This window comes from Telopea speciosissima, chromosome 5 (assembly GCF_018873765.1).
Source record: "Telopea speciosissima isolate NSW1024214 ecotype Mountain lineage chromosome 5, Tspe_v1, whole genome shotgun sequence".
In the NCBI taxonomy this organism is placed as follows: Eukaryota; Viridiplantae; Streptophyta; class Magnoliopsida; order Proteales; family Proteaceae; genus Telopea; species Telopea speciosissima.
Window position 1 is genome coordinate 60212094 of NC_057920.1, and position 288358 is coordinate 60500451.

The 288358-nt window shown below is 40.7% G+C and overlaps 9 protein-coding genes and 1 long non-coding RNA gene across 17 annotated transcripts; 3 read left to right on the top strand and 7 right to left on the bottom strand.

The window, feature by feature from the left end:
• Positions 1-4935: 4935 nt before the first annotated feature.
• LOC122662547 (pyridoxine/pyridoxamine 5'-phosphate oxidase 1, chloroplastic-like) lies at positions 4936-12725 on the bottom strand. Of its 2 annotated transcripts, XM_043858205.1 has the most exons (13): positions 12573-12725; positions 12449-12487; positions 11050-11217; positions 10858-10963; positions 9236-9402; positions 8848-9090; positions 8517-8605; positions 8272-8322; positions 8063-8153; positions 5854-5958; positions 5652-5722; positions 5234-5329; positions 4936-5126 (listed from the first exon to the last, which is right to left on the bottom strand). In XM_043858205.1, the coding sequence occupies exons 1-13, from the start codon at positions 12705-12707 to the stop codon at positions 5060-5062; spliced, it is 1428 nt and encodes a 475-aa protein (XP_043714140.1). In that variant the 5' UTR covers positions 12708-12725; the 3' UTR covers positions 4936-5059. The 2 variants fall into 2 exon arrangements, with proteins under 2 accessions (XP_043714140.1, XP_043714141.1); XM_043858206.1 differs by lacking the exon at positions 5652-5722.
• A 4571-nt stretch (positions 12726-17296) lies between these two features.
• Positions 17297-18533, bottom strand: LOC122662273. Of its 3 annotated transcripts, none has more exons than XM_043857856.1 (3): positions 18422-18533; positions 18094-18135; positions 17297-17998 (listed from the first exon to the last, which is right to left on the bottom strand). In XM_043857856.1, the coding sequence occupies exons 1-3, from the start codon at positions 18485-18487 to the stop codon at positions 17438-17440; spliced, it is 669 nt and encodes a 222-aa protein (XP_043713791.1). In that variant the 5' UTR covers positions 18488-18533; the 3' UTR covers positions 17297-17437. The 3 variants fall into 3 exon arrangements, with proteins under 3 accessions (XP_043713791.1, XP_043713792.1, XP_043713793.1); XM_043857857.1 differs by having other exon boundaries at positions 18086-18135; positions 18422-18527; XM_043857858.1 differs by lacking the exon at positions 18422-18533 and adding an exon at positions 18229-18303 and having other exon boundaries at positions 18086-18135.
• A 2368-nt stretch (positions 18534-20901) lies between these two features.
• Positions 20902-22676, bottom strand: LOC122660917 (serine/threonine-protein kinase-like protein At3g51990). Of its 2 annotated transcripts, XM_043856173.1 has the most exons (2): positions 21147-22676; positions 20902-21086 (listed from the first exon to the last, which is right to left on the bottom strand). In XM_043856173.1, exons 1-2 carry the CDS (start codon positions 22609-22611, stop codon positions 21004-21006), a joined length of 1548 nt encoding a protein of 515 aa, XP_043712108.1. In that variant the 5' UTR covers positions 22612-22676; the 3' UTR covers positions 20902-21003. The 2 variants fall into 2 exon arrangements, with proteins under 2 accessions (XP_043712108.1, XP_043712107.1); XM_043856172.1 differs by having other exon boundaries at positions 20902-22674.
• A 9480-nt stretch (positions 22677-32156) lies between these two features.
• Positions 32157-32938, bottom strand: LOC122662152. Its single transcript, XM_043857717.1, has 2 exons — positions 32771-32938; positions 32157-32671 (listed from the first exon to the last, which is right to left on the bottom strand). Exons 1-2 carry the CDS (start codon positions 32890-32892, stop codon positions 32224-32226), a joined length of 570 nt encoding a protein of 189 aa, XP_043713652.1. The 5' UTR covers positions 32893-32938; the 3' UTR covers positions 32157-32223.
• A 3999-nt stretch (positions 32939-36937) lies between these two features.
• Positions 36938-196488, bottom strand: LOC122661691 (protein ALTERED SEED GERMINATION 2). Of its 2 annotated transcripts, none has more exons than XM_043857176.1 (20): positions 196218-196488; positions 188437-188505; positions 179996-180073; positions 162991-163125; positions 162782-162889; positions 162454-162582; positions 157129-157244; positions 156923-157040; positions 134024-134129; positions 124712-124857; positions 124437-124607; positions 124223-124333; positions 123900-124011; positions 112098-112444; positions 90952-91042; positions 69108-69203; positions 68959-69029; positions 68751-68878; positions 37699-37803; positions 36938-37290 (listed from the first exon to the last, which is right to left on the bottom strand). In XM_043857176.1, the coding sequence occupies exons 1-19, from the start codon at positions 196287-196289 to the stop codon at positions 37722-37724; spliced, it is 2286 nt and encodes a 761-aa protein (XP_043713111.1). In that variant the 5' UTR covers positions 196290-196488; the 3' UTR covers positions 36938-37290; positions 37699-37721. The 2 variants fall into 2 exon arrangements, with proteins under 2 accessions (XP_043713111.1, XP_043713112.1); XM_043857177.1 differs by having other exon boundaries at positions 36938-37296.
• On the top strand, positions 177394-179582 carry LOC122661692. Its single transcript, XR_006332920.1, has 3 exons — positions 177394-177881; positions 178407-178408; positions 179213-179582. It is a non-coding gene; the product is annotated as an uncharacterized LOC122661692 (long non-coding RNA).
• Positions 196489-207483: 10995 nt separating the features above from the next.
• Positions 207484-211548, bottom strand: LOC122662065. The gene is made up of 5 exons (XM_043857625.1): positions 211201-211548; positions 210932-211070; positions 210722-210850; positions 210550-210640; positions 207484-207748 (listed from the first exon to the last, which is right to left on the bottom strand). Exons 1-5 carry the CDS (start codon positions 211287-211289, stop codon positions 207615-207617), a joined length of 582 nt encoding a protein of 193 aa, XP_043713560.1. The 5' UTR covers positions 211290-211548; the 3' UTR covers positions 207484-207614.
• A 9437-nt stretch (positions 211549-220985) lies between these two features.
• On the bottom strand, positions 220986-232603 carry LOC122661382 (glycine--tRNA ligase, mitochondrial 1-like). Of its 2 annotated transcripts, XM_043856760.1 has the most exons (9): positions 232178-232603; positions 231236-231618; positions 230999-231116; positions 230511-230705; positions 230193-230417; positions 222472-222531; positions 222246-222326; positions 221732-222137; positions 220986-221396 (listed from the first exon to the last, which is right to left on the bottom strand). In XM_043856760.1, exons 1-9 carry the CDS (start codon positions 232556-232558, stop codon positions 221164-221166), a joined length of 2082 nt encoding a protein of 693 aa, XP_043712695.1. In that variant the 5' UTR covers positions 232559-232603; the 3' UTR covers positions 220986-221163. The 2 variants fall into 2 exon arrangements, with proteins under 2 accessions (XP_043712695.1, XP_043712696.1); XM_043856761.1 differs by lacking the exon at positions 222472-222531.
• A 16609-nt stretch (positions 232604-249212) lies between these two features.
• On the top strand, positions 249213-252663 carry LOC122662179 (root phototropism protein 3-like). 2 transcript variants are annotated; one of them, XM_043857748.1, is made up of 5 exons: positions 249213-249412; positions 249536-249683; positions 249776-249845; positions 249973-251214; positions 252077-252663. In XM_043857748.1, the coding sequence occupies exons 2-5, from the start codon at positions 249571-249573 to the stop codon at positions 252623-252625; spliced, it is 1974 nt and encodes a 657-aa protein (XP_043713683.1). In that variant the 5' UTR covers positions 249213-249412; positions 249536-249570; the 3' UTR covers positions 252626-252663. The 2 variants fall into 2 exon arrangements, with proteins under 2 accessions (XP_043713683.1, XP_043713684.1); XM_043857749.1 differs by having other exon boundaries at positions 249327-249683.
• A 32966-nt stretch (positions 252664-285629) lies between these two features.
• Positions 285630-287518, top strand: LOC122661916 (transcription factor bHLH143-like). The gene is made up of 3 exons (XM_043857428.1): positions 285630-285878; positions 286044-286199; positions 286295-287518. Exon 3 carries the CDS (start codon positions 286312-286314, stop codon positions 287407-287409), a length of 1098 nt encoding a protein of 365 aa, XP_043713363.1. The 5' UTR covers positions 285630-285878; positions 286044-286199; positions 286295-286311; the 3' UTR covers positions 287410-287518.
• Positions 287519-288358: the final 840 nt, after the last annotated feature.

Consider the following 288358-nt stretch of genomic DNA (forward strand, 5'->3'; position numbering starts at 1 on the left):
AACCACTCATTAATTTCTTGTGCTTCAATCATTGCAAAACCTATCATACCATATTTTCATGGACTTGATTTTTCTTTCTTGGTTAAGGTACAAATTTCTTAATTAGTAATATAATCTCCTGATCTAATGTGGTATTACAATAAGAAGCTAGCAAAAATGAAACACTTATCTATGAGTCATAACTCAACATTATTTTGTCTGTATACAGTTTACTGATAAAATCTGTTCTCAATTATGACCATAAGCATTATGATTCATGGCATTTGGTAAAAATTGAAACACTTTTCTCTGTGTCAAAATCTCAAACATGATCTTGTAAGTGCTGTTTACTGAGGGACAATAGCACTTCTCATCAACAACTCCTAATTGTTATTTGTACAGCAAAGACAGAACACTGATGCAATCAGTGGTGGTGCCACTAGTCTCACCAGGGAGATCACTTGCTGATATACCTAAAATCGACCCACTTGTGGCAAGAGGACATATGGCAAGGCTAACGCAGAAAGGTCGGAGGCGCCCTCGATGCGTAGAAAGCCTGGGTCGGCCCCCATTCTTGCAGAAAGGTCTGGGCGAACCGCCCATTGGCAGAGAGGCCTACACACTCCACCACCCAACAGGCTGTCATGCTAAGAAGTCAGATTCACACACCATCTCTCCTACTAATAAGAAGATGAATCCTAAGGTAAACTTGCTAGACAACATCTCATAGTGTTCCATTCACCACTACTCTCATATTGTTCCAATCTCTTCTCCTGTTGGCCGAATTCTGACTTAAGCATCAGAGAGTCTTCCACGGAGTCTAACCCTGTCCCTCTCTTGTGCTCACTTTCTAGTTTGAGGTTGTGTGCATGATGTCTTGTATTCCGTCACTTGGTTTGTTGGTTGATTTTGAGGGCCGTTAAGAGGCCGTAGGCCTCGAGAGTGGTGTGAGGTAAATGGACTAAATGGGTATTTCGGTAAAATTCTTGTATAGGGTTCGCTATAAATATGTAGTGGGGTTAGGATTCTTTCTCTAAAACAAAATCTGAGTGAGGTGTGAGGACAAGCGGCTGTAACCCTATTCTCCATTGATAATGAAACAGATCTCATCTCATCGTGGACGTAGGTAATCTTGCCGAATCATGTAAATCCTTGTGTTCATTGTGTGATTGTTGTTTGCGAGTTTCATTCTTTTCTGCATCATGTTAGGATTCATTTTCAACAGTGCAAGTCTCCCGGTGACACGTCATCCATTCAGATGGCAACACCTGCAAATGACATTTGTTTCACCTATAATTAGGGTGGGTGGGGTTGAGTATGCATGTGAAGTCCAACCCAACAACCTGAGCTTTAGTGTGGAAAGAGAATTTTTAGGGTCATAAGCCCAATAGCCACACCCAACTCACAAACCCTCATTCCTAGCCATGGAGCTGTATTCACTAACTCATTGATGCTTTTCATCTGTTCTGAATTTGTCAAGGAGGTGTGAACATTCATCTTAACTAGAATAATGGGACATTGATTGCTTGAACACTAGATGAGTGTCTATTAATGTATATAATTACCATTCTGAACCTACCAGATGTCGAAGAGCTGAAGTACAGAGTATAGATGGAACAGAGGGGAAGAAGGGTGAGGGGAGAAAGTGGGGGTGGAGAGTCTTCACTCTTTTCTCCTGAACACCTTATGTTAGAGGTGGACAACATAATTTTCCTCTTGACAATAGCTCCACTCCACTTTTGTCATCCAAACAACAAATGCTTTGTGGAGCATTTTAAGTTCTTAATGAAGATCCAATAATTAACGTTTCAAACCCAAGTCAATGATTTTGAACCAAATCTATCTGCTTCAATAGAAAACAAATAAGATTTTACGTAAACACCAAGAAACACAAAAGAACAAAACAGATTCAAGCAAAGATGATGTAGAGATTTAACTTGGTCACACACCAATGTGGTGTGCTACATCCGCGGGTGAAGTTGAAGATGATTCACTATGTAATGGAAGAAAAAAAAATACAGAGGAGATCTTTCAAATTAAAACACCAAAAGTCGCAGCAAGAATTCTACTCCCCATAAAACCCTAACTCGAAAATCTCCAAATCACATCTCTCACACTTGTTTACATAAAAAGACAATAAAACAAAGTAATACTCCTCCAAGCCCGGGTTTGCAGTCAAAGAAACAGAAAAATTCACTCCTAGGCTTTAGTATTTTTCAAAATACCCTTCTAGATTCTGTTTCTTTGGCTGTGAATTGGGTAGCAGGAACATTCTTACAATCCGGGTAAGAGCAAAATTTCATCCCTCCACTACCATCACAAACTTCATAAAATTTTTCATGCGAATCACCACAAAAAATGTCAAAACAGAGCAAACTTCAAAACGAGTACAAAGATTTGAGACACACATAACACTCAACAGGGCAGCTACTTAGTCTTACCAACATGATGTCCTGTAGGTGAGTAGTCTTCATATGGTTTCATGAAGCTGTATATGGTTGTTCTTTTCGATTGTGGTTTAGTTAAACAGCTTCAACTACTGAGCACTAATACAAGAATAAATTCCAATCTATTTATTTATTTTTTGTATTATTTTCTTGAATTTGAGAGGGAATCTTCTATCATCTGTGTCTTAGAATTCAAATAACTACACTTTCTCCCCAGCCTCTAGTTTTGGCCCAATTGGTGTTTGGTGATAATGCAGATGGTTACAGTGTATTGGAATTTCCTCCAATCCAATCGTTGATTAGCTTCATAATCCCACTTATTGAAGCAGTCCTATCAAACAAAAGTGGTGCAGTTATAGACATAGATGTAGCCTTTCCAAAAAGCAGTCAGGTATCAGCTGCAACCAGTCAAAAAGAAGCTTGAAACACCATTTTTACATTTTTCATGGTGGAGCCCAGTTAGGTAAGTGATCAGGATCAACCCCAACCAAACATGACAAAAGAATTCACAAAAATAAGCCCCCAAACCCTTTGAGGCTCTCCCCCCAAAAAGGGAACCTTAGCGCCTGTGCGCATGAGGGCCAATGAGAGCACGCGTGGAAGCATCATGGGGGTGAAATTTTCACCTTTCATAGAGGATGGGACGGTCATTTTTCCCCCACTATGTCTAGACGTGGGCGGTACACTCTCCAACCGAAAACTTTTCTCAAAAGTGAAAAAAAAAACACACCATGGGCCTGTGGCTGTTGTCCTACAAGTTTACAACAGTTTTAGCCGCGGTAAAATGTTATTGTCGTTAACTATTTTAAGATTTATATATTTCATGATGGTAATATATTTTCCTCTTAAAAGATTAATATTTTAATGGCGGTAATTTTTTACTGCCACAAGGCCCATTTTCTTTATATATTATTCTAGTTTAATGTTTGATCTTATGGAAATGATTGCAAATCAATGTTAATATATTCGAAAAGTAGATTTTAGAAAATGCTGTATATTTGTTTCTCATGATGATGAACATGTATTTGATTTAGATTCATTGTATAATTTGATAACTAAGTTTTTATCATAATTTCTTTTAATTTTTTAAGACAACAACGATTTATACTTTAAATGGGCTATATCGTAATCTAAGGATATTATTTTTTTCTTGATGGCTTATTCGAATTTTGCTCAATTCGTGTATATTTGAAATGCTAGGCATTATCTAAAATCTCACTACTCTGCACAACTTTTTAGTGTCGCTGGACTCACGTTTTTTTCAACTTGGTTTCTTCACATAAAAGTAATAAATTTAAAGTACTAATGATTTTTTTTTAAAAAATCTTTGGTGCAAGAAAACATTTCCTTGCGCATAGTTTGGTTGGATGTATAGTTTTGTAATAAAATTTCTCCATTTAATTTTGACAATTATGTACCTAACTGAAAAAAAATTCTAATTTAATGATAAAATTTGCAACAGAAGTACTTATATTTTTTATAAAAAAAATATGACAAAAGCGATAATTACATCACTTTTAAACTAGTATAAAAATGTTACTATTTTTTTTTTAATGTTATATGTCTCTTCTTGTAAATGTTTATAATATAAGATAAATTCACAAGATGAGACATATAACATTAAATGTTGGTTTTCTTCTCCTTCTTCCTTCTTGAATCAATATATTCTCATTTACCCCCAAAAAAAAAAAAAATCTTTTAAATTCTTATCTTATGCAATATATTTTTTAATTTTATTACTTACAAGAAAAATAGTTTTTATTTATTTATTTTGATTCTTAGTAGGAGAGATACTGATAGCACCTGTTGAAGGTAGCATGTCACATTTCTCTAAGCTATATCTTGGCATTTATACAGTTCCATGCTAAATCTGTTCTATCAACCACATCGATATGTTTCTACCTTCCTCATAATAGAATACTGCAAATTGAAACCTGTACACTTGCCTCAATTTATATTTATACAGTTCCATGCTTTGTTCCAATTAGAAATGAATGGTATGTTTGATAATGTTCTTCTGAAATATTTCTGTATTTTTTTGTTCTTTACGAACAATATAAGAACAGAAACATGTTTGATAATGTCGGTTCAATTCTCTTTTCTTTAATATTGAAATGGGGCGTTCCAAATATTAATTTTGAGAAATACAAAAACAAAAAAATTTGCTTTTGCATTTCAAAAACATAATTGAAAAAGAAAAACTTCCCATCAGAAACAAGATTGCAGAATGTAGAAGAGAAGATGTGTGAACATGATGTGGTTTTTGAGTGCCAGCTCCATCCAGAGCAGTATGGGACTCCCAATGCAAGGAGTCGAAAAATTGGTGCTTAATCGAGATGGGATAGAGAAGAGGAAGAGGAAAGAGAAAAGCGTTTCCATTTTACCAAACGCTCTCTTTCTTCTTAATATATATATATATTTTAAAGTTTTTAAGAATTGAAACATTATAAAACAGACTCTAATTACCCTGTTTGTTACATTACTTGAATGCCCACCAATCATAATTTCATGAACTTAACCATGAAAATCATGCGATGCATTATGCATGCCTCTCACCAGTTTAACTGAACAATATGTAAAAGCAATAAATGGATCCGTATCAAGATCATTACAAGATGAAATCAAAATACTAGTCATGGGGCCAACCGATTAATTTTCCATACTGGCCTCGCATCGATCTCTTGAAGAGAATATTGCAACCTATCAAAAAGAAGAAAACAGAAATTCATTACGAAGACAATCAACTCTATTCCAAGAAATCTATGCCAATCAACAACAGATTAGCAACAAATATGATATTTACACACCGATCATGCAGACGAGACTGTTGTCCTTGCCAAAACTCAATGTTTACTGGTTTTAGACGGTACCCTCCCCAGCTTTTGGGCTTTGGAATCATAGTTCTGCACATTGAGGAAGATCATTCTTGCTAAGTTCCCAACACCAATGCCCAATTTATATTTGAAGCCAAGAGAGGTGTTTTACATGAAGTTATTATTCGAATTCAAAGATAAAATATTTGCTTCAGATTAAGTTCCTTCTGAAATGTGTTGCTATTCGACTTGTAGATGAATTATTATTATTATTGTTTTGGGGGAGGGGGTTTGGTTAGGAAGAATTAAATGAACCATATTAGTAGAGTGATAAACTCAGTGTTTCACACAAACTTAAACGTAAATGTGTTTCAGAAGTAATCATAAAATTAGAAATTTATTTCAAACTTACCTATCAGAAAATTTTGCTTCCAGTTCTTTATATTCTTGATGAAGAGCATCCCTTCCAGGAATAATGGTACTCTGAAGGGAGGTGATAGATTTAGTGTTCACGGTCAAAGAGAACACATCAATGGAACATTTACCAAGTTCAGAAAATTTATCAATTGAATATCAATAAGTTATATGCAAGCAGTAAGCTGAGAAAGACAGACCTGCTTGCTAACTAATGCTCCGATCTGAGCACAACGAGGACGAGTATGGAAGTAATTCTCAGATTCTTCATCAGAAAGCTTCTGCACATTCCCTTCCACTCTTACCTACAAGGCAAAATGATGTAAGAAATAATGTCATATAACTGCATCACATAGAAATTTATCATAGTCTCAATCTTATTGCACTAACAATATATCCACATTAGAGGCCTAGTTTTGTGGCTTGGGATTCAAATGGTGCAGGAAAATTGAAGTAAGAATCTTAAGTAGAAAAATAATTTAGGGATAAATGGATGTAGTGTATACTTTAGGTTCATGAAGTTTCATATCAATTATGGACTGCGGTAGCCGGTAGGGCCTTCGGATGTGGGCAAGGATATTTTTGGAAAATAATAAAATCAAATAAAGATAACAAAATAGAGTATAGATAAATGAAGATATTTTAATGTCTGTTTTCGAGAGACAAAATGAAGATGAATAGGTTCTATTTGAATTACACCAATGATATCTGACCATTGTTCTGATATGCATTGAGAGCATTAACCCATTAAGAATCTTGGAATGAACACCAAACCAACAACATTGCACAAGCAATTCTCTCATTCACTAATTGCGTAAAATCAAATACAGAGACCTTATACAGACTTCTCATGACTCCTAACTTGACACGAGCACCATAATAGATCAATCAACCAAAGACAGGAACCCTATCAGCAGTTTCAACGACTTTCAGACCAAATTAACTCAAAGTCATGTACTTTCGATAAAGTATACTGGACTGCTCAATCAAGCAACTCAAGAGAGTAAAGGAATCAAGTCCAGAATGAGCAAAGCCATAGTTATATAATCATCAACTAGGACATACCTAAAAGATTCTTTTATGCATAAGAAGGGCCATAGAGCTCAAAATTAAGGTTAGGCAGGTGGTATGTAGAAGCCAATCACCCAAATACTGTTACAATGCTAAAAAAGAAATACAACATTTTCAATTTCAGATTATGCACATTACATATAAATTATAAAAAGATAATGGCATTTTAGAATGAAAACAACATATTGGGAGAATACAGTTGTCTAACTTACGCATACTCTACAGAATGTATTCTTCAGCTACCACTTGTGTATAAATCTTCCTATGGACTCCTATGACACTACCTACCTCAATGGTCTACCTTCGCAAACTCTATGTTCCTATACCTCTTAAACGCTTTCGATCTTCTTTCTACATTTGATCGAGCTCGTTCCTCAGATCCAGATGCAGATCTGAAACCTTCAAAGAGATTGAAGTTTATCCCATTTAAGAAGCAAGAGCAAAGCTAAGATCAGTACAAAGCCAAGCACAAACAGCTAGTGTATAGACTGCATTAGAGAAAGCGAAGGTAGGGGTACCGGCAAGGGCGAGGGCATCTGGTACACATTATTGGATGTATTCATTTAATTTACTAAATTTGGCTACATTTTTCACTTGTTAGTTAATTAGATATATTTAGTTTTTTTTAAATTAATTAATCACCCTAATCAGAGTTGTTCCATTGTTCATTTCTCTGCAGTAGGAAGTAATCTTACATGTAACTATGTAGTTTTTAAGGTGCTAGCTTATTCAAGTATTGTTTATTTGTTTTAATGAAAAGTTAAAGATAAGATTGTTGTTTTTATTTTGAGGAGGAGGTCATAGAATGGACGTGTTACCAGGCCTGGCAAAACATATCACATATATCTACCACATGGTAGGCCGGCAGCTCACCCGTCATTCAAATTTGGCACACAAGTGGACCACAATCCTCAACCAATAAAATTTCATCCCAATCCAAGTTTTACAATTGAGAGCAATAGAGTGAAAAGGTCAAACAAAATTTAACAATGAGATAGGAACCAATCATATGGACCAGTGAAAAAAATGCAGGAATAGTTGAATATAAGTTGGAATATAATTGAGTTTAACCACCAAATTTGACATGTGTCACAAATCCAAGAGTTCCCTACCTATCTTTATGGTTGGGAGTTTCCACATCATCGTCCACATGGCTCAAATTAGTTTGGACAAGTTACCAAGCTGTTCTGCCACCTTTTTTTACTTTTTAATAACCATCTATTCATGTCCTAGAAGATGCCTTGCCTAGAAAGGAAAAATGATCTCGGCTTGCCTGACCTCAAATGATGTTGTTCAAGACAGTAGTTGTATTATATGCTGGGTTTATATGTGATTCACCTGGCGTTTAAGACCCTCCCAATAGAAAAGAAGTGCCACACGAGGATTTTCAGATATTTCACATGCCTTCCGACTTTCATAATTGGTAGACCTAAGAAACAGAAAGACCAAAAAAGCTAAGAGAGCAAGCATTCAAGCAACTGATTTAAGACTAATACAAACAAAGATTAGTTTAATCAAATGAGGAACAATTGTCGAAGATCACTAACCAAACAAAACCCTCTTTGTTAACTCCTTTAAGCAAGACCATTCGTGATGAACTGCGGAAGAGAGGAGAACAGACCATTAGGTATATATAACTATATAAAAGGTCTTTAAAAAAATCCTGCAAATAAATGAACATTTGATCATTATTTACACATAAGATAAAATAATGTTCATGACATTAGTAAATAGTTCAATTTACTGATACCAAGGAATTAAAGAAACACAAAATGAAAGATGGGAGATATACGGTTTTCCATCTTTTCTGGCAGTTGACAAAGCCACAGCATTTGGTCCCTGCAACCCAGCTGCCACTGCATCATTAATCCATTTGTGGAACTGCACATAAACTATACACTTAAATCTTGCAGAAGAAATAAATTTTGCATATAATTGTGACAAATACAAAAAAAAATAAAATAACAGTCCACATGTTCTACAAAACCAGGTAGACGCTTGGCTCATAGAACAGCATTATTGCCTCTAAAAAAAGAACTAACTCTGTGGGTAATCTTAAGGTGCCATAAACGTTTTTAAAGAAAATTTGGGATCAATGATCATCTTCATTATTTTCACAATACCTGATCTATAGGGTCAGCTCCCACATGGTCCTCAAGGAACTCTGTTGAAATGTAGTTCCCTCTTAGAGATGATATATCAATTGGTGGAGGCTTTCCTATCCGTACACACATGGAAGTGCCAGGATATGGTGGAAGATGAAGTTTAAACTTATCTGCAATAGCAGCTGGAATGAATCTACCCCCAAGGAAATGGTGAGGACCACAAAACTTCTTGGCACACAACTTTGGAGCAGTTATTGAAACCTAGAAGCAAACACAGAACACATTGAAATGATAATGTAATAAAAATGGAAAGGCAAATCCCAATAACAATATTGGGAAATAATTTTGTTGATTACTTAATTATTGAGTGCCGATAATACAATTAAGGGTTCCGTCAGAGACAGACCAGCATGTCAGGAGTAATGCCTTCACCATTTATGTCACCTTCTTCAACATGCCACCCGGAGGGAATGTCCACAGACACAATAGCAGGTAATATTTGACATATTTGATTATTAATGTGCAAACAAACCATCTTTCGGATGAGGTCATCAAAAGGAGGCCTTTGGTTACCTGAAGAATTTAGGAATATTGCAGTTATTCTTCATATATAAAATGGATATATTTCAAGCAATCCATTCAAATCCGAAATAATAAAATGGAAATCCTCCCATATCCTGATAAGGAAATACAGTAAAACAACATGAAAACGGCATGATATTTTAGGACTAACAAAACTTGATTGAGACAATTGTATTAAATGCATCATATAAGACTCGATCAAGGCCATAGAAAACACCCAGACTCAATGAATTAGTTGAAGACTACAACTATAGAATCAAGATTTTCTGTGCCCAGTTCCTTCACTTGCATTAAGATAACATCTCTGGAAGCAAACTCCATAGTACTCTTTTGCTTTCAAGACCAAAGTTTACTCCATATGAGTAGGTGAGGTTTTATAATGTTGCTTGATATGAGAATTGACTAGAATTTTGACACAATAAGGCAGCACAAAACGTTTTCATACTTTCAGAGAATGTTGTCAGAAAGTCGCAAAAGAAATGACCACTAGTCATTTTCTCAACAGGTATTTCTGTAAAAAGTTTCCTCAAGTCACATTGTTGATAATTGATATAACTTCTGATTGGGAAAACAGAATGTACACCTTCTTGGCTAAAGGTGAAGCCAAAAGGGTGTACAAAGAGAAGGAGAATAAAAGAGTATAGCAAACAGACTCCAAGATCTACAATCTATTCCAAAATACAAAGAGGCCAGAAAATTTCCACTCAATGTTCCAGTTTTCTCTGTTTCTTCATTTCATGCCAGATATTTTCACTCTTCTTCCTCAACATCATGGAGAGAAAAACTCTTCTAGATTTGAACGTGAGATTTTGTACCTACTGTTCATTTCCTGTCACAATTTCATTTTTGTTTTTGCACTTTTTACCTCTTCTTCTATGGGGTAAAATCTTGGCCAGATGAATTTCTGCCTTCCTTTTTGTTTTTACCCTGAGAAGCACATATTACTGCTTCTTCCCATGAAATTTCATTCACTTATTTTTTTAAGATGCACCTATGATCTTCTTTTGAACTGTTTGAAGCCTTTTTTCGTTTTCCTGACTAACTACTCTAGAGAATTTAATATATATATATATATATATTTATTTATTTATTTATTGAAGCTGTGTTGAGTTGCATTTCAGGGATTTGGAGACAAAAGGATTTGAAAGATGAGACAATGAAGAGAGTCCATTTTCTTATAAGTGACAGAGATAAATAATCCATTGCAGAATTTCAGCTTAAACTGTAGAAGAAAGCACTTTGCTGCAATTAACCAACCATAAATAAATGCAAAAGATGCATATGGTCATACATGTATACCAGACATCAAGCTACATCAGAGTATACCAAGACTATAAGACTGTTTCGTTATTAATTAGGATTATATAACGAAGCCTTCCCTACTTTCAATGATATATCACTCCGTTTACGATTTATAGTTTAAAGAGCAAAGAAAAGATTAATTACCATAGAATGAGAATCCAAACAGTGCATCTACTATAATGTCAAAGTCATTTGACAGGTCCGCAGGCAGGTCTTCGATTGACAAGAAAGGGACTGACAGTGATTCGAGCTACAAAAACACATGTAGAAAAATTTCTCAATAATGAACTCAACCTTCTTATTCACAACAAGTTTAAATTTTGTTCACCACAGTACCTGGGTAACCAGACCAGTGTAAAGAGGCTTCGGAGTACGTTTTGGATAACAAACAAATGGTTTATACCCAAAGTGATGTAGATGACGAGCAGCAACCAGACCATAACCACCATTATTTTCTGGACCGCAAATAGCAAGAACACGACTATATTCATTTGGCCTGTAAACCTGCCAAAATAATATTTCCATATGCAATGAAGCATCATTTAGCTTGAAAGTAATCTACAATATCTCTTAGAATATGTAGTTGTAAAGATAATGAAGGTAGTTTCAACAATGAGACACCCAGGGCATGTGGACACTGGATTCTCTTTCAGGGATTGCTATGGTTGAGTGATTCAGGCATTTAAGGGCCAATTGGAATATATGACTCCAACAGAGATGATATCAAGGTCTTCTGCTTTGGCTTCATATTAGCCCCTCCTCGTGAATCATAGGCTGTTGACTGAAGGCATATTCAGCAATTATACTTAACTATAGTTCATAATGCAGATCACAGGGCTGTGAAATGAAGCTCACATCATCAGGGAGGCCAAAGATCTTACATCCTTTCAAAACATCTCAGTCTTTGCATGTGCAGTTTAAGTCTTCAGAAAGTATACTAGCTTAAGGACTCATTATTAGAGTTCAGCTAATTGGTTGGCCTCTGTTTTACTTGAAAGTCTTTGGGATTTTCTGCTCCTTTGCTCTTGTTTTCTTTTCTTATCAATAAAATTGCCATTCATCAGAGGGAGGGGAATCGACTAATGTAAATGTAGGTGCTTTCACAAGGTTGTATTACTTCATTTTTCTCATGTATTGTGCATGAATTGATTTAGCTGCAAACAATTATATTTTATCAGCACAAAATAGGAAATGCCATCGAAGTCATAAAATACAGTTAATAGCAGCTGTCATTCAGATGCTGCTATTTACAAAAGGCTATAGCCCTAACTGATATAGTTCTGTTCTTGATCATTAAATTCCAATTGCTTGCACTTCCTCCAACAAGAGGGATGCATGAGAAGGCAGAGGCTGCACATGATCACTGAGGTCTATCCAAACATCCACATAAAAAATCTAACAGATTAACTCACATATTTCATTCCTGTACTTCCCTCATCTTCATTACCAAATTTTCAGCATTAAAAATCCGCACTTAACCAATCAAAATGAAAATTAGTTTCCTCAAAATCTTTAAGTGTGTAAAATCAAAAGTTTTCACAATAGACCAATTTATTCAATTCAATTATTTTCTCCTCTTCACTTTCTCTAATTTTTAGTAGAGATATAAACCCGCTATATCTGCTACTCAATTATGTTTAAACTAAATTCGAAATGCAGAACCATCAAAAAGAGGAAAGACACAGGAACTCAAACGACAAGATCACAAAAGCAAACAGGTAGTTCCTACAATTACCTCAGTTATAGATGTTGCAACACTCAAACCAGCCAATTCCTACAAGACCAGGCGAAGAGGAGTCAGTGCAACAAAGAACGAAACGAAACCCATTAAAAAGGGAAATAGGGGAAACCTCACAAACCATTAACTGGTCGATGCTAAACCCAAGAGGACCAATAAGAACCTCATCAATCTCAGCCGCCTCCTGCTGCGTCAGATAAGAAATGGAATCCGGATTGTTCAAGCTTTCCAGAGACGAAGCAACGTTACTAGCCATTCCTCTCACTTGAAGACTGGAGAAGAATGTAGGAGGAAGCGGAAGTTGACAGAGAACTCACTCTCTCTGTATCTCTGTAGGTAAGTTCATCGCTCTCTCTCCCTTCCCACCTCCCTTTATATACATAAGCAGCAGAGAGACAGAGAGAGAGAGATGGTCGAACTGCGCATGATTTCGGTGCTGAATTTCGTACATCATCTCGTCCGTTTCCGTCTGCTGCGTTTGTCCGTGTTTAACACTTTCGTCAAGTTTGAATGAAACAAGCCCTTTTTGTCTTTTTGTTTCACAACGGCAACCGGGCTAGGTGAACCGTGGTTTCAAGAATCTGGAATCAAATCCAAGAATCGGTTGATTCTACTGATCCTAATCATAAATCGGATCAGCCAATCCCTAATCATTTTCTTTGTATTTCAATTTGAATCAGACCGATTACTGAACTGATTTCGGATTCCTTAGCTGATTCTATTTTCACCCCATAATAGCTTAGACTCGGTTGGAGTGAATCGATTCAAGTCGATTTGAATTGGAATCGGCTCTGACTGATTCGAATCCGATTCTGATTATTAAAATCCTGTAGGTGATCTAGACCTTCATCATTTCCCTTTTTAACCCACGTAACTAACCTTCTTTCTCTATGGGTTAACAGTAATGGAAGGGATATATGGTTTAGGGTTTAAAAAATAGGAATTGGAATTGAGATTGATCGATTGGAATTGGTCAGAATCGGTTTAGAATTGATGGAAATCAACTAAAAACAACTTAAACCCTAGTTTTCATGCAAGATTGGTCTAATCCGGATAGAGCGAAGTCGGAATTGGCCCCAATGATTTTGGATCGGCATATGGTCTGGGTTGTTTTGGTCTAAGTTTTTTTTTTTTAAATAAAAAAAAAAGTTAATTAATAATGAAAAATTTATCTATATTGTTCTACTAAAAAACAAAAGAAGACTCTTTCTTGTCTAACACGCAATAGCCTTTGTTTTTTATGACCATGTGACCTCCCTATATGTAGGCCTGTAAATCTGCTTGGATACGGATCGGATGTAATCGGATTCGGATATTTTCTGATCGAATACGGATACCTCTAAATGGATTCGGATTGATTCGGATGCGGATCGAATTCGGATTTTCGGCTATCCATTTACACCTCTGCCTTGTGTAACTCGAACCTTCCTCCCCCTAGTGGATACAATTTATTCTCAATCCATAGTTTTAGATTATGATTTTCTTTTCCTCATATTCTAGAACTTGTTGAATCTTCAAAAACCTCAAAGATCGTTATTTACTTAATTTTTTATAATTAAGTATTCGAATTCGGATTTCTATCGGAGTATTCGGATTTTTTTCCGGATATCTCTAAACGAATACGAATGCCCCTAAACGGATACGGATACGGATGCGGATGCGGATGCGGATGCGGATCGAATTCAGATTTTCGATTATCCATTTACAGCCCTACCTATATGTGGATTGCAAAGTATTTTCTCACGTTCATTGGCTTGACAAAGGAAAGGTCGGCACATAGAGGGGGCATGTATCTCTTTTCCATCCTTTTTATTTGGTTTGGGTATGGTTTACTTAATTCCCCCCCCCCCCCCCAAGTTCTTCTTATCAATGCCAACAACTACATTTAAATGATATTATTGATTAGATACAATATCTAGAGGGGTGCAATGATAAAGGTTGTTCCATTGTAATCAAGACGTTATGCGTTCGAATCAACAGTTTTTTTGCGAAAGTAAGAGTAAGGCTGCGTATATTATGACCCTTCTAAAAAGTAGAATTTAATTTTGTAAGAAAGTTTTCCTCTTAGTGGGTGAAGAAAACACCCAGCATAATTATCCTCCTCTATTAGATGAAGTCGAAAATATCCCTTCCATGATACTTATCCTATTACCGGAATAACTCAAGGGTCAAGGGATTCACCTTCACCATGGGTGAAGGAGACTGGGTCCGTAATTTTGTACTCGGATTATTGTTCAGTCTAAAAGTTTGAAATGTTTTTAAATGCCATGTTAACCGGGGGGGGGAACCTAGAACACATTTGAGAAAAAAATTTCTTTTCAATTAGGCAAAAGTTTCTCTTAACAAGCTTGTCTACAAAAATAGGTGGACATCACACAAAATCAAATCGTGCCACTTGGATGGCTAATTCAGTCATTTTAGCCTTTGTATATGTAGGGGATGACATGGATTGGCCACTTGTAATATTCCAGTCCTAAATTCAATCATTTACCTAGGTTGGTAATTGGGTCGGATTGGATCGAGTTTTTTAAAACCCTAGCCCAACACTGAGTCCCCTTAACCCAGGTCCGAGCCTAGCCTAGACCCAAGGCCTGAAAAATTCAATTCTAAATCGCCCTCAGAGTTGGACCGAGCTGACCCTGATTGGCTCTGAGAAGAAGAAGAAGAAATAGTTTCAAACCCTGATGGCTATTCTCAGAGGTCTAAAGAAAAGATTTAAGAAAAGATGAATATTTCTAACAGTCACTGCAATTGGAAATTACAAGTAACTTGCCAACAACCATCTTGCTCTGGTTGTTGCATCCGGTGTGTAACCAGTGCGTCTAGTGCTTCCTTCACCCACCAATGTTGACACACTTCTCTAGCCTCAGCCACAATCATTTGTAGCCCCAACAACGGTCTCAGGGCGGGCTGGGCCAATAGGGTCAAACTTACACCCCTACATTTAACTTTGTATGTCCATACATCTATCTGTTGGTCATTCAATCATTCTTGTAATACCCTTTTGTTAATTATTAACCGTGCAAAAGTTTTGTGCATGGTTGTGCACGCTTGCACGATCATGCCACCCTCTCAGAATAGGAGGTCGAAATAACCAAATGCCCCCTATTTGACTCATCGTAATCCCTCCCCACCTTATGCGGTTGTGCATGAAAACCTCCTCCTTAATTTTTCAATACTTTAGTTTGTCACGTGACTAACTCCTTTTGAATTGAAATTAAAAGAGAGCAAGGGATATGGGGTATACCTATCAACAAAATTTCAGTCCATCTAACTATCCATGTGGCAAAAGAGTGCTAGTCTACCTATATATGTAGACCAACCAATCAAGAGAAACTTACCCCTTTAATTTTCTCTTATGTTTTCCTGGTCCAACCAAACAAAAGATCAATTCAGTTTCTACACATCTTCCCAAGAAAAGTAACCAAGCGTTGGTTTAGATGGCTGGTATCACATTGTTACATTTCTTCTTCCTCATTACTTTTATTTATTTAGGGAGAATTGTTCTCAGTACCGCAGTGCAGGCTGCACCCAGACACATGGGCCTACCACTCAGGGGGGTAGGGTGGTCATTGCGCCCACCCCCATGTGCCTGGGCACAGCCTGCACTGCGGCACAGAGAACAACACCCCATTTATTCATTTGGGGGGAGGGTGGTTATAAGTGTTTCATGTTGGGTGAGTTTTGACCATGAAAGGCCAAACAATAGGGACTTAACTAATTTGTGTTAAAATCATATGGTGATTCTTTGCATTCTTAGGAATTGAGACCTTCTAAATATCTTAAGTTTGATTTCAATTGAAATATGCAAATTAGTGGCCTTAATTGGCACCCACCAATCTGATAATCTAGATTTAACATGTTTAATTAAAGGGATTTTTTTGTTGACAATCCTCAAGGTGTCAAATAATTTGTACCCCTATTTTTTTGCCATAACATATCTTTGAATTCTCAGTATCCATGACTGCTTGAATTTTCGCTATCCGAAGTTCTAAACCAAGAGGCTTAATTATGCTCCATAAGGAGGAATCCTTTGGTTCCATTAAAAAAAAAAAAGAGGCTTATTTTCATTTTAAAAATCTTTATTCATAAGTTTATCACAATGATTCCTCTTTTGAGCCATGTGATAGAATGATGTGGATGGCCACACGCCGAATTTTAAAATCATTTTCAAACAAATACCCTCACATTTATGTTCATGCATCCATGTAGTCGCTCAGTTGTCCATGTTTTTCTGATGCACTCTATATTAGTTGAACTATTTCTTAAAGGCTCTATTTGTTTTGGCGTTCGAAATTTTTTTTCTAATGTTTGTTTTCATTGAAAAACAAGTACTGGAAAACTTCTCAACTTGTAAAATTTTTCTGATAAAATTTTACGCCGAAACGAATGGAGCTTAAACAATTTTATAACCCATTTGTCCATTCACAAGAAAACTCTTTAGAATTAAGCATCCCTAGTGTTTACCTAGTCCAGCAATTTTGGGAAAGTCATTACCTACACAAACACAACACAATGCAACTTGGCATGTAAACCCCATAAAATAAGAAGGGATGGAAAACAAAAATTATTCTTTTTAACTTTTTGATTGAACTGGAAATCTCATGAGGCTCTCAGAATCTGACTTTGACATTTTCTTTATGAAAATATAATTGAAATATTACAAGTATACCTTTACTGGAATTCTCATTATTTTTTTCCAAACTCATCCAACAACAAAAAACATGGAAAGATGGTCTAAGCTTAAACACAAAAGGATGTATGATCCACTCTGAAGCTTGGAAATTCCCTTTTATTAATTACAGTTCCCATCAAAGCTTTTCATTCTTTTTTAGTTCTAGAATATCACATTAGCCTTCATGAAGACAATCCTTATTCAAGCAAATTAAAGTCATAAGCTTCAAAACCCACATCTAGGCCTTTAAAAAGCCATTATTTTCATACAGTTGGACTAATATTTGTGTGGAATTAACCCTTTTTAAGTTCTTAATTCCTCCATCCTACTTCAAGTAACTTACCATTTGCTACATTCACAGGTCGCTTGCAGTTTCTCCTTTCCTTCACTTCATGTTTAATATTTGGATGAACACCATGAACATTCTTAATAACAGCAGGAGTACGATTCCCCGATCGGAGAGTATTTACCCAATTGAATTTCTTGGTATTACCAGGGAATATGTTTCCTTGCTTACCTTCTGAACTGTAAGTACTCCGAGGCCTATTCTTTTCATGAGCTACTTTCTTGATCTCATTTATTTCAATTTTGGAATCTCCTTCCATCTTAATTGTTATGTTCACCTCTGAAAATGTTTTCTTATCAAATGCTGATCCAGTTTTGTTGCCACTTCTTGATGATTCTCTTGCATTCCTGTCCCTCTGGTGTTGATAAAGCCGGTACAATCGAAAAGCAAGATGGCAAATACCATCTTTAATCTCTTCTTCCAAATCCCTTTCCATATCAGCCTCTAGATCAGCGCGTATCTTCCATTCCTCGTTCGACATGGAGATGTTACAATTGGTCTCCAAGTGGATATCTTTAACAGTGATCTGTTTCAAGTTGCTACCATTATTACAAAGAAGTAGAACTGTAAGTAATTAAACAAGTAAAGAGGAACAAGATAGAGAGTTTTTCACCACTCCACCAAGACTGATATGGTTCCTTTGAATTGCATTTTCATAGTTATCTGCAAAACCCACAATAGGAATCTATTATTACTTATCAAAGCTTTGAATGGAAACAGGAAAGAAAACAGAGTAGAATATTAAAACCAGTGGACCTTGTAATTCAACACTTGTGTTCTTCCCCTGCTGCTCCATGTTGGTGTTGATTGATTCATCCTCATTTTTAAAGCTAGTAGCATTTTCATAGTTATCTGCAAAACCCACAATAGGAATATATTATTACTTATCAAAACTTTGTCAAAATGGAAACAGGAAAGAAAACAGAGTAAGATATTAAAACCAGTGGACCTTGTAATTCCATACTTGTGTTCTTCTCCTGCTGCTCCATGTTGGTGTTGGTTGATTCATTCTCATTTTTAAAGCTAGTAGATTGATTTGGACACTTTGGGATGGTGATCTATCATACACAGAGAACGATAACGACATTAAAAGGGAATTTTCAGGAGAAAATGATGATTTGAAGTGTTGTTGGAGTGGAGTTCATTCAAATTTAGGCGCCAAAGCTCTCTACCTAAAACCCCTAGTAATATGGGAGGCATTAAAACCCAAGAGCTTCAAAGCAAATGCCTACTTTACGTGGAAGGAATAGAGGGTTCTAGGTTGCCCTTAAAGCACAATCAATATAGGGTCAACACGTGAGTCAATGTTAGTATTTGTTTAAGCCTTGAAGGGTTCCCTACTACCCTTCCAAGGTCCCCCCCTTACCTACTTAAATTTGGTTCTATCTTGGCTACACTTCTACAGACTTGGGGCACACCTGAGGTTGACCTTGAACCCTGCAGTTGACCAGTCATTACTAGATATCTCTTGCATGCTTTATACCAGAAATGTTATCAGATGCTTGATGCCATTTGAATATGAGTTTTCTCTGGTCTTTTATTAGTACTATGGAAGTTATAACTAGAGTTATCACCTTCATCACCAGTAATCAATAGACAGCTATGGAATTTTTATTAGTAACCAGTGCTGTTAATCTATTTTGCTAGAGAAGCAGAAAACCTTTGTTTCAATTGTTCGACAACATTAATCAGTCGCATTCTGATCATACGCAGACAGAGAAATTTGTAATACTTCTTTTCAGGTGAATTTGATAACATTTATTCATGTTAAAATTTATTTGGTGTTTGATTTGAGGCATGAAGTACTAAAGAATGAAAGAACAAGACTTGTGCAGTCGAAGTGAGGATAAGACTTCGATTGACTTCTACAGGACCAATCTATGTTGGATTAATCCCTTATTGAAAAGGATTTTTCTTCCTTGGCACAATATCTTTTAACACTAATTTCATGAAATATATACACTGTTTTGGTTTTGGTGTTCAATTTGCTTTTTCAGACCAATGAGCAACTGAACAATTGTGCTCCATCTTCTTGCTCAAGGAGTCTTTGGCTGGTTTGCCAATCCATACCATGCTTATAGCTTAAGAACAGCTTTCCCTCTCAAGCATGGTTGGCTTCATGGTTCTGGGTTGTTCATAAAGACACCTGAGGTCGATGTGGGGAATAATTAAGCAATCAAAATGGACTAAGTCTCAAGTTTGTGTGAGACCTAGTTGTGGAATGCTTAGAGATCGATTTGGAGTGATGGGTTAGGTCATCACTTAAAGCTTAGTGCTTACAACTGCGAAGTTGCAGTGGAGCCAACATTCTATATGCCACGATCTTGAGTGAACAATCAATTGGTGAACAACTTTAAGACACTCTTAATTACAGTTAAGATAGGTTGCTGTAGAAGACGCTGCTGGCTGTCAAGTGCCAAATATCCTTCATGGTCAGGCAGCAGCTGTGCATTTCTGTCCAAAATTCCCACAAACCAAACAGTCCATGCCTCTGTTTCAGGTACAATCAACCTGGGGCAAAGCTTTGGCTGAAACCTTCAGTTCAATCAGATAGACTACAATATGCTGCATTTTTCGTAAGGTTAATTATTAGTAACAATACAGGAAGCATAGCTACCGTTTGCAGGATTCGACACCGTTTTAAGTCTTGTTGCAGGCTATATTGGGGGGAAAACACAATGGCTTCATCTGCCCTCCAAGTGAATTTCATTTTGTTACAATGATGCACTGCCACACTATATTCCAATGGCAGGCCTTAATGGTTGCAACTCCTTGGCAAGTAATTAACAAAGTCTATGATGGCTCCAACACACTTCAGTTGCAGATAGTTGGCAAACTTGCATATCTATGCGAGCTTGGACAACCTACCATTGTATTTTCTAATTAACCAAGGTGCAGCCAGAGTGAGCAGATGCAGGAAGAAAAAAGCAAGAGCGCCCAAGATTATATTTAACTACTTGTACATGACACTTTTCAAAGATATCAAGCACTTGAATTAGAGGACATTAAAGTGCTTTTTTCTCTTAAAGCATGACTTCAAAGCTCTGAGAGTGAGATGTCACCATTATAGGAAAATTTTGGGCACTAATAGTGTCAGATGGGATGGTTTATCATCCTTAAATCACATCTTCATCTTCAAAGATGACCCAATTGTCACCCAAGTTATCTAACTTGGTTTGCCAAATTGATACCTGATATGTGCTAAGGAGAAAATTGAACATATTTATTGCAGCCATAAAAGAACCTCAGACTTTAGGGTGGGCTATCTAAACCTCCCACTGGACCACTAGTTACCATTCCCAGATGCCAGCTATTTGCAAGCGAAAGAACAGAACATCACATAACTTCTCCAAAATAAGAGCTATGGATAATTCATTTCACCTAATGGATCTAACTAGATACTTGAATGACTATAACAACAAAACATAGATGAAAAGGTCACTAATTTGGGAATAAATCCACAGAGAAAGGAAAATTGTTACAAATAACAGAATGTGAACAAACTGAATCCCCAAATTAATTCTACACAGATCACTTCCTCTCTATCAGCTTCTTCTGTTTAACTTTTTCCACACTGATCAAAGGTCTTGAATCATCAGACCCACGAAGATGAGAAGAAGTTTGCTTCTTCTCTATCACCATCTTGTGTGGAGCTTCATCCACACTCATCAAAGGTCTTGAATCATCTAACCCACCAAGATACGGATGCCTAACCAACTGAAACACTAACCCACTATCACCATTGTGTTCCAAGCGCCTGGCTTGCATTACCCCCATAGACTTGGATTTGTTCAATCTGTAAGAAGGCATTTTAACAAACACTCCCGATCTCCTCCTCGCCACTGCAAGCTGGTTCACTGCGAAATCACCCTCATATTCCATTTTCATCTCAGTAACAGAACCAATCGATTTGGATCTGCCACCACGCTTTCTCACAGAACCATTCAATTCAACCCCAAAATCCATAATGGGCTGAACACTAGACGCTCTTCTGCTCCTCATCGAAGAATTTCGACTACCATGTCTAGAGCTCTTCACAACATCAACCTCAACCTCAGCATCATCAAACACTTGGGCTCCCAACGACGGCGACGGTTTCTTAACCCGCCACCTGATATTGCCACAAACCGGCGAGTTCACTCTCTTGCGAGCAACATTAAGGCAACCCACCACTTCCGCCATGGCTGGCCTCTTCTCTGCATTCGCCGCGACACACCGAGCGGCCAACACAGCCAGTTTACGGACCACCGATGGGTCTTCGGGTGAACCGACCCGAGTATCACAAAGCGAAGTGAAATTACCTTTTTGGATAATCGGCAAAGCCCAATCCACCACCGACGGCGGACTATAGTTCATATCAATGGCGTTCCGGCCACTGATGATCTCCAACAAAAGAATTCCAAAACTGAAGACATCGCTCTTGGTGCTCAGATTCTCCGGCGCAATGTACCCTGGATCGAGGTACCCTAACGTGCCCGCCGGGGGCGTACACCTTATCCTCACATCCTCCACGTGTCCTCTCAGAGCAAGCCCGAAATCCCCCAATCTAGCGTTCCAATTGCCGTCGAGAAGAACGTTAGAAGACTTTATATCTCTGTGGATAACCGGAGGGTTCGAAGAATGCAGAGTTTCGACAGCTTTGGCGGTCTGTAAAGCGAACCGGACTCGCTTCGACCAACCGGGCGGTCGAGGGTTGGAATGGAGAAGATCGTAGAGAGAACCGTTTGGCATGTACTCAACCACCAGTAGTTTCTTCTCTTTGGGGTCGACAGAGTACCCCAAGAGGTTCACTAGGCGGTGGTTTCGGATTCGTGAGAGGATTTCGATCTCGTTGTCTGCTGGGCTGTTGTTAGCGTTGTAGTCTTGAACTGTCGAAGCTGTTGCGGCGGTGTTCATCTTTTTGACGGCGGCGATGAGGTTTCCGCCGTCGATGACGGCTCTGTAAACCATGCCATGGCTGCCTTTACCAAGAAAGCTCGCAGGGGAGAAGCCACCGGTGGCGGATTCTAGTTCAGTGTAGGAGAAATTTCGAACATTGTTATGCCGCCGGTGCTGCTGCTTCTTTTTTGGGTTCCAATTATAGGAATCGCAGACGGCAATGGCGTACTCTGCTTTACAAGAGAAGGGATGATAACCCATTTGGAGGTGGTTCTGTTTAGCTCAGATTCTACAATGGTGAGGGAAAGAAGGAGAGTGAAAAGGCTAATATTGAATCGAGAACGGCAAGAGCCATTACTGTGGGAACGAAGCATGGGATAAGAATCAAAGTTTCCAAACAGTAGTACTCCCTGTAGTGTCTGCTTTACAGCTTTTTCAACTTTTAAGACTTTAGTGAAGGGGAGAGGGAAAGATTTTCAACTCTCAACTCCCAAGTAGAAACTATAATACTGTGTTTGGTAATATTTTAATAACAAGGGAAGACTTTGAGGAGGTGATTTAGTCAAAAAAGAGGTCTGGAATCTGAGGTAAAGTGGCTAGATAATCTAAATTTGAAATCTTTAGAACTTCTTTACCAATTTAAAAAACACAAAAAAGGAAAACAAGATAAATTTAAAATTTATGATCTAAAAAGCTAGAATTCATGGAATGAAATAGAAGTAGAAATTGATTTAGGAGATAAGGAAGGTTAGATTTGGTGAGGGGAATTTGGTGGGCCAGAAAGTTGTTGAAGTTTGTGGTAGATGGGGAATTGGGAATTTAACATTTTGTCTGGTCAGTTAATGAGTTATCGTCTACAATCTTTAATGGGGAAGACGTAGGAGACTCGAAACTCTAAAGGGTATCTCTGGTTTTTTCTTGTTTTTGCTGTGAAGAAAGGAATGGAGTAAGTATATGGAAGTCTGCAAGTGCATCGTTTGGATGGAAGAAGACTCGAAAACCCAAAAAAAATAGACAAAGTAAGAGGTGATGTGGTGGGGGAGTGGAGAGAGAAAGGGACGTAGGAACAACCACCGTAAATGGCGACAATTGGGGTTTGGTTAGCGTCGACGAATGCACCAAATAAATCATTTTCAAGTATTTGAGGTTGACTTCCGTTACTAATGTTTCTGGTTTGTTCCTTGTTAATTTGTCTTCTTATCTCAATAGACTTAAGGAGGAAGGCAAAATCTTCATTGGTGTCTGATAAATTTATGATATTTGAGGGTTAATCCAGATTCTTAGGGAGAGCACTCTGTCATTACGTGAAGTCACCGATGAGACGATGACTGACCAAATCGATGTGAATTTTTAAATTCTAACTCAATACTCTCAAAAATAAAGAAAGGGTTCTCTTCCTCGTCACTATGTTTAGTGAAGTATAAAAGTAATATATAGATTACTTCATGTGATAGAGTATGGGTGTCAATGAGTTGGTCTGGTCCGGTTTGATTTTGGTCAAACCTGATTGCTCTCCTCTACTTTAAGATCCCACACTGTAATCGGTCCGTTTAAGTAATTGATCCTCATAGGCTAAACGGTCGGTCGGATATCGATCTATAATTAGGTTCATATCAAATGAGCTAAACGTGCTTATAAATGTGTTCATACTAAATGGGCTACAATCAAGATATGTAAGTGATAAATCATAATTATAATCGACCAATCATCAAGCGATACATAATGAATCAAGAGATCAATTGAACCGACCGTCCGACCTGGACTGAACCACACGAATCTTGGGCGGACCTAATTATGCCAAACCAGGTGCTCAGACTGGATATCGGGTGTAAACCCAAATTGATCATTCCGAAGAGCGACTACTGAGTCGGCCAGATGACCGAGGTCGGGAATCGGCCTCATCCACTCACATAAGACCCAAAACTTGGGTAACAAGCATCTAAGCCTATGTGGTTAATTAACCTGACCATAGTTCGAGCCAGCCAAGGTCACATTGTCTTTGTGACTCCCAACATGACAGATGTCTCGTTCTAGAGATGACACCTACACATACATGTGACACTACTTATCATCTCCAATCAAGTAAGTCCCATATCGATCTATTGTCTCAACCCTATAAATTGCAACGCCTATCCCAGGTAAAGGAGACTTTCTCACTTCCTACTCTTTGGATTTGAGCATTTTATCTGTTGCAGAGATCTGACTTAGGCATCGAAGTGTATTAACCGGTTCAAGTAGGCACTCTTTTGTCTTGTGTTGTCTACTTGTGCAGTGCAGCTCGGCCAGGTAAACTTCAGCTTGAATTTCACCGTAACAGTAAGTTTGGTCCTAACAAGATTCAATTTTTTGGGATGAAATAAAAACTTACATGAGAAAATGTTCCTTACTAGATTAACAGCTAAATAAGTAAATCTCAATGAATTTGGAGTTCTATGGGCCTCAATATCAATGGACATACATATAAATGGTTTTGATTATGTGCTTCATTTAGTTTTAGCCCGTTGACTCTATAGCAATTATCAATTTTATGTTTTTACTTGACCCATAGTCCTTTGTATATAGCTTAGGTAATGTGAGAAGATAGATTTATCAAGGAGATTAAGAAGGGGGTATGTTTGGAATAAAATAGAGAATTTAAGGGGTAAAAGAGTTAAAACAACGGTTCATAGGCGAGCTTAAACATGTTGGACTTGGTCGGACACCCGTCAATCCAACCCCTTGCACTATGAATGAAAAATTTAGCTAACATGTCGGGCCTTAGCTCAACACGTTTAGCTAACGTGTTGTGTCAGTTTCAGGCTTTCACCGGTCAAGAAATGTCGGTTCTACCGGTGTGGGCTTAGAATTGACACTCCTATGATAGAGGATCAAACAAGCATCTCATTAGTACAATTCAACTTAAAATGAGTAGATGAATGAAGTAACTAAAAAGATGTCATTTTGTATTTTATATTCATCTCCACTTGATGTCATTTTGATACTTTTACTTTTGAACAAAAAAAAAAAAGAATTCGAACAACTTTCCTTGCTTATTTTGGACTAAAATTTAGACATTAAGGTGTATATGTGGTCTTCTATCACATAATCTAACCCTTGTCTTGCCAAGTGGCAAATCGTGAAGAGTTATACTTCAATGGGCATAGTGATGCCAAAGACCCGAAAAAGAAAAATGTTGGAGAATAATTTCAAGGAAAGCTATTTGTTAGACTAATTACACAAAAGTTTTGCTTCAACCATTGAATAGGAAGAATCTCTTGCTCACTACTGATGCGACTATACAATGAGATGTCACCTGCATCAACAAACTCTCAGTCTTATTTCCTGTAGCCATCGAAATAGAAGAATCTCTTGACCACTCGTGATGTGATCATATGACCACTAACAAATTCCCACCCGGATTGACGAATTTAAAACCCTTCCCTTTCTTTTTCAATCCTTTGAAGACCCAAAGTAACTAACTCCTTTTTCATTAATTACCTCAACATCTCTATTCTTGACCAACTAATTATTAATTGCCATTAACCTGAGACCCCTAAAACCTGCGCAAAATGAGATTGAGGTTCAAAGGAATTTTTTTGTGACGATTAAGAGATTATACTCTAGAGAGTTGGAATCTATTATTTATTAAGGCTCGTGAGTAATTAATTGAATTATCCTTAGAAAACTCACCAGCTAAAATAGGGTGTTAAAGGAACAAGATCTCATTCAAAAAAATAAAATAAAATATGGAACTACAATCGAGACTGAAACCCGGATATTACCGAATTGAATTAAAATGGTTCGGTTATGAATTAAAGAAGGTGAATTGTGAACCAACTACAATACATTTTGGTATTGGTTTTTATGTTGACCATCTTAAACCAAATCAGAATCAAATCGAATGATCAGAATCAATTGACACCTTCAATAGGACTAACAGGATGGGCGTATTATTTTTTGCTTGATAATTTGAGTGTTTTAACATCTGGAGGATTTACTTGTTCGACCGACAAAATGAAAGCTGAGCTTTTTGGAATCTTGTAGGGGTCGAAACACGCATTGAGGGATAAAATCCACCTCAAAGAAATTTGGATAAATAACTATGATCTACATGTTTTGTTGAATCTCTGAGGAGATATGTGTATTACTTGTGTTGACGAATTAGGGAAACTCAATCTCAATCACATTAGAGAAGTGGATAAACTTGGACACCTCCATCGTTGCATATCAGGGAACTTGGTAGAATCCAAGTCTTATCGTGATGAAGAGTCCGAATGTTATCATGAGTCTTGTTGTGATTGTATTCCTCACATGTATACACCATAATTTAAAGGGAATAAACTCTCCCCAAGAATATAGTTGAGCGGGGAACTTGCACTGTGGACGTAGGCATCCATCTAGGGTGACCGAACCACATTAAATTATGTTCTGCTCTTCTCTGCTCTCTCATCTTTGTGATTGCTTTAGTTTAAACACCTTGGAATCTCCTCCCCTCCTATCTTGAACTTGTTGAACTAACTTCCAACTTTCAAATGTAATTATAAGACATAAAAACAATCTCTGGTTTAGAATCCTACGCTCTTTGGTCCTCTTTACAATCACTAATAGAACCCCCATTCCCCTTTTTAGCATGATGTACAAACTTTCTATTCTCTTTGAGGAATAAATTTTTTCTTTTTCATTGAAAAAAAAAAAAAATGACACTTGTAACTAAAATTCTGATATTTTCGTGAAATTTATCGTTCAATTAGTCAAAGCATTGGGTCGAATCAAGCATGGCAGGAATGGAAACCCAACAACCAACAAAAAGAATCTTTAAAATTCCTAAAATTTAAGACCCCTTGGCTCATTACTCTATCTTACTATGATTCTTGCTTCTTCTTTTTTAATCCTTCATTATTTCTTTTATTTATACAGTAAACTATAAAAAAAAAAAAATTATTATTGTCACAAATGTCTGCTATTTTTTCAAATGTCACAAGGCATCTATCATATCACGAGTAGATGATATATCTAATTCAATCAAATATATCATGATCATTTTGTATTCGCATTCATCCTGTGTATGCCTATGGATTTGTATTAGTAGTTTAGACATTATTGTGCACTCTCCCAACTTTGATTGGGAATAGATGATTTAGATTAGATTAAAAAATATAAAATTAAATGACTTAGATTTATTTTATGATTTTCGGAAACATCAACTTCCATTGTTACATGAATAACTACCCGTCTTTTACTAGAAATGATGTTCTTAACATAGTTAATTCCTCAATGATACTACCATACCATAGTTATTTTCTCCCTTCTTGGAAGCTAAGCTTGTATTGGCCTCCTTATTTTAGCTAGGAGGTACCCAACCCATTAGGTAGGTACTTTATCCGTTCGAGTTAATTATGTGACAAGTTTCATGCTAGATATCGGATGAAATCTGCCCTAACCTTAGATTTTGAAAGGGATCGGTCGAGCCAACAACAACAACTCAATCAGCCTTATCTCAATTAAATGGGGTAGACGACATGGGTCTTTGTCCTCCAATCAACTCTATTCGAAGTCATACTTAATACAAGGCCAAAGTTATGCATATCTTTCCTCAACACTTCTCGTAAGGTCATTTTACGTATGCCCTTGGCTCTTTTATTTCATTCAATATGAATCAAATCACTCCTCCATACTTGAGGATTCAAAGGCCTCCATTGAGCATGACCATGTCACCTCAAACGATTTTTTCGTAACTTATCAAGTAAGAGCTACTCCCAAATCAGCTCTAATATGATTATTTCTTACTTTATCCTAGTTTTGCCATTCATCCATCTCAACATCCTCATCTTCGTTATATTGAGTTTATTTATATGATGCTTATTAACTATCCAACATTTCAAACCACACATTACAGTCGGTCATATGACGGTCTTATAAAATTTTTCTTTAAGTTTTAAAGAAATACACCAATCACACAAGACTCCGCACAGCACCTCTCCACTTCATCCATCCTATTTTAATTCGTTGTGAAACATCATCCTATATATCACTTTTTATTTTTATTTTATGAATATAAGATACATGATCCATCTTGCTATATTAGTTCTGGGATCGGTCGAACCAGATCGATCAAAATTGGGATTGACCTAGATCGATTTCGCTGATTCAACCTATCTGATTCCAATTCTTGGATCTATGAATATAGGATACATCTTGCTATATCAACTGAAAAGTCCTTATTGTTTTGGTTTCGATTTCCTTAACAATCATACCAAAATAAAAAAATCTGGACCAAACCCGGACTAAACTGATCGATTGACACCCCTAGTTTTCAATGGAACAAGAAGAAGTATTCTATTATGTTCAAAAGGAACAAGAACAAGATCTGGGCATCTCATTAATCCGTGGAAGGTTATGTGACAGCCCAACACTAACACAGCGTCCCATGTCCATTTTATATATTTTTGTATTTTCTCTCCTTTATATATCAAACGTATCTCAATTTATAAAACTATTGAGACCACCGACCTTATGGGATTTGCCTTTGTCAATTACCTCAGAGAAGGTCGTATCCCCAATAAATAAATTAAATAAATGAAAAAAAAAAAAAAAAAAAAACACAGAAAACCCTCACCGACCATATATATATTTTATGAGAATAAAAAGGATATATTATTTAAAGAACGGAGTACATCTAGATACCTAGCAGTGTTTGTTCCTTTGTACAGTTATAAAAGATGAGATTACAAAAGTTTAGTGTTGCATCAGCAAAAGTCAAAAAACTTTGAACGAGATTCCAGGGGATAGGTTGGGTATGAGGATTTCGTAGGAGATCGTAGAGATTATATCCTTGTTAGAAATCCACACGTGCTATATAGGATCCGTTCAGTCTATGCTCTTTCCCATCCCTGTAGCAATCCAAATAGTTCAGCCTCACGTAAATCCAATCCTGTGTTAGAATATGACCTGCACCTGTTAGAAAATCTTGGCCATCTAGCAAATGTTTAAAGGTCCACTTTGCTAACATAAGAGCGGATTCAAAAATTCCTACGACCAATAAATCATGTGATTTCAAAAGAGAATCAATAGGCACATGCAACCATAAAGGGTTGGAAGTACATTGTAGTTGCTCCAGCATGGTAGTAGGCTTGGAAGGGGTCTGATATTCATAGCACTAGCCCATTTCAGAACATTGTTAATGATAAAGAGAGGATTGGCTTGCAAGCCATGTATAACCACCTTGTTTCTTACATACCAAATAAAATAATAAATAATAATAAAAATAGACAAAACCCAAATAAAAGATTGTTTATCAGAAGCAGAGTTGTTAAAAATAGAGACACATAGATGTATGAGAGATGGGACTGAAAGATGCTCAGTTCTCAATCCAAGAGGACCACAAGCCCAAACACGCTTAATCCACTTACCATAGAATTAAATGAGACTTAATAGTTTTAACAAAACAATCTCACATGTGGAACTAATTCGGATACGACACATGTAATGCTGTGGGACCAACTATAACTATAAATAATTTTCTCGAGACAATAAGTCCCTAGGTATATAAGGATTGAGATCTTAGTTTCGGACCTGGTTTCAATCGGATTATTATCCTCTTCAATTCCTAAAGTGTGACAGTGCTAAATGTTGATACTTGGTAGTTGTCGCATTCAACAGTCCGAACATACATCTCCACTTAATACTGCCGCACTACCACACTTTAAAAAATTGAAGAGGATAATTTTCCGATTTGAATCAAGCCAAAATTGAGATTTTGACATTGAAACTTCCTAAGTTGAAATTCAAGGTCGAAACTTGGGTTTCGGTCATGAGTTTCAACTTTGGATTTCGATTCAACCACGCTCAAAACCGAGACAACTTGGACATTACAATTAATTTTGAACGAGATTTAATTCCATGTTAATAGAGAAAATCAAATATGGAAGTCAAATTAACCTCTAAATATTAAGTGAAATTCTTGAATCCGACCCATCTTCATCTGTGGGACTGTGACATACATGCACGTGGATATTAATCATACATTCATACAAATGATAGAAACCATGAAGCACACACCTGGTTCTGCCGACCTGGTCTTGAGGGGTGGGGTCCACTACATATTAAGTTATAATATTAATAGAGGTTTTTTTTTTTTTTTTTTTCGGAGTAGAATATTAATAGCGTATTGAGACCAACTTACACAGAAGACTTTTCCTCTATCACCGTGAAAAGTGCTAGAGCAGAGAAATGGTTTATGTGCTTTTTAATTTTCGCTCTTTAATTCTTATTAATCTCTTCCACACAAAGGCAAGGTTCATGAAAATTTTAAGATGTAAAGTAGCATGTATTAGGGGTGTCAATATGGAATTTAGATCGTCTTCAGGGAGGCAAGCACACCCAGGGTGCTGTCAGCCATTAGGCTATGTTGCACATGTTCCTAGGTGTGTACCGAGATATGTACGGCATAATTCAATTGTTGGATGTCCCCTGACAGCACTCTGAGCGTTGAGCTCCCTGGAATTGATCCTGATCCGTCTATATGTCAATTGGGTTTGATTTTAATTGGATTAAATCGGTTTCGAGGTGAGAATGTAATTCACACCGAAACCAATCAAATAAGGGAAGGTTTAGTTTCGATTGGTTTTAGTTTTGGTTCAGTTTGGGTTTGGTTTATTTTGAATTTTTATTTTTGGAGTTGTTATGGGTTTGATTTTGAATTGAGCTTTTTAGATCGGTTTCTTTTCTTTCTTTCTTTCTTTCTTATGTTCCATTCCACATTATGGCAAATTCATAACGATGGCGTGTAACAAACCATCGTTGTTAGTTAGGGATCAGGCTCCTTCGTAGCGTGGGGGGGGGGGGGGTGTGCGCTACAGATCTTGTGGCGTGGCACTAGAGCTCTCTACTTGGACGAATTCTCATTTGGATAGCACAGATCAACTTAGAAATCTGGATTTCAAAATTAAGAAAACCTCCAATGCATCGCATAGACACCACGTTCAGGATTTCCAATTCGATTCACGTAGTTCAAATGGGAGCTTCTCCACATGGCGAGCTTTGGTGCCACGCCACGATCTATAGTGTACCCCGCGCTACAATGGAGCCCGATTTGTTAATTACAAGCTTTTTCTAAATTCTTTGTCTTTTTACGATTGAACCAATAAGAAGGGATTTGGCTCTTCTTCAAGGAACCTAGTGCCCAGGAGGCATTCAACGGCTGGATTGTGCTGCACACATCCCATGTGTATCAATCAGCCATCAAGATATATACGGCACAACCCAGCTGTTGGATGGGGCACACCCTAGGGCCTAGGCGCTGGGCTCCTGGGGAGGAGCTCGATGCAATTAGAAGCCGTAGTTGGGTCTCACACTCTCACACTCTCACACTCTCACCTGTCCCGCATAACGGCCGCTGCCAGGAACACTTACCCTTTTTAGTTTTCTGGAAAAAAATAAAAAAATTAAGTGGTACTGATTGGAACCCTAATAATAACGCGCTTCCAATAATAAAAAACTACACTACACCCCACTAAGTATTCTTTCTGTTCCATCAGCCCTTAAAAGGCTTAATTCCCCAATTCTCATTGTGGCAGTTATCATTCTTCTTTTTACCAAAAAAAGTTATCATTCTTCTTCCCCTTCAATACTAAAACTTGGAAAACAGAGAAAGATGAAATATTCTATCTTTATAACCTGAGACCATTAAAAAGAAAAGAAAAAAACACACCCAAGGAGACATTGTTAAGACTTAAATTTCAAGTAGAATTCTCTGTACTCAAATAGGATTTTGTAAATTTGGAACCAAAAGTTCAGGATTTTCATTGTCCACTCCAAAAGCCCTCTCTCTCTCTCTCTCTTCTAATTTTGTTACATTAAAGAAGAAGAAAAAATTCCAAAAGGGTTTGGAATACATTAACTGGAGACCTCTTCCAAAAGCTTATACCTTCGAACCTTACCTCTGAACACCTGTTTGATGATCCCACTCTTTTGGATCTCCTCTGATTTGGTCCTTCTAAGCGTTTCCTCCAAACACCCACTTGCTATTAACCTCTTCCGTGCTGCCGTCGATGATCGATCCGGCGACCTCTGTTTCTTCATTGGACTCTGTAGATGCAATTGGAGATGATTACCTCTTTGGGCCTTCACACCCATAAGCACATCATTCCTACTGTTATTGATCTTCCTGTTGTTGTTGTTCTTGCCGTCTTCTTTATGTCTCTCGCTGTTATTATTGGCAGAAGATAGAGAAGAGGAAGAAGAATTGTGTGCTGCTCCATCTATGATCTTCCTTCCCTTTCTTTTTAGACACCAATTACAGACTCTATAAGACTCTGCTTTTGGGTAGAGATTGCTGCAATATCTGCAATTGTAGAGAGAAAGAAAGAGATTGTTCATGATAATCTATCTCTATTACTTAATTGTGGGTTTTCTGTGATTGATCAATTAATTAATTAATTACCTGTGTTGGAATCTGAAGAGGCAAATCTTGCATCGAAAGAGCTCCTCAGGTAATCCATAATCACCACACATACAACACTCGAGGGCGGTGGATGATGGTGCTTCCCTTCCTCGGTTGTTCATCTTCTCTCTCTCTCTCTCTCTCCTGTTCTTCAATCTGTGATGACTCTGTTTCTCAGTACCAGACAATATAGAGAGAAGAGAGAGAAGGGAAGGTTGAGGTTGGCCTTCGCCACCCAAAAAAATAAAAAAATTAAAAATTAAAACGTCATTTTCAGTTGGAAGTAACAAAGTGGAGAAAATAATTTCTGATAGTGAAGTTATGGCGGGTGGAGCGGGTTTGGAATCTACGGTCTATAAACTTGAGGTTCAAATTATAGTTGGTAGACCCCATGGAAATGACCATTCATTATTGTCCCAGAGAATCTTTTACAATTGAGAGATATTTTTTTTGTTTTTCGAGAGGACCTGTAAATGAGAGTTCTTTGATCTTAAAAATAAAACCGTTTGATTGGAATCTTTGTGTTAAAGATAGGGGATATACAACACATATTCTCAGTTTTTTTTTTTTTTTTTTTTTTGAATTAGGAGCTTTATATATATATTTTGTATAGAGGGGGTGGGATCGAACCGGGGAGGAGGGACGGTACCAGCTAGGAGATTCGAACTCAAGACCTCCTGCAGAGCATGGCCATGAAACACACCATGATTCACCAACTGCGTTAGGCAGATGTTGGTATATATATTCTCAGTTTTATTTTAAGTCCCACACTCCCAATATCTCGAGATCAGCTTAGCATCTCTCTTTGTTTACCATGTTACTCTTGTCATATTTTAGTTCTTTCTGTTTCTCTGGTCGATTGGAGTAGTCGATCAAAGACATCGACCAAAGTATCGCGATCAATTTAAAATCCCAAATCTCGTTTCATTTCTCTATTTCTAACTTTTGTTTTGGGGAGAGTGGCCGCTCTGGGAACGACCAGAGGCTCTTTTTAAGCATTCTATTCTTCAACCTAGGTTTTCCTTTCATTTCCTTTCTTGTATTTTATCAAAAAAAAAAAATAAAAATCATGAGTCACGACAAAACGCCACCCTTCGTTACAAAAAATTGCAAAAACTCAGTCTAATCTCTTCTATAGGGTTGTCAAAAGAGTTGGCCAGTTCAACTTGATTTGGGCTAGTTTTAAAATGGACCTGATAAGATGTTCAATCTATAAATGCCAAATCAAGGCTGTGTTTGGTATGCATTCTGGTACAATTTTCCATTCTTAAGCAATAAAAACAACTATTTTTATCATTCCAGAATGCAAAATTAACCTAGAATGCATTCCAAGAATTGTATATCAAACGTTGCCCAAAAGTTAGTGGCAGTTATCTACGTATCAATCGAAGGTCCAAGTTATACTAACTCCCCCTTGCTAATAGTGAGATTATGGGTTGGGGATAATAAGTTGTTGAGGTTGTTAATTGCTTAATAATTATAGTACAAAAGTTATTTAAAGTGGATTTAATATAAAAAAAAAAACATAAACAACTTCCCAAGGCATGTTGCATGTCTCCTGCTACATCTATAAAATAAGATCTGCACAGTCAGTCTAAATGTCTATATGATTGATTCTTATGGGAAGAGCTTTGCATAGCCCTTCGAGGAATCCCCTTGCTTTTGCTTCTTGTGTTGTCTACGTAAAACTAGATGCCATAGAAGCTGCAATGAAATGAAAATTTTGAACAATAATAAACGCGCGCTCAGCCTGCCTCCTTTGAAGATTGAATAAAACTTCCATCACTGACCAAAGTCTCATAGCATGGTATAGTAAACATAAGAAAACTCATTTCGTGATAATGATGGTGTAGGAGATGGACTATGGATTAAGTAAGGAGAAGATTTTGTTTAATGATCCATCTAGAGATATTAGACTTAACAAGAAAAAAAAAGATCTGAAAACCTCCCAGAAAATCAACAACAATAGAAGGGGGGAAATAGCTTTTAGACTAAGAGAGAGTTCCACTGTCTATTCACTATAAGATCTGAAACCTCTGAGAGCAGAGTATTCGAATGCATAATAATAGAACTAATATTCAAATTATTCCATTTAGGGATTCACAAGTCATTCCAGAAATTAATAGACTCACCATTCCCCACCTTCCAGCAGACCATAGTCCATAACAGAGACCAAATACTCACAATACTATTCCAACACCAAGATCCCTTTTTAGATTTAAAGTTGACATTAAGGGATTGGAAGTTGGAAAATACTTTGCTTTTAGAAATTTTCTCAATAAGGCATCTGGGTTTGTGAGAAGCCTCCATCCAAGCCTAAGAAGGAGAGAAGTATTATGTATAGAACTCACCCTAAAACATGAGGCTTACATATCCACGATTAAGAGATCAAGGAGAGTTTATGTTTTTCATTTAACACAGCCCTCCAAAACCGAGTATTAATCGAATCCAATTGAGAACAAATAAACTTAGTAAAGCGAAAATTCGTATAAGTTGACATGAAAATAGAACCTAAAACAGATTTAATGACGGTGGATCTACCAACTTGAGACAAATGAGAGGCTTTCCAGGCAGCAAGCTTATTTTCGACCGTATGTACAACTGGGGAGAAAAACCCTTTTGGATGAATGAGATGTGAAAAGGGGGGCACCTAAGTATGAGGATGAAGAGGACATTTCTTTCATTCTTAGAATCTAAAACAGTTGAGAGTGAACCCTAGTAGAAGTATTCTTACTAAAATTGGCTTCACTCTTAGAGTAGTTTATACAGAGACCAGTTAGGTCCTCAGCGAGTTGAAGAATAGCTAAACTGGTTTTAATACACCCTCAACAAACCAAACAATAAATGAGAGATTTGTGGGGCTAATCGAAAAATTTTGATACCCCTAAAAAAGTTTAGATCTCTATATACAGTTAACAAACATGATAATCCTTCTATTGCAATGATGAACAAGTACGAACATAATGGGCAACCTTGTCGGATACCCTGAGAGGGTTCAAAGAAACTAAAAACACCTCCTTTTGAGTTTAATTGAGTAACTGACTGTGGAGATTATATAGCTCACTAAATCACACCAATGAGTAGATAACCCAAGAATTCAAACCTATCATATGCTTTGGACATACCCAATTTAATGCCACTCAACCCCGTCTCCCGTCTTCCCTTGGAGTGTTTCATATAGTACACAATCCGCTGAGCAATGATAATATTATCCGATATTTACCGACCCCTGATAAAAGCTTACTGGAAAGGAAAAATGAAACAGGGTGAAATTTTGCAACCAGCACGCTATCAATTTGGATATAATCTTATAAGAACTTGTATATAAGCTAACGGGTCCAAGGGAAGTCATCATGGTACAGGGCTATTAGTATTACTATCATTCCCTCCAAACTTATCTTCTTGGCACAGGGTCAGGTTAAAGTCATCAATAATTACAAAAGGGACTGAAAGCGACTCGAGAAAAGCTTGAAGCTCACACCAAAAGATAACCCTTTCCCAACCTACAGGGGGAGCGTAGAGCCCAACCAAACATACTCTTACCCATTATCTTGGTGAACACTCTTCAGGACATATTCCCCCATGTTCAGTTTGTAATTCTTGACAAAATATTTTACATAAACTACACTGAGAAAAACATATTTTACAGGAATCGTTGTTTTTTCATATGTGAAGCTTTGAAAAACAGATTCAATGAAATGGGTTTGCTTGGAGTTTTTTCTTCCAATCTCTGAGTATAAGAAATAAAGATGGGATACAGAAATCTATAAAATAAAGTGACCCTTTTACAGGTTAATTCGTAATCAATATCAGCAGAATAATCTTGTACATGGTTGCTGCAAAGATCTCTTCTAGGTCAAATTTTACATGAAGTGATCAAGGTGTGCACTCTTATTCAAATTTCCATCAAATAGATTATCAATTATTGAATGGCAGGAACAGCTCCTACCCATGTTTTGGCAATGCTTTGTGTTAATGCAAATTATGATAAGCAATTGAATTTTATTCCCTCTTATAACCAACCCACCCCCCCCCCCCCCCCCCCCCCCCAAAAAAAAAAAAAAAAAAAAAAAAACCGTGTTTGTGCTGGAAAAATGAAAAACAAATACGAAGGAAAAAAGAAACTGTGAACCCAAAACATGAACCTAATTGTACAAAAAGGGAAAATAACTGTACAAATGGAACATAGGCTGCATAGAGACCATGATTTTAGTAAAACACAATTTTGGAAAAAAACATTAATATGCAGGAAATGCTTGATGGTTGAAATAAAAGACCGGGAGACCCAACCGGAACTATACATAGCCTTTCTTATTGATGTATACCATAATAAAAAAAATGTACAGTTGGCATGAGACTCTTATGACACAATTATACTTTTGAGATACATAGAACTTCGTCTGTTGCAGGCATTGTTTGCTCATTTCTACCACCTTCCCACCCTTTAAATGTGCTGGCATCCTTTTTAATGCTTTGAAGGACAACGGATGATTCCATCATTGAAGTTCATGAAGTTTAACCTGTAACTGAAAGAATCAAGTCACCAGTGTGAATATTGATCAAACAGCATATTTTGCTAGCAGAAATGCGAATGACCATGCATGAATGTAAGCAGCAATTTGCAAATAGTCAAAAAATATTGCTGGCTTCATCCATTAACGAGAGTCAATGATAACGGGATGATAGTTTTTTGACAGCTGAAGCTAAATCCATGCCTGTTATTTTCACTTTTCAAAGGTCAACTGTTGTATTACACATTACTTTGAATGCATACAATGAATAATAATAGTAAAAAAAAAATAAAAAAATAAAAAAAAAATAATAAAAAGGTATTATCAGTCATCTGGGGCAATTCAAGCAGTGGGAGAGACAAAAATATATGTATTTTTCGAAGTATGCACTAGATAATTGCCAGAAGCAATGACTACCTGTCAAATTAACATGAAAGTGATTAGCTCTGAGCACACTCAAATGGATGAAAGCTTCCTTCAGCAAACTCATGCACACTAAACCGCTGAAGAAGTTCAAAGGGCCTGCAGTTTAAAAATGATGTCGTTAATATAGGATTACATGACATGCATATACAAAGTAGGAAGAGAATAACTTGCCGAGTAAATAATATAAACAAACTCGCATTGATCTTTAAATCAGACAGACAACTGTTTACATCCTCTGCACCATAGGTTGGTTTGATGAGAGTGTCCAACATCGACACATTCTCTCCCTCCCAGAACTGAGATTATGTAAAGAGAACAAGAGAATACAAGGAGAGAAAATGAAAGAAACAAGATAAAAAAACAAAGAGCCAACACTGCAAGGAAGCCTGAGTACATAGTATCCCTTTCTCCCTCATGCTTAGCTAGGATATGTGCCACTGAGTAGGTTGATTTAATCCTCCAGCACAACACAATGTTCAATACTGAGCCTACTGTCACAGCCTGCCACTAAGGTCCATGGGCCAAGCCCACCAGCCCATGAACATAGACCGTTGGGCTAAGGAGGGGATCCATTATCAGAACTCTCCACACTTTTTAGGGAGTTGACATTTCCGAGAAACCTCTAGAAACCAAGGTTCTAGAGAAGAGTTGTACATAGAGAAGAAAGAGGGAGGATTCTAGAGTTCTCCAGGTTTCTGGAATCCTCCAAGGAAGGTTCTAGTCCCCATAGCTAGAATGTTCTCCACCGTTGGATGGAGGACACTTGTAAGGATGCCATTCATTGTACCTTGGGGTGCCTATACATAGGGGTGGCCTCATTTGGCCAAGGCACCATGTAGTCAAGCATCCAAGCTTTCTGGTGCAATCAAGCTTCTATTCTCTCAAACTCTCTTAGTGTTCTTAGTTCTCTTCCCAAGTCCTTCAAGGAGTGTTGGAAGGCTGACTTAGTGCTACAAGAGTGCTAAGCGCGGTTGGCTTAGCAAAGACTAAGGCCGTGACAGTTGTGGTATCAGAGCTTCGTTGTGAGGGAGCCAAGCTTGTGGGATCTAAGCATCATGTCAAGCTCGGACCTGCAAGACGTGGTGATAGGCGAGCATAATCGTGGAAGGGAGGCCAATCCCAATAAAGAGAAGTGTAGGAGCAAAGACAAGTCCGTCGATGTTAGCAGTGCTATGGAGCCACATGTGGCTCTGGTGGAGTTGGCAATGGCCAAGGTGAAGGAACGTCTTGATGTCATGGAGCAAAGTGGGGAGGAGCTCGAAGGCCAGGTGGTGAAGCTCAAAGAGGAGCTTGTTGGCCAAATGGGGGAGCTCAAGGAGTCCCTACTAGGTGCTCTCAACACCATGGTCCATGACCAACAAGAGGAGTTTGCCACCTTCAAGTCTCAAGTGTTGGAGGTGTTGCACAACATGGAAGCTTGCATTGAAGAGGTACATAGGGATTAGGTTGTGTATAGGAGGGCAGTGGCCAAGGGAGTTGCTACCTCTTGTGAGGTGCCTAGGGTGGAGGCACCAAAGCCCAAGCCATTTGACGGGAAGAGAGATGCGTGGGAAGTCAGCAACTTCCTTTGGCACATGGAGAAGTACTTCGAGACGATGGAACTCAATGATGAGCCTACAAATGTAAGGTTTGCTACTCTCTTTGTGACTCTATGGTGGCGTAGGAAGAATGTTGACATAGAAAGAGGTACATGCACCATAGACACTTGGGATGACTTTAAGAAAGAGCTTAAAAAGCAATTCTATCCGGCGAATGCCGCCTTCTTGGCTAGAAAGAGCCTCAAAGGCTCAAGCATACAAGGTCTATTTGGGACCATGTGAAAGAGTTCTCTCCCCTCAAGTTTGAGGTCCCGAGTATGACCGACGAAGAACTTATGTTCAACTTCATGGATGACCTCCAAGGCTGGGCTGCACAGAAGGCAACAATGGCAAAGGTGACGAAGAAAAAGGTCCCAAGATCTACCCTCTAAAGGAATGCACTAGTAAACCCTCTTCATGAAAGGAGGGTAGGCCCTAGCATGATAAGAAGGATAGGTTTGTACTCAAGGACAAGTGCTTCTTGTACAACGGGCCACATTGCGCTAGGGATTGGCCAAAGAGGAAGTCCTTCAATGCATTACTCGAGGAGAATAATGGTGATGAAGCACACATGGGATCCATACAATAACTAGGTGCCATCAAGGCCTAGACGATAAAGGTCAAGGCTACTACTTCTCAGAAGGGGCTCATATACGTGGAAGTGCATGTCCACAGGAAGCCCACACGTGCCATGGTTCGCATGGGTGTTGCGCATAACTTTGTTGACGGAGGAGACAAAGAAACTTAGATTAAGGGTATCCAGGGAGGGAGGATGGCTCAAGGCTATCAACTCCCAAGCTCGTCCCATACATGGTGTCACTCGAGGGGTCGAGATGAGCATTGGGACATGGAAAGGTACCGTAGACTTGTCGGTGGTTCCTATGAATGACTTCCAGGTAGTACTCGGCACGGAATTCCTTAGAAGGGTTAAGGCCATACCCCTGCCCTTCATCACAACAGTTTGTATAATGGAGGGAGCTCCATATATGGTCCCTACGGTGGCAAGGCCTAAGGATGGCCCTAAGCACCCTTCAACGATGCAGTAGGAGAAGGGGGTTACGAAAGGGGAGACAACATACTTGGCTTCATTATTGAAGGAGAAGGAAGAAAGCCCTACTGTGATGCTACCGGTTAAGAAGATCCTTGATGAATTCAAGGATGTCATGCTGCCAGAGCTGTCCAAGAGACTTCCACCTAGGAGGGAGGTGGATCATGCAATTGAGTTGGAGTCTGGTGCCAAGCCACCAACCATGGCACCATACCGTATGTCGCCGCCAAAGTTAGAGGGCTGAGGAGGCAACTCAAAGATTTACTTGATGCTGGCTTCATCTACCCATCCAAGGCTCCCTATGGCGCCCTCAGTCCTATTCCAGTGGAAGCATGATGGGTCACTTCGTCTACGTATTGACTACTGGGCGCTAAATAAGGTAAATATCAATAACAAGTATACCATTACTTTGATAGCTGATCTATTTGATAGACTTGGTGGGGCAAGATACTTCAACAAGTTAAACTTGCAGTTGGGATACTAACAAGTCCGCATTTTCGAGGAAGACGAAGCCAAGACTACATGCGTGACACGCTACGGTTCATGAGTTTTTGGTGATGCCCTTTGGCCTCATTAATGCACTAACCACATTTTGCACTCATATGAACAAGGTTTTCCATCCCTACCTTGACAAGTTCATGGTGGTATACTTGGATGACATTGTTGTCTATGGTAACACCTTAGAGGAGAATGTACAATACTTGTGGGTTGTTCACAAGGTGCTAAGGGTGGTGGTATACTTGGATGACATTGTTGTCTATGGTAACACCTTAGAGGAGAATGTGGGTTGTTCCAAGGTGCTAAGGGTGGTGGTATACTTGGATGACATTGTTGTCTATGGTAACACCTTAGAGGAGAATGTACAATACTTGCGGGTTGTTCACAAGGTGCTAAGGGACAACCAACTATATGTCAAGAAGGAGAAATGCTCCTTTGCACAAGAGGATGTGATATTCCTTGGCCACAAGGTTGGGGGTGGAACACTAAGGATGGACGAGAGCAAGGTGCGGGCTATCCAAGAGTGGGAGGTACCCAAGGTTTAAAGTATCGGTATCAGGTATCGTATCGGAAGGGTGATTTTAAGAGACATATCGTATCGTACATTATAGATACATATAGAAATGGTCAAGATACACATGGAAATGCACTTTTGGAGCAAAAAAAATAAAAATAAATAAGCAATACATAACATGTATCATGCATAAACACTAAAATGGAGAACAATGTATAATGAGACGAGATGACTTGTTATACATAAAACATACAAGATCTCGACTGAAATCTCGCTATCTCGCTGAGATTTCGGTCCATATTTAGAACTCGGTTCATTTCGATCGAACCAGGCCCAATAACTGAAGTATATATACCATATTTCGACCCAAAACTCGACATGTCTCACTAGATGAGACAGAACCCGCCTCTCTGGTTTGAAAATCCCCTCCAAACTTGTACTTTTCACTATTTTTGTTGGGAAATTTCATGTAACTGCTGGAGATTGTTGATTGAAGTTTCAAGAACAAAGGAGGAGTTGCATTTTTTCTCAAAAACAGTGTTAGGTAAAAAACTCTTCTCAAAAACTACTTTTTGCATAGATCCACCATGAATACTTATTTGTTGTCTACATGGTTTTTATATGTGATTTATCTTACACCGATCTATAATTTGATGGAGGTAGATTTATTTTTCTGTACAATAAAATGGTTTTCTTGAAATAAAAAAATTAAAAAAATATGGGATCGACTCATTGTTTGAAACCCATTATTATATATGTTGGACACCGTTGGCCGACCTACGACCTCACAGTGTCGGTTTTTTTTTTCACCTAGTAAATTATTTATTTAAATTTCTAAAATTAAAAAAATATTTAAAAAAATTAAAGAAAATTCCAAAAAATAGTGAATAATATGTTTTGTTTTGAAATTATTTAAAATTAATGAAAGCATTGCTAATGTATTTTAATAGGGAAAGTGATGATTCTTGTTTTATCTATTATAATTTTGTATTACTTATGGTACGATTATTTATGAAAAAAATTATAAAAATATTTTTAATTAAGACAAAAATACAAGGACTCTAGGATGGACGGGCATAAGCCATAAGGCAAGTCATCCACTTGTATTTGTTTAATCTATTTCTCTTTCTAAGTTTCTAACAATTATTAACAAGCCATGTATGATTATGAATATGATGCCTAATGCATTAAATGGTTTATGATTTGATGTTTTTTTAATTCCTAACGCTTAATTAAGTTGTTTTACACCTCTACTTTAATTATATGTGTTTTACTAGTACTAAATATTATATAGAATAGCCTAGGGTAGAGCTCACTTACGCCGTAGACTACCAACCAAGGGTCCGAAGTCAAAGTACCATTTTGGGTGTGAATTTGTAAAAGCTACTGTTTCTATTGTGTTTAGAAGGCCTAAAATAGGGTGGATGTCAAGTTTCATGACCTATCTAGGCCATATAGCCACCGAAACCCACCACCAAGTCTTGGTAGGAAAAAATACATCAACTCGCCAAGATCTCGGCAGAACTCAGTTCCGTGGCTGGTCGAAACCAAGGGCGAAACCGAGTCCTAAAACTTTGGTACATAGCTATGGAAGAGGGAGGATTCTAGAGTTCTCCATGTTTCTAGAATTTTCCATGGAGTTCTAGTCCCCGTGGCAAGAATGTTCTCCGCCATTGGATGGAGGACACTTGTACAGATCATAGCCATTCATTGTATCTTGGGGTGCCTATAAATTAAGTGTGTCAATTTGGAACCGAAACCGTATACCGAAACTGAAACCGCCCGCATAAAACCGTACCGTTGCAAAAAGGGTACGGTACGGTATGGTCAAATGGTATTGACCAAGGTACGGTACGGTATCGGTATTAGGTACAATACCGTTGGTATGTACCGAAACCGTACCGTTTTGAAGGGTGTAGTTGTAAAATTAAATAAATAAAAGTTGAAAAGGTAGTTCAACACGCAATACCGTTTTTGAAGGGTATAGTTGCCTTTATTATATTTATACGTTGGGCAACCAACTTATAAGGACTGATTGACTGAAGATGTTTTCTCACTTTTCTGTCAGACGTTTTCTGTCACTGTCACATCTCCTTAAATATCTATGCATTCAACTCTCAGACTTCACTTTTCCTTTTTTTTTATAACAAATTATAATTCAACTCTCAAAACTTCACACACCACAAACAGCTAGACCCTAACTCGTACCGTTTTCTATACCGAATCTATACCGCTTTCCATACCGTTTTCATACCGTACCGAAACCGTACCGTAACGGTATGGTTGCGGTATTGAAAATAGGGTTCCTAAATGGTACGGTACGGGGTACCTATTTTTGGTACCGTACCCAAACCGTACCGTATTACCGAAACCGTACCGATTGACAAGCCTACTATAAATAGGTGTGGCCTCATTTGACCAAGGCACCAAGAAATCGAGCATATAAGCATGGAATCCAAGCTTTCTAGTGCAATCAAGCTTCCATTCTCTCAAACTCTCCAAGTGTTCTTCTTAGTTCTCATCCCAAATCCCTCAAGGAGTGTTTGAAGGCTGACTTAGTGCTACAAGAGTGCCAAGTGCCAGCACGGTTGACTTAGGAAAGACTCCAGGGCCCTCTTGAGAGTGTGGTGAACCATTGACAGTGCAAGCCAATTTTACCTCAACATCAGTGCTTCCCATCCATGCAATATAGCAGCACAACACCTAAAAACTAGAACTAGAACCAACCCCAGTGGCCAATTAATTGACTATTGTAGATAAACAATAAGAGTAAAGGCCCAAAATCTTTGTACAGGCAAGGGTATTTTATAAAAAATGTCAGTGCTCTAATTGTTTTAGTTACTAACCACAATTTTAACACCTGACCTGTGATGGGGCCCAAAAATCTTGGGCCGAAATTCAATTAGAGTGAGTTAACATGTTGATGTCTGAAAGTAAGTATTTATAGCAAATATATAAAGGTAAATTATTTCCTTTTAAAGTGAAAATTAAAATAAATATCAAGTCGGCTGGGAATAATCCCACATCAACTAACTCTAGGGACTTGGATGGATTCATACACTAATTGGACCCCTCCACCTAATATCTTAAGCTTATGGGTTGTATAATCCAGCCTGGCATCAGAGGCACCAAGCCCACAACATTAATGACATATTTGTATACAGAAGCAGAAACAAGGGCCACAAGTGCAACGTGTACCGCCACCCAAAAGAGAGGCAACACGTGAAAGAAAATGTTGGGAATAATCCCACATCGACCAACTCTGGGATCTTGGATGACTTCATATTCCAGTTGAGCCTCTCCACCTAATAGCTTGAGCTTTTGGGCTTAATTCAACAGTCAACTGATAGTTCTTCAGAATGCAATCAACTGCTACTCTTTTTTTTAATGTCTTTCGTAGATTAAGTTTTTTGATAAGAAATTCAATGTAAGGCATGCAACCTTGCATCAAATGATTGCCAGTTCGTATTCAATAATAAGAATTTTAAAAGATAATCTTCTGGACACCTCATGAGATATCAAATTACAGTTAACCTTGATTTTTCCCTTTGATTCACAATAACAGTCTTTAGTACATGAGGACAATTTTGTAGTTTTTACTGAGTAATGCAGATTGGTTATGTTTTCAGCCAATATTCTAGGTTTAATTAACCCATTGATCCGGCAAATATTGTGGAAGATTTTCCAGATTTATTAGCTATTAATTTGCTGGTATAGGGGATTTAAAAGATTTCGTGGGAGCCTAGGAGGACAGCTATCGACCAGCTGTGGGGGAGATAATGATCAAGATTGTGTGGGCCCACAGCCAGCTAACTTGGAGATCAAGATTTTTTTTTTGGTGAATAAAATCTATTATCAAACCCCAGGAGGAGGCAGGGAAAAAAAGGGGGGAAGGGGATATACAAAGAGGAAAGGGGGAGTGAGAGAGAGGGAGGGGGGGCAGCCAAGAGCCAACCTACAGAGGTGGGGGCCTGCAAAAGAGAAGTATCAAGACCCCAGGATACAACAATATTCTTGTTCCTTGGGGTATCAAGAATGGATCTATGAGGGATAAAACTGAGCTTGGAGGAGACATCGAAGGAGATGGCTTTCCAAATCATATCAAAAGATCTAGAGTTGGAAGTCCATCTCCTAAGATTCCTTTCCATCCAAATGTGGTAGATAGCAGAGCCAGAAACAAGCTTTCCGACAGTGTCACTTATAGTGCCTCCAGTAAAGGTCATGTCCAACCAGAGCCATTCTCTCTCAAGAGGAGTTTTTTCCAGATCTCGAGTGGACCCCATAGCCAATAGGTCGAGAAGAATCTAAGGCAATCTTTTCCTTATCCTTTATGTTCTTCTTCATATGTAAACCAGAAAAATAGTAATAATAAAAAAAAAGAGTTTCAGCTATTTAATTTTGTTCCTTTAATTGTATTGATCTTGCTACAATCGATCTTCTTCTGAGCTGAAGACGGACATTTGCCATACAAGATCAGTCCCTGATTTACTAAAACTCGAGGACGAGTTTTTTTTGGGGGAGAAATTGATGCAGATTGGTTAATTATGCCCATCCATGGTTCAAGAACTCGGCGAGACCTTACCGGGATCTCGCTTAAAACTCATTTTTTTCAATTAGTGAGTCGAGATGGGAGGCAAAATACAAAGTCACACGGACTCGGTCGAGTCAAGATCTCGGTTTGACCAAGATGTGGACCAAACCCTTGTTTGAAAGGGGAAAGATCTTGACAAAAACTCGACTTATCTCAGTGAACTCAACAGGGAAACAAGTGGTGAGCTGATTTTTGAGATTTTGCCACCTTGTTTCGATGGAAAACTTGCCAGAGACAGTCAATTAACATCCTACTTGCATCAAACTTGCAAGATTTGTTACAAATCATCTCAAATTTGAAGAAATTTTGAAGGTAAACCATTTTTTCCCCAAATCTATATTTTTTTCCAAAAAAATTGTTCAAATCTTGGTGAAATCATGTCAATTTAATATATGTTACATAACTTTGGCCAAACATATATGTTAAGATTGATGTAAAATACCCTACTTTACATTTCTAATGCTTATTTATGTTGTTTTACATTAATTGAATGCTTTGATTGCTTACTATTACTAAATTATGTGTAGAGTAGGGTATTTTAGTACGTCGTCGCCTACCAACCTAGGGTCCAAAGTGAAACTCTGATTTAGACTTTGTTTTTGCAAAATCTAATAGTGTCATTGTGTTTAAATGACCTAAAATAGGCTGAGTACCCAGATTTAGACCCAAACTAGGTCTAAAACCCACCGAAACCAGACTTCGAGTTAAAAAACAAAAATGCACCAACTTGCCGAGATCTCAGCCCAACTCAGTTTTTTGGCTGGGCGTAACCAGTACCGAAACCGAGTTCTTGAACCATGAGCCCATCGATCTGGCAAATATTGTGGAAGATTTCCCAGATTTATTAGCTATTAATTTGCTAGTCTATAGGGGATTTAAGAGATTTCGTGGGAGCCTAGGAAGACAGCTATCAACCAGCACTGGGGGAGATAATGATCAAGATTGTGTGGGCCCACAGCCAGCTAACTTGGAGATCAAGATTGAAGATTGCATGCGAGAGGAAGTTTTTCCAGATTTCGAGTGGGCCCCATGGCCAATACATAGAGAAGAATCTGAGGAAATATTTCCCAGATCTCATGGCCCCCCATGGCCTTTGGCGTGGAGAAGATTTAGTGGATTACTGCAGCATGCAATCACCTCTATAATTTAGGGAAATCATAGGTTTTGCATGGGATTTTATTATTTTAAAATTAGTTTCTATTTTATAGGTTCTATTAATTAGTTTCTTACACAGATTAGGATTGGGTTGCTTTATTATAAATATGTATGCGGCTAAACATAAAAGAGACAGAGATTGAAGAGAAAAGAGTCATGGTTGAAGATGTGAGACGCGGCAATGGTGAGAGACCGTGGGTAAGAGGATGATGGGCTGAGAGAGCTGATCCTATCCCCCCTTCTATATCTCTTTATTCTTCTTTTCCTTATCCTTTATGATCTCCTTCATATGTGAACAGAAAAAATAGCAATAAAAGAAAAGAGTTTCAGTTATTTAATTTGTTCCTTTTATTGTATTGATCCTGCTGCAATTGATCTCCCGCTGGTTTCCCTGGTTCGAGGTCTAGTTTGCATTATTAAGCCCTTCCTGCCTTCATAATGCACGAGATGCCCTTCCTGACTTCTATAACTCTATATCTTCTCCGCTTCATCTCAACTCTCAAGATCTTGCCTCTCCATGAAGACTATATATAGCAAAGGCAAATGGCATCACCCATTGCAGAGATTCTTCAACAATTTGGGAGCTGCAGTTCTTCTGGCAATCTTTTCCCTTGTTTTGTAGCAGTGTTGTAGTGATGTGTCCCCATCTTTTTGCGAACTTTGCATTTCTCTCTCTCTCTCTCTCTCTTCAGATGATCGCGGTGGGGTTCAATGAGGTTATTCTCTCCACTATTCTTTGACGTTTGACGTTTACAATGGGGTTCAAACTTCAAATTCTCTTTGTTCTTCGGCATTTCCGTTTCTCAATAGGTTCGGTGGGTTGTTAAACTTGTTCTCTGAAATTCTCCGGCATTCCAAAGGTTAAGTTGCTTTCCCCATTATCTGATGTTCACAACAGGCATCAACAGAATTGTCAAGGCGACGCCTTGGCGTCCAGGCGCCTTGGACACCTTGTTCGCCTACTTGGTGTCGCCTTGACTGTTTACCCTTTCCAACGCCTTGGGTCACCTAACCACCATGACACCTATGGGCGTCAATAAGGCTTTAGGTTCATAAGATTCCTTGGTTTAAAACTTGAAAGTTTCGAAACGTTTGGATTTTACAGAATGAGAGGGTTTATCTTCAAATAAGCATCCCTTTCGCCCTCTGTCCCATGTCCATTCTCTCCTCTGAACTCCCAAAATGGACCTCCTGTCTTGTGGGTCATTTTTTGGGTGGCCGGCCTTCTTTCTCCATAGTCCAGGCCTCCCTCACCAAGCAATGGAAAGCTGCTGGAATGCTTGATATCCATCTCCTCGACTCTGGTGTGTTCCTTTTCAAAATTTTCTCTGAAGAAGCCAAGACTCGCGCGTTGGATGGTGCCCCTTGGATGGTGGGAACCAAACCAATATTTCTTCGTCAGTGGCAGCCTCATCTCCTTCTCCACAAGGTCGACTTCAACACCATTCCCTTGTGGGTGACTCTCCCTGGTTTACTCCTCCACTACAGGACCACTGAGAGCCTCAGCCGTATTGGTTCTGTCTTGGGCATTCCTCTCCGCATGAACCTGCGCACTCTCAAGCAACATAGACTTTCATTAGCGAGACTCTGTGTTGACATCTCGGCAGACTCCCCTCCCCCTTCATCCATCTCTATCAAAGAAGAAGATGGCTTTTGGTTTGAACAGCCTGTGCGATACGAATGGCTACCCCCTCACTGTCAGCAATGCAAATCCTTTGGTCACTCAAACTTTACCTGCCCTGCATCTGCAGCAACTGATCCCGGAGACAAATAGCCTACCACGCAGGACGATCATCTTCCTGCTACGACTTCCTCTCTCAACGAAGTCTCCGCCACCAAAGCATTGCCCATCAAAGATCCATCTCCTTCAGTGCGTCGCGGTAGAACTCCCAATCGAAACCAACGCCAGCGTCGCCGGCTCATCCGTCATCCTCGGAAATTCTACCTCCATCGTCGCCGTCGATGCAGCTGCTACTTCTGGAAATGCGCCTGCCCCAAGTACGGAGACTTCCTAGGCTCTCGCCCTGCAACCCCTGTAGACGCCAGACTCCTCGATCGTCGAGCATGTTGACAAATTAGCCATCGAAGATCCTCCTGATTGGCCTCTTTGCATCTGCGCAAACACAGCGATGTACCAGGCCACAGATTTCCCCTCTGAGCTTGAAAGAGCCTCTGTCTCTTCACCTACCACCTATGGGACGCTGTGCAGCTCCCCCATCTGAGATTAGTCAAGTCGCCGATTTCGCAGTCGAACCCCTGCTTAGCATTGCCCATCGAAGATCCATCTCCTTCAGTGCATCGCGGCAGAACTCCCAAGCGAAACCGGCGCTAGCGCTGTTGGCTCATCTGTCGTCCTCGGAATTCCACCGCCATCATCGCCGTCGATGCCGCTGCTACTTCTGAAAATGCGCCTGCCCCAAGTACCGAGACTTCCCAGGGTCTCGCCCCGCAACCCCTGCAGACGCCAGACTCCTTGATCATTGAGCATGTTGACAAATTAGCCATCGAAGATCCTCCTGATTTGCCTCTCTGCATCTGCGCAAACACAGCGATGTACCAGGCCACAGATTTCCCCTCTGAGCTTGAAAGAGCCTCTGTCTCTTCACCTACCGCCTTTGGGACGCTGTGCAGCTCCCCATTTGAGATTAGTTAAGTCGCTGATTTCGCAGTCGAACCCCTGCTTCATGACTGCTCCCCTTGCCATTCTCGCGAAACCACCTACTCCTCTAAGCAGTCTTAGACTGACCCTCTTTTGTATACCCCCCACCTTTTGTCCCCTCAACCCTTTAACCCTTCTTTTCCCCTTTTACCCCCCACTTATCCCTCCTTACCATCTTTACCCCCTCTCCCCCTTTTACCCTCCACCTTTACGTCCTTTTTAGACCCTCTACCCCCTCTTCTCCCTACCCCCAACACGTCACCACCCTTTAACGACTCCCACTATTCCACCTCCCTTTCTGTTGTTCCATTTGGGCCCACAGCCTTAGCCTCTACCCGCCATTCTCCTTTTCGGCCCACCATCGAGGCCCACCATCCCCATCCCAACTCTGAGACCCTTTACCCCTCTTCCACCAAATCCTTGGCCCTGGCCCATCTCCCCCTTTGCTCTCGGCCCAGCACCCCTGCTATGTCCTCAACCCCTACCTCAATCTAACCCACCCCTCCTCTTGACCCATTACCCCCAGCCCAAGCCCAATCATTTTTTTCCTATAACCTGCCCATCTATACGCCCCCTGCTTACCTCTACCACAAACTCTTCCCCAACCCCCCGTCCCATTCTCTCACCAGATCCACTTCCTTCTCCTCTCTCTAGGAGTACACCCCCTTCCCCCTCCCCCCCTTACCCCCTTCCCCCCTTACCCCCCCGGTTTCAACTCCCCTCCCCCCTGCAGGCCACTCCTTCGCTGCCCAGCTCTTGTCTTCTCTCGTCGCCGCTATCGTAGCACCCCTCCGGTGCACAACCTGCCTTTCCCCTCTTAGTTCTTATGTCTGCTGGATTCCTTTGGAATGTCAGGGGTCTTAATTCCCTGGCTAAACATCAGGATATCAGGTCCCTTATCAAGTCTACCCACTCCTCCTTTTGTGCTCTTCTTAAAACTCGCGTCCAACAAGATAATGCTTCCCGCATTGCTGCCTCTATTACCCCTTCCTGGTCTCTTCTCTCCAACTACAACCATTCCCCTCTTGGTCGGATTTGGTTCCTTTGGGACCCGTCCAAAATCACCGCCTCTCTCCTCCACTCTTCCCAATTCCTCCATCTTAGCCTCTCCATCCCCAACTCCCCTACCTCCTTCCTTTTCACGGTCATCTAAGCCAGTAACCTTGCTACCGAGCGTGTGTCTCTTTGGCACGACCTCCCCCTCCTCAAGCCCTCCTTGGACTCCGTCCCTTGGGGCTTAGGTGGTGACTTCAATGTGGTTCACTCCTAAGTTGAGAAACTTGGCGGTAGACCCATCGATTCTCCCTCCGTCCTTGCTTTTAATGAGTGCTTAGAAGATCTTGGCCTTGATGATCTTCGGTGGACTGGTTCCCCCCTCACCTGGAACAACCATCGCTCTGGTCCTGACCGCATCGCTTGCAAGCTTGATCGCTTCATTTCTAATGAGGCTTGGCTCTCTTCCTTCCCCCACTCTCTAGCCAACTTCCTTCTTCAAGGACTGTCTGATCACTGCCCTTGCCATGTCCAAATCAACTCCTACACTTCTTTTGGCCCCAAGCCTTTCAAATTTTTTGACATGTAGACTTCTCACCATCTCTTCCTTCCCACCGTTCTCAAGGCTTGGCGCACCCCGGTCTCCTCTCCTTCCCTTCCCCTCATTGCTCTCTCTAGGAAACTCCGTAATACCAAAGGTGCCTTGAAAAGGTGGAATCTCTCCACCTTTGGTAACATCAATTCCAGGCTTTCCTCTTGCAAGTCTAATCTCTCTTCCATACAACTTAGACTTCAATTTGACCCGCTCAACCCTTCTATTGCCTCCGCGGAAAAGTCCCTCTATGAGGAGCTGTATTCCCTTTCTTCCCTTAAGGAAAGCTTCCTGCGCCAAAAGGCTCGCATCAAGTGGCTTGAGTTGGGTGACTCCAACTGTGATTATTTCCACAGATCTCTGAAAGCCCGCCTCATTTCTAACTCCATCACCCTTCTTCACTCCTCTGATGGGTCCCCCCTCTCTTCGGTCCACAACATTAAATCTGCCTCCATCTCTTTCTTTGCCAATCTTTTCAATCCCCCCCTCTCTGCCCCCCCCATTCCCCCGGATCTCATCAACAAATTTCTCACACCCCAGGTCGCAGACTCCCTCATTAGCATTCCCTCGGATGATGAGATCTCCAAGGCTATCCGCTCCCATAAGTCCAACAAAGCCCCTGGCCCTGATGGCTTCAGTATGGGTTTCTTCCTCAGCTGTTGGGACTCCATCAAAGGAGACCTTTTCAAAGCCATCCGTAGCTTCTTCTACAAGCCTAGCCAGCTTGCCCAGGTCAACCAGACTTTCATCTGTCTCATCCCCAAAAAAGAGGGGGCTACCTCCCTCGGGGATTTCAGGCCCATTTCCCTCTATAACCTCATTTACAAATTCATTGCCAAAATCCTGGCCAACAGAATCAAGGCGGTTATCCCTACTCTAGTTAGCCCGAACCAATACGCCTTCATTTCTGGCCGTAGCATTACAGACAACATCATTCTCTGCTCTGAGGTAGTGCAGGGTTTTGACCGTAAATCTCATTCTCCGGCCGCCCTCATGAAGATTGATCTCCACAAAGCTTTTGACTCCCTTCGCTGGGACTTCATCTGTGGAGTGCTATCTCAAATGGGCTTCCCCCCTGCCTTTGTCCGTTGGATCCATGCTTGTATCTCTTCTCCCTCCTCCGTGCTGGTCAATGGTTCCCTGCTGGCTTCTTCCACTCCAAAGTAGGTATTCGTCAAGGCTGTCCTCTCTCCCCCTTCCTTTTCTCCATCGCTTTGGAAGTGCTTTCCCGTAGCCTCCAATCCAAAACGGACCTCCATCTCATCTCTCCCATCCCCAAATGCAAGCATATCAATCTTACTCATCTCGCTTTTGCTGATGATCTGATGATCTTCTCCAAAGCTTCTCATTCTTCTATCTCTGCTATCATGGATTCCCTTCATCTCTTTGAATCCCTCTCTGGTCTCCGCATCAATCTCCTTAAATCCAAAATCTTCCTCTCTGGAATTCCCGATAATGAAAAGGATTCCCTCCTTCACCTGACTGGCTTCACCCTTGGCTCCCTCCCAGTCAAGTACCTTGGTCTTCCCCTCATTCCGGCCCGGCTTTCTAAGCATCATTGCGCTCCTATGCTGGACAATATCCGCAAGCGCCTCCAGCTTTGGAAAAGCAAACTCCTTTCCTATGCCAGCCGCCTTGTTTGTATTCGCTCCGTCCTCCAAGCTACTTACATCTACTGGTGTGGGATCTTTGCCCTTCCTAAAGCCACGTCTCGTGAAATGGAGCGCCTCTTCTGCGCCTTTCTCTGGAAAGGGGTCGACACCTCCAGATTTCTCCACCCTCTAACTTGGAAGTCCATCTGCCTTCTCAAATTTGAGGGGGGTCTTGGGATTCACCGCATCAAAGACTCCAACACTACTGGCATCCTCAAGTTGATCTGGAAAATCTCTTCCCGTCAAGATTCCATCTGGGTCAACTGGGTCTATTCCCACCTTCTCAAGTCCGACTCCTTATGGACTGTCCCCACCCCCTTTGATGCCTCCTGAATTTGGAGAAAGATCCTTACCCTCCGTCCCCTGGCCCTTCGTGGAATCTCAACCTCCATTGCTCGAGGTTCTTCCACCTCCCTCTGGCTTGACCCTTGGCACCCTCTTGGTATCCTGTACTGCATTCTTGGCCCCAGGTCCATCTACTCCTCTGGTTTCCCAAAAAATGCCCCCTGTCTACTCTCATTTCCTCTGCTTCTGGTGTCCCCCCTCTTCTCAATCCCTCTGTTGTCGATTGGATTTGGCCTGCTCTCCCCCTTTCCCCCTCCCCCTTGATGACAAACTTCTGTGGTTGCCCTCTCCCAATGGCCGCTTCACCTCCTTCTTTGCTTGGAACTTCGTTTGCCACTCCGCCCCCATTATCCCTTGGCACAACCTTGTCTGGTTCAAAGGCCACATTCCCCGCCATAGCCTTCCCACCTGGAGAGCCCTCCGCCTTTGCCTACCAACCCAAGCCTTCCTTATTTACCGCACATCCATGTTTCCCACTCCTGCTCCCTTTGTTGGAATGGTCTTGAAGACATCCCCCACCTCTTCTTTGACTGCCCTTTTACCTCAACCATCTGGAAAAAAGCCCTCTCATCCATTTGGCACCGTAGCAGAAGACCCCTCCCTTTTGACAGAGAATGGCCCTGGGTGGCTAAGTCCTTTTCAGGGACCTCGATCTGCGACATCATTGGCAAGCTAATCTTTGGAGCTGCTATCCACCACATTTGGATGGAGCGTAACATTAGGAGATGGACTTCCAACTCTCGATCCTTCGATCTGATTTGGAAAGCCATCTCCTTTGAGGTCTCTTCCAAGCTCAGTCATATCCCTCTTCGTGCTATCAGAGACACCCCTAGAAATAGGCCCATTGCAGTTTTTTGGGGTCTTGATCTGACTTCCCTTTTTATTGCCACCTCTGCGTAGGTCGGCTTGTTTCTCCCCTCCCCCCTCTTCCCTTGTAATTTCCTTTCTCTCTTTTCCCTCCCCCCCCCCCCTGGGGTATGGTAATACATATTTTTCACCCAAAAAAAAAGCTTATGGGAATGTGTTCAAACAATTTTAAGTGAGATTATGACAACATGTTGATATTCACATGGTAATGTTGGTCAAATTACTTAGTTTAGTGAATATTGTTTTTTTTATTTGGGGATTCAAATCAGTTGCAAATTACTTAGTATACTAGTGTGGCATCTTGGCAAAGAATGATTGTGAAACCATTGTACAAGATCTCAATAAGATCCCGCTAAAAACTCGGTTTCGTGAAATCTCGAGACGAGATGTAAGGCGATATGGGATTTATACATTATCTCGACCGAGATCTCGGTTTTATGTTTCGATCTCGGGTCGAGCCAGACCAAACTCATGTTATAAAGTGATACCTTTTTAGTCGAGATTTCAACCTCATCTCGAAATCTCACTTCTGTCTTGCCTCTTTCGGTGCCTTTTTTTTTTTGGCAAATCTCACATCAACTGAAGATTAATGCTTAGAGATTCAATATTCAAGCTTCAACATCAAGAGAGGGAGCTGCATTGCATCTCAAGCATAGTTGTTAAGGCGCCTAGGCGAATCAAGGTGACCGAAAGGGTTGAAAAACAAGGCGACCAAGGAGACACTAGAATTCAAGGCGAGGGCAAGTCACCTTGACAACTATGATCTCAAGAACAGTTTTAGGTAAAAAAATACTTCTCAAAAACTATTTATTTCATAGAAACATGATCAACACTTGTTTGTAGATTATGTAGTTTTTAATGTGATACAATGTCCACTGATCTATGGATTGATGGAGGCCATAGTATTTTTCGGTAAAATAAAATGATTTTTTGCAAAAAAATAATTGGAAATATATGGTTTATACTAGGTACGGTCAGTTTGGGGACTTTGGGCAGGCCGGCTCTTCATCATCATTACCCTTTGCCTACGATTATGAGCGTCAGTCACACATGGGTCAGGTTTTGTGGAAAACATCTTTGGGTTTCCGGCCCCCCAACCATACATGTGGGTGCCGGTTCGGGTTCCACGGGCACCACCTACTAGCAGTGGCTCTCGATTATGTGTGTTGAGTGATTCTCAACACACAGATTCACTTCATTAATTCACTTCTAAGAATTACACAGACCTCCCTAGCGAGGTAAATAGAAATAAAGAAAGGAAAAAGTACAACTTAATCATGTCTTATAATAAGACAATGACAGAACACCCTTACACAAAACATTCTAATAATTCTAACACTTCCCCTCAAGCTGGAGAATAAATGTCATACATTCCCAGCTTGCACAATAAGGTACTAAATAGACTAGGAATGAGACCCTTGGTGAAGATATCTGCTACTTGATCACCTGTCTTCACAAAGGGAGTGCAAATGCAACCAGAATCCAGCTTCTCTTTGATGAAGTGTCGACCAACCTCAATATGTTGGGTTCGATCATGCTGAATTGGATTATGGGCAATGCTTATAGCAGCTTTGTTGTCACAATAAAGTCTCATCGGCCCTTCAGTGTCAAAACTTAAGTCTTGAAGTAGTCTCTTTAGCCATATAAGTTCACATACTCCATGAGCTATGGCTCTAAACTCTACCTCCGCACTAGCTACAACTGGTTGTTTCTTGCTCCTCCAGGTAACTTGATTACCACCCACAAAAGTACAGTACCCAGAACTAGATCTCCTAGTAGAGACTGAACCAGCCCAATCAGCATCTGTGTGGTCTTCGATCTGCAAATGGTCATGCCTGGCAAATAGAAGACCTGTTCCTGGGCAGGATTTCAAGTACCTAATGATGCGAAGCACCACATCAAGATGTCCACTCCTGGGAGCATGCATGAACTGACTCACCACTCCAACTGCATAAGAGATGTCTGGTCGAGTCAAGGAGAGATAGATTAGTTTCCCAACTAATCTTTGATACTTGCCTGCATCTATGAGAGGAGAACCACATTCATCACCAAGCTTATGCTTCGGATCAATTGGAGAGGTTGCTGGTTTATACCCCAACATTCCCGTCTCTTTCAGAAGGTCCAAGACAAATTTCCTCTGATTCCTTTCCTTGATCTAGATACTTTAATACCTAAGAAATATTTCAAGAGTCCAAGGTCTTTGATCTCAAACTATTTAGCCAGATAAGACGTCAATCTATTTATTTCAGCAACATCGTTCCGAGTGACTACAATGTCATCAACATAGAAATGAGAGCTGTGACGGTGCCATCTCCTCTCTTGACAAACAAGGTGTGGCCAGCTTGACTCTGGGAATACCCATGATGGCTTGTCTAAATCTCTCAAACCAGCCTTAGGAGACCGCTAGAGGCCATAGAGAGCTTTCTTCAAGAGACACACTTTCCCTTCAGCTGAGGGACACTTAAAGCCAGGTGGGGGCTGCATGTATACTTCTTCTGCTAAGTCTCCATGAAGAAATGTATTCTTCACATCTAATTGGTTCATTGGCCAATCTTTATTGGCTGCCACTGAAAGGAGCACCCTGATTGAGTTATGCTTGGCTACAGGGGCAAAAGTATCTTGGTAGTCAATGCCATACACTTGACTATATCCTTTTGCAACCAGTCGAGTTTTATATCTTTCTACTGTACCATTTGATCTATATTTGATGGTATAAACCCATCTGCACCCAACTGGAGTTCTCCCCCTGGAAGAATCAACTAGTGTCCAAGTACCATTCTTCTCCAAAGCCATCATTTCCTCAGACATTGCTTGCATCCATTTTGGATCAGCTAAGGCCTTAGTGACATTTTTGGGAATGGAAGAAGACTCAAGGGCAGTGGAAAAAGCAATACCTGTAGGAGATATAGAATCATAGGAGACAAACTTGGCTATGGGATTAATACATACTCTCTTCCCCTTTCTCATGACAATGGGAAGACCTAATTCAGGAGAAATGTTACCTGACTGGGGAGGATGAGATTGCGGATGTGGATCCAAAGAGGGGTTTTGGCAGGGTTGCTTTCCTTTTCCTTTCAAGCATTCACCTCTTTGGTACACAACATCTTTGAATCTTCCCTTGTGCTCTTTTTCCCTGCTAGCATCACCACCACTACTAGCATCAATATCAACAACACCTTCAACATCATCAACAACATCCACTTCTTTGTCTTTTCCAATATCAAATAGGAATGGGGAAGTGGAGGTAGGCAAGGGAGATAGAAAAGGAATGAAATTAGCATCCTGTACACTTCTAGTACTGCTCTCCCCTTGAAGAGGATGTTGAGGAAGAGAAAAGTAGGGAATAGACTCAAAGAAGGTGACATCTTTCGAGAGAAGTCGCCTTTGGGAAGGAGGGTGGTAGCATTTATACCCTTTGGTTAAATCAGAGTAGCCCAAGAAGATGCACTTGAGGGCTTTGGGGTCAAGCTTGGTGCGGGCTGATTTATTGACATGAACATAACAAACACAACCAAAGAGGGGAGATGGCATCCGGTTAATAAGGAAGGCAGCAGTAAGAAGTGCATCAGAAAAAAAGGTCTTAGGCACATGCATACCAAAGAGAAGACTCCCGGTAATTTCAACAAGTGGCGGTTTTTTCTCTCAGCCACCCCATTTTGTAGAGGGGTGTCAACACATGCCAGTTGATGGATAATGCCGTTATCAGTAACGAACTATTGGAGCCCCCCATACATGTACTCACTCCCCTTATTAGACCTAACGATTTGAATTCGAGTACCAAACTGAATGCTGATAAATTGATAAAAATTCTTGAAAGCATCACAAACATGACTTTTTGTTTCAACAAAACAGTCCAAGTGGACCTAGAATAGTCATCAACAAACAAAACAATGTAACGAAATCCAGACAAAAAAGTAGTGGGAGAAGGTCCCCAAACATTGGAATTAACAAGAGAAAAAGGAACAGTGGATCTATTACCATGATAAGGATAAGATATTCGACAATGTTTAGTAAAAATACATGATTCACACTGAAAAACATAAGAAGGAAAAGAAGTAAACAAATGGGGTAACTGTCTCCTCATAACAACAAAAGAGGGATGACCTAAACGTTGATGCCAAAGCATTACAGACTCCAAAGTACTACGGTTACTCCGACCACAAACATAAGCTGCAGCAGTAGATGAATCAGGTAACCGTGGTTCAAGAAGGTAGAGTCCTCCTTTCTCCGTTCCACTGCCAATAACACTCTTTGTCTCCAAATCCTGAAAAAGACACTAGGAAGGGAAGAAAGTGACAACAATTTAAGGATTTTGTTAGGTGGCTCACTGATAATAGGTTAGTAGCAAAGTCAGGGACATGAAGAACAAACTCAAGAGAAACAGAGGGAGTAAGCCTCACATTACCCTTACCAGAGACAGAAGAAAGGGAACCATCAGCAACCCTTACCTTGTACCTGCCAGAGCAAATGGAATATGAATCATAATACTGTGACATACCAGTCATGTGGTTGGAGGCTCCGGAGTCAATGATCCAAGTCGGAGCAGAAGAAGGTGCAGACGAGACCTGCAAAGCTGAGGCAGAAGTAGCAGACCCTCCAGGGGTAGAACTGGTAGAGGAGTGACCAAGGTGTGACATCAACCGGTGGAAGGCTACAATATCATCCTGTGAAAGAGAATCAAAAGCAGACTGGGTCCAAATGTCTCATTCTCGGATGTCACAGAGTGAGCCCTAACTCCCCCTCGCTTGCCACCACGGGCACCAGATGAACCACCACGCATACCAGGGGCTGCCCATGAAGGTCCCAACATCTGTCCTTAGTGTGTCCCAGTTTTCCACAGTGATCACATTTAAATCTCTCACGGTGATCTCCACGAGTTGGCCCTTGGCCTTGCCCCCCCACTTTTCCAGTTTCTGTGGGAACTAGAAACAAGAGTAAATCTCTCCATTAGTGGTGTAGAATCCATGGTTGCTCTCCTGCTTTCCTCACTTTGCAATTAGCTACATACTTCATCCGAGGATGGAAAGGGAGACCTCCCTAGGATCTGCAGATGAATGGGCTCATACTCTAGATTGAGCCCATCAAGTAGAGAGAAGATTCTTTCAACTTCCTAATTCTTGCAGACCTTGACTTCATCTTCAGAGTTGGACAGTCGAAGATACCTGTAGTGATCATATTCCTGCCACAGGCTGATAACAATGTTGTAGTAGTCAGAGATGCTTCTATCACCCTGTTTCATATTGATGACCTTTAGGTGGATTTGGTACACCTTTATAGTCACCAACTCAAGCAAAGGTCCTGGTGATACATCTCACATCTCCTTTGTAGTCTCATTGTCCATAAATCTCCACTTACCTCAGGTTTCATGGAGAAAACCAACCAAGTCATAACTGTGAAGTTCTCAGTCTCCCACTTCAGGTATCCTGGATCAGTAGTGGCAGGATCCTTAATAGAGCCAGTAATATACCCCAACTTTCCCCTACTTCGCAGGGACATCTTCACAGAACGGGACCAATCCAAGTAGTTGCTATTGTCCAACTTCACAACAGAGATTTGGGTGTTGGGGTTATCAAAAGAAGCCATAGTAGGGAAACCACCACTCAAACTGCTAGCTGGAGCTGGTCCACTAACCTTAGAACTACTCCCAGATATAGTAGACATAGTCCCAAAAAACTCAACCAATCAGAATAGGGCCTTGCACAAATGGGGAGTTGTAGCAACACAGACCAGGGATTAAATCCAGCAAACATACAACAGGGATTAAATCCTTGATAACTACCTTATACAGAAATTCAGCCAACAAGAAAGACTTGCACAACAGGTCAGCAAATAAAAGAGGACAAATCGACAAACATCAGCCCAGCTAACAAGTAACCCGAGAGCACATCCTTGATGAAAAATTCCAACCAACACTCACCATGAACTTTGATTCCATTCCACGATAACCAAAAGGACACTCAAATAAGTGATATTAGCAAACGAGAGAGACTATTCCACTCATTACAGCTAACAAAACACTCAACAAGGGGAAGAACCAGAATCTGCCAATACCTGGAGTGCACCAGTGATTGGAGTTATGCTCCTCGATCAGCTCCTCTTAGGAACTGAGCTGTTGGTGTCTAAAAGAGGACCCTCAGGCGATTTAAAGGCTTCAGTCCTCATCCCAATAGGTGAAGAGATGAGAGAGAGAGATGAGCAGAAGACTCTACAGGCTTGCGGTAATGTTCCGTCCAGCTTCTAGGGCTTCAAATGCACTTCATTAGCTGGGAATCTTCCTCCATTGCTGTAGGTTGGAAAGAAATAGCTCCAAAGAATGAGATATGTGAGGTATTTCACATAGTATAGCCTCTAATGGAACCCTCTACCTTTCTAGGGTTCCAAGAAGAGGTGAAGAGAACAGCCAAGCCTTAGTCGAGTCTCAAACCAATGAAAGAATGGCTCTGATACCAAGTTAGTTTTTATGAATGGAAAGATTCACAGCAAGGAGAAGAGGAAGAAGAGAAGAGAAGACAAGAAGACAGAGAGGGTACAGGGAGAATTGATTATGTGTGTTGAATGATTCTCAACACACATATTCACTTCATTAATTCACTTCCAAGAATTACACAGACCTCCCTAAAGAGGTAAAAATAGAAATAAAGAAAAAAAAAGGAAAAAGTACAACTTATTCATGTGTTATAATAAGACAATGACAGTACTACCCTTATACAAAAATTCTAATAATTCTAACACTAATACGCTCATAGCTTATTTTATCGTTCCTAGCTTTTCCACATTTCCATCTTAACATCCTCATCTCAGCTACACATAGCTTCTCAATATGACACTTCTTAACTGCCCAACATTTTGCCCCATACATCATAGCTGGTCGTACAATAGTCCTATAGAACTTTCATTTAAGCTTTAAAGGAATACGTCGGTCACAGCACTCGGGACGCGCCTTGGCACTTCATCCATCCCACTTTAATTCTCATCATCCTCTATGTTACCTTCTTTATTTATAATTGACCCCAAATATCTAAAATATTCACTTTGCGGTATCTCTCTTTCCTCAATTCTCACCATGTCAGTACCATCATAGTATGACTAAACTTACACCTCATCTACTCCGTCTTCGACCTACTAATCTTAAAGCCTCTTGATTCCAAGGTTGATCTCCATAGCTTTAACTTGGCGTTAATCCCTGTTTTTGTCTCATCCACCAAAACGATATCATCGACAAAGAGCATACACCACGGGACCTCATCTTGAATGCTCTTGGTTAGGTCGTCCATGATAAGCGTAAATAGGTTATAGTTATCAAGGCGCCTAGGCAAACCAAGACGACACCAACAAGGCGACCAAGGTGACACCAGAAACAAGGCGAGAGAAAGGTGCCTGGACGCCTAGGCGACTATGAAAAAGATAAAGGCTTAAGGCTGATCCCTGATGTAGCCCAATTGTATTGGGAATTCCTTGCCCTGAAACAAGAAAAAGAGAAGGAGATAGACCCAAGTCAGGCGAGTACAATTATCAACAAAGGAGATAAACCATTTGAACCCACCATGAACAACAGTCTGAGAAGGACCCCACAAGTCAAAGTGAAAAATAAAAAATGGAACATTACATTTATTATCACTAGGAGAATAAGGGGACAAAGTGTGCTTTGCGAGTTCACATATATCACAAGCAAATTGGTCCCAAGTATAGTGCTTTATTAAAGACAGAAATAGATAACGTAAAACACGATGACCAAGATGGCGGTGCAATTGAACTGTCTGCCCGAAGAGTGTAAGTGGAGACCGAGGTGTAGAAGTGAGATCCAGGTCCAAATAATACAGCCCATCATGAACCCTACCATATCTAATCGTTGCTCCTATCACCAAATCCTAAAAAACACAATGAGTGGAATAGAAATGAACACAATAGTTAAGATCAATAATGAGATGATAAATGGAAAGTAAATTAGTGCAAAGGTTAGGGACTTGGAGAATCAATGACAAGGACATGATAAGAGCACAATAAACAAGACCTTTACTAGAAATAGCGAACGCAAGACATGGATCTATCGCAATTCAGACTTGTCCTTACTCGAACAAGGGTGATAGGTTTGAAACATGTTAGAGGAGCTAGTCATATGATCGGAAGCATCAGAATCAAGGAGTCAGGAAGGACTAGAATGAGAGGAAACATGAAATGTACCTGATTGGGCGAGATGAGAAATAGGTGTAGTGGAAGAGGCCATGGTAGAAGGTGTTATGCCAAGCTGTGTCATCTTGAACCATTTGTTCTGAAGAAAATAGAGATGTAGTAGTAGATGATTAACTATTGTCCATCTCAGAGAGATGAGCCTGAGGCCGAGAAGATCCTTGTTTGCTACCACGCTCCCTTTAGGACAACCATTAGGCTTCCAATAGGTTTATCTGGTGTAGCGAGGACGATCACAATAATCATACTTTACACTTTCTTTTACAAGAGGGGAATTCGCTCTCTATCAAACACAGTCAAAGCGTAGTTAGTATCACTGGTTTCGCTTAGGTGCGTTCGGGCATCCGTTCATCCGGAGTGAATCATTCATTCCTATGATTGGGAACATAGTTATCAAGGTGTCACCTAGGTGTCAAGGCTCCTTGTTACCTTAGGCGCCTTGACGTCTTGTTTGTGTCGTTTTGATTTTGGACCCTCTCCAACGCCTTGGTCGCCTTGATAACTATGATTGGTAAGGCTGTTTTGCCATCGATGTGCTCGAAGCTCACGCGCTAACACTACTGTTGACCTGTTTCTTTTGAACCTGAGGAGCAGTAACAAGAGTTGATTGAATAGGGGCAACAAAAGGTATCATAACAGAGTGGCGATGTTCCCCATGCTGAACCAAATTATAAGCCTGACGTAGTGTAGGGAATGTATCTTTGCCAAAAACTTGAATTTGGATACTCCAGATTTAAGCCAGTAAGGAAGTCATAGACTCTCTCCATCTCACACTCTGTTTTGCATGTAGCAGCATCATCAGTACAAACCATAGGATTAGGGTGATTAGAGGGCAAAAGAGAAAGCACAGAGAAACAGGTATTAAGGGTAGAATAGTATGTAGAGAGAGACAAACCCTTTTGGGTAATCTCATGAACCTGACAGCGAATCTCATTGCTGAATTATTTATTCACCCGTGTCCCCCTTTGGATAGTCCGCCATGTTAGAGCTTCTATATGATATACATATTGTTTCGTCCCTTTCCTACAAGGTCGGCCTTTTAGAGGAAGCGGTTCCAACATGATATCAGAGAAAATACCAAGAAAATCCTTGCCTACAACTTCAATCCCAAGAAAATACTTGAGCTGTCCTAGATCCTTTATTTCAAATTCTCGTCCTAAGAAAGTCTTTAGGTGAAAGACTTCATCTGCATCATTGCCAGTCACTACTATATCGTCGATATAGACTACGAGGAGAGTAACATTATCTCCATTCCGCTTGATGAACAATGTGTGATCAGCATTACTCTGTTTGTACCCTACAGAGATCATTGCCTTATGGAACCTGCCAAACCAAGCCCGAGGAGATTGCTTCAGCCCATATAACGCCCTCTTCAGTCTGCAAACCTTCCCATGAGTCTTGTCACAAGAAAAACCTGGAGGGATCTCCATATAGACTTCCTCCTCTAGCTCTCCATGAAGGAAAACATTTTTAACATCCAATTGCTGCAAATCCCAGCCAAGATTGACAACATATGATAACAAGACCCGAACAGTGTTCAACTTAGCCACTGAAACAAATGTTTCATGATAATCAATCCCATAGGTCTGGGTAAATCCCTTGGCCATCAGTCTACCCTTATATCTGTCCACTGTTCCATCCCTGCTTGACAACAAACACCCATTTGCAGCCCACTATTTTCTTGCCCGAAGGAAGAGCCACCAACTCCCATGTCTCATTCTTGGATAAGGCCATCATTTCTTCCAACATGGCTACTTTCCACTTTAGATCTTCCATTGCCTCCTGCCATTTCTGAGGAATAGAAACAGAGGAAAGAGAGGACACAAATGCATGGTAGGAAGGAGGCAAAGCATCATAGGAAACAAAATTGGTGATGGGATGTTGGGTGCAAGATCTAATGCCTTTATGGACAGCAATAGGTAAATCAAGAGAGGGATCCTTACCAGGTAATGCAGCGGAATCTGGATCTGGATCAAGTGCTGACGGTTGAAGAGGTGGTACAGTAGTGGTAGTCTCAACCTACTCTTTGTGCTTCTTGCTGTAGGTTTGATCAACAGAAATTTGACTCACAGGTTTGCGCTCCCCCTGATTAGGACGAGACCGAGAGGCTAAAGTTGGCTTTTCCTGAATAGGAGCCGGAAGAGAAGAAGAAGACTCCCCCTGAATAGAGGTTGGTAAAAGATCAGGCACATCTTCAAATACTAAGTCATGCTCCCCCTAAAGAGGTGGCTGAGAGTAGTATGCCAGGGCTTCATGGAAGATAACATCCATGGTAATAAATGTATGCCGAGAAGGTGGATGATAACATTTGTATCGTTTCTGGGTAGGAGAGTAGCCCAAAAAGATACAGCGAATGCTCTGAGGATCAAGCTTACCATGAAGATGATGATTGCGAGCATAGCATACACAACCAAAGATTTTGGAGGAACCAAAAAAGATGAGGAACCTTGAAAGAGGTCAACAGGAGTACGGCCATCAAGGACCAAGGTAGGCATACGATTGATGAGGTAGGCAGTGGTGAGAATAGCATCACTCCAATATTGAGGAGGAACCTATTGTGCAAACAGAATGGCCCGAGCCACTTCTAAAAGGTGCCAATTTTTTCTTTCGGCGACTCCATTCTGGGCAGGGGTGTCTACATAGCTGGGGCCACTCTCAGCTAGATAGGATTGGAACTGACCCTCCATGTATTCTTTGCCATTATCACTCTGTAGACTTTTCAATGTGCCATTGAATTGGGTCTGAATCATACGATGGAAGAGCTGGAAATCTTGAAAAACCTCACTTTTGTGTTGCATCATATACACCTAAGTAGTCCAAGTAAAGCAATCAATGAATGAAACAAACCATCTATGGCCAGAAATAGAAACACAATGGGTAGGGCCCCACACATCAGTATGAACTAAAGCAAAAGGAAAAGTACTTCTTTTATTAACTGAAGAGTAAGTAGAACGAGTCTGCTTAGCCAAGACACAGGCTTCACATAAAAACTCATCCTTGTTACAACTTTGAACTAACTCAGGAAACAAGAAAGCTAAAGTTCGAAGAGGAGGGTGACCAAGCTGACAATGCCATAGATGAAGATCCGAGGAGGTAGCTGAATGTAACTGATAAGCCGAAGAAAAAGCTGATGGTGGAACGGACCCGTGCTGAGAAGATAGAGACCACCATGTACCTTACCACCCCCAATCGTGTTGCCTTTCACCAGATCCTGTATGACACAATGAGAGGGAAAGAAAGTTATTTCGCAGTTCAATTCTCGGGTTAAACTACTAATGGAAAGAAGATTAGTAGAAAATGAACATGCAAAACAGAATTTAGGGTAAGGGTAGGAGAGCAGTGAATGGAACCCTTTTCATGAATGGGAGAAAGAGAACCATTGGCTGCTCGAACAGTATCTTTTCCAGAACAAGGGAAATAATAATGAAATGCATGAGAAGAACCAGTCATGTGGTCAGTGTTCTTCGAATTCTCCATTATTTGAAGTCAGCTCCAGGGAAAGGGGTTCTCCTGTCTCCTCATGATCATCTTCGCATTGAGGCATACTTAGATGCTGACTGGGGTGGTAACCCAGACAGAAAATCCCCTTCAGGTTATGTACCTTTGTAGGAGGTAATTTTGTCACATGGCGAAGTATAAAGCAAAAATGTGGTGGCCAGGTCTAGTGCTGAAGTGGAATTCCGTGCCATGGCCCAGGGCATATGTGAACTATTATGGCTTTAGAGTTTACTCCAGGATATTGGTTGTTTTGTTCATCGTCCAATGATGTTGTATTGTGAAAACAAAGCAACAACCAGTATTGCTCACAATCCAGTGCAACATGACCGTACTAAGCATGTGGAGATCGACAGACACTTCATCAAGGAGAAGTTAGAAAGTGGGCAAATTTGTATACCCTTTGTGAAATCCGACGATCAACTTGCAGATATATTCACTAAAGGGTTAAGTGGAAAGTTATTTCACCCTAGTCTAGTCAATTTGGGCATGTGTGATTTTTATGCACCAACTTGAGGGGGAGTGTTGAGTTATGTAACCCGATAAAGGTATTTTGGGTGTTTTCTATGTTTTATTTCCTTTATTTCCCTCTCTAGCTATCATAATCGGCTATGGAGGGTTATATTTGTAATTTTGCCCTATTAATGAAATCTATAAGTAAAGGGGCTGAGTGAAGGCATTATTCACTCAAGTCATTCTCCCATTCTTCTCTCATTGTATCAAAGCAGGCAGGGGTCACAGTATCGAATTCCCCTGGGAGCGGGCAGGTGTTGAATTATTTATCCACCCGTGTCCCCCATTTGGATAGTCCGTCGTGTTAGAGCTCCTGTATGATATACATATTGTTTCCACCCTTTACTACAAGGTCGGCCTTTTAGAGGAAGCGGTTCCAACACTCATAAATCTGAGCATGTTGCTTGACTGAGCATACGTCTGTTGAATTTCCCTATAAGTCCTTTGCAGAGTTCAGAAGGACAAAAGTGGAGCTGATAGATGGTTCCATAGAATTCAGAATGGAAGACATAATAAGGGCATCATTGGCCAACCATGTATTCTTTGCAGCCGCCTCAGTTGGCACCAGAGTGTCTCTCGTAAGGTACCCCAAAAAATGATTACCTGAAATAATGAGGCAAGCCTGTGACCAGGCAAAGTAATTGGTCTCATTCAACTTGGTAGGTCCTGGCTGGAGAGTTGGGTAGTGGTGAGGAGTTTCAAGACAACTCAAATCAGTACCTTCGGTGCCTCCCAGGGAAGTTCCAGTACTTTCCATCATAGAGCCGAGAAATATCACAAGAGGAGAATGGGATGCTGCAAATACCTCACTGTGGAGCACCATAGTATCAATAGGGGTCAGAGATGATAGCAATAGGGGCCAAAGGGGCCTAACTGCCTAAGAGAGTAGTTATAGGGGCCTAGGGGTCCTCGACAAAGGGCACAAGGGCCAAGCGGGGCATCAGCTGGGCTATCAGGGGCTAGGCAAGGCACAGCCGCACAGGGGGCCTCATTGGAGGCAGTAAGAGCCAGGCGGAGGTGGCAAAGGGCAGGCAAAGGTGGTAGGGGCCAGTGGAGGTGCTAGGGGCCTAGGCAGAGGGCATAACTGAGGCCTAGGCGGAAGGCACATAGTCAATGCCGGGTCGGCATGGCGTAGGCGGACAATGATGGAGGTTGTCGGTGGTCAGCGACAGTCAGCATGGGGTGACATGCTTCAGAACATGTTCAATCGACCATGCTTGATCGAGTAGGGGAGGCCAAAGCCTCGGTTGCAAGCAGTGGATCGAACCTTTTGGTTGTGACAAAGAAAAAGAAAAACCCAAAGTATTGGACTCTGATACCAAGTTGAGAAGAGAAGATTCAAAGAATGATTTGGCTTGTTCTAGAATGACAGAGGTAGTATTATAGAGTGGATAATGGATTACAAATAAGGAATGTTAGATAAGGCTGAGTCACAGTCCTTTCCTAAATACAATGAACCTAGACAGTCTAGTCGTAACCCTTATCCTTAACACCAAATACTGATTTGTGGGTCATGTTCGTGCAAGGTAAGTGTTTCATGTCGGGTATTGCCACCTCTAGGAAGATGCCTATGGAAGCTTATCTCCGTCCTGCAACAAATATTAGGTGCTATGGAAAGAACAACAAAATTACGGAGAATTCTAAATTTCCTGAAAATATCACTTGGAAAATAAGGAAAAGTTAATCAAACTTATTTTCTTTTGGGCTTGTTTGAAAGCAAAATTCAGGGGAACCAAATGGGCTAACAGAACCTCCAGCATGTATTATATATTTATATTATAATGAGTGATGTCCCTGAGTCATAGGTGGTGCCCCCCCTCCCCCCAACAAAATAAAAAAAGAGGGGGACGGGGTTGTTCCCGTAATTGTCTAATTGATGTATCTCTTTTAGTTTGGTCTCTTACCAGTTACCACTGGCGCTGGCTTTGCATAGTGCAGGTTTGGCTTTGCTTTTCATGGGCTTCCTTGCCCATCTGATCTTTTAGTATACACTGCAGGTATTATATTATAATGAGTGAGGTCTGAGTGATAGGTGGTGCCCCCCCCCCCCAACCTCCCCAAATAAAAAAAATACAAAAAAAGAGGGAGGGGGTTGTTCATGTAATTGATGCATCTCTTTTTAGTTTGGTCTCCTACCACGGCGCTGGCTTTGCACAGTACAGGTTTGGCTTTGCTTTTCATGGGCTTCCTTGCCCATCTGATCTTATAGTATACACTTTAGGATATTAAAAAGAAATCCACATTAGCTTATCATAACAAAATCTATATTGTAACCACTAAATTTGGAAATAAAGATCAACATAGAACTATACAAGGTACTGGGTTTTCCATCATCAAGCAATGATCAGAGGACTTACAGGATGGCTTCACGACTGCGACATAATTTATGTTGATTGTTTTCCATGACACTCAATACATTTGCTGTCTCTGGTCCCGCTGCTCCTCCAGCTACCATGGATGGCATCCCAGCTCTTGGTGTCCAAATCTGGAATCAAGTAGAGTTAGATATTCAACTTTTTAAGATTTGACTACTGCAACATTAATAAACCCTTTCATCACACTCACTTTGATTGTGTTATCAATCCCACTGGTTGCAATGGTACAGTCGGAAGGATGGCACTGTACACAGTTGACCACTGGCCAAAACACAAGTCTCAGATTACAAACAGGAGAGAACAAAATATAAAGATGCAACACTCAGTAGAAGACCATACCAGCTTCATCACCAAGGAGCATTTTTATCAGTCTTCCAGTTCTCTTCTCCCAAATAAACCATCTTCCATCATCGCTTCCACTAGCAACATATTCACCTACAACATGTAATAACAATGAAAGCAAAACTCTAAGGACAATGGATTCATTGCTATTGTTTGTCTTTTGTAAACCAATCCACTACACCAACAAAATTTATGGTACGATCCTAGGTTCCAAAACCCCGTTTGAGTTTTATGGCCTACCCAAACAATAAACAACACAAATATTAGGAGTAATGGGTAATTTATTACCAACTAACAAAGGAGTGGCAGAACCATAAATAACCAGAACTTGAAAGGGCTATTTGGTAGTTAACAAGGAGGATACAAAAGGGGTTTATATATATTAACCAGGGGTAGACTTAGAAGTAAAACAAATTAAAGGATAGGAGTAGGGTAATTTTGGTAAAAGAGATGAAAGGTTAAAGATAACAAATAAAGAGGGAGAGGAGTCGTCTCCTACCTCCAGACACAACCAGAGGTGGAAAACAGCACCTCTTGAAGGTGATTGTTAGAATAATGCATTATCTAAACCGTGGGGGTAATTTAGGGTTTTTAATATGTTTCCCACTACAACCGACTCTAATTAATAGAGTCAGTAGTCCAGGGGTAATTCTGTAATTTGTCATCCAATTCTTCTATTATATATAAAGAGGCTTGGATGCTGATTAGATCATCAGAGCAGATTTGAGTGTGAGTTCAAATCCCCCCCTCTTTTTTCTCTCCCACTTCTTTCTTCTTCCATCGATCTCTTTCTCTCTCTTCTCTTTTTTTAGTTTTACAATGTTACAGGGCAGCACTAATGAGGTGATCCATGGATCTAGTTGCTTCCCCTCAATACCTCATTTATTAATGACCTAATTCTTCATAAGATCGATAGAAGCTGTGCCTCATCTACCTGCGATTTTTGAAGACTTCAATTTGAGGACTGATTCCTTCTCTATCAGTGAGGATCAATTCTCCCTGCTTAGAAGATCAAGACCAGCAGGGATTTCTCGGACAAGTTTCTATCCCTCCATCAATATCAACCAATTTCAGGGTTTTTTTCAAAACCCTAACAATATCGATCTAGGGTTTTTGGGCATCTGTTGCTGCTGATTTTTGGAAGAGTGTCTCACCATCATCTCAGGAGAACTCGATCTGATTATTGGCTCCTTTTGCATATGTTTTGATTGTTTTTTCACATTGGCAGCCTCTTGCGAATTAGAATTTGTCAAAACCCTGACAGGAGTCAATCTCTTTATTGGCTCATTTTTTTAGCTGGTTTTTTGAAGATATTCTGGTCTACACAAGAGGGCAACTTGACTCTGGTTTGGTGTATTTTTGCCAGCTGGTTTGTGAGATCTGCTTCCACATCCATCTGCATCGATTTCTTCATTCCCCATGGCTGGTTCTGACATCTCTACTGCAAATTCTGGTTCAGATGGACAAGGACGTAGTGGGTATATTCCTTTTGCTGCTAATACTATTAAATTGAATGGATCCAATTATTTGATGTGGTCTAGGTCTACATACCCTGCTATTACTGGAGGAGGACTTACGGGACACATTACTGGCACTTCTGAGAAGTCGATTGAGATTGGTTCTGCCCAAGATCGATGGATTTCTAATGATTCCTTGGTCATGTCCTATTTACTTGGTTCTATGTAAGCTGATCTTGCCAGTGGTTATTTACTCTTGTACACTACTTCTCAAATATGGTCTGCTGCGAAAGAAACTTATGGACAGCTAGGGAATGATGCGCTAGGGAATGATGCCCAAGTGTATGAACTCTGAAAAAAGGTTCATGACACTACCAAGAAGGACATCTCCATCTCTAAGTACTATGCTGCCCTCCGCAGTTTATGGCAACAGTTAGATCATTACTCTGATTATCAGCCCACCACTGCAACCGACATTGCTTCCTATCGGAAACATGTGGACAAAATCAGAGTTTATGATTTTTTGGCTGGATTGAATGTTGAATATGACCAGATTCGAGTTCAAGTTCTGAGCAGAGTTCCTTTTCCTACACTGGAGCAGTCCTATGCCTTGATCCATTCTGAAGAAAATCGTAGGGCAGCAATGTTACATACTCCCACTACTAACTGATCTACTCTACAGACTGTTGCCACTGCTGGTCCTAGTGATTCTTCTAAAGGGACTTTGAAGTGTGAACACTATAACAAGCCCTATCACACCAAAGCAACTTGTTGGAAGCTTTATGGTAAACCGGCTGATTTTGAGGCTAAGCATTCTGCTCGTGGGAAGTCGAAAAACAAACTCAATCATACTGAGACTGTTACCATGGCTCCTACTACTGACATTGGTCTCTCCCAGAATGAACTTCAGGCATTCCGTCGTATGTTATAGGCTTCTATTGCATCTACTACATCGACTCTTGCCAATCATTCCACCACTTGAGGTTCCAATTTTGCCCATTCAGGTATTTCGTTTGCTGGTCATTGTGCATCTGTAGTCTCTACTCCTTGGAGCATAGACTCCAGTGCCACTGATCATATGACTGGATCCTCCAGCCTCTTTCATCGATATTCTCCCACTTCTGGGAAAGACAAAGTTCAGGTAGTTGATGGTTCCCTCTCCTCTTTTCTTTGGGAAAGGCTCTATCAGTTGCTCTCCTTCTATCACTTTATGCTCTGTTTTATGTATGCCTAATTTTACTACTAATCTTCTTTCCATTAGTAGTCTTGCCCGCGTCTTGAAATGTAAAGTGACTTTTTTTCCTTCACACTGCATTTTTCAGGATTTGACAACGGGGGCGACAATTGGATGTGGTAAACTGCATAGTGGATTGCATCTGCTTGATAATGGTTGTCCTCCTCCATCCAAGCCACCATCTCATATTCATCAGAATTCATTAGTCTCCTCTAAACTTCAACAATGGCATAATCGATTAGGTAACCCCACTTTAGGAACTTTATCTCATTTATTTCCAGCTTTAATTGAGCAACGTCATAAGGATGAATTTTTTTGTGAGGCTTGTGTTCTGGCCAAACAGATACAATCAACTTATATTATTTCTAATAAATAAAGTTTTTACTTTTTTAATATGGTTCATACTGATGTGTGGGGTCCTAGTCGTAAACCTTCCCTTTCTAGCCATCATTGGATTGTTTCCTTTATTTACTGTCATTCTAGGAGTACATGGGTGTATTTAATGCACCACAAAAGTGATGTTTTCTCGTGTTTTCAGCATTTTCATAAGCTGGTTCAGACCCAATTCAATGCCATTCTCAAAATATTGAGGAGTGATAATAGAAAAGAGTATATGGAAGGTCAGTTCCAAAAATACCTTGCTACCCATGGGATACTCCAAACCAATTGTGTTGATACACTTGCCTAGAATGGAGTGGCTGAAACATAGTTGTTAAGGCATCGAGTCGCCTAGGCGTCCAGGCGCCTTGATTGACTTGGGCCCCTTGGTTGCCTTGGACGCCTAATTGGTGCCGCCTTGAATTTTTTACCCTCTCCAACACCTTGGGTTGCTTAGACGTCGAGACAACTATGGGCTGAAAGAAAAAACTGCCACCTATTGGAGGTGGCTCGAGCTCTTATGTTTGCCCGTAATGTCCCCTTCACTATTGGGGGGATGTTGTTCTTATTGTAGCTTACCTCATCAATCGGATGCCTATTCGGGTTCTTGACTCTCGTACCCCAGCTGACCTTTTACATGGGTCCTCGTCCTTTGTGGTTCCCCCTAAAGTTTTTGGCTGTGTTTGTAATGCTAGGGATACTAGATTCCCTGGCAAACTTGAACCCCGTGGCCTTCGCTGCATTTTCTTGGGTTATTCACCCCCACCAGAAGGGTTACTAATGTTACCATCCACCCACTCGTCGTACACTGGTGAGTATGGATGTTATTTTCCATGAAGCCCTTTCCTATTATCCTACTACACCTCTTCAGGGAGAGAGTTCCAGTGAAAATGTGTTGACTCTTGAGGTTCCTGTGTATAACCAGCCTAAACCCACTCCCCTTATTTCTAACATGCCGTCTACCGGAGAGGATCCTACACAAGAGGAGACCTTGGATACTTGTAATGATGAAGTTCCTGTTCAGGAGAGCTCACTCCAGTCCAGAAAACCATTGGTGAGTTTCAGAGATGAATTAATGACTCCAACGTCAAAACCTATCAGAAAGGATATTTCAAAAATAATAGCTTCCATCAACTGCAGTACGTATACCCATCCAGTTGCCGACTCTAGATCCGGATCATCCTTCCACTCCAGGTAAGACCCCTTCTCTTGAGTTACCTATTGCTCTTCGCAAAGGTATTAGGACTTGTACTCAGCATCCTATATCTCACGTTGTCTTTTATAATTCTTTTTCTCCATCATTTCGTGCATTTGTTTCTTTTCTTTTTTCTGTTCGTATTCCTCAGAATTGACAGGAAGCTCTTACAGATGGAAAGTGGAAGGCAACAATGATGGAAGAAATGAGAGCCTTACAAAAAAATCATACATGGGATCTTGTGGTTCTTCCTCCAGGGAAAAGGCCAGTTGGATGTAAGTGGGTGTTTTTGGTTAAACAGAAGGTAGATGGCACTGTGGATCGATATAAGGCACAACTTGTAGCAAAGGGGTTCACTCAGACGTATGGGATTGACTACTAGGAGATCTTTGCACCTGTTGCAAAACTAAACACTGTCAGAGTGCTATTATCTTGTGCAGTAAATTTGGGGTGGGATTTACAACAATTGATGTGAAGATTGCCTTCCTCCATGGAGAGTTTGAAGAGGAGGTATATATGGATATTCCACTTGGTTTCTCGTGTGACAAAACCAACGGCAAGGTTTGCAAATTAAAGCGTGTTCTGTATGGGTTAAAGCAGTCACCTCTTGTTTGGTTTGGAAGATTTCACAAGGCTATTGTTTCTATGAGATATAAGTAGAGTAATGCTGATGATACTCTGTTATAAAAAGGACTGGTGATAAAGTCACCATTCTCATAGTTTATGTTGATGATATTGTGGTGACCGGGAATGATGGTGATGAGATCAACAAGTTAAAAACTTTCCTTGGCTGAAATTGAAATAAAGGATCCGGGAAAGCTGAAGTACTTTCTAGGGATAGAGGTTGTTTGACATTCAAAGGGCATCTTTCCTTCTCAAAGGAAGTATATCCTAGATCTATTATATGAGACCGGGTTGTTAAGGTGTCATCCTTCTAATACACCTATAGAGGCTACTATGAGGCTCAAGGAAAAAAGAAGGTGAACCGGTTGACAAAGGTCACTATTAGCGGTTGGTGGGAAAACTTATTTACCTTTCTCATACACGGCCAGACATAGCTATTGCTGTGAGTTTGGTAAGTCAGTTCATGCACAATCTTTATTCCTCTCATATGGATGCTGTTCTTCGTATTCTTTGCTACTTGAAGTCAGCTTCGGGAAAAGGAATTCTTTTATCTCCTCATGGTCATCTAAGAGTTGAAACGTATACTGATGCTGATTGGGCTGGTTCTTCCAATAGAAAGTCCATATCTGGTCATTGTTCCTTTGTAAGTGGAAATCTTGTCACATGGCGTAGCAAAAAGCAGAATGCAGTGGCAAGGTCTAGTGCTGAAGCAGAGTTTCGTGCAAAGGCTCAAGGCATCTGTGAGTTGTTATGGCTTAGAGGTTTATTGCAAGATCTTGGCACTCCTGTCCATCTCCCGATGATGTTGTATTGTGACAACAAGACTGCTATTAGTATTGCCCACAATCCTGTTCAACATGATCGTACCATGCATGCGGAGGTGGATAGGCACTTTATCAAGGAAAATCTAGGAGGATTGATCTGTGTTCCCTTTGTGAAGTTTGTTGATCAATTAGCTGATGTATTCACCAAGGGGTTAAGTGGTAAGTGTAGAAAACCTAGGACCTATAACCAGTAACTTGAGAGAGAAGAGAGAAAAGAGAGAAAAGAGAGAAAAGACAGAATGAGAGAATAATAACTTGTTATATTTATTGATAGGTAAGCTCCTCTATTTATAATAGAGGGAAAATTACAAAGAGACTAAACTAGGTGATGTGGGACTAAAACCCACATAGCCGACTGTACCTAATAACATAATAAATAAACTAACCCCAAAGGGACCAGAATACCCCCACGGTATTCTGGATTACATATTCTAACACTCCCCCTCAAGTTGGATTGTACAAAGAAGTAACGAAAGAAAATCCAGCTTGAACTAAAAAGAAAAAATAACTCCATAATAATGCTAACACTCCCCCTCAAGTTGGCGCATACAAGATACTAATGCCCAACTTGAACAAAATGGGAAAAAATAAAGTTGTAGCAAAATCAAGCTTCAAGACGAATGCAACTCTCAAATAAACCTTCAAGAACTTGAACAAATAGATCTTCAAAACTTGGATAGACATGATCAGCAAACCTGGACTGGAATGTCTTCCAAAAAAGGCAGCTTTCAACGATCTTCAATAGCTATTCATTGATGAATCTCAGGTTGTCATAGTGACATAGAATCTTAAAGGGAAATAACTAGAGCGAAGCAAATAAAACAAATCGAATCAGCGAAAAAAACTTTATCAACCCAATGAAAGTCCTTAAATAGGCAACAACCAAATATCTTCAATACTCTTCAATACTTCAATCTCCCCCTTACGGCAAACTCAACCCAATAACGAAGGATACCCAATGGCTGCAATGGTGGAGAAAACTAATCTTCTATGTTTTGCACCAATGTTCCTGCAAGTTCTGCGTTCTGCAATGTAAGCAGGTGTATTGTACATAATCCCCCCCTTCACGTGTAGTACATGTGGACATAATAGAGATGATGTAAGAGATAGGGCAAAAACATAATATTCCAGAATTTTCCAAGAGGTGCTAAGGGTAATGGAAAAGGAGGAAATGGCAAATTAGAGAATACCATTATTGTCCAAAGTGGTTATGGGTATATGCCTAAGGTATGGGATATGGAGGGAATTAGAATTATTGAAAGGGAACGGTGTTGGAAAAAAGGATGGCATGGCTGTAATTTGGTGGAAATCCACTTGTAAATACAATCCAAACCAAAGGGCAAACTGGTAATAAATCAGAATTTTCAAGGGTTAATTGGGTAGTCAAATAGGGGAATGTATGAAAAAGTAATGGCAGTTCCGTAAATAACCAGAATTATGTAAGGGCTAATGGTAAATGAAGTAATGGGACATGAAGAATTAGTATTGTTGTATGGGGACAAATTAGGCAATGACATGAAATATGGATATGAGCTAAATTAAGCATAAAACCAAGGGTTTTTTTGGAAAATGGGATTGGCATGGGATATGGTGACATAAGTGCCATGGGGACATGGATGACATAGGAAACATGGGAGACATGGGGTAATAAAGGACAAAAGAAAAAAATACTTAAAATAGGTAATGTGACTGTCTTTTTCTTCCTTGACAGTCACGTAACCAGCAAACGAACCCAAAACTCACGTTAACTATAGAAATCATGTTCTACCTCCAGCCGAAAACGAAAGCAACACTTTTGACGAAAATCAAGGAACAAGAGCTGCAACGGCACTGTTTACAAGGATAGGGCCTCAACAGACACCATGGTCGTCTTCAACCTTTGTAAGACCAATACTAATCGAAACACAACCAGCAACCAGAGGCGGAAACCCAGTCATCGTTAGTACTAGGATTCAAACAGAGATTCAGATTCAACAGTATGCCATCAACACCTTTGAAGGACCTGCAACTAACGAAACCAGTAAGGAAAAGAGTGCAACCCATCGACCAAGAGATCATGCCGAGAAACAAGCAAATCAGGAAGAACCAGCAACAAACCCATCAAGAACCTAGGGCTCGAGTAACGGTTCACCAACCTCTAGCATGAACCAGAAGAGAAAGACAATGAATCAAAACAGAAGACTGGCGATAACCAAGCACATATCACAGATGCAATCGAGGCAGAAAACCAATAGCAGCATATCACAGGTAAAGAAAGTACCAGATGGACCTTGCAACTGAGAAAAAAAACGTCTTCAACCTTGCAACTGATAAACCTGGTAAAGAAGGAGGCGGCAAAGCAAACAGAATAGCAGATCAACGAAACTTATATTCATAAATTGGAGAACTTTGAAACGACTCTCAAAACTGCAAATCTTGGAGAGAATCAGTCACTGGTTGCCTAGCTTTGATACCATGTAGAAAATCTAGGACCTGTAACCAGTAACTTGAGAGAGAAGAGAAGAGAAGAGAGAAAAGAGAGAAAAGAGAGAAAAGAGAGAATGAGAGAATAATAACTTGTTATATTCATTGATAGGTAAGTCCCTCTATTTATAATAGAGGAGAAATTACAAAGAAACTAAACTAGGCGATGTGAGACTAAAACCCATATAGCCGACTGTACCTAATAACATAATAAATAAACTAACCCCAAAGGGACCAGAATACCCCCACGGTATTCTGGATTACATATTCCAACAGTAAGTCTTTCATCCTATTTTAGTCAAGTTGGGCATGTTTGATATTTATGCTCCAACTTGAGGGGGAGTGTTAGAATAATGCATTATGTAAACCATAGGGGTATTTAGGGTTTTTTATATGATTCCCACTACAACCGACTCTAATTAATAAAGAGGGTAATTCTGTAATTTGTCATTCAGTTCTTCTATTATAAATAAAGAGGCTTAGATGCTGATTAGATCATCCAAGACTTTTTGTATTAGGTAGAGCATAGAACTAGCTTTCCAACAAATCCAAGATTGCTTAAATCTAATTTATATTGAAGGAGTTATGTTCCGGTCAAACCTTATTTGGTGTGCGCGAAAGCTATCAAAATCGCTTTGAATGAAAAAAAATTTTATATATCAAAACAAATGAATATTTTGCCGCACTTTTGGTTTTTAAGAAGTTTTACCATATTAAGATTTATGGAATTTTTAAATTTGAGAAAAAAACTCCAATATTAGAAAGTTGAAAATTTCACCTATTGCAAAAAACAGAGTTGTTAAGGCGGTGGAGGGATACCAAAGCACTTAGGCGATAAGGCAACCGCCTAGGCGCCCAAGTGTTATTTCTTTTCTAACATTATTTAGTATGCTATAATGTGCACCTTATATCATCAAAAATCAACAATAAGCCACATCAAGTCATCAAAAATCAACATTAAGTCACATCAAGTCATCAAAAATGAATACAAAGCTACATCAAGTCATAAAAAATCAACATAGAAATAGAAGACGACAAACTTAAAAAGCAAGCGATTGGAAATTTGAGACAAGCAAAACATACATTTGGTTTATATGTTCTTGGAATTCGTCATTTTCAGGCTTACCTAGTCTCACATTTGGTTTATACTGTTTCTTAGAAAACATGATCTTATCAATAAGTAATTGACTTGCTCTCGATTTAGAGATATGTTCTTATTCTCTAAGAAATTTGATTGATCAAATGATTTTATTTTTGCATCAGACTTTTTGTATTAAGTAGAGCACAAAACCAGCTTTCCAATAAATCCAAGATTGCTTAAATCTGATTTATATTGAAGGAGTTATGTTCCAGTCAAACTTTAATTGGTGTGTGCGAATGCTATCAATATTGCTCTGAATGAAAATATTTTTTTTAGATATCAAAACAAATGAATATTTTACCGCATTTTTGGCTTTCAGCAATGTTTAAACATATTAAACAGTAAAGGATATTAAAGGATATCCTAGTCTCACAGCCCAGGATGGCTCTATTGCCTCAACAGTAAAGGATATTAGCACTTCAAAGGTATCTTCAGCTGCTCTTAGGTGGTCTCCTCTCTTCTCCCGAATGGCTTACTCAACAAGTTCATCCCCTCGGTGTTTTATGATTCTTTGAGCTCTATTCCTAATGAAGAGGAGATCGTGGCAGCCATCCATTCTCTCAAGGTTTCTGGTGCTCCTGGTTTGGATGGCTTTAGTGTGGGCTTCTTTTTAGCTGCTTGGGACATCATCAAGTTGGATCTTGTTGCTGCCATTGTAAGCTTCTTCTACAATCCTAATCAAGTCAAAGGTATCAATCACACTTTTCTTTGCCTCATCCCCAAAAAGGAGGGTGCTTCTACCATGAATGACTTCAGACCCAATGCTCTTTGTAATTTGTTGTACAAATTCATTGCCAAGATCCTGGCTCGAAGGCTTAAAAGTGTTGTGGATCAGCTTGTTAGTGATAACCAATCGGCCTTCATTCCTGGAAGAAACATTGCTGACAACATTCTTCTCTGTAATGACATTGTTAGAGGGTTTGAGAGGAAAAATCATTCTCCGGCTGTCCTCCTCAAGATTGACATCAACAAGGCTTTTGATTTTATAAGGTGGGACTTTGTTGGCCAAGTGTTAACCAACATGGGCTTCCTTTTGATCTTTGTCAACTGGATTCAGGCCTGCATCTTCTCCCCAAAGTTTTCAGTGCTAGTTAATGGCAGCCCTGCAGATAACTTTGAAGCTAATGTGGGAATTCGGTAAGGGTGCCCCCTTTCCGGATCTTTATCGCCCCCAGTACTGGGGGGGTCCTGTGCGCATCGTGCGGAGCAGCACGATCCATGTGTGCATGGTGGGGCCCACTGTGCACACATGGATCGTGTTGCGCCGCACGATGCGCAGAGGACCGCCCCCAGTACTGGGGGCGATAATTTCCCCCCCTTTCCCCCTACTTATTCACTTTGGTCTTGGAAGTCCTCTCAAGGAAAATTCAAGTTTGCACTGATCAGTAGCTCATTGCCCCCTTGCCAAAGTGTAAAGCCCTCCAGCTAACTCACTTGGCTTTTGTTGATGATTTGATGATTTTCTCTAAGGCTTCCATTTCTTCCCTCGAGGCTGCTATGCACTGTCTTCAGCATTTCCATGAGCTCTCAGGCCTTCGCATCAATCCTGCAAAGTCTCTTATGCTCTTTGCTGGTGTTTCTGAGTTGGACAAAATTGCTTTCCTTGACAAATCTGGTTTCCAAGAGGGCTCCTTTCCTATCAAGTACTTGGGGCTCCCTTTGATTCCTGCTAGGCTTTCTGCTCATCACTGTACCCCGATGCTTGATCTCATTAGGAAGCGGCTTCAGTTATGGAAAGGAAAGCTACATTCTTATGCTGGCAGACTGGTGCTTATCAGATCAGTTTTGGAATCCTCTTATATCTATTGGTCTGGGATCTATGGTCTTCCTCAAGCTACTATCAAATCTTTGGAATCTCATTTGGCTTCCTTTCTTTAGAAGGGCAATGATTCTTCAGCTGTGTGTTTGCCTAAGAAGGAAGGAGGATTGGGCATTAGAAGAATTAGAGAAGTGAACTCGGCTGGTATCATCAAGCTAATCTGGAAGATTGTTTCTAAAAAGAAAAGCATCGGGTGGATTGGATTTACTCGGGTCTTCTTCGTCAGGATTCCATCTGGACGGCTTCAGCGACACCCGATTCTTCTTGGGTTTGGCACAAAATCCTAGAGTCCCGCCACCTGGTGCTTCATGCCATTCATTCTCTTATTGAGGATGGCCTCTCTTCCTTCCTTTGGCTAGACCACTGACACCTAAGGGGGATTCTCCTACACTTGGTTACCCTCAGAACCATTTATGCTTCGGGCCTGCACAGACTCTCCTTGGTGGCGGACATTTTAGATCCGAATGACTGGACCCCTCCTGTTACCTCCTCTCCGGAGCTTAACCTGATTTGGAATGATCTTTCTTCTATCCCAAGAAGTTCTTTGAGAAGAGGCAACTGTGTTACTTGGAAAGCTGGAAATTCTAGCTCCTTCTCCTCAAATTCTGCTTGGGAGCTAGTTCGCCTCAAAGGTCCTTTGGTCCCTTGGAGAAAACTGCTTTGGTTCAAGCATCACATTCCTAGGCACTGCTTCACGGCTTGGAGGATCTTCACAAATTGTCTTCCAACTAAGGTTTTTCTTCGTCATCGCCATATTGCTGTGACTCCATCTTGCTGTCTCTGCTGGAACAATGTGGAAGACACTGGCCATCTCTTCTTTGAATGCCCTACTGCAGCAGCTATATGGAAAGGCATCCTTTTCAAGTACTGGTCAGCTCCTAGAAGAATTCTACCTTTCTCTCGGGAATGGATTTGGATAGATATGACCTTCGCCGGCTCCTTTATTTATGATACAGTTGGAAAGCTTGCTTTTTGTGCAACTCTTAACCATATTTGGATGGAGCGTAATATCAGGAAATGGACCTCCAAATCTAGGTCTTATCAGCAGATTTGGGATTCCATTTCATTTGAAATTAAGGCAAAATTATCGTTTGCTCCTCCCTCCTCTTGTCCTGACACCCCAACGAATAGGCTCATTGTTGTCTCCTGGGGTCTCTCCTCTGTATCTCTTGTTTCTCCGAGCTGAGGGTTTGTCTTCTATTCTTTGTTTTGTTGCTCCTCTTTGGAGGCCCTGTAATTTTTTCACTTTGGTAATGAATTTCTTATTCACCAAAAAAAAAAAAGGATTTATGGAATTTTTAGATTTGAGAAAAGCCCCAGCATTAGAAAGTCGGAAATTTTACCTATCGTCAAAAATTCAATTTTTGTTCTTGAACTGGGGGGTTAACTTTTTATCCTTTTGGAATTTGACTTTTTAACTATATTATTGGATTCGAATATTTATTATTTCATTTTTTTTTAACCCGAACCTTCTCTAGGGCCAGCCCTTGGAACTTTATTAAGATTCAAAATGAATAAAGAATACAAGGGGGGACAGAACGCCTTACCTCGACACAAGCTAGCTCAACTCTCTACTCTCCGCTATACCCCAGCCCAAAAAAAAGGCATAAAACTTTTACACTTTACACAATTTTCGCAGAACCGGCAAACCCGCTCTATCTTCCCGAATAATTCGTTGGAGCTCCCCTGACAGCTAGCCTCCAACTTGGAACAAGATTGAAGAGCCAGAATCATAAGCAAGATTCGCCAACCAGTCAGTTGCCCTGTTACTTTCCCTAAAAGCAAAGGAGATCAGCGGTTGAGTAGACTCAAACAGGGTCAAAATTTCCTGGAACCAGTACCAACCTTTCCAAAGGTTGCACCTTTTGGAATTAACCATTCTAACAGTGGAGGCCGAATCCAAGTCAGCCACAACCCCTCTAAAGCCCAAATCCTGGTACAGCTTCAATCCATCCCTCAGGGCTCTTAGCTCCGGAATCAAGTTCGTGCAAGCACCATAGAAATATGAGTAAGCGGATACATCAACGCCCTCAGTATCCCTGATAAACCCTCTACCTCCGCCAACACCTGGGTTACCCCTACATGCTCCATCCACATTAAGCTTTACTGACACGAAAGGGGGACACCAATAAACCAGGAACGGGCGCCTCAACCAGGCGGAAGAGGCTAACAAACCAGAGCACTGCAATATCAAACCATCTCTGTAGGAAAACAAGCATTTAATCTTAGGCGGGTAGGGGAGGCCTTTGACCCAAGCCCCTGATGCAATCAATAATAGAACCCGCAATGCCCCTATGTTCTCCATGTCTCCTATTATTCCTTTCCTTCCAAAGCTCCCATACAATCAAAGAGGGTAAGAGCCCAGTAATGTAGGCACCAAGGCTGCTACCACCCGCCGCACCATGCCAAAGGAGGATATAGCTCTTGACATCCTAATACGGAGGAACAACAATATCGAAGACGCAAGAGAAAAACCCCCCAAACCTTTGTCACAGTGCTCCCCGACAGCAGGCAATGATTGATGGTCTCAATCCTTGGGCTTCCACAACAGTCACATTTGGAGGCCAAGGGAATTCCCACAGACATTAAAGACACATCAGTCGGGATCCTCCCATTCAGGAGTTGCCAAGTAAAAAAGCCTATCTTTGTTGGCAATGATCGGCTCCAAATCCACTTAGCATAGGTTACCTCTGCCGCTCTGCCCCTAACCTCATTCCAGGCAGACTTGGCAGTAAACCGGCCATCGTTGGAGATGGTCCACACCAACACATCTTCTTTATTAGAGAGCAAAATATCCAGTAACAATACTCTACCGTACCACAGTAGAGTCAATCGTGTTCAACAACTCCTGCTTCCAAACCCCGTCCTCATCCATCGCATCCTTGACCTGCAAGTCCGTGTCAACAGAAAGAGCATTGTCCACAGTATTAATCAGTGGGCCATCCTCTACCTAGTTATCAAGCCAGAAAGAGATATTACCAGAGCCAATCAACCATCTAGACTTTGCCAGCAAGAAGTGTTTATGCGCCAGCGCACTCCTCCAAGACTTTGAGCCAGACCCATACGGCCCAGCCAAAGCAACATGAGAATTTTTAAAAAACATGGCTCTGAAGAAAGCATTCCCCAGAACTAGTCAGATAAAATCCTCCAAAGCCCTTTGAGCCTAAGAGCGAGACCAAAATCCTCCAAAATCCTGATCCCCAGCCCCCTTCCTCAAGGGTCCTGCAAACCTTCTGCCACCCAACCCAGTTTCAGCACTTTCCCCACTCAGAACACCCCCAGAGGAAGTCCACAAAGAGGCTATAAATCCTCTTAAGGACAGCCTTAGGTGGCTCCAGAGTGGCCAGTATATGGATGGGCATGGAGGTAAGCACGTGTTTCAAAAGCGTCACGCGTCCCCCAGCAAACAGAAGCTTTCCTTTCCATCCTGCCACCTTGTTTCTTATTTTCCCAATCAGGTCATCAAAGAAACCAATTTTCAGCCTTCCGCATAGAGCGGGGCCCCCAGGTAAGATATCGGCAGCTCCTTCCTAGCAAACCCAGTAACATCTCCCACCATTCGAGCCCTGGCTGCAGAAACCTTGTTGCCAAGCACAAAACGGACTCCTCCGAGACAGCCCTTAGAACATGGGAAAGAAGATCCTCATCCATCATGTACCCTTGAGAAGCAAAGATGTTAGAAAAATGGCTCACCGCTGCCGCCAAAACCCCTTCCTGGTCCGTGATCCACGAACCATTCCCCGCCTTAATTTTGTGAATTCTACTCTGTTTCCTTCTGACTTTGACCATGGTATGGAAAAAGTAAGTGTTACGATCCCCTTCCTTTAACCAGTCAACCCTTGACTTCTGCTTCCAAAAAATTTCCTCCTGCAGTAACACCCCCTATAAACCTTCCCTTGCAGCCATGGTTCAAAATTTCGCGATATATCGTCGAAATTTCGGTAATTTCGACACTACCGAGACGAGATGGGCTTCCGAAATGAAAAAGCTCAAATTTTGTAGAAATTTCGGTATATTTCATAGAAAAACTGTATATTGAGCAGTATATTTCGGTAAATTTCGTAGAAATACTTTGTGTATCGAGTATTAAACTATTGACTATTATGAAGTTTATGAGTTATGACTTATGCACTTATGACTTTATGAGTTTAAACTAAAGGCTACATTTGACTTTATTTTTGTTTCATTACTTTGTTTAAATTTCTTATTATGTCTTTTAGTACTTAAACAATATGTATTTAACTATTTTATACATCAGGGTCCAACCGTATACTGTCAATCAAGGGTGCAAACCCAAAACACCACTTTGAGTTCATTTTTTTTGCAATATGAAGGTTTAAATGTGTTTACTTAGCTTAAATAATTCTGTACATGAAGTATCAGGCCTTAATATGGCCAAAAACCCACCGAGATGGAGTGCCGAAATATGGCAGAAAAAATACCATATTTCGGCGAAATTTCGGTATATTTTGGACATCTCGACCAGCCCGAGATACCGAGATATCGCGAGATTTCAAACTATGCTTGCAGCCACTAGGGAATCCAAAGTCTCCTAACTGGTCTGAAGATCGTTTGTCACCTCTGCCCTGCACACTGCATCCTCAGCATCCCTGACCTTCTGGTGGATGTTGCCAAAAACCTCACTATTCCAGGTTCGTAGCGCACTACGCAGGTGCTTAAGCTTAAAAAACAACACCAAGAGGGGCGAGCCAGCAATAGACATCTCCCATTGGCTCCTAACAAACTCCTGGAAGTTCGGGTACAGAAGCCACATTTGCTGGAACTTAAAAGCCAAAGCCGCAATGGTGCCAGGGTCAGACACAGAGAGCCAAAGCGGCGCATGATCAGAGCAGGTTCGGCTAAGATGGGTAGTCTCACACCTTGGAAAAGCAGATACCCATGCCGAATTTACCAAAAAAGGGTCCAACCTGGACAACACCCTTCCCGCTCCATTTTGATTATTTGACCAAGAGCAAAGGTTGCCAACATACCCTGCATCCAATAGGCCAACCCCGTTCACAAAATTACCAAAATCATCAAGGGACACTGAACATGGCGGCCTACCGCCAATTTTCTTCAAAGGCGACAGCAGCGCGTTGAAATCACCTCCCACCGACAAGGGCAGAGAGGTTGACCTAGAAAACCGATCAAGAGCTGCCCAAAAATCTCTCCGCTCGATAGCCGAGCAAAGACCGTGAATGAAAGAGATGTGGAAAGGAACCCGGTTAGTAGCCAACCACTCTAAAGTGACAAACTGGCAGTGCTCCTCCATGACAACAACCCTCATAGAGCTCCTCTAGAACACCCAAATCCATCCTCTCCGTAATGTAAACCGAATCCAGCCCAATCTTTTCATCACTACCCGAGCCTTAGAAGTCTGCGCTTTTGGCTCAGCAGCCGCCACAACCTCAACCTTATGCAAAGTAACCAATGCTTTCTACCGCCTAGTAGTAGGCTTGTTTCCGATTCCCCGTGCATTCCAGAACAAACAATTCATTGAGAACCAGCCACCGTAGAAACCGCCAGTCCCATGGACCTCGTCACCCTCCTCTGGAGCCCTCCGTTCACTGGCCGAGCCAGCCTCAACTTCTTCCTCATATACACCTGAGCAGCCGAGCAGAAGGAAGTCCAGGGGGACTTGTGCCTCAATCTGGGAGGCACCGCCAGCACCTCCCTTCTCCCATTCTCTCGAGTGTTTTACGAAATCTCTCCCCTTAAGTGGCATGAAAGGCCCTCAGGCTTTCAAGCAGCTCCTTACGGTCCAAGGGGACCTTCCTTTCCATGCTCCAATTGCGAGTCATCCCTGACACAGAGACCCCCTACCTTGTTCCCGAAAAATGGAGAAGAAGGTACCTCCACAGATTGGGAACCAATCGCCACCCCTTCACAAGTGTCAACATGTTCCCAAACCTCCTTGCCGATCACCGTTATACACAGTCCAGGCATTCCGTCTCCACAGCCTTCCCAGCTCCAGAAGAAACCACTAACCCCTACGTTGCAACATCGGGAAGCTCACCCTCCTCCAAGAGCTCCGCTGGCAAGACACAAGCAGCAGCCACACTGCCAAGCTACGCTGAACCTGTAGCACCACTCCCTGCCACTCCCTACACACTGGCAACAAGACTTCCTCCAAGTCAAACGTCCTTCTGTAATCGGCCAGGGAGCTACGTCGAACCTTCGAGCAGCAGGCCTCCAACGATCACCCTTCCCTAACAAGCTATGGCTAACGCCACGCCCAGGAGCAGAAGGAGCACCTCATGAAGAACCCTCACCCATGGGAATGAAAACCCCCTCCTTGTCCCGAGAAACATCTCCCTCCACCACCGCAGCATTAGCATTCAGTATCCCTTGAATCGGAGCCACCTCACCTACTTCAAGACCTGCGCCTACCTTACCCTTGTACAACTTTCTACAGGCGTCTTTCGAGTGCCCAAGCTTCGAGTAGTTGACACAATACAAAGAGGCAAGCCTTAGACAAAGCCCGAGGTCGACTTCATGAACCGAAGAAGAAAGCCTTAGACATGAACTTGTCCCTTCATCCAAACCTTAACGAAGTCTGCCTGAATTGAAAATCTCAAGAGTACATGCCTGGGATCTAGAAGAAAAACGATAATGTCCCCTTGAAGGAAAAGCAACTTTTGTAGAAACTTTTTGGTCGAAAATAAGGATGACCTCCTATAGCTACACTTGGTGACCAGGGCTGTCGAGAATGCACTCTCCGACAGATCCACCTCCGCCTGAGAAAAAAACACCGCCAGATCCCCAAAGTGGGATGAAACCTTCTTCACCTCGACGTCAACCTTTGGAGCAGTCAACGAGCGAGAAACCATAGCCGCGAAAGAGGCTGGCAACGCCCCTGCCGCAGCAGTAACCAACCCAGGATCAGGTGGGCGTTCCTCTAGAGGAGTCGCCATCTCCAAACCCTATGGAAACGATACTAACCTGTGCCTCCAGAGCAACTCGTTATTATTTCATTTACTTAAATGATATTTGGCATAAATAAGTGTCGGAAGCTAGTTTGATACCAATTAAACCAGTGCAAGGCACCCTACAATAAGGCGGCAGCCGCCTAGGCACCTAGAAATCCGCCTGGATGCCTAGGCGGCGCCTTGACAACTATGGCAAAAAATCCAATTTTTGTTCTTGCACTGGAGGGTTGACTTTTTATCCTTTTGGAATTTTATTTTTTAACTATTTTTATTGTATTCAAATAAGGGGTTATTTTCTTATTTATGAATTATATCTCAAGTAAATGAAATAAAATAATATTTATGTGACATAAATAAGGTCCAAAACCTAGGTCAATAACACTAAGGCGTTCAATACCACTTAGGCGACAGTCGCCTAGGCACCCAAAAATCCGCTTGGATGCCTAGGTGGCGCCTAGTCAACGCCTTGACAACTATTAGTGTTACACACGATCTCCTGAAACTCCAGACACAGATTTTTCAAGTACATTAAGGCATTTGAGGTTTCATTAAGAAACATAATGGTTCAACAAACTGAAGATAAGGTGAGGAAATTTCAATCTCCATCTATCCAAGTCTTTAAGGGTGCCTCGTCACAAAATCCCCCCCCCCCCCCAATTAGAAATGGTGGCTTGGTTCAAGTTCAACAATTCTGAGAGACATTGTTAAGGGCACCATACTCTTGGCGAAAGAGGGCCACTAATTCAATCCTCTTGGAACAATAAAGCACCAAGTTTCCACAGTACATACCACAAAGGGAGTCACCTGGAGAGTGGGGACATGTCACTGGAGCAGCATGGATGGTTCTCTCCCACTCAATGTACACATCAGACAGGTTGTTATTCAATTGACTTCACACCAGGTTACGATGATCAATTTTCAAAAAGGTAAGTGTTTACAGCAAAAACTAAGTTATCGTGCTCCATAGACACTAAGATCCAGAAAGCAATAAGCATAGCTGAAAAATCTCATTGATAAAATTTTCAGCAGCATTCAAGTGGTGACAGTGCAGTTAAGAAGCATCATATAGATAAATTCAGTGTAACGGAGATGGGGATGTTGACATGGATGAGTGGAAAAACTAGAAAGGATAAAGTAAAGAATGATCATATTAGAGCTGGTTTGGGAGTTGCTCCGATACATGATAAGCTACGAGAAAGTCGTTTAAGATGGTATGGCCATGTTCATCGGAGGCCTTTGGATGCTCCAGTACGGAGGAGTGATTTGATTCAGATTGAAGGAACTAAAAGAGCCAGGGGCAGATCTAAAATGACCTTAGGAGAAGTGGTGAAGAAAGACATGCATAGCTTAGGCCTTGTATCAAGTATGACCTCAAATAGAGCTGATTGGAGGGCAAGGATTCATGTAGCCAACCCCATTTAGTTGGGATAAGGCTGCTTTTGTTGTTAGTATTCAAGTGATGACAATCCATGTCATTTTTGTGAAAATAAGGCTGACGCAGATAAGTCACCTAAAGGGGCTTATTTTATTGAAAATAAGCCTTGGGATGGATTATGCATGATTGGGCCTTTGATTCCATGTGTTTTCTTTGTAATGGGTCACTTTAATGGGTCTAAGATGTGAATACAAGGTAGGCATATGGGATTAGGCTTAGTAGTAGCTTATTAGCTTTACTTTCATCCCTTGTAGAAGTATGACAAGTTATTTAATAGTTGTTTTTATTTTCAGCTAAGTTGTACGCACTCCTATTCGCAGTAGGGAGTATATTTCAGTTTTCATAGTTTGAATAGGAGTTTATTTTTCAGTCTATATAAACAATGTAAGGCTGCTCAGCTAGGGACAATTTGATTAATTGATATTTTGACATTGCCTTGCTGCAAGAGAGCTGTGAAATACACTGGATGAGAGACCGAGACATGTGATAGGTCAAGTTATCTTTGAATCTTTCTTCCCCTTCTCCGTTCTACCGTCAAGAATTGTGTGGGTTTGAATTCTGATCGAGAAACATTGTAACTTCTGGAGTTTTGTCATCTGATTTCAAGAGGGTGGTCTATTCTTTCATCATATATCCTATCATCAAATTACGTACAGATCAGAATTTAGCTCCAGATCTAAAGCTCCTGCTCATACTCTGTTTCCATTTCAGCATATAGTATTCTGTTGATTAAACCCTAACCCTTGATCTGATTTCAACCAAACTTTGGGGAATCAAAAACTTAGCTAAGACCTCCACTCGACCTAACTTTAGTGCTGTTCTGGTTTATAGTTTTTGTGCTACTTAATTATCACTCAAACCTGCAACTTTCGATTCCAGAATTTTATTTCTTTAATTAGTTCTAATCTAGCAATTGGATTGGAACTCTATCTGGGGAGTTTGATAGCACCTACCAAAGGTAGAGCGCGACTCAAGTTTGGGGCAATTCTATTGGCCTGATTTAATTTAATTTCAGTTTGACTACTCTTCCTAGATTTCATTCTTGAGTCAGAATTTTCTAATTACTCTCAAATTACTTATCCAATTACTCTCATGTTCTGAACGGTGTTAGTATTCATCGTGACGGTTAGAAATCTCAAGTTTGGCGTTCGTCTGAGAAGGTGACTTTTGGGAGTTTGATTGTTTCTTGAGATCCTGCACTGAGATCAGGTCTGAGCTATTGTTACCATAGTTTGAAATCTCGCGATATACCGAAATTTCGCCGAAATATGGTATTTTTTCTGCCATATTTCGGCACTCCATCTCGGTGGATTTTTGGCCATATTAAGGCCTGATACTTCATGTACACCCTTATTTAAGCTAAATAAATACATTTAAACCTTCATATTGCAAAAAAAATGAATTCAAAGTGATGTTTTGGGTTTGCACCCTTTATTGACAGTATACGGTAGGACCCTGATGTACAAAATAGTTAAATACATATTGTTTAAGTACTAAAAGACATAATAAGAAATTTAAACAAAGTAATGAAACAAAAATAAAGTCAAATGTAGCCTTTAGTTTAAAAGTTTAAACTCATAAAGTCATAAGTGCATAAGTCATAACTCATAAACTTCATAATAGTCAATAGTTCAATACTCAATACACAAAGTATTTCTACGAAATTTACCGAAATATACCGAAATTTACCGAAATATACTGCTCAATACACAGTATTTCTACCGAAATATACCGAAATTTCTACAAAATTTAAACTTTTTTCATTTCGGAAGCCCATCTCGTCTCAGTAGTGTCGAAATTACCGAAATTTCGGTGATATATCGCGAAATTTTGAACCATGATTGTTACAGGTCTACTCTTGCATTAAAGGCATTAACAACTATTGATGCCTTGCTGTTCCACACTAGCACCACATTGTGACTCTCTGAAAGAGCTCATCTACATTTAAAATCACAAAACAAAGTATGTTTCTACAAAACACTGAGCAACCTTGAAAATCGACTTTTTTTTTTGAGTGAATAAAAAATTTATTACCAAAGAGAGAAAGATACAGCAGCTCCCTTAGGGAGCGAAAAAGGAAAAGAAAAGAAGAATCAATGCCTCAAATAGGGGAGGCATGGAGAGAAATGGAGGAGAGACCCCAGGAGACAACAATAAGTCTGTTCCTTGGGGAATCATTACAAAAGGAGGGAGTAGCCGAAGAAAAACAAGCTTTGATTTCAAAAGAAATGGAATCCCAAATCTTCTAATGAGATCGAGATTTGAAAATCGACTTTTATTCAGCGTGAATCTCAAATCCAGAAAATAAGATAAGGGGGAAAAATCAATATGATCTAACTAACCTCTTTCGCCAAGAAAACTGGCTTGTTTTATATCAGTTCCAACATTGCAATGGCCAACATATCTTTGCTTCAAATCAATCACTGCTTCAGGCTGCAAGATCAGGAAAAGGTTTTAATGGAAACATAAAGTCCACTCCCAAATCAACATGATATTTATCTAGGAAACAAAATAGAAGAAAACAGATAAAACACCACATTCTGTTGCAGCCTTGCAGGTCGCAGAACAATTGTGCCATGTAAAATGTCTAGAAACGTGAAAATATCCCATAAAAGAAAAAAGAAGACATTTCCAGTATATTGAAACCTCTAACAACTTGGGGAAGACAACAATAATTTACACAAAATTAGTTAACCTATGAAACATAAGCTTTATTGCACATATATCCATCAAATAAAATTCAACTTTTTTCATGAAGTTGTCTCCCGTGTTCAACGCATCAAACAAGCACTGAAGAAACTATAGTAAGATCATTGATCAAATCAATCTTTCCTATTCTGGCTCTAGAAAAGTCAATCTGGTTCTAATCTGCTTAATACATCAAACAAGTTCATAGAGCGATATGTGTCATTTGAATTATCTATGCAGTTTTGTCATTCTTGTGATGCAGATCACTCCCTTGGAAGAACCTGTGAAGAAGAAGAAGAAGAAGAGAACTGAGAGAGAGAGAGAGAGAGAGAGATGCTGAACCATGATTTGACTCGGACTAATAATCTATCGTGGTATTCACCTTTATTTATAATAGTAAAATAAATAGACTCCTAGTATGAGTATAGATTGGACAAGACTAAACCCAACTATATCCTAACTAGGAAAACTAAAGACAAACAATTATATCATGATAGGGTCACTCCCTTATCGTGATCTATTAATAAGAGAATACCGCAGGATATCTTCACACCCCCCCCCTTCAAGCTGGAGTATATATATCAAAGGCATAGTACTATATCTTGCGATATATCGGTATCTCGGGCCTACCGAGATATCCGAGATATCGCGAATATGACCGAAATATTGCATTTTTCTGCAATATTTCGGGGTCCATCTCGGGGTATTTGGCCATATCTAGGCCTCGAAACTTCATGGACAGCCTTATTTAAGCTTAATAAACACATTTAAACCATAAAATTGTAAAAATGTGAATTCAAATTGGTGTTTTGGGCTTGCACCTTTGATTGACATACGGTGCCGACCCTAATGTATAAATAGTTAAATACACATAGATTAGGCAGTTAATATTTAATAATAGTATTTAACTTCATCACATATCAAGTTAAAGCCAATACACATTGATGAGTGCCATGATTCTCATAAACTCCATAATATTCAATAACTCGCTTAAAGCCTTAAAGGCAATACACTAAGTGTCAAAGTTAGTAAGTCACAAGACTGCAAGTCACAACTCACAACTCACAAGTTCATAGATCAATGAAATCACAACTTAAGTTACAAATTACAAGTGCTAAACGCTAATAGTAGTTGTTGTGCCTCCCTGGATCAATCCCACTCATGCCTCAGGAGTTGACATCCATTGCTCTCTCTGCTTGAAGGACATATGTGGACCACGGTATAGAATCGGAGAAGAAACGAGTGTAGTCATCCACAAGTGTCACGTAAATGGAATCATCAACATATCTGTAGGTAACCTATCCTAGGATATAAACTAGGGTTACCAATCGATCGATCCGTGAAGAAGATGATCCACCGTGATATGATGTTGGCGCCCGGCGCAAGAGGCGATGGCATTGGCTGCATGTATGGCTGGTGAGGTTGGTAGCTAGGTCCGCTAGGTTATGCAAAGATGTTATCTACAAAAGATGATCCAAGATGTCCCTCGGGATGGGGACTGGGACCGTAGTCATAGTCCCCTACCCACTAAATCGCCCATATGATGATGATCCATATCCATATCCACCGTAAGGTTGTGATGCACCATAATCCGATGCCAATGGAGTGGTATGTGCGAAAATTAAAATAATTATTTAAGAGCAGAAAAATAAAACCGACACCGTGAAGCCAGTAGATCGGCCATTGGTGTCTAACATATATTTAATTTATTACCATCTAAGTCATATTACCCCTAATTATTTCCTATTTTAATTATAGGAAAATGAATTTTAAAACCAGAAAATTAAAAAAAAAATACATATGGAAAAAAATTTCGACACCGTGAGGCTATAGATCGCCTCCTGTCTAACATATATTAATATCATCACCATCCAAGAAAATTTGTACATAGTCTTTTCAAAAAATAGTTTTAGAGGAATAGAATTTACCTTAAATAGTGGAAAATGGCTTGGATGATGAGCTTAGATGACCCTTCGATGAGTTTACCGCAAAATCCGACAACAATGTGCTTCGAACAATGGCTAGAGTGTTGGATGAGAGCTTGGAAGAGTGGAAGAATAGGCAAAAGACTGAAATTCCTTAGCAAATGCAGCTCTCGGTCGAAATATGGACCGAAATCATCGAAATATTGTATTAAAGCCCCCTTCACGTGACACTTTAAGCCAAAATACCATATTTCGTCGATATCTCATATTGATATCTCACGATATCTCACGAGATATCGACGAAATATGGTATTTTTTCATTTCGACCTGATTTCGTGATCTCGTAAGCTCGAGATATACGAAATTGCGATATTTCGGCGAAATATCGCAAGATTTTGAACCATGATCAAAGGTTCCAGCTTGGAACAACAAGAACATATAAGTTAAGCTCTCCTCACTAAGCAATGGAGTCTTCAAGGGAATGTTGAAACTTACCTGATGGATAGTGGTTTGCTCATCTTCAAGTTCTGGAGAACACAGAACCAACACCCTTTCAAATGCACCGAGATTTTTTTTCCCCTCCCGTGAGTGCCGGCCACCATGGCTGGCCTCCCTGGTTTGGTGCAGTCCCATCAAGAATTGGCCTGGAGTGCCCTCTTCAGCCAGGCACCAGTGCCCTCTAGAGAAGGTCTTCCCCTGCACTTCGTTGCCCCTTCCTCTGTTGGAAGCTCTAAGGTTGCCCTCTGCCGGACTACCCTTCTGGACCATGAAGCGGACATCTGGCTCAATTCTTTGGTAGGCCAATTCATTGGAAGCAGACCAACATTTCAGATTGCTATGCTCTCCCTCACTAAGCAATGGAGTCTTCAAGGGAATGTTGAAACTTACCTGATGGATAATGGTTTGTTCATCTTCAAGTTCTCGGATGAAAATGACAAGCTCCGTGTGCTTGAGGGAGGTCCATGGCAAGTTGGTAGGAAACCAATCTTCCTCCGTCAATGGAATCGGCATCTACAGCTTCATCGAGTTGACCTGAGTACCATCCCTTTGTGGATCTCCTTGCCTGGTCTCCCTCTCCATTATTGGCGTACTGACGGGCTCAGTATAGTTGGTTCTGTGTTGGGGAAACCTCTCTTTTCTGATGCAAGAACCAAAAGGAAAGATCGGTTAACTTTTGCTCAAATCTGTATCGAGGTCTCTGCCGAAGAACCCCATCTGTCCTCCATCACTGTTGCTGATGATGAGGGTTTCTCTTTCACACAAGAAGTTATCTACGAATGGAACCCTCCCCATTGCCTTGTTTGCAAAGTTTTTGGGCATGATTCCCATAAGTGTTCCCCTAAGACGGTTGAGGTTGCTGACTGTGAAGATCCTCCGGTTTCCTCAGCCACTTTAACCTCTGCTTCTTAGAACCACAAATCCACTATCTACCCTCCTCTGCCTCACCCTCTCCCTCCTCTTGGCCCAACCACTGCTTCGGACCTCCGATCGCCCAGCCTTGGCCCACGTTGAAGTCGCCATCTTAGGGCCCCTTGCCATCAAGAGAAACCCGCCTCTGGCTCTCCTCGGGAGCATGCACCTGACACTCTTCCCTTACCGCTGGTCCATAGCCCTACAAGGACCAACGGTCAAAATCGGTGGTTCTTCCTGCGGTCCATGGTTGACGATAGCCCTGCAAGGACCTCTGTCTCTGAGCTCTCTGCTGCGGCTCCTGTCGCCATCTTTTCCCCTCCAGTCGCCATTGCCTCTGCACCCCAGACCGTTGACATCGATCCCTCTTCTGCAATTGAAGCTTTTTCCCTACCTTTGTCAGAAACTCTTTCGACGAGTCGCCATCTCTCCTCTCCTTCCTCTGTTCCAGTTGAGCCTGCTGAGTCTGTTGAACCTATGGAGCCTATCGTCCCTCTACAGGTTTCCCTTAATTCTCTCCCCCAAAACCTCGGTATCTCCTCCTTTCTCAAATCGATTGCTAAGGGATTTCTATCCCCTAGGCCTTCTCTCTCCCCGATTTCTACTATCCAAGTTGTGGTCCCCTCTTTTACTCCCTCTCCTTTGTCCTTTCCCTCTTTGGCTGGCCCATCTGGTTCAAATGGGCCAGTTTCCTCTTCTCTCTTAACCCATAACTCTTCCCGGCTTTCCCACCCCTCTCATCACCCTTTTGCCTCCCCCATCTCTCCATGTTTTTCGACGTCGTAATCCCAGCTCCCCTCCTTTTCCTAAGAATCGTCCCTACATTTCTTAGTCCCTTCACGGCCTGGAGATGGATCCGCCTTTCAATTTGGATATTAGGAATTGCGCTCTCAGTTGTGAGTCCATAGATCCAGGATAGTTGGCCTCCTTTGTGATGGGCCTGGTTCTTGGGTTGCTTGCAGTGCTTTCTTTATAGTGCAAGTTCTGTGTTGGGCTTTGGCCCATTTGTATTGTCCTTGCCTTTTGGTAGGGATTGTTTCCTCCCCCCCCCCCCCCAATTCTTCCTTCCTCTGGTAATTGAATTATTTATTCATCAAAAAAAAAAAAAAAAAACAAGAACATATATTAAAAGCAACACCCAGTCTTGAATAGCAGTTGTAGATGCCAATGAGTACAGAGAGAACTTTATTCATGTAGCAATATCAACTCAAACACACCAATCCTCAACAACATCAGTTGATATAAAATTGTCGTGTCAAATAAACCCAACATAACCATTAGCAACGAACAAACTATGCAGTGGAGAACACCAATCCGCAATCCAAAATATCATACCAGCAACAACAACATCACAAGCCCTTCCCAAAGAAGGTAGGTAGTAGGTAGTAATCTTCTCAAAAAAGACAGATAAAAGTGCAGCCTCTCAAGGCAGGTAGGTAGTAAGCTTCAAAAAGAAGACAAATAAAAGTGCAAACACTGATGAGCCCCAAATAGGGGTCACAGAGAAGATAAAATTAAAGCATAGGTCACTACGAACAACTGGTAAAAGTGTAGTACAGGTTACTGTGAACCACTGATAAAATGCAATATAGGATTTTATGAACCAAGTTACAACATCAGGTTGTTGGAGACCAAATAACTCCATATAAGGTTGCTGGGAATCACTCATCATAAGGTTGTTGTGAACTAGACAGCACAAGGTTGTAGTGAACCACTCAGCTAAGGTTGTTGTGAAGTGTGAAGCATTGATAAATTGCATTGTTGCTGAACACCATCTTCATAGCATAATTCAAAATCTCGCGAAATCTCGATCGAGATTTCGAGAATTTCGACCGTCTCGAAACGAAATGGCCCCTCGAATAAAAAAAATACAAAATTTCGATCAAAATTCTTGAGATTTCGAGATATTCTGAGATTTTTTTAAAATCTCGAGAAATTGCTTTGTATAAAATACCATGTTCGACAGTCTCGGTCGAAATTTCAACCGAGACTGAGAAACAGAGAGCATTTTCCTCCTTTGGCACTTTTGCTTGGTTTTTGAAGGTTTTTGCTCATTTCTTCTTCAATCTTCCACTTCCCACTTGAATCCTTGCCGCATCTACGCCGGAATCACTTGGAGAACAAACTTCTTAGCACATCTGTGAAGCCTTTCCACTATTCCAGGTAAAACCATATTCTCAAAATTGATTTTTTTTAGGGAAATGCATGATCAACATGTTTGTTTGTGATGAAATAAATATATTTTAGACACCGGATGCCGATCTACGACTTCACGGTGTCGAAATTTTTTTTTGGTATATATATTATTTATTTATTTTTCTACTTCAAAAATTGGATTTATTTACAACAAAAATCAAAAAATAATAAGGGTTATGTATATTGTATGGTGATGAATTAAATATATATTAGACACCATTGGCCGATCTATGGCCTCATGGTGTCAAAAATATTTTTCTGCCAATAATTAATTATTTTAATTTTTAAAAATTATAAAAAAATATTTAAAAAATTCAAAAAAATAGCAAAAAATAAGAAAAAAATATGAGGTTTTTGTTTTAAAATTACTGAAAAATATAAAAGTAAATTGTACATACTTCTTATTTGCTGCCCATTTACATATCTTTTCGATTTTGTTGTGCTAGGCCAATATTTTTTTGAAAAATATTTTTAAAAATTGTTTTTAAATATGAGAAAAATATGAGGGTTAGGGGAAAAATACTAAATAGTTATATACTTATATACTTGTGTTAGTGCTCTTAAATCTTAATTCTTAAACATTTAAACTAAAAGAATTGATGTGCTTCAGTGATTAATGAATTGTCTTTTATTCATGCAACAGAAACTAGTCCGATTATGGCGAACCGTGGTAAACGAGCAGAGCCGAGGCAAGAGGGGCAGAGGCAGCCGCCCTGCACTCCGGGGGAGGAGAGCATACCCAGACACACTAAGGGTGACATTGCATGGTTGCATGGCACTCCAATTGATGGGGATAAAAGAAAATCCCAATGCAACTATTGTCACATGTAGTTTTTGGGAGGTGGTGCCATTAGACTCAAACAACATCTAGCTGGGAATTCTCCTGAAGTGGTCGCATGTCATATGGTCCCTGTGGAGGTATCTAGGGCTGTCATTGATTATATGAAGGGAGGGAGTAAGAGGAAGGCTCAAAGGGAGAAGGCAAAAGTAGATCTTGAGGAAGTAGTGAGGTGTACAATGGGAGGCCAATCAAACCATCATGATGATGATGATGATGACAGTGATGATGTCTATGTTCCTGATGATATAGAGACTGAGCGAGAGGCTAGGGATTGGAGACGAGCACAGATGATGAGCAGAGCCAGTTATCATGAGGATCAGGAGAGAGTCGAGAGACAGAGAGTAGGTGGTAGTGGAGGAGCTGGTACCTCTAGAGCTGGTGCTAGTGGTAGTGGAGGAGCAGGTACAAGTGGAGGAGGTGGGTTGCCTAATCTCTTTAGGAGATCACAGAGTACGAGGGCAACTCCCCCTCCGCCTCCACCACCACAAGATGACCCAACACTTCACCAAGCACCTGGTGTTTATAGAAAGAAAGGCAACAAACAACCAAAAATCAAGGGACCATGGAAAAATCTGAAGGGGATGGTGAAGGAATCTATAGCTAAGTGGATGTTATACCATACCATCCCAGCAAACACAGCACAAGGCCCCTTTTATCAGACTATGATAGATTCCATTGCTGAGGCTGGCCCAGGGTATAAGGGGCCCACCCCATATGAGATTATGAATGTGTATTTGCCCCAGCAAAAGAGAGAGCTTGAAGACTACATCAATTAAATGAGGGGACTGTGGGAGAACTATAAGGTGACCATAATGTGTGATGGTTGGACTAGTCCTACAATAAATTCCATCATCAACTTTATGGTGTATTGTGATGGGAGGACAGTCTTTCTGAAGTCTGTTGATGCATCCAAGAAGAAAAAGGATGCAAAGTATATCTACAAATTGTTGAAGGAAGTGGTAGAAGATGTAGGAGTGGGGAACGTTGTCCAAATTGTAACGGACAACGGAAGCAACTACAAGAGTGCCGGTGAGAGGTTGATGCAAAACAATAAGTACCGGTTGTTTTGGACTCCATGTGCTGCTCATTGTATAGACCTCATGTTGAAGGATATGGGAAAGATCAAATTGGTACAACATGTTGTGGAAAAGGTAAGGCAAATGACCAACTTTGTCTACAATCATGGGTTTGCACTAAACCTCTTGAGGGAGAAGTGGGGGTGACTTAGTGAGGCCAGGCATAACTAGATTCGCCACCAACTACATTGCGCTCAAGTATAGAGACCAAGAAGTCCGGGTGAGATCAATGTTTGCTTCAAGACGGTTCAACGGAATGGGTCCAATACCCATGGTGGTAGGGAAGCACAAGCTACAATTTCATCGGATGACTTTTGGTCTAAGTTGCATAAAGTGGTACAACTTCTGGACCCAGTGGTTAAGGTTTTGCATATAGTTGATTCGCTCTCAAGGGACCAACCATGCCACATCTATATGCTGCCATAGACTTGATGAATGAAGGTGTTTACAATGCAAATCCACGAGGTAGCAAACACTTTCTCAAAATTATCAAGGAACGCTGGGATAATCAACATATGCATCCACCGTATAAGGTGGTGAGTGTACACTCTTTGTTTTTTATGCAATTACATCTTTTAAAGTTAATTTGAAGGATATATTACTAACTAGTCAATATGTAATGTCAATTTCAGCATATTATTTGAACCCCAAATACCAATACAAATCATAGGCTTGGGTTGAATAATAGTCTTATTGACGCGATCAAAGAAGTAGTTGCCAAGTTGGAGCCGAATAGTAAATTACAAGCGATATGCAACAATGAGGTGAGTCGTAAAAGTTATAATTCATTTGGAATTACTCAATTCAATACTAAATAGTAACGAGTCATTACTAATTTTAAATATTTTCCAAATGATTATAGTTGAAGACTTTTAAGGATGCATTGGGAAGTTTTGGAACCGATTGCACAGAGCAAGGCGGACACGTGGTGATGCCGATACTCATTAGTCATTACTCAATTCAATATCTTATTCTTTTGAAATGAAGGTGACATGTTTCTTTTGTTGTAATGCAGCTGAATAGTGGGTGTTGTATGGGGGTTTGGCAAACAATTTAAGAAAAATAGCCATCAAGGTTCTCTCCCGCACATGTTCAAGATCTCGGCGTGAACGGAATTGGAGTACATTTTTCTCATCCACTCCAAGAGGAGAAATATATTAGGTTCAACGTCTCTCCGACTTAGTATATGTGCATTATAATGTGAGGTTGAAGATGCAACACATACGCATGGGACAAGAGGGTATCAGGAAAAATATCGATCTCGCCGACATTTTCCAGGTGGAGTCAGATGATGAAGATCCTATTATTGATTGGGTGAGAGATAGAGGTGAGCCAGTGTTAGTCAGCCTGGAGGTAGACCTGACCCCATGATAGCTGAACACATAGAAGCTAATGTGGATGACTTCATGGCTGCAGAGGGTGAGGTAACAAGCACGGGACGCGTCGCCCATACGATTCAGTCTCTGGTGGTGTTGATGAGGATTAAGATTGGTCTATGTCATCTGGTGGAGATGGTGGTGGTAGAGATGGTGGTGGTGGTCCTGGTGGAGATGGGGATGATGGAGGTGATGATGAAGGTAATGATGGACGTGATGATAATGGTGATGGTGGTCAAGCATGTGAGGGAACTCGAGTCCTCGATTGTGGTACAAGAGCGAAGAAGAGGCAATCCGTGCCCCCACCGCCCCACACCAGCCACACGGCCCACATCGTTCACCTCGACCTACTCAAAGCGGCGTGGCCAGCCCCGTCCCGTTGGTCGCGGTAGTGGTACTAGTAGGCAGGCTGAGCTTATGGACATTGATGCCCTATCTCGGCTCGGTGGTCGAGTATTGGCAATAGAGACAGATCGAGCGGGCATTTCCGTGCCCCATCTTTTTCATGTAGACAGCAGTCCATCTCAAAGACAATCGTGAGCATGGTTCATCTCATTCACATCCATATGGCGAAGGGCATTCTCGGCGCACTTGGGTGCAAGCAACCATATCTTCTCCATCCATTCCCGTTTGAGTATGACTCCCACTCACAAGGATATAGTGGATCGTCTTTTGTGGATGACTTCTTTTCCTACACTGGCTACCCAACCCACCAACCGCGATCGTACAACCCGTACATGCTCCCGCAGCCGTCATATGACTCATATCATAGTGGATCGATGGGTAGTACTTCTTCACGTTTGGTGACCTATATCCTAGGATAGGTTACCTTAGATGTTGATGATGTTTACATGGCCAGCTGTGGATAGTAACACTCGCTTCTTCTCCCGCACTATGACGTGGCATGCATTTGTCCATCGGAGAGCAATACACGTTGGCTCCAACGGACCATGAGTGGGGTTGATCCTGGACGGCGGAGTAGTTATTAGCCAATTTGCAAACATTTGAGATGAATGATGACTAGTTGACTACTTGACTTATAGCCTTGACGGACAATTGGGGATATTGACATATTGTGATTTGGAATGTTTGATAATTGATATCATCTTCTTAAATCTTTACTCTTAAGTTGTTATTTGTTAACTTGTTATTGACTTGATGTCTTATACTCTTATGTACTTAATATTATGATTTATGACTTAACTTATGAGTCATTATGTTTCCAACTTAGTTCTACGTCAATTTACTTGTTTAATGTACAATGTGTATGTGTAAATGTGTAATTAACTAAGTTATACATTAGGGTTTGACCGTACGTTGTCAATCAATAGTGCACATCCAAAACACCATTTTGGGTGACTATTTTTGCAATTTGAACATTTAAATGTGTTTATATATAGCCTAAAATAGGGTTTCCATGAAGTTTCAAGCCTTAACTTGGCCTAAAACCCACCAAAATGACCTATCGAAACATACCAGAAAAAATAATATTTCGACTGAAATATCCGAAATTTCGAATATTTCGGATATTTCGATCAACTCGAAAAACCGAAACGAAACGAGTTCTCGAACTATGCTTCATAGATAAAACTGTTGCTGATGGCACGACCAGATTACACAAAACAAATAAATGATAATAATCTTCAACTGATAACTCGAGCAGATAAGAATCTCCAATCTCCCCTTCACAGTAGCATTACATGTGGAAAATAATGCATTGGATGCAATATAGAGTATTCCACCATCATATGACAACATTAATCAGCATCTCGAAGGATGAGCATCACAATAAATTCCATAAGCAAGAGCAGCAGCAAATAATACAAAATAACAACTACTCAGCCTTATCCCAACTAAATAGGGTTGGCTGCATGGATCCTTGCCCTCCAATCAGCTCTATTCGAAGTCATACAAGGCCTAAGCCATGCATGTCTTTCCACACCACATCTCCTAGCCCTTTTAGTTCCTTTAATCTGAACCAAATCACTCCTCCGTACTGAAGCATCCAAGGCCTCCGTTGAACATGGCCATGCCACCTCAAACGACTTTCTCATCGCTTATCATGTGTCGAAGCTACTCCCAAATCAGCTCTAGTATGATCATTCCTAATTTTTCCAATCATCCATCTCAACACCCTCATCTCTGCTACACTGAGTTTATCTATATGATGCTTCTAACTGTCCAACATTCCGCACCATACATCATAGCAGGTAGCAGCCTGGGACTTCGTTTGTCAGAAAGGTCTGTTGGTTACTTAGAGGAAACTTCTTTGATTCAAGCATCACATTCCTCGCCATTGCTTCACGGCCTGGAAGGTCTTCACCAACTGTCTTCCAACTCAGGCTTTCCTTCGTCATCGCCAGATCTCCGTCTTCCCCACATGCTGCCTCTGCTGGAACAATGTGGAAGACTCTGATCACCTATTTTTTGGTTGCCCTACATCGGCTGCCATTTGGAAAGGCATTTTGATCAAATACTGGCCTGCCTCTAGAAGAATTCTTCCTTTCTCTAGAGAGTGGATTTGGATTGATATGACTTAGGCTGGCTCCTCTATTTGTGATACGGTCAGAAAGATGGCTTTTTGTGCAACTCTCACCCATATTTGGATGGAGCGTAATATCAGGAAATGGACCTCCAACTCTCGGTCTTATCAGCAGATTTGAGATTCCATATCTTTCCAAATTAAAGCGAAGTTGTCGTCAGCTCTCCCGCTTCTTGTTTTGACACCCCAAGGAACAGGCTCACTGTTGTCTCCTGGGGTCTCTTTTCTGTCTCTCTTGTTGCTCAAGCCCCACTTAGCTTAGGCTTTGGCTTGCTGATTCTTTGTTTTGTTGCTCCCCCTCGGGGGTCCCTGTAATTCTTTTCTCTTTGGTAATGAATTTTGTATTCACCCAAAAAAAGAAGACTGTCTTATAAATACGTCGATCACAAAACACTGCAGACATACCTCTCCACTTCATCCATCCTATTTTAATTCTATATGAAACATCATCCTCTACATCACCTTCTTTATTTACGATTGACCCAAATATCTAGAATAATCACTTCGCGAAATATCCGTCTCATCAATTTTCATCACCTCATTATCCGTCCTATAACTCCAACTTGGCGTTAATCCCTACTTTTGTCTCATCCACCAAAACAATATCATTAGCAAAAAGCATACACCAAGGAACATCATCTTGACTGTCTCTGGATAAATCATCTATGATAAGCGCAAACAAATAAGGCTTAAAGCAGCCGCAAATAATATCTCAATAAAATTCTCCAATCACCACCTCACAGTAGCAAATAAAATATCAGATAGGCCAGATTTAAACAAATCTTGGCAAATAATCTCCAATAATAGCAACAACCATCACTACATGCAAGTGCCAATTTTTTTTTTTAAAAAAAATTTGATGCAATCTGGGGCCTACCATATCAATAATATGGTAAATATATAATCCCAATGGCAACTCTGTAAATTCTGGCAACACTTATGGGCCCACCCAAACAAGAAGACTCTTTTTTATGGGACATGTAGGGTATTAGTATTTTATAGATTGGGGGCAAAACAAATAAGACAAAATATGGATAGGGTCTGAATTAAAGTAAAAGATAAGGGGTAATATTGGAAAACAATATCAAAAACAGGTTAAAGATAAATATTGTGAGATTCTCTTCTCTGTCAATATTTGCTGCCGTCCCAAGCCCGGATAAAGGAGGACGGTTGGTGCATCAGGTCAGCAGCCGGCACCAAAAAAAGCCTAGCCAAACCCTTTTACATGGATTCTACAACCTTATATTATAAACATTATGCCAGGGCGTTCCCCGACAGAATAAGCAATGCACTACACTATGAACCAGGTATAGTGAAAAGTGAGCAACTGATAGCTAGTGCGTTCCCTCTAAGCGACACGCCGTGTCGGCGCCCGGATGCGGTGACAAGTAGGCAATGGTTCTTGCACCGTGGACGAGTGCAGGTAAAGAAGCTATTCCAAAAGTGTAGGATTAGATTAGCATATTGGAACATTGGATTTTTAATAGGTACGAGTCTAGAATTGATAGATGTTATGAGGAGAAGAGGGATTAACATAGCTTATATTTAAAAGAGTCAGAGACTAGATGAAAGGGTAAAAAAGATAAGGAGATCGACGACTTTAAACTTTGATCATAGCTCAAAATCTCGCCAAGATCTCGAGAAACTTGAGCTGGTCGAGACGAGATACTATACGAATTAAAAAAACTGCCGAGTTTCGAAAATCAAGGACGATATTTCGGTAGTTTAGAATAAATCGCCGAAATATCGGCAAACTTCTACAAAGCACTTTATAAAAGTGTACTAACTTGATTTTTATTTTGAGAATTTGAACTCTCTCGCTAGAGAGAGTGCTGTTTTGGTTGGGAGAAGGGGAAAAACTTGGTTTCTTCACTTTTTGGCCTCATCATTCACTGTGTCAAAACCAAACCGAAAACCGAAAACCGAGCCGAATTAACCGAACCAAGCTGAACCGAATTAATTCGGTTTGGTTTCAGTTCAGATGTATGATAATTTAATTTGGTTCGGTTTCATGTCCAGACCCGTCAGTTTGAACCGAAACCGAACCAAATACCCATTTATTCCCAAACCCTATAACTTTTAATATCTTTTGGGGAAATGATAATTAATAAAGTAAAGTAACCAAAACGGTATGCACCAAAATCAAATTAATAATATCTTTTGGAACAGCTAATTTTGATGTGTTTCTCTATGATTTCATTGATGTGTTTTCTTTTGGAATTATAATTTTGATGTGTTCCTTTAAGGTTTTGTGAGCATTTATTTATACAAATGGAGTTCCTCGAGAACACAGCAAAGCAGCAACAATGGATGACCTAGCAGCCTATAAAAAATGGAACCGTATTATAATGTATTAAAAGTCGAATTAGACCCGAATTAGAACCCTTTTTTTAAACTGAATTAGACCCGAGACCGAACCGAACCGAGGTGTTTCGGATTCGGTTGTTAGTCCTAGAACCGACTCGGGTTTTGGTTCGGTTTCGGGTCACACCCACAAGGCATGGAACCAAACCGAATACCCGAAACCGAACTGGTTGACACCCTTACTCATCATCACTCCCTGCTACTGAGATACACTACGAAGAGATCAATTGCGGCCTATTCCTCCAGATTTGGTCATAGTAGTCAAGGCGTCGCCTAGGCGCCTTGGTCGCCTATTTGGTATTGGCTTGCTTTTGAACCCTCTCCAATGCCTTGGGTTGCCTAGACGCCGTGACAACTATAGATTTGGTTACATTCAACCATTTTAGGTAAAGTTACTATTTACAAAATCTATTTTTTGGAAAAAAATATGACAAATACTTGTTGTATGGGTGTGGATTTTTTATATGTTACACACCGGAGCATAGTTGTCAAGGCGGCAAGGTGACCCAAGTCGGTGGAGAGGTGCTTAAGCGCTTAAGCGACAAGGCGCCCACCAATGCGTTGCCTAAGCGACCAAGGCACCCTCTAGTGTTATTTTTCATTTTCCCCCTATTCTAAAATTATTTAGTGTGTTACAATATATACCTTATATCATCAAAACTCAACATTAAGCCTCCTCAAGTCATCAAAAATCAACATTAAGTCATCTCAAGTAATCAAAAATCAACATTAAACCACATCAAGCTATAGAAAATAACATTGAGTCACATCAAGTCATCAAAAATCAATATTAAGCCACATCTAGTCATCAAAAATCAGCATAGAACTAGAAGACAGCAGAACTGAAGAAGCAAGCTATTGGAAGTTTGAAACAATCAAAACATACATTTAGTTTATACTAGTATCACATTTTGTTTATACTGTTCTTAGAAAATATGAGCTTATCTATAAGTAATTAAATGCTTTAGATTTAGAAGTTTGACTAGTCAAATGATTTTGAGTTTTACATGAGACATTTTTGTATTAGTTAGAGCACAAAACCAGCTTTCCAACAAATCCAAAAGTGCTTAAATCTGATTTATATTGAAGAAGTAATGTTCTGGTCAAACCTTATTTGGTCTGTGCGAATGCTGTCAAAATCGCTCTGAATAAAAATATTTTTTTATATATCAAAACAAATGAATATTTTACTGCAGTTTTGGTTGTTAACAATGTTTTACCATATTAAGATTTAGAGAATTTTTAGATTTGAGAAAAAACCCAGCATATGAAAGTTGAAAATTTCATCTACCGCCGAAAATCCTGTTTTTGTTCTTGAGGGGTTGACTTTTTATCCTTTTGGAATTTGATTTTTTAACTATTTTTATTGGATTCAAATACGGGGTATTGGCTTATTTATGAATAATATCTTAAGTAAATGAAATTACAAATATAAAATCATAGACCGGAACCTAGTACTAATAAAAAATAGTGCAAGGCGCCCTGCAATAAGGAAGCTGTCTCCTAGGCCGTGCAAATCCAAAACACCAAATTGGGTGTTTTTTTTTTCTTTCAATTATGAACCTTTAAATATGTTTATTAAGCCTAAAACAAGCTTCGCTTAAAGTTTCGGAGCCAACTATGGCCATTTTTTCACCGAAACATATTCCAAACCCCCCCCCCCAAAAAAATAAAAAAATAAATACATTGTCTTGCCTAAATCTCGAGATTTCGAAAAACTCGACCTGGTCAAGACGGCTATTCGAGACGAGTTTTCGAACCATGACTTTCGTATATGCGGTGGGGGGTACAAGTAATAGAAGTTGAGTAGACATAATAGTAGATAAAGATTTATCAAACAATGTGGTGGATGTTAAAAGATTTAGAGATAAGATTATATCCATCAAGCTTGTGTTGGAGAAAGAGGTTGTTGTCAATATAATTAGCGTCTATGCACCTAAAGTAGGATTGGATGAACGTAGTAAGTTACAATTTTGGGAACAATTTGATGGAATAGTGCAAGGTTTTAAACAAGGAAAGAATATTATAGAGGGGTGATCTGAATGGACATGTTGGGAAAGATCGTAAAGGCTATGAAGATGTACATGGAAGATATGGTTTTGGAGAGAGGAATGAGGAGGGTTCTCGGTCATAGATTTTGATGTGACTTATAATTTATCCATTGTAACTTTGTAAACGCTTACTTTGAAAAGAGAGAGGAGCATTTAGTTACCTTCAAAAGTGGAATCCATAGTAGCCAAATAGATTTCTTCCTAACTAGAGGGTTTGATAAATTGTAATGTAAGGATTGTAGGTTACACCACAGGAGAGTTTAACCACACAACATAAAAGTGGTCATGGATATGCGCCTCGCTACATAAAATCATAAGAAATGTGAGCTTATTTGCCCTAGGATAAGGTGGTGGAGCTTCAAAGGGATACTTTGAAATCATTTACTGATGAAGTGGTAAAACAAGGAAAGTGAGACTTTGAGGGAGACACTAATAGGATGTGGAATGAGATGACTACTTGTATTAAGAAGATTGTTAAAGATGTCCCAGGCGAATCGAAAGGAAAACGCCATTCCCCTATAGAGATTTGGTGGTGGGATGATGAGGTTCAAGCATCCATTAAGACTAAGAAAGCTAGTCTTAAGACATGGTAAAAGACTAAGAATGTAGAGGATCTGCAAAGATATAAATTTGCCAGAAATGAAGCTAAAAAGATTGTGGGAAAAACAAGGGTGAATAAGTATGGAGATCTTTATAACAATTTGAGCGCAAAGGAAGGGGAAAAAACTATCTATAATATAGCTAAAGTGAGGGAAAGGAAGAGTAGAGATATCGATCATGTTAGATGTATTAAAAGTGAAGATGGTAAAGTAGTAATAAGAGATAAGGACATTAAGAAGAGATTGGAAGGGTATTTCTGCAACCTACTAAATGAAGACACTTCGAGTAATAGTGTTCCGGAAGACTGCATTACCCATCAAGACACCACATGTCGTGATATATATGACAAATTAGGGTGTTTGAAGTAAAAGAAACTTTACGGAGGATGAAAGTAGGCAAGGGCCAAGGCCCAGATGAGGTCCCAATAGGAGTGTGGAAGAACTTAGGAACCTGAGGCTTATCTTGGCTAACCAAGTTGTTTAAAAGATTATAAACATAAGGAAAATGTCAGATGAAATGGAGAAGAAGCATCGTGGTTCCGATTTACAAAAATAAAGGTGATATTCAAAGCTGTAATACCTATAGAAGCATAAAACCAATGAGACATACTATAAAATTATGGGGGACGATTATTTAAACTCACATGAGACAAGAAACAATAATTACAGAAAACCAATTTGGTTTTATACTAGGAAAATCCACGACAGAAGCAATTTATTTACAACTCATGGAAAGATTTAGGGATTGCAAGAAGGATCTCCATATGGTCTTTATCGACCTAGAAACGCTTATGACAATGTCCCTAGAGAGTTAATCTGGCGAGTACTAGAGAAAATAAGTGCTTCAATTAAATATATGGACATAATTAAAGATATGTATGATGGTGCAATGACTAGTGTAAGAACTATGAGGAGTCTAGATATTGTATTCCCAATTAAAATTGGGCTAGATCAAGGATCAACTAAACCCTAATTTGTTTTCGCTTATCGTGGATAAATAACTAGAGACATTTACGACGAAGTTCTTTGGTGTATCCTTTTTGCTGATGATATTGTTTTGGTAGATGAGACAAAAGCAGGGATTAATGCCAAGTTGGAGGTATGTAGATCAACCTTGGAATCAAAAGTTTTAAGATCAGTAGAACAAAGACGCAGTATATGGTGTGTATTTGGTTACACTAGGATGGAAAATGAGGTGGTGAAAATTGATGAGAGGGAGATTCCGCAAAGTAATTATTTTAGGTACTTAAGCTCAATCATAAATAAAGAAGGTGATATATAGGATGAGGTTTCACATAGAATTAAAATAGGATGGATGAACTGGAGAGGTGCGTCCAAAGTGTTGTGTAATCGACATATTCCTTCAAAACTTAAAGGAAAAATTTATAGGATAGTCATACGACCGCAAGATTGGAGAATGAGAGAATTGCCTTCAATCAACAATGTACTACATAATAATAAACCACCAGGTAAAAAAGGCCCTATTTTTGTCATTATATCACCATGAATTAGGACCAGAAATTCATACACGAGTAGTACAAGACAGCATCGGTTGCTGTAAACCATTAACATAGAAACTTCTTAGACTCTCAAACCAAAATCGATGGATAGCTGACTATTAATGCTCTGATACCATGTAATTTAGAAAAAAATCGAATAATCAGCAAACCAGGATGAAGGAGATGAAGAGCAGAGAGAGAGAGAGACGACAGAGACAAAAGAACTAAGCCAGTGATAGACTTAGAGAATAATCTACCGCTAGTACTTGATACTTTATTTATAGGACTAAGAATCACCAATGTAGAGTTGCAATCAAACAAGGAAACTGCCTATCTAAGACACTTCATACTATCCTAAAGCAAATCAAATACCCTCACGATAACTCCCATCATTATTACATGATAACCCCACTAATGTTAGAAAGGATTGGGTCCAATATGGGTACATGACACCCTATGGACCACATCTCACAGTTATATTACAAATAGTCATATACTGGCAATACTGCGTGCCTAGGGCACCTATGCATGCATTTTGTCGCCTAGGCACCCCTTCAATGCCTTCGGTCGCCTAGATGTCGTGAAAACTACGTAATACACACTACCACTACCAATTCGAGTTAACCCTATTCTATCCAATCGATAGTATTACTTTCCTCCCTATTCTCTTTTTTCATTCCCCTTGTTTCTCTCTTATTGAAGTAGTTACTGTCGGTTCTTCTAGGTCGGAAATTGTCACAATAAGCATGGCTTAGAATCAACAAAAATAAAAAGAACTGAATAGAGTTGCATGGAAAACAACAAGGATCTGTATGGTACCCTTCCAAAAAAATGGATTCTGGTGTTTTTTCTGATTCTGAGGGCAGAATTGAAACAGATTATGTATGGGTTGTCCAGTCCGATTTTGTGATTTTTTGAAACAGATGGGTGATATAATAGATTCTGGCAAGCTTTTGAGAAATCTCACATTTTAGAATTAATTCTCCCAATTTTTCGGTGAAAAAAGTGGACTTAAGTGAATCAGGGGCATTGATGGTATTTACCATCAAAACATAATAATCATTTTCTTCTTCTACCGTTCTTGTTGAAGCTTTTTGCATTTGTCATTCTCGCTGAATCTCTCTGCATTTTCCATTCTCGCAAAGCCAAAGCATCTACCATGAATACACGAAGCCGAAGCACCGTTTTCGTCGCTGAAACCTCAGGTATCCTTCTCCTTCTGATGAAACAAAAAATGCCCTAGAAATTGGGGGTTTTTTATTTATGAAACGAAAAATGCCCTAGAATGCTTCTTCTTCTCCATTCTCAAAGTGGAAAATACCCTAGAAATTGGGGGTTTTAAAGGTTGAGAGTTCAGTTCAATCCTATACCTCCTTGGTATATAAATTTCATATTTCTACTATGAAAGAGCAATTGGTTTGATGTGTGAAGTGGGTTTTTTTTTTTTTTCCAAATCAAATATAAACAATTTGATGCCCAAACGTGGGTTTGAGGCACGGATATTTTTTCCATTCATCATCCTATTGATGCTTCCCTGAATGGTGTAGCAGTTCTTTTATTTTCAAGACTGATAATAATACATAGGCTGCACTCTTCCTCAATGAGCTTTTACCCTTGAGACTATCAGGGACATTTTACAAATCTCTTTGATCCATAGCAATTTTAGTACTCTCCAGATGATGGATGATTTGTTAAGTTGTGTGGAAATAAATAGTTTGTACAAGCTGTGTTCCTCTTCTGTTCTAAACTTTGAGTATTGCCACATCTTATGAACTCTCTTGCATTGTCATTGCAGTTCAAAATCCTATTTGAGAGGAAAGTCGGTATGATCAGATCATAAAGTTGGTCCAGATTCTTCTCCAACATAGGACTTATGAGATCCAAATATATACCTTCAATATGCTGATAATAATTACCACCAGTAATCAACAGATGCAAGCTTCATATCATGGATTCGGACCAACATTTCAGATATGGTAGCACGGCTGCGGACATTTCATACGATTCTTCTCACATCACTTCTCCAATCTCTGAGTGGGCTGTTGGACCTCTGAAATTTAATTCAGATACACCAGAATCCATTTCTCAGCAGAAACAATTTTTTACCATACAACATTTGTTTGTACAGAATTACTCCAAAAATCCAGAAACAGAAAAAATCGATTCTGACTCGGAACCAATTTTTTGAAACAGAATGATTGCCATACATACCCTAATTGTGTAGCCAACCATATTTTTTTGGAATAAGGCTTAGTTAACCAGGGTTGAATTGAGGAATGAACAAAAGAAATCAGTAAGGCCTCTGATGATCCAATGAAGATCCCCTGCAACTGCTTAAAATATTAAGGATAAATTTTCAGTTTTAACTTTGACATCGAAGGTAAATCATGTTAGGCAATAAACTCTGTAGGTGGGAAAGGGAAAGCCCATGGAATTAGCTAATCTGATAGCCAATCGGAGGAAATTGGTTGGGAAAATGATTTCTCCACCTACGCTTTGGAATTCCAGAGATCCAAATTTCTATAAAAAAAAAATAAATGAAAATTGAAATTCTTTGAAAATTAATCCACCCACAACCTCATACACATCATCAGATATTAATCTCCATTACAACACCTTCATTACTATTTCCCACTACGCCATTTCTATTTCCCTAATTTCTAAAATCTTCTCACCATAAATTAACTCATATTCAATTCGTTCCACCAAAAAAGAAAAGCTCACGAATAAAATAAATACACATCAAACAGTATCATACACATGTATTTTGTCATTTTATTATCTAAGGTGACAAAAACGTTGAAACATGTGGTTGTATAGTGCTGCAAGGAAAAATTCGAAAGAACTGCAAGCAGGATTTCAGTGACATCAAACAAGAACATTGCTGAAATGTAGTTTAAAATAGAAAATAAAGGTTGTACCTGATAAGGAATATTATCGTTCTGAGAAGATGACGTGGGGGACCCACATGAGCCATTTGCACAAGAATTTTCTCTAGCCAAATCACTTCGGTGAATCCTCAGATTTAAACTTCCACGAAGAATGTTTGATTCAACATCATGCGCTTCATCACCAGATATTGACGTTTCAAAGTCCAACTCCATCTCTTCATCATAATCAGAATCTTCCCTTTCAGATCTGGGACCATCCTGTGATGCATCACTGTTCACTTCTGAGCGGTGAAGTACGACACCAGATCGAACTCTTCCAGATCGAGTTTCGGACTTAGACGCTCCAGCATTTTCCTTGTTACTTTTATCAGCTTCAGCTACCAAAAGAGGAGGAAAGAACCATAAGGCCAATTTGGAATATATATATATATATATATATATATATATCTATATTGGGGCGGGGGGGGTATGCAAGTTAAAATTAATATCAATAGAATTTCAAAACAGAACTCGGGATGAATAATTTCAATACTACATAATCATTTGGAGATTCTAAACACACACCACCTTTTTAAGACAACTCGAGATCAAAATCCAGTAAGTCACATTGTATAGGACAAAATGCCTGGTGAGGATCTTATATCCCCTTCAAAAGAATTATGAGGTAGAATTGGATATTTTGAACATGGAGGGAAATTTGGCAATTTTATGATTCGAGTACCCAGGCCACATGGGCAGACATGAAAGACGGTGTTTATATCCACAAGTGATGCAGTTAAGGCTGCCCAATTGGGCCTAGGGAGACCTTACTGATGGTTTTAGCAATTGTGACTTGTGTCAATGTCACACCAATCCACCTTTATTTATAATAATAAGATGTGAGGTACAAAGACAATAAAGCCCTTTACATAACTCCTAAGGACAATTTTACCCTTATACCCCATATTACAACACTCCCCCTCAAGTTGGTGCATGGATATCACATATGCCCAACTTGCATACAAGAGGACCAAAAACTTTACTACTTAAAACCCTTGGTAAAAACATCAACCAACTGGTCTCCAGACTTGACAAATGGAGTGCAAATCAGTCCTTGTTCCAGCTTCTCTTTGATGAAATGGCAGTCAATCTCCACATGCTTGGTTCTGTCATGCTGGACCGGATTATGGGAGATACTGATAGCAAACTTGTTGTCACAGTAAAGCATCATGGGTAATGATGTAGGAAGAACCAAGTCTTTCAACAGTCCCTGGAGCCATAGTAATTCACAAATTCCATGGAACATGGCATGAAACTCGGCTTCAACACTTGACCGGGCAACAATAGTTTGTTTCTTGCTTCGCCATGTGACCAAATTGCCTCCAAGTAACCAAAAGTCGATCGTCGATCGTCAAGAGAACTAGCCCAGTCATAGTCTGTAAAAGCATCCACTCTAAGATGATCATGAGATGAAAACAAGATTCCTTTGCCGGGAGCAGCCTTCAAATACCGTAGGATACGGATCACAGCATCCCAATGGGAAGTATAAGGGTCATGCATGTACTGACTAACCATGCTGACAGAAAAGACTATGTCTGGTCGAGTATGGGAAAGATAGATCAGCTTCCCAACCAACCTCTGTTGTTGCCCTTTGTCTATAGGGTCACCCGTTTTACTAGAGAGACAAGTGTTTGCTTCAAGAGGAGTATCTGACAGTTTACACCCTAACATGCCAGTCTCAAATAACAAATCCAAAGTGTATTTTCTTTGAGAGTAAGATACTCCTTTGGTAAAACAGGCAACCTCAATTCCAAGAAAATACCTTAATGTGCCAAGGTCCTTGATCTTATATTCCTTCCCAAGATGTAATTTGAGACGAGCAATTTCTTCAGTGTCACAGCCCGTGACAACAATATCGTCCACATAGACGATAAGAATAGCAAACTTGGTTCTAGATCTCTTGATAAAGAGGGTGTGATTGACATTGCTTTGGGTGTAGTCGAATGACACCATTACACCATGAAATCTTCCAAACCAAGCCCGTGGGGACTGCTTTAAATCATACAAGGCACGCTTCAGCTTGCACACCTTCCCATGAGTCTCCTTAATGGCAAAACCAGGAAGGATATCCAGATATACTTCTTCCTCTAGTTCCCCATGGAGAAATGCATTTTTTTCATGGCTAATTGTCGTTGGCTGTGACAACAATATCATCCACATACACGATAATAATAGCAATCTTGGTTCTAGATCTCTTGATAAAGAGAGTGTGATTGGCATTAGAATGAGACCATTGCACCATGAAATCTTTCGAACCAAGCCCGTGGGGGCTGCTTTAAACCATACAAGGCATGCTTCAGCTTGCACACCTTCCAATGAGTCTCCTAAGTGGCGAAACCAGGAGAGATATCCAGATATACTTCTTCCTCTAGTTCCCCATGGAGAAATGCATTTTTCATGTCTAATTGCTGCAACTCCCATCCAAGGTTGACTGCACATGACAAAATAACACGGATTATGTTCATCTTTGCAACAGGGGCACACGTTTCTTGGAAGTTAAGGCCATAGGTCTGTGTGAATCTCCTAGCAACCAACCACACCTTGTACCTATCTATAGTGCCATCCAAATTCTGTTTGACAGAAAAGACCCATTTGCAGTTGACTGCATAGTTGTCAAGGCGTCGCCTAGGCGTCCAGCCGGATCTGTAGGGGCCTAGGCGACTGCCGCCATAGTGTAGGGCGCCTTGCACAGGTTTAATTGGTATCTGACCATGTTCTGGCACTTATTTATGCCAAATATCATTTAACTTAAGATATTATTCATAAATAAGCAAATACCCCCCTATTTGAATCCAATAAAAATAGTTAAAAAATAAAATTCCGAAAGGATAAAAAGTCAACCCCCCCCCCCACCCAGTTCAAGAACAAAAACTGAATTTTTTGCAGTAGGTGAAATTTTCAACTTTCTAATGCCGAGTTATTTCTCAAATCTAAAATTCCATAAATCTTAATATGGTAAAACATTGCTAAAAAGCCAAAATGCAGTAAAATATTCATTTGTTTGATATTTACAAAAATATTTTCATCCAGAGCGGTTTTGACAGCATTCACGCACATCAAATAAGGTTTGTCTGGAACATAACTCCTTCAATATAAATCAGATTTAAGCAATCTTGGATTTGTTGGAAAGCGGGTTTTGTGTTCCACCTAATACAAAAAGTCTCATGTAAAAATAAAATCATTTGATCAGTCAAACTTCTTAGAGAACAAGAACATTTCTCTAAATCAAGAGCAATTTAATTACTTATTGACAAGAGTGTGAAAGAGAACAGCCTCACTCCAATATTGCAGTGGTACATTAATTTCAAACATTAGGGTGTGAGCCACCTCAGGTAAATGGTGGTTCTTGCGTTCAGCCACCCCATTATAAGTTGGTGTGCCAACACAGCTGGTTTGATGGAGAATGCCCAGTGATGTAAGAGATGCCTGAAATGCCCCATCTGTATACTCCGTCCCATTATCACTACGGAGAATTTTAATTTGGGCATTAAGCTAGATACGAACAAAATTATGAAACAATTGAAAACAGCTGAAAACATCACTTTTATGGTGTATCAAATAAAGCCAAGTGCGAGGGGTATGAGAATCAATAAAAGAAACACATCATTTATAACTAGAAATTGAACACCACCGGGCAGAGCCCCACACATTCGAATGGATTAACATAAAAGGAGAATTAACGTTCAAACTAGAATAAGAAGAACGTGTTTGCTTAGCCAAAATGCAAGCACCACAAAAAAAATCTTTGGGATTACATTTGAAAAATAACTTAGGAAAGGTTTTAACTAAAGTACCCACAGGAGGGTGTTCTAAACGTCTATGTCAAAGTAATAAGTTAGGAGGAACAACGGGATCAGAAACAGTCGAATGAGCATGACTAAGAGGAGAAGCAACTATTTCGAACAAATAGAGACCACCATAAGCTTTACCAAAGCCAATCGTTTCCCCCCGTACCAGATCCTAGAAAAGACAATGAGAAGAAAAACAGGTCACTTTACAATTAATGTCAGAAGTAAGACGACTAATAGAAAGGAGGTTTGTAGTAAAGTTAGGAACATGTAAAACATAATTTAATGTCAAGGTGGGAGAACATGGGATGGATCCCTTCCTAGAAACAAAGGTAAGGGAGCAATCAACAATGTGAACTTTGTCCTTTCCAATACATGGACAATATTAGAAAAAAACTGGCCTTACGGGTCATGTAGTCTGAAGCACTAGAGTTGAGAATCCAGGATTGGGAAATTGTGGATGCACAAAGATTAGCAAAAGAAATAATTGGGGTTGTAAAATTTGAAGGCACCAAGGTGGAAGAAGAAGCGGAAGCAGAATTGGCAGGGCCGGTGGAGTCCAACTTGGTTACCAAATGGCAAAGAAGCTTGGTAAGGTCATCCTAAGAAATAGAAGGGGCAACACTAGGTGGAGGATCAACTGTAGTAGCCTCAATATGATTTGCCAAAGGTTTTCCACAACCATGACCCTTGTTGGAAGAGCCAGTAGGGCACCCAAGAAGCTTCCAACAAAATTCGTTGGTGTCTCTCTTTCCCACAATAATCACATTTGATAGCATCGCGTTTAGAACAATCACTAGGGTGAGAAGAACCACCTTTGGGTTGCACGGGAGGACCACAAAGAATAGCCGATCGGTCTTGGGACGAAGGGGGCAGTATAGCAGCGCGACAGCTGTCCTCGAGTTGAATCAAGGAGTAAGCCTGTGCCAGAGTAGGAAACAGAACTCTGCTAAGAACACAGAGTTGATCATACTCCACATGAAGTCCAGCAAGAAAATCATACACCCAGAATTTATCTTCACGTTTCTTGAACTTGATCACATCTTCAGGGGTAGAGGCCTGGAATGTATCATAAAAATCCAATTCCTGCCACAAACTGCGCAACTCAGAGTAGTACTGGGACAGGCTGAGTTCCTTCTGCTTGGTCTCATGAAGTCTCATACGCAGTTCATAGACCTGTGCATCGTTCCCAACCTGCGAATAAGTCTCTTGAGTAGCCTTCCAAATTTTTGCAGCCATGTCTAACAGGAGATAACTACGAGCAAGTTGAGGTGTCATGCTTGTGATAAGATAAGACATCACTAAGGACTTGTCTTGTTCAGGCCTTATAGTGGTAGGTTTCTCCTTCGCACCAGTGAGATAACCCAAATACCCGTGGGAGTCGATGTTGAGGTAATAGGATCTTGACCATATAAATAACTGCTTCCATCCAAACGGACAGAGCAAACAGGGTAGGTAGGGAAGCCATCATGAGAATATCGAGCTTGCCTTCTATTCTGGATGTAGCAGAAGAAAGATCCGACATCGTTACAAAAAAAAAAGGAGAATGAACCATAAATTTGAAGGGAAAAACTAGATCATCAACAAATCTCACAAAAAAAACTTCACAGGACAAAAACACAACCTTTTAAAATCATGAATAAAGGCTGATCAAATAGATAAAGAGGGAAAAAAGCCCTCGGCGGTGGAGAAAAGCACCACCGAGGGATGGCAGATGAAAGGGAGGCTGAATTCCCTGCCTCACGGTGACGCTAGAAGGGGGACCGAGAGAGAGGGAGGTGCAAGGCGTGGCTGCATTGGTGAGTTGGAAGGTAATGGCGGTGGGTAGGTGGTGGCGGAACTAAGGAAAAAATGAGATACAGAAAGAGAGAGGAGAGAGATGGCGGTGGTGGCTTTGGTTATCCCTAGGTCGATTCTCCCTAGAGCTCTGATACCATGATGTTTTGGGAATTGTGACTTGTGTCAATGAGACACCAGTCCACCTTTATTTATAATAAGATGTGAGGTACAAAGAAAACAAAGCCCTAAGGCAACATTACATAACTCCTAAGGACAATTTTACCCTTATACCCTAGATTACAACACTTACTTTGGGTCTTGGATAGGTTCTGTGGGCTTTAATTTTGGGCTATGTATTGTATCGGGCCTCAATTTTAAGCCCATAAAGTGGGTGAGAAGTCAGCACAAGAGATTATTAGTAGTTAAGATAGAGAGTTAAAATTAGATTACAATACTTATAAGGGGGCTACAGATATATATAAATATGAGGCCTTTAAAAACTCCTAGCTGGACTCCTAATCATGCTCAAACACTGAATAACCATGATTTGCGTAAAGAATTTTGAGTTTTCTTAAGACTTTTGGAGCTGTTGAGCTGTACATACAGGACTAGTATTCCAGATCTAATATCCTTCCTTCTCCTTTTAGTTCTGCTCATCTCTGATAACCTTTTAAATATTCTCACTCTGGTTCTTTGCTACTCTGACTTCCTTTATATTGCATATCTGATCTCTGCTCCTACTCTTTGTTATGTCCTTCTAAATCCTGCATCTTATCGTGTGACCTTGATCTGTCACTGTTATGTCTAAGACCTAAATATATCATTAATGTCAAGGCGACAAAGCACCTGCCTAGGCGCCCCTAGGCTTGCATGCTATGTATTATTTAGGTCATAATGAAACTATAATGGTTTAATGTAATATAATCAATTTAACGTACATTTATCAATGCAATATGATATTGTTAACAAAACAGGAAATAGGGAGAATGCTTGAATGATCGAATTGATCAATCAAGCCTTGTATTAATAGCATTCAGAATTACAACTTCATGACCAAAATACCCGTAACTTAGCCGACTTAGCTAAGTAATACATAGAACATAAAATAAAACCCAAAAAGATCAGAATACCCCCACGGTATTCTAGTTTACATTATTCAACACTCCCCCCTCAAGTTGGAGCAAAAAATATCAGACATGCCCAACTTGACTAAGTTAGGATGGACCATCTTTCCAGATAGTCCCTTGGTGAATATATCAGCAAGTTGATCAGTAGACTTCACGAAAGGAAGGCAAATCAGCCCTTCTTCTAATTTTTCCTTGAAAAAATGCCTATCCACTTCGACATGCTTGGTATGATCATGCTGTATTGGATTATGTGCAATCCTGATTGCAGCATTGTTGTCAGAGTACAACATCATAGGAAGACGAATAGGAACACCAAGGTCTTGTAGCAAACCTTTCAACCAGAGCAACTCACAAATACCTTGTGTCATAGCACGAAATTCTGCTTTGGCACTAGAACGAGCCACCACATTCTGCTTCTTGCTACGCCAAGTGAGAAGATTGCCACCTACAAAAGAATAATACCCAGAAATAGATTTGCGATCAAGAGAGCCAGCCCAATTTGCATCAGTGTATGCTTCTATCTGGAGGTGATCATGAGGAGACAGGAGAATGCTTTTCCCTGGAGAAGACTTCAAGTAGTGAAGGATACGACGAACTGCCTCCATATGGGAAGAGCAGAGGTCATGCATAAACTGACTCAAAGTACTCACAGCAACAGCCATGTCTGGACGTGTATGTGTGAGATAAATCAACTTCCCCACTAATCTTTGGTACCGGCCTTTATCAACAGGTTCACCCTCTTTTTCCTTGAGACGAACACCAGCATCCATATGTGTATCTAAAGGGTGACACCCTAACAAACCACTTTCAGCCAACAAATCTAGTACATACTTCCTTTGGGAGAGAAAAATGCCCTTAGAAGATCTGGCAACTTCAATCCCAAGAAAATACCTTAGCTTTCCTAGATCCTTAATCTCAAACTCCTATCCAAGAAAAGTCTTCAACCGACTGATCTCATCACCATCATTGCCTATGACAACAATGTCATCCACGTAGACTATAAGAACAGTAAGTTTTCCACCAACCATCTTTATAAAAAGAGTGTGATCAGTATTACTTTGCTTGTAGCCCACAGAAATCATGGCCCTGTGAAACTGGCCAAACCATGCTCTAGGTGACTGCTTCAGCCCATAAAGTGCACGCTTCAATTTACACACTTTACCTTTGTTTTTGTCACACGAGAACCCTTGTGGAATGTCCATGTACACCTCCTCATCAATCTCTCCATTGAGGAAAGCATTTTTAACATCTAGTTGTTGTAGATCCCATCCAAGATTGACTGCACAAGATAACAATACTCAGACAATATTCAGCTTTACAACAGGGGCAAAGGTCTCCTGGTAATCAATCCCATATGTCTGAGTAAACCCTTTTGCCACGAGTCGTGCCTTATATCTATCCACAATGCCATATACCTTCTGTTTCACCACAAACACCCATTTACATCTAACAGTCCTTTTCCCTGGTGGAAGAACCACAAGATCCCAAGTGTTATTTTTTTTCAAGGATTCCATTTCTTCCATCATTATTGCCTTCAACTTTCCATCTGATAGAGCTTCCTGCCAACTGTTAGGCATACGAACAGAAGAAAGGGAGTCATAGGAAACAACATGGGATATAGGGTGCTTAGTGCAAGCACTGACACCTTTGCAAACAGCAATAGGTAGATCAAGAGAAGAAGTATTACCAGGTGGAGAAGCAAGTTCTAGATCCAGGTTCGGCAACTAGATGGGTACTGGTGCTGCAGTGGATTGAAGCTGCTTATGTTTCTTCGCATAAGTCTACACAATAGAATCAGTGATCCTCCTTTGAAATTCACTAATAGTTTTTTGGACAGCAGATTGCTAGATAGGGGTTTGCTGGACTGGAGTTATCTCCCCCAGAATAGGAATGTCAACATTATCTGTGATGTTCCCCAGTTTTCCCCCTGTATAGGAACTTCTCCTGAGGTAGAGGGAGGACTAGGAGTAGGGGGAACAGGAACAGACTCATTTGGGACATACAGAAGGGGAGGTTCTATAGTCAGCACATCTTCACTAATACTCTCCCCCTGAAGAGGTGGGGATGAATAATATGAGAAATTCTCATGGAAGACAACATCCATACTAACCATGGTACGACGTGCAGGAGGATAATAGCACTTGTTCCCTTTTTGGGTGGCAGAGTACTGAAGACCCTGGTTCGAGCAAAGCTTCAACTGCTCCAAATTTGGAAGACTGGTCCCACTACTTTAGCTCTTGACATTGATCCAGATGTTGAAATCTCTCCTCTCGATCTCCCTCGGGACTCAGGCTGCCCTACTTCTGTTCATGATAGGGTGGTTAACCCCTCTGGAAGATCAATTGTGAACCCCTCTACAAGTTTGAATGATCGCCCGTTGGCAAGCTCTTTAGCCAAGTCATCTTCTGCCCCTTCGAATGGTTGTGCTCTTTACCCTGCTCCTCCACAGCACACCTCCTCCTCTAGGGAGCCCAGTCGTGGCCGGCAAAAGGGTACCCACCGCAACTGTCGCCCCCGTGCTCTCCGGCTTCAGGATCTCCTCCTGGGCCTCTGCAAACAACTGTCGCCCACGCTGTACCCGAGGTGGGTACGCAACCACCATCCACTCCAGTCTGTCCTACCAGGTTGGATCGACTTCAGCTCCTCCTACTCTCCTAGTGTCATCGCAACCTGGAGTGAACCTGCAGCAGCCGCAACAGCTCCCAAGGTCAACGCCTGACCCCCTGGCATAGTTGTCAAGGCGCTAGGCGATCTAAGGCGTTTGAGGTCCTCCTTAAGCGCTTAGCTGGTTAGGTGGCGCCTAAGCGGTGCCTAGGCGGCCTAAATCGCGTTCCAATATTATTTTTTTAATATATCAGTTTTATGTGTGAAACAATCAAAACACACATTTGATTTATATGTTCTTGAAATTGGTCATTTTCAAGTATACTTAGTCTCACATTTGGTTTATACTGTTCTTAGAAAATATGATGTTATCAATAAGTAATTAACTTGCTCTCGATTTAAAGAAATGTTCTTGTTCTCTAAGAAATTTGATTGATCAAATGAATTTATTTTCACATGAGACTTTTTGTATTAGGTAGAGGATAAAACTAGTTGCCAACAAATCCAAGATTTCTTAAATCTGATTTGTATTGAAGGAGCTATGTTCCGGTCAAACCTAAAAATATTTTTTTAGATATCAAAATAAATGAATATTTTACCGCACTTTTGTTTTTTAGCAATGTTTTACCATATTAAGATTTATGGAATTTTTAGATTTGAGAAAAACCCCAGCATTAGAAAGTTCAGAATTCACCTACCGCCAAAAATCCAGTTTTTGTTCTTGAATTTGGGGGTTGACTTTATATCCTTTTAGAATTTTATTTTTTAACTATTTTTATTGGATTCAAATAGGGAGTATTTCCTTATTTATGAATAATATCTTAAGTAATTACTTAAATGATATTTGACATAAATAAGTGCCAAAAGGCGCCCTTCAATAAGGCGGCAACTGCCCAGGCACCTACAAATCCACCTGGACACCTAAGCGGCACCTTGGCGACGCCTTGACAACTATGCCCCCTGATCCCTGCTCCTGGACCTGCTGGACCAACTCCATTTGCTCGATCCTCTGGTTCTTCTAGCATTTTTGAGAGATCCAACAAAGAAGAGGTGTTGATATCAGGAAAGGCATTCTCCTGTCTCCTCATGATCACCTACGAATAGAGGCATACACTGATGTTGATTGGGCTGTTTCTCCTAATCGTAGGTCTATCTCTGGGTATTGGTCTTTTGTAGGTGGCAATCTTGTCACTTGGCGTAGCAAGAAGCAAAATGTGGTGGCTAGTTCTAGTGCTAAAGCAGAATTTTGTGTTATGGCACAATGCATTTGTGAGTTACTATGGCTGAAGGGTTTGCTACAAGAACTTGGTGTTCCTGTTCGTCTCCCTATGATGTTGTACTGTGACAACAAGACTGCAATCAGCATTTCACATAATCCAGTATAGCATGATCGTACCAAACATGTTGAGGAGGATAGGCATTTTAAATCAAGGAAAAGTTGGAAGAAGGACTGATTTGTATTCCCTTTGTGAAGTCTATTGATCAACTTGCTGATATTTTCACCAAGGGATTGTTTGGAAAGTTGTTTCATCCTGCTTTAGTCAAGTTGCGCATGTTTGACATTTATGCACCAACTTGAGGGGGAGTGTTGAAAGATGTACTCCAGAATACCCCCGGTATTCTGGTCTTTTTGGGGCTTTATTTTTGTTTCTCTATGTATTGCTGACTCTCCTAGTAGAGTCGGCTATAGTAGGGGCAATTCTGTCCTATTTTGTAATTCTTCTCCTTATAAATAAAGGGCTTGCCTGATCATATTGATCATTCAAGCAATTCAATAAAAAGTGTTTTGTTAACAAGTCTATATATAAATAGTTCTATCTCCCTTCATGTTTCTGAATTCAATTACTTCCTCTCACATTTCTGGGATGCTCCTGACATCGCCCATGGTTTCTGACACAGTGCTGGCCTCTTCAGTTAAGTCACTGCCAATTAACTTTGATTAAAGTACATTATCATTTAAACATTTAAAAGAGAAAAAAGACCAACCCTCAACAAGCTTAGATTGACAAAAGCTTGTAAACAATTTTTTAAGGACAAATAGATGAGAACATAGAGATATCAAATGTATAAAATTGTGTCCAGATTGACTTGTGTTTAATGCTGGTCAATGGTCAAAAGCCTTTCTTGGTCAATAGTTTTCCACTTTTTTTTTTTTTTTTTTTTTGGGGGGGGGGGGGGGGAAGGGGGTATACCCTTCTTCATTGTCAGATGCAGAGAAAATGGTAACATGAAAAAGTTGATATTGGCTGTAAACAGCGATATCATTACCACTAGAAAATTCATGGTAAATTGGAGTAAAGGGCACTTCCATTAAATTGCATGTGTAGATAATGCCATCACGGTTTTAACGAGCCAAGGAAGGTAGATGAAATATCATGAAAAGCAAGGGAGGTATTTGAAGTTGTCAACAATCAACATCAGGGGCTCAGGTGTAATTTACCCCCATAAAAAAAGGGGTGGGGGATGGTATTCACTGCAGCACACAATAGACATACCAGCAGCAAGCTGCGCCTTTATACTCTCCACCTTCTCTGCCACCTCAGAATTTGATGGAGCTAAACGCTGTGCAGCAACAGCATAGTCTAGAGCTTCTTTATGTTTTCCTAACTGCAGGATAATAATTGGCAGTAAGGAATAAAACTAAGTGTGGAGGATGTGAGAGGGAAAGAGAAAATAAGACCTGAACATGATTGAATTATGAATGGCAGAGAAAACCTTAACGACACCAAGCTTAACAACATACAACTCGTATAGTTCACAAAAGATATGGGTCAACGAGGACAGTATGCTCAGTTCAAGAAACAGCAAAACAAATTACCTGCAGTAGAGCGTCGGACATGTAGTAGTGTGCCCTGAAGGATGAAGGATCAATGCTTCGAGCTTTGTTGCAATCTCTTATAGCCATATGAACATCATTTTTCCACTTCCTCTGAAAACAAAAACCAATATACCACCATAAGCTGTACTGAATGGTATTCTAACAAATATATATATATATATACAACTCTATCTAAACCAAGTTCTTCAAGAACCTTAAGGAGCAAAGCAGCACGAGTACACAGGCATTCATGCTTCAGCTCAGGTACAATTTCAAGACCTTTTCCATCCAATACTTCACTGCATGCTTCAATTCCATAAAAAAAATCCATCCCTTCATTCAAGCATCTTTCAGCAGCTTGAACCAGTTCTTTGCATTTATTAACCTGTGACAACTAGTTTAACTTAGCCGAAATTTATCATCCAGAGAAGTAACTGCATAGCCAATCAAATAATAACAGAGACCAAAGCAATATCAAATATGACATACCCTAGAAGAAATATGACTTTTCATGGAAGAACCATATGGCAACCGTTGGGTTGCTACTTGTGTCCTTTCTGCGGCAATGAGCATAGGAGTAAAAGATGTCTGGTTTAGAACATCTTCCGCAGTATATTTCACAACGCTATCACCGCCTGCATGTCATTAAGATAATTTAATGTGAAAACGTATCAATTTAATCAATACAAGACACTGAAATCACTAGCATTAAGTATTAGCATTTTTTTTTTTTTGGGGGTGAATAAAGAATTCATTACCAAGAAACGCCAGAAGGGGAGAAGGAAAATTACAAGAAGAAGAAAACAAAATGAAAAGGACTAGCAGCACCCAACTCAAGAGGGATGGACAGACAGCTGCAGCGTAGACAACGGGAGGCTCCAAGAGACATCAATGAGTCTGTTCCTTGGGGTATCAGAAACACTACCATGGGGCAACAAATGAAAGTTTAGAGTTAACATCAAAGAAGATGGTGTTCCAAATCTTATTGAAGGAACGGGAATTGGAGGCCCATCTACGAAGATTACGCTCCATCCAAATGTGGTTAATGGTAGCACCGAAGGCAAGTGATGCAGATTCATCATCGACATGGGCTTAGTTCTTTAGAAATAAGTCTAGGGTTGGGATATATATATGTTGGGCCTTTGATCCTAAGGGTTTTCTATGTAATAGGACACTTTAATGGGCCTAAACTAGAGGTAAATAGGTTGCATACGGGATTAGCCCAATACTTAGTTTATTTTTCATGTTTTAAATTGAACCGGATGAACCACTGGTCCAATTTAAGTAAAATGTTCCTATTGCCAATAGTACTATATCTCGCGATATATCGGTATCTCGGGCCTACCGAGATATCCGAAATATCCGAGATATCATGAATATTCCGAAATATTGCATTTTTCTGCAATATTTCGGGGTCCATCTCGGGGGTATTTGGCCATATTTAGGCTCGAAACTTCATGGACAGCCTTATTTAAGCTTAATAAACACATTTAAACCATAAAATTGTAAAAATGTGAATTCAAATTGGTGTTTTGGGCTTGCACCCTTGATTGACATACGGTCGCCGACCTTAATGTATAAATAGTTAAATACACATAGATTAATGAAATCACAACTTAAGTTACAAATTACAAGTGCTAAAGCGCTAATAGTAGTTCTTTGTGCCTCCCTGGATCAATCCCACTCATGCCTCGGCCTGGAGTCGCGTCCATTGCTCTCTGTTTGAATGACATATGTGGACCACGGTATAGAATCGGAGAAGAAAGCGAGTGTAGTCATCCACAAGTGTCACGTAAATGGAATCATCAACGATCAGTAGGTAACCTATCCTAGGATATAAACTAGGGTTACCAATCGATCCGATCCGTGAAGAAGATGATCCATCGTGATATGATGTTGGCGCCGGCGCAAGAGGCGATGGCATTGGCTGCATGTATGGCTGGTGAGGTTGGTATCTAGGTCCGCTAGGGTATGCAAAGATGTTATCTACAAAAGATGATCCAAGATGTCCTCGGATGGGGTAGTCATAGTCCCCTACCCACTAAATCGCCATATGATGATGATCCATCTCCATATCCACCGTAAGGTTGTGATGCACCATAATCCGATGCCAATGGAGTGGCATGTGCGCCAAAAGATGGGGCACGCCAATGTCGGCCGGTCCTCCCTCCCTATCACCCATACTCAAACCACCAACAGAGCTAGATAGGTTATCAATGTCCATTTGATCGAGTTGTAGATGTGTTTATCGACCCTCACGCTTCGTCAGGATGTATGTAGAGAGGCCTCTCGAGGGTGGGGTGCGGTGGCACGTGCTCCGTGGTCCGTATCTGCGGTGGCATGATCAAACCGCGGTCTCTCCGGTGCTGAATCCGAGCGATGGTCCACAGTGCCGAATCCGGGCCTCCTGGCCTACCATAACGCTCTCGCATGCCGTCATATTCTTCACCAAAGATCACCACCACCAACATCACCACCACCAAGATCACCATCACCACCACCAAGATCACCATCATCACCATCATCATTTCGCGACTTGCATCAGCCTTCATCCGCTCATTATCGAACACCACGCTGGTCGACCATGGACAACAGGCTTCCTCATCAAGACCGAATTCGCCGCCCATATACTGCCCACACGACCAATCTCGTAGGTTATCATGGGGTCGGGCCTACCTCCCTCCTCATCCAACACCGGCTCACCTCTATCCCTCACCCAATCCACAATAGGGTCCTCATCGCCTCGAGTCAACTTGAAAGATGTCGGCTAGATCAATGGTGCCCCTCTCTCCCTCATGTCCCATGCGTGTGTTGCGTTTCAGCCTCAAAGTCAGAGCACATACACCATGTCGTATAAACGTTGAGACCCCAATGTTGCGCCTCTTGGAGTGGATGAGTGCAAAGGTACTCGAGTTCCTCTCACAACCAGATGCAGAACATGTTTGGGCAAGGACTTTAATTGCTATTCTTCTTAAGTTTTCAGCCGATTCCCATACAACACCCACCATTCATTGCATTACAAGTTTACAACAAAAAAGACATGTGTCAAATGTTGTTTCAACTTTCAACTTTCAAATTTCAATACATATGTAATTTAAAACTTAAAAGAATTACCAAGCATCACCACGTGCTCTGCCAGATCGCACCTCGGCCCAAAACTTCCCAATGCATCCCTAAATACCTTGATCTATACCCATGTGGAAAATTAGTAAGTACTTCTTCACTACTTATTTGAAAGCATCAATAAGTTGAGTTTCCAAATGAACTCACTTCATTGTTGCAAATTGCTTCAGAGTGCACCATCCTGGCTCCAACTTCTTCACTACTTGTTTCGCAAAGATCAATAAGTTGAGTTTCCAACCCAAGCCTATTGTTATATTGATACTTAGGGTTGAAGTAGTATGCTGAAATATGACATATAGAATAGAGGTATTGTCAAATGCATAGGTAATTAGTAAATAATAATACTATGAATTAGTAAACATAAAACAAATTTACTTTCCAAACCTTATGCGGTGGATGCATAAGTTGATTCTCCCATGAGCATTTATGATATCTAAGAAGTGTTTCATATCGCGAGGACCCACACTATAGACACTATCTTTCATCAAGTCTATTGCAAAGATATAGGACGGCATGGTTGGGCCCTTTGAGCGGAGTCGCAACATGTAGAACTTGACATCGCTCTAAAACTTTCACCACTTTGCTTAGTTTGGTCCAGAAGTCCTCGATGACATCGTTGTTTGTGCTTCCTCCCATTTGCATCTTGGAACCCTTCCATTGAAACCACTCCTCGAAGCAAACATGCTTCTCACCCGGCCTTCTTTGTCTCAATGCTTTTGAGGGCAATGTGTAGTTGTGGCAAATCTTGTGATGCCAGGCCTAACCAAGTCACCCCACATTTTTCCCTCAATAGATTGAGTGCATAGAGTGGTTGTATACAAAGTTGGTGACTTGTCTTCGCACTTCAACCACGCCTTCACCAACTTTAACTTTCCCATATCTTTTAGCATTAAGTCAATGCAATGGGCTGCACAAGGAGTCGAGAAGAGCCGGTACTTTTATTGTTCATCATCTTCTCACCGCACAAGTTACTTCCATTGTCTGCGTTAACTGGACAACATTCTCAATACCCACATCTTTTTCCACTACTTCCTTTAACAATCAGAAATATATTTTGCATCCTTTATCTCTTTGGATGCATCCACGATTTGAGGAACACTGCCCTCCCATCACAATAAATCATGAAATTGATGATGGACTTTCTTGTAGGCCCAGTCCATCCATCTGCCATTATAGTCACCCCATATGTCTCCACATATTCTTCATCTCACTAATGTACTCATCAATCTCACTCTTTTGTTGAGGTAGATAAACATTCATTACCTCATATAGGTGGGGCCTTGAATCTCGGGCCACCGCAATGGTATCTATCGTGGTATCATAATGGGGGCCTTGTGCGATGTAGTTCGGGATGGTATGGTATAGCATCCACTTAGCTATTGATTCTTTAACCAATCCCTTCATCCCCTTCCATGCTCCTTTGATTCTAGGTTGATCGCTTCCTTTCTTCTTATGCGATTTAGGATCGGATGTTGATGGTGGTACTGCTTGGTAGAGTGTGTGGGGTTGCCCTCACACTTTGTGATCTTTTAAAAGGATTCAAAGTTTTAGGACCTCGAACGCCATGACTCCTCCACTACCCCTACTCTTTGTCTCTGCGATCATCTTGAAAACTTCCTCTCTACTCCTTGAAACAGTCCGCCTAAAATCCCTAGCCTCCTGCTTGTTTGTAGTGTCATCAGTATCGCAATGTCATCATCGGAGGAGGAGGAGGAGTCATCATCATCATCGTATCGTCTTCCTCCTCCCATCGAACTCCTGCTCGTATCCTCAAGTTGTTCTCTTATCCTTTGCTTGTCACCCTTCCTCTTCTTTCTTCCCCTCAAACTATCACCAATCTCCTCTGGCTACTCGGTAGGGACCATATGACAACCTACAACATCTTTAGATCCTCCAATCGGATGTTGTTTAAGTCTCTGGACCCACCTCCCATAAATTGCATGTGACAATAATTACATATAGATTTTCTCTTATCCCCATCAATGGGAGTACCGTAACCATGCAATGTCACCCTATCTTGGCTGGTTGGTCTCTCTTGTTCCCTCTGTTCTCTTTGTTCCGTCCGCCCCTTTGTTGACTACTTTCCCCACCTTTGCTTGCCCCTCGCACGTTGTCTATCACGATCCGCCATAATGATACTTGTTTATCGCAATGTAAGTAACACAAATAATTAAAAAACTTAATGTAGATGCACTTCAATGACACTTTTAGATTACTAATACACTTGTATAGTTATTTAATATTTTTCCCCTAACCCTTATATTTTTCACAAAATTAAAACCAATTTTTATATATAATGTTAATATAAGTATTGACCTAACACAACAAAACTATGAATTAGTAAACATAATATACATGTAATGCATCTCAAAACATATAGAAATAACTTTCATATTTTTCATTATTTTTTAAACTTAAAACTCATATTTTTCCTTATTTATTTCTGTTTTTTAATTTTTTATATATTTTTCTTAATTTTCGAAAATTAAAAGAATTATTTAAGAGCAGAAAATAAATCCGACTTAATGTGAAGCCGTAGATCGGCCATTGGTGTCTAACATATATTTAATTCATTACCATCTAAGTCATATTACCCTAATTATTTCCTATTTTAGTTGTAGGAAAATGAATTTTTAAAACCAGAAAAAATAAAAAAATACATATGGGAAAAAATTTCGACACCGTGAGGTTGTAGATCGGCCTCCGGTGTCTAACATATATTAATATCATCAACATCCAACAACATTTGTACAAAGTTTTTTAAAAAAATTGTTTTAGAGAAATATAATTTACCTTAAATAATGAAATTAGGCTTGGATGATGAGCTTAGATGACCCTCCGACGCCTTCCCGCGACAAGGAGCTTCAATGAGGCTTGGAAGGGAGGAAGAAGAGAGAAAATTTCATTTTCAGCAGCTCTCGGTCAAATATCACCAAGAGCTGCGAAATATGCAATTTATAAGGATTTTGAATGTGACACTATTGTCACTTTACAATATCTCGCGATATATCGTGATATCTCGCGATATATCGTGAGTTCCACGATATATCGTCAAAATATCTCGATATATCGACGCAGTTATTGTACTTTTTATTTCGACCTTGTTTCGTATCTCGGTCATGTCGAGATTCACGAAATATCGCGATATATCGCCGATATTTCGCGAGATTTTATACCATGCCTATTGGCTGATGGGGTCTTATATCCTATTGGTTACTTAGGAATCTTCTTAGTTTAAGTGTTTTAAATTGTTTTAAGTAGTTTAATTCTCCCACTCCAACCCTAGTTTACCTTGTCTCCGTGAAACCCTAAAAACCTTAAAGCCTGTCCAGCATTATTTAACCATCCAAATCACCTCAAACTTCAACCGAATTCCTTTCTCATCATTCCTAACACTAGACCAAAGCCCGAGCCTTAAAATCCCATTAAAAACCCTAGTTTCAGCCTAAGTTCTAAAACCCAAAACCCGAAATCTTAACCCTAATTTTCTGAAATTCAATTTTTTTTGTTAAACATCATCCAAACCTACATTATTAGACTCCCTAAAACCTGCCTATTAAAACCATATAAGAATTACCACATTCCCCAAAGCCTAAACCTAGAAATTAACCTAAAAACCCTAATTCTGCCCATTCGAACAAACAGCCCCCTTTGAGATCCTATTGCTTGGCCTCTAATAGGATCCTTCTCCTATTTAGAGCTACATTAGCAAGCTTGCCGGCGATGTCACAGATCAATTTTCCAGCAAAAGACAGATCCACTCCTGAGCAAGAGGGATAATTCTTCTATTACATGGCCAACACTTACCCAAGACTCTCTTCCAAACAGTTGAAGAGAAAGAGCAGGAGAAGAAAAGGTGATCTACATCTTCCATTCCATTCCAACACAGAGCACAGGCCTGGAAGATAGAAATTTGGAAATGGAGGAAGGACTGAGTTGGAAAGCAATATGAGAGGGCTCTCCAAACAGTGAAGCTGTGATGAGGGATGGGACCTTTAAACCAAACAATCCTGCACCAAGGAGATATAGGACCTTGAGATCTCACGTGGTTCAAAGCTGAGAGGGAGCTGAATATCCCATTGGAGGATGGAAGCCAAACAACCGAATCTCCTCTGGGAGAGCCCAAGCAGAAGGGATGGCAAAGAATTCCAAATAGCAGCAAAAACCGGGGGATTAGCTAGAGGGGGAGCACATACACCTTGGGAGATAATGGAAGCAACTGAGGAGAATTTGCAGATACCCAAAGAATATATAGCTCTATCTCCCACAACAGAATGGAGAACACCTATGGGGTGCCAGTTATCAAGCCACAATGAGGTGCATTCCCTATCAACAGTCTTGGAGGAGATTGCCTCAATTGCTATAGCCTATAGGCCTGAGACTCAGGATCTCACGCCATACCCAAAAAGGATTAGAGTGAATGGAAGCCGTCCAGATGCAATCCTTACGGAGAAGGCCGGAGTAGACCCAGTTGACCCAAATGTTGCCCTTCTTTGCCATAATATTCCAGAACAATTTGAGGATACCCGCATTGTTAGCTTCTTTGATCTTTCTCAAACCAAGAGCTCCCTCATCCTTGGGGAGACAAACAGTAGCCCAACTAATAGGGTGAAGGAATGTGGAGATATTTGTTCCTTTCCAAAGGAATGCACACATAATGGATTCGATGGCCTTGATGGTAGCTTGGGGCAGCCCAAAAACATCACTCCAATAAATGTAGGAGGATTGAAGGACTGATATGATCAACTCAAGACGCCCTGCATAGGACTATAGGAGAGAAGTTTGCCCTTCTAGAGCTCAAGTCTCTTACAGATCAGATCTAACATAGGGATACAGTGATGGGCTATCAATCTGGCAGGGATCAAAGGCAGCCTCAAAATCAGACACATCTTCAGCAGAGGCGTCAGTTTGTTTGGCTTCAGCAAATTGTGACCAACAAACCAGAAATAAATTTTGATTCAAACCACAGTCAACACACAAAAAAGATGAATCGATTCAGTTATGATTCATCAATCTTCATAAGTAGTAGATACAAATACTTAAACCTTCGTCGAAACCGTACGAAACCCTAGTTCCTCTTCTTCTTCTATGAACTAGGGTTTCCTTGTTCAAACCAGAAACTTAAAATGACTCTCAAAAGTCAAAACAGCAATTACAATAGAATCAGGTACTGCTTATAGCTCTGATACCATCCTGTAAAGAATCCCAGAACCTGTAACCAGTGCCTGGCAAAGAGAAGAAAGAAGCTAGAAAGAGATTAAGGGAGAAGAAGAGAGAACAATGGGAGAAAAGGGCTGTGTGATAGAATGTCTACCGTACCAGCCAATATATATTTATATTAAGCCAAAATAGAAGTACAAAAGGAATATAACTCATACCTAGTTAAGCCTAAACCCTAAACCCTAGACCCTAAACAGGAAACTTACTTAGACTAGGAAACTAACAATAATAAAGGAAACCATGATAGGGGGACTCCCTCTATCGTGTTATGTATCTTAACACTGATCAAAGAGGTTAAAAAAAGGGGAGAAAAAGGAGACAAGGCCCAAAGAGCCAAGCAGAAAGACCATGGACAAAAGAAAGTAAATTTAAAAAAGAAAAAAAGACAATGGTCCACCACAGACAGACCAACCTACAGCCTCATCAACTACATAAGAAACCCCCTACTATAGCAAAAAAAAAAAAACACAAAACAAAACCAACCTCAATTGTCTTCCAATCAGACAACCCACAGCAAAGGGGAAGAAGGAGCTCTCCACTTTTTCCCCCATAACACTACCTGCTTATCAAAGGCAATTGAATCCAGAAAGCTCAGCAATTCCACAAAAAATTTCTCCAGCTACAAAGAGATGAGTTGTAAAGATGCCCGAGCTACTGAGAAAGCTTGGCGTACAGTGTCTGATACTGGTATTGGGTTTGATCTCTCATTAATACCCTCCAAAGGTGCCCTCTCACCCATCTTATCCAATTTGGCAGTTCATGAAATTACAGTGTCATCATAGATTCATAGTCGTCCAAGTGATAATGCATAATTCAATCAAAACTCTGTCACCAAAGAATTTCTCTCAACAAATCCTGCAAGGTTTTTCATACTTGAAGTTCAAATTGTTGATGTATACATTGACGCTGCCCTTCTCCAACAGTTTGAGCTTTTGGGTGAAGTGGAAGTGAACACGGTAACAGAGCAGAAAGATCAAGTTTTCGAGTCCTGGGAACTGCAAAACAGGTAAGGGCTGACACTTATTCTCCTTCGGTGCCACCGTGCCATGCAAAGAAAAAGATGTTGCGTGAGCTCCATTTGCAAGGACCATGAGATCTTGGTCTGCAAGTGCTGCGGAGTGTCGATGTATACATTGACGCTGCCCTTCTATAACAGTTCGAGCTTTTAGGTGAAGCAGTAGGAAACACAAATGTGTCCCAATCACCCAATATATCAAAATTGGATGCTTCACCAAAAGGGGGAAGAAAGTATTTTCTAATTGGCCTTATTGCAAATAAGAGTGCATTAGAGATTTAGAACAATTCTCGAAGAGCAACTTTGATTCACATCTCACCCCTCTAAATAAAATATTTTGCTATTAAACAAAAAACTTATGAAATTCCATAATCAATAAGATCCAGACAAGGTAAGCCATGTGTATCATGCTTAACCCAAAACAGATAGATGCATGAACATACCAAGGTTCATATCCATTAGGTAAACATGTTCTCCACTATAACTGAGAAGAACCTCTTCCCCATTAGGACTAAAAGCAACATGAGTTAAGTGCAAATTTGAACGCCCCTGAAAAAGAAGGGAAGGATGATTAGAACGTCCATGGTGATTAATCTAAATTTAAAGAAATTGCACATTTAATTCAGAACTAAATAAAATAAAATAAAATAAACCACAACAAAGTATATAGCTGTATTCTTTCCCATTCACAAATCAAATGATGCAGGAATACATATAGGTTCGTCTTCTCCAAAATCATAGATAGGTCCTCAAAAAATGGAGATTCACCATTTCAAAGACTTCAAATTTACTAGCCACCCCAGAAAGGCCATGTAGTGTTGGGCCCCCCCTAGTTTCGATGCCACATAGAGATTAACTTACTGTCCTTAGCCATATCCTCAGTCTTCACTCTCAAAGAGTGGTCCACATAGATCACCTTTGTATTTAGGCATTTCTCTTTCCTAGCCTCGTATCATTCATCTAATCAAAACATGTTGATTGCCTAGAGAACAAGGAGAAGAGGAAAAGGAAGAAAAGGAAGAAAAGGGATGAAAATGAGAGACTATTGACTAATCTGCAGTAAAAATGAGATGGGTAAGAGATACCCCCTCTAAAATAAAAATAAATAAATAAAGTTTTAAAGTGGAGTAATTAGAGTAATTTAGTGAGACTGAGCAAAGAAAATTCTCAACTAGAGGCTGAAGATTTTACTGTTAATGCAGATTCATCACCAAAATAAGCTTGTTTTAAAAAGAATAAATCTAGGGTTGGGTCATATACATGTTGGGCCTTTGATCCCATGGGTTTTCTGTGTAATAGGCCACTTTTATGGGCCTAAAATATGGGTAATTAGATTGCATACGGGATTCCTTACTTAGTTTTATTTTTATGTAATTAGTGGTCATGTGATCGCTTAAGTGATCATGTGACTTGATTAAGTGGAAATGCGAAAACTTAAGTGGCCATTTAACTATTTAAGTTGGGCTGGATTAGGACTCTATAAGTCCAGCCATGTTTTGAGTCTATTTCCTTCACTATTTCAGTTTCCCAGTCCGTTTAGGGTACCTAATAGGTTAAGGATTGGATTAGGCCTTCCCTTTTTAGTATAGGAGTCTATTTTTGAGTCTTTTATATAAGGTTGTAAGGTGGGCAAGTATTAAATACGAATTTTGATTAATGAAAAAAGCTTTTGGCTGCTTTTGTTCTCCATTAAAGATTTTTGTTTTGTGTTTGATCAAGGCTGGTGGGATTGCAAGGGGTTTGGAGCTCGTGATCCGTCCCTTAAGCTCTCTTCTCTTCTGTCAGCTCCTCCGGCAGGCCTGAATTCTCATCTGTTCTCTCACATTCCTCTCTGCTGTCCCTCCGTTGGATGGAATACCGTCACCTCCACATTCCCATTCCCCTACCCCTACCAGCCCTCCTTCTCCTTCTCATCTGGCCCCCTGGAATTCTCTGTTTGGTGCTGGCTTTGCTTCTCAATCTGATGGACTTCCAGTTCACTTTGTCCCCCCCCCCCAACCCGTGTTAGTTCTTCAAAGGTGGCCCTTTGCCCTGCTGATTTCCTGGAGTCTGAAGCTCAACTTTGGGAAAACAGTCTTGTGGGGAACTTCTTTGGCTCTTGACCACCTTTCCACCTGGTCAAGCAGTCTCTCTCCAAGCAATGGCGTCCTCAGGGAATGCTGGACACGTTCTTGCTGGACAATGGCTTTTTCATCTTCAAATTCTCCTCTTCGTTGGATAAGATTTGTGCTCTTGAAGGCGGTCCGTGGCTGATGGCGAAGAAACCAGTTTTCTTGCGTCAATGGCATCGTCAGCTTCAACTCCGGCGTTTGGATCTCTCCTCCATTCCTCTGTGGGTTTCCCTCCCAGGGTTATCTCTTCACTATTGGTGCTCTGATGGACTTAGTACCCTAGGCTCTGTTCTTGGGAAGCCTTTATTTTCTTATGTGAGAACCAAGCGTAAGGATCGGTTGGCCTTTGTGAGGTTATGTGTTGAAGTCTCTGCGCATAAAGCTCTTCCTTCCTTCATCAAGGTGAATGAAGGAGATGTTACTCTTCGAGCAAGAGGTGCACTACGACTAGAAACCACCGCAGTGCTTGGTGTGTAAAGTTTTCGGTCACGACTCCCATCTTTGTTCCCCTTTGGCCAAGCCGGACGATGCCCTTATTCTTCCCGATGCTACTGCTGCTGCTCCCTGCCATGATGTTGTGCCGACTATCCAACGCAAGCCTCCTACTCGATCTCCTTCTCGTGGCAGAACGAGAACCAGGCTCTGGCACCGGAAGCAGCGTTGGTTGAAGAAGAACTCTGCGGCCACCTCTCAGGTCCTATCGCAATCGATTCTGCCACCCTGGAATGATAGATAGAATCGTTTCAGTCTTTTGTCGCTTGCTGAAGACTTTGGGATTATCTCTTGCCCCGAAAAGCTCCAATTCAAGGTTTCCTCCACATTGTGGTTGTTTCCATTCCCAGCTCTGGAAGACTCGACGCAGCTTGCAACGCTATGGCGCTGATGACTCCTCAGTTGAATCCCACTTTGGCCACTGAAGGTTGCAATTTGGACTCTTCTCAGCTTTCGCCTGTGAGAGATCCTTTAAACCCCTTGGTTTGTCCTGCCAATGTTGACGCCACTTTGGTGGACCCCACTTCTTTTGGCACTACTACCTCATCTGGTATTTGTGCTTCTTTCGTGGCCTCGGACTCTTTTGCCCCTGGGTCGATTTCTCCCCCTCCCACTTCTAATTCCCCTTTACCCGATTCATGTTCTAGGTCGGGTGACTTACCAACCTTAAACCATTCCCTAAACCCGGCGGTGACCCATCCTCGTAACCAGACTGAGAACCCTTCTCCTTCGCTCGTTACTTTTCTGTCTTCGATCCCCCGGGTAGTTAGCAAGGTTCCCCTTGGTCCTTCCTCTTTGTTGGTAGCCCCTCTTAGTAGCTCTTACCGGCATCGTCACCACAGTGTTACCATATCCAAGTCTATCCTGGCTCGTCTTGATGAGTCTTTGCTGCCGCTTCTCCCCCTTCCCCAATGATTCACGGACTTATCTGGAATATTCGAGGCCTGAATTCTGCCTCGAAGCACGCTGCTGTTCGCTCCCTCCTTCGCTCCTCTCGATCCAGCTTCTGTTGTCTTTTGGAAACTCATATTAAAGAGCAAAATTCTTCAAAAATCCAAAGCTCCATTGCCCCTGGCTGGTCCCTTCTCTCCAATTACTCTCTCCATCCAAATGGCCGCATCTGGATCCTTTGGGATCCAAAAATTATCTCCATACCTCTTCCTCCTCTTCGTCCCAATTCTTGCATCTTTCTGTCTCAAATTGCCTGGGTCATTTTTATTGCTTTTTCTCCATGGTTTATGCCTTCAACTATCCTTCTCAAAGGACCTCCTTATGGGCTGACCTCTGCTTCATTGCAAATCTTGTTGGTTCCCAACCTTGGGGATTGGGAGGTGACTTTAATGTCAAGTACTGCTCTGAAAAACAAGGGGGGATAACTTGAACATGGAAGCTGTGGCTGCTTTCAATGATTGTATTGAGGACATTGATATTAATGATCTTAGAAGGTCGGGGTTCCCTTTTACTTGGAGCAACAAAAGAACCGGGTCTAATCGCATTACCTGTAAGCTTGACCGAGTGTTGGTCAATGAAGAGTGGTTAGCTACCTTCCCAACATCCCATGCCACCTTTGACAACCCTGATATCTCAGATCACTCCCCCATCTCCCTTGACATCCATCCATTCACCTCATTTGGCCCTAAACCTTTCAAGAACTTCGACATGTAGTCCTCTCATCACACCTTTCTGCCCCTTATCAAAGAAGCTTGGGATAAGCCAGTTTATGCTTTCTCCACCCCTCTAATTGCTTTCTCAAAGAAGCTCAAAAATGCCAAAGCTGCTCTTAAGGATTGGAACCTCAAAGTTTTTGGCAATATTTCTCTTCAAGATGTGGATTGTAAAGACAGACTTGCCTCCATTCAGACTCGGTTGCAGACAGACCTTCTAAATGGCCAGCTTGTTGAAGAAGAGAAAGATACGACCTTGGAGCTCACCTCCCTCCTTGCTTGGGAAGAAAGTTTTCTCAATCAAAAATCCATAATCAAATGGTTGGACCTGGGAGATTCAAATACAGCCTATTTCCATCGCTCTGTGAAAGCTAGAGTAAATGCAAACTCCATTACTCAGCTCTCTCACCCAGATGCCTCCATGGCCAATACTGTGAAGGATATTAAAGACTTGGCAGTGCAGCATTTTGAAGGCATCTTCGGTGGTCCTCAAGGGGAATCTGATCTTATGCTAAGCTTTCTGCTCAATAAGTTCATTGCTCCTGAATACTTTGATTCCTTGTGCTCCATTCCCAAAGAAGATGAAATTGTAGTAGCTATTCATTCTCTCAAGGTGAATGGTGCTCCAGGTCCTGATGGCTTTAGTATGGGTTTCTTCTTAGCTACTTGGGACATCATCAAAAAGGATCTTATCACTGCTATTGAGAGCTTCTTCTTCAACCCTAGTCAGATCAAAGGTGTAAATCACACTTTCCTTTGCCTCATCCCGAAAAAGGAAGGAGCTTCTGCTATTAATGACTTCAGGCCCATTGCCCTCTGCAACCTTCTATATCAGTTCATTGCCAAGATTCTGGCTCGAAGACATAGGCATGTTGTAGACCTTCTTGTTAGCAACAACAATCGGCCTGCTGCCCATTCAAGTTAACATACCTAACTCCACGAAAACATCACCGGACCTTCACTGCTAGACTCCCCTACCAACTCGACATAACCCACACATCAAACCCTAAACCTAATTCCACCAAAACACCTATTTTAGCCTAACCAATTTAGTGTTCATAACAGATCCTGGTTTACTGGCTTCTAGTTGGTCTCCTACCAATCTAGAACTACATTACTGGTGTTGTATGTCTGGTCTTTTCCCCCCCTTTTTATTTCTTGGCTATCTGCGATGACATTTGATGTAGATCGAAGGAGGAGGAAGAGAAGAAGGACCAGCAGCATTGTTCAGCAGCCAGCCTTTATCTCATCAAAACAGCCAGCTTTTCAGCCCCATAAGCCCAGCCTTCCAGCCTTGAAGAAAATCAGCAAAAGACTGTTGGGATTTGGGATATTGTGACTTGTGTCAAGACTGACACTAGCCCTTTTATTTATAATAGAATGAAGAGAAAGTAGGGTAACAATATAATGACAAAACTACCCTTGCACCCTGTTTTACAATACTCCCCCTCAAGTTGGAGCATAGATACCACACATGCCCAACTTGCACAAAATCGGATGAAACATCTTGCTGTTAAGTGCTTTAGACATCTGATAACTGCACACTAGACTTCACAAAAGGGGTGCAATAGAAGACTAGCTCCACCTTCTCCTTGATGAAGTAGAGATCAATTTCAACATGTTTGGTGCAATCATGCTGAACCGGATTGTGTGCACTGCTGATCACAAACTTGTCACAGTATAACATCATAGGGACACAGACAGGCAGGCCCAAATCATCCAGAAGACCCTGAGGCCATAACAACTCACAAACACCATCTGCCACAGCATGAAATTAAGCCTTTGCACTGGACCAAGCTACCACAGCCTGCTTCTTACTACGCCAGGTGACAAGATTACCAGTTTGCCACCAAAAAGAGTGCAATAGCCAGGTGTGGACCTCCTATCATGTGGTGAACCAGCCCAGTTAGCATCATAGTTGTCATGGCGTCGCCATGGCCCCGCCATGGCGTCCTGGCGCTGGGGAAAGTCACATATCGAGCTACGCCATGGTGAATGTAAAAATATCGTCCGATATGGCTTCCATGGCGTCGCCATGGACGCCATACCACGATATTTGTACATTTGAATGTATAAAAGTTAGACTTAAATTTTTTTTTTTTTAAACCATTTAATAGCTTAGATTCTTTTTCGTTAATGTCTATTGGAGGTGTAACTTGAAATTATACACCTACAATACACATTAACATAAAAATTAAAAACATCAAACATATTACCCTAATTGGGGGGAAATAGAAATCGCAAAAGCCAAAGAAAGTTCGAGAGGAGAGAGGAGAGAGGAGAGAGTCGAGACGAGGAATAGTTCGTGAGACAGAGGATCGAGATTCCGGCAAGCGGCGACTTTGGCTTTAGTTCCTGGCTTCCTGCAACTCTCGGCAGAGAGAGTTCTTCACTCCTACGAAGTTCGAAGTTGCGAACACCTGCGGCAACCTCCAGGACTCCAGGAAAGTAATTTTTTATTATTTTTTTTAATTTGGTTCTTCTTCCTCCTCCCAGTCCTCCGGCAACTCGATCTTTCAGTTCAGTTCTTCAGTTCTTCTCCTCCCAGGCAGTCCTCATCTTCTTCTTAACTTCTTCTTCTTCAGTTCTTCTCCTCCCAGCCTCCAATAATGATTAGTGATTATAGCCAGTATTAGTAGTATCGGTTTTTTTTTTTGTTTTTTCTTCTTGCCTTGCACAGCCACACATACGCAGTTACACACACAGAGACAGGGAGAGAGTCGAGAGACAAAAGGGGGGGGGATTTATTTCAGCTAGTAGTCCTCTCGGTTTTTTTTTTTTTTCTCCTTTCTTCTTCGCAACTGCTTGTACAGTCACAGAGACAGGGAGATAGTCAAGAGACAGAGGGGGGCCTCTCGGTTTTTCTTTTTTCTCTTTTTTTTCTTCTTCACAACTGCTTGTACAGTCACAGAGACAGGGAGATAGTCGAGAGACAGAGGGGGGGGAGGGATTTATTCCAGTTATAGCCATAGTACTCTCTGTTTTTTTTTCTTTTTTCTTCTTCTTGCCTTGCAGTTGCAGGCTTGCTTACAGAAGCAGACCTCTCAGTTTTTTTTTTTTCCTTTTTTCTTCTTGTTGCCTTGCAGGCTTGCACACAACCTCTTGGTTTTTTGTTTCTGCTTCTTGCCTTGCAGTTGCAGGCTTCCACATAGGCAGAGAAGGTGTTTTATTTTTTTCTTCTTCTTGCCCTGCACACAGCCACACACAACAGCAGCACATATTCAACCCCATTAATCCATAATTTCAGTTTTTTTTTTTTTCCCTTCAACTTAATGTTAATCTGCTAAAAACCAGTACTTTGATAGTTTGATTTTGTGTTTTCCATCCTAGTTCAGCTTAATGTTAATCTGCTAAAAACCAGTTTAATTGTTATTTTTGTTGTGACTTTTGTAGTCTCTTTCACTCAACTAATGGATGGTTCTACACAAATTAGTAGTGGGGGTGAAAATATTGCAAGTACTGGAGCTACTCCAGGATATGATCCAAGCAAAGACCCAACAAGGAAGGCCAAATCAAATGACCCTGGGTGGAAGTATGGGTATTGGCCAGATCTAACAAACAAGAATGTTGTTAAATGCACCCTTTGTAGCAAAGAAATGAGTTGTGGGATTAAAAGATTGAAGCAACATTTGGTGGGTGGATATGGAGACGTTACTAAGTGTACCAAGACGAATGATGCTATTTCTCAAGTGATGAGGGAAGCTCTAAATAAAAAAAAAGAAGAAACAGATTACAGAAGTGTTGGATGATGATGATGGTGATGATGCTGTAGAAGTTGGAGGGCAAGTACACTCAGAAGATACACTAGAAGGACAATCCTAGACTCCTACAGCTGCTAGGGTGGCTCCTAGCTCTAGGACAATTGCTAAGAAAAGAAAGGTTACTCAGCCTCAAGTAAGGGGTCCCATGGATGCTCATGTTAGACGGACTCCTGAGCAAGTAGTCAATGAGAGGCATAATAGTAGTTCTACTCAGACTACTATAGAGAACCGTTATAGGACACCAGAACAAAAATCCAGAGTTGATCATCACATTGCTAAGTGGATGTATCAGCAAGGTATCCCATTCAATGCTATTAAGGCAAGGACCTTTGAGGTGATGTGTGAGTCTATTGCACAATATGGTTCTTGATATATTCCACCTTCATATCATCAAGTGAGAGTGCCATTGTTAAGAAATGCTGTGAATGAAACTGGAGAGATGAAGAAAAAATATGAAGAGTATTGGAAGTAGTATGGGTGCACTCTTATGTCTAATGGATGGACGGATAAACGGGGAAGGCACTTAATTAATTTTCTCGTTAACTGTCCAGAGGGGACTTATTTCATGGGATTTGTTGATGCATCTGGTGTAGTTCAAAGTGCACAAATGCTATTTGAATTGCTTGATAGCAAAATTATTGAGATGGTGAGGACTATGTCAGTCAAGTTGTGACTGACAATCATAGTTGTCACGGCGGTTAGGCGACCTAAGGCGGTGGAGAGGGTCAAAATTCAAGGCGACACCAACTAAGCGAACAAGGGCGTCCAAGGCGCCCGCCTAGGCGGCCAAGGCTCCCAAGTTGACCAAGGCGCCGCCTTGACAACTATGCTGACAATGCTTCAAATTATAAGTTGGCTGGTAAAATGCTTATGGAAAAGAGAAGAAAGCTATACTGGACTCCTTGTGCAGCCCATTGCCTAGACCTGATGTTGGAGGATATAGGTAGTTTGAAAGACTTTAAAAATATGATAGGTCAGGCAAAAAAAAATAACCACCTTCATCTACAGGCACACACGTCTTCTTAATGCAATGAGGAAAAGAACTGGACAAAAGGATCTTGTGAGAGCTGCAGTTACTAGATTTGCAACTGCTTGTTTGACATGTTAGAGCTTAGTTAAGCATAAGGATGCATTGAAGCATTTGTTTATTTCTGATGAGTAGAAGGGTTCTAGTTTGTCAAAGACAGAGGCTGGAAAGAAAGTGGAAGAAACGGTGTTTGTTGTACCATTTTGGAACACTGTGGAGGATTTTATTAGAGCATCGAAGCTACTTATTGTTGTTTTGAGGATTGTTGATGGTGATGAGAAGCCTGCTATGCCTGAGGTTTATGTTGCTATGGAAGAGGCAAAAAAGAAAATACGTGAACATTTAGCTCATAAAGAACGGCTGTGGAAGAAAATTATAAATATTATTGACAGGCGTTAGGAGTGTCAGATGGAGCGTCCATTGTATGGAGCCGCACTATTTCTTAATCCCGGAAAATTTTTCATGTTCAAGGAAAGTGAAGATGGCCAACTGATTGCCAATCTACACATCCCATTGATTGATGTCATGACCAGATTGGTGGTTGACCCTGCTATACAAGACAAGATAACTTTGCAAATTGATGATTATAGATATTCAAAGGGTTCTTTCGGGAGAGATATGGCGATTAGACAACGGACAATCATAAATCCAAGTAAGTAACTTAGTATTTTTAGTTTGTACCTACTTTGTATGCTACTATGTCTATGATGTATTACTATTAATTCAGTTTTTTTATTATATTTTTATAATTACTTGGTGGAGTACAAATGGAGGTCGTGCTTTTGAGCTTTCAAAGCTTGCACGATGCATACAGCATACTAGGCCCTTGTTGCTCTTCTTCTAGTTGCGAGCGAGCGCAACTGGAGCACATTTGAGTTTATAAGTATTAACTTGCCTGATTACATTTACATTTAATTTATTTTTTAGACTTTTTTTTTTCACTTTTGTTATGTCTTTTATTGAAAAATGACTTATTTGATCTCTCTTGTTTATGAATTCAGATTCATACCAAAAAGAAGAATAGACTGGAACATTCTCGTTTGAATGATCTAGTCTATGTTTAATACAATAGCCGCCGCCATGAAAGGTTTCAACAAAGACGTGAGTTGGAAGGCAAAAACAAAACATATGATCCACTAATTCTTGATGAGCTGGATTGGTCGAGTGAGTGGATGGTTACCCAGTCAGTGGAAGATTTAGTATGGACCAATGATGATCTCACGTGGGACGATGTTGGTAGAGCAATGGGGGCATCGATTGAAGCCCCCATCCGACCAAGGAGAACTCAAGCATCAACCTCTAGAGTCGATATGACATATTCACACCGTAGACGTGGTAAAGGGAGAGGTAGCTCAAGGATGGCTGATGTTCAGGATGACTCTGAACCAGATGAAGATGATGTGAATGACGACAAGAATGTCGTAGATGACTATGATGGTGTTGAAGAGCCACGACAAGAAAATCTGCCAAATGCAGATCTTTTAGATGAATATGATAATTAATTAGTTTTGGTCCTTTTGGATATTATGGATTGTTTAAACTTTGAAGTTTGAACTTTAAACTTTGATCTTTGAAGATTAGTTAAGGACTTAAGGTTATCTATATTTGGTTGATTACTTGACTTTAAATTTTGATCTTTGATTACTATATTTAGTTATCTATCTTAAATTATTTTTTTGCTTTTGAATACATAATTTCCTCTCCTCTTTCATCAAATTCATATATATTAATATATACCTATTACTTTGTTCAGGTTGCTTTGCTCCAAATCACACACTGAAGAAAGACTATTGCTATCAAGCTTCAGTAAACAAGTTAGCCAATCATTTGATTTTTACTATTGCTTTCAATTATTTGATAGGCTAATTTATATTTTCATACTTTCATATACATTAATGGATATTACACTTTCATGAATTAAACCATAGTATATTAGTAGTACGCTTTCATGTTGATTTTTGATGTTATAGGACATATATTATAGCATACTAAATGACATTAAAAATAGAGAAAATAAAAAATAAAACATGGTCGACATGCTCGCCATGGCGGGCAACATGTCGATATATCGACGTGACACCCCTCCACCGACTTGGATCGCCGTGACAACTATGGTTTGCATCAGTAAAGGCCTCTGCACGCATGTGATCATGGGGCGAAAAAAGGATACCCTTCCCTGGAGCCGACTTCAGGTACCGAAGAATCCGAAACACTGCCTCTATATGAGGGACGCAAGGGTCGTGCATGTACTGCCTCCCTAAACTCACAGCGTAGGTTATATCCGGCCTGGTGTGAGACAGATAAATAAGACGTCCGTCCAGCCGCTGGTATCTTTCCTTATCAACTGGCTCACCATCCATAGCCTTCAAATGGGAATTAGCCTCAAGAAGAGCATTTACAGGCTTGCAGTTGAGCATACTTCTCTATGAAAGAAGATCTAGAGTATATTTCGGTTGAGAGAGAAATATTCCCCTAGTAGACAAGGCCACTTCAATGCCAAGAAAATACTACAACTTCCCAGGTCTTTAACTTCAAATTCCCTACCTAGGTAGGCCTTCAGAGTACCTATCTTAGTAGGATCATTTCCAGTAACATCTATATCATCAACAAATAAGATGTGATCAGCATTACTCTGCTTGTATCTCACTGACACCATAGCTTTATGAAACTAACCAAACCAAACACGTGGAGATTGCTTCAGCCCATTGATGCAGATTTATCACCAAACTAGGCTTCTTTGCTTAGGAATAAGTCTAGGGTTGGGTTTTGTACATGTTGGGCCTTTGATCCCATGGGTTTTCAAAGTAATAGGCTACTTTTATGGGCCTAAACTATGGGTAATTAGGTTGCATACAGGATTAGTTGTTTTAGTTCCATACTAAGTTTCGAGTACCTATCTTAGTAGGATCATTTCAAACATCTATATCATCAACAAATAAGATGTGATCAGCATTACTCGCTTGTATCTCACGACACCATAGCTTTATGAAACTAACCAAACCAAACACGTGGAGATTGCTTCAGCCCATTGATGCAGATTTATCACCAAACTAGGCTTCTTTGCTTAGGAATAAGTCTAGGGTTGGGTTTTGTACATGTTGGGCCTTTGATCCCATGGGTTTTCAAAGTAATAGGCTACTTTTATAGGCCTAAACTATGGGTAATTAGGTTGCATACAGGATTAGTTGTTTTAGTTCCATACTAAGTTTTATTTTGGTGTTTTTGTTCATAAAGTAAACCGGTTCAACCAATGGTCCAATTTAAGTGATTTTAGTAATTATCTTTTAAGTATTTAAGTTGGGCTGAATTAGGACTCTGTTTCAAGTCTATTTCAGTTTCCTAGTCAATTTAAGTTACCTAATAGCTTAAGGATTGAGTTGGGCCTTTCCTTTTTAGTGTAGGAGTCTATTTTTGAGTCTTTTATATAAGGTTGTAACGAGCCAAACATTGTACAAGAATAATGATATTAATGAAAAGCTTTTGCTGCTCTTCTTCTCCATTGAAGATTTTGTCTTGTGTTTGATCAAGGCTGGTGAGATCGGTGTTTGATCTAATTGACACCTTGCGGTGGGAAGCCTGGGTGGTTCGTTGATGGGATTGGGGTTTGACCCAATCGACATCTTGCGGTGTGAAGCCCGGGTGGTTCTTTTGAAGATCTCCTTCAATTTCAAAATCAAAACTCAAGAATTATTCAAGATCCTCTAACCAACTGAGCTGCCCTTGCAACAACAGTAAGTTTGAATCATCCCATCAATACTCATTCTTCTCCTAATCCTCCAAACCACCCCCCCAAAAACCCAATTTTCCCACCCCTCCAAAAATTCTTAACAAACCATTCAGCTAACAACACCTTCATATAATTGGATCGAGTATTCTCCTTTCAAACCACAACATCCCTCCATCACTGAACAACATTCCCATAACCTAAATTCTGCCCAGACCAAACCAGCCAGCAAAATCCCAGCTTTTTTAGTTCAAACTTCAAATTCTCCACACCTGCCCCTATAGCATTCGATCCAAACCCTAACTCTAATTTCACCAAAAACCCTATTTTGACCTAGCCAATTCACCTGTTCATAACATATCCTGGTTTACTGGCTCCTAGTTGGTCTCCTACCAATCTAGGACTACATTACCCATAGACGCCTTCTTCAACTTGCACACCTTCCCTTGAGTCTTCTGACAAGAAAAACCAGGAGGGATATATATATACACTTCTTCCTGCAGCTCACCATGGAGAAAGGCATCCTTGACATAGTTTTGCTGCAGCTCCCATCCGAAAATCACCGCACATGAAATAATAATGCGGATGGTGTTCATCTTGGTAACAGGGCCAAATGTCTCCTGGTAATCGATGTCATGCATCTGAGTAAAGCCTTTGGCAACCAATCTGGCCTTGTATCGATCTATAGTCCAATCAAGAAGTTGTTTAACAGTAAACACCCACTTGCAGGAATCATATGACACTACATAAGAAATAGAATGTTGTGTGCTGGTCCTAGTTCCCTTACGAACAGCAATAGGTAAATCAAGGGACTCAATCATTACCACTATGAGGAGAGATTACCAGACAAAGATGTAGACGCTGGATCAGAGGGCAATTGGAGTGGCGCAGTGGTGGTGGTATTGGCTGGAGTAGTCTTTTTCAAGTTTTTCCTTGAAAAAGCTCGTAATAATCTAGGCTCCCCTTGATTAGGAGGCTCGGGTTCAATCTCAGGTTGCTCAGGCACACTATCTATCATCCCAATCTCAACCAAGGGCCTCCCAACCTCTGGATTTACCAGACCAACCTCAAAAGGAACAACCAATGCCACATCTCACATAAAGCAACAGGTTCCCCCCCCCCAAGAGGTGCCAATAACAAATAACAAACCTTTGTCTCATGAAACACAACATCCATCGTGACGAGCATACGACGAGAAGGAGGGTGATAGCAATTGTAGCCCTTCTGGGTAGCGGAATATCCAAGAAAAATACATCGAAGGCACTCATGGATCAAGCTTCCCATGAAGGTGGTAATTTCGGGCAAAACAGACACAGCCAAAGACCTTGGGAGAAACAATAAAGGAAGAGGAACCATGAAGAACTTCAATGGGAAAGTGGGAAGCCAATACGCGAGACGGCATCCAGTTTATTAAATAAGACGCAGTGACACTGGCCTCACTCCAATACTGGGCCGAGACATCCATTTCGAACATAAGAGAATGGGCAACTTCTAATAGGTGGCGATTCTTTAGCTCAGCAATGCCATTCTGCACCCGGGTATCAACACAGCTGGTCTGATGGACAATGCCCATGTCTGCAAGATATGATTGCAAGGAACCCTCCTTATTCTCTGTGCCATTATCATTACGAAGGATCTAAATCCAGGCATCAAACTGAATCTTCACCAATTGATGGAATCATCTACAACAGTCAAAAATCTCACTCTTTTGACGCAACAGGTAAATCCAACTGAGGCAAGTATCAATGTATGACAATCAATAAACGAGACAAACCATCGATAGCTAGATATAGAGACATAACGGGTGGGGCCCCATACGTCAAAATGAATTAAGGAAAAAGGAACTAAACTTTTATAACCCAAACTAGGATAAGAGGTTGTAGTTTACTTTGCAATAAAAAAGCAAACATCACAAAAAAAAACTGATTCGAGTTACATTTAGAAACTAAAGGAAAACAATAGATAAAGTGCCCAACAGAGGATGTTCGTAGTTTCTCTCTGAACCTAGAACTAGATGATGAATCAAAGTTCTTGCTTTCTTGAGTCAATATCACTAGATAAGCAAGCACGAAAATAAAAGCTTCTATAAATACGGATACGCCCAATACATCGAAACTCATTGCCCATGGATAAAGACTGTTTCAAATCACTAGTGCCATAAACGTAGTTCGGTCAAAGCAACAATAGAAGAGTCTGTGTGATGAGCCTAAGTAGGTGAGGAAGCACTGTCAAGGAAATAGAGACCACCACGCACCTTACCTGATATAGATCACAAGTCCATATGTACCCGTCAGAACAAGCCCCAAAATCAGCCTAGCAAGGTTGTGGGATTCGACCGTTGTGAGAGGCCGCCTAGTCTAATGATGTGGCAAGTTTTTGTTGGTTCGATGGAGCAACACCTAAGGCAGCCCCAGCCCAGAGAGAAGCATGAAGAAGATAAGAGTGTTAGAGTTTATGTATTAGGGGTACTTTAGTCTTTGTCTTTATTATAAGTATCTAGAATTGTAATTTTATACTTTTATTTCTTTTTACCTTTTATCTCCCTAGGGAGGCCTTTGTAATTCCTAAAGTGGTTAGTAATGAAGTAAATTACACACGATTCTCTCACCTCTCTTCTCTCCTATTCTTCCTTTCTTCCTCCTTGTTCAGCTATAAACCCATGTTTCCCAACTATAATCAAACCTCCTACATATTCTAACTTGGTATCAGAGCAAGGTCTGAGAGTCGACCTCAGCCTTGCAGGCCTCTACATCCGCCCCCTCTACTGCTCCCACTTAAGTCATTGACTCTGGTGCCACAAATCATATGACTGAAATGTCTCAGTGTTATGACTCTTATTCTATTTGCCCTGGTAGAGATAAGGTTAGAGTTGCCGATGGTTCCCTTTCCTCTATCTCTAGTAAGGGTAATGTTCATGTCACTTCTTCTATTTCTCTTGGTATTGTCCTTCATGTTCCTAATTTTGCCACTAACCTGCTATCTATAAGCCATCTAACTAAATCCATGAACTGTTGTGTCACTTTCTTTCCTTCTAATTGTCTCTTTCAGGATTTGGTGATGAAGAGGGTTATTGGCACTGGATGTGAGGAGAAAGGACTCTACCTGCTTGAGCCCCAGACACCTGTTTTGACTGCTGCTCAATCCTATGTTTGTGGCCAAACTGACAGGAGTACTATGGATTTTGTGATGCTTTGGCATCAACGTTTAGCCCACCCATCGTTTGCTATTAGGAGGAAATAGTTGCCTCATTTGTTTACCTTTTTTTCTTCTTCTCGTGTTTTTCAGTGTGAACCATGTATTTTTGCTAAACATTGTTGCTCATCTTATCCCTATCATGGTAATAGATCCATTGTTCCTTTTAATATTGTGCATTCTGATGTTTGGGGACTAGCTCCCACTACTTCTTTGTTCGGATATCGTTATTTTGCTTCACAAGTTGATGACTATTCCCGGACCACTTGGACCTTTTTGATGAAACAAAAGAGTGATGTTTATGATGCTTTCAAGAATTTCTATCAATTAATTTTTACTCAATTTGGCACCCGCATCCAAATAGTCTGATCCAATAAAGGGGGGGGTGGTACATGTATGGGGGGCTCCAACAGTTTTTCATTGATAATGGTATTATCCACCAAATTGCATGTGTTGATACTCCTCAACAAAATGGAGTGGCTGAGAGAAAAAACCGTCATCTGTTAGAGGTCACTAGGAGACTTCTTTTTGGCATACATGTTCCCAAAACTTTTGGGGCTGGTGCTCTTCTTGTTGCTGCCTTTCTTATCAATCGGATGCCAACTCTGCTTCTTGGCTCGAAATCCCCTCTGGGCACTCTTCTTCCTCGGACATCTACCTTCCCTCTTCCTCCCAAGGTATTTGTGTGTGTCTACTACATCCATGTCAATAAATCTGCTAAGATTAAGCTTGACCCCAAGGCACTCAAATGCCTTTTCCTCAGTTATTCCTCCTCTACCAAGAGGTATAAGTGCTACCATCCCTCTTCTCGGAGGCGCTTTCTCTCCAAGATGTAAGCTTCTTTGAGTCTATACCCTTCTTCACTCCTTCTCATCAGCATCCTATTCAGGGGGAGAATAGTTGGAATGAAGAGGATGTTGATATCCCTTTCCTCCCACCTTTGCCTACTTCCCATTTCTGTGTGATATTGGAAAACCTAAAGAAGGGGCTGTTATTGATATTTGTGATCAAGGGGCTGTTGTTGAAAGTGGTTTTGGTAATGGGAAGGATTACCACATTAAGTACAAAAGAGATGAATGCTTGAAGAGTAAAGGGAAGAAGACCTGCCAAGAGCCCTCTTTGGACCCACATCCTGAGCTCCATCCTCCTCAGTCAGGTAATCTTCCTTCTAATTTAGATCTCCCAATTGCTACAAAAAAAGAGAAAATGAGCTTGCACTAATCCTATTGCCCATTTTGTTTCCTATGATGCTATCTCCCCTACAGGTCTTGCTTTTACCACTGCTCTCTCCTCTACCACTATTCCCAAGAATCTTACTGAGGCTCTATCTGACCCAAAATGGAAGAAGGCCATGTCTAGGGAAATGATGGCTCTTAAGAAGAATGGTACACGGACTCTTGTTGATCTCCCCAGGGGGAGAGTTCCAGTTGGATGCAGGTGGGTCTATACAATCAAGTACCAATCAGATGGTACAGTGAACAGATATAAGGCTCGGTTGGTAACCAAAGGGTACAATCAAGTTTACGGCATTGATTATCAAGAGACTTTTGCTCCTGTAGCCAAACAAAACTCAATCAGAATCCTCCTATCAGTGGCATCCAACAAAGAATGGCCATTGTATCAACTAGATGTGGAGAATGTTTTTCTTCATGGTGATCTAGCAGAGGAGGTGTATATGCAACCTCCACCTGGTTTCAAGTCTCCTTCAGCAGAAGGGAAAGTGTGCCTCCTCAAGAAGGCACTTTATGGTCTCAAACAGTTACCCAAAGCTTGGTTTGAGCGATTTCGACAGGCCATTCTAAGGAATGGATATTCCCAGAGTCAGGCTCACCAAACCTTGTTTATCCAGAGAGGAAATGGCTTAGTCACTGCTCTTATTGTTTATGTCGATGATTTTGTTGTAACTAGGAATGACAAAGATGAGATAAAGAGATTAAAATCTTACCAATCCGAACAGTTTGAAATTAAGGATCTTGGACCTTTGAAGTATTTCTTAGGGATTGAAGTATCAAGCTCAAAGAATGGAATCAATATTTGCCAGCGGAAGTTTGTTCTGGACCTATTGAAAGAAACAGGAATGTTGGGATGTAAACCAACCAACTCCCCAATTGATCAGAATCACAAACTTAGTGAAGACTGCTCCTCCTCTTGTAGATGCAGGGAAATACCAGAGGTTGATTGGAAATACCAGAGGCCAGACATCAGTTATGCAGTTGGAGTGGTGAGTCAGTTCATGTATGCTCCCTAAAGTGGACACCTGGATGTTGTCTATCGCATCATCAAGTACTTGAAATCCTCTCCAGGAAAAGGTCTTCTATACGCTAGACATAGTCACTTGAGGATATAGGGCTACACTGATGTAGATTGGGCTTGTTCTATTTCTGACAGATGATCTACATCCAGTTACTGTACCCTTGTGGGTGGTAATCTTGTTATATGGAGAAGTAAAAAGCAACCAGTTGTTGCTAGATCCAGTGTGGAGGCTGAATTTAGAGCCATGGCTCATGGGGTGTGTGAACTCATATGGTTGAAGCGATTAGTTCGACTATGAGGGACCTATGCGGCTCTACTGTGATAACAAGGCTGCTATAAGTATTGCTCATAACCCCGTGCAACATGACCGAACAAGGCACATTGAAGTTGATAGGCACTTCATCAAAGAGAAGCTAGATTCAGGTTGCATTTGTCCTCCATTTGTGAAGACTGGTGAAAAATTGCAGATGTTTTCACCAAGGGTCTAATTCCAAACCAGTTCAGTACTCTTCTATGCAAGCTGTGAATGTATGACCTTTATTCTCCAGCTTGAGGGGGATTGTTAGAGTTTATGTATTAAGGATACTTTAGTCTCTGTTTTTGTAATAAGTATCTAGAGTTGTAATTTTATCCTGTTATTTCTTTTTACCTTTGACCTCCCTAGGGAAGCCTTAACAATTCCTAAAGTGGTTAGTAAGGAAATAAATATGTGCTAGGAGTTATTCCTCCTAACACACATGATTCTCTCACCTCTCTTCTTTTTCTTCCTCTCCTCTCTCCTCTTCTTCCTTTCTTCCTCCTTGTTAGCTGTAAACCCTTGTTTCCCAACTATAATCAAACCTCCTACATATTCTAACTAAGAGACCAAGACAGAAATTTTTTAAGAAAAAAAAAGTTACTATTCACATGAACAGTACCCGAGTTACTGTTCAAGTGAACAGTGATTTAGGGGCTGACATGGACAGCTGGTGTGAAGATTAGCTGCTGGATGTAAGTGGAATATTCTATTAGAAACTGCTATTAACTTAATAATTAAGAAACTATTACAAAAATAGAAACTAAGTCTAGGTATCTAGTAGTTTCTAGTTTTGTTTCTTTCTTTATAATAGTTTCTAAGTTTGTTCCTTGCATGTTGGCTGAACTATAAAGCCTAGTTTCTATTTTCATTAGGTTTCTATTTTTAGAAATTAGTACTTCTTAAGTTTCTAATTTTGGAAGCTGGCCTATTCCATTAAATAGGCAGGCCCCTCTTGTAATAGAAACAGATTTTGGAGAATAGAATTTTCAGGCCATGTTGCCATCGTTTATGGGAGAATATTCTTGTTTCAACAGCTGGGATAGCTGTGGGTGAGAGACCCAGACTGAGAAAGTCATCCTCTACCCCCTTCTTCCTCTATCTTCTCTATATCCTCTTCTTCTTCTTCTTATCCTTTTCTATGTTCTTCTTTCGTATGTAAACAGGAAAAAAAACCAATAAAGTTTCCCTGGTTCAAGGTTGACTTTTGCATTATTACCACTGCCAATTGTTACCCCCGTCACCATGTCCTAAAAAATACAGTGAGAAGGGAAAAAAGTGTCTTTGTAGTTTAGTGCTTGAGTAATACGACTAATAGAAAGGAGGTTACTAGGAAAAGATGGAACATGCAAAACTGAAGATAAAGACAAGCAGAGGCCTGAACGACTCCCTTCCCAGAAATAGAAGAAAACCAGCGGCTATAAGAAATTTTTCCTTACCTGACGAAGGAGAATACTGAGAAAAAGAGATTGGGGACCCAGTCATATTCCGTAGCTCCCGAATCAGTATAAGGCAGAGTGGGACTCGGAGTGAACTGGCACAGAGGCAGCAAAGGCAGCAGACGGTGTAGAAAGCCGTGTCATCATGTGGCACAAAATAGAGAGCTGCTCCAGGGAAAAAGGAGACTCAGTAGAACCCATAGAACTCTCAGTAGTACTCTCAGTATGATGTGCAATGGGTGGATTACTACCAGTACCACGGCCACGTCCACCACTCTCAGGACACCTATGAAGTATCCAACAATAATCTTTGGTATGATGTTCCTCACCACAATATTCGTATTTTAAATGCTCCTTCACAGGCTAATTGTGATCTCCGGAACTAGTAGAAGAACCCCCCACCACGGAGTTGAGAACCAGAGTATAAAACCTCTCTTGAGTAGTCGGTGGTAACATGGCAGCACGGCGGCTCTCCTCAGACTGAACCAAAGAATACGCCTGATCTAGAGTAGGAAAGGGGATCATGACTTAGGACATGGGCCCTAATCTGATTAACTCAATGTTCAGGCCACCAAGAAACTCAAATACACTAAGCTTGTCTTCCCGTTTCTGAAGGGCAGATAAATCACCAGAACAAAGAGGGTGATGTGTTCATAAAAATCAAATTCCTGCCACATACCTCATAATTCTGAATAATATTGGGAGAATTGCATCTCCCGCTGCTTGGTGCTACTGATTTTCTGTCGCAGTTCATACACCTGGGTGGCATTCCCCACCTGAGAATAGATTTCTTTGGCAGCTTTCCAGATCTGGGCAGCAAGTAAAAGATAATCCTTAGGAATATTGGGATGCATGGAATTGAGCAAAAAAGCCATCACAAGGGAATTGTCAGAACACCATTTCCATTGAGACGCATCAGCAATCGTAGGCTTCACCAACTCACCCATGGGATATTTGGAAAAGCCACAGGAGTCAATTGAAGGGAAACAAGACTTTGACCACATCAAATAGTTGCTCCCATCAGTTTCACAGAGCAAGCAGGAATCGTAGGGAAATCATTATGATTGTTTACACCATCCGAAGCAGTGGATACAGTCGAACGGTCTGACATAGCTGCTGATCTCAAAAATCACATGAACAATGCCGGAAAAATATCAGCAAAGCATGCTACAATAGAAAGTGGAGCATGAACCACCAAAAAATCAGATCTGGAATGAGAACATTAGATCCATTTAGAACAGAGGGAAAAAAACAAGAAAGGGACCCTTGGTGGGAACAAAGAAATCACCACCAAGGGTTAAACAAACTCACAGTTCCAAGGAAGGAACCACGTGTGAGAGAGAGAAGATGGAGGCGGAACTGCGGAAGGTGGTGGCGGCGCTAGGTGGAGTCGGGAGGCGGTGGCAACGCGAGGACCAAGGTGGAGGGGAGAGGTGGTGGTGGCTGCTGGCGGTGCTGGGTGGAGAAGAGAAAGAGAGATGGAGGCAGTGGGGCTAGAGTATGGCGGAAAGAGAGAGAAGGAGAAAGGGCTAGGTCATTGGGGGGATCCCAAGATGGATCTCAGCTCTGATACCATGTTGGGATTTGGGAAATTGTGACTTGTGTCAAGACTGACACTAGCCCCTTTATTTATTTATAATAGAATGAAGAGAAAGTAGTAGGGTTACATTAGGGTTACAATATAATGACCATAATGACTAAACTACCCCTGCACCCTATTTTACAATAAAGACCTATCAAGCTCCAGCCATCAAAGGCCCATCAGGCTCAGTGGTTTAAGTCTTTTTATAAGTATTTTATGTGTTATGTTAGGCCCATTAAGAACCTCTTAAGTTGAGTCTTGCATAGGAAGTTTTCCCTTCTTAAGTATGTTACTGTAAGGCCATATAATAGTTTTAATTTTTAAAGTTTCTATTCTTGGAGTAGTTGCATCATTATTTAATGAAGAGAAGGGGCTGGAGAAGGCCACAATTTAGCTATTGAAAGTAATGTTGCTGCTGGCTGCTGCAATGTTCTGTGTGAAGCAGATGCTGTGAGAGACAGTAGGTGATCTGGTGAGATACTAGTTGAGGCCTTCGTGAGAAATTCAGGTCATTATCACTCTTTTTCTTCTTCTATAATCTCTTTTCTGGTTCTGAAACTGAAGAATGCATAGGATCTTTGTTCCAAGTTTATTATTATTGGGTCACATCTGTATTGACTGAAACAAGCCTACGGTTTCTAGTTCTGAGTTTTCTGATCTGTGGTAGTGAAGGTACTGTTATTAATTCAGCCAGCCATCAGAACATGATGAATTTTTTAGGTATTTTTCCATCATACATGACCTTCCGTCGACTACAATATGGGAGTGATCTGAGTTATGGATTGGATGTTCCTGCTAGTTACTACTTTTGATCAAAAGTTGCAATTTCTGTGTATTGCTGATTTGGAGCGTATAGCCATCGGAATGAACTAATTTTTATATATGATTTTCAGTTCATTGAGTGTCAAATCTGTCCATGTTCTTCTGTCAATCCGTCATGTGGTTTTGGAGGTATACAGTTGTTTCTATTCTTTCTATTTTCATTCCTTGATAAATAACTAAGAATCCATCCGTTGGATTTTCATCCTACTTTGAGGGATTGAAGAACTGATAGTTACTTACAACTGGTTTGAATCTTGGGGTAATCTGACCCTTATGTTGGGGGTTACATGTGGTGATTAACCTGCTGGTTATGAGTCATCCAATTCTTTTGTGGATAGGATTCTTGCTTGATCAAATGGCCTTCATCAAAGGCTTCATATCCCTACGTTGTATACTTTTATCTCAACAACAAAACTGTTGCTGATTAATAATGGTGATGACGATAATAATAATAATAATAGCTACAATCTTATTTAAAAAAAAATAGTAACACTAAACAGCCTTGGAATTAATGCTTAGATGATCTGATCGATCATCCCAGCCTCTTATTTATAATAAAAACAAATTACAGCAAATATAGGAATCCCCCCCAATCCTATTCCTACTAGGAATTCCCACTATAACTAGGAATCCCAAATAGAAATCGTATAGGGGAGAAAAACAGGGAAAAAACAATTAAAAACTAATCAAACTAAAATAAGAAAGGAAAGCCAACTAGGACTAGGTTACCCCTAGTGGGTAACGTAGCCTTATCTCAACAGTAACAAACAACAACAATATATAATTATGCTAATAGAATTCATAAACAAGCACCTTAAATAAAGAAAGTGTTCAATATGGTATATTGAAAAAGCAAAACAAAATAACAAGAATCTGCCAAAACGCTTGAATGATAATAAAACAGAAAACGATAGCACTTCAACCGACCAAAAGTTTATCTGCCTAGGGCTTAGTAGAAAATAATAAGGTTCTGAACTAACATGGTCAGAAAGATGCATTGGACAGAAATAATTGACACAAGGAGGTGGTTTCATCTTTTTTTGACAGGAGCTCAATGGTGGAAGCATTCTTCTATCATACAAACGAGCAAAAGAATCACTGCAGACATTCCAAAATGATAGATTAGCTGATGATATCACAAGTAGAAGTCAAGTCTATGTTAAAAGCAACAATGATAAAAAGGCACCTTCCACCAACGAGGAGAAGATGAGGTCTAGTGGAACTGATATCACATGATTTTAAAAACAGACAATGTTTTGGAGGATCAGCCAGTGACTTCTTCGCTCCCCACCGCAAGTCAAGCTGCCACAAAAGAATACATACTTAGACAAAATATGAATTATTCCAACAATAAAACAGAACAAATTTGTACACACAGATAACACTTCAACAAAAAACTATATATTTAAGGAATAAAATTCTTTTAGGGAAGTGTAAACCCATGAATGTATGTATATTCTGCTTAATCCTGAGTGAGTTGCTCACCCCTGCTTTTCCTTTTACTACACATATCAAGAAAAAGTTGCTTAGCACTCCATTTTTTTATTTTATTTTTTTTTTTTTGGAATGGGGTGGGGTATGGGACAAGTAACAACTTATTGATGGTAGAAGCATAATTTTATGTTTCGGTTCAAACTTGGACTGAGCCAACTCAGTTTCAACCTTGTCCGAGACGAAACCAAGGGTCAAAACTGATCTGTACCAGGTTCCGACTCTGTTTCGACAGGTTTCGCAAGTTTCGACACTCGGTTTCAACCTAGAGCTGGAAGTTTCGCAAGTTTTGACACTGCCAAAGGGGATTTTGCCAAAAACATCACATGACTTCTTTCTACTTTTTGGCATTCTTCTACTCCTTCAACCTTCTACAGCTTGAATTTGCATGATTGGAGCTTGAAGGTAATGGATTTTTTCCCCCAATCTAATTTGTGGAAGAATTAGTACATAGACATAGCGCTGGGTAGAAAATATGTCATGGAATACATATGTGCTGCATTAGGAGGAGCATCACCGACATTTTCAGTAGTATGCAACTCATGGATTAGAGCCGCCAAGACACTCCATGTATTGAGTGGTGAGTGTTCTATACTAGTATTTCCCTAACCTAATGTATATTTTGATTGTTTTAATTGCACATTTACATTTCCAGTGGCAAAATTATATGTAGTCGATGTTTATAATAGGGCTAGTGTACAGCAGCATTCAGCGTACACTAGCAAACTTGGGTCCAAACCACAAGTACCATTTTAGGTGGTTTTTTTGTGAAACTAATTCATGGAAGAGATGTAAATGGTAAAAATAGGCAGCACAAAAAAAAGGGTCAAAAAACCATTTTCTGGACCTAGAAACCTAGGTTTCGATTGGCCAAGAAAACTCCCAGGTTTCAATCAGAACCCAATTTCGAGCAGGGCCAAAACCTCAATCCTTGGGTAGAAGGGAACAAAGATACATTCCAAGTAGAGGAACCAGATCTAATATAATGTAGCAGAAGCATTAAGGAATCAAACACCATTGATTATTGCAGCATAAATCAAAGTAAAGTCAAAGACAATGGAACGAAGCTTCAAAAACAAACTCCTGCACCCAATTCTCAATTTTAACTATTAAAAACACAGAGATCTGACTCTCAGAGCTATCGACTGCTGCTCCTGTAGCATTGTCTACTTCCAAGGTTAAATCTGTCAGTTTCTTCCATTTAACTGAAAGTAATTTCTCCCTACATCATAATAGTACAATATGGTGCTTAAGAAATGCCACAGAGATATTCCCCACAATGAAATAGTACTCCCAAATACAACATAGGACATAACTATCCTATACTGAGCAATTCATCAGCCAACTCATTAGCAGTCCATGGAGCCATGAAAAAAATGCATTAAGGCTGACTATCAAATTCCAAATAAAGAAACTAAGAAAAAAATTTCTATGGCTCTTCCAGCGGGGTTTTTTTTTTTTTTTTTTTTTTTTTTTGGGGGGGGGGTGGGGGGATAAGTAATGGCTCTTCAATGGAATTGGTCATCCACGGTATCGCATTTGCCACATAACCTTCTACTATTGCTTAATCATAACAACTACAACTCAGAAATTTCAACCCCATCTTCAAAGCTAATTGTGCAGCTCGAGTGGATCCTCATTGTGCAATAGGAACCAAAAGCATAACTACCAATGAGACACTGGAGAGTCTAACAAATCCTCCAAAACCCGAAGGGCCTGGATTTCAAAGAAATGATTCATCTTACAGATCCTCCACACATCATAGATATGTATGAATGATTTGTGTGGTGGAAGTTAAAGAAGCCTTAAGAAAGATGAAAGTAGGCAAGACACTAAGCCTGGATGAGATCCCAATAGAAGTGTGGAAGGCCCTAGGAGTATGTGGGGTATATTGGTTAACCAAGTATTTAACAAGATTAAGATCTCAAGGAAAATGCCAGATGATTGGAAGAGAAGCATTGTAGTTCTGGTCTACAAAAATAAGGATGATGTCTAGAGCTGCAATTACTACAGAAAGCATAAAACTGATGAGTCATACTATGAAACTTTGGGAGAAGGTTATTGAAGCCCGTCTAAGAAGAGAGACTCATATCTCGAAGAATCAATTTGGTTTTATGCCAGGTAGATCCACGACAGATGCTATCTACCTACTGGGGCGACTCATGGAAAGATGTAGAGCTAGCAAGAAGGATCTCCATATGGTCTTTATTGACCTGGAGAAAGCCTATGGCAGAGACCCTAGAGATTTAATCCGACATGTTCTTGCAAAGAGAGGGGTGTCGAGTAAGTATATATAGGTAATTAAAGATATGTATGAGGGACTGAGGGTGTGGTAACTAGTGTGAGATCTGTGGGAGGCCAAGGCAAGGAATTCCCAATTATGGTTGGGTTACATCAAAGATCAGCCCTAAGCCCTTATTTGTTTGCGCTTATCATGGATGAATTAACCAAGAACATCCAAGATGAGGTACCGTGGTGTATGCTCTTCACCGATAATATCGTTTTGATGGATGAGACAAAAGTAAGGATTAACGTTTAGTTAGAGTTGTGGAGATCGACCTTAGAAAAAAGGGGCTTTAAGATTAGTAGATCAAAGACAAAGTATATGATGTGTAACTTTAGTCACACTATGATGGATGATGACATGGTGAAAATTGTGGAGAGAGAGATACCGCTAAGTGACTATTTCAAATATTTGGGGTCTATCATACACAAAGCTGTCATAGATGATGATGTTTCACAAAGAATTATAGCAGGATGGTTGAAGTGGAGAGGTGCGACTGGGGTACTGTGTGACCGATGCATTCCTTTAAAGCTTAAAGGAAAGTTCTACACGACTGTTGTCCAACCTGCTATGATGTATGGGGTAGAATGTTGGCCAGTTAAGAAGTGCCACATAGTGAAGCTATGTGTTGCAGAGATGAGGATGTTAAGATGTATGTGCGGAAAAACTAGGAAGGATAAAGTGAGAAACGAACGTATTAGACCTGATGTGGGAGTTGCCCCAATCAGCGACAAGCTCCGAAATATCGTCTAAGGTGGGTTGGCCATGTGCAACGGAGGCCTGGGGATGCCCCAGTAAGGAGAAGTGATCTGATGTCAATTGAAGGAGCTAAAAGAGCTAGGGGCAGGCCGAAGATGACCGTAGTTGAGGTTGTGAAGAAGACATGCTTAGTCTAGGTCTTGTGCCAAGTATGACCTCAGATAGGGCCTTTTAGAGGGCAAGGATCCACGTTATCGACACCATGGAGCTGAGATTTTCCTGATTTCCTGGGCTATCCTCTTTCCTTTTTCTTTCATTTTTCATTTTCCATGACTTACTTTTCTTATCCCATTTCTTCATTTTTAATCGGCATTCCTCTTCATTCATCTTACTTTGATTTTGAACGGATCCATGTAGCCGACCGCATTTAGTTGGGATAAGGCTGAGTAGTTGTTGTTGTTGTTGTTGATCCATCAAAAAAAAGGGATGATAACCTTGTACAGAGCATCTATTTGTACTGTGTACATTATAGCATAGGGGGTTTTCTGTTATGTTTTTCTTATTGGTTAGGTTTAGTTGTAATTGTGTGTAGTCTGTCGCTACTTGTTTATTTAGCCTAAAATAAGGTTTTTCTGAAGTATCGGAGCCTACTACGGCTGTTTTCCCACCGAAATAATCAATCGAAACAAGCATGCAAACAAATGCACCATTTCAACGATATCTTGCTGAAATTTTGGTATTTCGGTGGTTTTGAACTGACCAAAATAGCGAAACAAAACGCAATTTCAAACCTTGCCCCAAATACCTTGGTAATTGGTATTCTTCTACTAACAACAAGGAGGCCTTGAGAACACAATCTTTGGAGTTAGGTAGTGATTCAGCACTTATTCACAGCCTTCTAACCCATGGGACAGCAAAGGAAGGTATTGATCTATCATGTTTCTCTTATTAAATTTTCCTTTGCATACTTAGCGTGAAATTCTGCACATATGAGTTGTTTATTTCTTTATTTATGGCTACACTGTAAATAAGTTCTGAATGTATGCTGAGATATATGAATTGGATACCCCTTCCCAACCTTCATCCCTTCCAATTAGGATAATTTTCTAAGTTTCCCAAACCTGTCGTACACCAATAGGCATGCTATATCTGACCACAATTTGAGCCCCATCAACTGCTGCTATTTCTTGCAGGAGGTGGATGAAGAGAATACATCACTAGCTTTGGATGGAGGCATTGAATATTCACATATTTTTGTGATGCTTCAAAAAGCCTATGTCCTGGTCCCCCACCCCTTCAACCAATTAAATGTCTGCCCATCATTTTTTCCCCTTTTCTGTGCATAAGTGTCTGTTTGTTTTCCTAATTAATCCAACCCCTGAAATCAAACAGAGGTGAGACTCAGGTTTAGCACCTCAAGTTGAAGCTCAGGTTGAATCAAGCTATGGACTATCTTAACTTGGACCTCTCATCAGCTGCCAACAAACCAAACCGAGCTGTACCACTAACCTATACTACTAAGGATGTTCCCAGATTTGGCATATCTTTCAAGCCAGTTATAGAAGCTTATAATTTATAATTGTGGCATAAAAAACTAGAGAATACTATGCAGTAAGGTGCATTTGTTATTAAACAAAGGAAGGATGAGTTGTTTGACGTATGAAACACCCTCAAACAAACTCTACATTCATTGATAAAGAACCAAGCAAATGTATCAAATTAACAAATATAAACCTAAAGCCACTGGGACAAAAACTGCAATACAAATATATCAAGGCTAGTTAAACTAAAAGTTAGAAGAAGAAAGACAATCTTTCAAGCACGTGAGAGAGAACATTATTCTTCTGGATGGAGGAAACAGTAGATAAATTCAATTGATCACGAAAAAAAATTTGCCCAATGGGCATGCGTAGTGTTGAAAGACCTTGGAAGAAAGCAATTGATAAAATGAGGATACTGGGTGATAATAAGAGATGAATGCAACTGTGTATCAAGGGCATAGATGGACAAAAGCTGAAGATCAGAACATAAACTCACAAGAACATTGCAGCATTCTTGGCGTGAAGACCCAACTGGAGGGCATGAAGCACTCTCCCGTAAGTCATGTTGCCTCAAAGTTCCATCCTCACTCGCACTCCATACTACATTAGGATTTCCAATTTCAACCTGCCACATAGTCCGCAGGCGCACAAGCACTGAGTTTCAAAATTATGGATGTATTTGCTCGTAAAATCAAACTTCCCATACAAACTGATAAGCTTCTCCTTACAAGGTTGCAAGCAAAACCCAATGGATAGACCCCAACTCTTTCTCATGAAAGTAACGCACCTTGATAAAGAAAATTTTGTTTCAGGATAGTACTTACAGCTAACTTTTTGACTCTCCTTGTATGACATCGAAACAGTGCCGATGGTGTGATAGCATTCTCCTCAGTTCTTCCACCACTTAAGTGTGATAAATTGAATATGCGAACCTGAAAAAGAATCAGTAAACATATTCACCAACAATCTTCAGCTACAGAGACAGGGAAAATTATGTATGAAACAGAAGTTTAATTCTCATGAGGAGCCTTACTTCAGCATCTCCTGCTCCTGACACAACAAGCTCATCAGAGGTTTCAGGAACAAATTTTGTACAAAATATGTTGGCAGAGTGCCCGGTGTCAATACTATGTAAAAGCTTCTGGGTTGAATAACTCCAAATGTTAACCTGCAGCAAATGAAGGAACCAGAAATGTCAATATAGAATGGAGCATAAGGGTTATGAGCAAGTGTCATTCTCCCATCACACTTTGGCAAGGTATGACAGGCTAGTGAAAGAAAAGCTATAGTACCTGATGCCAACAGAAGAGAATTTCACCAGCACAAATCAAGCATTCGAGATATAAGAAGTTAGTGGGCAATAATTTAATTATGACATCATATTCTTGGCAGAATGAATGAACTAAAAAAATAGGAGAACTGGATGAAAAGAATAAAAATAGAGAGATGGATTTTAATAAAAACAAAGTAAGATGGGGTCAACAGTAAGGATGCTATCTTTAGCAGCCGTCCATATGAAAATTTAAATTTCTGTTGAGACTTCCTTCACCAAAATCATATTAGGAATACCTTGTGTAAACTACTTCCTCCAAAGCATCATTATAGGACCTGAACAAGAATATAGCTACGGTACTCAATGTCTAGACTCTTCTATCCTGTTGACCTGGCTGAACCCTTTTATGTTGAAGAGCTTGTTGCAGCAAAGTCATTCAGAAAATTTCCCAATCATTGAAATTTCTACTTAAGGAATAGTAGAATAAATAGATAGCAAGCTATAAAACCCAACCAGCAACAGGAATGCTAAGTCACCAATCCACTACCCAGGTAATACAGCAGCAGGAAGAAATAGCCCATGATTCTACTCCATACCTAAACCAATACCTTAAGGCTCAATTCATTAACTCAACACACAAAAATAGAACTCAAAAAAACAAAGACTCCTAGTCCTATGTATGAATTTAGTTTCAATATAGCAACTACAATGACTGCTAAATCCTTTACTATTTAAATAAAACTACCAATTAACGAAATAGACTTGAAATATCACTCATAATTTAGTTAGGCTTCCTAAAATAGAATCCCACCATAGACCAACACCCCATTAGAAAATTGGTCATAACTTTTCGGAATAAAAATTGGAAACTTGGAATTGCAAGATCTTGGTCTCATAAGATAGGAAACTCAATAACCTGTCAATTGACACCAATATCACACAAAGTACAGAAATTTTGATAATCTAAAACTATCCTCAAAGAACAGTGACGGAAATAACCCAATTTCCTGTAACGAATTTTTTTTTTTTTTTTTTACCCCGAACTTAACTGGGACCCGGGACAGCCCCTAGAATTTTATTAATAATCAATAAAAGAATAAGAGCATACACGGGGGGGACATTCCACCTTACCCCTAACCCACAGAGCTGCCCTCACAAGGCTTCTCCACAATACGACAGACAAGGAATTAGAATGACTCCCCTATTTTCTGAGAACCGGAAGACCCTCCTTGTTCTCACGGAGGATAACCTGAAACACACCTGTAGGCAAACCATCTTGCTGAAAGGTTACCGAAGACCCAGTATCGCAGGCCAAGTTGGCTAACCAATCCGCCGCTCTATTACTTTGCCGATAGGCAAACGAGACAGGCTCGGGCTGATGAAACGAGTGACAAGATCTCCTGGAACCCGTACCAGCCTTTCCATAAGTTGCATCGCCCCTGACACACCATCCTGGCCGTGGAGGTAGAGTCCACGTTAACGGTTACATCCATGAACCCCAGATCGTGACATAGCCCTAGACCATCTCTCAATGCACGTAGCTCGGCAATCGAGTTTGTACAGGCCCCATAGTGATTTGAGAAAGCAGCAAGTACCCTCCCATCCGGATCCCTTATGACCCCTCCACCTCCTCCTAAGCCCAGGTTGCCCCTACAAGCCCCGTCTACATTGAGTTTCACCGAAGCAAATGGTGGGCACCAATAAACTACCATCGGGCGTTTCAATCTGGGGGCCGCAGGCGCCAGCCCAAAGCACTGCAGAATTAGATCATCTCTCCAAGACCTTGACCACCCTACCTTGGGGGGGGATGTGCATGTCTTTCACCCAGGTTTTAATGGTTGCAATGATGGAGCTCGCAGCGCGGCTGCCTTCACCATGCCTTCTGTTATTTCTCTTTCCATAGCTCCCAAACCACCAAGGACGGTAGAATATCTATGATATAAGAGCTAAGGGAGCTGCACCGTGCTATGCCCTACCACTGCCCTATGCGCCCTCTCACATTCTGAGTGGGAGCAGAGTGGATGTCGAAAACCCGCTCAAAGTAGTCCCACACCTTGGCCGCTGTACCTCCATAAAGCAGACAGTGATCTATCGTTTCGCAACGAGGATAACCACAACAACTACATTTTGAGGCTAATGAATTCCCGTAGACCTAAGCGTCTCGTCCGTAGGGATCCTGCCTTCCAGAAGCTGCCAAGAGAAGAAAGCAATTTTCTCCGGAACAAAAGCGTTCCATATCCATTTCGCATAAGGCACCATCGGTGAGGCAGTCCGAATCTCATTCCACACAGACTTGGTGGTAAATCTCCCATCACTCGAGGGGGACCAAACCAGGACATCCTCCCTATCAGTAAGTGCAAACCTCCCCTCCAAAATACTTTCCTTGACGGCCGAGATGAATCAATGAGATTCAGTATTTCCTGATTCCAGCTGCCGTCCTCTCCCAATGCCTCTCTCACAATCAGACCCGTGTCCACCAGCAGGCCATTATCCACACAATCTATTAGAGCCCCAACTCCCGTCCAGTTATCAAGCCAGAATGACACCCTGCCAGTACCAATCAATCACTGTGCTTTTTCCAAAAGAAAATCCTTGCAGGCCAACGTACAACGCCAAGACTTTGAGCCTGTCCCACATGATCCTGCCAGAGCAACATGGATGTTCTTGAAGAACTTTGCCCTAAAAAACTCACTCCACAGGGAATGGTACGTAAGCACCCTCCAAAGGCCCTTAAGCCTGAGCAAGACACCAACATCCTCCAACAGTCTGATCCCAATCCCCCCTTCCTCAAGCGGCCTACAAACCTTCCTCCAACCAACCCAGTACCTGCGCCTTCCCTACTCCGAGCTGCCCCACAAAAAATCTGCAAATATACTATACAACCTCCACAGCACTGCCTTGGGCGAGTCCAGAGTAGTGAGAACATGGATGGGGATAGAAGCTAGGACATGCTTGAGGAGCGTAACCCGACCCCCAGAAGACAAGAGCTTGCCCATCCAGCCTGCCACCCTATTCCTTATCTTCTCCACCAAGCTGTCAAAGAAGCAAATTTTGAGCCTTCCAGAGTGGAGAGGGGCCCCCATGTAAGTGATTGGCAGAGACCTCTTTGGGAAACCGGTCACCACCCCCACCATTTGTGCCCTCGCCAACAAGAACTTGTCCCCCAAGATGAAGCAGCTCTTCTGCTTATTTACAAGCTGCCCCGAAAAGCCTTCATATCTATTAATAAACCCCACAACCTGTTTGAGAGATCTTTTCAAGCCCCTGGTGAAGATTATGGTGTCATCAGCAAACAGACAGTGCGAAATGCCCGGGCACCCTCTCGGGAGCCGAAAATAAGAAACATGTCCCTCCTCAAATAAGTTTCTGATGCCCTTGCTCAACACCTCCTCCGCCAAAATAAAGAGGGTTGGGGATAAAGGATCCCCCTGCCTGACCACCCTAGAGGACTTGAAAAACCCCGACATGCTGCCACCCATGATAATTGAGAACTAACAATTCTCCACAGCCTTCCTGATCAAAGCAATCCATGTGTCACAAAACCCAAACTTAGAGAGCACACGCCAGAGGAACTCCCACTCTAGCCAGTCATAGGCCTTTGCCACATCGAGCTTGAGGATGACAGTGCCCCCTCGAGCCCTCCTATTCAAGTCATGAGCCATTTCCTGCACAATGGATATGTTGTCGTGGATCGACCTACCCTGCACAAAAGCACCTTGCTCCTCCGCCACTAAGGACGGGAGGAGCCCTGCCAGCCTGGAAACAAATATTTTGCCAATAATCTTGTAGGAAAAATTCCAAAGACTAATGGGCCGAAAATCAGCCATTACCTCAGGGTTGTCCTTCTTGGGAATAAGAACCAAATTGACCGAGGTGAAGCTCCTAGGGAGCGTTCCCCCCCTGAAAAAATCCACAACTGCCGCCCAGACATCCTGGCCCACCACCTCCCAACAAGCTATGAAGAAGTAACCTGAGAACCCGTCTGGACCCAGTGCACTATCGCTCGATAAAGAGAAGACTGCCCCTATTACCTCCTCTAGAGATGGAAGCACCAAAAGAGCATTGTTGTCTGCCTCCGACACAGCCCTAGGAATTAAAGCCAATAAATCCTCATCAACTTGGCATCCCTAGGAAGAGAAGATCTCAGAAAAGTGTCTCACTGCCTCTGTCTGAACCCCCTCAGCATCAGTAATCCACACTCCATCACCCCCTCTTATTTTACTCACACAAGCCTGCTTTCTCCTGATATTGACCATGGAGTGGAAAAACTTTGTATTGTGGTCCCCTTCCTTCAACCAGGTAACCCTGGATTTCTGCCTCCAAAAAATTTCCTCCTGAAGGAGCACACCTTGAAGCGTCTCCTTTGCCTCCCCTAGGGCTGCCATGGCCTCATCACTGGCACCCATATCAACCACTGCCTCCGCCCTGCACACCGAGTCTTCTGCATCCCTAACCTTCTGATGCACATTGCCAAACACCTCCTTATTCCATTTGCGAAGAGCACTGCGAAGACCCTTAAGTTTCATGTGCAAAACAAACAAGGGCGAACCAAACAACGGTTTACCCCACTCACCCTGCACAAACTCCTAGAAACCTGGATGAAGCAGCCACATTTGCTGAAATTTGAAAGCAGAGCCGACCCTGGTAGCCTCAGAAGAGGACAACCAAATAAGAGTGTGGTCAGAGCACGTCTGGCTAAGGTGAGCAACCTCCCACCTAGGAAAAGCCCCCACCCACTCCGCATTGACCAAGAAACGATCAAGTCTGGCCAGCACCCTTCTTGCACCTACCTGGTTATTGGACCAAGTAAAAACATTTCCAGCATAACCTGCATCAATAAGCCCCGAGCAGCTCACAAAACGCCCAAACTCCTCTATCGACACCAAGCACGCCGGCTTGCCCCCTTCTTTCTCGGATGGGGAAGCCACTGCATTAAAGTCTCCACCCACTGCCCAAGGGAGGGAATTGTCCCTCGAAAAAAGCTCCAATCTCTCCCACATCTCCCTCCGCTCCATTGCAGTGCAAAACCTGTGGACGAAAGTGAAGATGACCGTAACCCCACTGGCACCCACACACTCCAGAGAAACAAACTGGGGGTGTTCCTCAACCACCCGAATCTAAACCACGGCCTTCCAAAAAACCCAAATCCTATCAGATGTGTGCAGCGATTCCATCCCAATCCGGCGCATAATCCGCCTTGCCTTAGTGGCTTGAGCCTTGGGCTTAGCTATGGCAACAATATCAACTCTATGCATATTTATTAAAGCTTTCAGGCGCCTAGAAGTAGGCTTATTTCCAATGCCCCGCGCATTCCAGAAAAGATAACTCATCTGGTACCCTGGGGAGAAGATCTCAACGATCCCATGGATCTTGTAACATGTCTGGAAGGGGCCTCGACTGAAGGCCATCCTCGCCTAGCCTTCCTAATCTTCTTCCTCTTGTACACCCGAGCAACATCGAGGCTCACAGTCCGAGGGGGCAACCGTCTCCCAGCGTGGGCCCCTGTCACCACAGACTCCCTGTTGTCTTCTCCACTCCTTTCAAAGGACCTACGGATTCTGGCTGCAATGGTAGCATGAAAGCGCCTGAAGCTGTCCATCACTTCCTCTCGGCTTAGCCCAACCTGCGCGACCTGCTCTACCACATGGCTGTCATCCCTAGCCTTTATGGGCCCTCAAGGTCTTCAAAAAAAGGCACAGGAGCTTCTCCTACCAACTGCGCACAGTCCTTCTCCACAATAAGGCCAGCAGCGTCACCAAGGCCATCGTCCCCACATGGAATTGCCACCAAATTGCTCGTAGCCATCTCTGGAATTACTTGACCCGCCTCCCTGCCACCACCGTTGGAGGGACCCTCTCCCCTTGGATTGAAGACCCCCTCCAAACTTCTGACACCACCAACACCTTGTACCCCTGCAATCGGAGGGCCCTGTGCTGCCACAAGCCCTGTTGAAACTTCCCCCTCTTCTAAGCCCTGCGAAGAGTCCCCTGTAAATGAGAGAATAACAGTGCGTGAGCCTTCCTGTTCCAAACCAGCCACCGCGCCAGCATTTAGAACCGGTGGAGCAGTCACCTCCAAGTCCTTGCCTACAGCCTCAATGCCAGGCACACCCGCAGGTGCCTCGACTGGGTCTTCGAGAACCCTCTGAAGACCGAAAACCACGCCCTGCCTCCCTGCAGGTTTCCATCGCCCACGACGACGAATCGCAGGCGGATCACGACCTACCGTAGCAACCAACAACCCAGCGTCACGCGAGGTGCCCTCGCCTCTCGGAATAAACACCCCTTCACTGTTACAAGAATCTTCGCTGTTTTGAGACCCAGGCTGCCCACTTCTTCCAAGGGCCGCTAGGCAGCCATGAGCCGGAGCCTCAATCCCTTCGGCATCGACTGGAATTACAGCACCTTCTGTCCTTCTCATCTGCTTCGTACAGACCTCTTGCGAATGGCCAATCTTCGAACACGACACACAGTAAGAGGGCAGGCGCTCATACACAACCTTTTGATGGAACCCTTCAGAACCACAACCCACCCACACCCTTGAGGGCAGAGCATTCCTCAGGTCAACTTCAACACAAAATCTGGCTTCCACCGTCCGAGTACAATTGGCCGTAGCCCCATCTACTTTAAGAAACCTTCCAATCGTGCCAGCAATGGAGGCTAGGAAGTTGCCTTGGTAAAAGTTGATTGGGAGTCCAGGCAGCATCACCCAGACATGAGCGAGCAGGGATTCCCAACCAGAAATAAAACCAAAGGACCAGCGCATGAAGCGCAAGCGAAAACCTTGAATGAATACCTGTTCTTTCAGCCACACCTTGACGAAATCTGCCGGCGCCGAGAATCGCAGGAGTACATGCCTAGGATCCATGGTCGAAAGCGCGACTTCCCCTTGAAGGAAGAGGTTCTTCATTAAGTAAGCCTTGATCGTGAAGAGGGAAGGCCTGCCATGGCTGCATGTAGCAATCAGCGCACACTCGAATGCTTTCTCTGATCTTTCAACCTCTTCCCTGGTGAAAAAAACCGCAGGTTCTCCAAAATGGGAGGAAGGCGACTTGATCTCCACAGCGACACGGGGAGGTGCCAAGGAACGAGTCAACACAGCAGCAAAGGAGCCAGCAGGCCCACCACCGAGAGGTCCATGAAGGGGAGGATCGGGGGGGCGATCCTCCCGAGAGGGAGGACCCGCCATTCCCAAAGCAGAAAACGACAAACCCTAGAGTGCGCCACCAGAGCCTAACATGCGCACCCCCCAACTTATTATTTCAAAAAAGCGAAGCTGTCCCTGTAATGGCATGTTGCGAATCACCAAAACTAATCCAATACTCTGTAATACATGTAAATACCACTCGGTTAGGCGATAGCGATGCTCCTGCACCGTAAAGAACTGACTCTTATAAATCGCAGATCACCTTTGTCTTTTTCTAGGCATACCTCTTCCCATTTTACCAAATGAAGATTGTGATTTCTCCTCCAATCATTTTACACAAAAATTCAACTCCAGTACTCCTCTAATGCTGAAATTTTAAGAACAGACAGATAATGGATTGTGATGCTAGAAACAGAGGCTTTAATCAACGTAATCTTACCTCGTTTAGCGAGAGTATTTTTTCCATACTACCAAATTTTCTCAACCTCTCTATTATAGGTTCCTACAAACTTTTTTGATTAAAAGAACTCAGCAATAGGAATCATTTGACTCTTATGAAAATTCATCTTGGTTCTACATTACTTAAGAGGTTGACCAGATCTGGATGTGTGGTTACTTTTTAAGTGTTCAGAGACTTTATTATTGTAAAAATATGCGGGTCACATGTGTCTCGAGTAGTTTAGACAGAGTCAATATGGATACTAATTAAAAGAGTCCTTACTCCTAATTCCTTGTTCCAAGCCCTCTCTCTCTCACACACATTTGTTTAGTTTCCTCTGGTTGTATTAGTTCTTCTTCCCTTCACTCTTTATTAATAATACTAAATATTCATTCTGGTTTGCTCGCAATTGTCAGCTCAAAACTGGTTTCCGAAATGTCTTTTATTATTGCATTTGTTCCCTGCATCTGAAACCAGGTTTAGATCTTTGCCTGGGCTTTAGATTCCTTCCGTATAATCTGAACTTGAGCTACAAAGTTTCTATCCCTCGAGTTAAAATTAGGGTCTGTTGATCTCTTGCCTGTACTAGTTGCCCTTGGTTCGGGCAATCATTACCTAGCTTTTTCAACCACATAACATAGCTTATCTAACACAGATAGGCAAAACACTGAATAGAGTTGAATGGGGAAAAAATTTCATGTAGCAGACACTAATAGATGGGATAAGGCATAGTTGGGTTGAGTTAACATTATTCACCAAAAAAAAGAGTTGAGTTAACATAGAAAGGCAAGAATGTCTCCTCTGATAGAGTGGAAACAGCCTTGTTATCCTTCTTCTGGTTTCAGTGTATTCATCAACCATGTACCTGGGGGTTTCTTTCCAAGTTTGAGGGAAATCAATGAAGGATATCTCTGATGCAAAATTCCAGGCTTCCAGCAAGAACAGAAAAAGAAGAATATGTTGTTTTTGGTTCCGTTTTCTGGGTGAACCTGAACCTATGTTTCAATATTGGATCAAGTTAGACTAATTTTAAGTCCTCAATGAGTTATATGGGTCATGGACTTAGTATTTTTGGGTTTTATATTGTAATGGGACAATTCTATAAGCCCAAATATGAGGGATTTAAGGCCTATACGAAATTAAGTGTTTATATCTATTTTATAGTAGATCTAAAGACTTTTTAATTTAATTGCAAGGGATTCTTTTAGCCCATGCATAGAGGGCTACTAAATCCTGTTTTATTTCAAAGCTATAAAGAAGGAAAGGGTGTTAAGCCCTACCGACAATTTTGACAAACCCTTAGCTCTATGCTTGTAATTTTCTGTGAGATGAAATGGTAACCTTGGGGGGAAGCCAAGTGGACAGGTGAGATGCTGGTCAAGTTTTAGATGGGAGACCTAATTCATATCCTTTTTCTTCCATCTCCTACTTCACTCAATCAAGGTTAGATCTTTGTTTTCACTCCATTCCTGTGAATACCATGTTCCTGTATACGGAACTAATTTCTCTTAGTCTTCTCAGTTTTCAGATCAGGTTCTAGTGCTGATATTGCCATCTTCCTCTCCCATCGATCACAAGTTGTATTGGCAATTCACTGCCTATTCTGGTTTACTTGCTAATTCTTCAGCCTTATTACCAATATAGCCCTTTGTTTCTATTTTGAAACACCACTTGCTATTTTTTTGGAGTACAGTTACTATTTCTATTAATTGCTAAGTCTGAGTTCCTAATTTCAGTTACCTGCTATTTAAGTAACTCTTTGACTTTTCAAAATCTAACCATTGGATTGGCATGTAACTTTGTTGAACCACTCCTCATAACTACTAGGCCATTTGACCAGAACTTGGGCCAGATCTGATCCACTCGATTTGGTTGTTGGATTTCTCTTGACCATTGTATTGACCTTCAGTACTAGATGAATTGATTGGATTTCTAACCCTAGTCTTTGGGTGATAGATAGCCATTATCCTCCAACTCCTTTTCTATTCATTTTGGTGAGGACCTGAGTCGGAATGGATACAAAAGACCTGAATTTGAAACCCACCTCCACCAAGCAGCACAACATACTTGCCCACAAAAAGAAGGTCAAAAAGATGTTAGCAAATATTGGATCTCCAATAAAGGGTCATTATCCAGTGCCTGTCCCGCTTGTGCGAGGTCCTGGAAGGGATGAGTTTGGAGTCAGTCCTAACTTTTGGCATTTTTTGTGCAAAGTGGCCGTCCTCAAGACTCGAACCTGGGCATTTGCCCTGGCAGCCCGAACCTTTACCATTTCTCTTAGCAATGGCCCCTAAATACTGGATCTTCAATGCCGTACTCAAATATGAACAAAGGAATAGCATGGGAGGCTAATGCAAATAAATCACATAAATAGGCTTATTTTAATGGAACCCTGGTGGTGAGTCCAAGATGGGGTAATAGTGATGATCCAAGCCCTAGAGAAGTAGAGATTAGGTGGTGGTTCCTCATCATATCTTTCCTTTTATTTCTTTTCTTTCCCACAATTGCACATAGGTTTCAATTCTTGTTTAAGACTTAAGAAGCACAAAATTTTTGTTATTGAATTCTCTGATTTTCTGTTTAAGAATCCAAACCCCAGACAGATTCTCTCATTGCCTCAATCTGTCCATCAGATTCAAATCATAATTTACTACCTTGATCCATTACTTGTATCGTTCATTCAACTGGAATTTCAGGCTGACTGGAATTGTTTAAATCTAGTTATCGAGTTTTCTCTCAAACCTGGTTGTATTCCTATACCTGCTTCTTGTCGCAAGCATTTCCCACTGATTCTTATTAGTTCGGGATTAGCACAACATATATTAGTAGTCATGGATATGTGTCTCACTATGTAGAATCGTAAGAAAGAAGAGCTTAGTTGCCCTAAGATTAGGTGGTGGAGCTTAAAAGGAGATACTTTGAAATCATTTACTAAAAAAGTCATCAAACAAGGAAAGTGGGACCATGAGGGAGACACTGATACGATGTGGAACGAGATTACATTAAGAAGGTTGCTAAAGATGTCCTGGGTGAATCGAAAGGGAAACATCATTCCTCTAAGGAGACTTGGCGGTTGGATGATGAGGTTCAAGCAGCCATTAAGAGTAAGAAAACTAGTTTTAAGACATGGCAAAGTACTAAGGATGTAGAGGATCTACACAGGTATAAATTTGCCAGAGATAAAGTTAAGATGATTGTGGGAAAAGCAAGGGCGAAGAAATGTAACGATATTTATAACAATCTGAGAACAAAGGAAGGGGGAAAAGCTATCTATGAGATAGCTAAAATGAAGGAAAGGAAGAATCGAGATCTCGACCATGTTAGACGTATTAAAAGTGAAGATGGTAAATAGGGATGAGGACATTAAGGAGACATGGAAAGAATATTTCTGCAGCCTACTAAATGAAGAATCTTCAAGTAATAGTGCCTCAGAAGACTACATTACCTTTCAAGACACCACATGACATAGATATATACAAAAAATTAGGGTGTTTGAAGTAAAAAAAGATTTAAAGAGGATGAAAGTAGGCAAGGCACAAGGCCCAAATGAGATCCCAATAGAAGTGTGGAAGAGCTTAGGAATCTGTGGTTTATCTTGGCTAACCAAGCTGTTTAATAAGAGATTATGAGCACAAGGAAAATGCCAAATGAATGGAGGAGAAGCATTTGTGGTTCCGATTTACAAAAATAAAGGTGATACTCAAAGCTACAATAACTATAGAGGCATAAACTAATGATTCATACGAATTATGGGAGAGGGTTATTGAAACCCACCTAGGAGCTAAAAGAGCGAGGGGCAGGCCTAAAATGACCATAGAAGATGTGGTGAGGAAGGACATGCATAGTCTAGGTCTTGTCCCCAGTATGACCTCAGATGTGCCTCTTTCCTCTTACTAATCTTTCATCTTTCATTTTGCTATTTATTTCCATCTCTCATTTGGCATTTTCCATTCTTCATTTCTCTCATCTTTCCCTATCCCTCTTTCCTCATCTTTTCTTTCCCTTTTTTGGTCAGAACTCAGTTTTCCTTACTTTGTTTTGCTTGGATTCATGTAGCCAACCCCATTAAGTTGAGATAAGGCTGAGTTTGCTGTTGTTGTTGGTTATTGAAACCCACCTAAGACAAGAAACTACTATTACGGAGAACCAATTTGGTTTCATGCCAAGAAGATCCACAATATAAGCTATTTACTTAGGAGAATCATGGAAAGATTTAGAGATTACAAGAAGGATCTCCATATGGTCTTTATTGTCCTAGAAAAAGCTTATGACAAAGCCTCTAGAGAGTTAATCTGGAAAGTGCTAGAGAAGAAAGGTATTTCAACAAAATATGTGGACATAATTAAAGATATGCATAATGGTGTGGTGACTAGTGAAAGAATTGTTGGGGATCAAGGCAGTGAATTCCCAATTACAATCCCTTTTGTTCTTTTATACTATACAATGTTAATACTTCATACATATCCGAACAAAAGTTAATTTGGGTTGCATCAAGGATCAGCTTTAAACCCTTATTTGTTTGCACTTAACATGATGATTTAACCAGAGATATTCAAGATGAGGTTCCTTGGTGTAAGCATTCTACTGATGATATTGTTCTGGTGGATGACATTAAAGCAGGGATTAACACTAAGTTGGAGTTATGTAAATCAACCTTGGAATCAAAAAGTTTTAAGATAAGTAGAACGAAGATGGAGTATATGGTGTGTAACTTTAGTTTCACTAGGATGGATAATGAGGTGGTCAAAATTGATGAGGGAGATTCTGCAAAGTGATTACTTTAGGTATTTGGGCTCAATCATAAATAAAGAAGGTGATATAGAGAATGATGTTTCACATAGAAATAAAATAGGATGGATGAAGTGGAGAGGTGAGTCCGGAGTGTTGTACGATCAACGTATTCCTTTAAAACTTGAAAGGAAATTTTATAGGACAATCATAGGACCGGCAATGATGTATGGTGCGGAATGTTGGGCAGTTAAGAAGCACCATATAGATAACCTTAGTGTAACAGAGATGAGTATGTTGAGATGGATGAGTAGCAAAACTAGGAAGGATAAAGTAAGTAATGAAAATATTAAAGCTGATATGGGAGTAGCTCTGATACATGATTAGCTACGAGAAAGCCGTTTGAGGTGGCATGGCCATGTTCAATGGAGGCCTTTGGATGCTCTAGTATGGAGGAGGAATTTAATTCAGATTGAAGGAACTAAAAGAGCTAGGGGCAGACCTAAAATAACCTTAGGAGAAGTGGTGAGGAAAGACATGCATAGCTTAGGACTTGTATCAAGTATGACAATGAATAGAGCTGATTGGAGGCATAGTTCGAAAACTCATCTCCACCAGGTCGAGATTCTCGAGATATCGCCCTCGGCGAGATAGACCTTTTTTTTTTTTTTTTTTTTTTGGTTTTGGAATGATGTTTCAATGGGCAAATGGCCATAGTTGGCTCCAAAACTTTAAGGGAAGCTTGTTTTAGGCTTAATAAACATATTTAAATCTTCAAATTGAAAGAAGAAAAAAAACACCCAATTTGGTGTTTTGGATTTGCACCCTTGGTTGGCAGTAAAGGCTAAACCCTTAATGTAATATTACCTATTCTACACATTGTTTGAATGATATGAGACATAATTAGCAAGTAAAACAAGTAAATTATGCAATAGTGGATGAAGACACATAATATTGAATAATAATTTAAGAATTTAAGAAATCGTTAAAGACTTAAAGTTTCTACACAAACTCCTCCATGTGAAGTGTTCACAATGCATATTACATAGACACCAAACAGTGAACAATACATTAGTCATAGACACCCTACTTTACTAGTCTTCCATGTCCCAACTCCCAACAATACAATCGATCTCTTCGTAGTGATGTGGCAATCCCCAGTAGTGTATCCAATTGTATTGAGTGATGATGTGGCCAAAAGTCAAGAAACAAGGTTTTCCCTCTTCTCTAGACAAAAAAACCCCTTCTCTGTCAAGTTACTTCGAAATTTTGAAGTGTGCTCTCGAGTTGGTGATTTTTTATAATGTGGAATACAGTAGTTTTTCAAATTTTTGGCAAGACAATACGAAGTACCAAAATGACACCGCAATTTCGGTCAAGATTTCGAGTTAGTGCATATTCAGTGTCTCGTATGTAAACTCGTCTCGAGTAGCTCGAGATTCTCGAGTTTTTCGAGTTCTCGCCGAAATCTCAGCAAGTTTTAGAACTATGATTGGAGGGCAAGGATCCATGTAGATGACCCCAATTAGTTGTGGGATAAGGCTGTGTTGTTGTTTGTTGTTTAGAATTATGGAAGGACTGAATAGGGCTACTAATTCTTTTCTTATTGTTTGAGAAAATTCAAAATTCGACTTCAAAATTCAAATTGAAGGTTGGTTATACAATCTGATTAGGCGTCTATTCAAATCACATGGATGAGGTTTTTTTTTTTCTCAAGCGAGGGAAAATTGATGCATCAGATAATCATACAAATGGGCTTATTATAAAGGAAATAAGCCTTGGGTTGAGTTCTATACATGTAGGGCCTTTGGTCCAATTGGTATAGGCCACTTTAAGTTTAATGGGCCTATAAAATATGGGTACGAGGAATGATTACGGGATTTATTAATTACTTAAGTTCTGGGATCTAATTAGAGTCCTCTTCCTTTATTTAATTATTATTATAGTATTTTAGGTGGGCTGGATTAGGTCTTTATGAGTCCAGCTTTGTTCAAGTTGTTTTCTTCATTATTTTGTAGCATCCTAGTCAGTTAAGAGTTAAGACCACCTCCAAAGTAAGCTATTGGCTGGAGGAGTTTTAGGCTTAGCTTGAGTCCTATTTTGTGTCTTTTATATAAGTATGTAAGGGGATACAGCTCTGCACATGAACTTGATTAATAGAATTTGGCTTTTGCCTTTTGGGTCTGTGGTGACTCAGTACCTTACTAATATGGTGATTTAGCAAGACCCTTGATGCTGATTCCAGCCCTGCAGATCAGGTGGTGATTCTTGATCATACCTTTTCTTTTATTTCTTTTCTTTCCAACAATTGCATATCAGTTTCAGTTCCTGTTAAGAGGTGATGTAGGACAAAACATGAAGAAAAAGAGGTCAAAACACTGTTCACGTTACTGTTTATGTAAACAGTGTCACAGTCCCATATTTTGCCTTGGTGAGAATGCTACTAGAAGATCCTGTGGGGCCCAAGACCAGATTGCATGAAGACTTTTTACAAGAGTCAATTTTGTCTATGCGTGGGGGTTTAGAAGTTTAGTTTAGTTTCTATTTTCAGAATTATTCTCTTAGATATCTTGTGGTTGTCTATTAAGCAACCTTAGCTTAGTTTAGTTTCTAATTTCAGATTTAGAAAGTAGGTATAGCTTTTATTTAGAAGTTCCTATTTTCCTTAAGTTTCTAATTTTCAGTTTTTATATTTTCTTGTAGCTTGAGGTGCAAGCATATTATGTAAAGACTGTAGAAGCCTCACCAACAATTTTATGAATGAATGAAGCTTGCTTGGATGCAATGAATCTTCTCATGTCCAATTGGTTGTGAATTGGACTGAGAGGCCTGGCTGGTGAGAGCCAAAACCATAGTTATCAAGGCGTCGGCTCGACTAGGCTCCTTGGTCGCCTTCAACGCCTTGGGCACCTTGCCTTTTTGGCCCTCTAAAACGCCATGGTCGCTTCCCGCCTTACTAACGATGGCCAAAACCCCTAGGACTGAGACAGCTGGATCTCCTTATCTCTTTCCCCTTCTTCTCCTGTCTAACTTCTTCTTTCCATCGATCCTTTGCTACTACCATTGTTGTGAGTGTGAAACCTGCCGTTGTTGCTACCTCTGTGAAGGCCAGGATTCATCCTTGATCATCAATAGAAGACTATTACTACTCCTGCGATCCAGTTTTGCTGCTGCAACTTGTGAAAATCATAACTCTGCAACCAGTCATCAGACTTGACTGATATTTGGTGCAGACAACCCCCTCAATACCTCTTCCACTCTAGACCAGTTTGAGCACATGTTGCTGGTTGGTTTGGTCTGTAACACTTTCAATTTTGAAGGCCTAACTTCTAATTTCAAGTCCAACTCATAACTCAACATTCAGCCATCAGAATTGGCTGTAATTTGGAGCAAAGGACCTAATCAGTATCACCTCCACTCAACCTAAGTTTGGTAGCCATCTGTTGGCCGGTTTGCTCTCTGCCTCCTAAGTTACTAATTCTGGTTTATTGCTATTCTGATGTTCTGCTGCAACCTGTCGTCAATCCTACTGTAGAGTGGTTCTTAGTTGAACCTCTCCTACATTAAGAGGCATAAATTTTGTTACCGAATTCTCTGGTTTTCTCGGTTATAAGAATCCTAGCCCCAGAAGGATTCTCTCATTACCTTAAATATTCCCATCAAATTCAGATAATACTTTACAGACTTGATCAACTGCTTTGTATTGTTCATTCAACTAGAATTTCAGGCTGATCAGAATTGTTTAGAACAAATTATCTGGTTTTCTCTCTAACTTGGTTCTATCCCTATACCTGCAATCCTGTCGCAAGCTGCTCTCCCACACTGCATTAGAGGCAAAAAGAGTACTCCTTCCATTCCTCATACATTGTCCACTTTGGCATTTTAGCTGTTACAAAATGTTAGTCCGTTTCAAGAATTTAATGTATGAATTTTGGTAGTTTTGCCATTTTACCCATCATCGCAGTAACGAAAACTACGAATCCACATTGAAAATGGGACAACCTTTGAAAATAATTTAAAGAAAGTAGGAATTTAAGTTAAAAACAATTCCTTGAAATGCGAGTCTTCTCAAAACAAAAAATCTTTGTGAAACAAGGGGAAAACAAGTAAGGCAGCTAGAACTCAAACAAATTAGCATTGGCTAGATAACCTGCAGAAATTCTATTGGTTGGTATCCTATTTCATAACATGACCCTGTACCACGAAAAGAAGAGTTTTTGTTGGTTCATGTCTTAATAAGTTCCTTAATCAATGTTTCATAGTTAATTGAAATCTCAGAAACAAACACACTCCTTTAAATCATGCAAATCATTTGCATTAGTCATTAAACAAAAGTTGAATGAGCAAAGCATCATCAGCATGGCATGCATTGTTAAGTGACAAAGCAAAGATAGAGGAAGGGAAAAGGCCAGTTGAGATAGAAGAAAAGCATGAAAGTTAAAGGTATTATACTCGCGTATCATCTGATCCAGATATCAAGAGTGATCCACGTGAGTTCCATGCCACAGCATTAACACAACCCTGATGACCCTGTAAAAAATAACCGCAACTTCAGAACACAATTATGTAAATGAAAAACGACAAAAGCCCACAAGAAAGAAAAAAAAAAAGGTTTATCTAAAATCCTAAAAGATGTTATACATACTGCCAACAAGACAGCAGCTGCCAGTGCATGGAAACAGTTCATTTCAAAAATAGTTGCATACAATGGTAAGTAGCTGAAAAAGGAGGGCATAACATTCATCTTAGGATGAAATTTAAGATCGTGCAAGTGCCAACTTAGCCACACTATGATGGATATCGACATGGTGCAAATTGAGGAAAGAGAGATACCGCAAAATGACTATTTTAGATATCTGGGGTCGATCATATACAAAGAAGGTGACACAGAGGATGACGTTTCACAGAGACTTAAAACGGGATGGATGAAGTGGAGAGGTGCGTCCGGAGTGCTGTGTGACTGACGTATACCTTTAAAACTTAAAGGAAAGTTCCACAGGACTGTTGTGCGACCGGCTATGATATATGGGGCAGAATGTTGGGCAGTTAAGAAGTGTCATATTGAGAAGCTATGTGTCTCAGAGATGAGAATGTTAAGACGGATGTGCAGAAAAACTAGGAAGGATAACATAAGGAATGAATGCATTAGAACTGACTTGGGAGTTGCCCCGATCAATGACAAGCTCCAAGAGAGTCGTTTGAGGTGGTATGGTCATGTTCAACGGAGACCTAAAACGCCCCAGTAAGGAGGAATGATATGATCCCGATTGAAGTAGCTAAAAGAGCTAGGGGCAGGCCTAAAATGACCATAGGAGAAGTGTTGGTAGAACCGTAGGTCAGAAAGAAAGAATAAAAGAATGGAATGGCTTGTTATATTGATAGGTAAGCCCCTCTATTTATAATAGAGGGAAAATTACAAATAGTCTAAGCTAGGCGATGTGGGACTAAAACCCACATAGCCAACATAAGCTAAATACACTTAATAACATAAAAATACCCCAAAAGGACCAGAATACCCCCACAGTATTCTGGAGTACATATATTCTAACACTCCCCCTCAAGCTGGATTATACAAATATTAAAGAAAGAAGATCCAGCTTAGACTAAAGAAAAAGAACTCCATAACAATGCTAACACTCCCCCTCAAGTTGGCGCAAACAAGGTACTAATGCCCTACTTGAATAAAACGGGAAAAGATAAGTTGTAGCAGAATCCAACTTCAAGATGTACGCAGCTCCCAAATAAACCTTTACGAACTTGTAAAATTAGATCTTCAAAACTTGGGCAGACTTAATTAGTAAACTTTCACCAATCTTCAGCAGCTGTCCAGTGATGAATCTCGGACTGATAATCTTGAAGATAAATGACCAGGGTAGCGAGCAGATGTATCAGGTAGCAGTAAAGAGCAAGCAGCGTAAAAAAAACACCCAACTGTAGAACCTCATATAGGCAGGTAATAACCAAACATCTTCAAACTTTTAAGACCAACCTCCCCCTTACGGCAAACTCACCCCAATAACCAAGTAGATACCCATTGGCAATGGTGAAACCTCTGACCTTCTATGTTGTGCACCAAGTGTTTCTGCAAGTTCTGCTTTCTACAATGGTTGCATGTATACTGTATATAATCCCCCCCCTCACGTGTAGTGCACGTGGACATAAGAGAGATGATGTAAGAGATAGGGCTTAACATAATATTCCAGAATTTTCCAAGAGCTGCCAAGGGTAATGGAAAAATAAGAAATGGCAATGAAGAGAATACCATTAACTTCCAAGGTGGTTATAGGTTATGCCAAAGGTATGGTTTGGGAGGTGGTGAAGAAAAAAAACAGTGGGATAATGAAGTACGGAGTAAGTAATGCAACATATAAATCTCCAACCATCTTCAAACGATCAAACAAACACTTTTGATGGAAACTCCTGCAGGGGAGAAACTCTGAACTCCAATATTCAAATCTGACAAGTATACAGATCTGATTTGAAGTAAGGAAAGGCTCCATTCGTCAAGGCTTGATCAATCTTCAAACAAGGAGGAACAAGTGTGCAAAAAACCCCAATATATAAACTCCCACATGCTTAAAAGAACAAACGAAGATATCCGGACAGCAATGGATTGTAGAAGCTCCAACAAAAATTTGGATCAAATCTCAATTAGTAACAATGCTAGGATTCAAACTCCAAGGTGAGCCAGATATGAACCAGAAAAGCTTCACATAACTGAATAGGTTCGTAGTTGTAACCAAGAACCGTGGAACGCACTGTTGTAGTCCCAAATAAACTGATCTCCAGGGTAGCAGATTCGAGTCTTCAATAACGAAGGAAATTCGATCTCCAATAGTAGGAAACTCAGTCACAATAATAGGGCAGCAGTAGTCCACATAAAGGTAGCAGTAACATATCAACCAATCATGCTTACAGAAGCCAATCAATAACACCAGCCAGGTAGGTATGAAAGCTCAAAATAACCAGCAAATATAAGATAAATAACCAGACAGATCCATAGGTAGTTGAAGCAGCCAGCCATATAGGAACAAGTAAGAAACATAGGTTGATAAGTGGAGAAACCGAGCCATAAGAATGAACCTGAATTTTTCCAAAAAGAGCTGATGAATGATGCTGAAATAGGGGCTGAATACTCCTCTGATGTTTATAAAACTCTCCTCAAAAAATCAGTAATAGTGGACTGCCCTAACCCTTAGATCGATTATTGTCAGGGTTTTGTAAAAAACCCTGAAAAGGAAGATCGATTGTAGGGAAGAGGGCTTCAACAAAGTGATGATGACTTGTCAAAGGTGATGTCTTCTGGTAATAGATGCTGACCACCACTGCTGGAATGGATCTCCAGTTCGAATAACCAATCTCCTTGGTAATTGAGACTTGATCTTCACGTGGGAGAAACACCAAAAAATTGCAGAAAAATAGGGCAGCAACTATCATGTGCAATAGACCTTCGTCAAGTCAAGAATAGTTGAAGTAGAATGTCCTTCTTGATGGTAGAAGCACCTCCAAAAACACTCCAATAGCAGCAATCAACCCTAACCCTAAAATCGATATTTGTCAGGGTTTTGAAAAAAACCCTGAAAAGAAGGGGATCGATTGGGGTTAGGGGTCTTCAAACTCTTGGAAAGAGGCTGAAACTGAGGTCGAGTGATCCTTGTAGGCAGAGTAAGCATCCCTCCAAAAGGCAGCAAAAACTGAAACCTGTAACCCTAATGTCGATTTGAGTCAAGGTTTTAACAGGTAACCAAAAATAGCAGGTTGAGAAGGTTTTGCTGTAGGTACAAATCCAGCCACCAAATAGTGGCCAAACTAAGGTCGATTAAGGCTGGTAGTAGTAGGAAATTATCCCTAAAAAATTAGCTACATCTGACAAGGGAAGCCCCAAAATCGATTGGAGTTAGGTTTTTGAAAAAAAACCCTGACAAGGTGAGATCGATTTGGGGATTGTGGCTGGAAAACTTAATAAACGATGGAGAAAAAGAAAAAAGGGAAGTTAGGTTTTGGAATAGGGCAAAATAGGGCTGGAAAAGGCTACATAAGGTGCTCCAAAATTGGAGGATCAGTTTTCATTAGGTGATAGAGATCTGATCTCCAAAGAAAAGGGGAACTCCAAATCGCAGATGTGGCTCTAGCAGGGTTCGAGCAGATTTTTTAATAAAAAAATAGAAAGGAAGGGGGGGGCAGCAACTAAGTCATCGATATTCTCAGTTTACCTCATTAGTGCTGCCCCTTTATAGGCTGAGAAGAAGAAGAACAGGAGAAGGAGAAAACCGAGAAAGGGAGAAGAAGAAGAGAGATCGATGGAGGAGAAGTAGGGAGAAAGAGGGTTTTTTCTTCTCTCTAACCTAGATCAGACAAGCTCTGATACCATGTTGGTAGAACCGTAGGTCAGAAAGAAAGAATAAAAGAATGGAATGGCTTGTTATATTGATAGGTAAGCCCCTCTATTTATAATGGAGGGGAAATTACAAATAGTCTAAGCTAGGCAATGTGGGACTAAAACCCACATAGCCAACATAAGCTAAATACACTTAATAACATAAAAATACCCCAAAAGGACCACAATACCCCCACGGTATTCTGAAGTACATATATTCTAACACTCCCCCTCAAGCTGGATTATACAAATATTAAAGAAAGAAGATCCAGCTTGGACTAAAGAAAAAGAACTCCATAACAATGCTAACAAGAAGTTGTGAGGAAGGGCATGCATAGTCTAGGTCTTGTACCCAGTATGACCTCGGAAAGAGCCTATTGGAGGGCAAGGATCCATGTAATAGACTCCATTTAGCCGAGATTCTCCTGACTTTCTAGGCTGTGCCTCTTTCCTCTTACTTTCATCTTTCATTTTCCACCTTTCATTTGTCATTTTCCATCTTTCATTTCTCACCTCTTTTCCCATCTCTTCATTCCCCTTTTTTGTTTAGACCTTAGTTTTACCTACTTTGTTTTGTATGGATCCATGTAGCCAACCCCATTAAGTTGGGATAAGGCTGAGTTGTTTGTTGTTGTTGTTGTTGCTAGTGCCAAGATCATGTAAAGGGTAAAATGAACTTCCTGCCCACATGCTTGATATTCTTAAGTTATGATTAAGAGCAAGTTAATAGGAATTCACCAGCGGATAAACCTAAACAGTACATACTAATTTCCTTCCCTCTTGTGCATCTATACTAATAAAAATTCAGCACACTTATAAAACACTATAAACTGAAAGCCTCCAGAGACACCCTGGAAACAGGGTTCTTTTGACATGGTAGAACCCAAGGTGGCACCTATACAACGCTAAAGCAAGTAAAATATACTTTGATTCTACCCAACCATAGTTGTCACAGCGTCTAGGCGACCCAAGGTGATGGAGGGAGTTTGGACGCAAGGTGACCAAGGCGCCTGGACTCCTAGGCGTCGCCTTTACAACTATGAACCCAACAACCATGCATAAGCCACAATACTTGGAATTGACTTGCTAAATCCATGTAGTTGGGATAAGGTTTAGTTGTTGTTTGTTGTTGTTGACTTCCTAAATCCAGTCACATCATTTCTGATGTAGATCGATGGGAAAGAACCAGTTTCACCAGCAGTCTGTCCAGAATTTTCCCATCAATCGAGTGTTTGTGGGTCCATATTCTGATATTATTTAATCCCACAAATCAGACCCTATTTCTGTCATCGACCAGCAGTTCTTTAAGGAATATTTGGTCAGATTTGTGGGACCCAGTAGCTACTTGCATGGAGATATTTTCTGGAGTGAATGTCGACTTGCGTGGAGAAGAATTCCAGAAGATTATGAAAATATTCTGTGGGCCCATGCCAGATTGCATGGAAAGAGAGGTGCTGGTAAGAAGCCAGGTTGTGTGGGGAGGTCTCCTTTGAGAAGATCTTATCTGATCTTTGCTCTAATTAAGAGAACCAGTTAGTTTCTATTTCTATGTTTAGCAACTTCTATTTTTCTGTTAGTTTCTATTTTATGTTTAGCTACTATTTTATAATTAGAAGTTTCTGTTTTCTTTGTAATAGGCTAAGGCTGCCATGCTTAGCCATCTCTAGGCTTTCTTTCCTTTTGTATTGAGTAGGGCAGTCACTATTTTCAACATTTTAGGAGTCTTGGACTCCCCCACGATTTTGATGAAGAAAGTTTGGTTGTTAACCATGTTGCTGTGTGAGGCAGTGTGAAGGTGAGACTGTGAGAGGCCTAGGTTCAAGTGGGAGACTCAACCATCTATACCCATCTTCTTCTTCCACAGTTCCACCTATTTTTTTGTTTGTTCCTATTTTATTTAATTCTGCAATAACCTAGTGCTGAGTGTAACCAAGGCTCTGTTCTCCATCTCTGTGGGTGTTAGAAGATCACTAGAAGACTATACCATCGAGTTACTGAAGCTGGATCATTGAAGGATTCACTCCTTCCCTGCGGCTACAATACATTAGAGATTTTCTTCAACAGATTTCGCTCCACTGTAACAACAGATCCTGCCCCTATTTTTGACTGAAGACTAACCTTCTTAAGACCATCCTTCGCTGGTAGTTTTAGGTTGATCCAAAGACTGGTTAGTTCATAACTGTCGGTTACTATTTCTGGACTTTACTTTCTAATTCTAAGATCCATTGATATCTCAGCATCCAGCCTTCAGTTTTGGCTGATATTTCGAAGAGTTATTCAACCTTACAAGACCTATCTTCGATTGGGGTATCAGCTCCATTAAGGTGCTGAGTTGCTAATTCTGTCACCCCTTTATATTCTGGGTATTAGCCTAATGTTATGCTGCTGATAAACCTTAACCAGTACTGTATTGTCTTCTTCTGTGAATAAATATCATACTGGGGTACTGTTAGCTTTGTTGAGGGTTTTATGGGGCAGAACATCTTGCTGTTTGTTGCTGACAGGTGTTTCTGTTATATTAAAATGCTGGAACTGGTGACCTATTGTATTGTTGATCATATTGGAAGATCCTACTGTTAGGGTTCACGTTTCCTAACTAAACCCTAGATCTACATTAATTTCACTCTATTTAGAACCATATTCTGTTAAATCAAGAGCCTTAATGCCTTTTCACTAGGTCACCTCAAAGAATTTTTGGCCTTCTATTGTCCTTCTAATGCCGTTAATTCATGCTGTACCTTCTTAGTGGCGCAGCCATTGATCTTCATTAGGTTTGAGACATATGAAGAGATTGGGGGGCCATAAAATTCAGAAGATTTGTAGTAGAAGAAAAACGCACACATTAACTTTCATTTGCCAATCATCCCAATATCAATGAGTACCAATACAAAGCCAGCTTGGTTGGCAACATTACTAAAATCAACTTATGGCACCTCTAGAAGATTTATTATTTTTTCTTCTGATTAATGCCAGAAAAGTTCACCATCAAGGTTTGAGGTCTCGATATCTCAGCTGGTTTTGGTCAGCCAAAAACCCGAGTTGTCTCGGAACTCGGCGAGATCTCGGCCGAGTTGGTACATTTTTTACGTCAAATCTAGGCCCTTGGTTTCGATGGCCATATGACCTAATTAGGTCATGAAACTTGCAGGACAGCCTATTTTAGGCACTATAAACACGGTGGAACCCTTAGTTTTTTAAAAATCACACCCGAAATGGTAGTTTGACTTAGGATCCTAGATTGATAGTGTACGTTGTATATCTATATATACAGATATGACCTATTACACATTATCTTTAGTATTAGAACACATATAATTCAAGTAGAACAGCTTAAATAAGCAATAGGAATGAAAAGACATCAAATTATGAACCATTTCATAAATCATACATCTAAAATTGTTTGTTATATAGAGTGAAATATATTTTGAGTCAACATTTAACAATACAAGGCAACAACCACCAAGTACCAAAGTCACCCCTATCCCTATATGCTCATCCTAATATTGAACAAGTATTGGGCCTTCAAGTTCAAATCTCCTCCAAGGTTGTTGGGCAGCAAATCTCCTCCAAATGTTGTTCTTGAACATCAAATCCAAGTGTTCCAAGCTTTATTTGGTAAGATTTGGAACAAATAAGTGATTTGGAGCTGTTTTCTTCACAAACTAACAAAACCAATAGAGTGTACCAAGAATAGGTCGAAATTTCAATCGGGAAAAGTCAAAACATGGTATCTATATAACTGACTTTGTGACATTTCGGCGAGATACCAAAATTTCGGTCGAGAAAATGTATACTTCTTATTCCGCACCCTAGCTCGACTCGACCCGAGTCAAAACTGAGAAAATTGTTGGGATCTCGCGAGACCTCAAACACTGTTCAACTATTGATCAATGTAACACCACCTGAGGCAGGAAGTCATCATTTTTAATATTATCTGAAAAGAGAAATAATGTGTCAGAAAAGAAACACAACAGGTTCTTCAGAAGAAAAGTTCCATGTTTGATGTACAACCTTGGCAGACCAGAGTTGATAATATCCTATATATTGGGAGCTCAGCTTCTGGTTTTCCCAGATATGGAAGGGTGAAATAAAGCTGATAATTAGTTAAGATATGTGAAACTCCATATTTTTCCCCGTTTTCATCAATAAAGAAAGATGGTATTAAAGAAACAGCAGCAGATTAATGAGAAGGCATGAGATATGAAAATAGTCTAAGATACAGGCAAAATTACAGAGAAGAAATATATGAAATTGAGGTCTTCCGAACAAATAAGTTTCCCCACAGAGACTCGACCCATAGTCAGAGAGTAAGCTATCAGTTTCTTTTCATTTAACAAACATTTAATTACAAAAAAGAAAAGAAAAGAAAACCACGTACCATCATACTCATACAGCAAGAAATGGACTAAAATACCAAAAATATATGATTCATAAGATACTGATGAAGGTAAATTATTTGAGAATTCAAAAGCAAAGCCATAGTCCATAAAAAAACTGGGGATTACTCCAGACAAACCTCCAATTCTTTTTCAAGAGAGAGCCTTCTTATCAAAGACGAGTGCATTTGGAGCCTCTGATTAACATCCTAAAGAAACAAAAAGAGTTGATCAGGTCTAATTCAATTAAAAAAATAACCATAAAACCAGAATGAAGCCTTTAAGTCAAACAATCAATCGCCATAGAACCAGAATGAAGCATTCAAGTCAAACAATCAAGTACCCTGATGTCTGCAAATCATATAATAATAAGTAGTGCCAAGAATATAGGCACTTGACTACTGCCAAGGTTTGGTATGATAAAGTAGCATTTCAACTTTCAGCAAGTGTTATTTAACTTAGAACGTATGGAAACATTAAAAAAATTCTAAAGTTGAGAGTTAAGACTGCTGATAAGAAAGCCAAAATTATTTCGAGGACAAGGAAGAACAAGAGGAACAAACGTACAGCAATTGACACGAACCCATCTGAAATGTTTAAGGGACAGATCAGATATTAAGTTCTGGTTCCCTTAACATGACATTTTATCCAAAAGGAATATTAACCCAAAGATTTTCTTCTTTGTTTATTGCTCTGGTTACAAAAGAAAATTTCGGTTAATACTATTTTTAACAATGCAAGAAGCAAAAATCCAGCAGGGAAAAGAAAACAGGAAGGAGGAAGGGGGAAGAAAGAAGAGTAAATACACCCACAACAGTGGGCTAGCTCCAAAAATCCAACCCAACCAAAAATTAGTAACATGGCAACGTCTCACCCAACTAAAGTTTGATAATGTGTTACAACAGTAACGGAAGCAAAGGACAGAAAAAGAAGAAGAACAGTTGCAGTGAAAAGAGTTGACAGGAGGTAGTTCGATACCTCTCCCCTATATTCACTAACATTAACTTAAACGGAGAAATTACATCACTGCCCTCATACAACATAACATGCACTTAAGTGCTTATTCCCATTACATTGACTATACCCTCACAATATACTTCTAGCATTCCCCCTCAAGCTGGAGAATAAATGTCATAGTGTCATACATGCCCAGCTTTCTCAAGAGGCTTTGGAACCACAGTGAATTGATTCCTTTGGTGAACACATCAACTAGCTGATTCCTTGTCTTCACAAAAGGAGTGCAAATGTAACCGGAGTAATCTTTTCCTTGATGAAGTGTAAATCAATCTCAACATGTTATGTACGATCATGTTGCACCGGGTTATGAGCTATGCTAATGGCAGCCTTGTTGTCATAATACAACTGCATGAAACCCTCAACCTTAAACCCCATCTCTTGGACTAGTTTCCTCAGCCATAGGAGTTCACAAACTCCATGTGCCATGGCTCTGAATTCAGCCTCTAAACACACTATAGAATGCTTCTTACTTCTCTAGATAACCAGATTCTCGCCTAAAAAGGAAAGGCCTAACCCAATCCTTAACCTATTAGGTAACTTAAACTGACTAGGAAACTGAAATAGACTCAAAACAGAGTCCTAGTCCAGCCCCACTAAACACTTAAAAGAAAACTACTAAAATCACTTAAATTGAACCATTGTTTGAGCCGGTTCAATTTATGAACAAAAATACTAAAATAAAACTAAATATGGGACTAAAACAACTAATCCCGTATGCAACCCTATTACCAATACTTTAGGTCCATAAAAGTGACTTATTACATAGAAAACCCATGGGATCAAAGGCCCAATATATATAGAACCCAACCCTAGACTTATTCCAAATAAAACAAGCCTACATCGGTGATGAATCTGCATCAACAGGTCATCCTCTCTCTCCTTCTGTATATCAGTACCTCCTTCTGCTTGTCACCTCCCTCAAGGCTAGGTTTCCTTCTATACCAGCTCCCCTTGGTTTTCATGTGGGTACATTCATCAACATCCACATACCTGGGTTTTCCAACATCATAGAGAAAGGGAGGAATAGGAAATAGGTGACGGTAAACTACCTCTTCACTGTCACACCCACTCTCCCCCTGAACAGGTAGTCTAGAGGGAGAGAAAAAAAGGAATTGACTCATAAAAGGTAACATCATTGGAGATGAGCCTCTTTCAATCAAGAAGAGGGATGATAACATTTGTAGCCTTTTGTGGCAAGAGAACAGCCAAGAAAGACACATTTGAAGGCCTTCGGATCAACCTTTTTTTTTTTTTGGGTCAATAAAAAATTCATTACCAAAGCCCTGAGAGGAGGAGAAAGGAGGAGGGTGGGGGAAACAAGAACTATACAAGCCCAAGGCCAAGGGGGCCTAGCTAGGGGGCGAAAGATAGAAGAATCTAAGGCCCAGGTAACAACAATGAGCCTGTTCCTTGAGGAATTTGAAAGAGAGTCATGAGGTAGCGAGAGAATCCTGGAGCTGACCGAGAGTTGGAGGTCCATCTACGAAGGTCCGCTCCATCCAGATATGGGAAATAACCGCCCCAAACACAAGCTTGCCAATACTATCGCAAATAGAGCTGCCAGAGAAGGGCCTAATAAGCCAAAGCCACTCTCGAGCAAAGGGGAGGGGGCGCCTACAACGGGGCCAAATGGATTCTTTGGATCAACCTTAGTATGTGCAAATTTGTTAATATGAACATAGCACACACACACACCCAAACACTTTGGGAGGGAGAGAAAAAACAGGGCAGTAAAAGAAAAGATTTCCAAAGAGGATTTAAAGCCAAGAATGGAGGAAGGCATATGGTTAATCAAGAAGGTGGCAGCAAGAAGAGCATCAGACCAAAAAGTCTTAGGGACATGCATGCCAAACAACAAGCTTCTTGTTGTTTCCAACAGATGCTGATATTTCACATAAGACCATTCACTATTTCTTAAAGCTGGATCCCTCCCCCCCCCCCCGAGAATGAACCATATAGCCAAGAGAAACCATGAACCAGAATAGAAGAGCTCGCCCCACCAGCCCACCCATGAGTACATAATTCATAGTAGCCTCATTACTCATTAGACCATAGATCTCTCTTACTCAGCAACCCCATACTATTGGGGGTATCAGCACATGGAAGCTGATGACAATACCATTATCAGAAAAAAGGTTTGGAGCCCCACATACATATACTCACCCCTTATCAAATCAGACAATCTTGACCTTAGTGTCAAATTCGATGCACCCCATATGATAAAAATTCTTAAAAGCATCATAGGCATCACTTTTATGTTTCAACAAAAAAACCCAAGCGGTACAACCGCAATCAAGGAGGTGGTGGGAGAAGGTCCCCAAACATTAAGGTGTACAATATGAAAAGGAGTAGTAGACTGATGACCAAGATAAGAATAATGAGACGGACAATGTTTGGCAAATAAACATGGTTCACATTGAAATGCACGAGAACTAGGACTAGAAGAAAACAAGTGGGGCAGTTGTTTTTTCATAACAAAAATGGAAGGATGTCCCAAACGCCAAGGCCAAAGCATCACAATATCAACAGAACTACTATTACTTCGCCCGTAAACAAATGACTCTTTTCAAAGAAGATGGTCTGGGATCAAGAAGGTAGAGCCCGATCTCCTCACATCCACTGCCAATAATCCTTTCTGTCACCAAATCCTGAAACAGACAGTGAGAAGAAAAGAAGGTAACACAACAATTTAAAGAGTTGGTTAAATGACTCACTAAAAGAAGATTAGTAGCAAAATTTGGGACATGAAGAACAGAATCAAGGGATATGGAGGGAGTGACACAAACACTACCCTTAGCACAGAAAGGAAAAAGAGAACTGTTAGCAATTGTAACTTTTATCTCTACCAGAGCAAATAGAATAGGAATCATAAAACTAAGACATATTGGTCATGTGATCGATAGCACCAAAATCAATGACCCAAGAGGAGGAAAGTGTGGAATTAGAGGCAAGGAGGGCAAATGCTGAAGTACCTGACTAAGAGAAGATGTAGCTGTGGGAGAACTGCCCAACTGTGTCATGACCCGTCAAAAGGCTGCAATGTAGTCTTGAGTATGGCAGTAGCTGTCCAATTGTGGTCCGGAAGCCCATGAACTCAAGGGCAGCCACCATAGTGTGAGCCCTAACTCCCGCTTGGAAACCGCCAGGTGTTTTGTCCAAGGGGATGCCTATGCAGGTCCCAATACCACCTCGGAAACCACCAAGTCATAACCGTTGAGTTCTCTGTCTCCCATTTCTGGTATGCTGAATCACTAGGGAGCGGAGCCCGGATGGCATCGGTGATGTACCCCAACTTCCTGCGGCTCCGTAGGGATAACCTAACAAAGTGAGCCCCATCAGATAGTTGGTATTATCCAATTTGACAATGGATAAATGGGCATTGGTGTTCTCCATAATGACTTGACTGGGAGTAACACCACTTGTTCCACCAGTTGAGGCTTCCATTGATCCACTAACTTCTGACATTGTGCAAAGACACACACGGGGAGCTAGATGGATACTCACGGCCTCACGCTAGATGGGGAGTGCACTCTACCTACCCAATAAATCTCTTCCCAACACACAAACAGAAGTTCCAATCACCATATATATATATATATATCACCGCACTTGCAAGAAACAACATAACTCTTGAATACAGCATATATCAAGGTGGAAGAGGACCTAAGAGCCAATACAGTGTGTAAATCAAAAAACTGCCATTATTCCTGCCACTGGCAGCATTATAGGGCATCACGATTTGGAGTTGCATACACACAAGACAACAGATTTGAACAGGAGGCCAACACTACCTGAAAGAGGACCCCAGGGCGATTCAGGAAAGTTTGGACCCACCTCCAATTGATTCTAAATGAGAAAGATACAGGAATTGGAATGCATAACTGGCGGTACTGTAGCAGTGGCTGAAAAATGAGTAGCAGACCATGGACTTACTTCCTTTGCAACCAAGGTTTTGGGGGCTTAAAAGGGGACCCTTGGGCGACTCCAATGGGCCTGGTCCAAACTTCAACAAAGCCTTGATGAGAAAGAACAGGAGCTGGAACTACAGGGCCTGTGGTACTGTTCAGGGTACAGTTGTTCAGGTTGAATTGTCCATCGATGGTGTGTTTAGCTCTCATGAATCCCATCTTCACCACAGCAACTTCTATGGAGAGTATTGAGTCATCATTATGATTTGTACAAGATATTCCATGCTCTAAAATTGTGTTCCAAATCTAGAGAGCCTAGGTTTCAACTTTCAAGGTCCTTGGTCGACTCTCAAACCTGGCTCTGATACCATATGAGTTACCCCATACCTAAAAGCATGAGCTGTTAGATAAGGGCAACGTTAATGTATACATCAACCCCCCCCCCCCCGGTATGTGCAGGGCTGCAGGCCTATCATCGTATGATCTTTACACTTGACACACACTCACGTGGGATCATTCATCACGTGGCAGCGAAGGGGAACAAGTGCCTGGATACTTCGTTGCATTTCCCAGGGGTTGAACACTCGACCTCCCTGCTCTGATACCAAGTTCAATAATATGTTACAGCATTAATGGAAGCAAAGGAGAAACTACATCGCTGCCCTCATTCACTAACATTAACTTAAATATTAGTGAGAGTTGAGGAGGAAGTTCGGTACCTCTCCCATATATTCACTAACATTAACTTATATAGAAATTACATCACTGCCCTCATACAACATATTATGCACATATATGCTTATTCCCATTAAATTGACTATTCTACCCTCACAATGTACTTCCAACAACTAAAAGGCCCCCAAAAACAACCAAACATCCTATGAAGTGATAGAAGGATACGATATACCCAGCATATTCTGACGATATTCACCTCTCCACCATCCCCTACCTGATTGGCTAAACCCAAAACCCCACTCCCATCCCCAAAACTGACAAATCCAAACTTAGACAACATTCCCTCTTCTCCCATTCTATTATTGCCTTCCTCTAGAAGCAGAACCCCCTGCAACCCTGGACCCTTTGTTTCCCTAAATGATGTAACGGGTGTCTTGGGGTTTATTATGTAAGGGGCATTTTAGTCATTGTAATTTGAAGTTATATTAAGAAAGTGAATGATAACAGGGTAGAGATCGTACCCCTTTATTTAATTCTAATTCTAGGTTTCACTTGTTCCATATGGATTGTATATGCACCCACTAGCCATTATTTGTATACTCATTGAATTAAAATTATGAGTTGTTACTGCAACAGATACTATGATAAGAAGTCAAAACCTATCTTTCTGCAATTTCCAATCAGCTAGAAATCCTTTCAACAAAATGCTTTGTTGATTTTTAATACTCAATTTAGAGCTCTTAATTTCATGCTTGCAAGTTCATGACTGCATTCTTTTAGTGCTAAATGTCACACGACTGCTGATCAAGCAGAATAATAACTTCAGATATCAAATTCAGCTTGCTTAAAACAAGAAAATTAAAATTATTGACAAATATAATGTGTTTGTGTACCCACACGCAGTATCAATATCCTAATATTTGTTGATCAGACAGATCCAACTTCTGGAACCATCCATATCCACACTGGATAACGGCACCCGAATTCCAGAACCTACGCACCTTGACCAAAGATTCAAGCAGATACGCAGTTGAAAGGTAAGGAACCTATTGGAACATGGGATAAAACGATGTCCAGATTACGTGGAAAATTCATTCCGCCACCCAAACGCCTAACGTTACCTCCTTAAATGATTTCCAACCTCCTCGCTCCATAAACACCTAACCTTCCGTTTGCTATTCCTTCGGTTTGGCTCCACGAACACGCCACCTACGAGCCCTACTCATATTTAAAAGGAGCTACTTCATACCAGCAAACATTTCCAAAGGCAAGCCTCTCAAGTTTCCGTCTATTTCTGCCATTGAAGTATCATTTCGTCGCCCTACCACCCCCCCCCCCCCTTTTATTGTTCCACACATATAAGAATATCAAAATGTTCCTTTTTCACCAGGCTGTTCCATCACTTAAGCCATAACATGAGAGGGCTATTGGAGTTACCCCAGACAGAGGGTCACAATATTTTTTTATCTCGGTTTGCATGCTTTCTTGATCCTCTATTTTATATTCCTTTAATAACCCAAAGTTTTTGTTTGATAACTAAGGATTATTAGGCAGATGGCTCGAAAATAATGAGATCCTTTCATTTATCCACATTACAAGTACAAAAAGAATGAACATCAAAACACATTTTTCCTCAAAACAATTTCATGAAAAAATAGAGGGGAGAATATGCAAAAAATGTTTCACACATCCATTATACTTGACCTGGTAAGCTTATCAATTATTAAGTTTGTAGACCTACGTAATAATTAGCATTTCAGGACTCAAGTTTAGACGATGAACTACTGCAATGAAATGTAAGTAAATTTTTATTTTAGGAAACCTATAGTCTTACTTACTGTTGTTCATGCTAAAAAAATTGGTGTTTCCAATGACCGAGAACTATAGTGACATCAAGACCAGACCGACCGAACACGTCAACAACTACCTCATCCAGCGTCCAAACGACCAGAAAGGCTAAATTCTCAGAAACACAGTCTTAATCGACCAAAAAGGCAAAATTCTCTCCCAAGCTCCCCAGTAATGCCGAGGCACCGCGTGTTCCAATCCTAAACCAGTTTCACTTGAAAAGAAAATAGAGAATCTTTCCCTATAAAAAACAAAGAAAGCCCCTCCCCGAACAAATTCGGCAAACAATATCTCTAATTCATTCCGAAACAAAAAACAAAGGCAAAAATCTAATTCAAACCAATTACCATGAAAGACCTCTTGAGTGGAACTACATTGCGCCTAATGCGCAGGTAACAGAACTGAATCAAGAAACAGAAGACAAATAATGAAGCAGTTTCTAATTTCTTTAAAAGGTGAGACTGTAAACTTACATAGCTATAGTTGATGGGTCGTCTGTCCAGTAAATCGGCGATGTTACCATCAGGAAGACTTGCCATCTCCATTACACAGAAGATTTGAAGACAAACCAAAGAAGATTCAGTCGAAGATGCGTCGGAAAATATCTTGCATCGATCCTTCGGAGAATTGCTCCAATTCGGATTTCAGAGAAATCTCTCGCTTTGATTTTGCTCCGGCAACGGAAACGATAACTTTTTCAAGAGGAAATGCCTCGTGTAGTCTCTACGCAGAAACCCATGAACAAGCATTTCGCCAGAGCTCGATTAAATTACATTCAGAACCCCAAGGGGACATTTCCAAATTAATTGATTACTGATCTAGCAGATTCCACCCTTCCACCGCCTACCGTGCTGGTTGTACGTCGTCACCGCCTATGTGTGTGTAGATACAGTAACCATGGTGGAAAGTGCAAACAGCCACACGGGAAAATCGCTGCCAAGGCCTCTAGAGCCTGCAAGCGCCACGTGGGTGTTGGCGAATGGGAGTGCGTGCCTGGACGAGATTTCCATCTTCCCGTAGGGGTAGCATGGTACTTTAAAGTGCTTCTATGTCTAGGCGCAAAAGCCATGCAATCAAGGGATCCAGATCCTCTACTGTTGAGCTGCTCGGTAGGACCGTGCTGCCCAGACACACGGTGAGGCAAACAATGACCGCCTTAACCCCACTCAGGCAAGGTGCTCGGGCAGGGGTAAGGAGGTCATCGCACACCTCACCGTGTCTGGGCAGCACGGTCCTGCCGGGTAGTTCGACAGTACAGGATCCAATTTGCGCGACCAGGTAGCAATCTTTTTGCCCAAACATTTTATTCGAGTACAGCTACTTGTCACGAACTTGTTGAAGGCACGCTACAGTTGGTTTGAGCTAGTGCAGCAGACTATGTTGCTCCATGAATGTTAAGGTTCAATCCACCGTTTCCTCGTGGGATCCCTTTTCCTTCGTTTTTCAGTCTCCCATTGTAAAATCATTAAAATATATTTTGTCATGGTTCAGTGTGGGAGGAATTTGCATGCCACACTAATGGACGTTCTAAAGAAGATATCATTCATATGGGCCCACATTTTCAGAATAAGGAAAGGATAAAAAGTTTCATGTGAGAGGGGAAATTGCACAATATCTTATCCCACCTCTCATTATCCAAAAAAAAAATCATCTAATCCTCTGTCATTTTCTAGTGTCAAGGCCTTGATAGTTCTTAACATGACAATTCATGCCACCCGATTCCCAGCTGTATCTCTCCCATTTTGGTTACCCAATCCCCTTGGTTGTACATACCATTTAGGAAGATTCCCTTGATTGTATATTGATTGTACATTCCATATTGTTAGAACTTACAATCTGTATATATTCCCTATTGGGATTATAATGAAATTAAACCGATGCAATTGCATCCTAAGATCAGTCTAGTACCGTTTCTGGAGTTTCTCAGCATGATTGGGAAGGATTCTGACTCTTCCTCCTCTGCTGCCGGCTCTCGCTCGTTTGGTTCTCGGCCTCTTGCCGCCGATGCTACTGTGGAGCCTTCATTGACACCTACCCCCTCTCTAACAGCTAATCAGATTCAACATTTGCTCACGCTTCTACCGCATAGTTCCAACTCTCACCCTTTGGTGACTCTCGCTGGTAACCCATTCTGTTCCAATTCGGTTTCCAATTGGATTGTGGATTCTGGAGCCACCGACCACATTGCTTTTAATTCCTCTATATTTTCCTCTTTCAATACTTCTGTTGTTCCTAACCCAATTACCTTACCTGATGGTTCATGCATCTCTGTTACCCATGCGGGAAATGTTTCTCTATTCCCAGGTTTTGTTCTCGATCATGTGCTTTGTGCACCTAATTTTCGGTTTAACCTCCTCTCTATAAGCAAACTTGTTGCTTCCTCCCATTGCTCTGTCACTTTCACTTCTGACAATTGCTTTTTTCAGGACCAACACTCAAAGAAGATTATTGCGATGGGTAGGTGGCATGGCGGCCGCTATTTTCTCGAACTTGGCGCCCTGTTCCTTTTGCTTCTGCGACTTCTCCAAGTGCCCATTTCAATTTATGGCATTGGCGATTGGGTCATCCTGGACCTCTTTCCACTTCTCATTTACAGCTTTTAGATTCAAGTATTTCTTTTTCAAATAAATGTTCCTGCAAGGTTTGCCCTTTGGCCCTTTTAATTATAGTATAATATCAACTACTACTTGTTTTTAGTTAATACATTTGGATGTATGGGGTCCCTACCGCATCAATTCTTTATCTGGCGCGCATTTTTTTCTTACTGTGGTTGATCGCATAGCACCTGGCTTTACTTGATGTCATCCAAATTGGATGTTAATAATTTTATTCTACATATTTTTTTCCATGGTCCAAACGCAATTCAATACCACCATTCGTAGCATCCGTTCTGATAATGGGACTGAGCTTTTTAATAAACCAACTATTTCATACCTAAAATCCTTGGGTGTTCTCCATCAATCCAGTTGCGTTTCCACTCCTCTACAAAATAGGGTTGTGGAACGCAAACACCGCCATCTCCTAAATATTGCTCATGCTTTCCGCTTTAAGTCAAACTTGCCCCTAGAATTTTGGGGAGAATGTGTGCTCACTGCAACATATTTAATAAACCGTTTACCCACACCCCTTCATAATGGCAAAATGCCTTTTGAACTTCTCCATGGGCAACGCCCCACTCTTTCTCACCTTCAAGTGTTTGGGTGCTTATGTTTTGGATGCAACACTGCTACCCAACACAAATTTAACAAATGTGCTTCTCCGGGTGTGTTCATTGATTACCCCCATGGGCAAAAGGTTTATCAGATTTTTTATCTTACCTCCAAATGCATTTATGTTTCCAGGGATGTTATTTTTCACAAGCATAATTTTCCCTATGCTCTTCTCCCTAATCCCTCTTTAGTTGGTTCTCCTGTTTTACCTATTCCCATTATTGACACTACGGATGCTACCCCTCCCATTCCCACTCCGGTCACCCCATCTCCACCGCCAACTTCTCCCATTCCCACTCTACCACTGACTTCAACCATCCCCGATCTCTCCACTCCTGTTGACTCTCCTACCGCGCCTGCTCCTCTCGTTTGTACTCGTCCTTCTCGCTCTCACCGTCCACCGGGATATTTAAAGGACTACCAATGTTCTCTTACCTTTTCACAATAATCTTCAATGATTGCAGGTCCAGGTAATCCTCATTCCTTGCATAATTATTTAAATTATTCTCGTTTCCACACCCCCCCCATATGGCTTTTCTAACTGCTTTATCCAGTGTCGTTGAACCAACTACTTTTACTAAAGCTATGAAACACAAAGAGTGGCGTGATGCAATGTAGGCTGAAATATAGACTTTGTCCCTTAATGAAATGTGGTCACTTGTATCGTTGCCCACTAGCAAAAAGCTAATCAACTCGAAATGGGTCTACAAGGTGGAATGGAAGTCTGACGGCACCATCGAGCGCTATAAGGCTCGTTTAGTTACAAAGGGTTACACACTCAGATTGAGAGAATTGATTATCATGACACATTCACCCCTGTTATGAAGCTTGTTATTGTGTGAGTCCTCTTGGCCATCGCTGCTGCCCGTGGTTGGTCCCTTGAACAAATGGATGTCAACAATGCCTTTTGATCTTCATGAAGAGGTTTACATGACCCCCCCCGCCTGGTTATTGTCGAAAGGGGGAGATTCTCGTCTGTCGTCTCAACAAATCTTTATATGGTCTCAAATAGGCATCTCGCCAATGCTATTCCAAATTTTCCTAGGCTCTATGTGCTTTTGGGTTTTCACATTCACAGGCCAACCATTTCTTGTTTCTTCTTCATCGAGGGAACGCTTCTGTTTATGTTCTTCTCTATGTGGACGACATCTTCATCACTGGGTCTGATGTTTCTTTAATCAATTCTCTCAAGGCCATGCTCCAACAACAATTCCACATCAAAGATCTTGGTGCTCTTAAATAATTTCTTGGCATTGAGGTCGCCCGATCCAAATCGAGTCTTTATCTCTGTCAGCACAATATGTCCTTGACATTCTCAGCAATTGCCCTTTTTTTGGTGAACGGCCAGCTGATACGCCTATGGAACAGAATACGTTCTTCTGCGGAAGCTGAATATCGCGCCATAGCCGTTGTAACTTGTGAGATCACCTGGTTACCCTCTCTCATGCGAAACATTGGTCTCTCTGTCCCCTAATTAGTTCCCTATTTTGTGATAATCAAGCTGCCCTACACATTGCGACGAATCCTATTTTTCACGAATGCACCAAACACATTGAAATAGATTGTCATCTCGTTCGTAAAAAACTTCAATTGGGTCTCATTCAGCCGACCAAAATTTCTACGACTTCTCAACTGGCCGATTTATTCACTAAAGCACTCAATCGGGACCAGTTTTGTCATATTACATCCAAGTTGGGAGTTCGCAATCTTCACACTCCAACTTGAGGGGGAGTCTTAACATGACAATTCATGCCACTCGATTCCCAACTGTATCTCTCCCATTTTGGTTACCCAATCCCCTTGATTGTACATACCATTTAGGAAGATTCCCTTGATTGTATATTGATTGTACATTCCATATTGTTAGAACTTACAATATGTATATATTCCCTATTGGGATTATAATGAAATTAAGCCGATGTAATTGCACTAAGATCAGTCTTAACAATAGTAAAAGAGCCTGAGCTTTCCACACATCCGATCTCATTGCATCAAGTGCAGAGCTTAAAAAGAATATCATCTGTAGGATCAAATGACAACATCTAAGACGGGGTGAATTGGGTGACAGTCACTTTGTGTAAAGAGAAAAATAAATATTAATCAATAAAAAAATACATCGTTTATAGTACCAGAAGCTGAAAGACCTATCTTGATCCCACATGCCTTTTAAGCTAGCAAATTAAACAAATGACACACTTGATTATCCACATCATTACAAAACTTAACAGAGTGAATATAAAATTCAAATTGAGAAAAAATATAGGTAGAGTTCCAAGGCCATGGAGATCTAAGAGGCGCATTGATCAATTCCTGCAAATCCTGAGAAACATTCAAAAATTGAGTATTAGTCCAAGCTAGACTATGTGCAATCCTTAAATCCTTGAGGAGGCCTCGAGCTTCAGCCTTAATAAAATTGTTTATCAAAATATTGTTCAACTCAACTAAGGTTTAAGGATCAATTCTTGAGGGAAGCATTTATAAGAGAATTTTTATTAGAAATCAATTTCTTGTTGATAGTTGAGGAATTAATGTGCATTGGATTCCTACTGTTCTGAAGGCATGTTCATGGTTTCAACCTCCTCAGTCTATGTTTGCTTTGCATTGTGATGGTTCTCTATCCCAAGAAAAGGCAACTTATGGAGGGCTGATTCGTGATGTTATTGGTCTCCCCATTATTGCTTTTGCAGGTGTGGGTGTAGATCAATCCTTTCTATGGAGTTGTACGTTATCTTTCGAGGTATGACTTTATGTATTGAAAAAGGTTTCTATGATGTGTCCATTTGGTCAGATTCCAAATTGGTTGTGGACTTGCTAAATGGAAAGATTAAAGGTCCTTGGGCATTACAGTGGTTAAAGAGCAAAATCCACCATTTGAGTCCTCTCTTTCTTCGGTGGAATATAAGCATGCATGGAGGGAGGTGAATCAACCAATAGATTATATTGCCTCCTTACCTACGGGTGATGTGGAGACTATTCTCCAACCGGTTGACTTCCCGAATGAACTTTGTAAATTGGTTGAGGGGGATGCTGATTTTTGTATCTACTATCGGTTGTAACTTCCTTGTTTTTGGCACTTTGGTTGATACGGGGCCTGACCCGTTTTAGTTAGGGGCCTCCCATTTCCCTCTTTAAGCATATTTTAAAGAGGTTCTAGGTGGCTTCCTGTTTTTTGTATATTTATTTTTTTCTTTTTCTTTTTTGGGTGCGTCTGTTTGTAACCAAGAAGGTTACAAACAGAAATTGTAACTGGATATTTTTACCCCTTGTGTAATGACGTGTTACAATAATAGAGTGTCCAATTATGTAATTTCTCAATATAAATAAAATTTACCTTTCCTTTCTTCTCCCTCTCCCTCCTCTGACCGAGAACAGAGAATTACATAGCGGTTGAGGTCCTCAATGGCGATTACGTCTTGACCAGGCATTAGTCCGCAACAAGCGTTGATTCAACTTGGAGTTTCTCCCACTTGGATTTGGTGGAAAAGCTTTAATATGGCTTGTTGATGCCTAGGGTTGCTTAGATTCCATTCTCGTTGAGTGTCTTGCGGGATCTGGGTTCATTATTGCTATCACTCCGGCCAATGAGGCAGTATTTGTCACCACTCTTGACATTATCAACTTGAGAGACGCCGATTGGGAAATGGGTTTGCTCCAATGTGATGGAATCATTAGATATAAAGATGATTATAAATCAGGTTCGGAGGGATTTGATTTGAGGGGAGGACATGATGCCAATTCCCAATTGTAAGGAAACATTGGGATCAGCTCAATTAGGGTGATTCCGGAGGATTCCAAGGTAATTCGGAGTATGAAAGGGGAGTGGGGGCAAAGGTTGCAGAAGGGGAGTTGAGGTTGGAGTTGTAAGTCTAGCGGGTGGGGATTTTAGTGGGGGGTGGGAGCGGGAAGGAATAGCGAACTGATCATTTGGCTTGATTCTCAGCCTCTGAAGTTGTTAATTTAATCTTCAACTTACTGAAGAAATTAAGAGAAAAAAAAATATTGATTCCATTTCAAAGCTCGATTTTCTATATTTTGATTTTTCAGTTTCCTTATTTCTTCCTTAATAAAACCTTTCAAAAAGAAATTCCAGTGGTATGTAGTGTTGCGTTGACTTGCACGACGGGAGATGGGTGATGCACAGTTTAGGGGGCAGGGGAATTGCAAAGGGTGTGTGGCGGTGACAGGGGCAGGGAACCGTAGATTGGTGGGGCGGGGTGCTTTAGGGGAAGAGGAAAGGCAGGATGGCAACAGGGAGCTGCTAGCAGGAATGGGTGTTGGAGATGAGTGGCAGGGTTGGGGGCAGCGGGCCATAGGGAGAGGACTGAGGAGAGAGGAATGGAGGAAGCGGGAGCTAGCCGTAGCCGGCGACAGAGGGGAGAGGGTAGTCGGAGATAGAGAAGAAGTAGAGAGGAAGAAAAGTTGTGGGGCTATTACAAAAAAGCTCTTATCTTAAAAACATGGTAAGTAACATAGGATGGGCAAATAAGTCCGGTTACAAACAGCTTTACCCTTCTTTTTTTTTACTATAATTTACTTATCCAAAAAATAAATAAATAAAAAGACTTTGAAATAAAATACCAAAAGCCCATCCAGAATTGTTTAGAGTACTCTTAGAGTATCCTACACAAATTAAGATAGGGTCTATTAGATGAGGAATATCAAAGGTTGAGCAAGAGGTATAAACATTACCACAATATCTAGTTATTTAATCTCATCCCTCATTCTTGAATGGGGATAAGTTCAAATCAACAATCCATTGATTGACATTGTCTAGGATCTGCTTCGGATTCGGGACGATATCCGAGAGAGCAACTTGGTTCTTTTGCTTCCAAATGAATATGAAGTGATTGAAATCAAAATAAAGACCCACGCGTAATCTTGCTTGGTGACAAGGATTCAAAGAGACCCAAGAGTAGAGGCTTGACTGAAGAGTAGTTTAATATTTCAGTCTTTTAACCTAAAGGACCTATAACCCAAATTCTTTTGGTAAAGTCACAGGAGAAGAGAACGTGCCAAATAGTTTTTTGGTGTGTGTTGCAGGATGGACAACACATGTTCAAGTTAGTCCATTTACACAATATGTCTCTAACAAGTATCCCATTATGAAAGACCCTTCATACAATTAAAAAAAAAAACCTTGAATTTGGGGTGAATGCCCAATTTCTAAAAGAATTTCCACCATTGAGATGTCGGAGAGAGGTTATATAATCCAATGGCATGAGGTGGATTACTTTTGATCTTGAAGAGGTAACTTGCAGCCAGTTTGGTGGTAAATTGTCTAATACTAGATAATTGACACCACCTTTGGTCAGGACCCTAAGAAAAAGGCATATTGATGATTTCACGGACTGAAGATGGAGGAAATAGAAACGAAAAAAGACTCACTTCGAAGAAAAGAGTCAGTGAAGGAGTTAACCTTAGTCACAGGGTTAACAATAGATTGGGAAACTGTGAGATATGACATTAGATTAAGGGGAGCCCAAGGATCAGACCAAAAGAATGTCTCTTGGCCAAAAGCCATCTTATGAGAGACTATGCACTTGTATTTTTCTCTTAGAGATTTTTCCCATAAAGATTGATTATCATTTAGAAGTCTCCAATCCAACTTCAACAATAAAACTTTATTATGAGTAATGGAATCTCTCAAACCAAGCCCACCCTGGTTTTTTAGTGAGCATACTGTATTTCAAGAGATCAGATGAAGTTTCTTGGACCCTTCTTTGTCGCCATTCCAAAATCTCAAATAAATAAAATCAATATTGTGACAAAAAGTAGGGAATACAAAGCATAACAAAAGATAAACTAGAATAGCAGAGAAAACAGATTGAGTTAAGATCTTACGTCCACATAGGATAATAAATTAGCTTTCCAACAAGATAATCGGTTCTTGATTCAATTAACAATGTGTTACAGTCCTATAGATTTAGACCTAGGATGAAAGAGCTTGGTTTCAAGGTAAATGGCATCTTGAGACATTTCCTTGACCCCAAGGACTTTAGAAAAATACCTTCGGTCTTCCGTACGGACATTATGACTAAAGCAAATACCACTCTTTTCAAGATTGATATATTGACCAAATAAGTCAGAAAAAAGATCAATCATAGATTTAATGGTCAGAATATCATCCGAAGAAGCTTGGAAAAAAAATAAATAAGAAATTTCAGGAGCATAACGAACAATCTTAATACCTTTGAACATGTTAAGCTCTTTATAGGAAGATAGAATGCAAGAAAAAACTTCCATGATTGTGATAAAGAGGTATGGGCTTAATGAGCACACGTATCTTATTCCGCTTGATGGCTCAATGTTTTAAAATATGCTACCTTCAAGCTTAATGGAGTAAGAAACCGATGACATAAGGTGACTGAACAAAGCACACTAATCATCATTGAACCTCAAGCACTCAAATAGCTCGAATGAAACCCCATTCAAGCATTTTCTTCATCAATTCACTGTCAATTCTTCCTTCAATAGTTCTACCCCAAGGACTTGGGTTTCTTCATTCTCTTAGCCCATGAACAAACTGTTAATATACTCAAACACACATCACACAAAGTTTTCATCACCAAAGCACATAATCATATTAGAACATTATTCTAGATTCAACAATCTCCCAATTTTTAGAGATAACAAACATGATGATATGGGAAGCAAGAACTCTCACTTAACATGAGGTCCTTAGTCAAATATAGTGATGAAGAAATGTTGATTGAGAATAACTTTATAAAAATTTCAATATAACTTATTTTACTTTAATACAAGTTTCTTATTCATTGGCATAGTTCAATTAAGCACATAATGTCCAATATCAAAATGATTAATCTATCAACGTCTTTATACTGTATTTTTCTATTAACAACGTTCTTATACATTGACATATCACTTTAAAACACATAATATCAAATAATCAAAATAATTAATATACCAACTTCTGTATACCTTATTTTCTGTAAACAAAGATCTCATACATTGATGTATCACTTTGAAGTACATGAGAGTTTAGCAAACTCTCCCTAAATCACAACCTTTTTCTTTGGGGTGAGTCTCCCCTTGTGGGTTTTAGACATGATGAGTCATTACACATCATCACATTAGTATTTAGTGTTCTCCCATTTTCTTATTTTTATCATTTTATCCTCTATTTGGAATCCGTTTCTAAAATCTGATTCTAGTGTGGGTATTGTCTATTGAAATAAATTCTAACAATTCTTTTAGACATTTTCACTGCATAAAGCTTGAAAATAAGACGAAAAATAGAAACATGCATGATTACAATGGCCATAGTGCTATAGTTGAGTTCATTGTCAGTCTAATTGCCATTGTCATAGCACCTCTTCCTGACATCTTCACACCCCTCTTTCTATGAAGCATGAACCCTTCTTATGATTTCTATTTTGTATTTGTTGGTTGGAGGCAAAAAGCAAAAATTGGCCCCGTCTGATCTACCAACAATTGATAGCATTTAGGCTCTTTTTGGTGCAAAGGAAATTAAAAGGAAGGGGAGAAACTTTTGTAACCATTAACTAACATGATTGTGTAAAATACTTATTATTTTAGGACGAGAGAACGCTAATAGGTCACGCACTTAGCATGGTTCCCGCCACCTTGCCCCCATGAAAAGGAGAAAATCCCATGGGGGCAAGGCAATCATTTCTAGGCAGCAAAGTGGTTTATGTGTCTAGGCGTGGGAGCCATGCTAGGCACACGACCAGTTAGCATTCTTTCTCCCCCCCCCCTCCCCTTTTTTTTTTTCTTTTTTTTTTTAAATATTTAGTAATGATACTTTTAAGATGTAATTTTATTTGCTTTTCAGATACTAGGGCATTTGGATGCGAAGTAAAATGAAATCTAATAACCAAATATGTTTATGATTTAGACTTAGTGACATGACAACATGGAGAAATATTTACAAAGGTTTTTTTTAAAGGTTTGAGCATTTTCCCTTCCCAACTCTTTAATTTCCCTTGCAATCGAATGGAACATTGAAGTGAAACCATAGAAAGGATTCATACCACAGATGTTGGAATCAAACTCCAAATTTCAGTAATTTCTATTAGGACCAAGTTTCCCCACGGTGAAACGATTTCCCTTGCTTCACTGTCATTGGATGGGCTCCTAAGGGCACAGATGACTTTATACACATGGGATAATTATGACCTTAGATTTCTTTCACCATGGCTGTGAAAGAAAACTTTTTCCTATATAATGCATACAAAGTTGGGAGCCATAGCATGCAACCATGGTGGTGAGTGGTGAAAGTGGAATGGGATAAGTAACTCGGCGGACCCAGTACATACTACTCAATCACCTCCCACACTTATCAGAGTCATCACCACGTATAACAAAGAAGCTAACAAAATGCAGGGGGTAATAGAGAAAAGCAGGGGAGAGGACCAGCAAGCTTTAATCACCATTGCTTTCTATTTTGCTACTTTTTGCCTCTATCTAAATAAAAGAGCAAAGAAACTGAATAAGGCATTTAATATTCTCCAAATAAATCTTACAAATCAAAGCAAACTTCTGCTTTTTTTTTTTTTTAAGTCCATCTAAGGATTCAGTCACCCAAATGATCAATATTTTCTGTCCATCCATTAACAGTTGAAAACAATAAAGCTAAAGCAAATTCACGAGTCCTTACAAAAAAATTTATTTACGTGATTGTCAGATTCGTCTCTTCTGAAGTAGTTGTTCTGGAAGAAAATTCGGAATAACTAATGCCGATCCCAAACATAGGAACACTAAGATTCCAACCCACCAAGCTTTGTGAGGGATCCCAAGTAATAGTTCATCACAAACTGTCTTGAAGATAACACATAATTAGAACTCCATGAAATTAAATTTTACAACTGAAAAAGACACAAACCAAAGACGAGGCAGAAGTAGATGTTACAAAGCTAAATGTTATAGGTACACAAAAAGAAAATGAAATAACCAGTTTAATAATGAAATACAAACTCTAATTTTGTTACATGAATAAAATTGGCTTACTTTTGAATTTAACCTCTCTTTTGAATTTGTGCTGGCGTATCATACATAATCCAGCGGAATTGTGGGTTCAAACTCTAAAGGCAAAATATTTTTGTAAATCTTCTTTCCTTGAAGCCCCTCCGCCCAGGAATTGTTCAAGATTTTGGAGAAATATCTTGAATATACATCCCCTACTAAAACAGATGATATGCTGGCGTAGTGGAAATAGGAATAATGTTAAATTTTGGATGGATCCATGGATCCCTCATCTGCCCTCTTTTTCAGTTCCTCCTTCCATTGCCACTCTTCCTCCTTTACCTATGTACTCTGAATTGAGAGACCCCAGTGGAGACTGGAACTCCCGCTCATTAACTCCCTTTTCCCACCGGAGATTGTGTCTAGTATTCTCAAAGTTAAGCTCTCAACAGCCCTCAACATAGATACATTGTTTTGCCCATTTTCCAAAACTGGAAATTTTCAATCAAAAAAGCTGCATCTGTTTTGGCTAAAGGAGGAGACACCACCCTTTTAGTTGTACCCCCACCCCACCCTTCAATGGGGAATATCATTTGGAAACTGAAGATTCATCCTAGATTTAAATTATTTATCTGGAAATGCTGTCAAAATGGTCTCCAAACCAAGTGCTACCTTTATAGACTTTCCTCAATTGACACTAAGTGTGTGCTGTGCAATGAAGCCGAGGAATCCTTTTGGCACTTGTTTTTTGAATGTTCCTTTTCACGTATTGTTTGGTTTCGATGTAATGTTGGGCTTAGAATCTCTGATCGATCTACTTCATCATGGTCTTCTTTTCTATATGAATTTATTTTCTTATTCTAAATCCTAGATGCTACATTTCTTTTCACATCTGTCTTTTGTTTTATATTTTATTTAGTCGGAACGGAATTGAGTTTTTCATGATCAGGACAAGCCCAATCCCTATCGGGTTCTCTCTAATATAAAGACCTGGGCGTCTACCTTAACCTCATATTCTCCCCTGACTGTTGTCTTTGCTGGAATGCTTCTGAAGATGTTAATCATCTCTTCTTCACACATCTCTTTTCCTCTTTGGTTTATGACCTTCTGGCTAAATGTTGGCCTTGGGGGAGAACGATCTAGGACATCTAAAGTACTTCTTAGGGATTGACATAGTCCGATCCAGCAAAGGGATCTTCATATCCCAACAAAAATATGTCTTAAACCTTCTTGAAGAAACAGGGATGCTTGGGTGTAAACCTATTGACTCTCACATTGAAGTCAATCATCAACTGGGCAGCCCAGGTGGTGACTGTCGACAAAGAGAGGTACCAACGCCTCGTTGGAAGACCTATCCATCTCTCCCACACCAGATTAGACATTGCCTATATTGTGGGGGTCGTTAGCAGATTTCATCATGATCCGACGACCACTCACCTTGAAGCAATATATAGGATTCTTCGGTACTTAAAGTCAGCCCTAAGGAAAGTAATCCTGTTCTCAAACAATGGAAGTCTAAAGTTGGATTCCTTTACTGATGCTGACTGGGCTAGCTCTGTTGATGACCGATGATCTACTTCTGGTTATTGTACATTCCTTGGAGGGAATTTGGTGATATGGAGGAGCAAGAAACAATCTGTAGTTTCCAAATCTAGTGCAGAGGCAGAATACAGGGCGATGGCACAGGGGGTTTGTGAACTCATGTGGTTTAAGAAACTCCTACAATAATAAAAAATAGCTCCTGAAGGGCCTATGAGACTCTACTGTGACAACAAGGCTGCAATCAGTATAGCTCATAACCCTGTTCAGCATGATAGAACAAAACATGTCGAAATTGACCATCACTTCATCAAGGAGAAGATTGAAGATGGTCTGATTTGCACTCCATTTGTTACTACTGAGAACCAACTAGCCGATATGTTCACTAAAGGCTTAACAATTAAAACCTTCCATCCTATTGTTTCCAAGTTGGGCATGTGTGATATCTATGCATCAACTTGAGGGGGAGTGTTGAAGTGTTGAAGATTGGTTCAGTTCAGTTCACTTGGTAAAATGTGTAATGTAACTAGGTACATTGGAGTGTCTAGATTCATTATGGACATGTTTAATGTGTTGATTGTGTGATTGTACAATCATACCATATTTTTAATATTCTCAAGATTATAATAAATAAAGTGATGGCCTCTGTCTCATTGACAAGCCAAATCATTCTTTCTTTTCTCTCTTTCTCTCAACTTCTCCTCTAGATGTATTTTCTCCCCAAGGACAATCATATTGTTGTCTCCCAGGGCCTCTCTCCTTCCCTTCTACATTCTCTTGTCCCCTTTCTTAATGGGTGTGTTTTGTATTTTGTTTGGTTTGTAATTTTTTGTTTCTTCTTCCCCTCCTAATTTGGAGGATGCCTTCTTTAACCCCCCCCCTAATTTGGGGTTCCCTATTCTTTCTCCTTTTGGTAATGAATTTTTATTCACCCAAAAAAGAATCATGAAGAGTCTAGTTTATTTAAATAAACTACTTTGAATTTTTACAGTAAATAAGATGAAAACATTAGTAGGTTAGCAGGAAGCACTCCTAGCTCGGTAGTGTTGGTACTAAAGCAAGTCAATATGAACATAAATATACACAAATAGAATTGAAAATTTGACTATTTTACCAATATTAAAAACGACAAACTGTCTCTCCTGAGCACGTGGCAATGCAACAATCCCAGCAGTCTCCGCAGTTACAAGGACATATGTTCCATCCTGACCATAAATCGATGTATCAAATCTTCTGATAAGAGGGTAAAAAAATTCTTCTTAAGACATGATGTACATCAATCAAACCTTATAACTATTCAAATCAAGAAAATTAGCCTTGAAAATCAGTTTCTCAGTATTGAGTAGTCTCCGGTTCCAGTTGAACTCGTGATCCAATTTTCCTCTCTTCAATTGAATAGAGAAGCTAGTGGGTATCTGTTATTCAATAAGTGCGGGTAAGCTTTTGCTAAAAAAGCATCAACGAGATGAACAAATGGAAATAATGTATATACATACAGAAGCTGGATATGATATCTTCACTTCGTACCAGCTGGATAAATTGAGCCCACTTAAAAGGTAAAGGCGTGAACCCATTTGTAAGGGTAATGTTTCCTGTTGTAGTTCTTCCCCAACAAACAAAGTTTTGCTGTCTATCCTATGAAATCATAAGGAAAAGAATACTCTTCAATGTTGACTTCATTAAAACTAAGATGTGAGCAATCCTTGAAAAATTAACATGCCAAGGCGATGTAAAGATGTGGAATGCTGAATTCAGGAATACTAACCTGTTGTCATGATTGGTAGGCATGCAATTGGCAATGAAACAATTAAGGTAAAGTAGGAAGATCACACTGTATATGGAAACATGAGTCATCGTAGAAGGTCGAAGGAGTTCACTATAACAACTCTAGCCTGTCTTGCCCTCTTGAACCCAGCTCACTGATGCCATCAAGCATCTAACTTAGCTTCATGCCTCCATGTATCATTGTCTGACACAATAAGAATGGGTTGTCCCTCCAATTCCAGTCTGAAATACCATTGCAGCGAGAAAACCCTGAACGAGAAGAGAGCTTCCAGATTGTGAAGAGAGAAATTGAAGAGCACGACCTGTGAAAGACATCAAACCAAGCACAAGAAAACAGGGAGGCCTGAGGGGGCTTGGGTGCAACAACTAATATAGAATTGGGGAATATGAATGATTAACTAATCGTAACTGCCATTTCCTGTCCAACTTACCATATAGATTAAAATCCATGTGTAGAAATTGTTAGATCCCACATCGACTGAGAGTGAGATTCCCATTCCGTTTATTTACCTCATAATACCTCCACTTAACAGACAGGTCTTTTGAAATGAAATATAACATGGTATTAGAGAAGGTCTAACTTAAATACTTGCCTACTTAAATCTGTTTTGAGAGTCTTCAAATGAGCTTGATCATCTCAGCAGCAACATTGCTGCTTGGTTGTTGTTCTTGAATGATCATGATATTTGAACATGAAGAATGAAGGTTGGTTTATACCTTGATCATCAGATCTCTCTTCTACAAGTTCTTTTGAAGCCTGTTGGTGATTAAAGGACCTGCGGCTGCTGTTGTCTCGATGATCTACAAGTTCTTTTGAAGCCTGTTGTTGATTCTCTACCTTGGTCACCAGATCTCTCTCCCACTTGATTTGGTGGATTTCTGTGCATACTATTTGTGGTGTATTCCTGTTGCCAATGGAAACATCATAACTGGGAATCGAGCCCTTGGATGTCTATCATCTTTTGAGAAGTTATTCTCTGCCCCTATAAGGTGTATTCGATTCAATTTTCAAACAAATCAGCTAGGTCGATGGAAAGTTCTGCTGTTTCCTATATTTTAGGATCTAGAGTTGCTTATCCTGTTAACTGCAGGTTTATACTTCTCTGTCCATTAGTTTTTTACCAAAATTTGGGAGTTGTTTCCTGCCATTCAGAGCTGATGCAGATCTGAAGACCTACATCCGCAGAAGAAGAAGAAGACTAAGTAGCTGCTGTTTGGGTTTTTATTTTAGCCTCTATACTTAGTTTTATTTTTAAGTCTTTTGATCTAAAATTGAACCGGGTCCATGCTGGTTCAACTAGTGGTTCAATTTAAGTGATTTTAGTAGATTTCTTTAGTTGCTTTATTTAATCCTTTTTAAGCAATGTAAGTAGGTCCACCCCTCTCCACGGTTCTTAGAGAGTTTGTTTTTAGAATCGGCTAGGGGCTTCCAGTCTCCTAGTATGATTAGGAGTTTGGCCTTTAGGCCCCTTTAATAAAAGCCATTCATGGGGCTCCTCTTTTCCCCATTGAATGTTTAAAAATTACTCTTGAAGCTGCCTCTTGCAACTTTGTCTTCTTCACGAAGAACTTTGTCTTGTGTTTGATCAAGGCTGACGAAATCGTGTTCAATCCGATTGACACCTTGCGGTGGGAAGCCAGGGTGGTTTGTTCGGTTCTCTTTTGCATCTCCATTACTGTTCTACAGTCGAGCAATTTTGATCTCAAGGTTTATTAATCACCAACAAGTAAGTTCAAATCCCCAGACCCTAGATTCTCTCTTCTCCTTCCTTTTTCCCTTTTCCCAAGTTCTACATTCATCCCAGCCCAAACCAGCCGTGGGAATCATCCCATATTTAGATCGAGTGCTCCCCTGCCCCCATTGGAGAACTCTATCCAATTTGTGGCTGCTTCTGACCAGCCAAATCCTAGAAACCCCTTTTTAGCTTTATGAGAAAGAACTGCAACCTAGATCTCTTCCTCAGAAATGATAGCCTGAAGATATCATCGAAGTTGACCTCATCAAAGCCCTTCAGAGCTTCTTCTACAATTTCAGCCAGATCAAAGGGATCAGCCAAAGATCTCTTCTAAAAGCAACAGGAGGAGAAGAATCCCATACCAAAACCATCCAGACCGGGCCTCTATTAGCCTTATGAGAAGAACTGCAAACCAGATCTCTTCCTCAGAAGTGATAGACTGAAGAGAATTGGAGATGGGGCTGGGATGAATTTGTTGGGCAGGCCTTCGAGGATGGGATCCATAGGGGCAATGGAAGGATGATGGGACAACTACTTAAAGTAGTCAACGGCCTCTGCCTTGATGCCAGCAACAGAGGTGAGGGGAGGTACCATCACTAGACAATAGCATGGGGATGGAGTTAGTTCAGAATCAGAGGTTTAGAGACTGATTTGACTTGTCATTAATGACAGAGGTCCTCTTTATTTATAATGTGATTACAACCCTAAAAGGGTAAAAAGGGAAAAATAAATAAAACCCTAAAAGTAAGGTGTTGGTGCAAATATATCATACATGCCCAACTTCGAGACCAAAGGATGAAGCACCTTACAATTTGAACCTTTTGTAAACACATCAGCTAGCTGATTAACAGAACTAACAAAAAGGAATACATATAATCCCTTGTTCAAGCTTCTCTTTGATGAAGTGTCTGTATGCTTTGTTCTATCATGTTGGACCGGATTATGAGTAATATTAATGGCAGCTTTGTTATCACAATAAAGGTGCATAGGGTCTTCAAAAGTAACTCCCAAATCACTCAACAATCCCTCAATTCACATGAGCTCACAAATCCCTTGTGCTATTACACAATACTCAGCTTTAGTACTGGAACGCAACTGATTTCTTGCTTTGCCATGTGACAATATTACCTCCAAGGAAAGAACAATATCTAGAGATAGATCTCCGATCATCAATAGACCCAAGCCAATTGGCATCAGTAAATGCTTCCATTCTTAGATGTCCATTGTTAGAAAAGAGAATACCTTTCCTAGGGTAGACTTCAAATACCTCAATATATGGTGCACTGCTTCAAGATGAGATGTCCTAGGATCATGGAGAAACCGACCAACAATGCCAAAAACATAGGCAATATCAAGTCTAGTATGGGACAAATAAATCAACCAACCAACAAGTCTTTGGTATTGTTCCCTGTTGACAGGATCACTCATGGCATTGCAAAGCTGGTGATTAACCTCAATGGGGGAATCTGTAGGCTTACTTCCAAGCATAATTGTCAAGGCACCTAGGGTAACCAAGGCGATCGAGAGGGGGGGTAAAAAACCAAGGCGATACCAAAAAACAAGGCGAGAGAAAAGCGCTTGGACGCCTTGACAACTATGCATCCAAGTATACATGTCTCACTAAGAAGATCTAAGACATACTTTCGTTAGGAAATAAAAATACCCTTGTTTGACCTTGCAACTTCAATCCCAAGAAAGTACCGAATAGGACCTAGATCTTTGGTTTCAAACTCCTCTACTAATAGTGATTTCAGATTGGAAATCTCATTATCACTGTTCCCAATAATCACTATATCATCTACAAACACAATGAGAGCCGTAATCCTTTACATTCAAACAATGTTTACTCCAAGGGTGATTTATTATAGAGAGGATAGATCCAAATCATAAGAGGCAAGCATGGAGCCAGTGAAACTCTTTTCACTACATTGTTCTGTTACCTACTAAGTCTGGATTTCACGTGGTTATTTTAAATGTACTCAGTAGTACAACCGCAATGTTGCTATACTCACTGAAGTGTAGACACTGAGAGCTTTAGCTTAGGGGATTAATCCTTAAAATTTTTGCTTTCTTTTGCCCTGTATTGTGGTTAGGAAGAAATTTTAACACTATATCTATGACTACAACCACTGCCTCCCTCAGGAAAATGATCAAACATGTGAAGAGTACACTGTTTTTTTTTGGCCTATCCATTCTCCAGGAGCACTGAGGGATTACTGACAGTGTCTTATAGTCAACTGGGATTGATTCTTTATGATTTATCTTTCTATATGTGGTTTTGCCCAACTGATTGTATGTACATATTGGTTAAGCTACAACTGCGACTTCATTTTTTAGGCTTTTACCACTATAGTATGTAGCATGGTTATTTTATTTGTTGTTATTTTGGTTGGGGGGAGGGGGGGGAGGCCAGATGAGGGGACAGAGTGAAGTTTTACAAATGCACCACTCAAAAACAACATCCACGTAAGCAAACATGTACATACATACTCTTGGAACAACAACAACAACTCAGATATCTGAGAGTGTCCCTAGGGATATTCCTACTTGTAGCATAACTTCAGAAGTTAACAGTAGTTAAAAAAAAAGGCTTTTTTTCCTCTTTCAAAATCCAAAAAAACAAATCAATGAAAGACAAATGATGACAGAAAGGGATACAGAGAAGCGGGAATCAGAGAGGGGGGGTGTTAAGAAGAAGAAGAGAAGATCAACCAGTGAGCCTTGAAGAAATCACAGAGAAAACTATCCCTTATTTTCCCCCCTTTCCTTAGAATCTCTCTCTACAATTTGGTTTACTTATTAGTTCGAGATCTTAAATTCTGCTCATTGAATGATATATGGTTTAAGTTGTCTTCAAATTCAAATGTCATGCATCAGATTAGCCAAATGCATATCACTGTGGTATGGTTTGTTGATTTTTATTCTCACCAGGGACTAGAAGAAGAAGAGATAGGGAAACAAAAGTAAAGCAGAACAGAGCTCACGCAAGCTTGGTAAAGCACCGAAAAAACCCTTAACCAGTTTAATACCCTAACCAGCAAGAAAGAGATAGTAAGAAAGCATAAGCCATAAAATAGGTAGAACACAAGCAACCAAGCAGACTTCAATAGACCAGATCTGCCAGATGTTGAAGCCCTAAACAAAATCAGGCACATCAAAGCTAAATCTATAAAAACAAAGCATTCACAGAGGTGAATAGAAGCTATAGTTCAACAAAACACAAATTTGAATCAAGAGACCTAAAGAGAGGAGGAGGAAGGGAGAGAGGGGAGATAGCCGTGCTTACATACCGGTATAGTGAAGCAAGTTGCAGGAAATCGGTAGAATATGCAAGGGCAGAGTGACCTTCAAGGAGAGGCATATCTGAGCTTAAGTTGAGCGAGGAGTGACCTTTGTCGTGAAGCTGTCGCACGTTGGAGCTTCAGTGATGGAGGGAGCTTCGTGAAGGAGTTGCAGGTGTAGAACGAATGGAGGTGAGTTCCTTTTTGTGAAGGAGATGTGTGCTTGCTTCTCTTTTTTTTTTTTGTTGTTCGAGCCTTGCGATTTTAGCGGGAACATTTGTTTACCTTTTGTTTCAATAAAAAAGTTTTTTAATTTGCAAAACATGGTATACCATGTTTTGAAAAAAGTGTTCCAAACACATATTTGAGGCCGGTCTGTTTTTATAAAATGGGAAAACAGACCAGTGATACCAAAGGCCCCATTTGGTAATGCTTCCGTTTTGGGAGAATGTTCTTTTCACAGAAGTGCTCTTTTTCGATTCCTTGCTGTGAGAATAGTCTCTTGGAAGAGAAACAATGTTTGGTAAAACTGCTACATTTCTGTTCCACTAACAGAAAAATAACAGAAACAGTGTTTGGCAGACATTTTACAAAATCACTTCTTTCCTACAAAATAATGATTATACTACCACGTACATTCATTAGTCTTGCCTACTTTACTATGGGCTGGATAGTTGAATTCCCACTGGCTTCAATTCGAGCAGCAGTAAGAACTTAACCATAGTTATTATAAATTGATGAGAGTGAAGAAGACACAAGATAAAGGATCACTCATGAGCAATATAATTGTATCTGAGTTCAAGAATTTATTGAAAATAGAAACCAAAGCGACATAACAGCAAGAAGAACAGTACTTTATACATCAATTCCCAGCAATATTAGGCCAGCAGCAAGGTATTCAGGCTCTTACAACTCCAACAATATATAATAGCGGCTTAATATGACCCCAGGTATAACCAGACCTGACCAATTGATTATTCATCAAACTACCATAGAAGGGATGAGAAATTGTTCCTCACATCTGATCTCAACGATATTAATGGATTGATCTTCAACACATGGACTATCACTCAAAGCAATGTCACAGTACCTTTGAATGCTCTCTGGTTTTGATAGTTGCAGACTCATTATGCTTTATCTGAATGGGATTATTGATTTTATTATGAACCACTCACTAGTTTTTTACCAAATAGAGTCAACTGGAGATTTCCACAAAACCATTCAGTCTTTTCAAGGTGCAAATATTACTAACACACACTGATGACAGCTTAAGGTGAAGGGTAACACAATCCTCAAACTCTTAGCAGACCTCCTCTACGCACAAGCCCTTCAAAGGTTTTACCGTGGGCTATAAGCCTGTAGGCATGTCAATCACTGACAGTACATCAAGGGTAACAGAATGAACCACTTGAATGCAAGATATCCGAAACTTATATTTGCCTGTGAATTCCGTCAATTACATTGTCTCACTAGACTCGAGGTTCTAACCCAGTGGTGGTTAGGTGCCATATTATCTCTTGTCTCTCAGCATAATGAAATGGTAGGATACCACACAACATTATACTCAAATAATAACACAGACTGAAGTTTCGATAACAGTTGGGTAACATTGTAGACATTCTTGAATTGTTCAGTCCCACCAAGGCATCTCCAAGTGAAAAATTGGCTTTGCTAGATAATCCTAACCACTTGAACAATTTCAGTGTTGGGTGAACGACAATACAGACAACAAGGCAAAACTTTCTAATTCTTTAATTTGCAGTATTTCTTACTATGTTGATAATATAAATAAGGGTCAAAATGCGCGAACATATAAACCAAAATCGACTCACCTGGGATTGTAGGATATGAACTATAGATTTGTTCAACACCGAACCAACTTGTCTCTTCTATTTTCCCGGCAAAAATGAAATCCAATAGTTGCTTATTCCATCTTCATTTTGAGTGGATAAAATAATGTTTCATATAAAAAAAAAGGCTTCAACAGATTTGTAAGTTTGATCCTTAAAGGAATGCCTAAGTTGCAAACTAACGATATGCCTATGAGGAAGAGAAAACCTCGGTTTGACATTTTGGGGACTTTTAAGGTTTGGGGTTGAAAACGGTGGGGAAATGAGAGAGAGGAGCAACGGTTTCGAAGCTACCTGTGGATTCGTATCCTAATTCAGCCAGTCGATGAAGTTGGAGAGAGAGACGAGCTTCAGTTGTGCGTGAGTAGGTTCAGTCGAGTAGTATAGTTGCAAAGAGATTTCCCTTGCAATGGAGTCGATTTGCCAAGTAGAGACTTGCGGAGGAGTTCAAAAACAGCAGAAACACCATTTTGAATGTTGTTTCTCAATTTATGTTCTTCTCAACTTTTTTCACCCGGCTCAAAAGAATGGATCAGGTGTCCCAAACGCATTTGTTCTTTAACAGTGTTTGGTATGTATTCTTTGAATGCATTCTAGTTAGATTTCGCATTCTCGAGCAACAAAAACAGTTTTACTTAGAATGCATTACGAGAATGCATATCAAACACAGTTCTAATTTGATTCTCATAGTTACTAATTTTGTTCTTAGTAATTTCTCGAGATTCATCCATTGGATCACTCCCCAATTTGGAGCACATAATCAGTAGGATATAAGCTTGATGTAGGGAAATACCTAGAGACTAGGGTTCCTACAAGAGCTGGTTGGGCAGGCGATACTAGAATGTAGGGTTTCTATTAGTTATTATTATTTGTTATTTTATTTGACATCTTCGGAACAAAGGTAGTTTACAAGTTTGTGAAACCTGACCTAGCATTGGTTTTGCAGAACAGCTCCCGATGGTTAAATGATCTTAAGATTTATTCCTCATCCTCTTTTATGCCCAGTAATGTAACTAATCAAGAAGTTTTTCATAGACTTCTTTCTTCTATTATGCAGTCTATACCTTACCTATGTTAAGCAATCCTATTTTGATTTGTGTAGGATCCTCTAACTCGAGTGGGGTGGACATACTACATTCTGTTGTTAAAAGCACAAATTGTTTTGGTTGTTGTAGGTTTTTTAGACATAGATCGGAATTTGGAACCTAGGGTCCTCAGTTTGGAGAAGGGATTGAAGCATGCGACACGATTACAACTAGCAATTGATGAAATTTGGCGTGCAAGAAAGGAATTGCTCAATTTTTTGCCCACTCCCAAAGTGACATGGCTATGGCATTTAGTTCACAATTTTTGAACCTATCAAGTAGGATTTCTAATATTGTCATCCCTTACCCAAATGTGATATTACTCTATAATTTCTTTTCTCACTTTGCCTCTTCTAATAGGCATGCTTTTGTATATCAGAAGGACATTCAAAATTTGTTGTTTTAGGTATTTAATCTTCCCTTATTACCCAAAAAAAAAAACATTTAATCCTTAGTAAATGTCGCTAAAGACCTAGTTGGAGTTTCCTGGAACTCTTTTGACAAAATTGTTAGGAGATTGACACAAGGAATTACCCTGATCGACATGTTAAATACTGCCTTGCTTAGCTCCATCAAGAGGGACTAAAACTTGATTGCAAGTTCCCCTCCATGGAGCACTGAAACAATTAGCATGTCCACGCTTCCATCTACGGATTTCAATTTTCATGGGAGCTCTATGGGTAACCTGGCACGTGCCGGTAGACATTGACATTTCTCTTTTCTATTCTAATCATGAAAGTCCCATATGAATGATACCATTTTCCAACCCCTCATTGGTTGCAACGTGTAGATTCCTTTTGAGACCATCCAGGTAGGGAACCCTCCCCTGTTTATTTATTTATGTACCGGATCGCCAATTCCAATTGAAACGGATCAAACCCAGCTGGATCCAATTTCCAAATCTTGTCGATTCCTTTTTCAAAAAAAATCAGATATTTCCAGGGTTCAGGCCGCCTCCAACCAATTCTGGCTGATTTAATTATTTTCCATCTCCCTCCCTCCCTCCCTCCCTCCTGTTCTATAATGGGTGTTAGGTATGTGTGCAGGTAACGGACCAGGTGTTCCGATATCAGAAGAAGGCATGAGCAAGCTAGATAAACAAGCCTAAAATGAGGCCCTACGTCCATTGCTACACATCGCATTGCCTGGATGAAGAGGACTTGAATGCCCTGAGGCAAAGGTAAAAAGGAAAGATTAAACAAGAAAGGAGAGAACGTGGGAGCTTCGAGGCTGGCTTGCTATCAGCCCCTAGTCACTATAGCATCCTACCAAGGTTGGCACATCAACTCCATCTTCAACTCCCACCCTCGCTTCGGCATTCCAACCGCAATGCGTGCAGGGGTGGGGCAGGGAGGGGGGCAGTGCCAATGCTGCTTCTAACTCTGCTTCTTCTGGGGCTAGCACTGCCTGTACGATCCAGCCTTCCTTCTAATCGTTAATCAAGCTTTGGCCAATTATGTTCTTTGGCTTGGAAAGTTTGGCTGGGACTAAGAGTTAAGAGTCTGGACAGAACCTAGACTTGTAAATGTTGTTGATATCTCAAGCAATTGGTAAACTTGGTTTCTTCTGGGGTCAACAAAATTCTCCAAGAACCTGAGTTTTGATCTGCTAATCACCTGCTTTCAACCAAATTAAGAGTCGATTTCATCATATTATGTATGAAGCTGTAGTAAGTAAAAATGATTCAACCCCTCAACCTATACCTAAAAATTATTGGTAACTCTCTACTTAACCTAAAAATACCATCCCATGTTTTCTTCCCTGCAAAGGAGCTTTAACAAAAAGGCAAAAAATGGGGCAAGACAAAGAATATGGACCAATATTGCAGCTTCACTCTTTCATCCCCAAGTAAAAATTTCTCATATAATGCAGTAATGCAGACAAACAAAACATGTAAGTTTTTATGGTGAAATGAAATTCTAACACAATAAATTACTCTTACTATAGAACAAGTGAAATTTCTAATAACATTCCAGCAAACTTTTGACTTCTCACTCATCGATTGACACATGCGAATGAGCTGGGAATCTCCACGACACATCCGTCCAAGTGCTTGATCCATCAGTCACCTCTTTGACAACAGAAGCCACAGCCTCTACACTTACCCGAATTTGATCCTTGCTGTCTCTTTCTCGAATTGTAACAGAAGATGTTGAATCAACAGTGATAGCCAAGGGTACACCAAGTTCATCCGTTCTCGCATATCTTTTCCCAATAGATGTACCTGTAACAGTCATGCACTAACAATCAAATCAATTCTGCATCCATCATGACATAAGTCAACTAAACTCAACTACACCTGAACCCAACTAAATGGGTCAGCCAAGTAAATCCTAGTGGTTCATATCACTAGACACATGTTTCCCTTCTTTTTCCCCCTAAAAATTTAAAACTGGATACACTCCATTTGGTCAATTTCATGCACATCTCAATGGATGCATTCATGCATGTTCACTAATCGATGCATATCCATCAGCACAAGTGTAACCTAGCAAGTGGTTGTCTCCGTCCCAAGTCCAATAATAAAATACGAGACCACATGCTTTTCTAATTACATACCGGTAATGTCAATCTTATGTGAGATACCAGCCGCAGTCAGTGACAAAGAGATCTGTTTGGCAACTTCTTCATATTGCTGGTTCTGCACAAGTGGGAAAACTGTGCACTTTATGGGAGCAACAAGAGAAGGAAAGCGAAATACATTCAACTGCTCGTCTCCAGCTTTACTTGGCCTTGTGTAGAAGGAATGCTCAAACAGGCAGTAGATTATTCGTCCAATGCCAAATGATGGCTCAATCACTGAAGGTGTGAAAGTCCGTTGGTGTTCCTTCTTCTTCTCCTTAGATATTGTCACCATGCTCTTCTTAATAGTGACGACTTTCCCAAGAGTACACACATGAAACTCCACCTCCCCCTTGGATTCCAAAATGGATTTCATTTCCATAGCTTCTTTTTCATCCATGACCTACCCAAACAGAAGACGGAACATTTAATTTAATGACAAGGTGCTAAAGGTATAGAGTTGTTTACATTTACTACGAATCATAGCTTTCCAGAGAAATTTTTACTTTACCTCCAAAGCCTCAACAACATTCTTCTGGTTACCCTTGAATGCAAGACCTAGTTCCTTCTTCACTGGGGCTATGACCACTTTCTGAAAAAATGCAACATCAATTTTGTTTACCACAACTTATAAAAGAAATTATGTAATTACATCAATAAAATTGATAGTCGAAAGACTGAGGTTGCAAATATGAATATGCACAGAGGAACACACACACACACACAGAGAGAGTTACCTCCACTTCCTTGGGTTCTGAAAACTTTTCATGAGCTACAAGAGGAACGCCACTTTTTTCCTGCCATAAAGAGGAAAACATGTATTTCCCATGAGTTTATTCAGCAACTCTTTCTTCCATAATGACAAATCCTCACTATCACAAAGCAATGCATTAAAAGATGGACTAAAAAATCATCCTTTATCTCAAAGACTCTTTGCAGTATCAACACGCATTTATCTCACCGCAATATAAATACTACACAAGTCTCAGTTCGAATTACATTACCTGGGCCATTCTGATTGTTTGGGGTTATTTATTCTAAACATCTAGAGATGGTGCATTTTTCCTTGCAGCTGACGCCTCCTTATGTTGTGTGTAATATTTTGGTTTTTATTTAGCAAGAGGATGGTTGTTGGAAATGGAAGAAAGCCAGTGGAAGCTGAAAGTCAAGGGAAAGAAGGAGGATCAGAGCAGCTATTTGGCAAGCAAAGAGAGGCTCCTGAAAGCTTTGCTTTCTTCGATTCCTTCTGCATTAACCTACTCATCCTTAATTTTAAAGTTACATCATGAATCATGATTCGTGTTTAGGGAATATGGTTTCCGAATCATTAATGTGACAAAGCTTGATCTCAACAACCAGAACCTGTGAAGAAGAAGAAGAAGAGAAGAGATGAAAAAGGAGAAAAATAACACAACATAGATGGAGAAGAGGACAGAGGGTGAACACGCTAGGAATGAAATGGAATACCTCTATCGTGGACAGCCTCTCCGTTATATTAATCAAGCAACCAACTCTTAGTAGGAAACCTACTACGAGTCTAAGTCTAACTACAATAGAAAGTAATAACTAAGAATAAAAGAAATAACCAAATAACTGAACACAACTCTACACGTAAACATAAAAAACGATAGGGGCACTCCCACTATCATGATTAGTCTGTAACAATTAACATGTATAAAATTTGATATTTCATCTGGGCAACACTAACATGACTGCTATTTACTGCAGTCTCCACACGGCTGTCCCCGATTTAGAACCTATGCAAACCCAAGGGTTATACAAAGGTGATGGGCTTCCAGAAGCCTAGAGGTTTAGGACCAGTCACACAATAGTAGACCAGAATTCAAGAATATTAAATTACAGTAGATCAACAACTCCAATGGATGTAAAATTTTGGTTTCTGGTTGATAACATAACAAGGAACAACCCTTCAAAATATGGACTTAATCCAATGGTTGGATCTCAAGAGCTGGCTGATGTAGACAGGTTCCTAGGCCAGAATACAGTCCTAGGAAGTTAGGAACCTAAGGGATCAGGTCCATGTTCCTACATAAGCGGACCAGACTCGTGGGCCTTTAGGCCAACCAGCTGGGGCTATCAAAATTTGGTCAGCTACAATTTGTATGCCCTCCTGTCTTTAACAAAGAATCCCAAACACTCACAGCTCCAACTATAAGTGTCTAGCTCCTACTAGACAAATTGCCAAACACTGCACCCACTCTAAGGTCCCTTACAATGCAAATAAAATGATAAAATTGAATTCCCCAACCCCACAATGATCAACAAGGCATATACATTAAACTCAACCTAGGATCTACAAATGGAAAACGGATAGAATTCACCCAAGTGGACTAGCCACTTGAAGAACAAAGCTCACAACAATCACCACCATCTTCTACAGATGTACAGTGCTTTGAATGCAATCCCAATGCTCCAAATGTGCAAATCAAACTTCTTCTCAAAATCTGGGCAATAGAGTGTTTTTCAGCTCTCACAAGCACTCCAAGAAGATTCCTCATGTTTTTCTTGAAATTCTGCAACTTGAACCAACCCATTTGGACTTAGGAAGGCCAAGATATGGCCAATTGAAGTTCTGAGGGCAAATCTGTCATTTCAGGCAGTTTTTGACTTTTTGTGACATGGGGAATGTCACTATTGACAGGCATAACATGTCGTACGTTACACACACACACACACACTTGATCAGAGAGCCTCCATTATACTTTGTGGTGGTCACAGAATCTCTACGCATGACCAATAGCAGATATCGCTCGAGAATCAGTACCTTTAATCAATTTGAATCTTCACATGTGCCATCAGATCGAGATCTTTAGTAGGTGGCCCAACAGAGACCACCCAATCATCCTCCCAGACACGGCCTTGATTCTCTGTGTGCTTGCACACAGATTTTCTGCGCATTCAACCAATGAGAGCTCACGCATGGAATCACTTGTGTCACTTCCCTTAGCGCCTTTTGCGCTTGAATCTAGATCGTTCATTTCGAATCTCTTCCGGTGGATTCCTGTCTGACGGATGACAAAGCTCTGGAAACCAAGTGTCGCCATGAAAAAATGTGTCTCAGTCATATTACTTACTGAGAGCATCACTTTTGACACTAAAAATTTTGTCCAAGTGTCGTAATACGACACAGATGCTCGACAAATGTCCCATGTGATGGCTCACCAAGGTCCCATGGCCTTGCAGTTTTGAGTATTGGCCCAGCATGCCACCCGCGCACGGGGGCCTCTGTGGCATGCTGCCCAGTGTGTGAGGGCCATGCCCTTTGCTTGCTGGCCTTATCATGACCTGTGGCCTCTTGCCCAACCATGGGTCATGCTCCATATGCCGACCAGTAACATGGCCATTGACCTTGAGCTCAATTCCCTTGCAATGTTGCATGACCGCATGACCCTGTGGCCCTGGGCTGCATAGCCATGTGGCTGTAGGCCTGATCAATGTGAACGTGATTTCCAACTCTTATGCCACCTAAGCATTCTAACACATCATGTCCCATCCATAAACACATACATGGATACATGATCTCCTTCCAAATCACCATCATAGCACATCACTCATGGTCATAGTCATGCTAACATCCATACATGCATCATTAATCTCCTTGCATCTCATAATGCATTCCATACATCTCAACATTATTCACAACACCATGCATGTATGTTACACACCATGCCATGCATCACATGCATCCATCATTCATGACATCATACATACTACCACACATCATGTCACCATGCATATACATCAATGACATCATTCTACATGCATGTATGGATCGCCATCATATTGAAACATGCTGAATACATTCAACTACATACTGTAACATGTTGTACCCATCACCTAACATCTGTACACATGTCCAACACATGCCAAACGCATCTGGAAACATTCCTAGCACATCTCTGACATCTCAAAGACATCCCAACACTGCTAAATCACTTCAAACACATGCACTATTGCCAACAATGACAACACATGCATAGTGAACACCGCCACACAATGCCACAAGTCTAACACCTTGGATTGAGCCAGCCATGCAGCTGGGTGTTTTCTGGTTCACTCAAAACCAGATCGTGGGGGACAGATTAGCTGAGATTTATTCTGTTATCTCGTTTTAATACTTTCTATTTTTGTGTTTAAAACTACGAAGTTAAGTTATTAGATTTCTTGCTGTACAAGTCCCAATAGCAGCCTTGTAAGGGACCACCTATTTTCTGTTATTTCTTTTTTAGACATGGCAGTAGCCACATTATATGAACACGATAGCCCATTGTAGCCACGATACTTTGGAGGTCAACCAACAAGGATGTATGGTGTGATGTCGTACCCATAGTGTTGACAAATGTTTTACTTGGGCGGCCATGGATGTATGACAATAATGTGTTTCGGTGGGAGGCACCAAGAATCAATGTTTTTTTTTACTTCAAGGGAAAGCCTATAGTGTTCAATCCACTCAACTTACCGGTGATGAAGACGAAGCTTAGAGCTGCTCAAGCCAAACAACAACAGATTTTACAATCTGTAGTTAAGAAACAGCCAGCAAAAGAGGGTCCACAAAGGCAGCCGTGGCAAGGAGCGAGTACAAGGGGCAGCATGCTGAGAAGAAGCTCCTAGCATTACCTCATCGAGAGTTCTTGGCAACCAGCGAGAAGGTTTTAATATCAGCACTAGTCACTAAAGAAATTATACCTGTACTTGATACTAACTTTCCCAAACCTATAAGGGAGTTAATTTCTGATTTTACAGATTTAGTGCCAGCGGAATTACCTGACAAGCTGCCATTGACGAGAGATATACAGCATGCTATCGAACTAGTGTCGGGATGAGTCTTGCCGAGTCTTCCCACTTATTGTCTCAGCCTACTGAGCATGCCGAGCTCAAAGACAAGTGGATGACCTACTGTGAAAGGGATTTATAGTTTTTGTGTTTAAAAACTAGGAAGTTAAATTGTTAATAAATTTCTTGCGGTACAAGTCCCAATAGCAGCTTTGTAAGGGAGTTTCTATTATCTGTTATTTCCTTTTTGGACATGGCAATAGCCACATTATATGTACTGGACTTTGAGGAGTCCTCCCCCCCACAATTTAATGAAGTTGACGATTCTAGCTTAATAGCTGTGAGAAACAGTGAGGTGAGAGACCTTGAATGTGAGATGCCTTGGTGAGAGTAAGAGACTTGATCCACCCTTCTATCCATCTTCTACCTTCTTCTCTTATCTCCCAATTGATACCTTGTGTGTGTTACTATTCTGAGAATTGCTGACCACCTGAGATCCACTTGAAGGGAAGTACTGTTTTGCTACTGAAGTTAATGATTGTTTCAAGAGTACTTGGAAGTTGTCTCATCAGTTGCTGGTTGAAGAGGTTGCATTACCCCTTGCGATTCACTGGAGTGGGTTTTCACCTTCAGAAATTTCGAGATCCATTATCTTCCAAGCCAGCCATCAACTGCTGCCCATCTTTTGAAGGTCAAATCAACAATCCAGCACTGTTGTTCAATGGTAATTTCAGGACCATTCCTTGGTCCAAGATCCATGTGATAATTACTTATTAAATCTGAATTACTTTCTAATTTGGGAATCACTTTCAAATCTCAGAACCTAGCGACTAACTTGGGCTGAGTTTTGAGAGGTTGTTCAATCCTTTGAGACCCCAACTCGATGGGAATATGAGCCCCATCCAAGTTTGTTGACTGCTTTGACTGGAGGTTCTTGAACCCTAGTTTCCTGCCTGTGATAGACCAGTTTTGGTCCGGTGTTTTGTTCCTTGTGATTAAGGGTTTACTCTGAGTTTTATCAACCTTGTTAGGTGTCCAAAGGTTTTACCTAATTTGATATTTAATTCTGATAGGTTTTCTGTATATATATTATTTGGTACTTGTTGTAATCTGGCTTACACATATACATAATGGTCCTGCTGTGAGACTAGTGTTTAGTTGGTTATAGTAAACTGGTCTTACCGGCACTGTTACAAACTTAGCAACTTAAGATCCTAAATAGGAACACAGATATCTCAACAAATAAAGAACTGATAGAAGTAAGATTCCGGTTAGCAACAGTTCTTATGCTATCAAACAGGATATCAAAATATCACGTAAACCCAATGGTTAGATTAGGAGTTGTGAATTTACCTTACTTGAGTATTTGTGGAGAAAGAATATTGAAGAAAAGATATGACTAAGCATCCCACCTAGCTTCAACTGAAATCCCACTAGCCACTATTGGCTTCCCACCAACATAACACTATATCTCACAGCAAATCTGAATCTCACAGAATAAGGAAAAGGCTCAAGCCAAAATCTCATAAATCAAATTCGTGTACAGGGCTGTACCCCCTTACAAACTTATATAGAAGACTAAAAAACAGAATCAAACACCAAAAAGGAAGGTTTAAACCAACCTTGATTAACAAGGTAAATTAAACGGACTCAAAACAGGACTGGACTTATAGAATCCTAATCGAACCTAACTAAAACACCCTCTCTTTTTTATGCAAACTAAACACTTAATAACAATTAAAATAGAGAAATAAAGATAACTAATTTCGTAGGCCTAGCTTCTACCCATATTATAGGACCATTAAATTGGCCCATTACAATGAAAACACACTTGATCAAAGCCCAACAAATAAATAACCCAGCCCAAAGCTTATTCCATTAAAATAAGCCCAATTGTACTTTATCTGCATCAGAAGGAAAATGGAGACTGCAGTTGGAGGTTGGCTTTACTGGAAGCGGATTGTTAATGGTAATATACTTCATGTGCTTAACATGGCACCAAAAACCAATCCATGCATTTCAGTATGTTATGTAAATATTTTATTCTTGGTTTATGCCACAGAAAGAATCAGGAATAAGGTTCCTCCCCACCCCTTCTTTGTTGATTGCCAAATTTTAGTTACCAGAAATTGAATTCTAATATGATCAAAATCCAGCAGACCTTTCCCAAGTCTGTCAAAAAGGGAAGGAAGAACGTAGTCATAATGAGACGAGATCATTGTATTGGAATTTCAAAAGACAGGAAAAAAAAGAATTTCAATAAAAGTGAAAGTTTATTGAACTTCAGTTAATTGTGATGTAACATGCCCTTTCATCCATATTCAGCTGCCTAATTTGTCAAAATGTGATGACTCATCCCCTTATTCCTTGTGGTCATAATTTTTACAAGAGGAATGTGTTTACAGGTCAGACTTTTATCAGGGAGAGGACATGTAAGGGAAGACGGACACTTGTGGCAAGGCTCAATGTCATGACATGCCATCTTGCTCAAATGACATTTCCCATTTCCTTTATGTTATATGTTTGATTTATTAGACATGTCAGATTATCAGGGTAGATGGATACAGCCTTGCGAAAGCAGGGGTAAGGCTGCGTACATTATGACCCTCCCCAGACCCCACAGTGGCGGGAGCCTTGTGCACTGGGTACACCCTTTATGCTAGAACAAAAATAGACTTTGTATTTTGGAACCAATAAGGCTTAGTGGAGTTGACCTGTTTTTTAATGCTTTGATTAGTCTTTAATTTCCTCCCCATCCTATGTAGTATATAGTTGACTAGTTCAGCCTTCCCTTGAAAGGCGATATTTCTGATGACAAAAGTTTGTAGTCATAAATCAGCAGTAACACTGAAGAAACAAAAGAAGACTGAATAAGATTGAGGTGACCACAGGGAAGGAACAATCAAATGATTATACTTCAATCTCCAGCCTCTTCAAATTTGAGATCTGATTCTCCAATCTCCAGACTCATCTTAAGTCTTGTAACTTTTTCTTTTCTTGTACTCCATCCCAAAAAGGTTGTCAAGTTACACAATCTCACTTTCTGAGGAGTGTTTGTTATTGCATTAGTTACCTAAAAATATGTTTCACTAATCTTGTAAAGTTGCCCTTCATAAACCATTCCATTAAATTCTCCTTCCTTTCTCTTTCTACGTACCATCCTTTTATTCCTCTCTTCTTCTTTTAATAAATTAAACATGCCAAAACTAGTTTATTCTTGTGCACTAAAAGACATGCTACACTGCCATGTCAAAAGATCAAACTGTCGTAAATGCATATTACTCTTGCACATTAAAAATCACACTACAATAATGTGTCTATTCTTTAAATCTACGATGACAATAAACATGATTTATGTCACACTGCAACTGAAATCATTGTTTAGATTAAACAAAAATTCCGGTGAAAAAGAGACGAACTTTGAACATTCTAATCGACTATTTTCCCATAAAAAGGATCAAGCAGAATAACCTTTTACCATGCTTTCAAGGTGATTGCTAAAAAAATGAACTTTTAAATGGAAGATGAGCAAAAGCAGTCCAACAAAAACTGTTAATTCCAATATGTATGCAATGAGTTGCCGCCTAAAGATGAAGTAACTAATCAACATTTAAACTTTTGCAGTCTCTTCAACAATATTGGGGTTATTGGGTTAAACACTTACTGAATGAGCACGTAAGTCGTATGCAGATCTGTCTGCAATACCAACACACTCAATCCAGCCATAGGAGCACTCAATCTCTGCATCCCAACAGTCTGCAGCATAGTGGGCCATCTCATTTGCCAAATGCTGTCGGAAACGCAACCGTTCTTTGTCAATTCCCAGTTGAGTAAGGAATAGGTACACTCTTCCGATGAAGTAGCCGAGTGTTTGATTGTTAACAATTCCCTGCCCCATTGTAAAAACACATATAAATGTAAAGTGAGTGAGAGAGAGAGAGAGAGAGAGAGAGAATTTAAATCACATGCAAATCAATCCAACCTCATAAACTGCATCACCAAGGCACATTCTCTTCGCGGACTGTCCAGAAGTTTGTTCTGTTCTTGGGAACATCAAGAACTCCAAATGCGCAATATCACCAAACTTTGGATGTGATTTGTCTTCAGGATCCACAAAGTGCTCAATCTCTGCCAAGGTGAATTCACGAACCCTTAGAAGACCTTGGCGGGGAGATATCTGGATTTTAAACAAAACTACAATCAGTTACAAACTAAATTACTCATTTCCTCTTACAGCACAAGAAATAGACTATAGTGTATAAAGGGAGAACCCTAAATAAAATGAACAAAGAAAGAGTGGGTCAAGAACAGATGAACTGTTATATGCATCAGTTGGGAGACTAAAAAGTCAAAGGAGGAACGCTTAGAATACTTGCTTCGAGAGGAAAACTCATTTACAGATACAAGCTTGCAAAGAGATAACAAAGTCACAAATCACAATGGCTTAGTGTGATAGTGAAAGATTGAGACCTCATTTCTAAAAGCTTGACCAATCTGTGCAGCAGCAAAAGGAAGCTTGTTTCCATTAAAATAGTACAAGTCCTTGAAGTTAACAAAAATTCCTTGTGCTGTCTCAGGGCGCATGTACCTGCAGTAAATGAATGTGAAGGTGACATAAATGGGTTGAAACCCATATATAAATAGGAAGCAATCATATCCTGGAAAAATGTAATAGTAGCAAATACAATGACTAAATTAAGTACTTACCCAGGTATCAAGCCAGACGGACCTATTGATGTTTGAAACATCAAGTTAAATGGATAGGGATCAGAAAGAGGGTTCTTAGTATCCGGAGCAACTATACCATATTTCTTGATCTTTGCTCCCAATTCTTCAGCAGAGAGATCATCAAGAATCGCAAGAATTTGTTTCAGCTCTGCTGCCTTCTCTGCATCCATATTCAGGTCCTTTTCAAGCTTCTCCTTGCAGAAATCCTTGAGCAGGTGATCAGCCCGGTAGCAAGTTCCTGTCTTTTCATCCTTGACCATAAGGTCTGTAAACTTTTCAACATGACCAGATGCCTTCAGCACGACTTCTGGTGTGACACATGGGCAATCCACTTCCAACATGTTCTCCTCGAGGACAAAATGCTGTTTTTTTTTTTTTGAAGAACAGAAAACTTAACCAAAGCACAAAACTAAGAAAGACTGATTGCATTAAAAAGTTCTGTAGAAGGAGTTCATAGAGATTCAGAGGGATCAGAAAGAATGTTTAATAACTTCGAATAGATTACGAACTCAAGTAACCAATAGAAATAAATCAATTTAAATAATTTCAATTTTCTTTAAAATTTAAATACAAGCCAACAAGGCTCGTTACCTAAAAAGTCCAGCTATAATTAAGCCAAACGAGAGCGGCATCATCAAGCTTAAGTTTTTTAACTATTCCAAAGATCTTCAAATGTAAGATACAAGTTAGAACTACACTGCACTTGTAATCCAAGAACTTACCAGGTCTTATCTGAACATTTGAAACCTATGTCTTCCATTTAATTACTGTTCTACAAGCACTCCACAGCATGTCAACATATAAAATAATGCATCATCCAGTAGCTTAAAAACCCCAATATGAACAGGTATAATCCTAAACTCAGCTAATAAGCTAAACGAAACCATAGATTCGCAAGGGGTGGAGTGTGGAAGGACTTACTTGACGCCAGAAAGCAAGGACATTAGCCTTAACCGCACAACCAGGGGGACCGTAATCGTATAAACCAGCAACACCTCGATAAATCTTGAAAGACGGGATGTAGAAGAGCCGCCGCTCCAACGTATTGCCAACGGCTTGACGAAAAGCATCCCTGCTGAGAGTACCAACGTCACTGCCTCCAGTGATGGTAGCTTGAAGCTGCTTTTCAATGGAAGATTTCTCCAGTTTCAAGGCGTTTAGTGCTTCCACCGCAGCATCGATATCCGCCTTTGCCGCACCGGAAGCCTTTAGATCTCTGACGGTGTTCCCTTGTGCGTCAACGGCAGCTTGTTTGTCAGACATAGCTCTCCGTAGGGTTTCTTCAGAAGCGTCCATGGCCATGGCTTGCGTGTCTCTTCCGCCACAGTGTATCACAATGCACGGGATGAGCTTACGCTTCCAAACCGTGATACACGGGATGAGCTTACGCTTCCAAACCACAGAGGTCAGTGTTTGATAATTTTCCGTGTTGGGAAGCGTCAGCTAGGATTGGTCCAATCGGTTTACATGGTTTCAATGGCATTCGGTTCGGTTCACATTCGATTCAGAACGGTTGTTCGAACCGGTTCAGTTGGCCTGAACCGTTTTGGTCTACGAATGAGTGAGCCTAAGACCAAAGCGTCAAGGAATTTTGGTTTTTCAGTATCGGGAAAAATATTAGTTTAGATCGGTTTGTCAAACATAGCTCTCCATGGGGTTTCTTCTGAAGCATCCATGGCCGTGGATCACGTGTCTCGTCCGCCGCAATGGATCACAATGCACGGGGTAGACTTACGGTTCTGAACCACATAGGTTAGTGTTTGGAAGCGTAAGCTATGATTGGTCCAATCGGTTTTGATTTGGTTTACATGGTTTCATTGACATTCGATTTGGTTTATATTCGGCTCAGAAATAGGACTGTCAAACGGCCAGTTCGGTCCAATTTTTCAATCGGGCTGAATCGTTTTGATCTAGGAATGAGTGAGACCAATACCAAACCGTTGAGGAATTTTAGATTTTCAGTATCGTTTTAGATCAACCACCAAAACAAAAAAGGTATCGATTTAGATCGCAACCACATAGTGATGAAAGATTCAATAAAAACACTCTAAATCATCTATGCTAAGTCAAACAAGTAAACAATCAAAAATAGGAAATTGGATTTGATGTGTTCAAGTTGTAATTGCAACAAAGAGGAATAAATCGTAAAGATAACATAACTAATATTGAAATCAATGGATAAATAGACTTGAGTCTAGATCCTCTACCTTATTGTAGGGTGTGCGGTGCACATCTTGCAGCACAGCAGAGGCCATAGGCATACATGGCACACATGTCCTCTGCTGTGCCGCACAATATGCACCACACACTCTACAGTACGAAAGAGGATTTGTATTGAATAGACTTTGTAGCTAAATCATTTACAAATCAAGTAATTGTTTATCACAGTAAAAGGAATATAACTAATATTGAAATCAATGGGTAACTAATGAGTGAGAAGATAACTAATACTAGTGTCATTAAATGAACTACTATCATTATTTGTGTAAATGTTCAACTAATTTTGTAGAGTGAACAAGGAGATCAATGGATGCATTGTTACAAATTAATTTTTCTATTCATAACTATATATTCATTGATTTTTTACAGTTCCATTATAACCAGAAATCTTCTCACTAATATTAAAATCAATGGGGTGATAGATAGTTGAATTGTAAAAAGAAACCCCCCTATTAGAACCGTGAAAATAATGTTTTCTTAGGACCGAGTTTCCCTCCACTCATAGTTTTCCCCCATTCACTGAGGAGCGTGAGAGAGAGGGAATGAGTATCAGGAGGGTATTTTGGAACATATAAAAACCCTAAAAGGGTTTGTGAACTGTAGGATGGTGGGTGAACCATCCTCTATGGGTGGAGGAAAACTTTGTCCTTTTTCTTACAAGATACTGTTTACAATCGAACAAAGCAAAAAAGAACCCCAAGTCGGCACTTGATGACCAATGAAGTCCAAATTGGATTGGGTCACTTTTGTTCAGGGTTGATCCTGGCCCAACATGCTCTCCCAAGTATGGGCCATGAAAACATGCAATGGACATTACTTGTAAGTTAATAGACATAGCAACAACAATGGCTACCCTATTGGGAGATCACTTGACAGAATTTATAAAGTTTTGCAAAGTTTAGTTGGGCCCAAACCATGCCACTAGATGGGTTGGGCTTAGGCTTACATAGGCCTGGCTGAACCTACCTGCAACAAGCTTGGGCTGGGCTGCATTCGACCTGGACCAACATACCTTAGTGTAGCCCTATTAGCAGGGCCTGCTGACAAGAGAATAAACAGGACACTTTGGTTCAAGGAATTTCCTTGGCCCCGCTATTCACGGTTTGTGAGGAGCAACTTAGGTGTTTTGATTATAAGTTGGTCGCATAATGCAGATGCTAGATGGTGCAAAGGCTAATGACTAATGGACCCCTCACTGCCTTCTTGTGTATTGTGGAATGTTTTTTTTTTTTTTTGGTGACTAAGATTTCATTCAAATAAAGTGCATGAGAATCACAAGGTTCGGGTACGAAGTATCCAAAACCAAGGAGTGGAATGTGACTAGTCTGTCGTACATGCAATTGATAGGGTCCTCTAGGCTAGCGGATGGGCAAGCCCAACATTTTCCCTAGAGAAAAGGTTGTAAACACAACTTACAATCCAACTCGAAGCATGAACAATATCCTTGTGAGCATGGATGGGTATGATAGACAAAACCAGTGATTTCCCATAATGATGACCGAAAGCCTGTCAGATCCCCACGTCCCCACATGCTAGCAGCCTGGCAAACAAAGCTCAGGGTTTTCCGGCATATTGTCATTGTCGGTGGTGTTGAGGAGCCAGGTGCAGGTGGCGGAGACCTTGAACAAGACCGGCATTAGCTCACATGCCTCCTCAAAGTTATGTACATATGCTAATGTCGACCGACATAACCATCCATTGGGCAGTACCATTGGCATAGTTGAGAAGACTAGCATTCACGACGGGATACCCAGCCGTTGTGATCGCTATGTGGTTGTCTTGTCTGGCATGGTCTTGTGGTGACTCAAACTCCTTGGAATCCTTCGTGGAAACCCTGTCGAGAGCCATACGGTAGCCCTTGGAACAGCTGCAAAAGCCGATGAGTTTCCAGTGTTTGAGACCTCCAACATTTGTATGGGCAGACCCCCCATCATCACCGGCAACACCCCCTGCTTGTGAGACCTCCACCTCCTTCCACAAAGGAAAATCTACCAAGGTCGGACAGTAGTATCCAAGATCTGAACAGATCTGAGATGAAAACAGGGGGCCGAGCGTTGGTTTGGGCGAGATTTGAGATGAGGCATGCGGTTCGGGCGAGAACAGATGAGAATATATGCATGTACTGTTTGAACTTTTGCCTTTGGTCACCGATCACAGAGGCGCTCGCAAGGACACACATCATGGTTTGTCAAGCTATCATCGTCGAGCTCTTAAAACTCGAAACAAGAGAAGGAAACGAAAGAGGCGAGTTCAGAGATGCGGTTAGTGAGAGAAGGAAAAGACAGGGAAAGGGAAAAGGAAAGGGCAAAACACATCGATCACTAGGGTGGAGAGGAACACACCATTGTGGCGGAGAAGAATCACGCCACAGGGGTAAAAAGGCTATATCGTGGAACGGAGATCATACGCTGGCTTGGAATCGCTAATCAAGGAAGAGGGTTGTAGAGCTTCACGGAAGCGAGAAAACCCTAGAGAGGGTGCGATGCTATAAGAAAACCCCATTGTGAAATGTTAATTCATTAATAGAGTCCGTGAATCACAAATTTGCATGGACATATGAATAGAGGCCTTTGAACGCTACAATATGGAGGGGTGATTTTATTCAGATTGAATGAGCTAAAAGAGCTAGAGGTAGACTTAAAATGACTCTAGGAGTGTGGTGAGGAAAGACATACAAAACTTAGGACTAGGAACAAGTACGATTTTGAATAGATTGGAGAAAAAGAGGATTCATATAACCAACTCCATTTAGTTGGCATGTAACCGCAATGTACGTGCACCATCACATGTTTTCTCTCCTCTATCCATATTTAATGATGTGAAGCCCTTGTATATGAATCAACACCCACTGATACTCCTCTCCCCTCTAGTTATGATGCCAATATAAAAAAGGGTAGTGAGACTAACTAAATCCATCTTTTTTTTTGGTAAACAGAAAACTAAATCCATTACACCCTTAACAACTACCACTTAAAACTACATTTGTGGATTCATATTTAATAGTCATGTTTTCCACATTATTATCTATCTATAATTAAAATTACAAACCACTTGAATTTTTTTTTTTTTTTTGGGTAAAAGATAGATTTATTGCAAAGAACGGGAAACACTCCTTGAGTCCAAAGTCGCAGCTTCAGAAAACAAGGGATCGGAGTTGGGCCAAACCATCCTTCCCGCAACGGATAGAGCCCTCCTGGCAAGGCAGTCTGCTAGGGACTTAGCAGCCCTTGGAATATAAGCAAAGTTACAATCATCAAAGTAGGTGGAGATATGTCTAATGTCCTCCACAATAGGCAAAACAATAAAACCCGGGATCTTCGAAGGATTCAAAAGTGAAGAAATAATGCCCAGATTATCACTTTCCACGGTGATGGAGAGAGTTCCTTTCGAGATGGCTTCCAAAAGCCCTTCTCTAATCGCCATCGCCTCACCAACTGAATTTCATTGAAGGGAGTGGGATTTGAGACAAGAATGCAAAGCATCTACTAACATGGTCTCTGATGACAAAGCCAACACCACTACGCTTGGTCCCTGGATCCAACGAAGCATCACAATTGAGTTTGAAGGAACCAGGGAGAGGGGGAAGCCAAGAAACCTGCCCAGGAACTCGAGAAGGGGCTTGAGAGGGATGGGCTATACTGGTGGCCTTCAAAAATTCATCACACGCCCTCTTAGCAGCTTGGATGACCTCTTTACCAGTCCAAACCTCACCACCAAAAAGCAGATCATTCCTCGAGGTCCAAAGATACCAAAGCACGAAGCAACAAAGAGCTATTACCTCCTTAAAAGTAGACTTGCCCCGGTCTGCAAGGGAGATCCACGCCTGGAGGAATTGATAAAGATGAAAGTTGTCACCACGAGGCAAGAGGGGGTGAAGGTTACAACCGAACCAAACAGCTCTCGCAAACGTACACTTGAGGAGGATGTGATCAACAGACTCCTCATGGGAACCACATCTACGACAACAAGTATCAACTGGAACCTGACGTTGGTGTAGAGCAGTAGCCGAAGCCAAACCACTAGCGCAAGCTCTCCAAAGAAAGGCCTTTATTTTAGGGAGGGTATTACTCGCCCAGATTAACCTCCACACTGATCTCGGCACCAAGTCCCAAGAATGTAAATTCGCTGAGGAGGCCTTAGAAGACTCGCTTTCCATTCTTTGGTTGGAGAGAAGATGGTAAGCACTTTTGACTGAGAAAAAGCCACCTTTTGCTGCCCCCCAAATCAAACAATCACTTCTAGGAAAAAGACTCAAGTGAATTCTTCGAATAGCTTCACTATCACTAGGGTGGAAGTATTTGGAAAGGACATCCTCCTTCCATTTCCTGCAGGAATGATTAATAAGCTCCCAAACCATGCTAGGGGGGTCTGGCTCCATAGGGGGGTATTGTAACCAAAAATTAGGTAGTGAAGGTACCCAATTATCCTCCCAAATTTTAATATTCATCCCTCCCCCTATTTTCCATAGCAAACCATCTTTCAAAACCTTACGCCCCTCCAAAAGACTTCTCCAAGCCCAAGATGGTTGAGCTCCCAATCTAGCAGAAAGGAAATCCCCATTGGGGAAGTAAATTGCTTTCATAAACCTGCCCCACATTGAGTCAGGCTCCTTCCACAATCTCCAAGCCATCTTAGAAAGAAGAGCTTTATTTTGAAGCTCTGGATCTTTAAAACCCAAGCCACCAAGATCTTTAGATCTACATAATCTGCGCCAAGCAATCCAACGAATCTTCCTTTTATCTGTGTCATCCCCCCAGAAGAAGCTAGTGGCCTCCTTACGAATCTGAGAGTGATGTGAAGCCGGAAGTTTAAAATGGGAATTGGCATAGTTCCCCATCGACAGAGCCACAGATTTAAGCATGATCTCCTTTCCTGCATGCGATAATAATCTGTTCTTCCACCCTGAGAAAAGACGCCCCACCTTATCTGCTAGATCCTGGAAGAGAGCTGCTTTTGAAACCCCAAAATCTGTAGGTAAACCAAGGTATCTAGAAGGGCCTTTTGAGTAAGAGACCTTCAGGATACGCGAGAACCATCTTCGGAAGCGCATTGCTACATTAGGGCTAAAGGTAATTGAGGACTTCTTGAGATTTACAGTTTGACCACTTGCCCTACAGTAAACATCCACACAATCCTTCAGGTTGCACACTTCTTCAAGTTTCATTTCTGAAAACAGACAGCAGTCATCTGCAAAGAGAAGGTGTGTCATCGGCTCAGTCCTATTTTTTACCTTGATTCCTCTAACCAGACCTTGTTGTTCAGCGTGGGCTATTACTGCACTTAAAGCTTGCGAGCACAGGATGAAAAGAGCTGGAGATAGAGGATCCCCTTGGCGAATACCCCTGGTGGGAATCACCTTCCCCCTAACTGCCCCATTAATGATAATGCTGTACGAAACCGTTTTGAGACAAGAGAGGACCATGTTCACCCATTGCGAGCTGAACCCCAATGTCAAGAGGACTAATTCCAAGAAATTCCACTCTATACGGTCGTACGCTTTCTTCATATCCAGCTTCAGAGCCAAAAACCTCTGCTTCCCCTTCTTCTTCTTATTAATGTATGAATAACTCATGGGCCATAAGAATGTTGTCGGAGATAGAACGGCTAGGGATAAAGCGGATCGGTTCGAGCCACAATCGATCCAGAACACCTTTCAACTTAGAAGCCATAATCTTCGTGATGACCTTGACAACCACAGGGCACAGACTGATAGGTCTATACTGATCTGCACTTGAGGGGTTAGAAACCTTTGGAACCAAACAAAGTAAGGTCTCATTACATTCTTGTGGGAGCATACCAGTGTTAAAAAAATTGCAAACAAATGAGTGAATCTCCGGGTGAGTAAAACCCCAGTATTTTTGGAAAAAAGCCGGGGGAAGCCCATCCGGACCAGGGGATTTTAAAGGTGCCATTGCAAAAAGTGCTTTCTTGGTCTCATCTAAAGAGGGGGGGGGGGGCACACAAATAAGAATTTGTGGTTGCATCTACCTGAGGCTGCATGATAGAGAGAACATGGTTCAAAGCTGCAGAGTCCAACCCTTCAGAAGTAAAGATGTCCTGGTAGTACTCAATCATTAGATCATAAATCCTCTTTTCATCATGAGTCCAACGACCTTCACTGTCCTGGAGCTTCAAGATCCTATTGTGGCTACGATGTTGGATGGTGGACATGTGGAAAAATCTGGTGTTCCGGTCACCTTGTTGTAACCAACTAATGCGAGACATTTGGGGCCACAGTTCCTCCTCTCTCTCCAATTCTTCATTAAGCAGGGTAGTGATATTCTCCTCCTGGGCATGGTAATCATCACCGATTGGTCCCTCTTGGAGCTTGATTAGTGCCAATTGAAGGTCCTTAATCTTTGTTTGGATATGACCAAAGACCTCCTTGTTCCAACGTTTGAAAACCGGCTGAATACCACTCATTTTATGATATAAGGCAGGCAGGGGATTACTAGGCACAGGGGTAGTCCAGGCTGTATTAGCTGTCTTCTCACAATCGGGGTGGCAAAACCAGGCTGACTCAAAATGGAAGAGACGCTCCCCTTTGAAACGACCACCTACTGGATCAATTATGAGGGGAGCGTGATCAGAGTTCAGAGTGGGTTTAACCAAAACCGCTGCATCCGGGTGCGAAGTTCTCCAAGCATCATTCGCCAGAGCCCTATCCAACCTGATTCTTATATTAGCCTCACCCTTCCTCTTATTACTCCAAGTAAAACAGGGACCATGAGAACCAATATCCTCCAAAGCACAAGCTATGGTCATATCCTTAAATCCCTCAATATCTCTTTGTCCAGTACGGTTACCACCCTCCTTCTCGTGCCAGGCCAAAAAAGAGTTAAAATCACCATAGCAAAGCCACTCCATGTGTTTGCCACTTCCAATTTGGGTTAATTGCTCCCACACTTCTTTCCTTTTACTTTTAATAGAAGCACCATAAACTGAAGTCATATAAAAGAAAGAACCATCTTTATTATAAACCTTAGAATCTACTACATGGCTGTTTGAGAAAATAACATCAACAGTAATATTATGAGTCCAAAGGAGAGCCAAGCCACCTGAGGCGCCCTTCGCATCCACTGAGAAACAAGAGTGAAAGCCTATCTTCCTACACAGCCGAGTAATATTATCCTTTCCAGCCTTAGTTTCGATCAGAAAAATTATGTCTGGCTTCTCTACATGAGAGAGGTGAACTAGGTAACGAATTGTCGCAGCCCTCCCCAATCCGCGACAATTCCAGCTTAAGATTTTCATTGATTCCCGCGGTGCTGAGCCTCCCCAGCTACCACGGGTTCCAAGTATAAAAAATGCTCCACTGCTTTTGTCTCAGTTTGAGTAGTCTCGACTGGGTCTTGCCTCTCTTCTAGACGTTCCAATCTGGGTCTCTTCTGTTTATCATGACCAAAATCAATGGCGCAAGCTGGATCATGATGGACCATCGCAAACTCTCCTTGATGTAACTGCGTCTCAACTATATCCATGGGTGAGTTGTGGGTCTCTTGGGTCGGGTGTGGTGGAGGTAATAAAGGAAAGTTGGATGGGGGAGACACTTGTTCATGAGTAGGTGAGGAGTGGATAGTGGGATTCTGATATGGTGGGTCGGTTATAGGGGGATGATTTAAGGATATAGTGGAGAGGTGTGGAATTAAATTAGAAAGAAGGGATGCCACGTCAGGGTGATTGAAAATAGGGTTACTAGCTAAGATTTGATTTAGATTGGTGGGTGAGTGACTAATATGGTTGGGATTCAAAGCTTGCGGATTTTGGGGGTGTAATGGAGGGATATTTTGTGATTGACATACCAATCCCGAAGTGGAAGGAGGGAGAGTGGTATGAGACAGCCCTGGTAATTTTGAACTTTCCATAATAACACTCTCCTTCAGAACACCATTGGAAGAGCTTGCAGCAGGAGAAATAGAACCGGCGGTGGACACAATCTGAGACTGATTAATCAGTTGCGATGGCATGCCTTCTAGAAGTCTGGGATCCGAGGTGGTCGCCCTCGAGGAGGAGCCATATCGAAAAGCGGGAAAGGAAGGGCAGGTCGAGGCCTTTTTGCAGCCATGCTCAATACCATGCTTGTGTTCAGCATCAAAGAGGGACACACATCTCTTGACTTCATGGTCGAATAAACCACAATAATAACAGAAACTAGGCAGCCTTTCATACTTAAGAAGAACAGTGGTTTTACTCCCCGATCTTCGCTTGACTGTGATAGTCTGGCGCAGAGGTTTGATGATACTGATGTGAACCCGCGCCCTAATATACATGACTCTCGCCCCAAACTGAACACCTTGAACCAAAATTATTTGCTTGGGATGTCCAACCTTTGCTGCTAACTGAGATCCCACTTCTAAGTTGAATAATTCCAATGGGACGTCATGTATTTGCACCCAGAAATCTGTGCTATGGAATCCCCATTCTTGATTGGCATTCCAATGTTCCAATAGTAATAAGTTTCCCCCAACCGCCCAAGGGCTCTCATCCAAAACATTCAGTAAATCAAGCTCATGCTGGAATTGAAAACGATAGCGATTCTCCTGCATGGGAGTGATAATAACAGGAAATCGAGGATTCCAGGCATGAACGAGCGCTTCCGAAACAGCTTGGCGTCTGTAGGGTTTACAAAAGACAATCTGGCCCACCAGACAATTTTTATCAGCGTCCTCCAATCGATCCTCAACCCCTTCCTCTAAGGCCAGGGTATCTTCATCATCGTCATCGTCCTGGAGGGAGGTGCTTGCTGTATGAGGGGGGATCTGGGGTGACGATAGTTCAGGATTCTCTTCCATAATACAGAGAGTGAAACTACCGGAGTGACAGGATCAAGTGGTAACGGAGATCACGTACGGTGACGGAGAAGAAAACCACGCACGGCGACGGAGAAAAACTGACCTTCAGCTAAACCACTTGACTTCACATCACCGTATATCATTATAAAGATCTTCAAAAAAAAAATGTGAAAAATTAAATGGGGAAAACTTCTATGCAATAAATTAGATAGGAGAAAGTTTTCCTTCACCACACCATATTAGGGTTCACAAACCCCTATATATAGGGTTTTAGTATGTTCCTCAAAATACCCTCCCAATAACCCCTACACACATTTGAACCCCTCATGATGAAGTGAATGGATTTCCTTTCACCGTGGCTGAAGGAAAACTCGGTCCCAGGCTCCTAGCTAGTAGATATTAGTCATTATTAAGATGATCATAAATCTATCCAATGGTTTACTTGCTAAATCATCAACCCATGTGGTTGAATAATGACAAGTGTGATGAAAAAAGTTCTTAGTCCAAGCCATAATGGGAACTTATTTTTTTCTTCCAATTTTGATAACCTTTTAGAATTTGAACTAGCTAGGCATTTGGTTTTCTCTTTATAATTTGTCAACTACCCTACAATGCATCATTTAAAGTCTTTTAAGATTGTTGTTCTTGATAAATTCCAAATGAATCACAAGAAAATAATGTTCAATCCAGTGTTCGCAAGGATCAACATGATACATGGGTTGGACCAATACATATTGTATTGGTATCGATCCGAATTGCTCATATTGAACCATTTTACCCTAAATAATATAGATACCATATTTTTTTTACGTGTTACCCTATATCCATTTTATGTTAGTGATCCATATCGTATCGATGCTTATTCGGTCAACACTGATCAATCGATATCAAACCGAGACCTAAAACTTTGAATATATATGTTTGTTACGAGTTAGGATGGAAATTAAGATGTACTTCTCCCACATTGTTAATATCCTTGCCCAATACATGTTTCCACAAATACAAAGGAGCTGAGGTGAGCTCGCTCCCCACCAACGCCCCACAAAATAAAAAGGAAAAAATTGCTGTCTGGTCATGTAGTCTTTGTGCAGACACATGAGTGTGCAAAATTATCATGCAACCCCTATCAAATAAAAAATCTCATCTATGTATATGCTCCTACGCGTGCTCTCATTGGCCCCTGTCCTAGTGCAGGAGCTACATGGCAATATGAGAAAAAAACCCTTAAAAATAACATGGCCCCATAAAAGGTACAAAAATATATATCTTGCTTCCATGTAGGGTCCCAATGGCCCGTGGTGCGGGGGCCACCTTGCCTTTCAGAGACCCTCCCTCGTGTATAAAAAGGAATTTCTCCTTCTTCTTTTTTATGATAAAAAAAAACTATTATAGATTAAACAAAAGGGATTACATATGATATATTACATTTGTTCAGTAAAGCCTTGTAGGTTAGAAGGAACTTCTTCTTATTTGTTCTAGGGCTGCAACAGGGTCGGGTTAGGCCGGGCTTTTCAAAACCCCAGCCCAACCCTGACTACTCTTAGTTGGGCCCAAACCTGACCCGACCCTGACTCAGGGCCTGGAAAATCCAACCCTGACCCGCCCTCAGGTCGGGCTGGGCTGATCATGATTGACCCTAATCATGGAGTGGGGGAAGGTAGAGATGCATGGACTGGACTGAGTTGGGCATGGTCTGGGAGAAAATTATCAATTTTACATAAAATAATATTATAAATTTATAATAAAATATATTATCACTTATTATCTTCATATATAATATATTATATAACAAAATATGTGTGACATTTAAAGTTTATAATATCTATAGTATATCAATATATATATATTATAGTCTAGGTCAGGCCAGGCTCAGCCCGAGACCTCAATCCTAATCCGACTCGACCTTGATTCAGGGCCAACAATTTTTAGTCCTAACCCGCCCTTAGTGTTAAATATCTCAGCCCAGACCCTATTCAGATTCAAGACGAGTCAAGGCGAGTTCGCACCAATAGGACCAAACTTACACCCCTAGTTGTTCCTCTTCTGTTTCTCTTTTTAACCGTTAAGGTAAAGAAGAGGAGGTAGCAAGAAACTTTGACATGACAATTAAAAAAAAAACTGTCGCTAAATGTAAACTAAAGAAGGAACAAATCAAACTCCAAAATAAAAATGAGATTATATATGGCAAATGCTGTCATGGGGGGATGGGGTAGTTGAAGATTAGACATGACGGTTGTCAACTGAAACCCCAACAGCCAACTCAACCAATCCATGTGAGAGCAGTGGGACGGCAACGTGGGTGACCCTCTCTTCTCTCATTCTTATCCTTTTTTCTTATATTATATATGTCGTTCTCATATGGTTTCAAGTGGGCCCCCCAGGACTTGACCATATATGGCTAACGGAGTCACCTTGGCTTGGTGAATTGGTGTATGGGTTTTCCACTTGTCTTGTGGCTATCGATCTGTTGCGTGTTGGGCCCATTCTCTCATCGTCTCTCCATCGCTGTTTTTAGGAATAATCACACATTCATACATAGATAGATAGGCACACGAGTACCGGTGTTAGTATATTCCTTTCCCTCAATCTCCTGCCAGTAACTACTCAGTGCCAAAAAGCACAACTCTCCATCAATCTCATTATCTATCACTATCTCACCTTCATCAGCATTGGGAGATTAACATGGGGCAGGCCGGTCCAATCTGCGAGCATGGGAGACAGCCGGCCACTTACCCCCTTCTTACACTTAGATGATTCTTAGAAGGAATTTACAAGGGGAAAGGAGTTTTAGAGTTTTAGGTTATAAATAGATAACCTTCCTAGCCCTTCTCATTCATAAATATTTTTTCTTTGAGAAAAATACTATGTTTGATATGCAATTTCAAAATAGATTTTGGATCTAAAAAGTAATTTAAAATTAAATTCTTTATTTCTCACTTCAGAATACATTTTAAATGATAATATATTCCGAGAATACATATCAAATGAAGCCTAAATTGTGATAAACACAGTTTTGGAACAATTAGTGAGCGTTCAACATCATAAGGTTGGAAGTAAAATAAATATGACAAGGTATTCTCCATGGACAACAACATTGCTCAAATTATTAATCATGGACTTTGTAGGCTCCATTTGGTTGCAAGGGAAATAAAAGGAAGGGAATTGAAATCAAATCAATACAAAAGTGGAAACTTTAATAATTAATCCTTCACACAATTGTATAGCAAATTTCAAAACGTTTCAAATTTGGTTACTAAATTCTATTTTACTTTACAATCAAATCCCTTTGATTTGAAAAGTAAAATAAATTTTATATTTAATTAAAATATATAATTGTCAAATATAGTAAGAGTTTTAGATTAGATTATACACTCATGAAAATAAAAATATTTTTTTTTCTTTTCAAAACAGATTTACCTTCCCTTCGCATCCCTTTACTTACTTGAAACCAAATAGAGCCAAAAGGATTTTATTTTGTGGCAGAGTGAAACCATTAGGGGTAGCAATGGTTGGGTCAAGTCACCAGCACACCCAATCCCCAAAAAAAGAGACAAAAAAAAGGGGGTAAAAAGAAAAGCTCCCGAGTTCTCTTCACCCACGGTGACCCACCACTTGAAATGGTTGGATGAGACTCCTCACATAAATGTAGGAATTATAATGAGATCATAGTGGTGGGTGAAGAGATTTCATGGGTGGAAACAAACTCTTTCTAAATGAAAAAGAAAAAACACAATCAACAAGATTCACGTAAGAGAAAAGTTTCATTGAACCAAGCGGCGTAAAGTGTATCTTTATATCAGCATGAAAATATTTCCCACTTGAAAAGATGATGTGGCAATTTGAACCATATGAATACCTAAGTATTTCTACTTTATCATAAGCTTTTGACATATCTAATTTGAAAACAGATTAATCTCTCTTTTTATTTCTGTCACTTTAGAAAATGGAAGATCTCATAAACTACAATAATATTATCCGAACTCTATCTATTTTTTATGGAAAGTTTGATCTTTACAATTGCAAAGATTCTCGTCAAATGTTTTATTTATTTAAAATTTTTTTTTATGAAAGAAAAAGATTATATAAACTAAAAAAGAGAGTACAGTGGGGATGCACAGGTTCCTGCTCTGTCTTTACAGTGGTGGAAAGTAATATTATCAAAGTTGTCCATTTTTTCGGCTAAGTAAAAAAAAAGAGATATGAGGTTCCAGGGTATGGGATGCTTGGGAGGAAAAATAAAAAATATGAAAGAGTTCTTTGTTGCATAGTCATAAATACTAAATCGAAACTTTTTCTTTTTTTGCTCTTTCCCATCCTTGAAGAAGACCGAAGAGTTCTGCTTCCTTTGAATCTTACGTTCGGAAGTTACGTGCATCTGTTAAAAAACTCTGTCCATCTATCAAAATGTTAAAGTTCCACTTGGCCAAGCATAGGTATGGCTCATAACTTGGAAGTACCCAGATAACATAGTTGAAATCTTTTAACAAAATTCGTACCAAAAAAAAAAATCTTTTAACAAAATGTTGGGTCCCTAAAGGTTTAGTAACAACGGCAAGAATTAATTGGCCCATAGGCCACTAGGATGACAGCCCAAGAGGGTGGTTAGGGGTGGCATCCCAACTCTAAGAGGAGAAGGCAGCCAAGGGGTAGGCTGTGGGGGTGTGAGGTGGCGGGGGAGGGGGGAGACAAGGGGGTATTACAGGATATCAAACATCCAATGGGAGGTGGGGGTGGAGTCGAAAAAACAACCTCCCCCTAAGACTTAGGTCAATGCTCTACCAGAACTAGTAGCCACCACCACGCCAAGAGGCGTTTCCCCAACCTTTGCACTCAAATCCAACCTAATAAAATGTCTCAATTTTTAATGACGATTGCATCAAATGGATCCACACTATGACATGTGGCAAGCAATGGATAAGACAAACATTTACTGAGTTTGTTCTATATGGTGATCAGGTCTCAATGATTCAATCAATCTATTAAAAAAAATTAGAAAAAAAGCCTTTTGGTTTTATGGCCAGAAATCACTGAAATGATGAAGCTAATCCTGGCCTCTAGTGGGCATGCCAATTCATTGATCGCTCCTCTCTAACCAACTAGTTGTACATGTGATACAAGTCCTTTTCCTATGGTTAAAGACGGGTTTTAATCAAAATTTAGAAGTAGATCACTTTTTCTCCAATTTAACATTTTTCCAACCTAAGGCAAAGGGATTCTTTTGGTTTGGTTTTCAGAAAATTTGTAGTTTTTCAGTGGCTCTACTTTTTTTTTGACGCAGAAACCCTGCGGAGGGGGAGACAGTTTATTCTTCATGAACGGGGGAAATTTTTTTGATTACAATAGATGCGAGAGACTCGGGATATGAGTTCTCCCACCAACCAAACTCAGGAAAACAAATAACCCATTTAACAATATTATGGGCACTAAAATTACACTTTCTTGGAGTAAAGAAAAGCTCACAACTGTGGAAGCCTTGTTGAAGATGCCTGATATCTTGGACAACAGACGAGATCAACAAATTTGGCAGTCAATCAGAATGAACAATATCCTCAATTAATATCTGGCAATCTGAGATCAATACAATCTTGTTATAACCCTTTGACTTAGTCAATATAAGATCAAGTCTCAAGACAAAGGCCTCACCCACTAAAGCAGGAGCTAGGGCCAAATGGAAAAAATAAAGTTACATATTTTTCCACCAATCTTGATTACAATAAAATTTTCACAGTATTTTACTTCTTAAACCCTATAAAATATGAGAAAAGTAAAATATTTCCTACTTTATTTTACTTTCAAAATAATACAAATGGAGCCAATGAGAAACACTAGAAAAGATTAAAAAAAAAGTGAGCTTTGATCATCAGTTTTTCATCAGGAAACCCCTTTTTCTGATAATTTCAGTGGGACCCCCCACTATTTTTTTGGGTAATTTCAGTAGGAAACCCCCCCTCCCCATGATTTCAGGTATCAGTATTGGTATCGAATTGATTATATCAATCGATTCATATCAGTATCAGCTGTGTCCGATATCATATCGACGGTATCAAGACAGAAAGGATAAAATGGGAGAAAAACCTCGGTATCAATCTTTTGAAAAGCAAAACGGTCCAACCTGATCCAATATATATTGGTATCAATATTAATATCGGGAGGGCAGGCCTTGGTGGAACTATAAGGTTGCTCCATTTGTGACCAAGTGGTCATGGGTTCGAATCTGAAAACAGCCTCTCAGTGAAAGTAGGGGGATAAGGCAGCGTAAATTATGACATCAATACAGTGAACTAAATCCCTGCACTCCCCACATTCTGAACAACCAAAGGTAGAGAAGGTACTGTGAAAATTGACTTTGAAATGGTGTCTTCAATTTTCATATATAAAAAAGACAAAAGGGACAGTAAGATTATGACAAAATTAAAGTGGTGGTCCAAAATGATGGAAAAAGGCAAAACCATATCAACAAATTGAGCTTAAAGGACTGCCAAAAAGGGCCAAAAAAATAAAAAAGAGTTCAAAGGACATTTGTACAGAGAAGCTCAAGCTTGATATGCATTCAAAGTTTCACAGAAACTAGGAAAGCCATTTAATGGGATCTGGTCCATCTAGAGTTACCCAATTAACTTTCCCTCTAGATAATCACAGGAAATTTCCCAACCCACAAGATAAAATGAGTGAAATATGTAATTCCCTGTTTGGCATTTGAAGTTTGAAGATGCAGGGGAGGTAAGCATATGGGCTCTCTTTAAAGATTAGTATTTCTGTAACTCATCATCCCCCAGAGGAGTTAGTTACCTGTCATTGGTCCACAATACAAACTGGGAATTTCATATTTTGAGTTCAACTTCCAAAAATTAGCTGAGACATGTTTGTTGGTATTATAAAACTAAGAAATAATATTGTAGTAAGAAAAGAGAGAGAGATCCTGTAGCAATAGATGGATTCTAAAGAGAGAAAATGACAGAAAAGGGAAGCAGGGGATGAAAATCTAAACTCTTTATGTGGGAGAAAGTACCAGAAAGCCAAAGTAAAAGCAATGCAGTCAAATGATACAAGAAATTGTGTCAAGCCCATTACTTCACAGCCTGTGAGAGTTCTAGAAAATCTGGAAGAACCAGACAATCTAAGATAATTCCAAGTAGCCCATGTGGTATTCGACAACTTTTCCTTCTTCTTCACCAGTTCTCCTTATCTTTCCTGTTTTATATTTTCCTGCTCAGTTCTTCTGTTCAATTCTTTATTCTTCACCTGTTCTGGAGATTCTTCTCTGAAGAAAACCCAAACCATTCTGGCTTTCTGGTTTCCAACATGTGGGAGTCAGAGAGTGAGTCTGTTGGGGGAAGAGAGTATGGAGATGGAGTCCTCAGTTCAAGTAACCATGGAGTTAAGACTGATGGGTTCGAACGAAGAGATCAGTCATGGTAATTCTATACTTTTTATTTAATGTTTGTGGGAATTCATTAAATTTGGATTTGTTAGTTCCTAAAGCAAGATGAGGTTGTCCTGTAAATAGGTATGTTGCTACTGATATTCCAAGTGATGTTCTTGTTCAAGTTGGAGATGTTAGTTTCCACTTACATAAGGTAATTAATTCTCTGTTACAGAAGTTCTACTATGGGTTCTCTACTCTTTATGGATTCCATTTTGGGTTTTATATTTTTTTGTTGTTTAATTATTATTATTATTTTTTTGGCATTTGTGAACTGGAAGTATCCCTTGCTATCCCGGTGTGGAAAGATGAATAGAATCATATATGAATCACGAGATGCAGACCTGAACAAGATAGTATTGGATGATCTTCCAGGTGGAGCTGATTCATTTGAGCTTGCAGCAAAATTCTGCTATGGGATTGCAATTGATCTGAACGCTGCAAATATCTCAGGCCTTAGATGTGCTGCAGAGTATCTTGAGATGACAGAGGACTTGGAAGAAGGCAATCTCATATTCAAGACTGAAGCATTTCTGAGTTATGTAGTCTTGTCTTCATGGAGAGACTCAATTCTAGTGTTGAAGAGTTGTGAGCAGCTCTCTCCATGGGCAGAAACTCTCCAGATTGTACGTAGATGCAGCGAGTCCATTGCTTGGAAGGCTTGTGCGAACCCAAGAGGTATCAGGTGGGCTTATACAGGAAGACCCACAAACTGGAATGAGATGAAAGAATCAAGCCCCAGTAGGAATCATCAGGTACCTCCAGATTGGTGGTTTGAAGATGTTTCAATTCTTAGGATTGATCATTTTGTCAGGGTTGTTACAGCAATCAAGGTGAAAGGAATGAGATTTGAGTTAATTGGAGCAGCAATTATGCATTATGCATCAAAATGGCTCCCAGGATTGATGAAAGAAGATAAGGCAGATGAAGGAAGTAACAGTAGCTGGAGAAGTGAACTCCATATGATTGTTGCAGGCATTAAAGAAGATCCACCAGGTGTTCAGATCAGAGAACAAAGGATGATCATTGAGAGTCTCATCAGCATAATACCAGCACAGAAGGATAGTGTCACCTGCAGTTTCCTTCTTCGGCTTTTGAGAATGGCAAATATGTTGAAGGTTGCACCTGCTCTGGTCACCGAATTGGAGAAACGCGTTGGGATGCAGTTTGAACAGGCTACTTTGCCTGACCTGCTTATTCCTTCATATAACAAAAGTGAAACCTTATATGATGTGGATCTTGTTCACAGGCTTTTGGAACATTTTTTGGTACAAGAACAGACAGAACCTTTGAGTCCAAGCATGGAGTCTTTCACGGAGAAGCACACATATGAAGGGAATCTAAGAAGTAATGCACCTAATGCAAAGATGAGAGTAGCAAGGCTTGTGGACAGTTATCTTACAGAAGTTGCCAGAGACAGAAACCTCTCCTTGACAAAGTTCCAGGTCTTAGCAGAGGCCTTGCCTGACTCTGCGAGAACTTGCGATGATGGACTCTACCGAGCAGTAGATTCATATCTTAAGGTAACTCAAGTCTGAAGTCTCTATTCTCATTAGCAAGTTTTGGCTTTCTCTGCACAGTTTACTTTTTACTCCTGAATGTACCTTGGGCTAATTCAAGTCTTGTGTTCCTAATCTTATATGATAGTTTTGGCCTTCTGCTTCTCTTACTATAACTTATCAGAATTTTAAGACTTCCAAGACCATGGAAGTTGATTCATATGATAGATGAACATAACAAACAAATTAACATGATAGAAAACCGAAGCAGTGATTTCGATAGGACAGAAGCAGGATAAAACACACGTTTTAAAAAACCCAAAAAATGCTTCCAAAGATAAAAATAAAGGTACAACAAACAAATGGACATGATAGAAAACCAATGCCGTAATTTGTATAGAACCAAAAATCGAAATTTTTATCCCAATCATTCAAGATCAAATAGGGCTCTTGGTAGCAGATACCTAGTCATGTAAAAAAATGATATTCATATGACCATACATGTATGTAAACACATACATATATACGTCGATAAGTTCACTTATGGAGCTTGTCCTCACAAAAAAAGGGCTACATCCATTCACTAGCAACAATAAGTTGTCCAACAGAATTTAAGCAAAACATTTCTCTCTTCAAGAACTTAGATTATGGTTATTCAAATAGAAAAGGAATGATATGAACATTGAAGAAGCCATAATTCCTGTCAGCCAGCAATAACATGAACCTGAAATTGAAGCAAAACATTTCTCTCTTCACTATATCAAACAATACTTATAGGTCACTTAGAAAATGAAGAATGAACAAGGTAGATCAATAGAATTTTTAATCCTCCCCTGCCCCCTCTCTCTTTTTGATTGTTCTCTAAATTTTCTTTACAAATTCACAGGCCCATCCAACACTCTCTGAGCATGAGAGAAAGAGGCTCTGCCGTGTAATGGACTGTCAGAAGCTGTCCATGGATGCCTGCATGCATGCTGCACAAAATGAAAGGCTCCCACTGAGAGTAGTGGTGCAGGTCCTATTCTCTGAACAGGTAAAGATAAGCAATGCCATAGCAAACAACTCCTTGAAGGAAACTGGAGAATCTTATTACCAGCCAATGGTATCAAATCGGAAGGCCTTGCTTGAAGGGACTCCACAATCCTTCCAAGAGGGATGGGCAACAGCAAAGAAGGACATTAACACACTTAAGTTTGAGCTTGAGAGCACCAAGGCTAAGTACATTGAGCTCCAGCATGACATGGAAAATTTGCAGAGGCAGTTTGATAAGATGTCAAAGCAAAAGCAGTCATCACCATGGAGCAGTGGGTGGAAGAAGCTGAGCAAACTCACTAAAATGACAGCTTTGGAGGCTCAGGACATTGGACCACAGATCCCACCATCTGCAGAAAATACAAGAAAGATTACCAGAAGGTGGCGGAATTCTATTTCCTGAACAATGAGGTCGAAAGGGTTAAAGCTACAGAGAGTGATACTATTGTTGCTCTGTCCTTCCTTCCTCTTCTTCGCCAAATTGGATATGACAAAGGAAATGGGAAGGCTGATGGGGCCTGGTTTGAAGTGGTGAGAAGGCAAATGAACATCAATTAGTTTACAGCTGCTATGGCTTTTAAGAGGAATGCCAGAGTAGTTTTTTAAATTACTGGTTTGAGTTAGAAAATGCTTGTGAGCCACATCTGTGTTTGTGTCACTTTTGAATTTTCTCTACAGCTTCTTATATTTCTTCTGTAATATTTTGTTTCAAAAGGGAAAAATTAGCATTAAAGTCCCCAGCTCATCAGGTGAATCAAAACATATGGGTATGAAAGAGGAATTATTCATGCTGTCAAGCAATTGGACAGTAATGATTTGTATAGAGCCAGTCATCGCAATTCTATTTTCACAAAAAACGCCTCTTAAACCCGACGAACCATTGTATTAGAACTTCAAGCATCAACAGTAATTGGATGCAATATGTTCCACTTTAAGCAGCCAAGACTAATTGTGATAATGCTCAAGGAAAAACAAAAAAGGCTTCCCACCACAGACCATGTCTTAAAAAACTACCAACATATCATTTCATGACAACATCAATGGAATCTGTTAGCAGATAAGTCTAAGGGATGGCACTTTTGCCACATTACTTTCTTCCATAAATAATTATTTGGCCTCTAATGAGCTACACCAAGTGAAAAGTAGAGGGAATAGAGCTAGTTTTCGTAAAGAAGAAGAAGAAAGGTTCTTTTTTTCTAAACATTTTGGTACTGTTGATTCCACATAGATAGCTAATACAATCTCCAACAAATTTATGTTCTTGGACAGTTGAATGTGAATAAATAAGCTTAATTGTGGACCACTTAGATGTATCTCTTCAATGATTTTTCGAACAATATCAATACTTCTAATATCTGTCACACTAAACATTTCTAGGAAAACCCCAATTTAGATATTTGGGGTCAGACCGAGTTTTCCTTCAGCCACAGGAGGCTTCAGATGCGCGCAGTGGGTTTCAGAGGGTATTTTGGGGAACATACTAAAACCTAGGAGGTGTTGTGAAGCCTAGGATAGTGGGAATCTTAGGCTGTGTTTGGTATGCATTCTAGGTCGATTTTGCATTCTCAGATGATAAAAACAGCTATTTTTATCTTCTGAGAATGCAAAATCGACTTGGAATGCATTCCAAGAATGCATATCTATTGCGTCAAGAAATCGTCGAGCGGTCCTGCGAGTGCCGTCACCTGCAAGTGGACCAAGGGGTCAACAGAGAGAACCGGTGTGGTTCCGGCCTAGGGCTCTCCGATGCCAAAGTTAGATCTCCTGAGCAAATAGATGAATAGTGATTATTCAGTATGAGTTTTGATGTCCCTTTAAGGGTGGTGTACCTTTCCTTTTATAATAGTGTATGGCGGTGTGGAGAGTCCCAGTTTGATGGCGAGTGTGCCGTTGAGTGGATAGAGGCCCTGGGTAGTAGGGCTCTGTCCCGATTGGTCATCTCCCCGTGGGAGGGAGTGTCCTGGTGGTATCAAGATCCTTGGCGAGTAGATACTCGCGTGTGGTGATAACGTCATTGGTGCTTGAATCCGTCTGGGTGACGTGACCTCTAAGCGGTGGCCCAGAGTCTTGGTGGTGGCATAAGTCTATAGTGACACGATTGGGTCATAGATGAGCGGCCTCGGTGTCCGTGTACATCACGTATGTGTCCACGATGCCGCACCTAGGTGTGAGGCCGGCGCCTGGGTACAGGCCGCGCCTGGGTGAGGTCACGCCTGGGTGAGGCCAAGCCTGGGTGAGGTCGGCGCCTGGGTGAGGTCACGCCTGGGTGAGGCCAAGCCTGGGTGAGGTCGCCGCCTTGGTGAGGCCGCGCCTAGGTGAGGCCGGCGCCTGGATGAGGTTGCCGCCTGGGTGAGGCCGCGCCTAGGTGAGGCCGCCTCCTGGGTGAGGCCGCCCCTGGGTGAGGCCGGCTCCTAGGTGAGGCCGCGCCTGGGTGAGGCCACCGCCTTGGTGAGGCCACGCCTGGGTGAGGCCGCCGCCTAGGTGAGGCCGCCGCCTTGGTGAGGCCGTGCCTGGGTGAGGCAGGCGCCTGGGTGAGGCTGCCGCCTTGGTGAGGCCGCCCCTAGGTGAGGCCGGCACCTAGGTGAGGCCGTGCCTAGGTGAGGCCGCCGCCTTGGTGAGGCTGCTCCTGGGTGCAGGCCGCACCTGGTTGGGACCCCCGGTTGGTTCTCCTTGGTTCTGGAGCGGGTCGCTTTGTGACACGTGGCAGCCGCTGACTGGTTCGGTGAATGTTAGATGTATCATTTGCCCCCCACTCTCTTGAGATAGGATATCCAAGAGAGTAGAAGCCTTTATATAGTGAGGGGTCCACTGCGAATGAACTTTCTTTGTGGGACTTGCCTGTAAATCTATTAGTGAGGTAGGAGAAGTTGGAGGTTCAAACCTTTCCTCCTACACTTTTCCTTCTTCTTTTTTGCTTTGTTTTTTGTAGATATATGTCCCTCTCCTTCACTTTCTTTTCTTTCACTTCTCATTTCTCTTTCTTACTTTTTATCTTTTGTCCTCTTTTTGGTGCCCACCATGTGCTTGTCTTTGGGTCACCTAGACTAGTATCCATTTTGCTTGATTTTGGGTCCTTGTGTTTGCTTTGTGCTCACTTGGTGCCTTGTTTACTTGGAGGGCTTGAGTGCCTTGCCTCTGGTGGTCTCTGTCACTTGATCGTGCTAATGGTGTGGCCGCATCGTCGTGTGCCTGCCTCCCCGTGCGATCGCCTTCCCCTTGAGGTAAGTTCGACCCCTTCTCTTTCTTTTTCTTTTTTTTTTTTATTACAGGGTCAATGCGCCTATGGTGGCCGCGCCTATGGGGCTAGAGGCCGCGCCGGGTCGCCGCTTGTGGGCGTGAGGCCCCGCTGGTCACCGCGTCGGGTGGCTTGGCGCGCGGGGTGTGAGGCGGCGCTGGGATGGCTGTGCTGTGGGTGTGAGGCCGTGCCTATGGTGGCCGCGGCGTGGGTGTGATGGACCCTCATGCTTCTCCACTCTCCTTCTTCTTATCTGTGATGGATTTGCTGTTTATACTTTGCAGGTGGTCTTCATTTCATTTTTCTTGCTAGCTTCTTGTCTGGGAGATCGTTGCTCTGAGCAAGTAGCTAGTCTACTTCATTATTTGTCCATGTCATCACCTAATGACTCTGATCCGACTGCGGTCGTGGTTGGATCCCTTGAGGAGATTTCTTCGGGGTCGTCTTCCCCCGCAGATACTTCTTCTTCTTTGCCTTCCCCTGTTGCTAGTGAAGGGGAGGAGGAGGTTTCTGGAGATTCCACCCCTAGTAGGGGTTGTAGGGCCTCCAAAGTTTCTATTTCTGTTGGTGACCTTAGGAGTAAGTTGGCTCTCATTCCTAGCGTCTTGACTTCTTCGGACTTGGTGGTTCACATTCTAGAGAAGACCCGTGATTATGACTTCTCAAGGTTCCCTGAGGTCACTACGCTGCTACCTGAGACTACCGTAGTGGCTCGTGTCTCTCCTGAGGATGATGTTGTGGTGACAGAGGAGGGTGCGGTCTTACCAGAGGAGAGTGTTGCTCGTCCGACTGAGGCTGATATGATGTCTCCTTTTGGATCAGAGGCTGCTCCTCCACTAGATGCCCCCTGATTTTATAGATGTTCTTTCTGGATGTTGACTTTTTGGATGATAACTTTTGGATTGTGATGCTTGCTTTTGTATGTACTTAACTCTTTCTTTAGATGTTGATATGATTTGATCCTTGTTGCTTTGATATTGATCTATGCAATCTCATGTAGTTGGCGGTCCATAGGGATGCCTTATCTCGGTGGTCCCGGGACCTTAGTGGCATAACGCCTCAATGGTGGCATAACGCCTTGGGCATAAAGCCTCGGTGGTGGCATAACGCCTTGGGCATAAAGCCTCGGTGGTGGCATAATGCCTTAGACACAAAGCCTTAATGGTGGCATAATGCCTTAGGCATGAAGCCTCAATGGTGGCATAACGCCTTAGGCACAGAACTTCAGTGGTGACATAAAGCTTTAGGCATGAAGCCTCAGAGGTGGCATAAAGCCTTAGGCATGAAGCCTTAGTGGTGGCATAAAGCCTTAGGCATGAAGCCTCAATGGTGGCATAAAGCCTTAGGCATGAAGCCTCAGCAGTGGCATAACGCCTTAGGCATAGAGCCTCAGTGGTGGCATAGAGCCTTAGGCATGAAGCCTCAGGGGTGGCATAACGCCTTAGGCATAGAGCCTCAGTGGTGGCGTAAAGCCTTAGGCATGAAGCTTCAGAGGTGGCATAAAGCCTTAGGCATGAAGCCTCAGGGGTGGCATAACGCCTTAGGCATAGAGCCTCAATGGTGGCATAACGTCTTAGGCATGAAGCCTCAGGGGTGGCATAACGCCTTAGGCATAGAGCCTCAGTGGTGGCATAAAACCTTAGGCATGAAGCCTCAGGGGTGGCATAACGCCTTAGGCATAAAGCCTCAGTTGAGTAGTAGAAGAAGCCGAGTATTCCCGAAATTTTTTTCAATTCATCATTGAAACTGTAATGCCATCTACTGCTATTGTTGGTGGTGCCAAACTCTGATGTTGTTACTTCTGCTGATAGTACTTCTTCAAGTGTAGTGAGTTCTAGGTGCGGTCTACCTCCTTGCCCCCCGGAGTCTTCAAGTGGTAGGTCCCTGGACGTATCTGCTTGGAGACTATGTAAGGTCCTTCCCAATTTGTTGATAGCTTCCCTTCTTTTCTTGGCTGTGATGCACTTACCCTCCGTAGGACTAGATCTCCCTGGCGGAATAGCCTTTTCTTGAACCTGGCATTATAGTACCTGGAAGCACGTTGTTGGTAGGCGATGTTCCTTAGTAGTGCTCTCTCACGGACCTCATCTATAAAGTCTAGGTTCGCCCGTAGTCCGTCGATATAGGTACGTTCGTTGAAGTGCAGAACCCTATGGGACATGGCGCAGACCTCTACTGGCGCCAATGCTTCAGTGCCATATACTAGGCGGAATGGGCTCTCTCCTGTGGGTGTCCGTACTATCGTTCGGTACACCCACAGAACGCTTGGTAGCTCTTCGACCCATTTCCCTTTGGCTCCCTCTAGCCTTTTCTTGACTCCTTCCAGCAGTGTTCTATTGGTGACCTCCACCTGACCATTGGCATGTGGGTATGCTACCGATACAGGCCGATAGTCAATGTTGTAGCTGTGACAGAATGCATGGAATTTGGGGTTGTTGAATTGTTTGTCGTTGTCTGAGACGAGGATCTGTGGTACCCCAAACCTGTAGATGACGTCGTCGCGGACGAACTTCTCCATCTCTGTCTCTGTTATCTTGGCCAAGGGTTTAGCTTCGACCCACTTGGTGAAGTAGTCAATCACGACGACCAGGTACTTTCTGTTTCCCGGTGCTATGGTGAAGTTTTCTAAGATGTCCAGCCCCCACATGGCAAAAGGTATGGGGTTGAGGATTGATGTTAGCTTGGTGGTGGGTAGATGGGGTACTGGGGCGAACAACTGACATTGCTCGCATTTCTTGGCATATTGGATGGCCTCCTCTTGCATTCGTGGCCAGTATAGTCCCTGGCGAAGGATTTTGTAGGCTAGGGCTCGTCCCCCCACGTGGCTTCCACATATCCCCTCATGGACTTCTGCTAGGGCGTACTCGCCCCTTTGGGTCCTAGGCACTGGAGTAGTGGTCTTGTTGCCCCCGCTTGTACAATACCCCATCTAGGATGGTGTACTTTGCGGCTCTCATCCCGATCTTCCTTGCCTCGGCCTTGTTTTACGGTAAGACGTCGTTCTGGAGGTAGTTGAGTAGAGGGTCCATCCAGCTAGGCCCCTCCTCAATCTCATTAACTTGCTTCTCCCGGTATGTTAGCTCATGTAATATTTCCACGTACACTGCATTGGCCAGGTTTCTGAGTTCATCATTGGCTAGCCTGGACAGTGCATCAGCAGTTGCATTCTCGATCCTTGGAACTCGAACCATCTCAAACTTCGGCCATGGTTTGTCGCCTACAGTCCTTGGCTATAGCATTTTTTATTTATTTATTTATTTTTAATTGGTCTTTGGCTATAGACACCTCTTTGCTCAAACCTTGAACCTCGAACCTCAAACCACGATCCTCGAACTTTGACTTTGAACCTTAGACCTCGGGCCTCGACCTCAAACCTCGAACCTCATCCTTGGATCTCTACCAACAAACCTCGTCCATGCCCATGGCCTGTCGATCGTGGTCCTTGGCCATGGCCAAAGATCCCCTTTTAATTTTTCTTTCTTCTCTCTTTTCTTCTTTGCTTTTGGACAGCGGCCTTTGACGGATGGCACCCATTCATGAAATTTTTTTTTTCTCTCTCTTGATAGGTGACGTCCATTGATGACGACCATAGCCCTTTGGCTGTGGCCTCTTGGCCGTAGCCACTTGGCCTCTCTCTTTTGATAGGTGACGTCCATTGATGACGACCATAGCCCTTTGGCCGTGGCCTCTTGGTCGTGGTCTTTTGGCCATGGCCTCTTGGCCATAGCCACTTGGCCTCTCTCTTTTTTTTTTTTTTCCTGACTCTGTCTCTGCTAAGGTGCATTCAACGACGAAGTCTGCCAAGGCTTGGTCTTTGATGGTAGTCCTGGTTGGAACCTGATGTCATGCTCACTTAACTCCACCGCCCATGCTATCAATCGTCAGGAGACGTCGGCTTGTGGAGTATCTTCTTCGAGGTAGGTCTGTGAGGACCGTGATGGTATGGGCTTGGAAGTATGGTCGTAGCTTCCTAGCTGCGATTACCAATGCGTAGGCTACCTTCTCGATCCTAGTGTACCTGGTCTCTGCATCGATCGAACATGGTGACGTAGTAGATAGGCCTCGGACTTTGTCTTCTTCCTTGGCGATCTTGCTGGCCGCGACAAGGGTGGTGGCCGAGGTAGAGCTGCAACTCTTCGTTAGGTTACGGTCTCCCAAGCGGTGGTGGGCTCTCTAGGTACTCCTTCAATTCTCCGAACGCCTTTTGGCACTCTTCCGTCCATGTGACATCTTTAGGGCTTCGGAGGTTCTTCAATGTTTTGAAGAATGGCAAGCACTTATCACCTGATCGTGACACAAACCTGGAAAGGGCGTTGACCCTTCCATTCAACCTCTACACTTCCCTGACCATCCGAGGAGGTGCCATCTCTTGGATGGCCTTGATCTTAGATGGGTTAGCTTCTATTCCACGTACTGAGACCATGAACCCCAGGAATTTTTCTGACGTTACACCGAAGGTGCACTTTGCAGGGTTTAGCTTCATCTGGTTCCTCCTCAGTACTGTGAATGCTTCCTCTAGGTCGGTCAGGTGTTGGTTGGCGTGGATGCTTTTCACGAGCATGTCATCCACATATACCTCCATGTTGCGCCCGATCTGCTCCTCGAACATCTTGTTGACCATCCTCTGATAGGTGGCCCCTGCATTCTTCAACCCAAACGGTATGACGTTGTAGCAGTAGTTCTCTTTGTCCGTTCAAAATGCGGTGTAGGACTCATCACCCTCATGCATAAGGATCTGGTTGTATCCGGAGTAGGCATCCATGAAACTCAGCATCTCACGATCGACGGTGGCGTCGATCAGTAGGTCAATCCTGGGCAGTGGGTACTCATCTTTTGGGCATGCCTTGTTCAGGTCGGTGTAGTCGACACACATACGCCACTTCCCACTTGGCTTTGGTACCATGACCACGTTGGCGAGCCAGGTTGGGAACTTCTCCTTTCTGATGAACCCTGACTGGCTTAACTTCTCGACCTCTTCCTTGATTGCTGCTTGTCGGTTGAGGGCGAAGTTATGCCGCTTCTGTTGAATGGGCTTCCTGGTTGGGTCGACATGTAGTCGGTGCTCTGATATGGAATGTGGTATTCCCGGCATGTCGGAGGTCGACCATGCAAAGACATTCATATTCGCTTGGAGGAGGTGTCCAAGCCCTTCTTTCTGTTCCTTGCTTAGTAGCGAGCCAACCTGACGACCTTGGAGGGGTCGTCCCATTTGAGGGGCCATGGGATGAGGTCTTCCACTGGTCTTCCCCTTCTCTCTGTCAGTTCATCTCTCCAGTCATGACCATGTTCTCTAGGCAGAATGCCATTCCACGGGTGTTACCATTGTTCTTTTTCATGAAGGTGGCGTAGCACTCCCTTGCTTTCTTCTGATCTCTTCGGACTTCGCCTACCCCATTCTCGGTGGGGAACTTCATCTTCAGGTGAAGTGACGATATGACTCCTCTAAGGGCTGTCAGAGATGGTAGCCCTAGGAGGCCGTTGAAGGACACCACAGACTTGACTACCATGAAATGCACCATGATAGTTACTTGTTGAGGGTGTACCCCAAAGGTGACGGGTAGTTCTATGGTACCTCTGATGGAGGCGGTGGCACCTGAGAATCCATGGAGGTAAGTGGGCTATGGTTTGAGCTGATCATCCCCGAACCCAAACTGTCGATAGGCGTCCAAGGAGAGTACGTCAACAGACGCCCCTGTGTCTATCAGTATCCTGTGTACAGGCCGATTGGCTACCTCCACCTGTACTACCAGAGCATCTTCATATGGGAAATTTAGTCCTTCCAGGTCTTCATCCTAGAAGGAGATCACCGCCTCGGTCTTGGCTATCTTGCTTGGCTTCTCTGCCACTCCCACGAACCTGGCATGAGCTTTGGCTTTTCTGGTGGACTCTTGCCCCGGTCCTCCAAGTATGGTGAGGATAGGAGGTCCCTTGGTGCCACTAGGTTCCGTTGCATCTCTCCGCTCTTCTGGGCGGTCTCTCTCTCGATCTGTTCTTCTTTCTTCTCATCTTGATTCCACTCTGTCTCCGTCACGACCTCTGTCTCCTTGGCCTGAGCGATTGTCACGTCTCCCCTTCACATACTTGTTTAAGCTTCCTGCTCTTACAAGTTGTTCTATCTCTCTCTTCAATTGATAGCACTCCTCCGTGTCGTGCCCATTCTCTTTGTGGAAGAAACAGTACTTGTTAGGGTTTCGCTTCTTTGGTCCTGCTAGCATGGGTCATGGCCAATGGAGTAGGTCACGGTCCTGGACCTGCATGAGTATCTGGGACCTGGTGGTGTTTAGTGGTGTGAACTCAGGGGTGCTTGCCCTCTCACTTCCCTCTGGGCAACGATCTGTCCTCCCAGATGGGCGGTCGCCCTTCTTTTGTCGATGCTCTGTCCTCGACCTCTTACCCTCTTTGCGGTCATCAGGTGATGACCTCTTGTTGTCCTGCGGCTTAGCCTCGATTATTTTTGTTCTAGCTTATAGTACCTCGGCCATATTTGCAAACTCGTTGCACCACTCCAGGAGCTCTTTCATAGTCTTGGTCTCATAACGTGCCAGGTCCTTGATCAGGTCCAGATCCCTGATGCCTCCTGCTAGGGCTGCATGTTGTGTCTGGTCGTCCAAGTCTCGCACCTCCAGGGACTCCTTGGTGAACCTGCTAAAGTACTCCCTGAGAGATTCCCCAGGGTTCTGTACCACATTCAGTAGATTGATGGTGGTCTTCTGCTTGACACTGCTTTGGAAGCGGGTGACGAACTGTTCGCATAGCTTTGCGAACAAGCATATAGATCTCGGTTATAGTCTGGAGAACCATGATGTGGCTGCTCCCTTAAGGGATGCAGGGAATACCCGACAAGAGACCACGTCCGACCCACCATACAGCGTCATCATGCCGTTAAAGTAGTTGATGTGGTCATTAGGGTCAGTGGTACCACTGTAGAGTTCAAAGGTGGGTAGTCGAAACCTGGAAGGTAGCGTGGCTGACATGATCTCTGTCGAGAATGGGTGTTGTCCAGGTATAGAATGTGTCTCGCCTTTGGTCTGCTTCTTCAACCCTTCCACCTTCTCATCCAGGTCGCAGAGTCTTCAATCGAGCTCATCGTCCCGTGTCTGTCCCTCACGCCTGGCCAGACGTTTACTGCGACCTCGTTCACGCTCTCTCCTGGATGTCTCCTCCCGCCTTGAGTGTTGGCGGGATGGTGAATGGTCACGCCGTGATGATCCCTGTCGTGAAGGTGAGGGGCTTTCCTCTCTGTAGGTCCGGCTTCGTCGTGGTATGTGACCTTCTTCAAGTCATCCATCGAACACAGACCTCCGGACCGATCTCTGCGGGCTAGACACCCTTGCCCTGGGTGTTGACGTCCTCCCACATTTTGACCTTGGCGAGAGGTCTTTTGTTCTCCTGGGATGCTGGGAAGGCTCCCCCCGCTGCAGAGTGGGGGTTGCCCGTTGCGCTATTCTCTCTGATCTCACGCCCCTGGGAGATGATCTCCAAGGGTTCGGCTCTTGTCGAGGTACGGACTCCACCCTTGCTGATGGCGACGTCCTTCGGTGGTGAGACATCGCACGCTATGTCAAGTATTCTCGAAAGAGTCGTTGTTCATTGAGGATCTGTCGTTGCAGGTCGTTGATTTGACCCACAGTGGCTGGAGCATTGGGGTCAGGTATCACCTCCACCACCACATCGTCTGCCTCGTCATTGTTGGGCTCGTCGACCACAAACTAGTCATTAAGGTGGATCTCTTCCTCCAGAGGAACATGGTCTTGGTCGTTGGCTCTGCGACGAGAGCACTCTGGGGGTGGTGATCCATTCCTTGCTCCGTTGTTGGTGGTGGTAGTCTTCCTTCGTGCCATTGAATGAGTATGGAAGCGACCTAGTAGCTGTAATGGCTAGCGTCGTTCCCACAGGACGAGCGCTAATGCATTGCGTCAAGAAATCGTCGAGCGGTCCTGCCGTCACCTGCAAGTGGACCAAGGGGTCAACAGAGAGAATCGGTGTGGTTCCGGCCAAAGTTAGATCTCCTGAGCAAATAGATGAATAGTGATTATTCAGTATGAGTTTTGATGTCCCTTTAAGGGTGGTGTACCTTTCCTTTTATAATAGTGTATGGCGGTGTGGAGAGTCCCAGTTTGATGGCGAGTGTGCCGTTGAGTGGATAGAGGCCCTGGGTAGTAGGGCTCTATCCCGATTGGTCATCTCCCCGCGAGAGGGAGTGTCTTGGTGGTATCAAGATCCTTGGCGGGTAGATACTCGCGTGTGGTGATAACGTCATTGGTGCTTGAATCCGTCTGGGTGACGTGACCTCTAAGCGGTGGCCCAGAGTCCTGGTGGTGGCATAAGTCTATAGTGACACGATTGGGTCATAGATGAGCGGCCTCGGTGTCCGTGTACATCACGTATGCATCCACGATGCCGCACCTAGGTGTGAGGCCATGCCTGGGTGAGGCCGACGCCTGGGTACAGGCCGCGCCTGGGTGAGGTCACGCCTGGTTGAGGCCATGCCTGGGTGAGGCCGGCGCCTGGGTGAGGTCACACCTGGGTGAGGTCGCGCCTGGGTGAGGCCACAGCCTTGGTGAGGCCGCGCCTAAGTGAGGCCGGCGCCTGGATGAGGCTGCCGCCTGGGTGAGGCCGCCACCTTGGTGAGGCCGGCGCCTGGATGAGGCCGCGGCCTTGGTGAGGCCGCCCCTGGGTGAGGCCGGCGCCTAGGTGAGGCCGCGGCCTTGGTGAGGCCACGCCTGGGCGAGGCCGCCGCCTTGGTGAGGCTGCGCCTGGGTGAGGCCGGCGCCTGGGTGAGGCCTGCGCCTTGGTGAGGCCGCGCCTAGGTGAGGTCGGCGCCTGGGTGAGGCCGCCGCCTGGGTGAGGCCGCCGCCTTGGTGAGGCCGCCCCTGGGTGAGGCCGGCGCCTAGGTGAGGCCGCCGCCTTGGTGAGACCGCTCCTGGGTGTAGGCCGCACCTGGGTGGGACCCCCGGTTGGTTCTCCTTGGTTCAGGAGCGGGTCGCTTTGTGACACGTGGCAGCCACTGACTGGTTCGGTGAATCTTGGATGTATCATTGCATATCAAACACAACCTTAGTCTTTTGGGGTTTGTCTATTCAGAATATTTGTAGATGTTAGTTACTTTCAGTTAGATTGAGCATTCAGAAGCAAGGAATTTGAAGGCATGAAAATGGAAGACTTGGTTGTCTTCTTCAGAGATCTGAATATTCTTCTTTTATACCTTTTTCCATATGTTCTATCAGCTTTTGGTGAACATAAAGAAACTTCTATCACTTGTTCAGTCATGAAAACCTCTTCATTTCTGAATTAAAAAGTATGTTTTCTATATTTTCTTTAAGCCAATTTTCTCCAAAAGTTTCTTCTTCAACGAAATTTAATCACTGAAGGAACTCTTACTCTCCATATCATGCTTTCTTTTTGTAGATTCCTTCATCACCATCTCTCTGGCACATTAGCTTCAAATTCATGAGTTTTTGAATTGCTTCAACAACTTGTATATACTCTATGATCTGTTATTGGTGAATACTAATCTCAGTTTAATCTAGGAAGTACTGTTCACTTTTCTTCAGCATCGATGGGCAGTCCCGACTCTCGACCCAAATTTTTGTGGAGACGTTTCTACTCGGGGCAATTTTGTACTTTCGGGGAGTTAGGGTTTCTCTATATGGTAATGCTTCTTTAACTCTATATAGGGTGTGATCTCACAAGGAGGTGTGTGTGAGAGAGTTTTTAATTTCTTCATCAATATAGTGGAAGCTCTGATTTATGGCTCTGCGGTGGATGTAGCCATCTTGGGTGAACCACATAAATCATTGCGTTCTGTGTGTGTGATTTTCATTTGCTACCGTTATTCTGCTGCGTGGTTATTTCCTAAAATGATCATCATTGTAAACTGTTAGAGCAAACACCAACCAAAACACGAAAAGAAACAAAAACAGAGCAAGACGACACAGAGATTTAACGTGGTTCACACACCAGTATAGTGTGCTACGTCCACAGGCGAAGGCAAAGCTATTTCACTATGTAAATCGTAGAAAGTTACAATGGAGAACCCTCTAAGAACACCCAAAACGGCACTGCTGCTCTCTCCCTGGAACATTCCCTTGCTTCAAGCCCTTCACCCTCCTAATATATATAACCAATTGTATTATTAGAATCAATATGGCTATGTATCCTCTTCAAGACCAGTTAAGTTGTACGATAAAAAAAACTAGTCATTTGTCTTCTAAACAAGCCTAGCTATTCAATCTTAATCAGATCTGCTTCATTTGCAACTGGGCACATGTTCAAGTGCCATATTCCGTATTGTGCTTGTGGTACTAATAGATAAGCCTAAACTCTTTTGTGTTCTTGTTGTGTTTGCCCTAATGCGAGGGATGAACGATTCATGGTTAGAAAATCTGAGTATGAATTGCCCGAAGCAAACACTATCACCTTATTCTAGGGAAAGCAATCTCACAATTCCTATGATTTTGCATTTTAAGATTTAACCCTGACTGAACCGAACCGATCCTTATCGGATTGGTTTTGGACTAGGATATGATGGGACTGACTGAAAACTATGTTTAAAACATGTTTTATACGGTTATTGCAACTAAACCTGTTTTTTACCGTCCTTTTGAACACAGTTCAGGAGGTCGTGTTTAGTATTGGAAAATTTGGTTCACCCGTGTTATTCGCGTTTTAACTAATAGAGGTATGAAGTTATGAATAGGGAAATTGTAAGGGGAATTGTTACAAATCAATGAGTATGAGGTTATGAATAGGGAAATTGATTTGTAACAACGCTTCCATTGATTTCCTTTTTTCATTATACAAAATTAGTCAGACAGTTAAATGAATGATTTGATAATAGGTGTAGACGTGGTTCAGATCACTACGATCAGCTAGCTCATAGTTGCTTGGTTGCATGGGTGCTAACGCGTAGTAGTTTGATTGCAGCTGGTCTAAGACCACCCCTGATTTACAACCCTAAAGCGGTCAAGCTGATCGTAGACCACCCTAAACGAGTAATGCCGGCTTTCGAACCAGCAAAAAAAGCTGATCGTAGACCACCCTATATAAAAGGGCTTTAGCGCCTGGGCATTTGTTGTTCTGGCGCGCGTCAACGCTTATGGAGTGGATTCTTTGCTCCCATGCCTTTCTTGGTCGGACCAAGGGTTAGAGCAACTTTTACCAAGCCCAGCCCACACTACAAAACGAATGGATTATGCTGCGCTTGGGACTGACGGATAGCTTTTAGTGAAATTTATTACTAAGAAGTAAATAAACGATGTTTCTACCAAAAAAAAAAAAAGATGTGAAAGCCCAGCCCATTCTCTTGATTCTAACCGTGAGGGTCGCAAAACTCTTTAGGTTAAGGCCTTTGTTTCAGTCTGGCCCTGCCCAAAATACATGCAAGTTAATAAGATAAGTATGGCATATGATTCTGGTTAATATACATGTGACATCTACCATTGATTTGGTATTTCACAATTGGAACATGAAGTACTTGATCTGGTGTTTTTGGTATTTTGTAAACAAGAAAATGCTGAAAAATTTGGCCAACCTCATATGACCCTGAGAATGGAAGGCTGGGCCTGCTGGGCTAAGGAAATCCCAGCCCGAACTTGGCTGTTCTGGGCCTGGGCTTTCAAAGGCTCTCTAGGTCCAACCTTGTTAAACTCCTAAATCAACCGTGCATCATAAAAAGATTCTTCATTTTACAAATCCATGCAAAACAAAATTCTGCCAAATTACTTGATTTAGCCTGTGTTTGGTATGCCAATTTCGTATTCTCGGATGATAAAAAAATTTGTTTTTTATTATGGATTTCAAGAATGCATACCAAACGCAGCCTTAATATAAGGGCAAGAGAATGCTGTCTGGGCCTCTAGAGCCTGCACCTGCATGCTAGCCAATGGGAGCGTGCACAAACATTTTCGCCTTTCCATGGGGGTAGAACGGCACTTTCCATGGGAATAGGACAATACTGTGTCTAGGCATAGGAGCCACGCGGCCACGCTATCAGATAGGGTTGTTTTTCCCTTAATATTATTAAGTTATTTTTTTTACAAATAATATTTTTAATTTTTATATATTTAAGAAACTATTAGATGCTTAATTAATTTAAGATACATGACTTAACATGACTCCTAACCCATTGCTATTTGCCCATGTCAAAATTTTGGATTTGCAAATGGAGCCAACAATCATAGTTTTTCACCTTTAGGTATATGAAGGAATTAAAAATGATTTCTAGTTAGTTTGAATCATTTGGGTTATGTTTGTTGGCCATCAATGACTTGTGAGGTAAAAAAAGGAGGTATGAGGTCAGGTGGGGGACCATTGGAGGACTATGGCTCTTTTTGTATTGACTCACCAAACTGATTATTGGAAGGGGCCGCACAGATTTTTCTTTGGCAAATGCTGCAAAGGGATGAAAGATAAGAGAAGTTTTCTAAGAATATAGAGGTTGGGCACCCCGCCAGTGCCCAGAATGTGCCATCTTCTTTTCTTGCTTTTTGGAAAAGACCCTTTTGTCCTCTTGTGTCCACTTTTGCCATTGATATATGTCACTGCGAAAAATCCTCTCCAGCGCGTTAGTGAGTGCAATAGCTGTCCTTGGGGTGCATGCTGAACAGCTCTAGCCATCAGATATGAGCTGCACTCACTGGCGTGCTAGAGAGGATCTGGATTCATATGTCACTAGTTTATCGAAAGCTGGTGGCGTACCCAATTCTCTCCCATAAAAAGTTTTGTTGGTACTTATTTTGGGGAAATGTTTATTTCTCCAATTTGGTGGGTTAACTCTACCATATGTCCCACACCAAATAGGATCTTTTTCCTTAGTTATTGTTGGGGAAAAAAGATTGCTATACTGCCCTTGTACATATTCATTTACATTTTCACTGCATACTAAATAGTGGAACTCATATTGACATTTCTCTCTCCTATTTTGATCATGTATGCCCCACATTAGCCTGTATGAATGATATCATTTTCCATCCCTTCATTAGTTGTAGTGTGCAGATTCTTTTTTGCATTCCCTTGTAAGAAACCCTCTCCTTGTCTGCGAGTTCATGATTTCTTCAATTCTTGGATTATTCAAATTTCTTTTAAACTTTGTCTGAGGCCCTGTTTGTTTGTTGGTATATATTATATTGGGTGGGAATGAACAGCTTAGTATTTCATGACATCTCTCCCATGATTGTGGTAAAATAACATTGTTTGGATATAGAGGCATGAATGTAGTCAAAGCTAGGGGTGTAAATGAATAGTCAAAATCCGTTTTTGTATCTGTATCTATTTAGCACTATTCGAATCCGTTCGAAAGCTAAACGGATGCAGATACGGATAGGCTATAGCTATCCGAAAAGCTATATTTACATGTAAACGGGTAAAATATCTGTTCCGTATCCGTTTAACACTATCGGAATCCATCCGAAAGCTAATCGGATGTGGATGTGGATATAGCACTATCCAAGCCGAATCCGATCCATTTACATCCCTAATCAAAGCGTCGAGCTTTTCAGTGAGAAGGTTGTTTTCTCCACCCCTTCTGCTTCAAAGTTCAACCAAATCTGTGGAACTCTTCTACTATTCATGGGAAATCCTTTAACGTCTCTCTCTCTCTCTCTCTAATTCAATGGTTTGAAAGCCTTGAAAATTCAAGGGCACCTCCTCCACTGATGTTGCTTGCCCTCTCTCTCCCTCACTAAAGAACACTTCCAAGTCATCGATCGCATAGCAATGACAAAGAACACCATCTCTCTCTCTCTCTCCTCACTTACTTCTCACTCACTCTTCTTTGGATCCAGATTTTCTACGGTGTGGGCTGCCCGTCCTGCCGTGCTGCACAAACACAAAGTGGCGTGCATTGACCGTCTTACCCCTGCTCAAGCACCTTGCCCGAGTGGGGGTAGAGCGGTCAATGCACGCTGCCTTGTGTCTGCGCAGCACAGGCAGGACAGGGTAGCACGCCGTAGAAGATCTGTATTGTTCTTCTTTCCGAATTTTTCAAACTTTCTCACCTATTAAAACAAGGTGAAATGAGATGCTACAGTAAATCTACGAGCGAGGATCATGTCCATGTACAAGTATCGTTCAAGGCCCTCTAGGGCCAGTCACATGGAATCTACTCCTCCAATGGGTCCCACAATGGATTCCATGTGACTGGCCCTAGAGGACCTTGGATAGTACTTGTACAACGACATGATCTGGTCCCTGAATCTACCCCCATTTGATCATTTATGTCTTTCACCCCACTACAATATGATACCCACACTCGGATTATCCCACCCCATTAGGGTTTTAATTCCAAGCCTGACCAAACCCTCCTAGTTAAAGCCAAGCCCAGCCCGATTACTAAACGTGTCGGACTTAAGTCCGACACGTCTAATAAGCGGGCGGTCCCGGTGTGAGGTCTTAACCCTTTGGACACCCAACCGGATCTGGCCCAACCCTTTAACTTGTAAACTTCCCCTTCCCAGGTTTGAACACATGGACCATGGGGTTTGGCCAAGAGATAACCCTATAAATCAAAGAGTAAGCAACAACAAGAAACTTAGAATCATTACCATCTTCTGATTGAGAATCATAGACCCAAATTCATGGTTTTCCTTTTCATCAAATTGAGGGCTCTCTATGATCAATGGAATCAACACTTTATAAAAAGATATGATTTTGATTTTCTTCCGGAAGAGATGGGCCTGATATTGCCGTTAAAAAGCATCAATTTGAAGAATATTTTACAGAGAAGATTAGTGAAGTGTAATTGAGATGATTAAAAGGGGAACCACAAAGGCTAAGAAAGCATGTGAGAGATAAAGAAAAGCTCAAAGAGAGGAATATGAGAACTGGGTTTTGGTGTTGGATACGCAGTTTGCTATCCTTGATGTCCTTCTGAATAAAGGCTAAGATCCTTATATTAAATGGACATCCAATACCGACTTTTGTTTTTTCAATAATTTATTGGGGTTGCACCATTTAAAGTCCGTGTAGATTTAATAGGCCCATAGTTTGGTTAAGACCCGGTTAAAGCCCAATTCTAATACCCGATTATAGTCTGACGCCGTCCAGATCTGGTTCGATTATCTAAATGAGTGGTCATGGTGCAAACCATAGTTAACAAAAACAGGAACGACAAAACAATGGAGTCTTATGGTACGAGTTTTAAACGGTAAAAAATTATAAACAGACGGTCAAATAAAAAAGTAAAAAAAAGAGAACAGTAAAAAATGGATGGTACGGGTTTTAAACGTTTATATTTAAAAAAAAAGACAATATTCTCATATAAATTGAGGAATTTTTATTTGAAATTCATGCTTCTAATTTCGGTATTCGTACATTGACCTTGAGTTGAAGGTGATTTCATGAAAAATGTAGCCCTTCGAGTTATCTTTACGTTGGTGAAAGAATCAGGCTGAGAATTCAAGAGAGAGAGAGTTATGATCACTTAAGTCCAAGGTTTTAAAAACGATAAAAAACTTAAAACAAGAATGTTTGCTGTTTTTTCTCAAACATACAGCAAAACGTATTTAAAACGATAAAAATGGAAACACGCTTTTACTGATAGAGATGCAGACTTCAAGCTTGGTGACACCCCATGAGTCCAATTCAGCTCTCCTCCAGTCGTGGATATCGTGACAGGAGGTGAAGGATCCAACCCAACCAAAACAGGGATCTTTATCCCCTCAATTTCCTCAATTTCATCTAATAGAGGGTAAAAATGACCACCCAAACCCCTATCTGAATGGAAAATTATTGCCTCCAGTACTGGGGGCCGATCAAGTGCACATCATGCGACTGGAGCACCACCCAGTACTGGGGGTGATAAAGATCCCTACCTGAAAACACTGCTCAGGTGGGATCCACCTTTCTCTATTAGAGGGAATCAAAGAAATTGATGGGCAGACAAATTGTGATGATAATTTTCCGTCAAAAACAGGATCCCTAATGCACACGCTGTGTCACGAGTCACGACATGTGTACATCGAATTCGCATTCATTGACGAAACATTATCCGAGGAAACGACGAATCTCTCCCCGTCTCATCCTTCCCGTGCGATTTGACAAACTTGAAGAAAAGCAAATTAACGTGAAGCAATGGATTCAGACATACCTACTCAGCGTGCAAGGAAGGCATTTAAACTATAGTTTGACTATAAGATGAGATGAGATAAGGTAACTCTGTTTTACTTTTTTTACTTCATCGATTCACGAGCCACGCGTGCATCGAATGAATATGCCACGTGGACAACACAAGCCATCCATGATATCCAAGATCCTTCCTTCCCCCTCTCCTTTCTCCTCTGGGGTTACGTAAAAGAAGTGAAACCCCAAAACCCTCTTTTTCACTCTCATCATTGTCTCATCTTTATTAATCATGGAACGAGAATCCTCTGCCGTTAGATTAATATCATAGATTTGAATCTACCACTTCAGATTGATGTAGACGTCTTTCTTTGTAAATCCTACGGTCTGAAGTTATACGATGTATCGTATTAAATTGTACCATATTAGTTCCTTTGAAACTCTATTAAGTCATAATTTTATTTTGACTTAAGGATAAGGAGCGTGAAGCCTCGCATGAGAAGCTTGTAATCAAGTCTGTAGTTTTAACTGAACCCATAAGGGAAGATTTGGTGGTCGGCTTATCCCCAAGATTTCTTTCTTTAATTTCACCCTTTCTATATTACTATTAGTACATAAGTACTATTATTGTACTAATTGGTCATTACTTAATAGAATACTTTACAATTATTGTACTAATTGGTAACTCCGCCCGTTTTTGTTGCTGGTCCCGAACTCGGATAAAGACGGAAGGTTGGTGTGTCAGGTCGGCAGGCGGCACCAAAAAAAAAACTAGCCAAACCTTTTCACATGGATTCTACAACCTTATATGATAAATATTATGTTACGATGTTCTTCGACAAAAGATTTAGAATGGATGAGTGATTTGATTCAGATTGTAGAAACTAAAAAAATTAGGGGCAGACCTAAATGACCTTAGGAGAATGGTAAAGAAAGACATACATAGCTTAGGGCTTATTTCAAATATGCCCTTTAATAGAGCTGATTGGAGGACAAGGAGTCAAGGATCCATGTAGCCTACCCCATTTAATTGGGATAAGGCTGAGTTGTTGTTGTTATTAGTATACTAATTGGTCATTAATTTTATAAAATAATCATCTATTTATCTTTTGGGAAATAGAATGCTACCTGGTCGGGTGCGACTACTAACCTCAGGGATTTCTACCTTTCTATGAGGGTGCGACTGTCATTTCGTACGATCCTGTGTCAAGATGCAAAAATTGCACGCCGCACGTGACTAGGTAGTGTTCTTTTCCCCTTATCTTTCACTTTTTGAAATAGCGGATCACCGCCTTTTTATTAGGTGAGCAGGGAAAGACAAGTGATTTTCAGTTCCAAATGGCTTTCACTAAATAAGGTGTGAATTTTAAACTGAAATCATTTATTGAAATTAATTCGAATTGTTTAAATCAAAACTGACAAATTGTATGATAATTTATTTGAATTTGATTTTGGTTTTGAAAATTAATATCAAATGGTAATTTATTTCATTTTATGAAACAAAATCAAAGAGTAAGAAAAAAATACTTAGGGAAAATACTTAAATTTTTGCATTGCTGATTATTAAGATGGTAAATTTTGAATCAACACTTGACCAAATTTTTTTTCTTTGATTTCTTGACGTATACAAATAAAAAATAAAGACACCAATTAGTAATGGTGAATTCTTCGAACACAACTTTTGTAGAGAGCTTTCTGAACACGATTTAAATATTTGTCACATGGTAGATCAGAGGGGATCTAAATTTTCTAGAAAGGTAGACCGCGAGGCTCTTTTGTCATGGATCAAATTTTAGTCCAAGTAAAATTTGTCAAGTAGCCAAATAGGTCTTTGAAAAACTTCATGATCATGGGAGAATAATTGATTCAAAGTACCATAGATACATGGGGAGGTATTTGATTGAATTTGAGTTTGAAATTTAATAATTGGATCATCTACGATCATGTCCTCTCCATCTGATGGTTGGAATGAGTACACCATTTGCCCATGTTGCATCAATCAGCGATGAGGGGCAAAAATGTTGTGAATTCCTTGAGATGAGGGTGCAACATGCCCTAGGGGGGAATCACAACCTCAAAATAGATGTAGAATAAGATTGAAAAGGTGCTTGTTATACTTTTTAAGATTAAGGAAAAAGAACGCTCCTTGGTCGTACCCTCTTACATGGACATGTGAAAAGACCATCCCACCTCTGCTAGTCGATGCTCATGTGTTAACATAGTGGCTACATGATCAAGCAACGCTCTTCCCTTTAGATTGTTACAAATTATAAAAGACCCCCCTTTTGCTCTAACATGGTTGATGGATCATCTACACGTACATGCAAGTGAACGTACATCTCAGAGTCAATCATATATTTATTTTGTTTCCATAAATATCCCTCCTCTGGCAAATGAAAAAAATAGGACAGGTGGTTGTCTCTCACATGTACATGTACACGTACGTGCAGAGGAACCGAACTTCTAACATTCTGTTACATTGTCGGATTTTCTCCAAAATCCCATTTGCCAACCATAACCCCCCAGAATTAAATCTTTTGGAAATCTGACAAGTTGCATATAACCTTTAGCATTATAAATATATTAATATTTGTAGGAGCACATATGGCCGAGAAGTTGGTCGAGTGGGTGGACTGGTGCTTAATCCTTTTACATTCTCAGAACTTGACATTTACCTCGCCTGAGCCGACCAATAGCTAGGGGTGTCAATAAAGCCCGGCTGGCCGAACCGCTCGAACCGCCCGAGCCGGCCCGGCCCGACCTGATTTTTGACCCCGAGGGCGGGTTTGGGTTTAGTTATAGTCCGACCGGCAGGGTCGGGTCGGTCGGTTTAGATCCTCGACCTAGCCTGCCCGGCCCGACCCGACCTGTATTAATTATAGGTATATAATATTACATATATATATATATTATATACTTAATATAAGTATTTTCTTGACAAAAAAAAATAGAAGAGAATTGTACAGAGATAACTACTAGCTTTGTCATCATCATGAAGTGGGAACCCATAAAAAGAGTAGATCATCTACTATTTTGATCGGGACCATAAAAAGAGTCACCGACATGATTGTTATTTAGTTGTAGCCCCTATAAGCTTCCAGCCTATTGAGGGGACACAGCTTACAATTGTAGAGAGAGACATATAACCTTTAGCATTATAAATATATTAATATTTGTAGGAGCACATATGGCCTGAGAAGCCGGTCAGAGTGGGTGGACTGGGTGCTTAATCCTTTTACATTCTGTAACTTGACATTTACCTCAGCCTCTGAGCCGACCAATAGCCTTTCTATTTTGAGTTCATTCTCTCTCTCAAAAGGGGGAGACTTTTATGAGTCTTATGCCCTTATCTAGCTGGTGACTTTCAAATCAAACTTCTTTTGCCCCTCTCCTCTAAGAGAAGGTTAGGACCTCCGACAATTCTTTGTACCTATAGAGGGAGGGAGATTTCAACAAGGTTAACTCATGGTTCTACAAATCATGGTCATGAGTAATCTGTGAAAATTCCAACAAGGTTTTTCTGTTGCTCATGATGCCTAAGCGAAATACCACTTTTAAGCCTAAGTTTGAGGTGCCTTATGATTTCTAATTAACACCCGTCAAGGTGTAAAAAATTTGTAATCTTACCTTTTTGTCCTAGTAGTTCAAACTTTTTTTTAATTAAGGTAAATATTGTCATTTCACTTGTGAACTCAAAATATGTAAATGATAACGACACCTTTTGATATTGAAATAATGACATGTCACTTTCAAATGATTTTTGAAATCTCATTTATACTCGTAATTCAAAAAACTTTTGGGAATAAAACAAAGAACAATTAAAAAAAGATGTCAAGTTCTAAATACACCTATAAAGATATCACTTAAATTGATATTCCTGCAATGGATAGACCAATGGTCGATAAAGTTAGGTGAGACTAGAAACCCAAATTCTTTTACAAAAGCATCATATTGTACATATACGACAGTATGTTTGATTCAACCAAAGGGCCATGATGTGGATCCATAGATTTAGGGGGGTGGGTGAGGACACCTCAAGCATTTGAACCAAAATTAGATCCTTATAAGCTTGCTTTGAGAGCAATGCATCATATGGCATGAAATATATAATTCTTCTATGAGTAAGAAAAACTTTACTTTGCTTTATTTGAACAAAACATAATGGAAGGTGTTATTGCTGTCTCATCCTTTGCAATTCTTCTCCTCTCTTGTAGTAAAAAGAAGGAAGGATTGAAGTTACCTTCTAAGTGACATCTCTATATGACGATGATGGTTTATTTTTCTTCCCATCCAGGGCACATATAAGCGTGCCACAACCAAGTATCAAATGATGAATAATTACCACCTCCAATTCCTCCAATTCTTGTAATAGAGAGAGTGGACCTTACCTTGGGCAGTGTTTTTGGACAGGAAGTAGGGTGATCATTTCCGCCTCCATATGAGGAATTGAAGAAATTGGAAGGGACAGCGAATTGGAGGAGATAAAGATTCATCAAATGATACTCCATAAAATACATAATTCTAAATACAACCTAAAAGAGAAGCTCTAAAAAGATTAATAATGGTAGCTCTCCTTCAATGAGAAGTGAGCTTCAAAATGATGAAAGGGTATACCATAATACTATACATCATAAGCGTGCTTCTCACACGTGTTTGATGATATAGTTTCCAAACAATGAAATTAAGTTGACCCTCTTCAATCTCCATCTCACCCTCGAGCCCACTAAACTAACCCCACAACAACCCAAAAAGAAAAAGTTAAGTGAAGGGTTGACACTTTCTAATGAGCTTTTTGTGTGTTACTTATTCTATAACAAAAATACTATATATAAAAAAAAAAGGGAGAAATGGGATAAAAGTTTAAGGAAGTGGGTGGTTTATGTAACAAATATAAACAATATATGTGAGAATGGATTCCTTCCTTTGTATTTCTTTTTTGGTTTTTAAAGGGCAAAGCATGAAAGATGTAATCTTTTAGTGCGGCATGGTGGAGAGGGTATTGTTTGGCTTTCCAAGCGTGGAAGTTTTTGTTGGAGAATCCACAACCAAATGGCTCCATGGTTTCATGTCCCACTAATCCAAATAGATTTTTTTTTTTTTTTTTTAAAATTTGAGTTTTAATTAATCTCCACTAATTCGGGCGTGCAAAGTGTCACACAACCACACGTGGGGACTCTGTTACATGACCCAATTACATGATCATATTAATCATATAGAACATTGATTTGGTTTCTCACTCAATGAGGAAACCCTAAAGGCTAGTGGTGTGTGTAGGGGTTGTTGCAGCCGAGATCTTCCTTCTCCGGTCTGGTTTGATCATGCACACAATTGAACCGTAGGGTAGAGCGGGTGAGTACCTAGGAATGGGTTTCGGGGGAGGACTCTCCGATGTCTAAGTCAGATATTAAAGCAATACAATAGTTAATGGGGCCGGGGATGGGCAGCTTGGTTTATGAGCGCTTAGGCCTTAACCACTCCAAAAGTGATTTGTAGATGCTTACCTTCTTCTCTTCTTCTGCCTTCTTATATATGACGTTGTCTCCTCTTGTCCCCCTTTCATAGGGTTGCGTATTTTTCAAGTTAGGCGAGAGATCCCAGTGGGAACTGTTAACCGAATTTGTCAGTGATGATGCCTTTGGTTGGCCACATGTAAAGTTCTTTGCATATTCTTCGGGCATGAGGCTGTGGTTAGGATTTGACTAGATTATGGGTCCTTATTCCTTAGACCATTCCCTGGTTCAGCCTTTTTACACGCGTTCTCATGGCATTGGTGAACATGTTCTGTATGTATTTGGGGTGTCAATTGATAGATTCAGACTGGTTTTGACTTTTGATCGATTGAATCGGTTTTAGGGTGAGAATGGATGAATCAGAAACCACACCATAAGGGAAGGTTTGGTTTCAGTCTGATTTGGGTTTTGATTTATTTCAGTTTTCTCTTATTGGATTGTTTATCGCTTTGATCTTGGGTTCGACATGTTTCTTATGCTTTTTGGGTTAGTATCAATTAGGTTTGGTTTCGATCCAATTTTCCATGTTCAATGTGATTTTTTTGGTCGATTCAATGTGATCCGGTTTTCGACTGATTCCATAATATCCCAAACCAATACCAACCCGATAGAGAATCGATTCGATTCAATTCAGTCGGTTTGATCGGTTCGATTTAGGGTTTGACACCCCTAGGTGTGTGGTGAGCTCCACAACCCAATGAGATAGGCATGAATTTGTTTAAGTTTGAAAGCCCTAAACAGTTTGTGGATGGTATACCTTCCAAAAGGGTTCCTTATAAGTGGCTAATACATAACTAACTTTCTCCTTTTTGATCTAGTTGTTGTGTATGGGATCATCAAGCATGGACTAATGATGTTTTAAATAATGAGGATTAAAATAATTATTTTTTAAAATAGTAGATGAGATTAAATAATATAAGCTTGAGGGGAATCTAATTCTTTAGATATAAACTAAATTTAGAGAAGGTTTTAGTGCCACCAAAAGCGTAGACCTTAGGAGAGAGCTGAACTTGATTAGGGTTTTTCCCTGTTCCCTCCACTCTAAACAAGAGAGCATGACACCACCAATATAATTTTTATTTGTTTATACGATATTTACATAAATTATTATAATTGTAGATTTTCCCTTCTGTGTATAAGATCTTGCAGGTTATGGAATCACGCGCTCTCTTATTTTTTTCCTTCTTTCTCTTTTCCTTTTTAACTTTTTGTGTTTATTGTATATTCGATTGGGGTACTTTCGTCTCAGCTTAAATTTTGCTTAAATCTTGCTTAAATCAAGCTTAATATAAAACTCTCTTCTCTCTCTCTCTCTCTCTCCTCTTTTTTAAATACTAAAGAGTTGACACAATGTGTAGTTTATGCTAAAGTCATTAATTAGGTTGATTCAATCAGTGTGAAAGTCAGTAAAAAAGATTAAAAACTGGTTGTTCATGTTGCTTATGGTCGAACCACGGTTAATTGAATAATTGAACCGGTTGACCCAGGTTAAGATAGACAAATCCTTTTGAGTTATTAAGAGTTTATTTTCAGGTAAAACTGATGTTGGAGGATAATGGACTTTCCATTCACCTAGGGGGAAAATAGAACCTCATAAACCACATCTGATCTATTTGATTAGATTAAAAAGGCTAGTTTCAACTTCCGATAACTACAACTGGGAGTGAGAGTTAATGATGAAACTCACATGCCAAGTGATGTAGAGAAGATCTTTGAAGAATATCTGAATTGGTTGGATCGGCAAAAGTCCACCTAATTAGGTTGGAAGTACTAATTTTTCAGTGCAACTTCTAAGAACTGTAACTTTTGATTTACAGGAACTATAGTACCTTAGAGGGTTCAGATCTATCCCCACCAGTCCCCATGTGGGTAGTAGATTTGACCTCTTTCAAAAATGTCACCCAGTGATTGCTGGCAATTTAGGAATCTTAGTTTCTTGTTTTATTTTTACTACATTAGTTTGTTTCCTGTTTTATTTAGGTTTCCTTTTCTTTTGTAATCCGACTTTCTTATATACGACTTTCTTATATACACGCGGATCGTTTTGGAAAAAATAAAATGTCTTGAAGTTTATGAACGAAATTGCTTTGTCTACTAGTCTTCTTCTTCCTTTGAATTAGGGTTTTCTTTACCTTGAAGATTTGAGGGTCGTGAGCGCTAGAACAAGATCTAACACCCATACTTCTTACTGCGTTAAGAAACAAATCATATGATCACATCTCCTGGAAAAATAGATACTCTCTTAACCCATGACGGAAAACTTTCACAATGAAAATACTGTTAGATAAATTTGATAGGATTGAGTTTTTGATAAAATAACTGATGTAGAAACATTCATGGAGATCAATGAGCATACAAACATAATTTACGGATGTGTGATTGACGTACCTGAATCCATGGTTGTGGGAGCCAATCTCCGTTGTACACAAACTGTGTTGGTCTGGTCTACCCTCTTGCACAAGACTTTAAGTTTTCTCCAGTTATTCACTTAATGGGTCAGTGACAACTATTTATAGTGGTGAGCGTAAGGACCAACCCTGCAAAGAAATTAGAATTTTCTTTCCATTAAGGAAACAATATTTTAGGTCCACATATGGAAACTGGACTCATACTATTAAAGTAGTCCCCATCAACACTACTAAATCGATTTTATTAAACAAAATTGGGACTATGTTAACCCACCTTATGAAAATCTTACAGTTTTCACATACCTACGATCAAAGGATTCTTGATCGAGAGGTTTGGATGGTTTCCATAGGATATCTGAAATAGTACAGATTGTTATAGACCCTGAACTATAGGGGCAGAGATTTATGACCATTTATTGCTTTACTTTTCCCTCCCACACCCACAATGCAGGAAAACTTTCACCAACTTCATATAAACCACAAGATTTCCCTTGGGACCTTTTTATTTTTATTTTTTTTCTGTTCTTGTGACAAATTACTTGGTTCTTCAATGTGGTCCAAACCTTTAATGGGTTATTACATAGCTCAGCAATGAAAGTCAATATTCCAGTAACATATAAGTTCATTTGTGGGCCAGGGCTAGGTCATCAGATCTGTTATGAGCACATAGCATCAATTCAAGCTCCAACCATGGCCCATCACTTGTGTGCTAGCTATAGTAAAGGTAATGGTCCCAAGCTCCATGTCTAGCTATACAATTTTTGTTTTGACCAGTCAAAGTTAGAATAATTGTTATTGGAGTTAACTGCATTGGATACCTATTTATGTATGCAGGTGATCCATCCCTCTTTTATTTTCTTCATTTAATTTTCATTCATTCTTCTCAACCAACTTGTTAACTTGTAAAGTTTAATGCACGGGTGGGGAAACCTTTGAACTTTGAAGAGCATCCTTGGATTGAACATCAAAGAAACTACAATGAGTTCCTTGGTTTTAGAAGAAATAGTGAGATGTAGGATTTAGAGTAAAATACAAGATGTATATTAATGTTTTGGGAAAAAGGATTCTGTGTCGGAGTGTAGCTCTTGCACTCAGACACATTATGGTGTGAAATGATCGGCCCACCCCTTGTGAAAGGCAGAAATCTGATCCCTATCGGTGCTTTTTCACTTGCTCTCATTGGCCTCTACGCCTATGCTCCCAGAAAGAAAACTCTTCCCCATTTGTTTTTGCCAGAAATTTTAAGTGAATTCTCTACATCCGAATGCATCATTGAATATTATTATTAGGATGAGATTTAACAAAGTAGTAGTAGATTTTGTAGGACCTGGCTCCTGTGCAGCCGTGGCGGGAACTGGGACCCACCTGTGAAATGACCACCCCATCTCTGTTTTTCCTGTCGTTTAATGGTGTTGGACCGTCCATCTCCCGCCACGACTGGACTGGATCCTTTTTGCGATTTTGTAGGGTAGTACATGAGAAAGTAATATATCTTTGTTACTTGATCACTTGTCTCTAGTATAATGCTTGAAACAGATGGTGGTCAATTGACCAATTCAATAGAAAGATTTTCTCATGTTTATGTTGAACCAACCTCTGGTTTGAACATTGACCTTCCCAACATATTAAGGATGTATTGGTGATATTCATTAGGGGGATTCTACAAAAAGAAAAAGAAAAAGATATCCATTAGTATGTGTAGAATTATCAAATAAAAATATGATTTTGCCTAGAAATATTTTCTTTTTACATGGATCACCTAGAAACAAATAAAGATGTAGTGAAAATTAGTTTTGCCCGAAATTTTTTTCTTCTTCTTTTTATATGGCTTATTATTTTCATACATGCATGCATTAAGCGAGGTTGTGGCATGGCAAGGACAGGTCTGTGTGTGGTTCCCTTTTTCGCTAATAATTGAACTTGTATCCAAATTTCCTTTTGTTGACATCAGATAAGGTATTTCCAATGTCAAATGTCTTTCTTTGATGTCGATTTTTATTGGTTAAATGTTGGTTAAAGTAAGTTTTAAATCAGGGTTTGTTGATTATGTATTAAATTTAGATATGTGGTTTCCTTTAACTGAATTCTCTACCTCAATCCTAATTCAAAAAAAAAAAAAAATTTCTACCAAAAAAAAAATCTTACTTCAAAAATGAATATTTTTAAGAGATTTAATAAAAATAGTAGTAGATGGTTTAAATGTTGTAGGGTAGTGTCTGGAAAAGTAATATATCTTCATTACTCGCTTGTCTTTGATATAATACTTTAAATTTAGAACAGGAAATAGTTTGACTAAGTCAATAAATGGGTATTGTCATGTTGAGCCAAATCATAGTCTAGTTTGAATATTGACCCATCCAACGAATTAATGAAATATTGGTGGTATTTGTAAGAGGGAGTTTTGTGGAGTTCTAATTTAATTTTAGGTAAAAATAACATAAAATAAAATATTAAATTAAAATTAATACGTGTACAAATGTTAGATAAAAATGTGATTTTACCGGGAATTTTTTTATATTTTTTTATACATGGATTTCACCCAGAAACAAATATAGGTATAATGAAAATAAGTTTTGCATGATTGCAAGGGTTTTTTTTTTTTGATGAAAAGTAGAAGTTATGTATTAAACATACTGGAAAAGTACAGAGTTCATATAGCGGGCATTCTTAACCATGTTCATTACTATAGTTAGACAAAAAGTGTCTCCAGGATTCCTATAATGTACATCCTGAGATAGGTCCGATATATATAGTAAGTCTTTAAAAAGATTCCAAGGCCAGGGGCATGTGGTTGGAGATGGAAGAACGTTAGTGATCCATTTATTGGCACACCATATTTCTTTAATCTTCAACCCAATGCTGACAGCATGGTCCTTGCATTAAATGCTTTACAAATTAAATTTCAGAATAAAACGAGAGGCAATTAAAAGGATGTTACACACACACATTTATATCTAATGTTAAGTATGAATTTTTTTAGAAGATTTTTCTTTGATAGTTTGACTGTTGAACCACCCACTCGGACCCAGATCCTCTACGGAACACTGCCTGTAGTGGCCTGAGCGGTGCAGACTGAGCCACGTGCGCAAAGACCGCCTTACCCCTACCCAAATGCCTTGCTCGAGCGGAGGTAAGGCAGTCATTGCGTGTGCGGCGCAAACCCGCTACGGGCAGCTGCACCGTAGAGGATCTGTGTTTTACTCACTCTTCCAAGAAACATTGAATGATAACTTTATAGTGTGTTTCTATGAATTCATGTGGAATATTGTATCCCATGTAATTTAAGGCCTACCCAAAATCATGGCTTTTAGTGTTTGGTATGGTTGCATCTTTTTTTTTTCCCACCTTATGTTGTGGAGGGGGAACTTGGTAGCTAAGATGTATGCTTAAAACTTATTAATGACTTATGAGACTACACTTCAAATGCTAACATTATGACAATCTTAATAACACTTATTTCTTATTTGCTTGAGTATATTTATTTTGATATTGGTTGTGTAGAGTGAATGAGAAAATTACCTAACCAATGAGAGTTCAAACATCCTAAAGGAAGCAAGATATTGTATTTGACTACGTTGCTTTTTCTTTTCTAGGCAAATATTTTTATGGGAAGTAGTTCTATGTTTGGAATGTGGCCTACTTCGGTACTCTCATGTTTCTACCTCTCTCCTCTTCAAGAAAAAAAGGGGCAGATGTGTGATCTTTTCATATGGAAAAGAGAGAGATAAACTCATGGGAGTGCTGGCATAGGCCACACTTTTGGATAGAGAACTTTCTCCCTATTTTTATTCATCCAGATTTGTAAAACACCATTATTAGTATTTTGCTTCTAACATCTTCGTGATTTATCATGCAAGTATTTCACAATATTCATTGTTTCTTTTTTTTTTTTAAATTCATTGTTTGGGATAGTCTATGCTAGATCAAAACCTAATATGGACGAAAAAAGTATTAGGCTACAAGTACCACCTTAGGTGAAATGTCATTGTTTGTAGATTTGAACATCTATTGTGTTATTTCTTCTCTATTATGCACTTTTTGAATAAGTTTTTCCGATCCACATAATCGAGTTAGGTCAGGTATTTTATTTTTGCCATGTAACATGTTGGATTGTTCCTAAACTTTGAAGACATAAACTTCAAGGTACCCTACTCATATATTTAGTTTTAATCTAGATACAATTGACCATTTGGCAAATAGATCATTTAAAATCCTAGTAAATTGACATAGGAGCAAAGGATTGAGAGGTTCATGGACATACATAGGAGTGTATGACATTGCATGGAAGGAAAATAATTGAATTTGAGTTAACATCGGATCTATCCATACAATTTGCTAGGGTATTCTATGATTAGATCTACGATTTGATCCTTCTACGTGGTAGAATTAGGTTTCCCAACGAGGAACCCTCTTATTTGGTCTATTGATCTGGTGAAACTTTTGCTTTCTCTTATTTCATTCATATCCTTGTTCTTCTTTCATTCCCCCCCCCCCCCTCTCCTCTCTCTTACTTCCATTCTATTCAGCCATTAAAATCAATCAAACCATGGTTCACATCGGTCCAATCTAAAACTATTTGATCATTAGTTATTTTAATAACATCTACAACATAAGGATTAAAGATGAATGACTAAGCATATAGTGTGGCCTACGCGAGCTCTCCCATGAGTCTCTCTCTCCTTCTTATATGAAAAGACATCTCTACCCCTTGTTTTGAAGAGGAAAGAGATAGATATATGGAGTGCTGGTGTAGGCCAGAGTATTTCTGTTTTAATTTTAATAATGGTGATAATAATAATGGAAAAATCACACTATACCACATAAGCTTGGCCCCATTCACTAAATAAGTAAATGGAGCATAATGGCATTACTCAGGTTGTGACATAAAAATGTAATTTTAGGAAAAGAAGAGGGGTATAATTGAGAAAATAGATGATATTGGCATGATTCTATTCTAGAGGAGAAGATACTGGCAAATTCCATATTTACCCTCCTACCCACCAACTAACTCAAGGGTTAAAGTTAGAACCCAAGCATTGGCAGAGATTGAAAAAGAGTCAACAGGTGATTGACTAGAGTACCCAAAGATTATTATTTAACCATTTACAAAGGTTAATAAACTCCATGGATTTTATTTTGTTATTTATTACAGAAAGAATTGCTCCCTCAATAAAGGGTAGTGCCGTCATTTTAATCTCTATATAATGTCAAGATCCTCCTGTACTCTGTCCATTGCTTTTGATTGTAGTGTGTGAGTTCACCTCTTTCAGAATTCTCTCTATGCTCGTATCAGTTTTCTTCTCTACTTTCTTTTCGTTCCCTTTCTGGGTTCCCTGATTTCGCCTTTTAAGTTTCTCCATCGAGCTGGGCAACTGAGATCTGAGGCTTTAATCTGGGTTTCAACTCGTTTATTCTCTGTAAGTTGTTGAGTGTTTGATTGATACTTTTGGTTCTAATGCTTCTTGTATGCTTAGAGATGGTTTTAATGCTTCTTTTTGGGGCCTCTCTTTATGTTTTCTCGCTTTCTGTTCAAGTTCTGAGCGAAAGCAATGGGTTTTCTCACTATTTTAGGGTATATTGGGAGGAAAATCCTTTGGTTTTTTCACTCTTCTTCAGGAAAGATGTGTTTTTTTTTGGAAGATTATAAGGAATCTTTGGATTTTCCCTCTAATAATATTTTTTCCGGCATACGAAATGCAAGATCTGAGATTTCTGACTCACCTTTTGGACTTTCAGAATCCTTGTTTTAGCTTCCTGTTTTCCCGGATTTTTTTGACAAAACTAAGTAGAACGACTGGGTTTTTTTTTTGTAAATGAATCTGGTTTAATTACGAAGCCTAGCTCAAGATCTGACTCTTGTGTGGAACTGTTGCAGGGTAGTTGAGAAGTAGCGAAAGAAATAGTCGTGGCTTACTTCTTTTTGCAAAGAGGAGAATGCGGTGGTTGAGTCTGTCTGTTGATGTGTTCCGGAGAGTTATATCTTTGAACCTGTATTGTCGTGTTATTCTGTAAATCTTCCTACACGGATTAAACCCTGATTCCCTCTTCTTCTTCTTTTCTGCTATCTGTAAATGGGATCCAACCTCTTTGTTGTTATTCCTAGCTACATCCTTCAGATTAGCTGAGAACTGAACAAAAAAGACTGAAGATCAAAACAGCCCTCTCTTTAGGGTTTAATCTTTTCTGTTATAATCTGATCTGGGCTTGCAGTTTAACCTTTCTTCTGGTTTGTTCCTTTGTCCGTCTGTTAGTTTCTTCTTTTCGAGTGTCATCTAGTTTCCGGATAGATTGTGGGGTTTTTTCAAGGGTGAAAAAGTAGTTATGGTGTGCCAAGCAGCGAGCAAGACAAGATTCCGGGCGTTGAAACATTTGAATGGGATTGCAGGGAGTTCGACCATTATAGTTAGAGTCATAGCATGTTTTCATCAATTACAGGATTGTCAGGTGAGTGAACACATATTACTTGATCTTGTCCTGTATTTGTCTCTGGAATTTATTAGGGGTTTGTGATCCAGATGAAGTTTGTATTGCAAATTGCCTCTTTTGTTTAATTTCTCTCTGTGATGGGAGCTTAAAATGCTTAAAACTGGTCTTTCTCTGTGATGCCAGGCTGAGTACTTTCGTCATTTGCTGAAGCCCGTTACGTAGAGTAGTAGAGTGCTCGTTGTTTTTATTCTTCGAATTAAGCTGGAGATTATAATTATTTTCTTTGATCCTGATTCTTGAGTGAGGCAACAAGCAATCTTTTCTTACCCATTACTCCTGGTATGTTTTAAGCCCTTGCTGCTTGTAATAGATGAACTTGTTGTAGCTTCATTGATGATCAACCAGTGGTAATATCTTGTATTTTTGTTTATCAGGTTATTGCTCTTGTTAAATGGGAAAGAACTTTCGTTCTTGGATTGAACAGCAGCATTCTGCTTTGCAATCACTCAATTTGAACTGCACGAGCCCTATGCCGGATCTGGGCCTGAATAATACTTTCTCTGCTTATGCAAACCCTCAGTCTCTTGTAGCTTCTGCTAATAGCACACTGCCAGTACCGGGAGTTGCTTTTCCTGAGCTCAGCCACTTGAAGATGGCACAAGCAACTGAGTCTCATGGGTGGTTCTATTTTTTACCACGCCACCGGCAGGCAACCTTTGCTCTGCCCGATTGCATTGGCACAGACAATTTTTCTGCATTCTCTCGTGGATGTTATGGCCAGGGGCTAACCACACCCAATGCAGAATCAGGTTCTGTTCAGAAGCGATTCCTTGTATTTGATCAGTCTGGGAATCAAACGAGCTTCTTTATTAGTTCAGTGATTGGTCCTACTGTTCAAGTCCAACGCCCGAATTATAAAATTCAGAATCCGCTTGATGGTCATGGAGTACATGAAGAGCTGGCAACTAGTAGAGATCCAATTTATCAATCTGGGACTGTTGTTTCTGATGGTTTGGATGAGAATCAGGAAAGTGATGGTGGAAGTGAAATGCGTGAAGACACAGAAGAACTAAATGCTCTACTGTATTCTGATGATGAATTTGAAGATACTGATGATGGTGAAGAAGATGATGAGGTGGCTAGCACGGGTCATTCCCCTATTGAAATGATAGGCCACGAGAAGCAAGAAGAAGAAGAAGTTGCAAGTTCAGGTGGCCTAACTAAGAGGAGGAAATTGCTTAATGGCGAACATGAAGCAACATCTTCAGTCATGGACACTGCAAATTCGGCAAAACCCAATGTCTTGACCTCGGAGTATGAAGACGACGCTCAATCAAGCTGCATCAAAGGCAGGACAAGAGGAAGAGAGATGGGTTCACTGAAGCGGTTGAGGAAGGAGAGGATAAGGGAGACAGTGAGCATTCTGCAGAGCATAATTCCGGGTGGGAAGGGTAAGGATACTGCTTTGGTCCTTGATGAAGCAATCCAATACCTGAGATCACTAAAGGTTAAAGCCAAATCTCTTGGGACCTCTACTACTCTCCAGTAAAGTGAAGCTTTACCAGTACTAGTACACTAGTTAGTGGTTGTTGTCGTGTGATATGATTTTAGGTGCAGTGTTAATATAGTAGTACTATTCAGTGGATTTCTCTTGGATTACATGTACCAAAAGTCCCAAATCCAAAACCCAGAGAAGAGAAAGGGAAAGTGAGAGAGAGACTGAGAAAGCCATGATTGAAGTTGGGAATCAGTAGTAGTTTTTGCAATTGGGGTCTGCATCTCTGTCTTTCCTCAAGGCTAGAAAAGATGATTCCTTAATAAGGGGTTGAGGAGTGTTCATAAGTTCACGTATTGGGAAGGGAAAATGGTGTTTTTGTCTGTTGACCCGGAAATGATTATTATGATTGTAGTTTTCTAGGGTTGTGAGAAAGCTTGGCCAGAGGTGGAAGGTGTGGTTGATGTGGGGAGCTGTGGATGACGAGCTGATGACCCCATGAGGGGTTTGGCTTGGTGTTGGTGGGTGTGGGTGTGGGTGTGTGGGTCACGGAATAAGAAGCGTGCATGCGCGTTTGGTGTATTGGGTCCCATTCTCTTTAGCCCTCCTTTAACCCTCTTTTTGTTCTCTTTTGGATCATGTTTTAGAATTGAAAACAGAAAGAGCTTTGGTGATAAGTGTGGTGTGGGGTCTGTGGGGGCCATTACAACCATTATACTGAGTATTGTTTGTGTTAATCTTTCTCTTTTTATTATTCTAGTGGGTTATGATTATGATACTCTTTTGATATATTACTGTGTTTTTGTGCTGTTGTTGATGATGATGTTTTCTTATTAAGGAGAGTAAAATTAGATTTACTTTCCTGGTTTTTCATGTAATGAGATGGGTTTTTGGGTCGTAAGGTGCATGGTTTAAAGTATTGACCGATACGATACGATATGAACCGATATGTATTGGTATCGGTCGATATCAATACGATACATACCGATACGTCTTTTTTTTA

Bases quoted from the DNA above. Each gene is read 5' to 3' on its own strand.
- LOC122662547 (XM_043858205.1), bottom strand. From the start codon at position 12,707: ATGGCTAGTAACGTTGCTTCGTCTCTGGAAAGCTTGAACAATCCGGAT. The intron at 9,403-10,857 runs GTAATTAATCTT...TAAATTCTTCAG, and splicing joins GTTTGGATTCTCATTCTATG to GTAACCAAAGGCCTCCTTTT. The intron at 5,959-8,062 runs GTGAATCACATA...TTTGCCTTGTAG, and splicing joins GGGAGGGTCTTAAACGCCAG to GTAAGAGTGGAAGGGAATGT.
- LOC122662273 (XM_043857856.1), bottom strand. From the start codon at position 18,487: ATGAGAATGAATCAACCAACACCAACATGGAGCAGCAGGAGAAGAACA. The intron at 18,136-18,421 runs GTCCACTGGTTT...TGGGTTTTGCAG, and splicing joins CACAAGTATGGAATTACAAG to ATAACTATGAAAATGCAATT. The intron at 17,999-18,093 runs GTGGAGTGGTGA...AACTTGAAACAG, and splicing joins AAGGAACCATATCAGTCTTG to ATCACTGTTAAAGATATCCA.
- LOC122660917 (XM_043856172.1), bottom strand. From the start codon at position 22,611: ATGGGTTATCATCCCTTCTCTTGTAAAGCAGAGTACGCCATTGCCGTC.
- LOC122662152 (XM_043857717.1), bottom strand. From the start codon at position 32,892: ATGAACAACCGAGGAAGGGAAGCACCATCATCCACCGCCCTCGAGTGT. The intron at 32,672-32,770 runs GTAATTAATTAA...CTACAATTGCAG, and splicing joins CTCTTCAGATTCCAACACAG to ATATTGCAGCAATCTCTACC.
- LOC122661691 (XM_043857176.1), bottom strand. From the start codon at position 196,289: ATGGAGATGGCAAGTCTTCCTGATGGTAACATCGCCGATTTACTGGAC. The intron at 180,074-188,436 runs GTTTGTCTGGAG...TATTTTTTACAG, and splicing joins CTCTTGAAAAAGAATTGGAG to GGTCATCAGGGTTGTGTTAA. The intron at 68,879-68,958 runs GTGAGTGTGATG...ACTTGATTCCAG, and splicing joins GGATTGATAACACAATCAAA to ATTTGGACACCAAGAGCTGG.
- LOC122662065 (XM_043857625.1), bottom strand. From the start codon at position 211,289: ATGACTCATGTTTCCATATACAGTGTGATCTTCCTACTTTACCTTAAT. The intron at 211,071-211,200 runs GTTAGTATTCCT...ATGATTTCATAG, and splicing joins CCTACCAATCATGACAACAG to GATAGACAGCAAAACTTTGT. The intron at 210,641-210,721 runs GTTTGATTGATG...ATTTATGGTCAG, and splicing joins TTGATTTGAATAGTTATAAG to GATGGAACATATGTCCTTGT.
- LOC122661382 (XM_043856760.1), bottom strand. From the start codon at position 232,558: ATGGCCATGGACGCTTCTGAAGAAACCCTACGGAGAGCTATGTCTGAC. The intron at 230,706-230,998 runs GTCTCAATCTTT...TTTAAAATCCAG, and splicing joins GTCAAGCTTTTAGAAATGAG to ATATCTCCCCGCCAAGGTCT. The intron at 222,532-230,192 runs GTAAGTGTTTAA...TCTTTATGGCAG, and splicing joins ACGACTTACGTGCTCATTCA to GAAAAAAGTGGCGTTCCTCT.
- LOC122662179 (XM_043857748.1), top strand. From the start codon at position 249,571: ATGTGGGAGTCAGAGAGTGAGTCTGTTGGGGGAAGAGAGTATGGAGAT. The intron at 249,684-249,775 runs GTAATTCTATAC...TCCTGTAAATAG, and splicing joins GAACGAAGAGATCAGTCATG to GTATGTTGCTACTGATATTC. The intron at 251,215-252,076 runs GTAACTCAAGTC...ACAAATTCACAG, and splicing joins CAGTAGATTCATATCTTAAG to GCCCATCCAACACTCTCTGA.
- LOC122661916 (XM_043857428.1), top strand. From the start codon at position 286,312: ATGGGAAAGAACTTTCGTTCTTGGATTGAACAGCAGCATTCTGCTTTG.